This window comes from Mobula birostris, chromosome X, assembly GCF_030028105.1.
Source record: "Mobula birostris isolate sMobBir1 chromosome X, sMobBir1.hap1, whole genome shotgun sequence".
NCBI lineage: Eukaryota > Metazoa > Chordata > Chondrichthyes > Myliobatiformes > Myliobatidae > Mobula > Mobula birostris.
The window spans coordinates 55,001,735-55,290,092 of NC_092402.1; the positions used below are offsets into that span (position 1 = coordinate 55,001,735).

Consider the following 288,358-nt stretch of genomic DNA (forward strand, 5'->3'; position numbering starts at 1 on the left):
TAACATTGACCATGTGTATTACCCATATTTGATCTTCCAAAATGCATTCCTTCATACTTGTTAGGATTAAATTCCACCTGTCACACACCTCACCCAATTTTCTAGCTGGTATCATGCTGTAGCCTAAGACAAAACCGCTCACCATCTACAACATCATCTATTTTAATGTTATCTGCAAATTTACTGATTATACTTCCTAGATTCACATTCAAATCATTAATATACATAACAAACATTAAAGGTCCCAGCACTGATCCCGCTGGCTTCCAGTCACAAAATAGCCTTCGACTGTAACCCTGTCTCCTTTTACCAAGCCAGTTTGGATTTAGTTCACCAACTTGCTTTGGATATCATAGGCTCTAACCTTTTGGGTCAGTCTACAATGGGACTTTGTCACAGACCTTACTGAAGTCCAAGGAGACAACATCTACTACACAGCCCTCTAATATATTGTGTTGCCTATTCAAAAAAAATCAATCAAATTATTGAGACAGGATTTCCCCACAAATAAAGCCATACTATCCCTAGTCAATCCTCTTCCTCAATTTTTCCAATAATTTCTCCACTACTGATATTACTCAGTGGCCTGTAATGACCTGGCTTATCCCTGCTGCCCCCTTTCAATAAAGGTACCACATTTACTGTCCTTCAGTTATCTGATACCTCACTTGTGGTCAGTGAAGATCTAGACATCTCCATCAGGGTCCAAGCAATCTCCTCCCTGTCTCCCATCACTGTCTGGGAGGAGTCAGGCCCCGGGGATTTATCCACCTTTATATCTTCCCAAGATAGCTAACACTTCTTCCTTGATGCTAACATGCTCCAGTGTATCCCCATTCCTCTCCCTAAACTCAATCTACCATGTCTTTTGCAGTGAATACAGATGAGAAGTATTCCTTCAGGATCTGAGGTACATTCCCTGGCTTCATGCCCAGTTTGCTCCTTGGGTCCCTAATGGAACCTGCTCTTCCTCAAATTACCCACTTGCTCCTTTAGATACTTATACAATGCCTTGGGACTCTCTTTAATCTTGTCAGCCAGTGATACTTCATGGCTCCTCTTACATTTAAAAGGGAAGATTAGCTCTATTTGACACACATACATCGAAACATACAGTGAATTGCTTTGTTTGTGTAAGCAGCCAACACAGTCTGACGAGGTGCTGAGGGCAGCTTGCCAACCGAGCATGCCCACAACTTACTCACCCATATGTTTTTGAAATATGGGAGGAAACCAGAGCACCCAGAGGAAACTTACGTAGTCATGGGGAGGACTTACAAATTCTTTATACACCGTGACAGAATTGAAATAGGATTGCTGGTGTTGTGAAGTGTTATGCTAACTGCAACACTACAATGCTGCCAGTTTTTAAAGTATTTACCTACACTTTTGATCCTCAAGGGTCTCCCCATTTTCAAGACTCAAAATCTGCCACTTGCACTTTTTCTTTATCAAATCCTCAATATCCTTTGTCATCCAAGGTTCCCTAATCTTTCCATCCTCACTTTTCCACCTTACAGGAACATGCTGGCTGTGAGCTCTCACTATCTCTCCATCTTAAAGTATGGAGGTCAGGCCAAGTCTAACAAATACTAAATGATATTCAGTGCTATGGTACAGCAAAATTTAGCCCAATGTGTCTCATTTCCCGGATAAAAGGAGCCCCCGTACTATTATACTCATGATGTTTCCCATGTGAAACTTTGGGAGTTTTGTCCTGTGGCTTCATCTATGTTCCAAGTGACTTCAAAAAGCCCCAGGCTTGTTTTACAACCTCAGAGCAGGCTATTCCTTTGTTCCGGGTTGAATGCAGAGCCTCAGATCTGCACTCTCAGTTTTCTGATGTAGAATAAAAGAATCAGGACAGCTTTTCAAGTTCAAGTTTATTGTCATTCAACCGTATACATGTATACTGCCAAACAAAACGACGTTCCTCCAGGCCAAGGTGTAGAACACAGTACATATAACACACACACACACACAACACATAAAGAATATTACCATAAGTAAATTAACAAATAATAATGTATTCCAGATGCTTGGCACTTAACATAAAATGCAGTTATGACACAAGTTTAAAAAAAGTACTTAGCATTTACCTGCATGGTTAAATTCCTTGTGGTTCATTAAATGTAATGATGTTGACTAAAAGAGTTTCGACTGGCACATAAATTACATTGATGAGGCTTGAACTTTCAGTAGCCAGTAGCCCTGAAGAAGCACAGTGTTTTATGGGACAAAGCATCTCACTTGAAGGCCTCCACCCACCACCCTGTGTATCATTTAGAAAATGTGTTGCAGTTAATCACCCAGGCTACTCTAGCAGCATCTCCCAAGCCCATCACCTCTGCCACCCAGGTGCAGGGGAACTCTACCACCTGCAGGATCCCATTCGAGTTGCACACCAGCCTGACCTCGAAATATATCATCGTTCTTTCGTTGTTACTGGGTCAGAACCCTGGAACTCCCTCCCCAAAAGCACTGTGGGAGCACCTTCACCAGAAGGAGGATAGCAGTTCAAGAAGGCAGCTCACCACCACCCTGTGAATGACAGTGAGGGATGGTCAACAAATGCTGTTTGCCAGTGTTACCATATTCCAAAAAAAAGAATTAATTAAAAAATTCCTCTCCTGCTGCTGTCTTCCTTTTGGAAAAGGAATTCTCTGGGGTAGTCAATGAGTTCATTCAAAGCAGAGATTGATAGGATATGAAAGGAATCAAGGGATGTGGGGATACTGCTGCAAAACGGTAAAATGGTGCTGAGGTGGATCATGCTCAAAGGACCAGAGGACTGCATCCTGCACCTCTTTCTCATGTTTTCCTAATATCATCCTTTCTACCATAAGCCAGCAGCCGCTGAAACCCATTTGGCCTTTCCCTGGTCAACTGTGTGTTTTTTTGCTTTACTCAGACTGTGACCAGAGGGCACAGCTTCTGAATAAACGGATGTCCCTTTAGAACAGGAGGAATTTCTTTAGCCAGGTGGTGCTGAATATATGGAATTAATTGCTACAGAAGGCTGTGGAGACCAAGTCATTGGGTATATTTAAACTGGAGGTTGATAGGTTCTTGATTAGTAAGAGTGTAAGTAGTAAGGGGGAAAAATGAGCTGAGATTGAATGGCCTAATTCTGCTCCTGTGTCTTATGGTCTTAAATCCCCAGACTGCATTACTTTCATCTATTGTATCAGTCTCTTCCAGGGTCACTATCCCAGCCCTTGAATTTCCTTCATCACTCGGGGTTTAATTCCTCAACCCACCCTATTCGCTTCCCTCACCAGGAGATGTCAGAGGCTAGTAGAACTTCAATGTTTGAGAGACTTTTGGACAGGTATACAGATAGAAAAGGTTTAGAGGGATAGAGGCCTTCTACCTGCACTGTACGTTCACTGTATTCTACGTTCTGGTAATTTCTTTTCCCTTGTACTACTTCAATGTACTTAAGTTTTGAAATTATCCGTAAGAATGGCAATATAATAAACCAATTCCAAATGCAGGCAAATGGGACTACCTGACGAATGCACCTTGGTTGCGTGAATAAGTCAGGCAGGAGGGCCTACTCCCATGCTCTTTAACACTTTGACTCAACTCCTGAACCCTCATTCTCCAGACTTCCTCCAGGGACCCTAAACCTATCATTCCAATACCTCAAGAGGTTGAGTACCTTTTATCCGAAATGCCTGGGGCCGTCACTGTTTTGGAGTTTGGATTTTTTTTGGATTTTGGATGAGATGGATCGCCATCATTTGCAACTGAATTTAGATGCAATCAGTAAGCAGACTTTGTCTTACACTTGTTCATCACATATGTGTAGTTAACGGTAAAAGTTATTACATGCCGTCAATATAATGAAAACGTAATGTGTGCAGTGTGACAAAAGCAGCACAACATTGGGAGAATACCTGAATCAGCTGTTGAACAACAACTAACAACAGTCTCCATCTATGATACCGTGTTTTGATGAAAAGGTTACAGTACACTGTATTTATATCTTACTTTCTTTTAGGTTTTATGTAAGATATAAATATAATTAGCAATTTTGTCTTGTTTTGGTGTCAGATTTTCATCAGCGATGCTTTAAAAATGTAATAGTGTTAAAGTATAAAAACAATCAGCATTGTATACTTGTTCTAGAGGTAGATTTTCGTGATCAGCATACACTTTAAAAAATTAATGCCATGCCTTTTCTTAATTTTCTGCAACCAGCCTGTTGAATATCCACAATTATCTTCAATTTTCAGTTCGCCGTGATAGATCTTTGCTTGTTTCATGATCGGCATGCCATAAAGCAGCATAGCTTCACACTGACGCTGACAATAGACGAATAAGATTTTCATTTTTCACTTTATGCAGTGTTTTTCTATTTTTTCATTACCTTCTGTTCATTACATATGTGAGGTCACTTCTCAGAACTGCCTGTGGCGCGCAAAGACATCTGCATAGCCTGGGAACCTTCCCAACGTCTTGTGGAATTTTCCATCGGTGGCGTCATGTTAGCGTTCAAAAAACATACGGATTTTGGAATTTCGGATAAGGGGTACTCAACTTGTACTTCCAGAATTTCCCTATCTCCCTCTACTCTGATTGGCTCACTGTCATTTTCTTAACCTGCCCCAAACCTCACTCTACTGTGTCCTGCATCTTCACTAGCAAGGTGTGTCTAGTCACTCCCACACAGGGCTCCCTCCAATGCTGGGGGAAGTATCACACATTCAGGGTGTCTTTGTTAGCTGGTGATGTGATGGAATGGAATGAAGGAGGAGATGGTGATAGTGGGAGTGTTGGAAACAGGGAAGGTAATCTGAATTACACAGGTTTCCAAGTTTGACCTATTCTGGGAATCTTAGGCAATCCAGGACGATTAGTAACTCGTTAACTACCTGCATCAACAATAATAATTTTGCATTTATACAGTACCTACGAGGTGAATACCTACAAGCCTATGAGCTCGTATAGTACCTACGAGCCCACGATGTTCAGGGCATTGTACAAAAGTAGAGCCAAAGGAATTAAGAGATCTTCAGCCTGGTCAAAGAAAAGTTTTGAGAAGAGAGGCATTAGTGGGAAATTCCACATCTCTGGTTCTGAAACTGGAAACTTAGCCTGAAAATAGGTTATTGGATTTAAACCAGAGTTAGATTGGAGGTTTGCTAGTATTTTGCGCCTGTTGGAATATTTTAATACAGATTAAGAATTGTCATAACTAGGAAACAATATTTCAACTAACAATCAATAAACAATATACCATGGAATTAAACAACCAAAAATATATTTAAATATGGCAACACTTCTACTCTTAAAATAAAAGACAACTTTTACACTTTCATGTAGACACGTGACTCTGTGGATGCGATAGAGACACTTGGATTGTATGTTGCCACCCAGGATCAGGGATGCCTTGGATCATGTCCATAGCATTCTAATGGAGGAGGGTGGTGAGCATACATTGGTACCAATGACAAAGGTTGGAAAATGGAGGAGGTCCTGAAGGGAGAATTTAGGGAGCTAGGTCGAAAGCTGAGAAGCAGGATCTCCAGGGTAGCAATCTCTGGATTGCTGCCTGTGCCATGCGCCAGTGAAGGTAAGAATAGAATGATTTGGCAGATGAATGTGTGGCTGAGAAACTGGTGTAGGTGGCAGGGTTTCAGATTGCTAGATAATCAGCTTGTGTTTGAGCCCACTAGAGAATTAGCTATACTGGATTGGATGTTGTGTAATGAACTGGATTTAATTAGAGAGTTTATGGTAAAGGACTCTTTAAGATAGAATTCACCCTGCAATTTGAGAGGGAGAAGCTGAAGTCGGATTCATCAGTGGAGTAAAGGGAATTACAGAGGCATGAGAGAGGAGCAGGCCAAAGTTGATTGGAAGAAGACACTAACAGGGATGACAACAGACCAGCAATAGCTGTAGTTTCTGGGAGCAATTGAGATTGGTGGCACAGGGAAATCCGCTGGAATTTAGCTGAATGGGGAGGGGGGGGGGAGGTGAAATCTCATTGAAACCTATTGAATGTTGAAAGGCCTAGATAGAGTGGATGTAGAGAGGACGTTTCCTCTTGTGGTGGAATCTAGGACAAGAGGGCACAGCCTCAGATTAGAGAGACGTCCATTTAGAAGCGATGAGGAGGAATTTCTGTAGCCAGAGGGTGGTGAATCTGTGTAAATCATTGCCACAGGCGTCTGTGGAGACCAGGACATTGGTGTATTTAAGGCAGAGGTTGATTAGTCAGGGCGTGAAAGGTTATGGGAAGAAGGCAAGAGAATGGGGTTGAGAAGGAAATGGATTAGCCATGATGAAATGGTGGAGCAGACTCGATGGAATGAATGACCTAATTCTGCTCCTATGTCTTGTTTTTTCAGACAAAGATCAGTGAGACTAGACAGGTGCCACAAGTGAGTAGCACTCATACTATTGTGTGAGAAGATTGAGAAGATTGAGGGTTTGAGTCTCAGCACAAAGGTTGGACCTTGGTGCAAACTCAAGTTTATTGTTGTCATAGGCATACATACACAGGGTTTCTCTCAATGAACATCGGTGGAACTGTTTGGAATCCTGATGTTCGCGAAACTCTTTACCGTCTTTATTGAATTTTAACGATGACTAAACTCAGACATCTAAAGTATAAGAATTCAAATCCACTGACTAGTTTGGGATGCTGGAGCTCGCCAGTAACAAACATGGTGGTGGCGTGTAGCGCGGGCGGACGGTAACTGCCAGCGAGTGTCATGGCTGCGCAGGCTTCAGCTCTCGCCATGGGAGAGACGCGGCATTTCCCGGCGTGCTCGCTCGCTCCTGTTCTGTTCCGCTGCGGTCACAGTGTGTTTTGTTGTTGTTGTTAATTTTTGTCGCCCAGACTGAGTGAGAGCCGGGCTATCTGATGCTGTGAGGAGCGCCTCTCTCGGTGAGTCACTCGATCCTCACTTCCAGCCGAGGGAGTGGGCGCCCGGAGCCTGGATCCGGGGGAGGGGGCGGGGGCGAGGGGGAGGGGGAAGGTCCGGCCCGCAGGCTCTGCCTGCGCTCCTAGGCCGGGCCCACACAGGGTTCCTCAGGGACTGCGAGGGCAACTCAGGACTCCCATGCAATTTATGGGGGAGGGAATGGGAATCCCACTCCAAAATACACTGCAACAGCGCTAGAGATGATTTATGAACGACAATGGGAAGAATTCGAAAATCAAAGCTGGGTTCCCACACAGTGCCTGCGGCATCTCACTGCTGCCCGGGCCTTGGATTGACGTCTCACAGTCAGGAGAGTTGCCTTTCAGAAAGATCCAGCCCTAAATCTGCACTTTTATTTTTTTTTCACATCTATGTAAACATTACACACAGCTTCCACGCCCTCCTTAAATAACATCAGTTTACAGGCTTGCGATGCACTTAAATCAACATCGCTGTGAGGTGAACTCAGTTGAACACATCTACATTAACGCCTCAGGGTCCGATGATGGTATGTGGCTACTGCGCATTTATTGCTGCTTGGAGTCCGCTAAGTGCCGTTATGTTCGTGTTCCAAAGAGCGTTAAATCTGTCACCAAACATTATTGTGTAGTTTGTAAGATTAATAAAAGCACGATAACTGTGGATGCTAGAAACCAGAAAGAATAGAGGCAATACTGAGGGGTCGAGTACCATATGTGGAGGGGGGAACAGAATTCGCCTTTCAGGTCAATTACCTTTTTCAACATTTTTAAAACTAAGGGTTTTCCAGCTGGCGTGAACCCAAATTCCTCTCGATTTTTGAGTAGGAAATCATAGTGATGAGGGTGAAATTTGGGCAGAAATTGATTTTCTTGTATTTTTACCTTGAAGGGTCTGAAATTCTGGTTTGGGAAGTGGAATTTGTATGACATTCACAATATTTTTCTTCCTCCTGTTACTTTCTCTCCTTTTGCCCAGACAAAATAATGTGATACAAAACTGGAACCTCTAATGTTGGAAAACTAGCCAAGTCATTGCTGGCACCTTTTTTTAGAAACAAAATATGCATGTGCCTTTTCACTACAACCCAGTCCCACATCCAAATTGCCATTTGATGTGAGGCTTATTTATAAAGCACAATCCTGGGGGCTAATCCCTATTTCCAAAATTTGAGATGGGATCAGCACCAGGTCAGAGAAAGTTTCTCCCTGCTGTAGATCGGTGGCAAGAACAGATCACCACAAATTTTTGGATTTGACTTTCTGACAGACACTTTAAAGGGAGTGTTAGAACATCATAATAGTTAGAATGTGAATTTGCATAGCTTAGATTAGTTGTGTTACTGAAGTAGCTCTTTGCAACCGATTTATCCACTGTCCTCTGGATCTGCCATGGTCCTGCTTGGATGCAACAACGTGGATGATAAGGACTGCATACTGCTTGCTCTCTTTTTCTTTCTAGCTAAAAGTAACAGAATGCTATTAGGAGATTGTTTCAAAACAGGGCTTACATTAGAACATTTCTCTCTCCCACTGGCAAATATAAGTCTGATTCTGTTTTTCTTTTACTTCAACTTCTGGATATTGTAAACGAAACATCCCACCCTCACCTCCATAATCTCTCACCATTTTAAAAAGTTATTTTTTAAGAACACATCTTGTTTTATTTCCCCTTTGACGTCGCTGTCCATGGATTAGCAATGTTTTGCCTGCTTTTTAAAAATTATTTTTACCATCCCATGGTGGCATGGGAGGTTTTGGTTTCAAGTCCTACTCCAGAGTTGACCACTGCAAAGCAGTGAGGAAGAGCAGGGAGGGGTTTTCCTTGGTGTCCTGGCCAATATTTATCTTTTAATATAAAGTAATTTATTGACCATTATCACAAACTTTGGGGGATTTGGGGATTTTGTGTAAAATTGTTATATTACTTATATTACAACTGCAGTTCAAAGGTACTAAAGTGACAGTAAAGTACTTGAAATGTTATTTGTGGGAGCTTTCTGTGTGCATGTTGGTGGTTGTGATTAGTGAATAGAGCAGTGATTGCACTTTGGAAGTACAATGGATTTCAGTTAAATGGGACACATTGGGACCAGTACATTTTGGCCCATTTAAGTGATTGCTCCAATGAGCTGAAGTTTCATGGATATAGTTAAAAAGGTATGGAAAAGACAAACTTTTAACCAAATAACAATTTATATATTTAAATGAAATACAGAACAAATTAGAACACTCCCAATGCTACTACAATACTATAAAGCTGTGTATTTGTTCTTAATAGTTATCGACCAAGGAATTCACCTAGTGTACACTGCAGTGTTATTTTGATTGACTGTAAATTAACAAAATCCGCTCAGATACCTGGTGCAGATAATGGATGTCCTTCATACAATGCTTTCAATGATCGCACCCTCCAAATCTTCATTTTCATGCCATCAAATTCTTCATAGTTCCTAACTTGTGAAATCATTTCATTTTTACTCCCAGCTGTTTCTGGCATCTCCAAGCCTGAATGCTTGAAACTGCATTGAGCAAAATGGTTCTGTATTGTTTTACTGCTTATTTCTCACTAACTATTAATGGAAAAAAAATGCTGGTTTTTGAACACAAGCACATGCAGCTGGCACAAATTAACCGTAATCCACTATATTTCATTGGCTGCATATGATAGGATGTCTCAAAGTTTATAATTTTTAATTTTTAAAAATAAGTTCAAGATATAGATTGAAATCAGGAGCTTACAGTTTGGGGCAATTGCAGTTGGAGACCTGTATCATATCATTGCACAACATAATACTTAACTGCATTCTTGTGAGTGGCTCATAAGCAAGTCATTTGTCAAAATATCAGCATTGTTTCAGGTACAAATGGCTGTCCTTGTATCAGAGGTGGAAGCAATTTGTTCTAAGTATGGCAAACATGGGTAGCAAGATCTTGAAAGGAAAGGGAAGTTGGAAATTGGCGATTGTCTGCAAGACAAAAAAATCTGCAGATGCTGGAAATCCAAAGCAACACACACAAAATGCTGGAGGAACTCAGCAGGCCAGGCAGCATCTATGGAAAAGAGTACAGTCGACGCCTTGGGCCGAGACCCCTCATCAGGAGTCCTGATGAAGGGCCTCGGCCCAAAATGTCAACTGTTTACTCTTTTCTATTGATGCTGCCTGGCCTGCTGAGTTCCTCCAGCATTTTGGTGGGCTAGAGTTGTTAATGGTGGTACTGGTATCCAAGGAGAAGGTTGTTATTTGCAGTGTCCACTGAGCATGGTGGTTGAGGCAGGAAGTTGTGGCTAGTAAGTTAGTGACAGAGTGGTCCAAAGAGCAGTGAGTGCCATTGGTGTGCATATTTTTTATTTAGGGTTAACGTTGTTTTGTTACTAACCAGGGGAGTTTGTAAGACTTCATGTATGCAAAAATAATTATCTGTGTTGAGTGATTAGAATATGGTGGAGATGCAATGGTTAATCTTAGTGCCCCAACCTTTGGTGCGCAGTGGGGTTAGAGTGTGAGAAGGGAAGGAAAAGTACCATTGATAAGGATGCTGTTCCCAACCACTCTGTTGTGAGCTTTACTGGAAAATTCACATTGTGTGCCCTTCAGTCTCTTCAGTCGTGCTCCCTTACCTTCAGTCAAATGGTCTGTTTACATCCACTTGAATGGCTATTTCTGGTTGACAACTTGGGCCATATTAGAATGGGTTGTAACTGCTGCCTTTCTGGAGTTGCTTATGATCAAAGACAGTTTCTTTGAGGATATGGCTATCATTTGTGGAGCAGTATCTAAACAAGTGTGGGTGCTTTTGGGGCGAGAACGTTGAGGGTTAAATAGTAAATGGAGGACAGTAGGTACTTCATTGGGTATTTTTGTATATCAGTCTTCCTTTGTAATCACTTTATTGTAGATTGGACTGACCTTTGTCTTGAATATTGACATACTTTTCTTATAAGTGACTCCCAATGATTATATCTGTTCACAGTATTCCAGCCAGATGAGCAGGGTGGATGGAATTTCAGATCATCCCAGTGTCCCAACAGGTGGACAGCAGCCCCTCCTCGAGTACAGCAGAACTCCCCAGCAGACACCTCTAGTCGACAATGTCATGTTACAAGATAACTCCAGAGAAGTTGGAATCTTGCAGGACAGCTCTGTCAGTCATGCGGTTGTGGGGTCGCACAGTCTCCTGCAGAGTAGCACAATCAATCATCAGCAAATAACTGACAGCAACCCAGTAACTCAAAACACTTTGGGAAGTGCAGGTGAAACAGACAATCACGTTGCTGTTACTGTAACACGGGGTCTACCCTGTGCACCTGAGGTAAGTACTTTGATTTTTTTTTTAAATAAAAACATTTTCACCAACAAATCTTGGAGCTCCAGGTATACAAATCATATTTAAAGGCAGGAGATGTTTAAAATGTCTTATGGAATGCTGGCTTTTATTCCAAGAAAGCTGGATTCCAGAAGAGAAGTAGTATGTTTCAGTTGCACAGAACCTTGGTTAGATTACAATTAGAATATTGCATTCAGTTTTTACGGCACTGCATTTCGGGAAAGATACGGAAGGGATACAGCACAGATTTGTTAGCATGATAGCAGGATTTAGAGAGTTAATTTGTTCCCTTGAGCATAGAAGGATGAGGAATGATCTAATGCTAAAGGATTTCTGTGCAGATCAGGGTGAGTCAAGAATAAAACATGTAATTCTAAGATGAGAGCCAGGTTAAAGATTAAAGATTAGCTTTATTTGCTGCATGTACATCAAAATGTACAGTGAAATGCGCCGTTTGCGTCAAAGTGAATGGACTACATCAGCAGAAGACAACACCGAGTTCCACTGCTGTATCTAAGAAAGTGGCCATTGAGTGTCTGGTTTACCTCCCAATGCCTGCATCTGTTATGAGCACTGACCACATGCATTGTAAACTGTTCCAACAGCCTAAAACTGTATACCTGTTGTAAATGAGATTTGATTGCAGTAGCAAAGAACACTTATGTTTCAGCCTGTTAATGCTTGATAACAGGTCAATGAACTGATTAAATCTGTGACGCAGCTGAATGCTTATTTTGACACCACGGATGCCAGAGGATTAATTGCATTTATTCTTTGTTTTTTTTTTGTAATTTTGGATACTTATTCTTGCTGGTCATGTTACACAAGAAGTGAAGGCCACAAACAGTCTTTGGGTGAAGTGGATTTGAAGGTGGACCATGGTGTGCACATTTATTCTGGATTCATTGAAAAGTCTAAAATCTTGTCCTTGTTTTGTATTCCCACTTTGCCTTGCTTTGTTCACACTTATTAAAGAAGTTGCATATGCAGTTCCCCTACCAAGCTCTAGATGATGGAATTACAATTCCTGACCAAGGGTCTCCAAGCTGAAACATTAACTCTGTTTCTTGTCCCACAGATGCGGTTTGATCAGCTGACTTGCTTTAGCAATTTCTGTTTTTGTTTTAGATTTTTGGCATTGGCACTTTGTTTGATTTTTCACTTGAACTGCAACCTATTTGTGTAGGCAGTTTCTTAATAAATATTGATGTAGGAATTTATAGTCAAGGTTGACAGTTTTTTTATATTGTGAATTTTCATTCAACTTGTGGAGTATGTGTAGTAAGAATGTGATATCTTTTTGTTTCAAACTTTGGACATTTCAGTTGCTGAGAAGGCTGGGACTAACAGGTACAGAATAGTTCATATGTTTTGTTTTGGAAATATGGTTGAGTTGAATGGTCACCTTGCTTTTTTTTTGGCAGGTTCTGCTCATTGGATTATTGCAAGATTTAGTCATATCTCATCTGGCAGTTCCAGCTGGTTTCTTTGCCTTTAATTCAAATTCTTTTCAGTTACACCTGAAGCACAAAGGGTAAAGTAATAATTACATGGTGTACCCATAATGTTGCAAGATTTTCCAAATGTTACAAATGTGCTGTATATATCATGGTATTGCATAGGGACAATCTTTGTCTTGCTTGCGTGTGGCAGGGACAATCTTTGTCTTGCTTGTGTGTGGCTAATTGTCTCCCTCCTCCTGTACCTCTATTTCTCCATCGTTTTCTTTCAGTGGTGTCCTGTTATGCTTTTTCTTGGTGGTTCTCAATGTGGAATAGAGCTGGTAAGTTCAAATGTCCTGATCTTCTAGTAGTGCAGAGGGAAATGTAGCATGCTGTTCTTAGTAATGTGCTTCCTCTGGCATCCCTCTATTCCTTTTTGTTTTTCCATAGCTGCCAATTGTCTCTATGTTCACCTTCCAACCGCACTTTCCTACCAACCCATCACAGGTATAGGGAGAAGCTGATTGATGTGGAGACAGCTGCAGGTAAGTACTGGACAAATAGAGCAAAGTAGCAGCACCAACCATAATTGCAATGGTTGTAAGGTAAATGCAATGGTGAGTTTCCAATCTAAACAACACAAGATTGCTCACAGGAAGGAAGCGTGACAAATCTAAGACTTATGCATATAAATTAGGAGCAGGAATGAGCCACTCTTTGAACCTGTTCCTCTCTTGATTAAGATCATGCCTGATCTGCCTATAACCTCAACTTTCCTGCCTACCCCGTTATTGAGAATCTGTTTATCTCTACTTTAAAAATATTCAACAACTCTGCTTCCACCCTTCTTTTGGGTAGAGAATTCCAAAGACTCAGGACACTTTAAGACAGTGGTTCCCAACCTTAATGGTATTGGGTCATGGCTTAAAAAAGGCTGGGAACTCCTGCTCTAAGAGGAAAAAAATATCATCTGCCTTGATTGGGTGACCCTTTGTTTCCTAGTTCCAGAAAGACATAACATCCTTTCTACGTGCATCCCATTAAAACATATTAGAACCTGAGGGTTCCCAATCAGGTACCCCTTCACTCTTCTAAATTCCAACAGACATACGCTAAGGCTATCCAACCTTTTCCTCTGAGGCAGCCTATCCATTCCAGGTTTCAATATGAACTGCTTCCAGTGTATTAACCCAATGCATCTCAGTGCTATGTCATTATTTATATAAAACATATGATAATTTTTACTATAGAAATAAACACATTTTACAATTTCCCACCCACATAACCTATCTGTATCCCATTGTAGCCTCCTTGTACCCTCAGAATTTATTTTCCACATATCTTCTATTTCTCACACCTCTGTTGTCACCTCTTCTCCTGCTTGCTTCAAGAACACAGTTTTCTGGCTCTAATCTTCACCTCACTGACCTCCGAATACAGTATATCATCTTGCACTATTTTTGCCAGTTCCTTCAAGTTTTCAGCGCCAGACACATAGCTCCTTCCCCTTTCAGTATTGTTACTGATTACTCCATTCACAACTAGTCCACTCTTCTGTCTCTGCTGGCTTCTCCCCGTTGTGTGGCACTTTTCCATGCAACCATAGGAGATGAACCACCTGTTCTTTCATCTCTTTCCTTCCCATTATCCAGATGCTAAAAATAGTCTTTCTAGATAAGGCAGCAATTCATTTGTACTGCATTTGGTGTTCATAGCGTGATCTCCTCTGCACTGTAGAAACCAAATGCAGATTGGGTGATCTGTTTGTGGAACACATCATTCAGTTTGTAAGAGTGACCCTGAGTTTCCAGTTACCTGCTACTTTAATCCTTCATCCCACTCCCACACCGACCTCTCTGAATGTGGCCTCCTGCAATGTTACAACAAGGCTCAGCATAAACACGCGGAACAACATGTCATATTTTGTGTAAGTATATTGCAGTCTGCAGGATTCTAAATTGAATTCTCCAGCTTTAGGTAACTTGCTCTCTCTGTTTGTATCAGAATTGGCCATCTTTGCCTGCCGTTCCTCTTTCTTTCATCTATATGTTCTAGTCTGCTGGGCATGTCCTCTTGCACTTTCTCTGCTACGTAGACTGAGAAGTTTTCTCTCTTTCTCAATTTCGAACTGAAATGTTAACTCTGTTTCTCTCTCCACAGACACTGCTGAGATTTTTCAGTTTTTATTTCAGGGTCCCAACTTCTGCACTTTACTTGATTATCATTTTTTTCTTATTTAACTTTTAGATTCATCGAGATTTTCAGTCTGGAAACAGCCCGTTCAGCCTTACTCATCCATGCTGACCAAGATGCTGATTTAAGCCAATTCCATTTCACTGTGTTTGGTTCATGTCCCTCTGAATCTTTCATATCCATGTACTTGGCCAAATATTTTTTAAATAATGTAATTGCTCCTGCTTCTGCCACTTACTCTGTCAATTCATTTCATATACGTACCATCCTCGATATGGAAAAGCTTTCCATTCAAGATCTCCCTTAAATCCTAACCCCTCTCACTTTAAACCTATACTCTCTGGTTTTAGACTCCCCTACCCTGGGGAAAAGCCTTGTACCATATCTGTATCTTTAGTACTTCTCTAAAACTCTATAACGTCTCCACTCAGCATCTTTTGCTCCAAGGAAACATACCCAGCCTTTCTGATCTCTCTTTATAATTCAAGTCCTCCAGTCCCAGCATCACCCTTGTGAGTCTTTTTCAGCGCCCTTTTTAGCTGAATCACATCCACAATTAACTTTAGCAAATTTAATGACCATAACCATACCTTTGTTGTCTTCACCCACGTCATCTGTATAAATTGTAAAAGGTTGAGGCCCCAAGAACTGATCCATGTAACACACCTCTTAATTGCCAACCAGATAATGGCCCGTTTATGTCTAATTTGTTTCATGTTTTAGTCTTCTGTTCTTGCTAATATATTACCTCATTCACCATGAACATTAATGAGCTTTTATTAATGATCTTTTGGTGTGGCACCTTATTATATGCTTTCTGGAAAACTTATTCTTATCACCAGCAAATACTACTTATTCCAATATATTGATGAAACATGATTTTGCTTGATTTCTTTAATTTTTTCTGTAAACTCATTAAAATAGCTTTTAGCATTTTCCTGATGACAAATGTGAAGTGAATTATTTGTTCTTGTTTTTTGTTTTCTGTTTTCTTGTTTTCTGCCTTTTTTTGAATAAAGGAGTTATTTTATTTAATCTATTTATGCTATTTTCCAATCTAATGCAACTTCCCCAGATCTAGTGAGGTTTGGAAAATTGAAACCAATGGATCAACTGTCTCACTAGCCACTTCTTTTAAGGTCCTACGATGAAGTCTAGGTTGAAGTCTATCAGGGCCTGGTGTCTGGTCATCTCAGCTGTGCCTACAATTTGCTCAGTGTGACTCTAATTTTCAGTGGTAATGTTCCTGAGCTCCTCCCTCCCTTCCAGTTCTTAGTTCACACCTATTACTGAGATGTTGCTTGCATATATTGTGAAGACTTGTGCAAAATACCTGTTTATTTCATCTAGCACCTCTCTGTTTTCCAATATTGATTACCCAAACTAACTAACTTTAAGGCCATCACTCAATGTAACTTTTAAAAATATCTATGGAATATTATCTGTTCTTACAATTCTTGTTAGGGTTTCTTGCCTTTTATCAGCTCTTTGCGGTTTTTCATCTTCTGTCCAGTCTCTTGACTAGCCATCCATCTCGGCCCAATGATGTGCTTGTTCATTAAGTCTGTTACTACTTTTAGCTTATTTAGTGAACCACCGGAATTTTCTTTCTCACTGGAATGTATCTGTTCTGTGTATTCTGAACAATTCCCATCAACATCTGCCACTGTGTCTCCACTGACTGACCCCAGCTCACTTTAGCCAGCTCTGCTTGTGTCCCCTCTTTATCATTCATATTTAAGTTTAAAATATTTTTCTCGGACCCACTCCTCTCTCTCCCCGACTGAATGTAAGATTCAATCACATTCTGATTGCTGCTACTGAGAGTTGCCTTCATTGTGAGGGCATTGATACTGTCTCATTGTACAATACCTGGTCTAGTGTAGACTGCTCTCTGCTTGGTTCTAGAGTGTGCTGTTCTACAGAATCACCCTGAAAACATTGTGATCTGCCCATCCACACAACATGTGTACATCTGAGTTTCTAGTCTACTGCATGTATAGACAAACTTCCCCACTCACTTCACTGTGCCTTTCTGACAAGCTCCCGTTACCTTTGTTCACTCTTCAAGGGCCTGTACAACATTCTCACAAGCAACTTTAAGCCCTTAATTGTTTCTTATCTCTACACAATCAACTCCTACATCCTCAGCTTCTGAATGAGTGTCATTGCTCTCGATCACACTCAGACCAATGTTAGTTAACAGAACCACTCTACCACCTTCCCCAGCTTCCTGTTCTTCCAAAATAGAATATCCAGGTCCCAACCTTCGTTGTCCTGTCGACAGTTCTGTGTGATGGTCATCAGATCAGTACTATTTGTCCTCTCAGGTCATTTGTTTGTTTCAAATGCCATAGGCACCCAAGTACAGAACCTTTAGTTTTGTCTTGTCATGATTTTTTTTTAACATTTGGACTTAAATGATTTATTCTTAGATTTCTTCACTTCATCCCTTCCTGCCACACTCTATTAATTCCTATGCTGTTATCTTACTTCCTCACCTTGTCTACAACTCTACTCTTTGACTTACTGCATCTTCCTAACTTTTATTGCTTGCCCCTACTACTTACTTTAAATCCTCTCTAGTTTGGCAGCTTGGTAAGGCACTTGTCTTGGCATGATTCAGGTGTGTGTTGTCCCACTGGGATAGTGCTAATGAATGGCCTGCAGTGCTGACAGGAAGTTAATGGATATGACTTTTCCATAATGAAATGGAGGTGATGGGGAGTTGGTTATGTGCAATCTGATGTGAAGGTAGGTGGGTGGCAGTACCCAGTAATGAATAGGGAGGGGTGTATGAGGGTTGCTTTTATAAATATTTGAACATAGGGCAGCAGCCTAGGATGGTTATTGAGAATGGTGAGGTAGCAGGGTTGAAAGGGCAAGGAGGAGCTGAAGTGAGTGGGTGGGTCTGAGCATGGCGTTTGGTTTGTAGTGGGTAGGGTGCATGGCTATAGTTAGAAATGGTAAATTCTGGGTGAAAGAGGAAACACATAGCAGGCAGTAGTCCTGGAAGCTGGAGACAGTCAATTGGACAAAGAGCATAGAGACCAGAGCTAAAGCTCACAGGGTTGGAAGGGATGTGCTGGAGTTTGGGAGCAGAGTTGAAGGGCCAACTTGGTGATTGAAATAGGACTCCAGGAACCTTAAAGTGGGAGAATATCAATGCAATGATCAGTCGCAAGCTGGAAATGCAGCACAGCACTAGACAAAGGCCAGTTATAGGCTTGGCTGTGTTACCAAGTGTCTTGTGAGATTGTGGAGAAATCTGATAATTAGCAGATTGAATTTTGGGGCGTAAGAGTGAATGAGCTAATGCTCATTTCAGGGTGGCATTATGGGACTTGAACTGTCTTTCACACTAGTGATGCCATCCTTTTATTTGTCAGTCATTTTCCAGTGCCCCGTTATGCCCTCTATTGTGCCATTAATGCAAGCTTATCGTACAGACTTCGCTACTAGCTTAAAGCACGTGACCTGTTATTTGTGGTTTTCCTCATTTGGAATGCCTTTTATATTTTTGCTTTGAATAAAAGCACTGCTGTGACACTGCTGAACCTCTCATCACAGTGCTAAGCAGTATTGCATCCATATTGTACAGTCTCAGTACTTTTATATTTGTGTGCTGTAGCACTTTTTTATTCGCAGTTACTTTGTAAATAACCCTATTCTTTGCATTTCTGGTCAGTTGCTAAATGCATTTCATTGGCTTTGTATCTGTACTCGGTACAATGACAATAAAGTTGAATCTAATCTAATCTAAAATACTCAATACCAAATAGTTACTTAAAATTTATCATTATAATAAATATAACTTAAGCTCCCAAAATGATTTGAAAGCAGAAGTTTTCAACTGACTTTTTTCTTTAATCAAAGAGGGATGACTCTCTCCCAAATCACAACGACATGCTATTAGGTTAACAGTTAACCTAATTCCTCATGTCATTGGGTGGCAAGAACACCAGGAGTTGATGGGTATTTAGGGATGAGCAAATTGCCACGAAATGAACAGTGGGAATGAAACTGATGGGAATACTATGAAAGCCAGCATAGACTTGAATGTGCTAGCAGCTCATTGCACACACTCACAACCCTCTGAGTGAAGAAGTTTTCTCTCATGTTCCCCTTAAATTTTCACCTTTCACCCTTAACCCATGACCTCCAGTTGTAGTTCCACCCAACCTCAGTGCAAAAAACCTCCTTGCATTTACCTTGCATCTATACCTGTCATCATTTTGTTTACCCCTATCAAATCACTATTAAAGCTCAACAAACTCTATGATAAATTTCACACCAGTTGGAAAAGCACCCTTTCCCTGTGACATAGCCAATTTTGTTTCTGTGCTGTTGTAGCCCCTTTTTGTTTCATAGACTTCAATATGGATGTGGCACTTTACCTTTTTTACCCAATGCATTTTTTGTAAGTGGATACAGTATTATTTGTAGTATGTTTATCAGCCTTCTCTTATTTCCAAAAGCAGCTCTATCAAGTTGGTCAGACAACATTTCCCATAAACAAGCACAGTTGTCCAAGTTGATTATGGTTCCCACAACTTGTGCATTTCCAAGGTTAAACTGCTTGGTATGTAGTTCCTGGGCTTATCCTAAACTGACTGTGATAGAGCTTGATTAACAGTTAACAGAGATATTGAGAGTACAGCTATTGATTCCTGGGTTTGAGTTACAGGTTAGAACTTAACTGAAGTGTTCAGATTGTTTATGTATAGTCTGGAGTGGATTATGTTTACCACTTTGGATACTGTCGGGGGGAACAACTTACCAAGGGGGGAAGCCACAGTGATCGGATGTCTGCCACGACTCAGAAAGGAAGGGGGGAAGAAGAGGATTTCAGTAGTGATAGGGAATTCCATAGATAGAAGAGCAGACAGGAGATTCTGTGGATGCGACAAAGACACCCAGATGATATGTTGCCTCCCAGTGCTAGGGTCAGGGATGTCTTGGAGCAGGTCCACAGCATTCTAAAGGAGAAGAGCGAGCAGCCAGAAGTCATGGTACATATTGGTACCAATGACATCGGTAGGAAAATGGAGGCAGTCCTGTAGACCGAATTTAAGGAGCTAGGTAAAAACTGAAAAGCAGGACCTCCAGCAAAGTGATCTCTAGATTGCTGCCTGTCCCACACACCAGTGAGCGTAAGAATAGGATGATTTGGCAGATGAATGTGTGGCTGAGGAACTGGTGCAGGGGACAAGATTTCAGATTTCTGGATCACTGGGATCTCTTTTGGGGAAGGTATGACCTGTACAGAAGGGACTAGCTACACCTAAACCCCAGGGGGACCAATATCCTTGCTGGCAGGTTTACTAGAGGCGTTGGGGTTGGTTTAAACCAATTTGGCAGGGGGATGGCAACCAGAGTGATAGGGCTGAGGATGGGGCAGTGGATATACAAGCAGAGGCAGTGTGTAGTGAGACTGTCAGGAAGGACAAGCAGATGATATGGCAAAATTGTGGTCAGTGGGATAAGTTGCAGAGTAATAGGTTGACAATATTGAAAAGGGTGATGAATACAGGACTGAAGATGTTATATTTCAATGCACATACTATACGAAATAAGGGAGATGAACTTGTAGTGCATTTAGAGATTGGCAGGTATGACATTGTGGGCATCAGTGAGTCGTGACTGAAAGTTGAGAGCTTAATGTCCAAGGATGTATATTGTATCAAAAGCACAGGAAGGTAGACAGGGATGGTGTGGCTCTTGGTAAAAAAGCGAAATCAAATCCTTAGAAAGAGGTGACGTAAGATTGGAAGATGTTGACATAAGGTAGAGTTAAGGAACTGCAAGGGTAAAAAGAACTTGAAGGGCCTTTGAACAGCAGCCAGGATAAGGGCTACAAATTACAATGGGAGACAGAAAATGCATTTCAAAAGGGCGATGTTATGATAATCATGGGGGATTTCAATATGTAGGTAGATTGGGAAAATCAGTTTGATACTGATTTTGAATCCCAAGAGAGAAAATTTGTAGAATGCCTCGAAGATGGCTTTTTAGAGCAGCTTGTAGTTAAGTCCATTAGGGGATCAGCTATTCTGGATTGGATGTTGTGTAATTAATCAGATTTGATAAGGGAGGTTAAGGTAAAGGAACCATAGGATGTGGTGATCGTAATAAGATAGAATTCACCCTGCATTTTGAGAGAGAGAAGCTGAAGACAGCTGAATCAGTATTACAGTGTAGTAAAGGAAATTACAGAGGCATGAGAGAGGAGCTGGCCAAAGTTAATTGGAAGGGGGACATTAGCAGGGATGACAGCAGAGCAGCAATGGCTGGAGTTTCTGGGAGCAATTCGGAAGGTGCAGGATAAATACATCTCGAGATTGGGAAGATTTAAAAACAACCAGAAGGCAAATAAGAAAGTGATAAGGAGTGAAAAGATGAAATATGAAGGTGAGCTAGCCAATAAAATCAAAGAGGATACCAGAAGTTTTTTTAGATATATAAGGAGTAAAAGTTGGGGGATATCAGACGGCTAGAAAACGACATTCAGTTAAAAATGGAGGACAAGGAAATGGCGGATGAACTGAATAAGTATGTTGCATCAATTTTCACTGTGGAAGACACTAGCCGTATGCCAGATGTTCGAGAGTGTCAGGGCAGAAGTGAGCACAGTTGCTATTACAAGGGAGAAGGTGCTTGGGAAGCTGAAAGGTCTGAAGGTAGGTAAGTCACCTGGGCCAGATGGATTCCATCCCAAGGTTCTGAAAGAGGTAGCTGAAGAGACTGTGGAGACATTAGTAAAGATCTTTCAAGATTCATTAGATTCTGGAATGGTTCTGGAAGACTAGAAAATTGCAAATGCAACTCCACTCTTCAAGAACGGAGGGGGTCAGAAGGAAGGAAATTATAGGCCAGTTAGCCTGACCTCACTGGTTGAGAAGATGTTGGAGTCCAGGCAGTTGTGGAGCCCAGGTCATTGAGTGTATTTAAAGTGGAGGGTGATAGATTCTTGCTAAGTCAGGGCAAGAAGGGGAAATGGATCAGCTATGATCAAATGGTGGAACAGACTTGACGGGCCGAATGGGATAATTCTTCAATGTCTTATGGTCTAATGGTCAAACTGCAGTCAGGAGGTTGAAAGTAGATTCAGTATGTAGCAAAGCCTTATCAGTTTATTTCTTTTCCAGTGACTTCCATGCTGGTGAGAAAGTTACGAAAATGACAATTAGGTTAAAAGAAGTGAACGCTAAATCTCTTCATGTACTCAGTTGAATTGGACGTCTGACTGAATTGGATGGAAGTGAAATTATAGGCAGTGGGGGTAAGAGGTAGCAGGGCATGGTTGGAACACTTTCAGGATGAAGGGTGTGATGATGTGATGAAATCTGTGATGATTTGGGAGATGGGAGCTTGGTGTTCATAGCATCAGTGGGGGGGAGGTTGTGAGGGGGACTGCAGTTGGTGAAAACCCAGCGGGGTATGGAGCTGGCTCAGGCGTAGAGTCAAAAGAGGGTGATAGGAGGGAGGTGTGAACTCAGCAGGTTTATACCTTCACCACAAACTTCAACCCCACCCTCATTTCTGACACCTCTGTCCCTTTTCTGCATCTTCATTTCAGCACGTAAACTATCCACTGACATCCATGTCTACCTAGACTACACCTCTTCCAGTCCTTACGAATCATCCTTTTGGTGAGTCAACCATCCTTGCCATCCTTTTTACTCAGTTTCTTCATTCTCCTGCGTCTACTCTCATGGTGCAACTCTCTGCTCCATGACATCTGAAATATTCTTCTATTTAAGGAAATCCAGCTTCCCTGCTGCTGTGGTTGATAGAGCTTCACTTGCATTTCATGCATTTCTGCTCTCACTACCCCCATCCAGACAGCACAGAAATAGAGTTCACTTGGTTCTCTACTCTTCACCCTACCAGCCTTCACATTATCCTTTGCCATTTTTGCCAGATGCACAGTGATTTCACCACCAGTCACATATTCTCATCCCTATCCACCCATGTGTTCTCATCTCCAGGCAGGATATAGGAGGTATAACACCTGTCCCTACACCTTCTCCATCATCCAGAGATTTAAACAGCCTTTCTGGGTTAAGCAAAGATTCCTTTGCACCTCCTCCAACCTGATCTACTGCATTCATTGCTGTAAATGTGGTCTTCTCTACATTGGTGAGGCCAGATGTGAACTTGGCAACTGTTTTGGGGAATATATCTGCACTCTGTCCATAATGAGCATCCTGACCTCCTGGTTGCATGCCATTGTTTTATTCCCCTCCACACCTGGTTCCATCTGCATGTTACTAACTACTGGGTCTCCTGTTCTCTTCCCCCACTGGTTCCAGCTGTTCCTCACCCCTCTCTTATCTGGTCCTACTCATCACCCTCTTTACTTATCCGATTCCAGCATCAGCAGCCTCTTGTTTCTACTTATAACCTTCTAGCCTTTGTCACTACCTTCACCTCCACCTCCCCTTCCCCTCCTTTCTCCCCCCCAGCTGGCTTTATCTGCCTCCTTTTTTCTTTCTTCTTATCTGTATGTACCAGCTACAAGTTATACTGCAGTAGCTTGTCACAATTTTTTCAACAGCACCTCCCAAAACCACTGATAAGGGAACAAGCGTATTGGAAACAACATGACTTGTATGCAGACTGTTGTGCAATAAATGTCTCATCCTTTATCAGTAGGTCAAAATTCTGGAGCTTCTAACTTAACAGCATTGCTGACATTGTTATTACAATTATGAATTGGCATTATGGGCTGGTCTTAGTAACAATAATCACTGCCTGGAAATATTTTGGGATGAATTATGGCTGGCAGTGGCCTGTATTTCTAAAGGCAACTGTTAGCCTTCAGTTGCTTCCACTTGAGTTAACTAAACATACTGAGCAAAAACTGCTGACTTATCTGTAGTTTCATTCTGTTATTGGACTCCCATGTGGAGGCCCATCTTGCAAATATTTGGAAACAGAGGTCCCTTTCATTTGTATGTGGATTTCTGGCCTGGAGATCAGGATTATGGTAAGTTATTTATTTGTACATATAATTATATTAGACATAATGACCAGAGCAGGCTATTTGGCTCACCCGGTCATTGCCGGTGGTTAAACTCCATTCAAGTCTCTTCCTGTCAAAATCTGGCAGCGTAACTCTTGTTCCCTTATCCTCATACTCTTGTCCAGTCTCCCCTTATACTCGTTGTTCTACTACCCCTATAGGAATCACGTTCTCATTGCCTTTTGTGTAAGGAAGCTTCTTCTGAATTCCCTTTTCGATTTCTTAGTGACCACCTTAGTTATGCTCTTCACTACTAGTAGGAATATCTGCTCCATCAAAACCTTTCAACATCTTAAAGATCTCTATACGTCACTCTCTCATCTTCCTCCATATGTAGAGTGAATCAGCCTGACAGTCTGATCATTGTTTTCTGACAGGGTAAGAATGGGGGCACCACAGTACCATAGTGGTTGGTGCGACACTATTACAACTCGGGCATCGGAGTTCAGAGTTCAATTCTGGCGCCATCTGTAAGAAGTTTGTATGTTCTCCCTGTGACCGCATAGGTTTTCTCTGGGTTCTCCAGTTTCCTCCCATTGTCCAAAAGATGGACTGTTTAGTAGGTTAATTGGTCATTATAAATTGTCCTGTGATTAGTCTAGTGTTAAACAGGTGTGTTGCTGGGGATGCATGGCCCGTTGGACCGGAAGAACTTGTTCCATGCTGTATCTCCAAATTTAAAAAAAAAATACCCTTGCATTGCTGGTGTTGTCTTTGTAAGTCTAATCCATACCTCTATATTGAGTGGCAGTATTTCAGGTCTTCATTTTATACATATTTTTCAGGTCACCCCTCAGCCTCCTGTGCTCCTATCCAATCACTCCTTATAACTGAAATCCTTCAATATGGGCAGCATCCTGGTGAATCTCATCTGCATGCTGTCCACTGCAATTCCATCCTACTCTCCATGGCACCTCTGATCTTTATGTTGTCTGTAAATTTTAACCTTTTGGATCAACAGGTCTTCCATATAAGGTGAGATTAAGTAGATTTAGCCACCTTAAGTGGAGTTGTGAAGAATGAGATGACTTCATTGAAGCTTAGAGTGGATAGGGTAAATACAGTGAGGATGTTTCCCATGATGATGTAGTTTCAAATTAGGGGCCCAAGTCTCAAAATAAAGGGCAAGCCATTTAGGACATCGGCAAGAAATTTCTTGACTCAGAAGGTGGTGGATGTTTCCACAGAATGTAGAACAGTATAGCACAGTTTTAATTTTAAATTAAACAATTTAAAACAGGCCCTTTGGCTACGATGTTGTGCTGACCTTTAACTTACTCTAACATCAACCTAACTCTTCCCTCCCACATAACTCTCTTTTTATCATCCATGTACCTATCTATAGAACATAGAACACTATAGCACAATACAACTTTCTATTCAGGAGGGCTGTGGAGGCTGTCATTTAGTTCATTTATGCTCTCTTTTTGCACAGTTTATTTATTTTTTTATATATAATTGTACGTTAGAGTGATTTTTATGTATTGCGATGTACTGCTGCTGCAAAACAACAAATTTTACAACATATGTCAGTGATAACAAAACTGATTCTGATTTTAGCAACACACATCAAAGTTGCTGGTGAACGCAGCAGGTCAGACAGCATCTCTAGGAAGAGGTACAGTCGACATTTCAGGCCGAGACCCTTCGTCAGGACGAACTGAAGAAAGAGCTAGTAAGAGATTTGAAAGGGGGAGGGGGAGATCCGAAATGATAGGAGAAGACAGGAGGGGGAGGGATGGAGCCAAGAGCTGGACAGGTGATTGGCAAAGGGGATATGAGAGGATCATGGGACAGGAGGCCCAGGGAGAAAGAAAAGGGGGAGGGGGAATCCCAGGGGATGGGCAAGAAGTATAGTCCGAGGGACAGAGGGAGAAAAAGGAGAGTGAAAGAAAGAATGTGTGTATGTAAATAATGGATGGGGTACAAGGGCGAAGTGGGGCATTAGCAGAAGTTAGAGAAGTCAATGTTCATGCCATCAGGTTGGAGGCTACCCAGACGGAATATAAGGTACTGTTCCTCCAACCTGAGTGTGGCTTCATCTGTACAGTAGAGGAGGCCATGGATAGACATGTCAGAATGGGAATGGGATGTAGAATTAAAATGTGTGGCCACTGGGAGATCCTGCTTTCTCTGGCGGACAGAGCGTAGGTGTTCAGCAAAACGATCTCCCAGTCTGCGTCAGGTCTCGCCAATATATAGAAGGCTACATCGGGAGCACCGGACGCAGTATATCACCCCAGCCGACTCACAGGTGAAGTGTTGCCTCACCTGGAAGGACTGTCTGGGGCCCTGAATGGTGGTAAGGGAGGAAGTGTAAGGGCATGTGTAGCACTTGTTCCGCTTACACGGATAAGTGCCAGGAGGGAGATCAGTGGGGAGGGATGGGGGGGACGAATGGACAAGGGAGTTGTGTAGGGAGCAATCCCTGCGGAAAGCAGAGTGGTGGGGGGAGGGAAAGATGTGCTTAGTGGTGGGATCAGTGCTACACATGCCCTTACACTTCCTCCCTTACCACCATTCAGGGCCCAAACAGTCCTTCCAGGTGAGGCAACACTTCACTTGTGAGTCGGCTGGGGTGATATACTGCGTCCGGTGCTCCCGATGTGGCCTTCTATATATTGGCGAGACCCGACGCAGACTGGGAGACCGTTTTGCTGAACACCTACGCTCTGTCCGCCAGAGAAAGCAGGATCTCCCAGTGGCCACACATGTTAATTCCACATCCCATTCCCATTCTGATATGTCTATCCATGGCCTCCTCTACTGTAAAGATGAAGCCACACTCAGGTTGGAGGAACAACGCCTTATATTCCGTCTGGGTAGCCTCCAACCTGATGGCATGAACATCGACTTCTCTAACTTCTGCTAATGCCCCACCTCCCCCTTGTACCCCATCCGTTATTTATTTATATGCACACATTCTTTTTCTCTCTCTCCTTTTTCTCCCTCAGTCCCTCTGACTATACCCCTTGCCCATCCTCTGGGCTTCCCCCCTCCCCCTTTTCCTTCTCCCTGGGCCTCCTGTCCCATGATTCTCATATCCCTTTTGCCAATCACCTGTCCAGCTCTTGGCTCCATCCCTCCCCCTCCTGTCTTCTCCTATCATTTCAGATCTCCCCCTACTCCTCCCACTTTCAAATCTCTTACTAACTCTTCCTTCAGTTAGTCCTGACGAAGGGTCTCGGCCGAAACGTCGACTGTACCTCTTCCTAGAGATACTGCCTGGCCTGCTGCGTTCACCAGCAACTTTGATGTGTGTTGCTTGAATTTCCAGCATCTGCAGAATTCCTCGTGTTTGCGTGATTCTGATTTTAATTCTGTCTATGAAGTTTGCATGTTTTCCCTGTGCCTGCATGGATTTCACCTAGGTGTTCTGATTTCCTCTTAAATCCCAAAGATGTGCAGTTTGGTAGGTTAATTGGCTGTTGTATGAGAATGTGGGGGATAAAAAATAGGTTAAAATAGAATTGGTGTCGAATTGGGAAGAACACTGGGCCAAATGGCTGGTTTCCCTGCTGACCCTTTCACCTATCACCTTCCAGCTAGCCTCTTTCCCCTCCCTCCCCCCCCACCTTTTAATTCAGACATCTTCCGCTTCTCTCTGTCCTGAAGAAGGGTCTAAGCCCAAAATGTTGACTGTTTACTTTTTTTTCCCACGGATGCTACTTGACCGGCTGGGTTCCTCCAGCATTTTGTGTGTCCCCCTTTCTATGTTTCTATGGCTAGAATGAATGAAATGCGTTACATGTGATTTGACACTCAAAAGTAATTTAGATTACCAGTCTGTTCCTCCTTACCAAGAAAAAGGTTGTGCATTATTGAGGTAGATGGAGGGAAACTGTTTCACTTGCTGGAAGACTCCATATTAAGGGTGCCTAACTAGATGTTCAAGGGTAATGTGTTGGCCAACACTTCTTGTTTAAATATAAACAGTAAGGAACTCCCTCAAAATTCTGTTGAGGTTGAGGATTAACTGTCAGAACCAAGGCTACTTACTACTTTTATTTGTTGAGTAAGAGGTATAGTACCAAAGCAGACATTTGGAGTGAGGTTACAGATGAGCAACAATCAAAATAAGCTTTGGAACAAACTGGAGGATCTGAATGTCTCACTCGTCTTGCGTACTTAAAATACTTGGCTCTGTGTTTTCAGTAGTTCAGCAGTTCTTCACGATTTCATGGGGACTGGAATGTGTTATGGTTCGTGAGAAGCTGATTCCAATATGCTGCTTTTCCACCTTACACTCAATCAAAAAAGTGTTTTTGGGGAGTGAGTTACTAGGAGAACTGCATGCACGGGTTTAATTTTGTCCCTTATTATGACCTTCAAAATGTCTGCAGTCTGCAGTTCTCTGAACTTGAGACTTCTGTTTCTTAAGCATTGGAAAATTTTGTTAAGAACAACAAAATTGCTAGGTGAGTAAAGGTTTAGTTCCATCAGGCCAGGTTGATCAACGATCCTGGTTGACTCAGGAATCAAAGTACTTAATTTCCATTCTCTTCAGCAGACCCAGGAAACACCCAATGTTGGAGAGGTTTGTGACCCACACATATAAGGTCTCAAGATGAAAAGGTTAGCTTTTAAAAATTATTGTACCTGACTGTCTTAGTATTCTTTGTGTTTAGACTTCTAGATCTTTTTTGACTTCTACTGTTCCAAGTCTGTCACCATTCAAAATTCTTATTCCTATCCTTTTGTCCAAAATGGACCATATTAATGTAGCTGTGTTGAAATCCGTTATCTACAGTTCTTATTCACTTAATCACTTAATGCATCAAAGTTCTTTCTAATTCTGTGCACCTTTCTACAATAGTCATTGCGTCAACAACACTTACCTTATTATAGGTCACTATTGTGGCATTTAAGTTATTGTTATAGGTTGAGGTACTGCACAGACCCATATGGGATTTGAATTCAAGAAAGTATCCATTATCTCTCTTTTGTTTTCTGTTGCCTAACTGAGCCTTGATTAAACTGGAGGAGAGACTTTGAATATTTTTAAAGCAGAGTTAGATCAATTTTTGATGAGCAAAGGGTAAAAGGCTATCGCAGAAGTTAATGTTACACTTAGATCAATCATGATCTTAAGCTGAACAGGCTTCATGTGCTGAGTGCCTACTCTTGCTCATAATATGTATGGTCATATGTTAACTGCATCTGTAGATATCTTGCTGGTCAGCTTATTGCTTTACCACTTCAAAATAATTAGATGAGTACATTATATATTGTTACTTTTCACTATGTCTTTCTTAGTAAAAACATATAACTTATGTAAATCACCCCACATACACCAAGTCTCTTCAATCTCTGTCAACCTGGTTGATCTTGTTAATAGTTATATTATCAAAGTCTCGTATTGTGATGACCAAAACAGTTCACATTATCCTAAGTATGCTCACACCAATGATTTAAGAAATTACAGATTTATTTTTATTTTTTTGGATCCTTACTGGCCTCTTACTGGCCATACTTCATTAGGAGTTTGAAGAGATTTGGTATGTCAACAAATACACCCAAAAACTTCTATAGTTGTACCGTGGAGAGCATTCTGACAGGCTGAATCACTGTCTGGTATGGAGGGGCTACTGTGCAGGACCGAAAGAAGCTGCAGAAGGTTGTAAATCTAGTCAGCTCCGTCTTGGGTACTAGCCTACAAAGTACCCAGGACATCTTTAGGGAGTGGTGTCTCAGAAAGGCAGCGTCAGCGTCCATTATTAAGGACCTCCAACACCCAGGGCATGCCCTTTTCTCACTGTTACCATCAGGTAGGAGGTACAGAAGCCTGAAGGCACACACTCAGCGATTCAGGAACAGCTTCTTCCTCTCTGCCATCTGATTCCTAAATGGACATTGAATCTTTGGACACTACTTCACCTTTTTTTTAATATACAATATTTTTGCTTTTGCATGTTTTTTTTAATCTATTCAATATATGTAATTGATTTACTTGTTTATTGATTATTATTATTTTTATTTTACTTATTGTTATCTTTTCTTTGCTAGATTATGTATTGCATTGAACTGCTGCTACTAAGTTAACAAATTTCACGTCACATACCGGTGATAATAAGCCTGATTCTGATTCTTGATTCATCACAGGATATGAATGACTTTATTCCTTGCCATTGAGTAATGTTACAGTAGCTTCATGTTTTTTCAAATCAGAATCCCCAGCTCTCTGCCTTTAGCCAATAGGGGAGTCGGGGGTTAAGAGGACAGACTGGAAAGTGGAGTTGAGGCCAAAGTCAGATCAGTCCTGACCTGAATGCATGGTAGAGCAGGTAAGCGAGGTTGTTTGGCCAACTCCTGCCCGTGAATTTAATTTTCTTAAATGATTAGTGATAGAGAATTTGGGAAAAAAAATGAATAGAAGAATCAAGATGAGAGCAAGATGGAAATTTACAATTTGATGAGTTGTTCAAAGTGAAAGAGCAAGTGATGCTAAAATAGTCAACAGCACAGCACAAAAAGTAGTGAGGGAGGGGACTCAAGTAGGACTGAAACAAGAATATTACAAAATTCACAAAGGGGTATGTTCATTGTGTATTCTGATGTCCTTGGCTTGAAGCACTGGCAGAGACACCTGGTATGAGTTTTTTCTACAATTTAAATTCTGCACTTGAATAATGGTTGACTCACCCGCCAATATATGCAGTAAAGTCTGTTTACAGCTGGTGAGAATGGAATATGACAGATCAGCATGACAGTATGATTTGGGCAATTCCTCCATTGGCTATAGAATAGTGAAAGCAAGACCTCAGTTTCACCCTTGAAAAAGATCTCTGCATTAAATAGGCAAATAGTTCAAGTGCAATTAATTCATAAAATTATTAAAAAGTCTGATTGATTAGCAGCTCCTGTTCTCATGAGGGAGGATTTCTAACCATTCCCAGAGGAATCATTCACGATCATTGAAGCTCTTCAAATGGAAGCATTATGATTAATGTTTCTACATTGGCACATGAGCTACTTGGAGCATAGCAGGAAGACTTAGTCACTGACTTTTTTCAACATCACAGCAGGTGTAGCAGCTGTCATAGCTTGATATCCACCATATTATAGGGGTAGAACATTGAGTACTGAGGGATCTCTTTGTGCCAATCCTGATCGTAGCAGTTCAGTGTGGTTGCATTGCCCCCTCTGATGTTTCAGCAGTCCTGAACAAACCAGGTGGCCAAAAATACAAAAAATGCACTGAATTTCTTCAGATCTGTGGTGCCTAATATCCTTTTATAGAGCAGTCTCAAGAACATGGCAGTAGCTGTGTTGTTTGACATATTTGCACTGACAAGTGTGACAGCCAAGAAGGCTGTCCATTTGATTTAAACATTGCATTTTCCTGTTGTCATGCTACTTGACAGTAGTTTCACGGCATTCATGGATATAGAGTGTCAGAGAGGTTACTGTGAAAACAGTGTAATGTGAGTATCTTCACATAGCCATCACAAATGAATGACAATCTGTGCTACTGGCTATAGTTAGAGTTTGTGCAAAAATTGATAGTATCAATAGGCTGCAGTCTCCAGGCAATAACCCCACCGTTATACAACCCAGATTACTGTGAGTGACAATCATGGGAGAGCACTGCCCACAGAGTAATCTTGCAATGCGCAGGGTTGGCAGCTTCATTGGAATTACGTTTTGTGTTACCCTTAAGATTAATAGAGGAGGTCAGTTGTCACCAAATTCATAATTGAGCCTGTAATCATTCAAACAGTTCTGTGCACTTGAGCATGGCAGACTCCAAAGTTCCCACAAGACTCCTATGGGAAGCTTTTTTGCCTTTGATCTGATTTGCCTCCTTGTAACTTTACTCATGCTGGAAAGTGCAAATGGGTCTTCTTCAAGGCCTGGTCATTGCTGGTGGCATCACTGCCAAGATGTCTTAATCTCTGGTCCTCTGTGGTGTTGATGTCCACATGTGACTCTCCATTGAATTCTCACTGCTGGTGCAAATCCTAGGGAAGGACATGCAGTTTGATCTCCTCCAGAGGACAACTAAACTGTCCTCTTCACAAGGATGACACAACAGGAAGCATTAAAAAGTCATAAAAAAAAACTGGAAAAGATGCAGAAAATATTATCTAACATGCATGTGTTCAGTTCTGGTCACCTCAATATAGGAAGGATTGGAAGCTTTAGAGAAGGGTACAGAGAAAATTTCCCAGGATGCTGCCTGGATTAGAGAGCATGTCTTATGCTGAGCAAGCACATGGGAAGGTGGATAGGACAAAAGAGATATCTCTGACAGGATGAGACCAGAGTTGCATGAGGATAAACTGGTAAAGTAATTTGATTTTATTGAATAGTGAAGATGGAGAGAGAGAGAGAGAGAGAAACAGAGAATAAACAAAAGGGATGGTAGTTTGCCTCCCAGGTGTCAGGATCCGGGATGCTTCTGATCATGTCCACGACATCCTGGAGTGGGAAGGTGAACAGCCAGAGGTTGTGGTACATATTGGTACCAACAACATAGGTAGGAAAAGGGAGGAGGTCCTGAAAACAGACTACAGGGAGTTAGGAAGGAAGTTGAGAAGCAGGACATCAAAGTTAGTAATCTCAAGATTACTGCCTGTGCCACACGACAGTGAGTATAGGAATAGAGTGAGGTGGAGGATAAATGCGTGGCTGAGGGATTAGAGCAGGGGGCAGGGATTCAGCTTTCTGGATCATTGGGACCACTTTTGGAGCAGGTGTGACCTGTACAAAAAGGATGGGTTACACTTGAATCTGAGGGGGACCAATACCCTGGCAGGGAGGTTTGCTAAGGCTATTGGGGACAGTTTAAACTAGAATTGCTGGGGGGTGGGAACTGAATTGAAAGGACGGAGGACGGGGCAGTTGGCTCACAAATAGAGAAAGCTTGTAGGCAGTGTAAGAGGGAGGATAGGCAGGTGATAGAGAAGGGATGCGCTCAGACTGATGGTTTGAGATGTGTCTATTTTAATGCAAGAAGCATCATGAGTAAAGCGGGTGAGCTGAGAGCGTGGATCAGTACTTGGAGCTATGATGTTGTGGCTGTTATAAAGACTTGGATGGCTCAGGGGCAGGAATGGCGACTTAGCGTGCCATGCTTTAGATGTTTCAGAAAGGACAGGGAGGGAGGCAAAAGAGGTGGTACTGGTGATCAGAGATAGTGTTACGGCTGCAGAAAGGGAGGAAGTCATGGAGGGATTGTCAATGGAGTCTCTGTGGGTGGAAGTTAGAAACAGGAAGGGGTCAATAACTGTACTGGGTGTTTTTTATAGACCACCCAATAGTAACAGGGACAGCAAGGAGCGGATAGGGAGACAGATTCTGGAAAGGTGTAATAATAACAGGGTTGTTGTGGTGGGAGATTTTAATTCCCTAAATATTGATTGGCATCTCTCTAGAGCAAGGGGTTTAGATAGGGTGGAGTTCGTTAAGTGTGCTCAGGAAGGTTTCCTGACACAATATGTAGATAAGCCTACAAGAGGAGAGGTTGTGCTTGATCTGGTATTGGGAAATGAACTTGGTCAGGTGTCAGGTCTCTCAGTGGGAGAGCATTTTGGAGATAGTGATCATAATTCTATCTCCTTTACCATAGCATTGGAGAGGGATAGGAACAGACAAGTTAGGAAAGTGTTTAATTGGAGTAAGGGGAAATATGAAGCTATCAGGCAGGAACTTGGAAGCATAAATTGGGAACAGATGTTCTCAGGGAAATGTACGGCAGAAATGTGGCAAATGTTCAGGGGGTATTTGTGTGGAGTTCTGCATAGGTACGTTCCAATGAGACGGAAAGGATGGTAGGGTACAGGAACCATGGTGTACAAAGGCTGTTGAAAATCTAGTCAAGAAGAAAAGAAAAGCTTATGAAAGGTTCAAAAAACTAGGTAATAATAGAGATCTAGAAAATTATAAGGCTAGCAGGAAGGAGCTTAAGAATGAAATTAGGAGAGCCAGAAGGGGCCATGAGAAGGCCTTGGCGAGCAGGATTAAGGAAAACCCCAAGGCATTTTACAAGTATGTGAAGAGCAAGAGGATAAGACGCGAGAGAACAGGACCAATCAAGTGTGACAGTGGAAAATGTGTTTGGAACCGGAGGATATAGCAAAGGTATGTAATGAATACTTTGTTTCAGTATTCACTATGGAAAGGGACCTTGGCAATTGTAGGGATGATTTACAGTGGACTGAAAAGCTTGAGCATATAGACATAAAAAAGAAGATGTACTGGAGCTTTTGGAAAGCATCAAGTTGGATAAGTCACTAGGACCAGACGAGATATACCCTAGGCTACCGTGGGAGGTGAGGGAGGAGATTGTTCAGCCTCTGGCGATGATCGTTGCATCATCAATGGGGACGGGAGAGGTTCTGGAGGATTGGAGGGTTGCAGATGTTGTTCCCTTATTCAAGAAAGGGAGTAGAGACAGCCCAGGAAATTATAGACCAGTGAGTCTTACTTCAGTGGTTGGTAAGTTGATGGAGAAGATCCTGAGAAGCAGGATTTATGAACATTTGGAGAGGCATAATACGATTAGGAATAGTCAGCATGGATTTGTCAAAGGTAGGTCATACCTTACAAACCTGATTGGATTTTTTGAGGATGTGACTAAACACATTGATGATGGTAGAGCAGTAGATGTACTGTATATGGATTTTAGCAAGGCATTTGATAAGGTGTCCCATGCAAGGCTTATTGAGAAAGTAAGGAGGCATGGAATCCAATGGGACATTGCTTTGTGGATCCAGAACTGGCTTGCCCACAGAAGGCAAAGAGTGGTTGTAGACGGGTCATATTCTGCATGGAGGTCGGTGACCAGTGGTGTGCCTCAGGGATCTGTTCTGGGACCCCTTCTCTTCATGAATTTTATAAATGATCTGGATGACGAAGTGAAGGGATGGGTTAGTAAATTTGCTGATGACACAAAGGTTGAGAGTGTTGTGGATAGTGTGGTCGGCTGTCAGAGATTACAGCGGGACATTGATAGGATGCAAAACTGGGCTGAGAAGTGGCAGATGGAGTTCAACCAGATAAGAGTGAGGTGGTTCATTTTGGTTGGTCAAATATAGCAGAATGTAGTATTAATGGTAAGACTTTTGGCAATGTGGAGGATCAGAGGGATCTTGGGGTCAGTGTCCATAGGACACTCAAAGCTGCTATGCAGGTTGACTGTGTGGTTAAGAAGGCATATGGTGCATTGGCCTTTATCAATCGTGGGATTGAGTTTAAGAGCGGAGAGGTAATGTTACAGCTATTTTGGACCCTGGTCAGACTCCACTTGGAGTACTGTGCTCAATTCTGGTCACCTTACTATAGGAAGGGTGCAGAGGAGATTTACAAGGATGTTGCCTGGATTGGGGAGCATGCCCTATGAGAATATGTTGAGTGAACTTGGCCTTTTCTCCTTGGAGCAGCGGAGGATGAGAGGTGACCTGATAGAGGTGTAAAAGATGATGAGAGGCATTGATCATGTGGATAGTCAGAGGCATTTTCCCAGGGCTGAAATGGCTTGCACGAGAGGGCACAGTTTTAAGGTGCTTGGAAGTAGCTACAGAGGAGATGTCAGGGGTAAGTTTTTTACGCAGAGAGTGATGAGTGTGTGGAATGGGCTGCCGGCAGCGGTGGTGGAGGCAGATACAATAGAGTCTTTTAAGAGACTTTTGGATAGGTACATCGAGCTCAGAAAAATAGAGGGCTGTGGGTAAGCCTAGGTAATGTCTAAAGTAAGTACGTGTTTGGCACAGCATCGTGGACCGAAGGGCTTGTATTGTGCTGTAGGTTTTCTATGTTCTATGTTCTAAATAATGTAAAAGCTGCAAAGTGAGAGCAGTTAGAGAGAGAAAGAATGAACAAGGAATACTTAAAAGCTGTGAAACACAGAGCTGTAGGAAGTGCCCAGTAGGCCAGCCCATGCTGGTGAAGAGTGCCAGTATTATAAATGTATGACTTCCAGCCGAATGGGCCAATTCTGATATAAATAGAAAAAGCAGTTTACTGATATTATTGAATTCAGGATTAAGTCCACAAGGCTGCAATGTACCTGGAAGATGAGGTGTTGTTCCTTAAGCTTGTGTAACAGTACAGGAGGCCGCAGACTGACTGGTGAGAGTCCTTCAATTCCCTTGATACCTAAGATTCTATCAATCATCGATTTGTTCTGGATTACATGGGTAAGATTTCAACGGGGGTAGGCTGAATTAGGGACAAAAGTAGTGGTGAATATTGCTGAGGGGTACGTAAGTAAACCTATCGAATGAATATAGAACCTCTTTTTGAGTTTAATAGGATACTAAGATTGCCAACAGCCTGTTTCCCCTGAGAGTCGACAGTGGGAGGTGAAATTGATGGAAAGTGTAAAGTAAATTGTATTAAGCCCAAAAGAAATGGTTTGGGTATTCTCAGTGCTTGGCTGGGAAAAAAATGTGACTCTTTCAGTTGGATGAAGTATGGCTAACCTGATACCTCAGAGGTTAACAGAGGGATTCTGAAAAGTGAGAGAAATTCAGAACTGGTTGCTGCTGGCATGCATTTGAGAGCTGACTCTATCTGTGTAAATTATGCTACCAAGAAATAACGTGGAGGTGTAAAAGAGGAATGGACTAGGGATAGATCCGTGGGTGACAGAAAATACTGGTGCAAAGTGCGAAGAGAAATTAGAAGTGCACTAGTTGGACAGGTAAGAGTGGAATGAAACGAGTGCAATTTTGTTGAGATGGAACATGGGGGGAAGGGGAGGTTTTGTGGGGCAGTTTGTATGAACTACATCAAAGGCATCAGGCAGGTCAAGGAGGGAGAACAGATAATGGTCACTGTCACAGAGGTTGCTGTTTGTGCAATAAATGCAGTGGTCGGGGCAGAAACCTGATTGCTTCCAGTACTTCAGAGGTCTAGAGCAAGGGATTATGTTTAGCATTGTGTAATCTTTAATGAATATATGGAAGAAATTTATTACTGAGAATGACAAAGGCTGCTTTATACTGAATTCTTGAGGCTGTGGAATTTGCTTTTAGGATTTAAGCATTAAATAGATGAAGGGTTGTGGGAACAGGTTGACTAAATGTCATTAAGATCATTTGCTTCAATGGTAAGTGAAAATGTGGACTGATTGAACTTAAACACTTTGCCTCTCAGTGAAATAGCTGTGCTTGGTTCGGAAGATCAATAGACAACAGACTTTCAAAGAAAGTTGAGGAGTGAGCTCCTCTGAGAAGGAGGAGGAACGTCAGGAGATTCTGTGCCACCGATGCTAACAAAAAAAAAACAAAGCTGACTTGATTAGACAGCCAGATACTCAAGGTTGCATTTAGTTGGTTTAAGTGTGTCTGGGGAGAGTGGTGGCCAGAAAGAGGATTGTATGGCCGAGCAAGTTGAAAGGGTAATTGGGGTTGTTGTTGCATTTAGTAGGTTTAAATGTGTACACATCAAAAATAGGATGGAAGTACAAGATTAGCTCTCTAAGTGTATGATCAAAATGAAGAAGTGACTGATGAAAGGAAAAGAAAGCATGCTTCATAACGATAAAGGCTATTGGGTAACTGTTGGCTGTGAAACCAGATTCACAAATGCTGATTCCAGTTCATTTGGCTATGGTTCATCATTGGTTTATGGTTTCAAAACCCCACAATTTAGAAGTATTCATCTTTGTTTTGAACTCTCTCATTGTCCTTCCCTTTCTTATTTCTATATCCTACTGTAACAACTCCCTGAGACCTCTACCCTCTTTTATTTCTGGTCTCTTGTGCATCTTGTCTTTAATCACTGACTACACCACTGGTGACCGCACTTTGAGCTTCATGTTGCCCAGGTTCTGGGATATGCACCCTAAACCTCTGTACCTCATTTGTTTTCTCCATTAATTTGATCCTTAAAAATCTAATTCTTTGAGTAAGCTTGTTGAAATATCTACGTATCTGGCTCATTGTTCAATATTGCTTCGTAATGCTCCAGTGAAGTGGCTTGGGGTGTCTTACCAAATTAAAGTTGTGGTTGAGATGGTAGCAGAAACAAAAATGATCTGATAAAATGCCCAAAGCTAGTCATTTGCACTTAACAAGTTTTTAATCTGAGAAAAAGAAAGTTCTTAAGTCACAAAAGTAGCTCAGGAGAGCAAGATTAAATTAACCAAGAGTATGACTAGAATGCAGAAGTTATTGACAAAAGTTAAAAAAAAACATATTTTCAACAAAGCTCCTTGAATAACTAGAAAACAAGGAAGCTGGAATTGCAAGTGGTGCAGATTACAGTTATTTGAGTAATCCGTTAAAGAACACAACACGCCTTAGTGATACAAGCTTTGTGAATTCATTTTGTGGTTTCATTTATCATCTTTTGGAAGCAGTGAAGGAGTTTGGATCTTCACAAGATAAGGGAATGGAACCTATTTTTCAGGTCCTGTAATGCACGAAAAACATTCGTGTAAACTATACAAATTGCATCTGTTTCAAATGGACAGATTATGTTTTGGAGAAAGGCCTGCAGAATGCACATATTCAGAACGCACAGCTGGGGTAGAAGTTCTATCTGACTGGAGAGGGAGAAACAGTTGATGGCTTGATTTCTGAGACAGGCTGAGGTCTTTAAATATGTTTTCAGATGAAATTTTAGAAAAGAGAGGATATTTTTAGTGGGTTAATTTCATTGTTATTTTGAAATACACTTTTTAAAATGTTATTTAAAATATTATTTTCTATGTTATACATGTCATTTATATAGCAAAATAGCTTTTTTTGAGTGCTTTTATTATTTTTTCCCAGATGGTTTGTAAAATTTCTCACATTTCTCTTTCTCTCACGATATAGAAGGAGGTCATTCAGCCTGTTGAGTTTATGTTGGCTCTCAGAGCAATTGCATCAATCCAATACCCTTACTTATATACTTACAACCTATTTTCTCCCGTATACAGTTGTAAGAAAAAGTGTGTGAACTCTTTGCAATTACCTGGTTTTCTGCATTAGTTACTCATAAAATGTGGTCTGATCTTCATCTAAGTCAAATAATAGACAAACACAATCTGCCTCAACTAATAACACACAAACAATTGTACTTCTTGTCAATACTGAGTATAGCATTTAAACAATCACAATCTAGGTTCAAAAAAGTATGTGAACCTCTAGGGTAATGCCTTCTACAAAAGCTATTTGGAGTCAGATGTTCCAATCAATGAGATAAGATTGCAAGAATGGGTTGTAGAGGTACCCTGCCCTATAAAAAAAGACACACAGTCAGGTTACTGACAGCCTGCTCTTCTGAAGAAAGATCTGTTTATGTGCACCATGCCTCAATCAAAGTAACTTTCAGAGAACGTTTGAAGAATTGTATATATGCCTGAAGCTGGAAAAGGCTCAGGCATATATACAATTCTTCAAACGTTCTCTGAAAGTTACTTTGATTGAGGCATGGTGCATTTCTAAAGACCAGAGTGTGCATCAGTCCACAGTAAGAGAAATTGTCTACAAATGGAGGAAACTCAGTTCTGTTGCTACTCCTCCTAAGAGTGGGCTTCCTGCACAAATCACATCAAGAGCATAACATGCAATGTAGAAGGAGGTGAAAAACAACCCAAGGGTAACAGCAAAAAATCTGCAGAAATCTCTAGACCTTGATAAAGTCTCTGTTCATGTGTCCACTGTAAGAAACACACTGAACAAGAATGTTGTTCAAGGAAGGACACCATGGAGGAAACCACTGCTCTCCAAAAAAAACAACAATGCTGCACGTCTCAAGTTTGCAAAAAACCATCAGGATGTTTTACAACACTTCTGGGACGATGTTCTGTGGACAGATGAGACAAAAGTTGAACTTTTTGACAGAAATGCACACTGCTATGTTTGGAAGAAAAAAAGGCACTGCAAACCAACACCAAAATTTCATAATGTAAACAATAGGAATTCTGCAAATGCTGGAAATTCAAGCAATACACATCAAAGTTGCTGGTGAACGCAGCAGACCAGGCAGCATCTCTAGGAAGAGGTACAGTCGACGTTTCAGGCCGAGACCCTTCGTCAGGACTAACTGAAGGAAGAGCTAGTAAGAGATTTGAAAGTGCGAGGGAGAGGGGGAGATCCAAAATGATAGGAGAAGACAGGAGCGGGAGGGATGGAGCCAAGAGCTGGACAGGTGATTGGCAAAAGGGATATGAGAGGATCATGGGACAGGAGGTCCGGGAGAAAGACAAGGGGGAGGGGAACCCAGAGGATGGGCAAGGGGTATACTCAGAGGGACAGAGGGAGAAAAAGGAGAGAGAGAGAGAAAGAATGTGTGCATAAAAATAAGTAACAGATGGGTTACGAGGGGGAGGTGGGGCATTAGCAGAAGTTAGAGAAGTCAATGTTCATGCCATCAGGTTGGAGGCTACCCAGACGGAATATAAGGTGTTGTTCCTCCAACCTGAGTGTGGCTTCATCTTTACAGTAGAGGAGGCCGTGGATAGACATGTCAGAATGGGAATGGGATGTGGAATTAAAATGTGTGGCCACTGGGAGATCCTGCTTTCCCTGGCGGACAGAGCGTAGGTGTTCAACAAAACGATCTCCCAGTCTGCGTCGGGTCTCGCCAATATATAAAAGGCCACATCGGGAGCACCGGACGCAGTATATCACCCCAGCCGACTCACAGGTGAAGTGTCGCCTCACCTGGAAGGACTGTTTGGGGCCCTGAATGGTGGTAAGGGAGGAAGTGTAAGGGCATGTGCAGCACTTGTTCCACTTACAAGGATAAGTGCCAGGAGGGAGATCAGTGGGGAGGGATGGGGGGGACGAATGGACAAGGGAGTTGTGTAGGGAGCGATCCCTGCTGAAAGCAGAGAGCGGGGGGAGGGAAAGATGTGCTTAGTGGTTGGATCCCGTTGGAGGTGGCGGAAGTTACGGAGAATAATATGTTGGACCCGGAGGCTGGTGGGGTGGTAGGTGAGGACCAGGGGAACCCTATTCCTAGTGGGGTGGCGGGAGGAAGGAGTGAGAGCAGACGTGCCTGAAATGGGAGAGATGCATTTGAGAGCAGAGTTGATGGTGGAGGAAGGGAAGCCCCTTTCTTTAAAAAAGGAGGACATCTCCCTCGTCCTGGAATGAAAAGCCTCATCCTGAGAGCAGATGCGGCGGAGACGGAGGCATTGCGAGGAGGAGATGGCATTTTTGTAAGAGACAGGGTGAGAAGAGGAATAGTCCAGATAGCTGTGAGAGTCAGTAGGTTTATAGTAGACATCAGTGGATAAGCTGTCTCCAGAGATAGAGACAGAAAGATCTAGAAAGGGGAGGGAGGTGTCGGAAATGGACCAGGTAAACTTGAGGGCAGGGTGTAAATTGGAGGCAAAGTTAATAAAGTCAACGAGCTCAGCATGCGTGCAGGAAGCAGCCCCACAGATGACTCCTTCTCCCGTCTTCAACCCTCCTCTTCTTCATGGACACCCCGCTCTGGTCTTCTGCCTGCTGTGGATCTCTTTATTGCTAACTGCCGACGGGACATCAACCGTCTCGACTTCACCGCACCTTGTTCCCATTCCAACCTCACTCCTTCAAAACGCTGTGCTCTCCACTCCCTCCGCACTAATCCTAACCTTACTATTAAACCCGCTGATAAGGGGGGTGCTGTTGTAGTCTGGCGTACTGACCTCTACCTTGCCGAGGCACAGCGACAACTCGCGGGTACCTCCTCTTATTTACCCCTCGATCGTGACCCCACCAAGGAGCACCAGGCATTGTCTCCCACACCATCACCGACTTTATCCGCTCAGGGGATCTCCCATCCACTGCTACCAACGTTATAGTTCCCACACCTCGCACTTCCCGTTTCTACCTCCTACCCAAGATCCACAAACCTGCCTGTCCCGGCAGACCTATTGTCTCAGCTTGCTCCTGCCCCACCGAACTTGTTTCTGCATACCTTGACACGGTTTTATCCCCCCTTGTTCAATCCCTTCCTACCTATGTTTGTGACACTTCTCACGCTCTTAAACTTTTCGATGATTTTAAGTTCCCTGGCCCCCACTGCTTTATTTTCATCATGGATGTCCAGTCCCTGTATACTTCCATCCCCCATCAGGAAGGTCTCAAAGCTCTCCGCTTCTTTTTGGATTCCAGACCTAATCAGTTCCCCTCTACCACCACTCCGCTCCGTCTAGCGGAATTAGTCCTTACTCTCAATAATTTCTCCTTTGGCTCCTCCCACTTCCTCCAAACTAAAGGTGTAGCTATGGGCACCCGTATGGGTCCTAGCTATGCCCGCCTTTTTGTTGGCTTTGTGGAACAATCTATGTTCCGTACCTATTCTGGTATCTGTCCCCCACTTTTCCTTCGCTACATCGATGACTGCATTGGCGCTGCTTCCTGCACGCATGCTGAGCTCGTTGACTTTATTAACTTTGCCTCCAACTTTCACCCTGCGCTCAAGTTTACCTGGTCCATTTCCGACACCGCCCTCCCCTTTCTAGATCTTTCTGTCTCTATCTCTGGAGACAGCTTATGCACTGATGTCTACTATAAACCTACTGACTCTCACAGCTATCTGGACTATTCCTCTTCTCACCCTGTCTCTTGCAAAAATGCTATCCCCTTCTCGCAATTCCTCCATCTCCGCCGCATCTGCTCTCAGGATGAGGCTTTTCATTCCAGGACGAAGGAGATGTCCTCCTTTTTTAAAGAAAGGGGCTCCCCTTCCTCCACCATCAACTCTGCTCTCAAACGCATCTCCCCCATTTCACGCACATCTGCTCTCACTCCATCCTCCTGCCACCCCACTAGGAATAGGGTTCCCCTGGTCCTCACCTACCACCCCACCAGCCTCCAGGTCCAACATATTATTTTCTGTAACTTCCGCCACCTCCAACGGGATCCAACCACTCAGCACATCTTTCCCTCCCCCCCCTCTCTGCTTTCCGCAGGGAACACTCCCTACGCGACTCCCTTGTCCATTCGTCCCCCCCATCCCTTCCCACCGATCTCCCTCCCGGCACTTATCCTTGTAAGCAGAACAAGTGCTACACATGCCCTTACACTTCCTCCCTTACCACCATTCAGGGCCCCAGATAGTCCTTCCAGGTGAGGCGACACTGCACCTGTGAGTCGGCTGGGGTGATATACTGCGTCCGGTGCTCCCGATGTGGCCTTCTATATATTGGCGAGACCCGACGCAGACTGGGAGACTGCTTTGCTGAACACCTACGCTCTGTCCGCCAGAGAAAGCAGGATCTCCCAGTGGCCACACATTTTAATTCTACATCCCATTCCCATTCTGACATGTCTATCCATGGCCTCCTCTACTGTAAAGATGAAGCCACACTCAGGTTGGAGGAACAACACCTTATATTCCGTCTGGGTAGCCTCCAACCTGATGGCATGAACATCGACTTCTCTAACTTCCGCTAATGCCCCACCTCCCCCTTGTACCCCATCCGTTATTTACTTTTATATACACACATTCTTTCTCTCTCTCTCCTTTTTCTCCCTTTGTCCCTCTGAATATACCCCTTGCCCATCCTCTGGGTCCCCCCCCTTTTGTCTTTCTCCCCGGACCTCCTGTCCCATGATCCTCTCATATCCCCTTAGCCAATCACCTGTCCAGCTCTTGGCTCCATCCCTCCCCTTCCTGTCTTCTCCCATCATTTTGGATCTTCCCCTCCTCCTCCCACTTTCAAATCTCTTACTCACACTTCCTTCTGTTAGTCCTGACGAAGGGTCTCGGCCTGAAATGTTGACTGTACCTCTTCCTAGAGATGCTGCCTGGCCTGCTGCGTTCACCAGCAACTTTGATGTGTGTTACCAAAATTTAATCCCAACTGTGAAGCATGGTGGAAGGAGCATCATGGCTTGGGGGTGCTTTGCTGTCTTAGGGCTTGGACAGCTTGTAACTGCTGAGGGAACAATGAATTCAAAATTTTATCAAGGCATTTTGCAGGAGAATGTCAGGGTAGCGATCTGTCACCTGAAGCATAATAGAAGTTGGATGATGCAGCAAGACGATGATCCAAAAGATAAATCAACAACAGAATGGTTTAAAAAGAAGAAAATTTATGCTTTGGAATAGCCAAATGAGAGTCCAGACCATAAGCCAATTGAGATACTGTGGCATGACCTGAAGAGTGCTGTTCATGGAAGGTATTCCAGAAATATTGATGAACTGAAACAGCTTTGTATGAAGGAATGATCTAAAATTCCGCCTTGCTGTTGTGCAAGACTGATCAGCAGCTGCAGGAAAGGTTTGGTGGAGGTTATTGCTGCTAAAGGAGGATCTACCAGTTATTAAATAGAAGGGTTCACATACTTTTTCCAGTTTGGACTGCGATTAAACATGTGTTCAAAAAAGACATGAAAAGTACAATTGTTTGTGTGTTATTAGTTTAGGCAGATTGAGAGAGTACCACCACTATACTGCTTAATAAAAACTGAACCAATCAATACTGAATGTTTGCTAGGTTTTTTTAATGATTTCAATAACTATTTACACAGGTAAATATGTACATTGGAATTGGGGAATGCAAGATTGTTTACATAGTTCTGCCAAGTCAGAAATATGTATGATATCTTCTGATTTATTACAATTTTAAAACCGCAGCCTTGGAAGTATATGATTTTTTTTTGTTAATTTTGAAGAATGGCATTTACTATTTAGGGAAAAGTAGGTTCTGCTCTTTTATGCTCCTTTGTGGTCTACTTGGCTGACATAGGAGGAAACCAAAGACTGACACAGTCATGGAGAGTGCATATAAATTCCACATGGACAGCACCGGAGGTCAGAATTGAATCTTAAGTTGTTGGAGCTGTAGCAGCACCATGCTGAACAATTAAAAAACTGGCTCGATCAATACTAAGTGTTCATTAGGATATTAGGAAATGCTGAAAACATTCAGCAGGTTAGACAGCATATGTGGAGAGAGAAAGAGTCAACACTTCAGATTGAAGCCCTTTCATCAGAGATCAAGATTGAGCAGTGTCCACATGGTCTGAATCGACAGGAACCTGGACGTTACATCAAAATGTGCACCTAACCTGTTCCTAACACGCAGAAGAGGTGGTTAATCAGTATCATGTTTTGAGTTTCAAAAATCTGTACATTTTATTAGTAAAGAAAGGATGTGGGAGGGGAGAAGTTCCAGATGATATGCTTAACGTTACCAACAAATGGTTAGTATGTTTAAAATGATTATGCTTATGGCAAGGGTCAGTTCAGGTCTTCAAGTCTGGAAACAGTTACGCACTCAACTTGTGTCTGGATTTAGTTTCATACCTGAGCAGACCTCTTTACAAATTGGCCAGTGGATATTTTGCAACTATTTTCAAAAGCAGGTTAGCATCTTGTCTCAAGTCCGTATTTTTGAGAGTGCAGCACACAGATTACAGGCTGAGGTTGATGGAACCCACAACTTTCTCACTTCGAGGCTGGAGTTACTGAGTCATAGGTACCAAGGCCATAATAATTTTAATAAAATGGAGAGAAATGAGAGGGCTACGGAAGCAGAAATTATTGTTTCATTCTACTTTGTATCCATTTTCAACAAAACTTGTCTTACACAATGTTTCTCTTCATTAAAGGAACTGGGGAAAACCACAGTTCTGGATGGAGTTGAACAGCTTGATGAAAAGCAGAGAGAGCAGGAAGATCTAGAAAAGCTGCAGGTAAATGAGAACCTACTGAAGCTCAGAGAGAACGAAGACATGTTGAAGCTCAGACAGCACGAAGAACTGATGAGGCTTAGGGAGCATGAAGATTTGCTGAAGAAACAGAAGAGTAAAAAAGTCGGTACTACCTCTAAAGTAAGTTTGCCACGATTTTCCTAAAAGATCATGATTTGCAGTTTCCACAAGGAATACCGTTGGAAAATGCACTGAAAACTATGCTGATGTTGTTTGGTAATGTTATATCCAAATCTCTCCTCAAATCATTTGCATGTTGCCAAGCATAAAACCTTCCTTGAATAAATGCAACAAAGCTGCATTATTGAGCATAATGGGAAATTTGTACCAGTATTTGGTGTTTTTGAAGAACCAGATCTGGGGTTTCAGTTTGCTCTTTTTTTTTAAAACAGTTGCATTACCAGGGAAGATCAGTTGACTGAGTTTGAACTTAAGAAAGCTGAAATTAATATTATTTATGTGCTTCCCAACTTCCATATACTTGACATGTCTCTGGCCAGTACATGTGAATGACATTTTAGGAGACTAGTGGGATGGATTTGCTAACTGCTGCGGGGCTGCAGAATCTTCTGCCATATGGGAACACAGTTTGTGGATGCACTTCCATCTTGCAAAATGTTTGGGTTGTGAGCAGTTCACAGGGGCAAGACCCTGTTGTAATCCGTGGAGAACCTGAGAAGCTATAGCATCAGGATGAGAAATAGATCTGAGTGAAGACTTCACTTTATTGCTGGCCATGGCCAGTCAGGTTGTTAATACGAATTTGTGTAACTGCACGCACTTGTCGACTTAGGATTCTGGTGTAATATTTGAATGCCTGTCTGTAACAAATGTTTCAGTTGGCAAAAACTTGCTGTGCGTGTGGATGATTCTGGTAAAGCGAAATTTGAAATAAAGGTTTGCAGAACCTTTGCTCCATTGTAAAGTGGTGGTTTGTGTTAATAATGTGTTAAAATTTTGGAGATCTATGATCTATTACATTTCTACTATGTAGGTTTAGTTATTACCTGGACAGAAATTATGTTGGACACACCCAGTCCAATCTTGATCAAATGTAGTCCACTTTCAGAAGTGTATGAGACAAATATGTATTGAGGTCACCAGGTTTTCACAGTGATAGCAGAATTTTTTTTCACATTCAACTCTAGTTGCATTAAAGTTGTTCTTAACTGGAGAGTTGAGACCTGCTCTGGGAGCATTTCAAGGGGTCAATCTTGCCCATTCTGTTGCCAGGGAGCCTGATGCATTTGACTCAATATCTTCCCTGTTGTTCATACAAGCCGGCCTTTAACAACTGACCCCTTTACAATCCCTATTTGCATGGATACCAGCCTGATTATCAGTTCTGATTAAAGATCTTTGGCTGGAAATGTTAACTCTTTTTCTCTCTTGACAGATGCTGCCTGACTTGCCAATATTTTGTTTGCGATATTTTTTATTTTTATTTTATTTCAGATTTCCAGCCATCTGCAGTTTTTATTTGGCTTTCAGTTAACTGACATCCTTGAATTCCACTGCATCTTTGATGATGCTCAGTTCCTCAGTAGCCTTTGATCCCCTGGCAGCCCACACTCAAGGAAGGCTTGATCCTTATTATGTGCAGTCTCTCTTCAATCCCTGAAATCTGTGGCATGCCCTACTTTCTCATCTGGGAGAATTCCTAGGGTTTTTGATCATGTCATGAGGTTTTCAGTGATTTATTAAAGAGGAAAAAATCTGATGGGAAAATTGTGTGTGTGCCTGTGCAAATATAAGCAAAGTTTTACATAGTTACATTTCCTGTTCTATATGGAGCAATCTGAGTTTTAATGAACTACCAGTATATGGCATTCTCTCCTTTATCAGTGCACATTCAATTCGTATATTTTTCAGTTTTTTAATGTTTATCACATATATTCTATTTTCCAGCAGATTTTTCACCTCTGAACCTTCAGAGTTCCTTTCAATGATATTTGAAGAAGGGTGATATTCGTTAGTTATTTCTCCAATTCCTTGTCATAACTTTGGCAGGGGATTGATGAGCACTGAATAAAGTAGCCTTAAGGCAAGATTCATCAACCATATGGCAGTACACTGAGAGAACCTTCCCAGAGCTTTTCAATTCCCATCTTGTATTTTAGTTTGTTAAGATGAAGGTGATGGGTAGTGAGCCACATCCTCAGCTTTGGTGAGACCCCTTGTTGAAGAGTATGGCCAGCGCCTCCAATTTTTAAATAACAGACCCTGGAATTTCCGTTAGGAATGCTGAGGGAAAATTAAACCATGTTTGTGCTTTATCTCATTATCCTGAACTTCATTGTAAAACTTCACATCCGTCTTATTTTGTGGTTGGGAGCTAATTGAATTTTTCCACAATTGATTTTTAAACCAGTGTTGAGATTGAGTGTGAAAACTTGACTGTTGTTAGCAATGGGTGTACCTTTGCAATGGGTGCTTTAAATGTTTGGCTCTTCCTAGATGGTACTGATATCTAGGTGAAGATCAAGTGGAAACTCAGAGCTCTGGATGTGTGTGGTATTTCGTACAAAACTGAAGTTGATATTGTGGAAGATGTTGAATAATGTAATTTTCATCACTTTAATGTATCCTGATGGATTGGGATGGAGTAAATGCGACAGCGAGTTTGAAATGTTGTCTTAGCAGCAGGAGGTTTGGTCTGTTTCACTCGCCAAGCATGGTCCACCATTCAAAAATGATTACGTTTTTTTAAAGCATCATCTTGATTCTTCTGTATCGCCACATTTAGGGAAGTACATGGTGTACCCTCAGGTCTCTATGTTCTACAACACTCTCCAATGCCCTGTTATTTACTGCATATGTCCTGCCCAACTGGTCCATGCTAACTAAGATGTCTTATCCAAGCCTTACCTATCTGCCAGCATTTGGCCCAAAAAGTTCTAAACCTTTCTAATCCATGTACTTGTTCAGCTGTCAAGTTATTGTAAAGTTGTTAATTTTCATGCCTCAACCACTTCTTCTGGCCGCTAATCCCACTTACGCACTGCCCTTTGTGTAAGCAAAAGGCTTGCCTCTTAGGTCCTTGTTAAATCCATCCCTCTCACCTTAATGGGGACCTGAGAGGCAAGCTTTTTGCTTACACAAAGGGTGGTGCATAACTGGAATGAGCTGCCAGAGGAAGTCTTATTTCGGAGGTCCAGTCCTGGGCCTAGCACGTAAGTGCGATTTTGAAGAAAGCTCAACAGTGCCTCTGCTTCCTTAGGAGTTTGTGAAAATACAGCATGTGCTCTAAAACTTTGACAAACTTCTATAGATGTGTAGTGGAGAGGATATTGACTGGTTGCATCACAGCCTGGTATGGAAACACCAATGCCCTTGAATGGAAAAGCTTACAAAAAGTAGTGAATACGGCCCAGTCCCTCATGGGTAAAGCCCTCCCCACCATTAAGTGCATCTACATGAAACACTGTCGCAGGAAAGCAGCATCCATCATCAGGGATTCCCACCACCCAGGTCATGCTCTTTTCTTGCTGCTGCCATCAGGAAGAAGGTACAAGAGCCTCAGGATTCACACCACCAGGTTCAGGAACAGTTACTACCCCTCAAACATCAGGCTCCTGAACCAGAGGGGATAACTTCACTCCACTTCACTTGCCCCATCAAAGAAATGTTCCCACAATCAATAGACTCACTTTCAAGGACTCTTCATTTCATTTCTCAACATTTATTGCTTACTTATTTATTATTATTATTATTTCTTTCTTTTGTACTTGCAGTTTGTTGTCTTTTGCACATTGGCCGAACTCTCTATTTGATGTGGTCTTACATTGATTCTGCAATGATTATTATTCTATACTTTTATTGAGTATGCCCACAAGAAAATGAATCTCAGGGTTATATATGGTGACATGTATGTACTTTGATAATAAACTTACTTTGAACTTTGGCAATGATCTGAGCATCCTCACTGGCCACAGTACCAGAAGATTGGACGGTGGCAAATGTTAATCCTTTATTCAGGGACAAGCCTGCAAATTTTAGACCAATGCATCTTACATTAGTGGTGGGCAAACTATTGGAGAGGATTTTTAGAGACAGGATTTATGAGCATTTGGGGAAGCATAGACTGATTAGGGATAGTTAGCATGGCTTTGTGAGGGACAAGTCATGCCTCATTAGCCTGATTGAATTATTTGAGAAAGTAACAAAACATTATCGATGAAGGCAGAGCAGTGGATGTGGACTTTAGTAAGGTGTTTGATGAGGTTCCCCCATAGTATACTCATTCAGGAAGTCAGGAGGCATTGGATCCAGGGAAACTTGACTGTATGGATTCAGAATTAGTTTCTCCATACTGTTAAGAATCCTGCCATTAACCCGGTATTCTGTCTTCAAATTGAACCTACACCCTGAAAATGTCCTGTTGTAGCCTATGATAACTTTCTATACTATCCACAGCACCACCCAACCTTCGTGACATCTGCACACTTATAAGCCCACCATATTCCACTTCCTCACCTAAGTCACTTATAAAAGTCACAAAGAGCAGGGGGCCAGAGTGGATCCCTGAGGAAAACCACTGGTCACCGAACTCCAGGCAGAACACACCCCATCTGTAATCACTCTCTGCCTTCTGAGGCAAGCCAGTTCTAAGTCCATACATCATGGATTGAAGGACTTGTACTGTTCTATATTCTATGTTCACTACCATCCCCTGCTTCCCAATTTTGTATCAAATTGGCAAGCTCACCGTGGATCCCATTGATCTATCCTTCCAGACTAGCCTACCATTTAGTACATTGTCAAAAGCCTTGCTAAAGTCCATGTAGACAACATTTATCACCCTGCCTTTGTCCATATCCTTGGTCACCTCTTCAAAAAACAAACCCAGTCAAATTTGTGAGACCCAATTTCCCCACCCACAGAGCCATGCTGACTATCCTTACTCCATCCTTGGCTTTCCAAACACAGGTAGGCCCTGTCTCGTAGGCCCTCTCCACTAACTTCCCTACCATTGATGTCAGATTCACCAGCCTGTAGTTGCCTGGCTTGTCCTTACAGTCCTTCTTAAATAAAGATACAGCATTAGCCATCCTTCAGTTTCCAGTACCTCACTTTGGCTAACAGTGATACAAATCTCTCTGCCAGGGTCCCAACAATTTCTTCCTAGCTTACCACAGTGTCCTAGGATATACTTGGTCATGGCCCAAGGATTTATCTGCCTTTATGAACCTGAAGACTGTAATCACCTTCTCTTTCATCATGTTGATATGCAAGACATCACTATTTTCTTTCCTGACTTTCTTCACAATAAATACAGAAGAGAAATATTCATTTAAGCCTTCACACATCTCCTGTCGCGCCACATGTAGATAACCATATTTATCCTTAAGGGAGAGGCTGTTTGGAGATAAGGGGACATTTGACAAGCGAGAGGCTTTTGAAAGTGAGATAGGATCAGTTCAGGGTTAAAACTCCTGTTAGAGTGAGGGTCAAGGCTGGCAGGAGTAGGGAACTCTGTGATCCTTTTGCTCTTGATATTCTTACAGGATCTCTGGGGATTCCCCTTTATTTTATCTGCCAAAGCTATCCAATGTCTTCACTTGCTCTCCTTATTTCCCTCATGTGTACCTGTAACATCCCTCATACTCCAGGGATTTGCTTGATCCCAGCTGCCTCTACCTGACATCCACCTTTTCCCTGACCAGAGCCTTAATGGCCCTTGTCATCCAGGGTTCCCTACTCACACTAGCTTTGACTTTCACTCTAACAAAAATCTTAACCCTGAACTTGCCCTATCTACTTTTAAAAGCCTCCCATTTGTCAAATGTTCCTTTATTTGCAAACAGCCTTTCCTATTCAACCTTTGCAAATTCATGTCTTGTATAATCAAAATTAGCCTTGCTCCAATTTAGGACTTTAACTGGAAGACCAGTGATATCTTCCTCTATATCTACTTTAAACCTAAGATAATAATGATCACTGGTCTCAAAGTGCTCCCCCACTAACACATAAATCATTTGTCCTGCCCTATTTCCCAAGAGTAGGTCAAGTATAGTCCTTTGTCTAACTGGACCATATACATAATACTTGAGAAAACGTTCTACACTTAACGAAAACCAACCTATCCATGCCTTTTGGACTAGGTAGTACAAGATAATAAGAAGGAAGTTAAAATCACCTACTATTACAGTCCTATTGTTTTTACAGCTATCTATGATCTCCTTACGTATTTGTTCCTGTAATTCCCATTGACTATGGGGGGGGGGGGTGGTCTGTAGAATAATCCCATCAAAGTGATCACCCCCTTCTTATTTCTAAGTTTTCCCCATACAGTATCACTGGGCAATTTCCCAGGAATATCTTAATTCGTATTTTCCTTTACTACCTTTTGTAATAGGATACATTTCATGGGTGAAATTCATCCAAGGTACTTCAAAATTTGACAATTAACCATAGAAAGATAGAGGTAACTGAAACTTTAGTTATAGAGCTCTTTTTTTCCACGTTGCCACCTAAAAGGAAAGGAGGAGTGGCAGAGGAGTTTAGAGAGAGAAAACCAAAGCTTTGAGACCTATCAGTTGAAGACATGGGAACCAATGATGGAGCAATTAGAAGTAAAACTGCACAAGAAGCCACAGATGGAAGAATGTAGAGAGGCCAGAAGTTTATTGCCTGCAGGCCGTTGCCTGGTCTGCTTTGCTCTTGGAGTTCAATGTGTGCTTTCAGCTTCTTGGCCTCAGGATCTCACTTCTGGCTGTGTCTGCTGATCTCCATTGCGTCTCAAAGTTTGGAAGTCACTGAAACTCTATGCTCAAAGAGAGACTTATTTTCTCTCTGCCCACTGGCGCAGGCAGACTGGGCATGGGCATTTTCCTGCATTGCAGGCTTCCCCAAAGTACAGATATTCCCAGACTGCATCCTTGTTCTTACAGAGATTTCCCTTGCACCACTCTTCACCAGCATGCTCTGATCCCTCTGATCCCTGCATGCCTGTACCACCATTGTCATTGCAAACTCTGATACCGATATTTAGGAGGCATTTAGACAGGCCTGTGAACATGCAAGGAATGGAAAGTCACAGACTATTTGCAGGCAGATGGGATTTAGTTAAATTATCATTTTATTTGGTGCCGACATGGAGGGGTAAAAGGCCGGTTTCTGTGCTGTACTATTTTATTTATCTAGTCATTCAGTAAGACCGTAAAGCATAGGAGCAGAATTAAGTCTGCTCCGCTATTCCATCATGGCTGGTTTATTATCCCACTCAAACTCCTTTCTCCTGTCTTCTCCCCATAACTTTTCACGCCTAATCAAAAACCTGTTAACCTCCATTTTAAATATACCCAATGTCTTGGCCTCCACACTGTCTGTGGCAATGAATTCTACAGATTCACCCCCCCCCCCCCCCCCCACCACCCCTGGCTAAAGAAATTCCTCCTCATCTCTGTTCTAAGTGGACGTTTCTCTATTCAGAGAATATGCCCTCTTATCCTAGACACCCCCACTACAGGAAACATCCTCTCCATTTCCACTCTATTTAGGCCTTTCAATATTTGATGGGTTTCAATGAGTTCCCACTCATTCTTCTAAACTCCAGTGAGTACCAGCCCAGAGCCATCAAACACTTCTCGTACATTAACCCTCTCATTCCTAGGATCATTCTTGTGAAGAGAGAATGTAACAGAATGTCACAGAGAGTAGCGGCACTCTCTGTGGAGCCAAGCTGTGAGGCTTTTATTGTGGCATGTCCTTTTAATCAGCTGGTTGCAGGTGTGCCAGTGAGGCTAAATGCTACCACCTTCAAGAGCTTGAAATAGGGAACATTGCTCTGCCACTGACTGCCAGAATCTGTGTAGTCCAGAGAAACGGGACAGCACCTTTCTTTGAACCTTGAAACCCAAGATTTTGATCTTTGGAGAACTATTGCAAACAGATTTAAGCCCATAAGACATAGGAGCAGAATTAGGCCATTTGGCCCATTGAGTGTGCTCTGCCATTCAATTATGGCTAATTCGTTTTTTTTTTGCCCTCCTCAACCCCATTTCCCAGCCTTCTCCCCGTAACCTTTGATGCCGTGTCCAATCAAGAACCTATCAATCTCTGCCTTAAATACACCCAATGACCTGGCCTTCACAGCTGCCTCTGGTAACAAATTCCACAAATTCACCACCCTCTGGCTAAAGAAATTTCTCCACATCTCTGTTTTAAATGGACTCCATTCTGTCCTGAGGCTGTGCCCTCTTGTTCTAGACTCCCCTGCCATGGGAACCAGCCTTTTCACATCTACTCTGTCTAGGTCTTTCAACATTTGAAAGATTTCATTGAGATCCCCTCTCATCCTTCTGAATTCCAGCGAATACAGACCCAGAGCTATCAAATGTTCCTCATATGATAACCCTTCCTTTCCTAGAATCATCCCTGTGAACCTCCTCTGAACCCTCTCCAATACCAGCACATCTTTTCTTAGATGAGGAGCCCAAAACTGTTCACAATACTCAAGGTGAGGCCTCACCAGCGCCTTATAAATCCTCAGCATCACATCCCTGCTCTTGTATTCTAGATCTCTTGAAATGAATGCTAACATTACATTTGCCTTCCTCATCACAGACTCAACTTGAAACTTAACCTTTAGGGTGTTCTGCACAAGGACTCCCAAGTCCCTTTGCATGTCAGATTTTTGGATTTTCTCCCCATTTAGAAAATAGTCTGCACATTTATTTCTACTACCAAAGTGCATGACCATGCACTTTCCAACATTGTATTTCATTTGCCACTTTCTTGCCCATTCTCCAAATCTGCCGAAGTCCTTCTGTATCCTACCTGTTTCCTCAACACTACCTGCCCCTCCAGCAATCTTTGTATCATCTGTGAACTTGGCAAGAAAGCCATCCATTCCATCATCTAAATCATTGATATACGGCATAAAAAAGCAGTCTCAACACTGACCCCTGTGGAACACCACTAGTCACTGGCAGCCAACCAGAAAAGGATCCTTTTATTCCCACTCGCTGCCTCCTACCGATCAGCCAATGCTCCAACCATGTTAGTAACTTTCCTGTAATACCATGGGCTCTTAACTTGATAAGCAGCCTCATGTGTTGCACCTTGTCAAAGGCCTTCTGAAAGTCCACTGCATCCCCTTTATTTATCCTACTTGTAATCTCCTCATAGAATTCCAACAGGTTTGTCAGGCAAGATTTTCCCTTCAGGAAACCATGTTGACTTTATCCTACCTTATTCTGTGTCACCAAATACTCCATAACCTCGTCCTTAACAATTGGCTCTAACATTTTCCCAACCACTGAGGTCAGGCTAACTGGTCTATAATTTCCTTTCTGCTGCATTTCTCCTTTCTTAAAGAGTGGAGTGACATTTACAATTTTCCAGTTCTCTGGCACCATGCCAGAGTCCAATGATTTTTGAAAGATCATTACTAGTGCCTTCATAATCCCTACCACTACCTCTTTCAGAACCCTAGGGTGCAGTTCATTTGGTCTGGGTGACTTATGTACCATTAGGCCTTTCAGCTTTTTGAGCACCTTCTCCCTTGTAGTAGTAACTGCACTCACTTCTCTTCCTTCACACCCTTCAACATCTGGCACACTGCTAGTGTCTTCCACAGTGAAGACTGATGCAAAATATTCATTTAATTCATCTGCCATCTCCTTGTCCCCTGTTATTAGTTCTCAGGCCTCAGTTTCTCATGGTCCTATATCCACACTCATCTCTCTTTTAGTTTTTACATACTTGAAAAAGCTTTTACTATTCACTTCATATTGTTTGCTAGCTTGCTTTTATATTTCATCTTTTCCTTCCTAATGATTCTTCTACAAACTGTAGTTGCTCTCTGTAGGTTTTTAAAAGCTTCCCAATCCTCTGTCTTCCTGCTAATTTTTGCTTTGTTGTAAGCCGGGCGGCAGTGTTAACTGTGAGGAGGATGCTAAGAGGATGCAGGGTGACTTGGATAGGTTGGGTGAGTGGGCAAGTTCATGGCAGATGCAATTTAATGTGGATGAATGTGAAGTTATCCACTTTGGTGGCAAAAATAGGAAAACAGATTATTATCTGAATGGTGGCCGATTAGGAAAAGGGGAGGTGCAACGAGACCTGGGTGTCATTATACACCAGTCTTTGAAAGTGGGCATGCAGGTACAGCAGGCGGTGAAAAGGCGAATGGTTATGCTGGCATTCACAGCAAGAGGATTCGAGTACAGGAGCAGGGAGGTACTACTGCAGTTGTAAAAGGCCCTGGTGAGACCACACCTGGAGTATTGTGTGCAGTTTTGGTTCCCTAATCTGCGGAAAGACATTCTTGCCGTAGAGGGAGTACAAAGAAGGTTCACCAGATTGATTCCTGGGATGGCAGGACTTTCATATGATGAAAGACTGAATCGGCTAGGCTTATACTCGTTGGAATTTAGAAGATTGAGGGGGGATCTTATTGAAACATATAAAATCCTAAAGGGATTGGACAGGCTAGATGCAGGAAGATTGTTCCCGATGTTGGGGAAGTCCAGAACGAGGGGTCACAGTTTGAGGATAAAGGGGAAGCCTTTTAGGACCGAGATTAGGAAAAACTTCTTCACACAGAGAGTGGTGAATCTGTGGAGTTCTCTGCCACAGGAAACAGTTGATGCCAGTTCATTGGCTATATTTAAGACGGAGTTAGATATGGCCCTTGTGGCTAAAGGGATCAGGGGGTATGGAGGGAAGGCTGGTACAGGGTTCACTGAATGGCGGTGCAGGCTCAAAGGGCTGAATGGCCTACTCCTGCACCTATTTTCTATGTTTCTATGCTTCTAAGCCCTCTCTTTTGCTTTTAAGTTAGCTTTGACTTACTTCCCTGGTCATTCACGGTTGTACTAATTTGCTATTTTGAATATTTCTTCGTTTTTGGAATACATCTATCCTGCACCTTCCTCATTTTTCCCAGAAACTCAAGCCATTGCTGCTCTGCTGTCATCCCTGCCAGCATCTCCTTCCAATTTACTTTGGCTAACTCCTGTCTCATACCACTGTAATCTCTTTTACTCCACTGAAATACTGTTACGTCAGACTTTCCTTTCCCCCTATCAAATTTCAAGAGCTTAATCATCTTGTGATCACTGCCTCTTAAAGGTTATTTTACCTTAAGCTCCCTAATCGCCTTTGGTTCATTACTTAACTCCCAGTCCAGTATAGCTGATCCCTAGTAGGCTCAACGACAAACTGCTCTAAAAAGCCATCTCTTAGGCTTTCAACAAACTCACTCTCTTGAGATCCATTACCAACCTGATTTTCCCAATGGACGAGCATGTTGAAATCTCCCATGACTATCCTGTTGTAATCTCTGGTCCACATTCCAGCTACTGTTGGGAAACCTGTATATAACTGCCATCAGGGTCCTTTTACCCTCGCAGGTTCTTAACTCAACCCACAAGGATTCAACATCTTCTGATCCTATGTCACATCCTTTTACTGATTTGATGCCATTCGTTAACAGCAGAGACATGCCATCCCCTCTGCCTACCTTCCTATTCCACCGATATAACATGTAACCTTGGACATTCAGCTCCCAACCACAACCATCCTTCAACCACGATTCAGTGATGGCCACAACATCAGACCTGACAATCTGTAATAGTGCAACAGGATCATCCACCTTATTTCTTGTACTCCGTGCATTGAGATATAACACTTTGAGTACCATATTTACTACCCTTTTTGATTCTGCATCCCTAATACACTGATTCACCATGCTGGCTGCAATTTAGTCCTATCATCTGCCTGCCCTTTCTGACAGTCTGACTGCATGCTATTTTTGCTTTTTTTTCCAAAACCATCCTTCCTATCCTGAGTCCCTTCACTCCGGTTCCCATTCCCCTGCCAAATTAGTTTAAACCCTCCCCAACAGCTCAAACAAACCTGCCCACGAGAATTTTGGTCCCCATTTGGTTCAGGTGCAACCCGTCACTTTTGTACTGGTCATCCCTCCCCTAGAAGAGATCCCAATGATCCAAGAACCTGAAGCCTGCCCTCTTCACCAGCTTCTCAGCCACACATTTATCTGCCAAATCATCCTCTTTCTACCCTCACTGGCGCATAGTACAGGTAGCAATCCGGAATACTACACTGGACGTCCTGCTTCTCAGCTTTCTGTCTAGCTCTCTGAATTTTCTCTTCAGGACCTCTTTGCTTTTCCTTCCTGTACCATTGGCACCAATATGTACCAAGACATCTGGCTGCTCTCCCTCCCCCGCCAGGATTTAGGATGATCCACAATGCTGTTTTAGCCCCATTCAAAGGTAATAAAGCGATTTCTCAGCTTCTATTTTTGAATTTCAAACCCAAAACTACTTCACTGAGCATGACATTTATGCCATAATACACTTGTGGACATTTTATTGATTGTATGTGCTGCGTTTGAATAGGACAAAATGCACTTAATGTAGGACTGGGAACTTTCTATTTCTCCCTCTAAGGTTTCCTGTGCTTCTCTCCTCAGGATCAGTGCTGGTGCCAGTCATTGCTGTGGTGTCATCTGTTTCTTTGGAGTAGTGCAGTGGCATAGTTCTGCTGGGCCTTTATGTCAGACTGCCACATGTAACTATGATGCATTCCGATTGCCATTATCCTTAATTGTGATGTATTTATTCTGGAGTCACTGTGTCATAGTTAAACTGGCAGCAGCTGTTGCTATCCTACAGCTGTAGCCATGGCCCCTGCCGTGGAGCAGTACGGGCAGCTGCATCTATTATTGTGCAGTTCTCCTGGCATCACCTCCTTCTGTGGCATGATCTGCTAAATGCCCATGCCATTGTGGTGCAGTTCTGCTGGAACCATTCAAAATTGTTGTGTACTTGTGCTGGTAAATTCTGTTGCTGTTTGCATGGTTCTGTTTCAACATCTGTAACTGTAAAGCAAAACCAAAAGGCACTTAGCAGATCTGGTGAAGTCTTTAGAAAGAGAGAGAAACAGTCAATGTTTCAGGTAACTGACCCTTAATCAGTACTAGAAAAGTGGAATATGTTTTAAGGTATAATAGAAGGGAGGTTTGGAGAGAGAATGTTTGCGGCGGGCTGGAGATCAATTTTCTCCAGGTAGAAATGAAACAAATGTCATAAAGTTTTGTTTATGTATGTGTGCACTGATGCAATGAAAAACTTCACAGCATCACAGACACACAACATCAGATCACGAGAGTTCACAAGATGAACGCCAAATAAGCTTGGAAGAACACAAGTAGAACTGCAGGGTCCTTTTTAGTGCAAAGTTGTCCCTACTGAGGTCGGGTTAGGTATAAAATTCAATACTGAGGTAGGGTTAGGGTTGTGCTGGTTGGTTCAAGAACCAAATGGTTGAAGGGAAGTAGCTGTTCTTGAATCTATTGGTGTGGGACTTCAGGCTTCTGTACTTCCTCCCTGTTGGGAGCTGCAAGCAGATGTCATGGCCTGGATGGTGGTGATCTGAGATGACAGATGTTGCCTTCTTGAGGTAGCACTTCGTGTAGAAAGTACATGTAGTAGCTGGGATTGTGAGAAGCTGAATATAATGTTTGCTGGGAATTTGAGACAAAAGGGAATTCCAGAAATAATGAGAAAATCAAACAACATCTGTGAAGAGAGGAAAAACTGAGTTAAAGATGACCCTGCATCAAATCTTGCCAGGTCTGACACAAACAGCTGGTTCTCTGAAGTTGTTGAATTCAGTAGTGAATCCTTAGTGCTGCAATGTGCCTAGAAAGGAGATGTGATGCTTTTCCTGTGCTTGTATGTGGTTTCATTGGAGCAGTATGAGAAGCTAAAGGTTGGGAGATCCGAGTGGAAGTAGGACAGAAAATTAAAGTAACATGCAACTTGGAAGCTGAGGCTGCAGCCAACCTATATTTCATTTCTCCAATGTAGAGGTGACCACATTTTGAACACTAATGCTGTAGACTAGATTGGAAGAAGTATAAGTGAATTGTTGCTTTGTTTGGAAGGACGGTTGGGTTCCTGGTTAGTAGGAAGGGAGGAGGTACAAGGGCGGGTTTGCAACTCCTGCAGTTGCAGAAAAAAAGAGCAGATCAGGGAATTATGAAGAGAAGGGTTCCTTCAGGATTCTAAAAGGTGGTGGGGGGGGACAGAGAGAAGACATGTCTGATGGTGGAATTACGTTGGAGAAATTTGAGGATGGTCCATTCCATGTGGAGGCTGGTGGGGTGGAAGGTGAGGACAAGAGGCCTCGATCCTTGCTCTGTCTGGGGGCAAAGGTGTAGAAACTTGTCAGAAAACCAAATTGGACTAGAGATGGAGAAACTGGAAGAATGGAATGGAGTCCCTGCACAAAACAGGGTGGGAGGAAGAGCAGTTGGTCTAGTCATGGGAGGCTCTGGGTATATAATGGAGATTGGCTGCTAAGCTAGAACCTGAGGTAAAGAGAGGTCAGATATGGGCCACATGAAAGTGGGAAGAGGGAGGAAATTTGCATCCACTCAAATTCCTAAGTTCTGTTTGAGTGCAGAAAACAGTACCGATATGTCATCTATGTGACAGAAGAAAGATTTGAGGGGAAGAGTCCTGAATAAGGCTGAGATAAAGGCTGCTCCATGTACCAATGGAAGAGATGGGCTTAGCTGGGTGCCATGCAATTTCCCGAATCTGTACCTTGCAGAAAGGCAGTGGAGTTGAAGAAGTTTTCAACATGAGAGTGTTCAGGCAGCGAATGAGTGTGTGTTGCAAGACAAATGATTGGGCTTCTGTTCAAGGAGGAGTCAAAAGCGTGTGGGATGGAGGTGTAGAGGAGTTAGACTTTGGTGATTTAAATAAGCTGATTGGAGCCAGAAAACTGGAAACAGTGGGCAACATAAATGTCACAGATGGAAGTGGGAAGGTGGAGACAAATTCCCAGGAAGGATACATAACTGAAGTGGGAAGGGACTGGTTCAGGATAGAAAGCAGAGTCAAGGTAGAAAGTTCTCTGGGGCAGCAGCAAGCTGAAACAGCGAATCCATTTTTCAGTCCTGCTTATGGATCTTGAAAAGGAGCTGGCAGCAGGCTGTGTGGGGATGGGGGGACTGTGAGGCTAGAGGGAGGGTCTCGAAGAGATGAGGTTGATGACTCTGTGGAAGATGATGACCTGGTGTTCAATGGTAAAGTCATAGTCCAATAGGGAGGTATGAAGAGCTGTCAGAGAGATGGCATTTAGCCTCTGCAAGGGAGAGATCATTGTGCATATTCGCAATATTGCAGTTGTCTGCAGGCTTGAAGATAATTTTGGGGTTGGCCCTTGGTGAGTGGAGTGCTGCTAAGTTAGAAAGAGCAAGGAAAGATCAGGTGGTCAGTGTCTGATCAACATTTTCATTGTAATTACAAGTTCAACAGGCAGTTGAAAACGGTGGTAATGGGGACTAGTTGGGCTTCAGGGTCAAGGAGAAAGAGCCTGCGGATCATCCTGGTTTGGATGGATGTGGAGAAGAAATGTGAATTCGTTTCCACGGGCACCAACAGAATCAACAAACTCATTCGTCAGGCCAGTGATGTTGTGGGGATGGAACTGGACTCTCTGACGGCGGTGTCTGAAAAGAGGATGCTGTCCAAGTTGCATGCCATCTTGGACAATGTCTCCCATCCACTACATAATGTACTGGGTGGGCACAGGAGTACGTTCAGCCAGAGACTCATTCCTCCGAGATGCAACACAGAGCGTCATAGGAAGTCATTCCTGCCTGTGGCCATCAAACTTTACAACTCCTCCCTTGGAGGGTCAGACACCCTGAGCCAATAGGCTGGTCCTGGACTTATTTCATAATTTACTGGCATAATCTACATATTACTATTTAACTATTTATGGTTTTATTACTATTTAATTATTTATGGTGCAAATTTCTCCCCGGATCAATAAAGTATGACTATGACTATGTTCAGCTGAAGTGTGGTTCCCTTGGCATCAATAGCTGGAGGATGCAGTGTTTCTCACACCAACTCTGGATTAAATGTTGTTTATCATTAATTTTTTTTTATTGTGGTGTAGTTCCCTTGGCATCAGCTCCTTTTGGGATACAATTGTATATGGTTGTTTCTGTCAGGGAGGTCCATTTCCACTGAAACCACCCTTTGCTAAGGTGCAGTTCCACTGACAAAATCTCTTCATTTGGTGCACTTTGCATGGCATCTACTGATGCTGCAGTACACTTACACTGGTACCACTGGAAGGGTCTGTTCCCAAGGCACAGTTCCAGCAGAACCACCTCCATCCAATCGACACCATTTCTTCCTATTGTACTTTCCCATTGGTATTGGTAGGTGCTGTCTGTGTGGAGTTTATACATTCTCCCTGTGACTGGTTTCCTCCCCCATCCTAAAGATGTTGTGGGTTGGTAGGTTAATTGGCTGCTGTAAATCACTCTTGGTGTGCAGGTGAGTTGGAGAACTGGGGATGTTTAATGGATACATGCGAGAGAAAATAGCCTATTGAAAAATAAGTTAGGGTATGGGATTGGTTAGGTTGTTCTGAGAGTTAGTGTAGGCTTGATGGGCTGAATGCTTCCAGTGTTGTAAGGAATGCAATATCATATGGGTTCAACTAGCACTACCTGTTACTGTGGCCCCGTTTCACAACGTGTCACTGTGGCCTCGTTCCTCCGGCATTATCCATTGTTGTAGCATGTTTCAGTAGCGGCGGCACCATCTGTTGCTGTGGTGCAGTTCACTGGCAGCAACCATTCCCCTAGGGCATTTTCACTGAGAATGATATGTTGTTGCACTGCACCATCTATTGCTGTGGTGCAGCTCTATTGGCACCATCTTTTTTGTGGCTTAATTGCACTTGGTACAGACTGTTATTGTAGTACAGCTCAATTGGTTCTGTTCACTGGCACAATCTATAGTGGCACATTTGCACTGGCATCATCTATCACAGTGCTGTGCTGCAGCTGTCTTCACTCTACCTGTTAACTGGGTGCATTTTACAATTTTCCATGGCACCGCCAGATCCTGGACCTGCATAATTCTGGCATAAGCCCCTAATGTAATGCAGATTCCATGGGACACAGTTCTGCTGGCGCTGTGTATTGCTGAGATACTGGTGAATGTTGCCATGATTTGGTAGCAACCTGAGACCTTGTGTTTGCCTAATATTTGAGCAGAAAAATCATTCGGTCATTGATTGGTAGCAGAACGAATGATGTAAAGTAGAAAAAGGAGAGGCAGGAACAAAAGTAATTGGAGTATTGCTATTAAATGTCATTTACACTGAAATATGTATTTGGTAAAAATCACCTTTTGGTCCATTCTAAACCTTTTCTGCAATGGTTGTAATGAGAGTGCTAGTTGATGTGACGTGTGTAGCAGAATATGTATACTGTAGTAGTTGTATGTTCATATTGTGATTTGCCTAGCAAGGATTTCTGAAGACATGTTGTGTCTTATCAGTAAACATACAGAGCATTGTATATGAATATTCTGCCTTTCAGATTCTGGTAGTCGGTGAAGATGGAACCTTCATGGTTAAATCTCCAAAGACTCACATCTGCGAGCAATGCAGTGCAGCCTTCCGGACCAACTACCACCTGCAGAGACACATCCTCATCCATACAGGTAGAACACAGGACCGTGGCATGAACGGAGCTCACAGTAAGATAAAGAATATGTCTATTTGCAGAAGAAAATACCACTGCAGCCAAACTCTTGTTACACATATGAGAAGGCATTAAGTTCTAATTCCATTTGTTAAGAATTCTTTTATTTATGGTTTGAATATTGTCTTTTATTGAGTTTCTATAAAATCTTCTTTTTATCATAAAATTACCATATGCTCAAAATTTTTCCCCGTTCAATTTTCTAATCTCCTTCTCTTAATGAAATCATTGAGATGATTGCTGTACAAGCACCTCATCCTGTGTGAGCCTCTATGCTAATTGTTGTGGGTTATTTTGGCACAGCAGAGCTCAATCTTGTCCTTTCTTGACATCAAGGAATGCATACTTTCCAGCAGAGGTCTGTGCTTAGAATCAGGAAACTTGGTGCCTCTACAATCAATGGGCCTTTCTAATTGGATCCTCTTTTTAAAAAAAAAGTTCCATTAAATATTTAATGCTGTTGTAAATTTTATGATGTTTTTCAAAATGAGGTGTGTTCCTTCACATGGGTTTCTGTAATCTGGAAACATGGATTCTGGTGTGCTCATGAATGGTGACTATAAATGTGACCATTTGATTAGAGTACTGCTGTACAAATGCAGTGACTTTTATTCTGATAAAACTGATTTTATTCAGTTTTGATAGGTGATAGTGTTATATATGGAAATAAGAATAGAACTTTCAAGCTTTAATAAGTAAACAGATAACCAAGCCTTTCTTTCTTCCCTTTTCTGATCATGTGGCTTCTTGGTGGGAGTATAGTTCCACAGATGTCGAGTACCCTTCAATATCTCGATCAACTGGTCAGTCCTCTAGTCCACGTCAATGGACTGCTTAACTGAGGGCAGGTGGATAGAAATCACAGCTGAACCTGCTCAACATCCTGGAACTGTTTCCTGGCCTGTGATGAGAAAAGGGAACCCTAGTCATTCAGCTTTTGCTTTCCCCATCCCTTTCTCTGTGACAATTCCATTTGGGGTCAACTAACACAGCAAAAAATGAAAAGAACCGGGGTCTTTTCCCATCTGTTTGGCTTAGTGATATTTTGAACAATTTGCCAACTAATCATGCTTAAGGGGTTCAATGCACTCTTGTTTTTTGCATTTCTGTGATCTGTGGGCAATTTGATTGTATCTTTCCAACAAAAATCTAAACCATGAATGTTTTTCATGTTTAGTTACAAAAGGCAAACTGCTGAACACAGTAGTGCATTGTGTAATCTGCTGCTTGTGTCAAACTTGGAATGTAAGGTTTTCAAAGTACTGAACAATAACTTTTACCATCGCAACATTCTGTACTTTAAACTGCTGGCATCAGTTTCATTCTTTATTATATTTATAACACATTGGCTCTAAACATTTTTCTAACCCTGCAACCCGCCAATGACAAATCTGAAACTGACTGATGCAGCTGTGAATGGGAAAAGTTAAATGTGCCAAGTGTAACAAGGGTTCTGTTGTAACAAGGTTTGACTGTTGTTTGAGGGCCTTTGTTTCTTTCAATAACTTGGCATCAAACTGACTACTTTACAGAAGCAGTCTGCAGTTAATTCCTTGTACTGATGTGTATTCTGCTTGCATTATAAGTAGGTACAGATTAATTTGTTAAACGTGCATAATTATAAGAGATTATGAGGTATGTAAATTAGCTTGAGTACGCTGGTAAAATTTGTGTAATCTTGCAGTAACGTTGACTTTTTAAATCAAGAAAAGTCAATTACCCCAAAATACAATCAAAAACATAAATAACTTGTGCAGAAAGGGAATAATAGGTGGAAATTATATGGAAACATACTTATATAAAGTGAGATGGTGTGAGACAATATATGTACTTAACAGAAAAGGTGGCTGTCATGAGGTGCCAGAAACTTTCTACCATCTTAGTCTTGTAAAATCTATCGATTTATCTGTTCCTCTGACATATTGAACATGACTCACCATTTCAACAAACCTCAGTTGTAACACCAGTTTAAATACCAATCACTTTCTTATGATTTGTTCTGAGAATCTGGGCAACATTCACTGCCCATCCTTAGTAATCAGCCATTCGATACAAGGCCAGATTTGGTAAGGAAGGTGAGTACTCCTCCCTGAAGGACGTTAGTGATCTGCAGGGTTTTCAACAACTGTCTGGCAGCTTTTCCTGGTCAGAGGTTTAATGCATTCATTTTTATGACTGGTAGTAGTGTCTTTGATCTTATGACCTCTGGCTTGTTGATCCTCTTTTTAAATAAAGTCTATCTCACTGCAGTGCCTTTTGGTAAGTATTAAACTGGTTTGCCTTTGAAATTCAGGATAAAGTGAAGCCTGCTAGGTGAAATAAATCAGTTAGATTCAGCAATGCATTGTGCAGCTGCACTGGCATGTTACCTCGGGTCTACAAAGCAGTTCCCTGCCACATTACTCAAATTCTGCAGTCATCTGGGCAAGACTCCACCGCAGAGGCCTTACAGATCTGCCCCTTTTCACCCCTCCTTTTGCTCCCCCAGCTTTTAAAGTGGACAGTGGCTGAATCTTCAGAGCCCAGACTAAAGTAAGATAATCAGTTGAAGTGCTAATGTGTAGTTGATTTTTAAATGCTGTAAACACTCAACAGATCAGGAATCTGTGGAAAGAAAAACGGTTTGATATTTTCAGCTGAAGACCCTTTGTCAGAATTGAGAAGGAGAGAAAATGAGTCAGTATCAAGCTGCAGGTAGGGTGGGGAAGGAGTTGCCCTGGGAATCAACCATAAATGAGGTAATTTGGTTATTGGTTAAAATGGGGCAGTCACGAGGATAGAGTGGAAGAGGTAGAGGGGGCATGGTGTTTATTCATAGAAGCTATGTAATGAGAACAGGAATGCAAGAATTGTAAAATGCATAGCTGCAGGATATGCTCAGCATGCAAGTCTGACCTAATGGAGAGAGAAATACTGAGTCAATAGCACATGATTAATGACCAGGCCAATTCTGATAGAGACAAAGAAAACTTACCTGAAGTTGTGAGATTGAGTATGAGTCTGGCAAGCTACAATGTGCCCATACAGAGATGAGGTGTTGCTATGTTGGACTTTATTTTAATGATGCAAGAGACTACAGAGAGACAGATCAGAGTGGAGTGGGACAGAGAATTAAAGAGACAGATAACATGAGTTCAGGGTTGCCCCGTGGACTGAACACAAATGATCTGCGAAGTGATCGCCCAAACTGTGTTTGGTTTCTTTAGTGCAGAGGAGACCATGTTGTGAATATTGAATGCACTACATTCGATGAGAAGTACAAATGAATTGCTGATTCACCTGGAAAGACTATTTGTGTCCCTGGATGGTGTGAAGAGACAAGAGTTACATTCTTGCAGTTGCATGGGGAAGTGCCATGAGAAGCAAAGTGGAAACAGAAGAGAGGACAAGTTATAATTTATAAAGGCAAGGTTTAACAAATTTGTATTGTTTTCCATAGAGTGTCAGAGGCTGAAGGGTGACCTGGTAGAAGTTTATAAATTTATGAGAGGCATAGACAGGATAGACAGTCAAGGTATTTTTCTCAGATTGAAAATGTCAAATAGTAAAGGGCATAGGTCGAATGTGAGAGGGGGAAAGTTTAAAGGAGATTTACATTTTATTTTCCCACAGAGTGTAGGTGCCTGGAATGAACTGTCAGGGATGCTATTGGAGGCAGATACGATTGGGGCATTTAAGAAATATTTAGATATATGCATAAGCAGGCTGTGAATGGAGAGATATAGAGATAAAGAGTTTAAGCTGACATCACAGCCTGTTCCTGTGCTGTACTATTCTGTATTCCAGGACTGGGGAGTTGCAAAGGGAATGGTCCTTTTGAAATGTTGAAAGGGAAAGAATAGTGAGGTGTATTGATGGAATCCTATTGAAATTTAAACTATGTTTCCATTTCCACAGATACAGTTTTGAGTTGCTGAGTGTTCCCAGTATTTTTTGTTTTCATTTCCAATTTCCAGCATTTGCAATTTTTTTGCATTCAAGTTTGTGAACTTGAATTTTTTGCCTAGAAGCTGAGTAAATTTAGGCTTTGGAGCATGGATGAGTTGCTGATTCCTCCATAAAGATTGAAATGTGATGGGTTTGATTCAGGGAGTTAGTCACTGGTTTGACAAAGTTGTTAATTATGGGACACGAGGGACTAATGATAAACCCTTCACACTTACATAATATTTTAAATGTACTGGGATTTGAAAGTAGTGTGCTCTACTAACAGCACATAATATTTTGACACTCTTGTATGACTTGTGCTTTCATTCCTTGGAGCCAAAACATTGATTGTTTCTCTTTCCACAGATGCTGCCTGACATGATGAGTATTTCTGGCATTATCTTTTTTTTCGTTTAGGTCCCCTAAAGCCTCTTTACCTCCTCCTCCTTACTCACAATCCCAACTGCTTTTGTATCATCAATAAACTTAGAAATAAGACATTTGGTTGCCAACAGACAAATGGTCTGTTAACCATTTCTTAGTTCGTGCCAATATATTACTCCATTTTCATGTGCTTGACCCTTGTTGATCAATCTCTGATGTGGACTTTATTGAAATACTTTTGAAAATAAAGACACCAAATTATTTAATTCTCTCTTATCTATTATACCAGTTGCATCCTCAAAGCACTCTAATTGATTAGTAAAGCACAATTCCTTTTCATAAATCCAAGAATTTTGAGTGATGATTACCAATGTACTCACTATCATAGGTACTTCGGATATTTTGACTTTCAAGCTCACCAAATTCTCTAGTACTACATCCTTACTAATACTGATTTCCTTCAGTTCTTCATTCTTGCTAGACCATTGGTTCACTAGTATACCTGGCAGTTTTTTTTTTGTGTCACCTTCTGTGAAGATGGACACAAAGGAGTTGTTAAATTTCTCTGACATTTTCTTATTCCCCAGTATAAATTCTCTCATCTCTGGCTGTATCTGCTTCTGCTGATTTTTTTTTTCCCTCCTTGCATACCTATAGAAGCCCACCCAATTGATTTTGATTTTTTTTTGCCAGTTTACATAAGAAAATAGGAGGTGGAGTAAGCCACCCTGCCCCACCATTCAACATGATCATGGCTAAGCTGCCCCAGGCCTCAACTCAACTTCTCTGCTAATTCCACATCCCTGAATTCCCTGACCTTTATCACCCTCCAGTGATCTAGCCTGCACGGCCTTCTTCTTACAAAGACCAGAGAATGTCCCCTTGTTTGAGACTCTGCCACTGGTGAAAACATGCCAAAGTTTACCCTGTCAAGCTCCTTTACAATCTTGTAAATGTCAATAAGCTTTTTCTTGTCAATATTCTTTTAAACCCTAAAGAATATAGATCTAATTTCTTCAGTCATCTTTTCCTGGGAATTAAATTGGTGAATCTCTTTTGGATAGCCTCCAATGTCAGTATATCCTTTCTTAAAAGGGGGGACCAGAAATGTGCACAGTGCTGCAGGTGTGGTCTCAGCAACTGTAACAATACTTCCGAATTGAAAACTCCAACCGTCTTGCAATCAAGGCCAAGATGCCACTTACCTTCCGAACTACCCACTGCACCTGCCTACTAACCATTTGCAACTCATGCACAAGAATACCTAGGTCCCACTGTACTTTATCTTAAATTTCTCTCCATTTAGATAACAGTCTAACCTTTGATTTCTCTTACTGAAGTGCATAGCCTCACAATTTCTGCATTAAACTCCATTTGCTGACTTTTGCCCAACCTGTCTCTATCCTGTTGTGGAGTCCAAATATCCTCTCTGCAGTATGCCTTTGCACCTATTTTAGTTATCAGCGATTCTGGATACCCTACACTCAGCTTCATCCTACAGATTATTAATATAAATTGTCAATAATTAAGGGAAAATAACTGAAGCCCTCCACCAATTTTCTCCCACTTTAAAATTTTCAGTTCTAAAAATGCTGAAAATCATCAGGCTGACTGCCATTTCTGGCAACTTTATAAGCCTCTTCTTCCTTTGATTTAATTTTATCTTTAGTTTTTCCTTGTCAGCCCAAAAAGGATGTCCCAAAGGTGTCCACTATTGAGTCTGTACAAGGCAACCTCTGGTTATTAACTTTTGGCTTTTGGAATACTTAGTCCACTCAATTCTGAACAGTTTTTTTCCTTGTTTTACAATGGTGTCAAATGGAAACATTTATTCTCAAGTTGCCTATCAACTTCAATAGATGATTATTATTGCACCCCAGGTTTGCTTCCTACATTGACTGGAATGCCTTCGAGTTTTAAGCAACAGTTTGGCTTTTGTTAGAATGAGAAATTGCAAAGTATTTGGAGGCTGTTGGATATGGATGATTAATGTGTGGCCTTGTTGCTTTGCATTGCTAGCATTTGAAAAAGTCTAGAATGATTTTGACAATATTTGCTCTCAGAATCCCTCATTGTTTTGGAGGAGGCCTTTGTAAATGCTGTCAATATTCTTGGTGATAATTGAGGATGAGTTTCACTACAGCTAGAGCAACAAAATGGGATAGTGTCTCACTACTTAAATTCCTTCTCTTAGGAGCTATGTTCAACTGAGGAGCTTCAGAGCATGAATGTATCTCGGGTCGCTTGCAGCCTGCCTTTAAAACAAATCCAATATTGATAGCTTAGATTGCTCGACTGAGAAGGAATAATTATAGGATATATATCCTGAGTGAGCTGAGGAGAAATTTGGATTTTGTTTTGCTTTTAGGTGAAAAGCCATATCAGTGCACCCAATGTAGCATGCGATTTATCCAGAAGTACCTACTGCAGAGACATGAGAAGATACACACTGGTAAGTGAAATGCTAGGGGCATGTGCCAGTGACACGAGATAAACCATCTATGAAACTCCTGAAAGAGGCATTATCCCTTTTGTTGACCGAAATAAGTTAAATAAGCACTACTGTTAAAGCATACAAGAAAAAAAACTAACAGTATTTCTGTTGTTTGCTCCTTCTTTGCAAATTACAAGGTGCTTGCAGAAGCAGTAGTTTGCCAGTGTACAGTTAAGTGAGATTATAAATAGCATTCCAGTTACTCTCTCTTCAGATCTCAGTTGTTTCAAAATATCAAGTTACTTCAAAACCTTTGAGTAATGAAGGCATCTTTATGTTTTAAAGATGCATCTTTTCTCTACCATGGAGAGTCTGCAAAGCACGTTTTCTGCAAGTGTATTATAGCATGGATTCGGAGAAGAAACCAAAATTCCTAGCATTATTATTCACTGAACGTAGCTAAAATATTTTCTTAAAACATTTCACATTTTGATCGGTGCAGAAATGAGCTTGCAAGCTTTGAAGGAATTGATAAATTCATGCTATCAAGTCATAAGTAGACACCTAAAATAGATAACAGATACTAGCAATATTTCTTTAAACCATCGGTAGCTCTGAGGTTACCAAGTGGGATCAGTGAAGGGAAACTATGCTAGAGATTTGTCATGTAAGCTAGGTAAACAAAGAAAGAGGGATACTGTCTCTTTAGTTTCTTACCTAACCACAGTAATTCCTGTTGCTCATTTACCATGATGACTTGTCATTCACTTGCATTGTAATATGAGTCTCTATTACCCATTTATATGCATTGGAAATGTAACGTCCTGGGGTTACTCACTTTGCCACTGTTATATCTCAAAACATTCAATACTTGCAGAACATGTACATCAAAACATCAAACATAATGAAATGCATCGTTTGAGTCAAGTTAAATCAAATTAGCAAAGATTGTGCTGGGGGCAGGCCACAAGTGTTGCCACACTTCCAGTGCCCACATAGCATGCCCACAACTTACCCTAACCATGCATCTTTGGAATGTGGGAGGAAACCCATGCAGTCACGGGGAGAATATACAAACTCCTTACAGACACCTCCTGGCACTGTAAATCAGTTGCGCTAACTGATACTCTTCTGTGCTGCCCAGGTAGAGGTATAATAATTGCCTTGTTGTTCATAATGACTGAAGTAGATTATTGGCCTCTGATTTTACAATCTGGTCTTTACTGTCAGCAGTAGTTGATGCTTTTCATCTTGAGTTGATCAGCACAAGTTTAATGTCCAAATGTACACTCCCTTTACATCCTCTGTTTCTCCTCTCTTCCCTTATGGTCTGATTCTTTCTTGGTATCTTTGTCTTTATACATCCTCTTTTGCTGACTGGCAGGCTGCTTGCATGAATCTTAGCTTAATTACACCCCAACATGCTGGGGGAGCTCAGCAGGTCAGGCTGCATCCATGGAGGGGAATAAACAGTCATCAACATTTCGGGCTGAGATCCTTTACCCTTCAAAAGGTGGGGGAATCCTTCCCTTCCCGCTTTCATCTTATTCTGGCTTCTTCCCCTTTCCTTTCCAGTCCTGATGAAGGGTCTCAGCCCGAAATGTAGATGACTGTTTATTCCCCTCCATAGATGCTGCTCGACTTGCTGAGTTCCTTCAGCATTTTGGGTGATGCTTTGGATTACCAACATCTGCAGATTCTCTTGTGGTTACTAATTGCACCCCATTTTAATACTAAGTCAAAGAAGGCAGGTTCACAAAATGGATTGTTTCTTTTTTCCACCTCATTCAGGTGGCCCCCATTACACTATACCTTCATATCTTTTGTGTGGACAGCATGTACCTTCCCTTAGGCAGCTTCCCCAATAGATCTACAAAGAGGCACTTTCCCATGTTCTTTATTCTTGAACAATGGCTCTTTCTGAAGTGTGCCCTTGGGCAGGTCATGACTCTTATAAATAACTTATCTTGTGCAGTTCAGGACTAAGCTAATAAAACTAACATTGTCTATTATTATGTATTGACAAACTGTGGGAGTTAACAGCCAAAGTTTTATTATTTCAATTAACATAAGCAATCCACACAAAGAATCAAACACGTGAAGGTGGATGCCCGGATTCAATAAAGACATTTCCTACTACACTCAATCTTTCACTAACTGGATTTGCTATAGTAATAAAATAATAAATAATACAGTAATAAAATGTCATACTGAAATTTTAACTTTTGTAATATTGACTGGAACTGCCATCAGCTTGGATGGGGCAGAATTTGTTCAGTCTGCCCAGGAAAGTTTTCTCAAGCAATATATAGCCAGTCCTACTAGAGAGGGGGTAACATTGAGCTCTTATTTGGAAATGAGGCTGGACAGGTGGCTGAAGACTGGTGAGTGGGCCCCAGTCTTAAAAGGGTGGAAAAATCCCCGGGACCTGACCATGGGTATCTTTGGACATTGTGGGAAGGTAGGGAAGAAGTTGCTGGAGAAGCAAGAGACTGCAGATGCTGGATTCCTAAGCAACACTCAAAACACTGGAAGAACTCAGCAAGTCAGGCAGCATCTATGAAAATACATGGATAGTCGACATGTCGTGTTGGAACCCTTCATTTGGATGGGAAAATCTCAGGGGCTCTGGCAAGAGATTTGTATCACTGTTAAATATGTGTGAAGAACTGGAAGACTGGAGGGTGACCTTTGATTAAGAGGGGCTGAAAGGTCAAGCCAGGAAACTACAGGCTGGTGAGCCTAACATCAGGATTTACCGGCATTTGGAAAAACAAGAATTGATCAGGGATAGTCTGCATGGTTTTGAGTGTGGGTAGTTAAATATCATGAATTTGATTGAATTTTTTGAAGAACTGACTGAGAGGATTGTCAAGAGCAGGGCGGTAGATGTCTGCAGCAACTTTCGCAAGGCCTTTGACAAGGTCCTGCATGGTAGACTGGTCCAGAAGGTTAGATCACATGGGATTCAGGTGAACTAGCCAGTTGGTTACAAAATTGGTTTGGTGGTAGGAGTCAGAAGGTGGTAGTGGAGGGTTTTTCCAAATTGGAGGCCTGTGAGCGGTGGTGTGCTGCAGGGATCAGTACTGGGTGCACTGTTGTTTTCCATCAACATGAATGATTTGGATAAGAGTGTAGGTGACATTGTTGGTAAGTTTGTGGACTAAAATTGGTGGTGTGGTGGACAGCGAAGAAGATTGTCTAAGGTCACAAAGAATCTTGATCAACTGGGGAAGTGAGCCTGGGAATGGCAGATGGAATTTAACTTGGACAAGTGTGAACTGATGCATTTTGGTAAGTTAAACCAGGGCAGGACTTGCATAGTGAATGACACTGGGGAGAGTTATAGAACAGAGTCCTCACAGAACAGATACTGTACACATTTCCCTGAAAATTGTGACACAGGTAGACTGAGTGGTGAAGAAGGCATTTGATGTCAGTCAGGGCAGTGAGTACAGGAATTGGGACATCATGCTACTGCTGTATAAGTCATTGGTAAGATCACATGTGGAATAATGTGTGCATTTCTGGTTACTGAGCTATAGAAAGAATGTGATTAAGCTGGAAAGGGTCCAGGAAAGATTTAGAAGGATGTTGCTGGGACTGGAAGCCTTCAGTTACATGGAGAGACTGGATAGCATGGGACTTTTTTCCCTGGAATGTAAGAGGCTGAGGGGTGGCACGGTAGTGTTGTTAGTGCAACACTTTATGGCGCCATTGCAAGGTCAGGGTACAATTCCCGCTGCTACCTGCAAGAAGTTGGTATGTTCTCCCTGTGACCATGTGGGTTTCTTTTCAGTGCTCCAGTTTCCTCTCACATTCCAGAGGCATATGAGTTGGTCTTAGTGAGTTGTGAGCATGTTATGTTGGTGTCGGAAGCGTGGTAACACTTGCAGGCTGCCCAGCACAATCCTCGCTGATTTGATTTGACACAAAGGATGCATTTCACTATAAAGATAATCCTTCTCTTTCTTTCATTGGGGCATAAACTATCAGAAACTAGAGGGTATAGGTTTAAGGAGAGAAGAAAAAGATGTAAAATGAATCTGAGGGGCAAGCTTTTCATATGGTGGGTGGTGGGGTATATGCAATGAGCTGCTAGAGGAAGTGGTAGAGGTGGGTACAATAACAGCATTTAAAGGATACTTGGACAGGTACGTGGGTAGGAAAGGTTCAGAGGGATATGGACCAAACATGGGCAAATGATAGGCAACTTTGTCAGCATGGATGAGTTGAGTTAAAAAGCCTGTGTCTATGCAGTATAACTATTAAGACCCTCTGAAGTACCCCATTATGTTCATTGTTACTCTGTTATACTTGATAGCACTCAGCAGGGTGTGGAATTTCCCACTTCACTCATTGTTACCTGTAATCCCCAGAACTGTAACTGGAATATCCCACAACGCTGTTATATTATAACAGTCCATGGCAGGTGTTGCACGCAATGGAGCATTGTTGCGCTGAATAATTGTACAGTCCTCATTGTTACATTGTGAATTGCCACAACACTCGAGGGAGCACAATGTTCTATAGCGCATTACTGCACTGCAATACCTCATGACAGTTACTGGGAGATTGAAATACCCTCGAATACACATTGTACTGTAATACCCCCCTGATGCTGCCAGTGATGTTGAGATGTCCCATAACACTCATTGTCACACTATAATCATCCACGACTCTCACTAGCAGAAAGAATACTAGTGAATTTTCACACTAGTGAAATTTAAGAGACTACTAGACAGGTATATGGGGGAATTTAAGTTGGGGGGTTATATGGGAGGCAGGGTTTGAGGGTCGGCACAACATTGTGGGCCGAAGGGCCTGTACTGTGCTGTACTATTCTATGTTCTTAATACCACATTGTCACACTGTAGTACTACACAATATAGACTGGGACACTGGGACATCACCATAATGCACATTAGCACACTGTAATATCCCACAGCACTCATTGGGACATAGTTTTATCACCTGTGTGTACTTTCTCATGGCATTCAGTCTGACTTTGGAATCTCCCACAGCACTAACTGTGACAATGAAACTCCAAATGATAGACATTTTTACACTGTTATACCTCACATGACTTGCTGAAAAATTGTTGTTTCCACAGCACAAATGGTTAAAGTGGAATACCCACGCCACTCACTATGACACTGATATAACCCTAAACACTCAGTGTAACTCGAATACCTCATGGTATTCACTGTGGTACTACTAAGCCCAATTGCACTTGAGGTGCTGTCCTTTCCAATAACTCCCACAGTGGCAGTGGAATACTCTAGGACAGTCATTTTGCCCCCTTCATTTGAAGTGTCAATGATATACACTTCAGTATTTATTATGTTGTCTTAAACTACGTAGCTGTATCTTCATCTGTTGCACAATCACATGTCTTCTTGCCAATTTTTTTCTATCTCCAAATTATTTATTTTGACCCCTGTTTTGGATTTGTTCAAAATTTCAACACTAATTTCTGTCTAATTAATGAATGAACAGCTGTTTTTCCTTAACTGAGTCTGTGTTATACTGTTATCCATTCCATTGTCTGTATGAAGCTGCCTTTGATCCTTGCTCTCAATTTTCTCCCTTCTATCCGGTTCGAAACCTTCTGTAACTACTTATTGACCCCAGAAGTCGCTGACATTTGATCTTGCCAAAGATTTCTGAATGCCCACACAGTTAATGTTGACTGTCTTTCCACATTGGCTGTCTCATCAAACTGCTCTTGTAACTTCATCCAGCAAAATCTTTTTGTTCAAGCCTGTGTTGACTTTTAATTACTTAGGAACAGCAGTGGTCTTTGGAAATTCTCAACAAGATTCCAAACCTTACAGCATCAGGTCAACATGGGCAAGGTAACCTACTCCTGATTAACACAACTACCTCCACCTCATCTGGTGAAATGGTATTTCTCCATATTGAATAGGACTTGGAAGAAACATTGCAAATGGTAAGGGCAGAGGACAAGGGTTTAGTTCAGTAGGGTAGGCCATTTTAATTCCTCACCAAAAGTACCTGTGTAGCACTGCCACTGAGTAGGCTGGTCAAATTCTTAAACTCATAGCTGCCAAACTGGACAAAAAAATGAGGTTGAGGGGTAAACGTACTTAACCTCATACTTGCTGATCTCTATTTTGCAGATGAATCTGCTTATTACTATATTTAATGTGTGACTGCTGCCAATGCTTGTGGAGGCAAAGTCCCATTTCACAACAAGGGCTTCCTCCATTACAACAGACTCAATGCGATAGGGTCGTAATAGATCTAGTGGCTCAAAAATCATCTGCAAAGTGTAATAGAGGTGCAATCAACTATGCCAAAAGCAGGATTTTACTCTACTACAATTCATAATTTTGTTGGCTAGCACATCTCTCACTACCGTTGTCATCAAGCCAGGGGATGAACCCTGATTCAGTACGAAGGCATGATGAGAACAGTACTGGGCATGTCTAACCATGATGAGGTGATGGCGTGGTGAAGCTGCAACACAAGACTCCATGTGTAACATCAGCAATATGTGTGTACTTTAAAAATAAGGCTACAAGTACTGACAGCGGGAGAAAGACAGGGTTATTATTTCAGGTGAGGAACCCTCCAACAGAGATTCCCTTTCCCAGTTCTAGTAAATGGTCCTGAATCTAAAATGCTAAGTTTTGTTTCTCTTTCCACAAATGCTCCCTGATGCTGAAGGTTTCCAGCATTTTTCTGTTTTTGTTATCACAGTGGGAGTTCACTCCATGTGATATCAAAAATAGCTGAGAGCACTGGATACAGCAAACACAATGGGAACGGACAACATCCCAGCTGTATAATTGAAACATTTCTGCCTCTAGCTAACAATGTGGAAAATTATCCAGGTATATTCTAATCCAAGTAGAAGGAGTTGTCAAGCCTCATCAACAACCCCCTCACTGAAGCCCAGTCTATTTTTTTTTGTTAAGTGAATGAAAAGAGCTGAATTTTACTAGAAAGGTGAAAATGACTGGATTTGATATCAGTACTGCCTATTTATAAAGCACAAGACTAGTGTGTGATGTTGCCACTTGCCTGGTTCATCACAGCTCCAACAACATTTGAGAAACACTTACACTATCTGAATATTCACACCACCCCTTCCACCACCACTGCAGATGGCTGAAATGTTTACCACCTGCAAGACACATTACATTTATTCACAATGGCTTCTTTGACAGCACCCCACCCCTGCTAAAACCTGTGTGACACCTCCCACTAAGGACAAGGGCAGCAGGGCCATGGGAACACCACCTGCATGTTTCCATTCAAGTACATACCTGAAGCAACCCAAAACCTTGACCATCCCTTTGTCTCCATAGAGTCTGCTTGGCCCACTGAGTTCTTCCAGCAGTTTGCTTTTTGATCCCGATTCCAGCATCTTGTGACTATGTGGAAATATAGAACCATTCCTTAATCATTGATAGATCTAAACAAAAATATGGAAAATTGGAGCAGAAGTAAGCTATTCAACTCTACAAACCAGCTGTACCATTGACTGATCATCAACATTCTTGTCTACCTTGTTCCACCTTTCTTTCTACGGCCCCAAGAACAACATCCAACTCCTGAATATATTTAGTGGTTTGTCTTCAATTGCTTTCTGTGGTGGAGAATTCCACGGGTTCACCACACTCCAAGAGAAGGAATTTCTCCTCACATCAGTGGTAACTGACATCCCTTACCCTTACCTCGTGACTAACCCTGCTCTCTGCCCACCATCAGGAACATCCTTCCTGCATTTAATCTGTCCAATCCCATTGAAATTGTGTTGGTTTCTGAGGTTAACTCTCACTCTAATAAACCCCAGTGACTATGTGTCTAATTGATCCAATCTTTCTTCATATGTCACTCCTGTCATCTCAGGGTAGGTCTAGTGAACCTTCACTCAACTCTCTCCAGATATGGAAACTAAAACTGCACATGGTATTCAAGGTTTGGTCTCACCATGGCCCTGTACAATTACGGCAAGATATCCCTGTTTCTATGCACAGATCCTCTCACTATGAAGACCACCGTTTTCTTTCCTAACTGCCTGTTATATCTGCATGTTACCCTACTGGTGCACAAGGATACCCATCTCTTGTTGTATCTCCCCCTTTTCCAATCTATTACCATTCAGATAATCTGCCTCCCTGTTATTGCCATGAAAGTGGATCCCCTCACACTGATCCACATTACACTGTGTCTGCCACAAATCTGCCCACTCCCTCAACCAATCCAATCAACTTGGAGCTTCTCAAAATCCTTCTCAAGGCTCCCCTTCCACCAACTTAGTGTCCCAGACATGGAGATATTACATTGAATTCCCTCATCAATTTCATTATTTTAGTCTCATACTCTATAACCTCCTCCCTAATCAATCTCCTTGTCCTCCTTTGCTGAATTCACAACTACTAATTCAGGGTTTGCTACTTTCCTGGCCTTTTTATTTTACCTCTACTCCTTGGATCTAATACTGTTGCAAATTTCCTTTGAAATCCTGGTTTATTTTTGTGCTGCACAGGAATGAATAATTATTTTAATTTACTTATGCTTTCTTTAATTGCTTGCCATTGCCTATCCACTGTCATCCCTTTAAGTAACATTCCTCAATCTACCACTCAAGTCTTGTATCTGCATAGTTTCTTTAGGTACAGAATTCTTGATTACAGCTCAGTGTTCACTACCGTCATCCCCTCAGTGTTAATTACCAAGCTTCTAACCCTGGATCTTTCTACCTCCATCTGCAACTGGATCCTCAGCTTCCTCATTGGGTGACCACAGTCAATATGGATCAATAGTAATACAGGTCAACACAGGTACACCTCAGGGATGTGTGCTTAGCCCACCGCTCTACTCTCCCCACACTCATGACTACGTGATTAGGCACACCATCTATAAATTTGTAGATGACACCAATGTTGTCAAGGGTGAGAAGCTTCAAGTCCCTGGGCATCAACATCTCAGAAGACCTGTCTAGGTTCCAACACATTGATGCAATCATGAAGGCGGCATGCCAGTGGCTCTACTTCATTAAGAGTTTGAGCAAATTTGGCGTGTCACCAAAGACTTCTAAATTTCTACAGAAGTACAGTGGAGAGCATTCGGACTGGTTGCATCATAGTCTGGTGTACAGCCTCCAATGCATAGGATCACAAGAGGCTGCAGAGGGTGAAATACCCAGCCAGCTCCATCACAAGCACAACCCTCCCCATCATTGAGGTGGTGTCTCAGGAAGGTGTATCCATCACTATGGACCTCATCATCTGGGACCTGCCCTTTACGTGTTATTGCCATCTGAAAAGAGGTATAGGAGCCTGAAGACTCACACTCAGTGATTCCAAAACAGCTTCTTCCCCTCTGCCACCAGATTTCTGAACAGTCTGTGAATGCTGCCTCCTTATTCCTTTTTTCTGCATTATTTGTAATTTACTGTGATTTCATGTATTTGCAAACAGCAAATTTCATGTCTTTCAAGACAGTGATAATAAACTCTGATTCTAGTTCCGCTTCTCGTCTCAGGGACAACTCTCTCACTCTCTATCTTAATGAAGAATTCTGTCAGATTATGGTTGCTTTATCCTAAGGGAGTCCGTACAACGAGTTTGTTCAGTAATCATTTCTCCTTACACAATATCCATTCTAGAACAGCTTGTTGATTGCTTTTGCCAATTCCCTACATTGATTGAGGTCACCCATAATGGTTGTAATCCTGGAAATTCTTCCTCAAAAGCATAGAATCATAGAAAAGTACAGCACACAAACAGGCCCTTTGGCCCATTTCATCTGTGCTGAACTATTTAAACTGCCTACTCCCATCGACTTGCACTGGGACCATCGCCCTCCATCTCCTTACCATCCATGTACCTATCGAAACTGATCTTAAATGTTGAAATCAAGCTCACACAAACCATTTACACTGGCAGCTCTTTCCTCACTCTTACGACTCTGAGTGAAGAAGTTTTCCCTCATGTTCCCCTTAAACTTTACCTTTCACCCTTAACCCATGACCTCTAGTTTTCCCACCCAACCTCAGTGGAAAAAGCCTGCTTGCATTTACCCTATCTACACCCCTCATAATTTTGTATATCTCTATTAAATCTCCTCTCAATCTTCCAGGTTCCAAGGAATGAAGTCCTAACCTATTCAGTCTTTCCTTATAACTCAGGTTCTCCAGACCTGGCAACATCCTTGTAAATTTTCTCTGTGCTCTTTCAACCTTGTTTACATCTTTCCTGTAGGTAGGTGACCAAAACTGCACACAATACTCCAAATTAGGCCTCACCAATATCTGAGACAACTTGAACACAACATCCCAACTTCAACATTACATTCCATCTCCCATACTTAATACTTTGATTTATGAAGGCCAATGTGCCAAAAGTTTTCTTTATGGCCCTATCAACCTGTGACACCACTTTCAATGAATTATGGACCTGTATCTCGTATCCCTTTGTACTGCTGCACTCCTCAGTGCCCTACTAATCACTATTCAAGACCTACCCTGCTTGGTCCTGCTAACGTGCAACAGCTGGCACTTGTCTGCATTAAATTCAATCTGCCATTTTTCAGTTCATTTTTCCAGCTGGTCCAGGTAGACATGATAGTCTTCCTCATTGTCCACTACACCTCCAAACTTGGTGTTATCTGGGAAATTTGCAGATCCAGTTAACCACATTATCATCCTGATAGTTCATGTAGATGACAAACAACAACAGACCCAGCACCGATTCCTGTGGCACTCCACTAGTCACAGGCTTCCAGTCAGAAAGAGAACCGTTTACTGCCACTCTCTCTGGCTTTTCTCACAAAGACATTGTCAAATTCAATTTACTACCTCATCTTGAATGCCAAGTGACTGAACCTTCCTGACCAACCTCCCATACAGGACCTTGTCAAAGGCCTTGCTAAAGTACACTTAGACTACATCCACTGCATTGCCTTCATCAACTTTCCTGGTAACTTCTTTGAAAAACTATGAAATTGGTTAGAAATGACTTACCATGCACAATGTCACTTTGACCATCCTTATCAGACTATGCCTATCCAGATACTTGTACAGTATATCTGGTCCCTTAGAATACCTTCTAATAACTTTCCCACTACTGATGTCAGGCTCACTGGTCTATAATTCCTGGTTTATTTTTAGAGCCTATCTTAAACAATGGAACAACATTGACTATCCTCTCATCCTTTGGTACCTCACCTGCTGCTAAGGATGATTTAAATATCCCTGGCAATTTATGCACTTCGCTCTCACAACATCCGAAGGAACATCTTGTCAGGCCCTGGGGATTTATCCACCCTGAAGGGGGGAAATTTTACTGGAAGGTAGTCATTCAAGGTGGCAGCTCACCCCTACCTTTTCAGGGAATTAAGGGTGGGTAATAAATGTTGGCCTTGAGCAACACACACAAAATGCTGGAAGAATTCAGCAAGACGGGCATCATCTATGGAAAGAAATAAATAGTCAATGTTTTGGTCTGAGATCCTTTATCAGGACTGGAAAGTAAGGAGGAAGAAGTCAGAATAAGTCCAATTAAAATGGGGTGCCATGAGGAAAATAACTTTTTGTGGCTGACAGAGTGATGGTGCTTGTTGAAGCCATCCCCCAATCTACCTCACTTGGAAGGACTTTTAAGACCCTGTGTGGTGGTGAGGGAGGATGCGTAGGGACAGGTGTATCACTTGCCCCACTTGCAGGGATAAGTGTCAGGAGGGAGATCAGTGGGGAGGGATGAGTGGACAAGGGAGTTGCGTAGAGAGTGATCCCTGCGGAAAGCTGAAAGTGGGGGTGGGGGGCTGAGGAGAGGAAAGATGTGTTCAGTGGTAGGATCCTGTTGAAGATGGTAAAAGTTGCAGAGAATTATGTGCTGGATATAGAAGTCATGGGGTGATAAGTAAGGACAAGGGAAATCCTATGCCAGTTATGGCAGCAGGAGGATGGGGTAAGGGCTGATGTGCGGGAAATGGAGGAGATGCAGATAAGTGCAGCAGTGATGGCGGTGGAGGACATTTTCGATGTTCTAGAATGAAAAATCTCATCCTGAGAACAGATGCAGCAAAGTCATGGGTACTGAGAAAGGGAAAAAAGCATTTTTACAAGTGATAGGGTGGGAAGACGTATCGTTAAGATAGCTGTGAGAGTCAGCAGACAGTCTGTGAAAGATAGCAGTAGACAGTCTGTCTCCAGAGATTGGAATAGCACATTAAGAAAGGGGAGAGAGGTGTCAGAGGTAGACCAAGTAAATTTAAGGGCAGGGTGGAAGTTGGAGACAAAGTTGATGATACATTAGCCTTACCAGTAATGTTCATACCTTATAAGAATCAAGTTCTCCCTTGCAGATGCCTTGAATGTCTGACATCTAGCCTGGGATAAGTATTCTCAAAGCAGTAGTGAGAAGGCTGAAAGTTCATTTGCTGGTCACGAATTCCATTCCTCTTCCTGCATAGAAACTACAAATAAATACAACTGATAAAAATCTACATGATTATGGTTATTTGTCTCTTTTCTTTGCTAGAAGTTAATGCTTTGTAGTGGTCCTGCTGGACCTCCAGCACCACCGGGAGCAGGAGGGGAGAGCCAGAAAGCAAAGTGAATGTCAGGGGAGGCCAAATGAGTACGAGGTGTGGCTAGGAGAGTCTGTCCTCCACACAGTCTTTTGGGAACCATATTCTTAGTTCCAGCAGTCTGAGGAGAATTGCATTGTGAAATAAGCCATTGAAATCTCCCATCTTCAGCAGAGAGAGCTCCAGTTACACATCCATATCTGGTCTCTTCTTTTTGAAATGATGAGCATCATTGCACCCTGCACTATTTCACCAAGGCAGTGCATCAGCTGCCCTGGCAATCTGATGAAGGACATTTGGCCAATGTCCCATCATAATACAAACCCATGATGGCAGTGTCCTGAGCTTTTCCAGGAGTAAGGCACTGGTGACCTACTCTACTGCGATTGAAGCAGAGATGCTGCACTTAACTTACGGACATTGACGTGAATTTAGCCACCACTCTAAAGCAACATACAGTGAGCTCCAAAGGCCTGTGCAAGGTTCTGTCTGTCTGTATCTTGTTTTACGGCGGTTGGCATCCAGCTTAATGGTGCATTACCGCCACCCTCTGCTCCAGAATGTGCACTAGACATACATTCTAAATCCCTTCACCCAATCACACACACACACACACACTTCACCCTCCCATCTTTGACCATCCTAGTATCCTATTCCTGTTTATTCGTCATATTCTATAAAAAACCCCTGTACCCCTTAAAAACGCTAAAAATACCCGGACTTGTGCTCTCTCACCCATGCCCAGCAACCCTTTTAATGTGAATTCCTGCATCCCCAACTCCCTTAATTTATTTCTCATCATCTCTCTCCGTATCCCATACTTCCTGCAACACAAAACTACATGTTCTACTGACTCCTCTTCCTGACATTCCTTGCACAATCCTGTCTGGTGTTTCCCTATCATTTTCAATGTTTTGTTTAATGCACAATGCCCTAGCCTTAACCTAGTCCACACAATTTCCTCTCTTCTGTTTCCATTACCTACCCTAGTAACTGCAACACTCTTTTGTATTTGATATAAATGCCTCCCTTTCCCCTCCCTGTCCCATCTTTCTTGCCACATTCGGTTGACTTTTTCCCAGATTACACACTTAACCTCTGCTTTACTGATACTAATGTGCATTTCCACATTTTCTTTCTTTAACGCCCTCTTTGCCAACTCATCCACCCTCTCATTCCCCTTCACCCCTACATGTGCTGGAACCCATAGAAATTTTACCTGACCTCCCTGATTTGCAATTCTTGTAACTAACTGAAGGACTTCATAAAGTACATCTTGCCGACTGTTTGTGTGAAAAGACCTTAAACTTGCTAGAACTGAGGATGAATCTGAACATATCAATGCTTTGGCTTGTCTGGCTTTCTGCACCCATTGCAACGCAAGCCTGTGCAAGGTTGGAGCTGAGCTCCTATTTCATCCTTGATATCTCTCAAGCTTTCTGGCATACTCATCCACCTGCACTCAGTGACCACTTCATTAGGTACACCTGTAAACCTTATTACTGCAAATATGTGATCAGCCAATCACGTGGCAGCAATTCAATGCATAAAAGAGCCTTATTAATGAGAGAGGTCAGAGGAGAATAGCCAGGACTCAGTGATTATGTTAGAGACTGAAATAAGGAAGGCCCAGGCAAATAGAGAGTCAGTAGTGGCAGTGTTCTTTGACATTGAAAAAGCCTATGATATGATGTGGAAGGAAGGATTATTAATTAAACTGCACAAGATGAGGGTTGGTGGGAGAGTTTTTAATTGGATTAAAGATTTTTTGTTTGGTAGAAAAATTCAAGTTTGGATTGGATCAGAATTATCAAAACAGTACATAGTGGAAAATGGCACACCTCAAGGTAGTGTGATTAGCCTGTTACTTTTCATCATTATGATCAATGATGTCTTCAAAAAGGTACCAGTGGATATAGGTAGGTCACTGTTTGTGGATGATGGGGCCTTGTGGAAAAGAGGCAGGAACATGGACCATATAATCAGGAAACTACAAGAAGCAATTGATGATGTGGTGGAGTGGGGTTATGATTGAGGATGTAGATTTTCAGTAGATAAAACTCAAACTGTATTTTTTACCAGGAAAAGGGTTGAGGTAGGGAAGAAGTTAAGGATGTATGGGGTTGAATTAGAAAGGGTTGCATCATTTAAATTTCTGGGAGTTATATTTGATTCACGATTAGCATAGGCAGACCATATCAGGAAACTTGAGGAGAAATGTAAAAAAGTAATAAATGTGATGAGATGTTTGACTGGTAGGGAATGAGGAGCAAGTTGTTCAGCTTTGAAGAGAATGTATGTGGTTTTAGTGAGATCTGTGTTGGACTATGGAAATATAGCATATGGATCAGCAGCTAGGTCTCTTGTAAGGAAACTGGATGTGATTCAGGCTCAGGCCTTGAGAGTGTGCAGTGGGGCTTTTAAAATGTCACCAGTGTCAGCCCTACAGGTAGAAATGGGAATAATGCCTTTGGAACTAAGAAGGATGCAACTGATGGCAAACTACTGGGCTAACTTGCAGGGGCACAATGATTCTCACCCTACTAAAGGAGTGTTGCAGGAGTGCTGGGAAAATGGGAGGTTTCAGAGGGATACCTTTAGTCGGGTAGGGAATGATACCGTGAAAGAATGTGGAGTATTTGATCTGAGGATAAGTCCTTCAGTAGTTTATCCGGTTGTAGCTCCATGGAAGCTTGTATGGCCTGACATAGACTGGCATTTGTTAGAGGTAAAAAGGAAAGAAAAATATAAAACAGATTTGGTAAATGCATTTTACTGTCATGTGATGGAAAAGTATAGTGATTATACTCACATTTATACGGATGGTGCAAAGGAACCTGAAACAGGAGTGACAGGGTTTGGGGTGGTAATACTAGCAAAAGAAATTGGAATCAGCAGAAGAACATCTAATAAGTTAGGGGTGTTTACAGTGGAGATGCTAGCAGTGTTGGTTGCGTTGCAATGGGTGCAGTAAGCCAGACAAGCCAAAGCATTGATATGTTCAGATTCATCCTCAGTTCCAGCAAGTTTAAGGTCTTTTCACACAAACAGTCGGCAAGATGTACTTTATGAAGTCCTTCAGTTAGTTACAAGAATTGCAAATCAGGGAGGTCAGGTAAAATTTCTATGGGTTCCAGCACATGTAGGGGTGAAGGGGAATGAGAGGGTGGATGAGTTGGCAAAGAGGTGTTAAAGAAAGAAAATGTGGAAATGCACATTAGTATCAGTAAAGCAGAGGTTAAGTGTGTAATCTGGGAAAAAGTCAACCGAATGTGGCAAGAAAGATGGGACAGGGAGGCATTTATATCAAATACAAAAGAGCGTTGCAGTTACTAGGGTAGGTAATGGAAACAGAAGAGAGGAAATTGTGTGGACTAGGTTAAGGCTGGGGCATTGTGCATTAAACAAAACATTGAAAATGATAGGGAAACACCAGACAGGATTGTGCGAGGAATGTCAGGAAGAGGAGTCAGTAGAACATGTAGTTTTGTGTTGCAGGAAGTATGGGATACAGAGAGAGATGATGAGAAATAAATTAAGGGAGTTGGGGATGCAGGAATTCACATTAAAAGGGTTGCTGGGCAGGGGTGAGAGAGCACAAGTCTGGGTATTTTTAGCGTTTTTAAGGGGTACAGGGGTTTTTTATAGAATATGACGAATAAACAGGAATAGGATACTAGGATGGTCAAAGATGGGAGGGTGAAGTGTGTGTGTGTGTGTGTGATTGGGTGAAGGGATTTAGAATGTATGTCTAGTGCACATTCTGGAGCAGAGGGTGGCGGTACTGCGCCATTAAGCTGGATGCCAACTGCCGTAAAACAAGATACAGACAGACAGAGAATAGCCAGACTGGTTTAAGCTGGCAGGAAGGTGGTAGTAACTCAAATAACCACATGTTTCAACAGTGGTGTGCAGAAGGGCATCTTTGAATGCACAATATGTTGAACCTCAAAATGGATGGGCTGCAGTAGCAGAAGACCATGAATGTATCCTCATTACGTGCCTTCTGTATCTAATAAAATGGTCACTGAGTTTATTTCTAAAGGCAAGTCTTGAGATTTTCAAGTCTGCCCTTTGGAGATTAGATATACAAGTTAATCTTTCAATGTAACCTGCTTGCACTACAATGACCTAATGATCCCAGTTAACTTATTTTCTCCACAAAGTTCTGGGATTTGTGTTGTGCTTGTGCATGGCAGATATAGTGTTTTTTCTTATCAAATTCCTTGCATTCCCTTGCCTTACCAAGCAGGGCCGGGCTAAGTGGGATGGCTTGTGTTTATGAGATGAGAAAAATAGTGGGGATTGTTTGGGGGAAGATGCTGATTAAGCAGCCAACTTTTGAACCATGTGGATACTGTCAGGCAGGAAATCTTGCAAAATGAGAAGAGATGTAAGAAAGTTCTGAGCATTGCTTCAGCCTCAGAAGCCACTAAGTCATCAATTATCAGTGGCTTTATTAACAGGCAGTGGTGCTTCCTCTAACAAATATGCACTGGGCACTGGAGAGACCCCTCTGGATTGCTCTTGCAGCAGGCACAATAAAATAGGAGCAGGAGCAGGGCCAGTCAGTACATCAGACCTGACCCACCATTCAATATGCTTTGGACTTATGTCAGACATAGATTTCCCTCTATCTACTCTACTTGTTACATCCTCACAAATCTTAAGCAAATTTGTCAAACATGATTTGCCTTCAATGTTAACTAAATTTTATTAGTTTAAGTTTTCCTAAATACCTGGCTGCAGAAAAAAATCTATTTGTTCAAGAGAATGGGAAAAATATTAGTCACAATAAGTGTGTCATCAATGTTAGCACTAGCTTTATCTTATCCTATTTTCAAACCACATTCCCATTTTGTTCCCCACAGATTCTACCACTTTTCACACTCAGATGGCACATGGAGCAGCTTGTAGAGCTACTGCCTCACAGCACCAGCGACCTGGGTTCAATCCTGACCTCGGGTGCTGTCTGTGTGGAGTTTGCGTGTTCTCCGTGTGACCGTGTGGGTTTCTCCTGGGTGCTCTGGTTTCTACCCATATCCCAATGATGTGCGGGTTGGTAGGTTATAAATGACCCCTAGTGAGTGAGTGAGTATTAGAATCTGATGGGGAGTTGATGGGAATGTGAGCAGAATAAAATGGCTTTAATATAGGATTAGTGTAAAATGAATGGTAATGGTTGGTATAGACTCAGTGGGCTGAAGGGCCTGTTTGCATGCTGAATCTCTCTCCAGCTCTGATCTTGTCTACATATTGAGGTGATTTGCAGTATCCAATTAGCCTATCAACCAGCTTAATTTTTTGATGTGGGAGGAAACAGGGAGAATGTGTAAACTCCACACACACATCATTGGAGCTCAGGATTGAACACAAGTTGCTAGATCTCCATATGATTCAGTTTTTGTGCATGAAATGGCTGCTGTGCTTGAATATGTGCAAGGTGAGCATGAGTATTAAAAGTAGCAGTACATTTTAGTCATGCTTGATGCCAGATTTGTGTCTGCTTTCCTAATATTCAGACCACGTGAGTGATGTCATTAATCCTATTATGCCAATGGATCTGCTTATCAAACAGAACTCTTTTGGCTACTTCATATCTTTGGTCCTTCATTGCAGCCTGGTGGGGGGTATCCTAGAACCTCTGATGTACAGGATCTCTCTGTGGCTGTCCTCTTCTACCAAGATTTCAAGGTCAGCATCTGTGAATTGGGTTGTCTGTTCCCATTTCGGCTGCTAAGCCTGTGTCATTAATTCTCTGCTCAGGGTTCCATGGTGGTTGCATTTGGTGGTTACCTCATCTCTAAGAGGAGGAGGCATGTTTTCAGTGAGTTCTGCATTACCTGCTTGTAACTTGCGCTAACAAGGAAATGAATGCAATTGGCCTTTTAGAGTGTATGCATTTTTGGATGAGCCGCACATGTGAGGACCATATTGCAACAGCTGAACCTAGCAATTGTAGCACAACAAAGATTTTTTTTATGTTCCTTTAAGACACAGAAGGAAACCATTTGGCCCATTGAGTCTACGCCAGCTTTCAGAGCAATCCTTTAATCCTGTTCCCTCACATATTCCCTGGAATTTATTCTCCTCACATTCCTATCAATTTGCCCCAGATTTCACCGACATCCTGGAGACAACTTACAGTGGAAAAGTGATCTACTAACCACTTTGGGATGTGCAAGGAAAGGGCATATAAGGTAGCAAAAGTGACTGGGAAATTGAATGATTGGGAAGCTTTTAAAATCCAACAAAAGGCAGCTTAAAAAAAGCTATAAGAAATAAGAGGGGAAACTAGCCAATAATATAAAACAGGATACTAAAGCTTTTTCAGTTATATAAAGAGTAAAAGGGAGGTGAGTGTTGATATTGAATCACTGGAAAATGATGCTGGTGAGGTAGTAATAGGGGACAAAGAAATGGCAGATAAACTTACTGGGTACTTTGCATTAGTCTTCACTGTGGAAGACACTAGCAGTGTGCCAGAGGTCCGTGAGTGTCATGCTATTATGAAGGAAAAAGTGCTAGGCAAACCGAAGGTCTTAAGGTGGATAAGTCACCTGGACCAGATGGACTGACCTTTAGAGTCCTGAGAGAGATTGCTGAAGAGGTAACAGATGCATTGGTCATGATCTTTTAAGAATCACTTGATTCTGTCATGGTCCCGGAGGATTGGAAGATTGCAAATGTCACTCCACTTTAAGAAGGTAGGAAATTATAGGCAGTTAGCTTAACCTCAGTGGTTGGGAAAGTGTTGGACTTCATTATTAAGGATGAGGTTTCGGGGTACTTGAAGACTAATGATAAAATATGTCAAAGTCAGTATGGTTTCTGTAAAGCGAAAAATTGCCTAACAAATCTGTTAGAGTTCTTTGAGGAAAGTATCAAGTAGGGTGGACAAAGGAGAGACAGTGGATGTCATTTACTTGGATTGTCAGAAGGCATTTGATAAGGTGTCACACATGAGGCTGCTTAACAAGATAAAATCCTCTGGAGTTACAGGAAAGATACTGGCATGGATAGAGGAATGGCTGACAGGCAGGAGGCAGTGAGTGGGAATAAAGGGGGCCTTTTCTGGTTGGCTGCCAGTGACTAGTGGTGTTCCTCAGGTCAGTATTGGACCGCTACTTTTCACATTGTTTGTCAGTGATTTGGATAATGAAATTGATGGCTTTGTGGCAAAGTTCGCAGATGATACGAAGGTAGGTGGGAGGGTAGGTAGTGCTGAGGAAGCAATGCGATTGCAGCAGGACTTAGACAAATTGGAAGAATGGGCCAAAAAGCAGCAGATGGAATACAGTGTTAGGAAATGTATGATAATGCTCCCAGGAGGTTAATTTCGAGGTTGAGTCTGTGGCAAATGCAATATTTGCATTTATTTTAAGGGGAATAGAATATAAAAGCAAGAAAATATTGCCGAGGCTTTATGAGACACTAGTCAGGCTGCACTTGGAGTATCGTCAACAGTTTTGAGCCTCATATCTCAGAAAGGATGTATTGTCATTGGAGAGAGTCCAGAGCAGGTTCACAAGGATGATTCTGGGAATGAAGGGATTAACATATGAGGAGCATTTGGCAGCCTTGGGCCTGAACTCACTGGAATTTAGAAGAATGCGGGGCGGGATCTCATTGAAATCTATCGAATGTTGAAAGGACTAGATAGGGTGGATGTGGAGATGATGTTTCTTATGATGGGGGTATCCAGAACTAGGGGGCACAGCCTCACAATTGAGGGGCAACCTTTTAGAACAGAAGTAAGGAGGAATTTTTTTTTGCCAGAGAGTAGTGAATCTGTGGAATGCTCTGTCACAGACTGCAGTGGGGGCCAAGTCTGTGGGTATATTTAAGGCGGAAGTTGATAGTTTCCTGATCAGTCAGGGCATCAAAGGATATGGCAAGAAGGCAGGTGTGTGGGGCTGAGTGGGATCCGGGATCAGCCACGTTGGAATGGTGGAGCAGACTCCATGGGCTGAATGGACTAATTCTGCTCCTATGTCTTATGGTCTTATGGAAACCTGCAAGGTCACAGGGAGAATGTGCAAATCCCACACAGTTACACCAGAGGTCAGGATTGTGAGACAGAGACTCTACCTGCTGCATCACTGTGTTGCCTATTTGTGTTTTCTCTGATTGCTTCATGTGCCAGTTAATCAGTATCCATTGGTTACTCTACTCTCGGTCACGAGAAGCAGTTACTCCATTTTTACATTCACGATTTGAACACTTGCATCAAATTAATTCTTAACCATTTCTATTTCAAAAAGAACACCCCACACTTTTCCAGTCTTCCCACCTAACCCTAGTATTATACTCTCTGCTTTCACTTCTCCGGGTCCTGGCATCCTTCCTAAAGTGTAATATGCAGAATTGCCCCAACAATGTCAGAGTCTTCATTCTCAGAATGTAATATAGCAACCCTTTTAAAGTGTCACTCTTAATATGTTAGTCTCTCAGTGGGCCACTGAAATTTCTCTAAATATGGTACTGATAGGTTGGTCTTACTTCATTATCAATATTGTGCATTAATTCTCTGTGACAATGTGCCATTATGGATTCATCACTCTGATGGTGTAAATCAGAGGAACAAATAATGCACTTTACAAAGAATCTCAATCTCATTATGCTAATGTACGAGACACAGTATTTACATAATTGGTTTGGAAACTCGCTATGCTATTGTCATATACTGAGCTCTCAGAGCAGCAGTGTTATGCCGCATGGACCTTCATTGTTTTGGCAATATAACGGTCTCCTCAGTGTTTAACATAAGAGGCCACTGAGTTTAATTTTCTAGCTTCTCACTTTCACGGTACCAGAACAAACTGATCACTGATACAGTAATATATTTCAGTTAGAATCTAAGCAGCTTGCTGCAACACCCAAATTTCACATCTTTAGTGTCATGCTTTTAGCATTATAATCTTAACAGTGGCCCTTGTTGGTGGAACTATGGCACCATAGTTTACTGACTTCTCAGTATGACACAGTAATATGCTAGGGCAAGTGTTTCTTTCCAGTCTTCATATATGAACTCCTAATGGCATAATCTGTAAAATCAGTGTATAATTGACCGAGAAAACTCAGGTTTTCCATTAACTGATACCAGCCATTACAACATTTAAGATCAACAGTTGGCTTTAATGTCGCTGGAAAAATTAGCCAAGATTACAGGCTATGATTTGCTGTAAAGTATGTACCTACCATGTTCAGGTCAGGACTGACTTGGGTCCTGTATCATGGACCCATACAGCTGAATAGTTTGTCACAGTCCAGGCTCATTCAAGAAGAATTGCTGCTTCAGAAATGTACAGAAAGAGGCATACTGCATCAAGGAGTGGACCCGATCAAGAGAGCGTAAGTCCATTAAGAGGTAGAGAAACTTGGAAGGGGGTGAGTTATAGTTTATCTTCCTTGGAGTTTAGATTCTGTTCCCAGTCAACTGTACAGATTAAAACACTTCAATTCAAGAGTTAAGCTAGGAGCAGGAATCTGCAGCTCAAGTTAAAAGTTATTTTAGGTCACGAAATTTTGTACATTGCAAAAAGATATGTATTAGATGATTCTTAATTTAATTTCACAGGTGAGAAGCCATTCCACTGTGATGAATGTGACATGCGGTTTATTCAGAAATACCACATGGAACGACACAAACGGACTCACAGTGGAGAGAAACCATACCAGTGTGAATACTGCCTTCAGGTACTGTATTACAAGAGCCATGTGAATACTACCTACAAGATCTGTATTATAGGAACCATGTGAATAGTGCATTTAGAAGCTGTTGCAAGAGCACTGTCAATAATGCTAACCAAAACTGTATCACAAGAGTAATTCTGCCTACAGGAATATTATGTCAATGCTGCCAGCAGAACATGTAGTGTAGCAGCATTGTGAATATCGTATAAAGAAACTGCCCACCAGACCAGTTTGAATGCTGCCTACAGATAGGATCTTGCAGGAGCATTGTGAAATCTGCTGCCAAGGATGGTATTAACAGGAGCAGTGTTAAAACTGCCTACAGGAATTGTATTACAGGAGTGGGGTAATTCCTGTTTAGAAGAACTATTATTGAAGCAGCTTCAAACAAAAGAGATTCTGCAGATGCTGGAAATCCAAGCAATACACACAAAATGCCGGAGGAACTCAGCAGGTCAGGCAGCATCTATGAAAAAGCGTACAGTTGATGTTTCGGGCCAAGAACCTTCAGCAGGACTGGAGAAAAAAATGCTGAGTTCCTCCAGCATTTTGTGATTGAAGCAGCTTGATTGATTTCTACTGGAATTTGTATTACAGAAGCAGCCTGCCTCCAGAAACAATGTAAATACCACCAACAGAAGGTTTTATGCAAGAGCAAGACGAATGCAGGAGCCTTGTCAGTGTAGTATTGTGAATACTACTTACAGAAACCGCATTACATGAGCATTATCAGTACTGCTTGCATGAACTGTATCACCATAATGTGTAATGCTGGAAGGAGCTATTTTATAAGAGCTGTGTCAATACTACCTATGAAAATGGTATTATAGGAGCAGTGGCAATACTGTCCAGAGGATTCCTGAATATATTGACTCAGGGAATTGTAATAGCAAATCTGTGTGCATGTTTACTACAGTTCCTCTAGTGCAGTTGTCATGTCCGCTCTTTTTATGAGAACTGTGCTTCAGTAGCAGTGTCAGTGCTGCTTGCAGGAACTGTCATTGAATCACTGTCAACGTTACCTGTTGCTGAAGGCAGTGCACAAAATGCACCCATCGTGTAGACCCAGTAGTCAATACAGTAGTTCTAATACAGCTGCTGTTAGCAGTATTCATACTGCTTATTTATAGCACTTCCTGTATGCTATGTTTACACTGCTTCTGTAAGACAGGTAAATCTTTATGGAGCACCATCAAACTGCTTCCCGGGACTGTATTGCCGGGGTAGTTTAAGTAATGTCTTATGTGAGCTACGACACTGGAGCAATGTGAATACTGCTCAAAGAGAAGGTGTAATAGGATAAGCGTGAATGTTGTTAAGAAGAATTACATTATAGCAGTAGTTTAAGTGCTACCAAAGGTACTGTTTTACACAAGGTGTTTGAATGTTGTGTACATGAACTATATGTGCAGTCCTAAAAGAGCAGTGCCAATCTTGCCTGCAGGAATCATAGAGGTTGTCAATACTTATTGCAGGAACTATCACTGCCTTCTGGAATTGCATGATAGGTGCACTTCGTGGAGTGTCTCTGGTGTTGTATGGTAAGATCAGTGTGAGTGCTTCCTTTAGCATGTGTGAAATACATGTATGTATAATTTTTATAAGAACTGTATTCCACAAATAGTTGGTATGTTGCCAACAGAAACTACTGTACAGAACCATAGATTTGTCACAATCTCATCCATCCCATTCTCTCTGCTCTTTTCCTGCAGCTTGAGAAATTATTATGTTATCAAGTATTTAATCACGTGAAATTTCTGATTCTTGCCATTTCCACACATGGTGAACTCCAGATCATCTCTAATGTTTAAAAAGATATGTATCTTTTAAATCACTATTTTAAGTCCGTTTCCCCCAGTTCTTGAATCATCTACTAATGGAAGCAGCTTCCCTCTATTAATGTCTCTAAGCCCACCATAATCATATCCATCTCTATAAAATCTCCCCTCAAGCTTCTTTGCTCTGGGAGGAATAATGCAAGCTTTTCTGGTCTAAACCTACAGCTGAAATCCCTCAGCTCAGAATATACTCTCATCATTTTCTTCTGCACCTTTTCAAAGATTTTCACATCTTTTTCAAAGTTAGGTGAGCAGAATTGGATGTGATGATCTAACCAGCTTTTTACACATATTCAACATTTTCCTGCTTTTGTACTCAAAATCACTGCAGTATTTATTACCAAAGACTATCACTGTTTCTTGCCAGAACTATAAATTACAAGAATTCTTTAATGCTGCATCTAACTGTGGCTAAAGAAACTTTTTGAGATCTGTGCTGTGACTTTCCCCAAAAGCTCGATTATAGGTGTCATGATTATACTTCCAGCAGAATATACTTTGTACATTTGAGAGCAACATCAGCTTTGGCCTAGAATCTATTACAGGAGCATTGTGAATATTGCTACAGGAGCTGTTACTGTGTCGTCACTCCTGCTTAGAGTAACTTTTAATGGATTGTGCAAGGTTGCCTGTATTTCTTGGCCTTGCATCATGCCCCTGGATCCATTACACAAAGTTCATTGTTGTGCTAAATGCTGCCATATGGATGAAGACGGGCCTAGTCCAACCCACATTGCCCCAACATCCTCTCTCAAGATTGGAAAAAATTACAAGCATCTTCAATCTCACAGTCTACAAAGACTTGGTGAAAACTACACGAAAGATTATAAAATCACCCTTGCTATTCTGGGGAAACAGACCTATTTTCTAGATGGAAGGAGCTAGAGCGTACATGCTGGGCAGAAAACCAGGACCTCAACACTGACCCCACACCAGATGTCCCACTCTCTGAACTTTCCCGAGAGACAGTGGGTAGCCTTCAACAAAATCCACGCATGCCATGGACAATGTGGTCACCAACTCCACAATTGGAAGATACTATATGTGTCAAGGAGCCCTTGTGGTCCAGAGTCCCAAACCATGAAACACATCACATCATCCTACTTACCAGCCAAGAGTGAAGTTTTTTGTTTCATTTCATACAAGAGAAGATGACAGCTCAGGAGAACTGTACTGCATAAGCAAAATTGAAACAGGAATACAGGAATAGTGTCAATACTAACTTCAGCAAGAGTCTCACTTGCAACACGGCGAATGCTACCAACAGGAGAGCAATAAACAGTTAACATTTCAGGCTGAGACCTTTCATCAGGACTAGAAAGGAAGGTGGTAGAAGCCAGAATAAGAAGGTGGGGGGAGGGGAAGAAGTACAAACTGGAAGGTGATAGGTGAAGCCAGGTGAGGAGAAAGGTGGGTGGGGGAGGAGGGATGTGGAATTGTGCTACCAAGCGAGGGTGAATACTGCCTACAAGAACTGACTTACTACAGCACTGTCAATACTGCATAAAAAAAAACTGTATTCTACAACACATACAGCTTACAAGAACTGTATCACAGGAACAGTCTCAGTTCTGACAGGAATTGCATTACTGAAGCAGTGCTAACATTCCTTGAAAAATCCATTGTAGCCACCATCTTTATTTTGCTAATTTTAGCTGTTTTACAGGAGCACTCTTAGTGTTATTTATAGGATTTACACAGTAAGACTAACTGATACTGCCAATCAGAACTGTATTAGAGGAGTGGTGTCAATGCCTGCAAGAACCTTATTTCAAAAGCAGTGTGAATATTACCTGCAGGTATATACTGCACGAGCAGATATAATGCTGCTGTGCCAGATTCTGTTACAAGAGGTTGCTTTAAACTGGCAAGTAAGCAGTAGTGTGAAAACTGCCTGCAGACACTTGTCAAAAGTGTCAAAAGGAACACTCTTACAGGAGCTAAATGAACTATATGCAGGAATGGATGTCAATAGTCTGGACAGTGTCTGTGTTACAGGATGTTTGTGTATACTGTTCATTCAACCTGAAAACTAGAGTAGTGTGAACACAAACTTGGGAATTTTATTAAAGGAACTTCGTCAATTCTGCCTCACTACAGGACTTGTTCTACAGGAACAGCATTAGTATTGACTGCAGGAAATATTATACAACGTACTGTTTCATTGAGTGCTTTCCATATTTCCCAGGTGACATGTAGTCCAGACACAATCAGAATATTAACTGCATGTTACTGTTCTGCAAGAGCAGTGCTTAAACTACTTCACCCTGTGTGTCATGTTTGTTCATTTTGTGATGTTTTCACCTCTTGGAGATTGAATTCAAGCTTGTGGTAACTATGGAAAGAATGCAGATGAGATTCACCTGGATGTTGCCTGGAAAGGAGGGCTTTAGTTGCAAGGAGAGATTAGATAGGTCAGACTTGTTCTCACTGGAGCTTTGGAGGCTAAAGAGTGACCTTTCAGAGTTTTATAAGATTATGAGGGGCATAGATAGAATAGATAGTCGGAATCTTTTTTTCCCTGTGTAGCAGAGCCTAGAACTAGAAGGCACAGGTTTAAGGTGCGAGGGGAGGTTTGAGGGTACACTTTTCATGTGAAGGCTGGTAAATATCTGGAATGATTTGCTCGAGGAAGTGGCAGATATAGTTACAATATTTTAAAGGCATTTGGGCAGATACTTGGATAGAAAAAGCATAGAAGGCTGTGGGTTTAATCTGACTGATTACCACTGTCTTGGTCTTTGTTTATTAGCGAAGTGGTAGAAGTTATCATAAGAACAAATAAGCGATATTTTCTTGCCAGTAACTTTCTCTGATGTCCAATTTGAATTCTAGCAGTGCCATTCATCACCCATCCTTGGCTCCAGGATGGACTAAAGAGCAAAGTTTGGCATGAATGAGCCCTGCTAAAACAGAAGCCAGTAGGCATCAAGGGAAAGGCATTTCAGCGGTTAGAGTCATAACCTCATACGAAAGGAGATGCTTGTTGGGTCAATCATTCTAACCCCAGGATATCATTTCAGGAGATCCTCAGGGTTGTGTCCAAGATCCAACTATTTTCACATTATGTCAGTTCCCCTCCAAGTACAAGCCATCCTAACTTGGAAGCATACTTATTGCTGGTCCTTCACCATCATTGGGAGTAAACCCTGAAATACCCATCCCCAACAACACTAGGAGCACCTTCACCACAGAAGGACTGCAGTGGTTCTAGAGTGCAACTCATTATGGGAAGTTAGGGGTTGGTAATAAATGGCTACGTAATAAAAATAAATAAATTAATTTAAAAAAATCTGTTGTCACCTGAACAATATGAGTTGATCAAATCATGCCTGTAGATTCTATGTTAAAGGAACAATTTGAATACCGTCACCAGTTATGGCTTTTGAGAGAACTGCAAACACTGCCAATGTATAAAATTATTACAACAAAATTGGACATTCTGACTAGAGGCATTATTTTCAAGGGGCAATGTATAACTTTTAGATTATGAATACTTCCTGTCTAATTAGTGCATTATAGGAGAATTGTGGTCACAATCTGAAGTAGTATACCACAGGAGCTCTGTTGCCTTGGTTACTTTATAAGAAACACCATGATAAAACCTGCTTAGCTGGTACCGGAATAACATGAATATTTTGGAAAATTACCATATAGCACTTGCAGTCCAAATCCCTTATCCCAGGAACAATAAAAATGCTTTCCACCATGTTATCTCCATAAGTCTATCAGCACATGGGCAGACACAGAAATGCTGCTTCAAAGAGGTCAATGATGAAGATCTCAAACACCCCGTCAAAAGAGCTCTCCTCTGACCACCAATTGATAGAAACCACGGAGTATCCATGTCAAATGGGCAACCGAAACGACCACCACAATGAGCACCTGTAAAGAGACCTGACTTTTCTGCCAGGAGACTGCTTTTTACGCTGTGTCTCAATGATTTGGACTATGGGATTAATGGATTTGTGGCTAAATTTGCAGATGATACAAAGATAGGTGGAGGAGCAGGTAGTGTTGAGGAAACAGAGAGCCTGCAGAGAGACTTAGATAGTTTAGGGGAGTGGGCAAAGAAGTGGCAAATGAAATACAATTTTGGAAAGTGTATGGTCATGCACTTTGGTGGAAGAAATAAACAGGCAGACTATTATTTAGATGGGGAGAGAATTCAAAATGCAGAGATGCAAAGGGACTTGCGAGTCCTTGTGCAGGGTACCCTAAAGGTTAACCTCCAGGTTGAATCAGTGGTGAAGAAGGCAAATGCAATGTTGCCATTCATTTCTAGAGGTATAGAATATAAGAGCAGGGATGTGATGTTGAGGCTCTATAAGGCACTCATGAGACCACACTTGGAGTATTGTGTGCAGTTTTGGGCTCCTTATTTTAGAAAGGATATACTGACATTGGACAGGGTTCAGAGAAGATTCACGAGAATGATTCCAGGAATGAAAGGGTTACTGTATGAGCAACGTCTGGCAGCTCTTGGGCTGTATTCCCTGGAGTTCAGGAGAATGAGGGGGGAATCTCATAGAAACATTCTGAATGTTAAAAGGCCTGAACAGATTAGATATAGCAAAGTTATTTCCCATGTAGGCAAGTCTCGGACAAGAGGGCACGACTTCAGGATTGAAGGATGTCCATTTAGAACAGAGATGCGGAGAAATTACTTTAGTCAGAAGGTGGTAAATCTGTGGAATTTGTTGCCATGAGCGGCTGTGGAGGCCAAGTCATTGGGTGCATTTAAGGCAGAGATAGATAGGATCTTGATTAGCCAGGGCATCAAAGGGTATGGGGTGAAGGCAGGGGAGTGGGGATGACTGGAAGAATTGGATCAGCCCATGATTGAATGGCGGAACAGACTTGATGGACCGAATGGCCTGCTTCTGCTCCTATATCTGATGGTCTTAAAACACCAGGACTAGTTTGATTCGTGTGACTAGGAGATTCAAGAGCTAAATAGCCAGAAGTACAAGGTTTTCCTGAAATGGAACTCCACCACATCAAACAAAAGGAGCAGTTTAAATGTCAGCTGAAGGTTGAGGCCCAATAGAAAACTTGTGTCCAAAAGAACAGGTGGAGAGAGAGGCAGATGAAGGGTGCACAGGAGGCCCAGCAACTCACTGATAATCATGACACACATAGATTCTACAAGATCTATGGTGCAAATACTAAAGACTTCACACCAGTGAGAGCCAAGAATGGATAGACCTTATCTTGAACAGAGAGGCAGGCAGCACCCACTGAAACAAGCACCCTGAAAGGTCAATTAGACTGTAGCGTCAGTATCTCCATCCCTCAACAAGTTATCTGGTCCAGTCTCACCACCAGCCCAGAATAGTAGGAGGTTAATGTTGTTTCTCTGTTCACCTATGGGCAAAACCTCTGAGACAGTGTTCCTGCTGAAGTTCTAAACATTAGCATGTGTTTGCAATCTCATGACCATCTTTAAGTAAGGAGACAAATCTGATTGTGGTAGCTACTTCTACCTACAACAGGAAAAGTTATGACCAGGCCTTCCTCAGCCACCTCCTCACAGTGGCCTGGGAACTGCTGCCTGGATTCTGTTGTGGATATCATCCATCAGGAGGCACAGTGGAACACAGAACATAGAGCAATTCAGCACAGGATCAGGCCCTTCAGCCCACAATGTTATACTGAGCTAACTAAATTAGTAATAAAATGCCCAATTAAACTAATCCCTTCTGCCTGCGCAATGTCCATACTCTGCACGTTCATGTTCCTGTACATTAAGAGCCTCTTGAACACCTCAATCATATGTGCCTCTGGCAGTGTATTCAAGAGACACACCATTCTCTATGTAAAAGCTTGCATCTTTGAACTCCTTTGAATTTACCCCATTGTGTTAAATGTATGTACTCTAGTATTAGACATTTCTGCACTGGGAGAGTATAACTGGCTGTCAATCTATGCCTCTCATATTTTATAAACCTCTATCAGATTTCTCCTCTCTACCACTCTAGAAGAAACAACTCAAGTTTGTCCAACCTCTCGTTATAGCACATGTCCTTTAATCCAGGCAGCGTCCTGGTAAACCTCTTCAAAGCCTCCAAATCCTTCATACAATGTTCAACCATTGTAATACTCCAGGTGCAGTCTAACCAGATTTTTGTAAAGCTGCAACATAACTTCATGACTTTTGAACTCAATGCCTCAACTAATAAAAGCAGGCATGCCATGTGCCTTCTTTATCACCCAATCAACCTGTATAGTTACTTTCAGGGAACTATAAACTTAGACCCCAAGATCCCTCTGCTCACCAACACTGTTAAGGGCCCTGCCATCAAAAGTATCCTGTTACTTTACATTCAGTCTCCCAAAGTGCAACAGTTGGCTGAGTTAAACACTATTTGTCATTTCTCTGCCCATATCTGCAACTGATCTACATCCTGCTGAATTCTTTGATAGTCTTATACACTATCCACAATACTGCAAATATTCATATAATCTACAAGCTTACTAACCCACCCATCAGGTCAGTAATATACAGCATATCATGAACAGCAGAGGTTCCAGTACAAATCCTTATGGATCTGCACCAGTCACAGACTTCAAGCCAGATTAAGTCACATCAACTACTACTTTCTGTCTTCTATGGACAAGCCAATTCTGAATCCAAATAGTTAAGTCACCATGGATGTCCAGCATCTCAATCTTCTGGATGAATCATCCATGATGTTCTTTGTCAAATGCCTCACTAAAATCCATGTTGACAACATTATCAATTCTACCTTCATCAATAACCTTGGTCACCTCCTTGATAAACTCAATCAAGTTAGTAAAGTAGAACTTGCCCCACACAAAGCCATGTTGACCATCCCTAATTAGGCCATGATTTTCCAATTCCTATTCCTAAGAATCTTCTCCAGAAACTTCCTTACCGCTGAGGTGAGGCTCACCAGTCTATAGTTTCCAGGATTGTCTCTATTTCTCTTCTTAAACAATTATATAGGCATCCATTAGTCTCATGAGACCATGGATTTGCACCTTGGAAGGTTTCCAGGGCGCAGGCCTGGGCAAGGTTGTATGGAAGACCAGCAGTTGCCCATACTGCAAGTCTCCACTCTCCACGCCACCGATGTTGTCTAAGGGAAGGGCAGTAGGACCCATACAACTTGGCACCAGTGTCATTGCAGAGCAATGTGTGGTTAAGTGCCTCGCTCAAGGACACAACACGCTGCCTCAGCCAAGGCTCGAACTAGTGACCTTCAGATCACTAAACGAACGCCTTAACCACTTGGCCACACGCCAACACAATAGAACAATAGAACAGCATGAAATACTTGCCAGTGCTTTGGGACCTCACCTGTGGTTAGAGAAGACAGGAAGATATTGGTCAAGGCCTCTGCAATCTCATCTCTTGCCTCTCTCAATAACTTGTGCACCACTATGCCTTTGACTCTGTCAGCTAAGATGGACTGTATGGAAGTTTTCTCAAACGTTGTCTTCCTCAGAAATTTGTCCCCATTTTATTGCTGCTATATGATGGCATGCTAGCCATTGTTTTACTTAACAGGTCCAGTTAATTTATCAAAGGCTGTGCCAGTTCTCCGCTCACTTTACCTTTACCTGTAACATTGCAGTTCACCTGTAACTTGTTTCTTGCAGGAGTGGTACTAATCAATAGAACAAGTTGTAACATGTTCGAATTATATCCCTTGCACTTCAGAACCAAGATAATTCCAACTTTAGTCATTGGTCTGCAGTGCAGAGATTCTGCTTGTGCTTATGTGCACTTGGAAGATAAAGTTTCAACTCATAGTTGGTCTGATTACTAAAGTTTACCAGAGAAGGGGCCTTGCACTAAGCACCCACAAAATGAGGTGTTTTACTGACCTGCGCTCAGTGTACAACATGGACAATGCTGAATCCCTGGAAGATATGGACCACTTCCAAATCTCAGGAGTAACTCTTGACAAAGGCAGCTTTGATGATTAAGCCAGTCACCATCTCTAGGTATGCAGAATAGACTTTAGTCATCTGAAGAAAAGACTTTTTGAAGATTAAGATCTTAAATCTGTTACAAAGCTCATGGGTGATTGGATGATGGTGATGCCTGTCATCCTGTTTCAGAGACACCAACAACTCAAAGCACTGTATAGATGCTGTTGATGCTAACTGTACAAAATAATTCAGAGCAAAGGCAGGATAGTGGAACGAATATCAACATACCCAGCATTGAGGACTTAATTATGGTCATTTGATTCCAACAGGTAGTTCATGTCATTCATGTGTCTGGTTCAGCCTGATGTTGGCTGAAGTAATGTGAAAACAGATCAGAATCCTGTATTTTCAAAGTAACTCGTGTAATTGTTAAAAGTTGTTTAATGCAGTTCAATACTTAAGGGCACCATGGTAGTGCAGAGGTTAGTGTGACACTATCCCAGCTTGGGGCCCTCTGGAGTTTGGAGTTCAATTCCAGCGCCATCTGTAAGGAGTTTGTACGTTTTTCCTGGGTGCTCCAGTTTCCTCCCACAGTCCAGTGACATACTGGTTAGTCAGTTAATTGGTCATTATGAATTGTCCTGTGATTAGGCTACTGTTAAATAGGTGAGGTTGCTGGGTGGTGCAGTGTGTTGGGCTGGAAGGGCCTGTTTCACGCTGTATCTAAGTAAGTAAGATAAATAATATTGATTGCACCACTGGATTCGTGCAACAATGCAAAAAGTAACTTACAGCTCTTGTATTGCAAAGCAGTATATAGTCTTCAGGTAGTATATTAAAACAGCAGTGCCAAGCAACTGCATCCTCCATTGCAGGTGGCGTGTAGTTATGTTGCATTTTACCAGAAGCCGTGCTTCCTTCAACATGAATATTAAGAGGAGCCCTGTGCACATATATATATATAAATTGTTCCAGAGAATAAATTCGCATGCTGCTTAATAGTGTAGTATTATAGCAGTGTAAATACTGCTTGAGTGTGCACATGGCTTAAAGTATTTTTTACATTATAAAGGAAATGCAAGCATTAAATACAGCCAAATAAAAACAATAAAGATGTGATGCCACTGCAGCAATGTTAATACAGACCTAATCAACTTAAGCATGTATTGCAAATAGTTCCCATATTACAGCAGCATGCATTATTACCAAAGGCATCTATAATGTAGTAACAATGCACAAAATGCCTATAGGGGCTGTGTTGCGCCAGCAATGCAAATATTCTATTTTGTAGCAGCATTGGAATATGCCCAACTACTGTATTACAGCATCAGTGCAAATATTTTGGAAAGAAGCCATGTTAAAGCAGCAGTAGAAAGAATTAAAATGTGCTGTATTGAAGCACGACTGTCAATATTGGCAAAAGGTGTTTTATGGAATCAGTGCAGCTGTTACCAGAAGTTTATATACTAGTGCCTGTTATTGCTGAAAAGTTTTGTATATTATAGCAACAGTACAATTGTTGCTGATATATGTTGCATTACAGCAGGAATAAAGATACTTTTTACAAAATAATCAATTGTCAGAGCAATTGATTATTTATGGCTAATTACATTGTATGAAAGCAGCGGTGCAACAAGGCCAATATTGGCAAAAGATGCAGTATTATAGCTGCACTTTAAATGTTTCTGGAAGGTAATGTATTCTAGCAGCAATGCAATATTGATGGGCGATGCTGTGTTCTAGGAGCAACAAGGATATATGGGATCAATGAGTATATGCCCAAAAGGCATAGTACTGCAGCATCAGTGCAAAGATTGCCAAATGTTTTTGTAGTAATTATGCAAGTAATGCCAAAAGTACTTTAATATAATTATAATGCAGAAGTACTTTATGACGCAGCAGTGCAAATACAGCACAATGTGCACTTGTGGCAGCAATAAGGTTGCTGCTGGAAAGTACTGCATTATAGAAGCAATGCACTACATTGCCAGGTGTACTGGTTAAGGAGCCATGCAGACATTCTGAAAGATATCTATAGCAACGGCAAGTTGACGGCCATATTTTAAATGAGCAGTACAATCTAGTACTGAATAGCAGCAACAATATGAAAATTGCCAGAAATTTGCCAATATGTCAGCATTAGAGCAAATATTGCTGAAATATTCTGTAATACAAAAGCAAAAGCACTATGGATATCACTATTAGGTGCTCCATTACACCAACAATGCCCATATTGCCAAGAAGTACTTACTGCAACATTGCAAACAATACTGAGGTAGTCAGCTGTACCAATATTTTTCAAAGGCACTTCATTGCAGTAGGAATGCAGGTGTATGCTAAAAGTTTGCCAAACAGCACTGTATTACAAGAGCACTTCAGTTATTGAAGAATGGTGCTATATATAAACAATGATGCAAATATAAATAAAGAGGAAGCAATGCAAATAGTGCGAAAATTACTGTATTGCTACAGCATTGCATACAATAATGACAAGATTCTATCACTGCAGGAATGCCAATATTGTTAAAGTTGCAGCAGCAATGCAGTTACTGACTTGTGGTAGTGTATTACAGCAGCCGTGCAATTATTTCAGAATATTGTAGTATAAAGTAGTCAATCAAATATAAATAATGACAGAAGGTTCTTTATTACAGCAAATATTGCCAAAAGATACTGTAATAGTGTAACAATGCAAACATTGCCAACATGTATTACTTCATAGCTGCAAGTGAAACATTGCCAACTGGTACCCCATTTTATGGTGCATCACTCCTACCATACAAATATTGCTGAAAGGTTCAGCATTACAGTGACGATACAAATATTGGCAAATAGCACTGTATAACAGCAGCAATGCAATTATTGCACAATGTTACTGCATAAAGACAGTAATGCAAATATGAACAACAGCAGCAATGCAAATATTGCCCAAAAATTCTTTATAACATCCACAAAGTAAACATTGGCTAATGACATTGCATAACAGCAACAATGCAAATTTGCCAAATAGCTTTATATTATAGTAGCATTGCAGGATGCTATTGTATAAACTGGTAAAGCAAATATAAGTAGTGATCTGACTTGCTTTATTACAGCAGCAATCGAAATGTACTGATTTACAGCTGCAATGCAACTATTGCTGAAAGATGCCGCCTTACAGCATCAATGCAATTATAGCTGTGAGGTACTGTATTAATACAGCATTGAAAACGAATGCTGAAAGGTCCTCTGTTACCGTAGAAATACTAATATTGTTCAAAGGCATTGTGTTAAATAATGGCAGTTACAGCAGCAATGTGAGTTTGCTAAGAAGGGCAGCATTACAGCAACTGTGCAATTATTGCAGAATGTTACTGTGTAAGAAGAGTAGTGCAAATATAAATAATGGCAAAAACGTTCTTAATTATAGCAACAATATAGATATTGACAGGCACTGTTTTAGTTGCAATATAAGTATTTATAAACATTTATAGCAGCAATGCAAATATTGGTTAATGACGGTATATCGCTGCAACAATGCAAATTTGTCAAGCTGTTGTAATTATGCAATTATTGTAATAGCAGTAATGCATATATAAGTAGACACCAGCAATGTGGATATTGCCAAAAGGTATTGTATCACAGCAAAAGTTGAATATTACCAAGTGTTACCCTATTGCTACAGCATTGCAAATAATTCTGAGGTGCTCTATTGCTGCAACAATGTCAATACCATTCAGCTGTATTGTTTTACAGCACAAGGTGAATTTGTCCTGTATTACAGCAGCGATGTAATTCATGCTACACATTATTGCATAAAAACTAATGCAAATATTGCTGGAAGTTGCTGTATTAATGTTGCAATCTGAAAGCTGCTTAAATGTACTGTACTTTGGGAGCAATCTAGCAGCTAAGGTCATGTTATCAAAAAAATGAAGGGTCTCAACCAGAAACATTGGCTCTTTACTCCCCTCCATCGATGCTGCCTGACCTGATGAGTTCCTCCAACATTTTGTATGTTTTACTCTGCATCTGCAAAATCTCTTGTGCTTGAAAATAACTTTAAAGTGGATGTAAGATAGATGGATGAAGCAAATGACACTCCCTGTTTTGTCACCATCCTTTCCTTTGAGAGTTTTATCTCTAGGTGACAGTAGGAAGAGCACCAGACCTCCATTCCTGATGTGAATCTAATGGCCAGAACACTAGTCTTGCTCTGGGAGGGAGACTGACAATGAGCTGGGTCTCTGCCCCGGGAATATTCATGACAGTGAGAAAGGAATGGGCCACTGGACCTGAGAATTAGAAATAATGGCTTGGAATGAGCAGGGCCCAATACCTGTGGCACCTGGGATTGAGCTAATAATGAGCTGGGTACAAACTTCTCAATGCCTCTTGTGGGGGAGAATATAATGGCTCTGTTTTCTCATTTACAGTAAAAACAGAATATGCTGCAAACATTCAGCAGGCCATGTAGCACCTGTGGAAAGACAAACCTTTAATGTTTCCAGTCAGAGACCCTTCATCAAGACCGAGAAAGAGAGAAAGCATGTTAACTTTAATTTACAGAGAAGATGGGAGTGGGGGATGGGGGGTGAGATGTAGGATAGACGAATAACACTGATAGCGTGAGGTAAGACCAGGGTTATTGTAAATGTTATCCAGTTAATCGGTTAATAAAGCCAGTTAGAGAGAAAAAAAAATGAAGAAAAGCTATGCAATGAGGGCATTTAGAGAGTGAAAATGCAGACACAGGAAGGTATCTAGGTGCCAGTTGCAAGGTTATAGGACATGGTGGGCAGTGCATGCTACACTAATGGAGAGACGGTGAAACTGAGTCAGCACCAAGATGGATAACTTGGCCATTCAGCTATAGACAGAGAATGCAGTTACCTTCAGTTGTTGAATTAGGTACAAGTTTGGAAGGCTGCATCATTCTTGGAGTTGATATAAAATTTTACAACTTCAGGGTGACTTGCTCTGCCCTTCTGTATCTGAACTGGCCATTTTAGCTACAAGTCATCCAGCTCAGTTGTACAAATATTACCAAAAGGTACAGTATTATAGCATGCCAGACCCTCTAGGCATGGCAGTATAGTGCTAAAGAGTCGGGAGGCCCTCGGAGTCTTTAAATTTGACTGCGGACCCCATGAAATCACGTAGCATCAGGTCAGACATGGGCAAGGATACTCCTCCTGACTGTACCCGACCATCCTTGTGGCAGCTAGTAAGCAAACCAAGATGCAAATGAACCTACTCAGTCTGGTCCTCACCAGTCTACCTGTTGCAGATTCATTCCCCCCTCCAAAAAAGTAGGATTTATTGGAATGTCCACCACACAGTCCTCATGGAGACAAATTGTGTTGTACGGTACTGCAATTGTACTAAATGTGGCAGATTCTGAATGGATCCAGGAGCTCAAAACTGGGTCAACAGCGGCAGCAGAGTTGTACACCAGAATGATATGTAACTTCATAGTCCAGCATACCCCTTACTCTACCATTATCCTCAAGCTATGGGGCCACCCTTAGTTAAATAAGGACTATAAAAAGATGTGCTGAGGCGCACCAGGCATATGTGAAAATAAAGTATAAACTGCAACATATGACAACAGGCATGCTCAAGAACATAGAGAAAGGTAAGTGTTCCTAATGAATGAATCAGATCAAAGCTCAGAATCAGGTTTTATTATCACTAATATATAATGTGAAATTTGTTGTTTTGCAGCAGCAGTACAGTGCAATACATATACTATAAATTACAGTAAGAAATATATATATATAAAAATTAAATAAGTAGTGCAGAAAGAGAGCAAAAATAGTGAGGTATTGTTGATGGGTTCATTGTCTATTAGAAATCTGATGGCGGAGGGAATGTTGAAAGTGTGTCTTCAAGCTCTGCAGTGCTGCCACATTTTGCTATGGACAGTGGTGGACAATTAAAAAGCTAATGGGAAGTTGAGCTTCCAAGAACATCTCCCTTCTCAATGATGGCAGTGTGCAGCATGCACATGAAAAAAGACAGGGTGTAAATTTTGCCAGAGTTGCCAAACAGATGATCTATGTGATAACTGATAACTGCATAACATTCAGTTTCTTTATCACTTCTCATAAAATCCGAATATTGTATTGCAGCGCCAGTGCAAATCTTCTTGAAAGAGCAGTGCAAATTGCTAGTGTGCTGTGTACAGCAGCAATGCAAATATTGCCTCTTGTTACTTTGTCAAGCCAGCATTGCAGATTTTGCAGGAATATTGCAGCAACAATACCATTATCAGCAAAATTTATTACAGTGCAAAAGGGTACTTTACAATGGCTGTACATATACTATATAGTTATTGTGTTATAGTAGCTATGCAAATATTATCAAAAGATATCATCACAGGAATGCACATACTGCTAAACGTAGCTACTAAACAGCAACATCAGTGCAAATGGTGCTGCAAGGTACAGTATATAACAGCAGCAATGCATATATTGCAGAAAGATTCTGTGTTACAGTGGCAATGTAGTATTGCTTAAGAATACAGTATTGTTAACAGCAGTGCATATATTGTGGAAAGCTACTGTAATGTAACATTGCTGAATGATGCTATATTACAGCAGAATACAAACATTTCTTAAAAATGCAGTCTAAAAATGAATTAAACTATTACATAGAATGTATTTATATTGCTGAAATATATTATGATAGCAATGCAAAATGGTTAAAAGAGGCTATATTACAACAGCAATACAGATGCTACCAAAAGCTTAGAGTGTAACAACAAGGCAAAAATTGTGGAAAGACTCTGTATTACAACAGCAGTGTAAGTATTGCTAAACTGCATTGTCTAATAGCAGCAATGCAAATATCACCAGTAGGTGTTGTGTTATGCTAAAATGGAAATATTGCTGGAAGGTACCACATTAAGTGCTTTCAAGGTTTACTGTGTTATAGTACCAATAGACATATTGTCTGAAGCAAAGTGATATTCATGGTTTTCTATGACTGTTTAACTCTCTCTCCTATATGTCATACTTTAAAAGAGACAAGAACCCAGTGCAACTTTGCTTAATTAAATTTTAATTCAGCTAATATCATAGTGTTCCTTTAAGACAAGGAAATAATTTCTCAATGAAGAACTCTGCGAATATTTCCAGATATCGCATTGGACTTTGTGGTTCCATAGCAGGCTTGAGGGTTAAACAATGCCTCTGATTCTGTCAAACTGCTTTCCGGTCTCGAAGAAGGGACTCAGCCTGAAATGTCAACTGTTTGTTCATTTTGATAGGTGCTGCCTGACCTGCTGAGTTCCCCCAGCATTTTGTGTGTGATGCCTTGCCAGTTGCATGTTATAAATAAGCAAATAGTACCAAGATCCTTGATACGGTCAACTATGTACTTGCATGAGTTAAAGATAATTTTTCCCTGAAAATATGTTAGCCAAACAAAATGAAGGCAATGAATATATCCCAAAAGTATATTTAACTTGTATAAATACCTTGGCTGAGCTACAGTGGGAGAGTAAACATTCCTAGAACTCTACCTCCTCAAGCTTTCACACCATAGGAAGAGAAGAGAAATAAATTGAGGGAAAAAATGTAAATTAATGTACTTACAGTTTTGTATTTATGCAATCTCTGTTAAACATACATAAATTTCTGGGAGATAGCGTTTAGAGTCATAGAATTATAAAGCACAGAAACAGGTCCTTCAGTCCAACTAGCCCCAGCCAACCCAGATGTCCATCCAAGCTAATCCATTTGCTTGCTTTTGTCCCATACCTGCCTCAACTTCCTCTGGCAGTTTATTCCATATACCCACAACCTTCTCTATATATAAAAAAAAACTTGCCTCTGAAGTTCTTAATAAATCTTTGTCAACTCACCTTAAAGCTATGCTCTCCAGTTCTTGATTCCCCAATCCTGGGAAAAAGACTAAGTGCACTCACCATCGCTATACACCTCTATAAGATCACTCCTCTGTCTCCTATGCTTCAAGGAATAAAGTCCTAGCCTGTCCAATTTCTCCCTATAACTCAGTCTGTCAAGTCCTGGCTACATCCTTACAAATCTTTTCTGCACTTTTTCTAGTTCAATAACATCTTTCCTACAACAGGGCAAGCAGAACTAAGCATAATACTGCAGGTGCGATCTTATCAGTGTCTCGTACAACTGCAACATAACCTCTAGAACATAGAACATAGACATAGAATAGTACAGCACAGTACAGGCCCTTCAGCCCACAATGTTGTGCCGACCCTCAAACCCTGCCTCCCATATAACCCTCCACCTTAAATTCCTCCATATACCTGTCTCTTAAACTTCACGAGTGTATCTGCCTGCACCACTGACTCAGGCAGAGCATTCCATGCACCAACCACTCTGAGTAAAAAAACCTTCCTCTAATATCCCCCTTGAACTTCTCACCCCTTACCTTAAAGCTATGTCCTCTTGTATTGAGCAGTGGTGCCCTGGGGAAGAGGCGCTGACTATCCACTCTTATCTATTCCTCTTATTATCTTGTACACCTCTATCATGTCTCCTCTCATCCTCCTTCTCTCCAAAGAGTAAAGCCCTAGCTCCCTTAGTCTCTGATCATAATGCATACTCTCTAAACAAGGCAGCATCCTGATAAATCTCCTCTGTACCCTTTCCAATGCTTCCACATCCTTCCTATAGTGAGGCGACCAGAACTGGATACAGTACTCCAAGTGTGGCCTAACCGGAGTTTTATAGAGCCGCATCATTACATCACTACTCTTAAACTCTACCCCTCGACTTACGAAAGCTAACACCCCATAAGCTTTCTTAATTACCCTATCCACCTGTGAGGCAACTTTCAGGAATCTGTGGACATGTACCCCCAGATTCCCCTACTCCTCCACACTACCAAGTATCCCGCCATTTACTTTGTACTCTGCCTTGGAGTTTGTCCTTCCAAAGTATACCACCTCACACTTCTCCGGGTTGAACTCCATCTGCCACTTCTCAGCCCACTTCTGCATCCTATCACTGTCTCTCTGCAATCTTTGACAATCCTCTACACTATCTACAACACCACCAACCTTTGTGCCGTCTGCAAACTTGCCAACCCACGCTTCTACCCCCACATCCAGGTTATTAATAAAAATCACGAAAAGTAGAGGTCCCAGAACAGATCCTTGTGGGACACCACTAGTCACAATCCTCCAATCTGAATGTACTCCCTCCACCACGACCCTCTGCCTTCTGCAGGCAAGTCAATTCTGAATCCACTTGGCCAAACTTCCCTGGATCCCATGCCTTCTGACTTTCTGAATAAGCCTACCATGTGGAACCTTGTCAAATGCCTTACTAAAATCCATATAGATCACATCCACTGCACTACCCTCATCTATATGCCTGGTCACCACCTCAAAGAATTCTATCAGGCTTGTTAGACACGATCTGCCCTTCACAAAGCTATGCTGACTGTCCCTGATCAGACCATGTTTCTCTAAATGCCCACAGATCCTATCTCTAAGAATCTTTTCCAACAGCTTTCCCACCACAGACGTAAGGCTCACTGGTCTATAATTACCTGGACTATCCCTACTACCTTTTTTTGAACAAGGGGACAACATTCGCCTCCCTCCAATCCTCCGGTACCATTCCCGTGGACAATGAGAACATAAAGATCCTAGCCAGAGGCTCAGCAATCTCTTCCCTCGCCTCATGGAGCAGCCTGGGGAATATTCCGTCAGGCCCCAGGGACTTATCCGTCCTAATGTATTTTAACAACTCCAACACCTCCTCTCCCTTAATATCAACATGCTCCAGAACGTCAACCTCACTCATATTGTCCTCACCTCATTATCAAGTTCCCTCTCATTGGTGAATACCAAAGAGAAGTATTCATTGAGGACCTCGCTCACTTCCACAGCCTCCAGGCACATCATCCCACTTTTATCTCTATTCAGTCCTACCTTCACTCCTGTCATCCTTTTGTTCTTCACATAATTGAAGAATGCCTTGGGGTTTTCCTTTACCCTACTCGCCAAGGCCTTCTCATGCCCCCTTCTTGCTCTCCTCAGCCCCTTCTTAAGCTCCTTTCTTGCTTCTCTATATTCCTCAATAGACCCATCTGATCCTTGTTTCCTAAACCTCATGTATGCTGCCTTCTTCCACCTGACTAGATTTTCCACCTCACTTGTCACCCATGGTTCCTTCACCCTACCATTCTTTATCTTCTTCACCGGGACAAATTTATCCCTAACATCCTGCAAGAGATCTCTAAACATCAACCACATGTCCATAGTATATTTCCCTGCAAAAGCATCATCCCAATTCACACCCACAAGTTCTAGCCTTATAGCCTCATAATTTGCCCTTCCCCAATTAAAAATTTTCCTGTCCTCTCTGATTCTATCCTTTTCCATGATAATGCTAAAGGCCAGGGAGCGGTGGTCACTGTCCCCCAGATACTCACCCACTGAGAGATCTGTGACCTGACCCGGTTCATTACCTAGTACTGGATCTAGTATGGCATTCCCCCTAGTCGGCCTGTCCACATACTGTGACAGGAATCCGTCCTGGACACACTTAACAAACTCTGCCCCATCTAAACCCTTGCAACTAATCAGGTGCCAATCAATATTAGGGAAGTTAAAGTCACCCATGATAACAACCCTGTTATTTTTGCACCTTTCCAAAATCTGCCTCCCAATCTGCTCCTCTATCTCTGCTGCTACCAGGGGGCCTATAGGATACCCCCAATAGAGCAACTGCTCCCTTCCTGTTCCTGACTTCCACCCATACTGACTCAAAAGAGGATCCTGCTACATTACCCACCCTTTCTGTAGCTGTAATAGTATCCCTGACCAGTAATGTCACCCCCTCCCCCCCCTCCCCCCCCTCCCCCCCTCCCCCCCTCCCCCCCTCCCTTTTAAAGCACTGAAATCCAGGAATATTGTGAATGCATTCCTGCCCTGGTGCCAGCCAAGTCTCTGTAATGGTCACTACATCATAATTCCATGTATGTATCCAAGCTCTCAGTTCATCACCTTTGTTCCTGATGCTTTTTGCATTGAGGTACACACACTTCAGCCCTTCTGCCTTACTCCTTTACACCATTTATTCTGCTTCTCTTTCCTCAAAGCCTCTCTATATGTTAGATCTGGCTTTACTCCATGCACTTTTTCCACTGCTCTATCGCTCCGGGTCCCATCCCCCTTGCAAATTAGTTTAAACCCTCCCGAACCATGCTAGCAAACCTACCTGCAAGGATATTGCTCCCCCTCAGGTTCAGGTGCAGCCCATCCAATCTGTACAGGTCCCACCTTCCCCAGAAGAGATCCCAATGATCCAAAAATCTAAAACCCTGCTCCCTGCACCGACTCCTCAGCCATGCATTCAACTGCCATCTCCTCCAATTCTTACCATCACTGTCACATAGCACTGGCAGCAATCCTGAGAACACCACCCTTGAGGTCCTGTTCTTCAGCCTTCTGCCTAGTTCCCAAAACTCACACTTCAGGACCTCATCCCTCTTCCTGCCTATGTCGTTGGTACCAACATTTATCATGACTTCTGGTTGCTTTCCCTCTCGTACCAGGATATCGTGCACCCGGTCAGAGACGTCCCAGACCCTGGCACCCAGGAGGCAACAAACCATGCGGGTGTCCTTCTCACATCCACAAAATCTCCTGTCTGCTCCCCTGACTTATAGAGTCTCCAATGACAACAGCTCTCCTCTTCTCCGTCCCACCCTTCTGCACCACAGGGTCAGACTGAGTGCCGGAGGCCCTGCCACCGTGGCTCACACCTGGTCGGTCGTCCCTGCAACACTATCCAGGACGGTAAACTTATTATTCAGGGGAATGGCTACAGGGGTGCTCTGCACTACCTGTCTGCTCACCTTTGCTTTCCCCCCTCTGACTGTCACCCAACGACCTGCTTCCGACAGCCTAGGTGTGACTACCTCTCAACTTCTACACTCAGTACCCTCACTAATGAAAATCAGTGTGCCAAAAGCCTTCTTCACCACTCTGTCTACCTGCGATTCCATTTTCAGGGAACCAGGCGCCTGAACTCCAATGTTCCTCTGTTCTCTCCAGAGCCCTACCATTCACTGTGAAAATCCTACCTTATATGACATCCCAATATGCAACACATCACACTTATCTGAATTAAACTCCATTTAACATTCCTTGGCCTACTTAACTAGCTAATCAAGATCTCCCTGTTATTTTTGATGAACCTCTTTGCTGTCCATGATGCCCACCTATGTTACCGTCACCTGCAAACTTGCTGGCCATGCCTTGTACATTCTCATCCAAATTATGGTTTGATCCCAAATTTCATCCAAGATACTCATCCAGTTTCCTGGTTAATACATCCTTATAAAAATAGAATAAAGATAATGAGTAAGATCATTTGCATAATTGATTAACCCCATCTTCAAATTTCCCTTCCTCTTCCCCTCTTCTGAAATTGGATTCTTTCATGGAATTCATGTAGTTTTTTGCATGGAATCCAAATGGTAAACAGAGTGCTGCCAGACAGTAAATGACAGAATTCAAGTTCGAGTCAGAAGCTTGGGTGAATATGGTGTATCATTTGGTGATTGTTTCATTTTACAGTACATGTTCCCAAATTTCTCGTGTGTCATGGACAGATGAGGCCTTTGCTGGAAATGCAGTTGGAAAATTATACCCAAGGGTTAATTGTAACTTGTTTCCACCAGGCAAGGCAGGTAGCAAATGGACATGAAGCTGTAGTCTTGGACAATCAATTGGGTTAAAATGGCTACCCTTCCCCCGCCACCTATTTTATACCTGGCAGGAGAAGTTAAAATCTACCTCTAAGCTAATCAAAAATAACTCTATATTTGCTGTAATAAATTGGAATCATAAACAAGCAACAATACATTCAGAAATGTATGTGCTCTTGTCTGTGTTAGTGGTTGAACAGTTTGAATTTATGAAGGTTTTAATCCATCCTGTAAATTTCTAATATTTAGTGTCCAAACTTTTAATGTGCTTAAAACCACAATGAATATACACCTTCATGTCCATTATTGCTTTAATCATAATCTAATAAACAATAATGACATTAATTCTCTCTAATGCATTTCCTTGCAGTATTTTTCTAGAACTGATCGTTTGCTTAAACACAGAAGAATGTGCCGAGAAAATCAAGCGAAAGCTTCTGACAAAAACCCAGCAGTGAAAACTGAGCCAATTATACTTGCCATCAGTACAGAGAACAGGTTGTTGTCATCACAGAAGGATGTCATTAATCCAACAACAAAGAAGCTCAAAACTGAAGGGAAGTTGGAATTAGAAACTTGTAATAAAGTGGAGACTGACAGTCCAACAGATGTTAACTTGAACAAAAGAGAGTGTATGGAGTATTACACCAGCACCTTGAAGATAAAGGATGAGTATAAAGTGGAGCAGTCCTCACTTATAACTGCACATTCTTCACAAGATACTGCTCATCTAGGGGAAACGTATCAGAATCTGAATCCACCAAAGCTTATTCTGAAGAGGATAAGCTCAAACAAAACTCAGAAGACAACAGAACATCTGAATCAGACCTTGCCAGTTTCTACCAACTTTGATGCCACAAAAGTCACTAAGTACACCTACGCAATAGGAAGCAACCCCAACCTCCTGGTCATTGAGGGCCAGAGTACTGATCAAGGGCAAGATGCCTCTCGCAAGCCCGGAGGAAGCCACAGCAACTACGATGATGCAATGCAATTTGTTAAGAAGAAGCGATTCTTGCAAGGGCCTAACAGTACCAGCAGGGAGTTTGCCTTATCTGTAGGCCAGATTGCAGCCCAACCAGCTGTAACACAGGCAGTTAGCATTACCGTAGGTGAAAGCAGTAGTGGCACATCCATGTTGGTGCAGCTTGGCAACACCGAGCTGAAAAGCAGTCAGGACAAAAGTGGAATTCCTGATGAAGTCCTGCAGACTCTCTTAGACCACTACACTAATAAACCAAATGGGCAGGTTTCATTTTCTGTCAGTGACACCCAAGTCGCTCCAAATATAACTGTAAGCTCTACTGATAGTTCAAATGTGCCTCCATTGGAGCAAGTCAATGAAAGTTCACAGCCAGCATCTACCGACAACTGTAACATGCTCCATGAATATTCAAAGTTCCTCCAGCAAGCTTTGGAAAGGACATGCCACAATGATAGCTATTCGAGTGAGCATGGACTTGTATATGAGACTGAAGCTCAAACCCTAACTGGAAGTCTTCAGGTGCCACCTCTGTTTTCTTCTCTAGAGCGACAGGTTTTTGCCACCATGGTTACCCAGCATGGCTTTAGACCAGAAGTGGGTTCTTCTTTACGGTTACCAGCACAAAAGTCCCAGTATGGTTTGTTAGTTGGTGAATCCCAGCATCCCTTTGCTTTCATACCAACTGTAGCAAGCAACAACAGCATCTCTTCGCTGTCAGATTTCACAGAGCAGGTTAGCTCACAAAAAAAGCGACAAGAGCCAGCAGCTCACAACAATCACCATTTGGGTACATTCGGTCAAGACTCTAGGTTCTCAGCTACTGGAGGAGAAATGACCCCATCATTCAGTGACAATGCCAGTGGACAGATGAACTTAAGGGTCCGGCAGGGCAACTCAAACTATTCGGAGTTTCCTTTGGTAAATGTGCCAGATGGAAGGGATCAAATGAGTGCCTCACCAGCTGCGACAGGGGGGTCAGACTTTTAGGTGAACTGATTTCCCCATCGTACTTGGGATCATAATTGCTCCACAAAGAAAACCATTTCAAACTTTTGTTTTAATTTTTAGAGATCTTATTTTGAGATCTTATATTACTTTATTAAATGACAGAGCAGGCACAGGGGTCTGAATGACCTGGTCCTGTAGTTTCCTATGTTCTTGTTAGTGTTCTTGCCAGAGGTTATCTTAGAGTTCAGGATTGAAGCATTCTTCTTCCTCTGATACTGTTTTTGCTGCCTAGCACAGAAAGGGGCTATACATGTTTCTCTCCAAGTTCTTGTGTTCATCAGAAGCATTTGTCCATCCACAAAAAGTGCCATGGGTGGGAGCTGGTTATAAAATAACCATGGAATTTATCAAATCATTTACCAATTCTGATATCTATTCAGTTTAGACATTGTCATTTCAACCCATCAAATAAGTGCATTAATACACATCCAAGAATTTCCTTGATAAGTATGTCATCATTTCAAATAATTGGCCTGGTAATCATCTATAAATTGATCCAGTAATACCACTGTATGGGTATTTGATTGCATGCACTGTTTACCCTGATATCGACATTGTATATTTCCAGTAAATGTCCCAAATAGATCAGTTAATGACACCAGCATAAACACTTAATCCACTGATTATCTTGAATTTTTCATAAATGCAGTGATCAGCTTGATTCTGACATAATGTGGAGAATCAAGAAAAGACTCATAGCATGAAAGGAGCCATTGCTCTATCATGCCTCTGCTAGCCCTTTGAAACTCTCAAGACATTATTTTTGTGGTTATCTTAAAAGTATGCCAACTTTACTAACTTGCTTGCCAGTTGAAATAGTTCCTTGCATTTCATACTTTCCTGTTATACAAGACTCTGAAATGTTTCCTTTAATGAATTGAGCTGTATTAATAACAGAAACCTTTCACAGATTGGTCTTTGTTCCTATGTCCCTATTTATAATATCTAGAATTCTGTTTGTGTACCTGAGCTCTTTTGTTAATCCCAAAATGTCATTAACACTGATACACCTTTAATACATAACCTGATATCGGCATTGATGTAACTCATTCATTAATATTACTCCCATCAATATTGATCCAGCCTCATAATTATGTCACATTGATATTGGTCAATAATAATTTTGAATTTGCAAAAGATAGGCTGTTAATGTAGCTCCAGTTGTTGTCTTGATATTAGCACTGATACAGCCCAAAATTGCCCTGTTTTTGCTATTGGCTCACTAATTATTAATGCTGATACACACAGTAAAACAGTCCAGTAGCTACACTGATTCATTTCCACTATTCATCCTGATATTGATACTCGTGTAGCCTGTAGTAACTCTGGTATTGCTATTGATGCAGTTTTACTAATTTGGTATTTATATAGTTTCAACAATTATCATAATGTACCCAATACTTACTTCCAGTAAGTATCCTGATCTAGGTTTCGATGCAGACTCTGATGTTGGCATTGTGTTTATCCTGATATTGGTATTAAAACAGCTCAACAATTATCCTGGTATTTGCATGTTGTCCTTCCAATATTTAGCTGATATTACCACTGATAACTACTCAATAATTATCCTTATATTGGCATTAATTCATTTCCAGAAAATGCTTCTGTTGACATTGATTAACCTTAGTATTCACAAATCCAAATGACTACTTTGATACTAGTATTAATGTAACTTGTATAACTCCAAGAAATAGCCTGATGCTGGCTTTAACACACCTACTCCTAATATGATTCTCCTAATTTTGGCTGATAACACAGCTCCAACTGTTATAATTTGAGTACTATTGGCACAAGGCAATAATAATTATCCTGTTATTCACTTTGATACAACCCAATGATTGCACTGATGTTTTGATTAATCCGGTTCCAGCGTTTACCTTGGTATTGGTACTGAAGTGGTCCAGCAATAGACTTGGTTTTGCCATTGATATACTTCCAGTAATTGCCATGGTACTGCAATTGATTCACATTTAATAATTTGGCTGATAAAGGCAACAATACACATTTAATAATTACAGTGATACTGTATGTACTGATTAGATGCCAATAATAATTGATCTCACAATTGCATTAGCATATCTCCTGTAATTATCCTTATGTGCTTGAAAACGACACTAACCTGCTATTATTTACCCCAATTGTCCTAATATCAACATTGATTCACTTTCAGAGATTACCTTGACTTTGATGTTAGACCATAAGACCCAGGAGCAGAATTAGGTCACTCAGCCCATTGGGTCTGCTCCGCCATTCCATCATGGCTGTTTTATTATCCCTGTCAACCCCATCCTCCTGCCTTCGCCCTGTAACCTTTGACACCCTGACTGATCAAGAATCTTATCAACCTCCACTTTAAATATACTAGATGATTTGGCCCCCACAGGCGCCTGTAGCAATGAATTCCTATCCTTCTCAACCCCATTCTCTTGCCTTCTCCCTGTAACCTTTGACGCCCTGACTGATCAAGAATCTATCAACCTCCACTTTAAATATACCAGATGACTTGGCCTCCATGGGCACCTGTAGCAATGAATTCCACAGATTCACTGCCTTCTGGCTAAAGAAATTCCTCCTCATCTCTGTTCTAAATGGACATCACTCTATTAGATGTCACTCTAAATGGACATCAGAGGCTGTTCCCTCTGATCCGAAACTCACTCACTATGGGAAAGAAATATCCTCTCTATGTTCGGCCTATATTGGCCTTCCAATATTTAATAGGCTTCAATGAGATCACCCCTCATTCTTCTAGGCTCCAGAGAGTACAGGCCCAGAGCCATTAAACGTTAAGCCTTTCATTCTTGGAATCTGTCTCATGAACATCCTCTGGACCCTCTCCAATGCCAGCACATCTTTTCTTAGTTAGGGGGCCCAAAACTGTTCACAATACTCCAAGTGCGGTCTGTCTAGTGGTTTTATAAAGCAAGGCATCACATCCTTGCTCTTATATTCTAGTCCTCTTAAATTGAATGCTAACATTGTATTTGATTTTCTTACCACTGACTCTGCCTGCACAAGGACTCCCAAGTCCTCTTGCACCTCTCATTTTTGAATTTTCTCCCCATTTAGAAAGTAGTCTATGCCTTTATTCCAAAGTGCATGACCATATACTTCCCTGCACTATATATTCCATCTGCCACTTACTTGCCCATTCTGCCAATCTGTCCAAGTCCTTCTACAGACTCCCTGCTTCCTCAACACGAGCTGCCTCTCCACCTACCTTTGTATCGTCTGCAAACTTGGCCACAGAGTCATCAATTCCCTCATCCAAATCGTTGACATATAATGTGAAAAGAAGCAGTCCCAACACCACTAGTCAGTGGCTACCAGCCAGAATAGGCCCCATTTATTCCCACTCTTTGCCTCCTGCCAGTCAGCCCATCTTCTATATCTTTCCTGTAGTAGCATGGGCTCTTACCTTGTTAAGCAGCTTCATGTGTGGCATCTTGTCGAAGACATTCTGAAAATCAAAGTAAACATTCACTGACTCTCCGTTGTCTATACTGCCTGTTATTTCCTTAAAGAATTCCAACAGATTTGTCAGGCAAGATTGCCTCTTAAGGAAACCATGCTGATTTTGTGGCCTACTTTATCATGTACCTCCAAGTACCTCGAAACATTATCCTTAATAATGGATTCCAACGTCTTCGCAACAGCTGAAGTCAGGCTAACTGGCCTATAATTCCCTTTCTTCTGTCTCCCTCCTTTCTTAAAGAGTGGAGTGGCATTTGCAATGCTTTAGTCCTCCAGAACCATTCCAGAATCTAGTGAGTCTTGAAATATCACTACTAATATCTCCACAATCTCTTCAGCTACCTCTTTCAGAACCGTGGGGTGTAGTCCATCTGTTCAGATCACTTATCTATTTTCAGACCTTTCAACTTCCCAAGCACCTTCTTAAAAAAAGCAACTACATTCACTTCTACCCCTGACACTCTCGAATTTCTGGCTTATTGCTAGTGTTTTCCACAATGAAGACTGACACAAAATACTTATTAAGTTTGTATGCCATTTCTTTGTTCCCCATTACTACATTTTCCAGTGGTCTGATATCCACTCTTGCCTCTTTTTTACTTTTTATATATCTGGAAAAACTTTTGGTATCCTCTTTGATATTATTGGCTAGGTTACCTTCATATTTCATCTTTTGAGTCTCTTTATGGTTGTTTTAGTTGCCTTTTGTTGTTTTTTAAAAGCTTCCCAATCCTCTACCTTCCAGCAACTACTTTAATATCAGCATCAAATCACTTGCAATAGTTGCCTGTTAAGGACACTTATTTTTCCCAATTATCACTCTGATATTGCCATTTGTTCTATTCAATAATTACATTCATGACATTGTTTCTGTTTTAATTATTGTCTTGCTTTTGTGATTGATTGATTTCCAATTATTATTCTGATATCAACATCAAAGTTTAAAGTAAGTTTATTATCAAATTACATACATGTCACCATATGCAACCTTGAGATTAATTTTCTTGTGGGCATTCTCAATAAATCCATATTAGAATAATAACCATAATGGAATCAATGAAAGGCTGCACCGACTTGGGCAAAAGACAAACTGCAAATACAAGAAAAAAAGAAATAATAATAAATAAATAAGCAATCAATATGGAGAACATGAGATGAAGAGTCCCTGAAAGTGAGTCCATCGGTTATGGGAACATTTCAATGATGGGGCAAGTGAAATTGAGTGAACTTATCCCCTTTGGTTCAAGAGCCTGTTGAGGGTAGTAACTGTTCCTGAACTTAGTGGCGTGAGTCCTGAGGCTCCTTCTTCCTGATGGCAGCAGTGAGAAGAGAGCATATAATGGGTGGTGTGGGTCCTTGATGACGGATGCTGCTTTCCTGTGACGATGCTTCGTGTAGATGTAATTAGCCTGGTAATGGCATGAATATAGCACTATAATTATATGGATATTGATTTTGATTGGCTTCCAGTGATTATTATTGTATTGGCTGATTCCCAATCAATAAGTCACTTGATACTGGTACTGGCATTGTGATTATTCAGGTATTATTATCTCTTTCATTATTCACATTAACATTAGTAGTGATCCACTGCAGTAATAACCCTGGTATTGCCATTGATCCTTTTTCAGTAATTACCAAAATATTGCCAATAGATCACTCACAGTAGTAACCCTGATACAGCCATAGGTGCACTTTCTTCCAGTTAATTCACATGATATCGACACTGATGCAGATTGGATTTTGAATACTAACATTCAAAAGAGTCCATGGTATCATTGATATTTACGCATCTTTGTAGGTGCTGATGCAACACAATAATGTCCCTGGTATTGCCATTTATATGCTTTCAGGTTTTGCCTGACAATGATCCACTTGCAAGCATTATCTGTCTTTGGAAATCATGCACTTGATATTGATATCGGGACTGATACATTAGTCTGTCTGATAACAGCATTGATGTACAGTACCTCAATTCATGCCCAGATGATGCTAATGGCACAACTAAAGTACAGAACGTGATAGTGACATTCATTCAGTTCCAATATTCACTCTGAATTTAATTTCAGTGTAGTTCAGTATAGGATCAGGTTTGTAATCACTGACATATTTCATAAAATTTGCTGTTTTATGGCAGCAGTACAGTGCAGTACATAAAATATACTATAAATTACAATATAAAATAAATAAGTAGTGCAAAAAGCAAGAACTGACATTGCCATTCTTCTAATATTTGTCCAGATACCACCACTGATACACTTCCTATAAATACCCAATTGATGGGGATATATTTACAATGTTGTTTGTTGAGTGCCGTCGAGTTGCCAGTAACTCATGGCGACCTTTTGGATAGTATAGTTGTCCAGAGGGTTTTCACGACAAGATGTAGATTGCCAGGCCTTTCTTCCACGTGGATACTGCTGCTGCCCAGGTTGGGACAGGGCTGGATTCGAACTTGGGGGCCATCCACCTCGAAGTCCCGTGCTGATAGCACTACACCGGCTGGTCCAAACTGATAATACAGAAATTAATGCACTGACATAGCTACAGGAAAAGGCCTGATATAATCATTGAAATTATTTTACCATGATATTGTGATTTTATGTATTCATAAATTACCTTGACATTAATTTGTTTACAATAATTTTGCTTGACAGTGGCATTGATACACCCCCAAGACACTCCCAACAATTAAGAAATCTGCTGATGCCACCAGAATTGAAAGTGAGGATGGCAGTTTGAAACTACAGGAAGATATCAATGGTCTGTTTAGGTGGCAAATAGAATTCAGTCTGGAGAAGTTTGGGGTAAATATGTGACAAGGGCAAACCAGGCAAAGTAATTGGTAAAATACTAAGAAGTGTAGAGGGATCTTGCAGTGCACGTCCATAGATTCCTGAAGGCAGCAGGCTGGCCTGGTGAGATAGTTAAGAAGGCACAGATGATTAAAGATGGATATTAAATGCTGCCTTTGTCAGAGATGTCCATGTCCTGTCAATAAGTATTTGTCTTTACCAACTGAACAAGTATAAGTGCAGGGATATTAGAATTGTACAAAATGGTAGTGAGGTCACCACACTATGGGAAAGGTGTGTGAACACTGGAGAGGGTGCAGAGGGGATTCACCAGGATGTTACCAGAGTCAGGGTTTCTAGTTAAGAGGAGAGACTGTTGAAACTGGGGGGGGCGGGGGGACCAGAGTCAGGGTTTCTAGTTAAGAGGAGAGACTGTTGAAACGGGGGGGGGGGGGAGGGAGGGGCTGCGAAGATAGACACGGGAGAGAGGATCAAACTGTTTGAAATTGAGAGGCTTGGACAGAGTAGACAGGAAGGGAGCTTACCATCAGCAGGGAGGCAGGGTGGCGAAATTAATAGAAGATTGCACAAGTGTTGAGGAAATTATCTCAGCTAATGAGTGGTGGTCATCTGGAACTGGCTGCCTGAAAGGATGGTGGTGGCAGAAACCTACCCCCGGAAAAGCCCATGAAGAGGCATAACCTGCAGGACTGCTCTGACTCATATCCTCCTGTGCTGTATGTTCATGTCATTCTCTCCAGTAATACCTCTGATATTGGTATTAACACAGCTGCAGTGTTAACCCTGAAGTTGACATTGATATAGCTCAAACAATTTCCTTGATATATACATCGATACACTTTCAATGATTATCATGTTGTCACTTTCTGAAATGTTGCCTGGGATTCCCAGTGCACTGATATGTTTCCAATAGTTACCTAATAATTTCCATTAAAGCACTCCCAGTAATACCTTTGATGTTATCACTAAAAACACATTCAGTAATTAACCTGATAATCTAATTGAGACATCTTTATTAACTGTACTGATGGTGATGCAGTTCCAATTGTTACACTAATTTTTGCATTGATGCTTTTCTCCTAATAATTACCTGGGTATGGACATTGGGGCACGTTCAATATCTACGCTCATATTAGAATTGATATCCCAATGATTGATATACTGTACTGACCTTGGATACCCCTCCAGTAATTATTCTGATATTATCCACTGGTGCATTTCCAATAATCACCCTGTCATTATCATTGGTACACGGCCAGTAAATAAGATGATACTGACATTGATATGCCCCCAGTAGTTATCCTGATATTGAAATTGATGCAGCTCCAAAAAGTACCCTAAAATTGGGGTTGCCATGCTTCCAATAATTATACTGAAATGTGTATACACTGATTAACCTGTTACACTTCCAATAATTAGCTGTGTACTGGCAACGATTAATGTGGCCATTGATAGACTTCTAATATTTATCCTCATGCTGCCAGTGTTTCTTGTTACAAATTCTGTAATTTATTCCACTGAGATAGGCAGTAATAGACATAATCATAACCATTGTTATTCTATAATCATCCAAATTATCGTTGGTAAATCGTATTGTTGTCGATTGTTAGAGCACTAACATGTCACCCCATGCATTCTCACAGCCCTCCGAAAGAAAGAAATTCATCTCATCCATGCATTAAATATGTGACTACTTATTTTAAACAGTAGATGCTTGTTCTAAATTCTCCTACAAGAGGAAATATCCTCTCCACATCCACCCCCGGGATACTAATACATGTCTAGTAAGTAACGTGATATTGGTATTGATTTCAATAATTTTCTGTTATATTTGGTATTGATACAGCTCCAGTAATAGTCTGGATATATTGCCTTTGATAGACTTCAAATTTCTCTGATGTTACTATATTTACACCTCTTATAATTGCCCTGATATTGGTATTGCTGTACCGATAGTACTGCTAATAGTTACCCTGATGTAGGCTGATGGTTGCCATTGACACATTTCAAATAATTATTGTGATATTGGTATTGATACCACCTGATAATAATCCAGGCACTGGCATTGACAGGTCTCCAGAAATTACCCTGATTCTTACCTCCAGAGAATATCCAGATATTGGAACTGATGCACCTCCTGTAATTATCCTGAAACTCAAAGTGATGTTCCACTAATAATTACTCGGACATTAACATCAATTTAGACCATAAGACAAAGGAGCAGAATTAGGCCATTCAGCCCATTGGGTCTGCTCTGCCTTTCCATCATGCCTGTTTTATTATCCCTCTCAACCTCATCCTCCTGCCTTCTCCCCGTAACCTTTGACACCCTGACTGATCAAGAATCTATCAACTTCCACTTTAAATATACTAGATGATTTGGCCTCCACAGGTGCCTGTAGCAATGAATTCCTATCCTTCTCAACCCCATTCTCCTGCCTTCTCCCTGCAACCTTTGACACCCTGACTGATCAAGAAATATAATATCTAATTTTCCCAACATAGACAATGATAGGGCTTCAATAATTACTTTTTTGTTGTCACTGAGATTTTTCAATTAATACCCTGATGCTGCCTTTAAGTCACTATTAATAATTGTACTCATATTGGCCGTGATGCAGCTTCAATAGATCCCAGTAATTACCCTGATGTGAACATTGTTACACTTCCAGTATCTATCCTTTTGGAATTGCTATCCCCAACAAGTCAACGAGTGTGGCTGCTGGTGCACTCACACACTTGTACTGCAACTGATCAGCTTTCATCCCCCATTCACCCCATTTTCATTACTTTCAGGCTCTGATTCTCCAATGGCCTGCCGTTTTCCATAGGCTATCAGTTATGCCCTACATGGTACCTAGCCATAAAGACCAGAATTATTCAGGTTCTAATTTTGGACTCTGTGAGTTAGTTAATTTCAGCCAGGACAGCAGTAGGAGTGTTATAATTGGACAGTCAACCTGAACTAAGAGGGAAGACAATCACTGGGGGTCTCGACCCTAATTAACATCCCATGAATCAGCTTAGATCTTGTGCATCAGTAGTGAATTCAGTAAGTTTGGCTTCCATGCTCATCCTTGCATCTATGTGATGGTCATTTCAATAAAGTGGCCAGGGTGTAGGGCTAGTAGATTGTGGACTGTCCATAGAATTGGTAATTCAGCATGATTTTAGCAGCCTAAGGCGAGGATGGAAGCATTTTGGAGAGTGCGGTGAAGTAGTCTGTGAAGTTGGCAGAAGTAGGAAATGTTAACCCAGCCACGTTAGCACAGGTTTATATTGTAAGTAATTTAGCAGTGTTAACTGCTTATAAGCAATGTTTTCTGTGTTCACTGTCGCTACCTATCTTAGTTGTTGATTCCAGGATTTTGGAAGTTGGATTCTGGTATCAATTCTGTATATATAACCTTTGACTCAAAGGCTCTGACTCAGGGTCCAGATGAAAACAGCAAGATGTCTATTGGAATTTAGTGAGATTATAAGCATTTTTCATTAACCTAGTGAAGGTATTTATTACAGCATTCTTTAACAAATCCATGTGTGTATTTGACCACAAATATTTTAGTCAAATCCATGAGTAGAATTAAGGGAGAAGCTGCTGGTACCTGACCACAGAACCATACTGATGCGTGCAGAGAAAATCCCTTGTTTCCAAAGATCTCACCTGATTGGAGAGTAGTGTTTAACATTTTTAGAAGGTGGAAGAGTACACTGTGCAAAAGGAGATACTTTACATTTTTCTTTGAATGTTTTAGATTCCCTGGTCACCGCTAGTATGGTTCAATAGCTGCCAAAGAGCAAACTGTTCATCATCAGTGTGTTTATTTTCTCCATCTTTATCTTGTGATTTGCTGATTTGGCAAAGAATTGTAATCCGTGTGAATGTATGCACAGAGCAGGAAATTTACCAGTGCAGAATGGTACATCTTTTATAAAACACTGATTTGACCATAATTGGAGTGTTGTGTCCTGTTCTAAATGCCACACTTCAGAAGTTACAACTTTGGAGGGAGAACAGAGGAGACTTACCCTAATCATTCCAGAAGGTAGTTATGTTGATGAAATCAAGAAACTGGTGTTCTCCTTGAATCAGAGGTTGTTGTGAGAGGATCGAATTGATTGATTTAAACTCATGGAGGGTATGGACAGAGTAAAAAGAGAGAAAGAAATTCTGTTCCTGTTAGTCAGGAATTAGGGGACACAAAATGAAGGCAATTGGAAAAAGAACCAAAATTGACGTAGGGAAAATCTTGTTTGCACAGAAAGTGATTGGACTCTGGAATGTATTACCTGGGGAATTAGTGGAGGCAGTCTTAATTGTAGCATTCAAAAGGAGCTGGATTAGTATATGAAGGGAAAGAATTTGCGGGGGGTGGGGAGGCTATGGGGAGAAGAACTAGCTGTTGCAGATTCAAAGGGCCAAATGACCTGTGTCCGTGCTGCAACCATTCTATAATCCTACATTCAACAGTGCTCAGAGGCTCTCGCACAAGTTGCCTTCTGAAGGTGTCACACATGCCGCACACTCTTCAAACTTTTGGTAATCCATTTTATGTTGATTAATGTATTTTACAGGTGGGATAGTTGGAGAAAAAGAGTGGGGCTACAAAATGAGCCACCCACTAAAGTTTGAAGAAAACAAAAGAGTATCCATTTAAGACCTTGTCAAATTTGAAATATTTTACTATTGTGTGTGTCTCCATAGAGTCAAATCTCAATTTAAGGTCAAACAGATTCTTTACTGAAACAAGTTTAGTACAGAAATACAATTCTTGTCTAAAAGTTGTGTTGAGTTTCACAAGTAACTAACCGAAGTATCGTACTTAAGGAAATAGTTTAATTGTGTTTCCTATTGTTAATTTGAAAAGTGGGCAAATAGTGTGTTGAATCTTTTGTTTTTAGAAGTTGTAAGTAGCTTTTTCCATATATCTAAGAAGATATGTATCATTCAGTTAGCTGCAGCATTTCACATGTATACCCTTCATTAATCACCAGCCTATAGTTTAGCAGCTATAATGTTCAAATATTTCAAAATTCCTGTTCCTTCCCACTCTGTAACAAATTGATACAGTGTATCTGGATTGACTGGTAGCTGTTACCCCTGCAGTATCTGTTGAACCTGTGTATCAGTGGAACAGTTTGCCAACAATATTTAAGGCTTCTGGAATTTCAATTTTGGATTCAACTTTCTTTTTAAGAAACCAATCAGCAGTTAGAAACCATAAATGTATATTGGAGTGGTAATGAATCTGCTCAAATATTAAATGAAGCTGACCTGTGGCTCATTTTCTTTTGTTACATCATGATCACATCTGGCTGAATAAGATCATACTGAAGTATTTCTTAACACCAAAGATCTGTTAGAAAGCTTTATTATGGAAGACAATGGGATTGGTTAGGGGTGGGATAGGGAGCTGCTTTTAGCCTATGAGCATTTGCAAGCTAGGTTGTACTGTGGCAACAAACAGCCCAGTCAGCTTATGTTCTACATTTCGGATGCTTTTAAACATTGAAGTAAAAGATTTTCTATTAGATCCACTGTTGAAATAATCCCATTTATTACCCTAATCTACAATATACTGTATCTTCATTGCATATTTTAGCCTGGTTGTTCCAAAAATGAATGAGCTTTGTCAGTAAAGCATAGAGACCTACTGCTTCCAGGTACTTAATACTTAACAGTTTTCAGACGAAAGTGTCTCTGTTTGTCAGTGTGAACCAGGACTTTTTGTTGGTCAGGTTGGTACAATAATGGACCCCCATGAACTGTAATTCTCTGCTTACAACATAAGCCTTCTATTCCCTGTAAACTCTCCCAGAAATTGGAAAAAAACTATTAAAAATAGACAAATCTATGAATAAAACGTGGTTTTGTTAACAGTTGTATTTATATTTGGCACACTTCATGGGCTAAATTTTAACTTTTGTACCAGAAGTTGAACATAGACACCCTACAAGTCTTAACAGGATTTTTCAGGATACCATCACACCACAGTGGAAACTTGAAGGAAGCCCTGAGGAGTGGGAATTTGGTTGTATCTTGCACACCTATTGGAGAGGGAAGGTAGATGATTTTCATCTGCAACACTTGCGTATCCTCTGTTCTGAAGGCGCAGGCCATGAGTTGAGGCAGATGTTTGTGATGATGTCCTATCCTCTGAGAACTTGAGTAGATATTCACTTTTCATGGATGAGCATAAACGCTGACTGTTGATAGAGGTGAGTTTGCCATGTGGGCAGAGTGATAGCCTGATGCTATTATCACCAAAAGCACACAGAGCCCGACATTCACACCCACACGTGTAGAGGTGTGCAAGTTGTTTACGTACAAGCACACACTTGCCAGCAGGGATGATGGGGTAGTGATCAGGATCAAGAACCCTGGGTACTTTCAGTTTCTCAGCTGTTGAGACTAACTGTAGTTCCCCTAATGCTGCTTTGGTTAGCATAATGATGAATGTAGATTTAATGCACTCCCTCATGAAGTCTCTGGTCCCATCTTTTGTATTCCATTGAGAGTGTTGTAATGGTAAATTAAACCCCATTATCAGAGAGCCATCTTTGAATGCAATGCAGGATGTCTGAGATGGGGCTAACATACTATTGCACAATTTCTCTGATGCTGCTGGAAGCCAAACTCACTGAATTGGACTAACTCTAATGATATACAGAGTCCTGACCAAGTTTAGTCTCTGAGAGACAGGTTGAATAATTGGGCCAGGGGTAACATCACGCATTTGGTTCCAATTTAAAATTTCCATTTTAAATCCTGTGTCACAATTATAAAAGAACCCAGCACACAGTAATTATACCCTTCCACAGCTGATGGTGCTGCTGTATTTTTGTTCGCTGGAAGGTGCAATTACCACTTGACAATTTCATCCTGAAGCATTGATACAGCTCCAGTGCAGTGTGGAGTGAGCTGCTATAGCTGTCAATTATTCACAGTTAATGTGTGATTAATGCCTTGATGACTTTTAATTGCCTTTATGCTTTTTATACTGGCTGAGAGCTTCATTTGAGCCACTCCTGCACTGGAATCAACATGTGTGAGGCACCTGAGCTGTTGTTCGTATGATACACATGCCGTCACTGATTAACTGGACTCTGAAAACTCGCACTCATTTCTTAATCTATTTCCTTGTGCTCAAGGAGAACAGCAGAATCCTTGTCACCAAACTGTTCTGAAGTCTGAACAAAGAAATTCCATTTTTACTGAAATTGACTAGTTAGATACAGATATTGACCAATTGGTAACCTTGTGAATGTTCAAATTCCTTATTTGCATAACCAATCACACTATGTAATACAGGTATTAATAGCCAATAGAATCTATCTGTTAAAGCTAATAATACTTCAGAATTAGTAAAGTAACTGACCAAAGGTAAGTGTCACCCTAGAATCCTTGATCTGCATCCTTATTTTGTCTTGGTATGCCAAATAGCAATGACTTTCTACTCTGCAAAGGGAAGCTATGCTCTTCAAAGAACTCTCTGTGTAGGCCTTCCTTGCTTTGGTTGACTGCACACGATCTGTAAACTATCTTTGCCTGGACATTATCTTAACCTTTGCCTTGCCACAACTTCCACATACACATAACCCAACTTCCAGTGTTACTTTTCTCTCCCATGCTTACAGCTTTACGTTAAAACCCAAACCTCATTTTCTTCCTATTTCCATGAGGCACTTGCTCTAGCCCCACAGCGACCATCTCCACATTGACCTACATGTCCAGCATCAAACCACCACAAAGACAGTTACAGCTTGTTCTTCCTGCTTTAATCAACAAACAACCGCAACCAGATCTCAGCTTTTGGAAACAACTGGGATTTTCCACTTGTTTGCCATTGAAGGTTGGCATAGGTTACAACGGGACATTGATTGAATGCAGAGCTGGGCTGAGAAGCGGCAGATGGAGTTCAACTTGGAGTAGTGTGAAGTGATTAACTTTAAAAGTTGAATTTGAAGGCAAAATACAGGGTTGATGGCAGGATTCCTGGCATTGTGGAGGAACAGTGGGATCTTGGGGTCCACGTCCATAGATCCCTCAAAGTTAGTGTGCAACTTGATAGGGTTGTTAAGGTGTATGGTGCATTGGTCTTCATTAGTCGGGGGTTTAAGTTCAAGATCAGTGAGGTAATGTTGCAGCTCTATAAAATTCTGGTTAGACCACACTTGGAGTATTCAGTTCTGGTCATCTCATTATAGGAAGGATGTGGAAATTTTGGAGAGGGTGCAGAGGAGATTTACCAGGATACTGCCTGGACTAGAGAGCATGTCTTATGGGGATAGACTGAGTGAGCTAGGGCTTTTCTCTCTGGAGTGAAGGAGGATGAGAGATGACTTGATAGAGTTCTGTACAAGATGATAAGAGGCATAGATCGAGTGCGTAGCCAGAGAGCAAGAGACTTTTTCACAGGGTGCAAATGGCTAATTTGTAGGGGAGGAGGGAGGCATAATTTTAAGGTGATTAGTAGAGGGGGAGATGTCAGAGGTAAGTTTTTTTACACAGAGAGTGTGGAATGCTCCGCCAAGGGTGGTAGTAGAAGCAGATACATTAGGGGCATTTTTAAAAGCTCCTACACAGGCACATGGATGATAGAAAAATAGAGGGCTATGTAGGAAGGGAGGGTTAGATTGATCTTGGAAGGTCAAAACTCGGCACAACATTGTAGGCCAAAAGGCGTGTAATGCTCTATGTTCTATGATGTTGGTATATTCAATGCAGTTTAATCGGCCTGAAGCTCTGTTTTGAAGGGGAGCTTCAGAGTTTGTTTGCAGCTCTGCCATTTCCTTCTTTCACCTATACCTGTGAATCACTATATAGTGATAATGGGATTGTCATCAAGGTCACAATGGTGCAGACGTTATTCACAATGTTCGTATGAATAAAGTAGGCAAGAGGAGTCATGATGTGGCAGCAGAAGATGTGAAGGGAAGGAACGCTTGCACACCACATGAGAAAGTTAGGTTATCTACCAGTCCACTCTTGTTCAATGTTCAAGTTCAAGTTTAATTGTCACTCAACCATACCCATGAATACAGCCAAACAAAACAGTGTTCCTCTGGGGCTAAGGTGCAAAATACTGCACCAACAGTCACACAGAGTACACAACACATATAGCACATAGAGTGTATGATAGCAGAAAAACATAGTTTAAAAAAATTAAAAATATAATATAACCCAATTCCCTGTGTGTCATAGCCCTGTGGATTGATGGTGCATGGACGTTGTCCTGGAGCCCCATGTTTCTGCAAGAACGGTCCACAGCAGTTCCTCATATCGCACAGTCCAGCTGCAGATGAACACAATCCAGCTTGTCTGCCACCGAGCAAACCTTGGAGGGCAGCCTCCGACCCAGCATGGAATCCAGCGGCGCACGACCAGATCTAGCATCTGCTTTCTTGGTAACTGCAACAGGCAACTAACTCAGAGGCATGAATGAGGCCTGGCCCACACCACAACCAAGGCCATGCAGCTCCTCCAATAAACCAGTGAACATATGGCAACTTGCACTTATTAAAACAGAAAACAGTGAAAACACTTGACAAGTCAGGCGGTATCTATGAAGAGGTAACAGTTCAATTCCAGCTAGGATATTCATTTAGAAAGTGCAACATCACAGAAATTTAAAAGGTAATTTACTGTAGGTAAAGGAACTTCAAAAAGCATATTCATTTTGTACTTAAAAACCTTTAGAAGCAAAGTACCAGCACAATATGACAAGCCCAATATGACCCATGGACAGAATGTGGTGCAATTTCTTTTTCGAAAGACAATTTGCACAATTAAAATCTTAGGAAGAATACATGCTAACTGATGTTTGTGTCAGTTAATACATTAATGCTGTTTATTAATACCCTTAAAACTATTTTAATTTTCTTACTGTGCAAACTATTATGAACAAAACATTAGAAAGAGAACATTTGTGGTGTTTGGCTCACTGGTCTTCACCAGTCAAGGCATTTGGGGTAGAAGCTGTGATATGTTGCAGTTTTACACTATGTTAGTGAGGCCACACCTGGAGTATTGTGGACAAGTTCTGGATTTCTGTGAAAGAAGAGTATCTTGCTATTCCTAGGAAAGCAATGAAAATTTTGCTGCAGTTTTCGACTTCTGTTATGTGTGAGCAAGCTTTTTTTTTGTTTACAAGCATCAAGAGCAAGGATAGAAATTATCTCATTTCAGTTGAAATTTATTATGTTTGCTTTATGAGTTTTTAAAATTTATTAAAGGGAAAGAAAGATTAATTTCAGGAAATTGAGCTTTTCAAGAAAGGTTGGCTAAAACTTCATTCTCTATTCAAAAGAACATTGACAATTATTTTTGGATTATTATATCTACAGCTTACTGATCACACTAACGTGCCGTGAACTGTAGATATAATAATTATTATGCAGGAGTTCCCTGAGACCTGAAAGTTATTTCAAGGGTTCCTCCGGGGCAAGAAGTTTGAGAAAGGCTGTACAGTTTTGGTTATCCAGTTATATGAAATGTATCATCAAGCTGGAAAGGGTACGGAAAGGATTTATGAGGACGTTGCCAGGATTTGAGGGATTGAGTTATGGATAGAGGTTGGACAGGCTTGGACTTTATTACTTGGAGTGTAGGAGACTGGGGAGTGGGGGCGGGTGACCTTATAGAGGTGTGTAAATCTAATGAGACATAGAATAGATAGGGTGAATGTACACAGTCTTTTCCCTAGGATTAGGGAATCAAAAACTAGAAGGCAAAAAACTTGAGTTGAGGGGGGAGAGATTTAAAAACCACCTGAGGAGCAATGTCTTCATGCTGAGGTTGGGGTGGGGGGGGGGCGGGTATATGGAACAAGCTGCCAGAGGAAGTGGTGAACCAAGTACAATAAGCAACATTTAAAAGACACTTAGACAAGTTCTTCTATAGGAAAGGTTTAGAGGGAAATGGGCCAAAGGCAGGCAAATGGGACAAACTTGGATGGTATCTTGGTCAGCATGGACAAGTTGGGCCGAAAGGCCTGTATCCATGTTGTAATACCCTATGATTCTAAGGACATTTAACCACCCATTTTTATATACACTTCCAAGAAGAATAAAATTGGCTAATATTATCAAAACCCACATCTTAAGACAGGGTTTTGATCTCAGCCCCCTGAGGATTTCGTTATTCAATTGAGCTTTACCTCCACAACGTAAGCCAGCAAAATGTTGCAGTTTAATGTCTTGTATCAGCAGTCGTGGGTAAATTCATTGCATGGTGCATTCAGCCAGAAAAACTGGGAAGTCATATGTGCACTAAATGGCTAATCACATCTGGGCAAATATAATGGCAATTACACCATGTCTGTGTAGTAATGGAAGAAAATTAGATGAGATTCTTCTACCTTGAATGGTAACTGCTGGCATGCACAAAAGAAGTTACCTGAGGATGGCCCCTCTCTATTCTCTCAGTCTGATAGGTCATTGACATTCATTGCATAGTATTCCGCATAAGGACTACCCATTTCAGTGGGCACTGGAGGATGCCAGTCAATGGAATCAGTGCCATTAGAAGTTAGTGTAGGGAGACTCCACCTTCTAATCACTCTCTGGTAGCCATTCCTCCACATAATTTGTGCTGATGTTCAAAAGATGCTTGTAAATATTCAAGCCTTACAATTTGCGTTTATGACATCCTGGATACTTGTTCTCAAATGTACATTTTGGTGCATTATCTTTGCTAATGATTACTGTTGTCATAATAATAGCTCCTTTGCACCCTCAGCACGTTATTCTGCAAAATACTGATGGCAATGAGCATCGGCCGCTGCAAAGCACGCTTGTGTTTTCTTTCCTGTGCAATGCATATTTCAGTTCCTAAGTATAATAAACTAAAGATTAAAACTCTTGTCAGTGTTTTATTGATACATTGTGATGAGTCTTAATCTGACTGACGGTGTTTAAAAGCTGTTATGGATTCTGTTTCCAGCGCACTGTTCCTGGTCAGAGAGTCACGACCTGAGACCACTTTTTAACAAAATACTCTTCTGATGTCTCTTTGTGGTTTTCTGATGCTTATACAATGCATTAACTAGCAAAATTGGCTTCAAGATCGGCACAACATTATGGGCTGAATGGCCTGTCCAGGGCTGTACTGTTTTATATTCTATGTTCAAAGTTCAAGGTCAATTTATTATCTAAGTATGTGTATGACACTACACATATACTATCCTGAGATTAAATTTCTTGCAGGCATTCACAGAAGAACAAAGAAATACAATAGAATCAATAAAAAAAACTACACATAAAGACTGACAATGTGCAAAAGAAGACCAACAGTGCAAATAAAAAAACAAATAATAATATTGATAAATAAGTAAATAAATAATGCTGAGAACATGAGTTGTAGAGTCCTTGAGCGTGAGTCCATAGGTTGTGGAATCAGTTCAGTGTTAAGGTGAGTGAACATTACCACCAGCAATTCTCCCTTACCATTCTCTGCTCAGAGGCCATGTCCTACCCTTTTCCATCACTGACATAGAGCATTTACTGATGAGCACAGCCTCTTGCGGATTTTTTCAGTGGCTCCTGAAATGATCACTGTAATTCTGACGGAAAGCTCAGATACACCGTTGATGGAGCCTTTTCCACTAGGTGTTCCATCCATGTTTTCATTTCTGCTTCTGAATTTGTCATTAACCAAAAAAATGCACTGCATCTGGAATCCTTTCTACAGCTGTACACTTGTAAAAACCAAGGTGAACTCTCCCCTCCATTTATATCGCTGATAATTGTCCCTCATCTTCCTTTAACTTTTCTTTCATATTTGGACTCAAAGTATTATTTACTATTGCTTTTCACATTCTTTGTCAATCTTTCTTGACATTTTCTGTCTTTTTCATCTTCATTATAGTTTTCAAATTAACTTTTTGTTTGTGTTATTACCCTATATTAATCATCTCCCACATTATTCATTAATATTATTAATTCTCACAAAGACTTTTCCAGTTGCATTGTTATACAACACAAGACCATTGTGTCCATCCTGCTCTTTGAAAGAACCATTCAGTTATGTTTTTGATGTTATTATATGACTATCCCATTCTCCAGTTGTAGAATCATAAAAAGGTTACAGTCATTCAATCCACTGTATCAATAAAAACTCACTGCTTTCTTCCCATCCTTCCAGGTCCTCCATAGCCTTGAAATTTTATTCTTCGCTGTGTATTTATCTAATTCCCTCTTGAAGGCTGTAATGGAATAGCTTCCACCACAATACTCCAGTTGGGGGCTAGATCCATGATTTATAAAAGTTCAGCATACTCTACACTGCACTGATAAAGCTCAAAGCTATGTGTGCTTTATTAACCACCTCAGTTTTCTCTGCTACCCTCAATGATTTGAGCACTTATTCCACAAGATCCTTCTGCTCTTGCACCCATTATTCTACATTACCTCTCCTCATCCTTCTGACCAAAGGGTATCACCTCTTATTTTTCCACATTAAACTTCCGGTTCCACATGTCTGCTCATTTCACCAGCTTCTCAGTATCTTGCTGCAATCTGTTCATTACCCACCTCGCAATCCATAGTATTGTCAAGTTTTATGACATCTGAAAATTTACAAATTGTGTCTGGCACCTCAAAGACTTAATATAGGCTAAAACGAGCAATGGACTCAACACTGATCCCCAGGGAACACCACTCCAGACCAGGAAACCACCATGCACCATGACCTCTGTTGTCTGTTGCTTGCCAGCTTTATATTCATGCTATCTGTGACTCTTTTACTCCATACATCAACTTTGTTGAGAAGCACCTTAAGAAAAACCTTCTGGAACTCCCTGTAACCATTGACCTCATTAACTCAACAATTCTACCAAGTTGGTTAAACACAATTGTCAAATCAGTGCTGGCTTGCCTTAATTAATCCATTTTCCTCTAGGTGATGTAATAGGCTCTTCAGGCTTGCGCGGAGCGCCGGTGAGTGTTGGGTTCTGAGGTTTTTAGAGCACCTGAATTGGTTAATTCCTGCGGAGCATGAAGAAAGCTCACCTCTGTCCCAGGATACTGGCGAACTTTACCGCTGTACCACTGAGAGCATACTCAGCAACTGCATCTCAGTGTGGTATGGTAATTGTCCCGTATCGGACCGCAAAGCACTCCAGCGTGTGGTGAAAACTGCCCAGCAGATTATCGTCACCCAATTGCCCACCGTTGAGAACATCTACCATAAACGCTGCCTGGGCAGGTCGAAAAGCATTATCAGGGATGCATCTCACCCTAACCATGGACTTTTTACTCTCCTCCCATCCGTTAGGCACTACAGGAGCCTCTGGTCCCGCACCAGCAGGCACAGGAAGAGCTTCTTCTCTTAGGCTGTGACACTGCTGAACCTCTCATCACAGCGCTAAGCAGTATTGCATCTGTGTTGTACTGTCTCAGTACTTCTATATTTGTGTGCTGTAGCACTTTTTATTTGCAGTTGTTTTGTAAATAACACTATTCTTTGCATTTCTGGTCAGATGCTAAATGCATTTTATTGGCTTTGTATCTGTACTCGGCACAATGACAATAAAGCTGAATCTAATCTAATCTAATGAGAGTTTTTAATCTTTTAGAGTTACTTGTGTTTTCTGCAAGCGACTCGCTCTTTGTAAAGTGGTCTCCTGATACTTTCTGTTTAAGCTTGTTATGTTTATTTTGATAGGCTCAGGGATTCTTGTATTATTTAAGTGGATGCCTGATTAGCGCTAATCAGGGGGTCCTAGTTTTGAGAATGTTATGTCTCACGGTGTCACTCGGCTGAGCCACTGATGTTCTGTTAAAATTCGTATGAATAAACTCTGGTCACTGTCTCTGCATTGGAGTCTGTCTTTCCTCTACACTTGGGTTCTCACATTGCCGATGCACATCGTGACAGGTGATGATCAACTCTGTCCCAGATCAATGGTTCTATAATCTTTCCCACCGTTGAGGATAAACTGCTTAGCCTGTAGTTTCTGGATTTATTCTAACTCCTGTTTTTGAACAAGGGAATAACAATTTACCCCTCTCCAGTCCTCTGGCACCAACCCTGTATCCAAAAGGCATTGGAACATCAATTCAGTACCCTATGTTTTTCTCCCGTACTTCCCTCAACTCCTAGGATACATCCCATCTAATTCTGGTGATTTATCCATCCCAAGTTCAGACAACTTTTCTAATACCTCTGTGGTGTAAAATTTCAACATATTCTGTGTCTCAACTATCCCCTTCTTCACTATTACTTTGGAACCTCACTCTTACTTGGTGAAAATGGATTCAAAGTACTCAGATGATATCTCAACAGTGACTTTAGCATCCATGTGGAAGTTCCCATCTTTTTCCACTTCTCCATCTACTACCCTTCTATTACAGAAACTTTCTGGATTTCCATTTATGTCAGCTGATAATCTTTTCTTTATTCTTCTTAAATTCTTGCTTCCCTTCTGATTCTTTAGTGACCAGCCCAATTCTCGCTGGTGTCTACAACCCTGGCACTAGTCATAAGCAGCCTTTTATTGCATTATCTTCCTCTGTATATCTTTAGTCTTCCAGAAAGCTCTGAATTTGTTCTTCCTGTGCCCTTCGTGGGAGTGTGCCCTGACTGTCCCTGAACAATCTTTCCCTTTATGGCAGTCTATTTGGCTACTGTTTGGTCTCTCAACTTTTGGTTCCAGTTTCCCTGGGCTCGATCCATCCTCATCCCTTAAACTGGCCTTCCTCCAGTTCATTTTTACTAGTTTCATGATATTATTTTAACCAGTTACATATGTACAACTCCAACCTCACACTAATTGACTTGCATCCCCTTGCTTCATATACGTTCTGTTTTATTCTCTCTTTCTGTATGTTGGAATGTAGATAAATAATGAAACAGACAAACTGAAGCAAGAAACTGAAAAGGTATATGGAAATTAAAATGCTGTTTAGCAAATGTGAGAATGTGAAGGACTTGGTCATCAATGGAGGTTTCCACTTGAGGTCACACCTTTTACCGGCAGACTGATCAGATACTAAGATGCATTTAGTCAATAGTTTCACTGTAATTCAGATGAAAATCTGTACCTGTAAAGGTTCCAAGAGGAATAGATTTAGAACAGTGTGCTGCTTGATAGGTCCCTCCTGCACAAGGAGACTGATGAAGTGGAACTGGAGCGGAACAAAGATAGTGGTGGGACATTAGAGGGTCTGGCATTCAAACTGCATTTCTTTTTATTGGAGCCTGGCTTTGATCCATGGGTATGTAATCGAAGCAGGCGTACTGAGTCTGTCTGGACTCAGTAAGCCTGTTCCACAGCACTGGAACACATACGGGAAACGTTATTCGTCATTAGGCACCCTCTCATCAAGATCCTGGGTGAAACTACTGACCAGAAACTCAACCTGACCAGCCCCAGGGATAGCTGTGAGTGGCTCACCTCCTGACACCTCAAGGCCTTTCCACCCATCTACAAGGCACAAGTCAGGAGTGTGGTGGAGCATTCCCCATTTGCCTGGGTGAGTGTGGCTCCAACATCCCTCAAGACGCTTGACACCATCCAGAAAAAGCAGCAACCAGTCATCACCCTAAACACTTCCTCCCTCCACAGTGGCTGCAGTGTTTTCCGTCTACAACACGCACTGCAGTTACTCACCCAGGCTACTCTGACAGCACCTCCCAGAACTGCAACTTCTACCATCATTCTCTTGCAAGTCACATACCATGCTGAGTTGGGAACATATCATCATTTCACTGTCACTGGATCTAAGCCCTGGAGTTCCCTCCTCAGCAGCACCATGGGAGCACCTTCACCAGAAGAACTGCTTCAGCTTGAGAAGGCAGCTAGCTCACCCCACCTTCACAAGGGGCAGTTACAATGAGCAATAAATACTGGCATTGACAATGGCACCCACATCCTGAAAGGTGAGAAACTTGTCACCCACATTGAGATAATGTTCCTTGATATACAAGTAAATAATAGATCTGGACTATTAACTTGCTCTGGTTCCCGAGCCCCACGTATGTTTGATTGTCCTCTATATACTTGATGTTTATTGTGCTCAGCAGCAATATTTGAAGGAATCATAAATTCTTGGTTATGAGTTAAAGATGCTGGCCACAGATGGGAGGTGATTTCTCAGGCAAATTTGAAGGTGTATTGTATTAGAAAATATTATAAATTGTTTAAGAAGCAGGAGAAGGCAGATTTCCCCTTTGTGTTTGCTCCACCATTCAATGTGGTCAGCAACACTTTCCTGCATTAAAACCAGAACCCTTGAGCAAGCTTGGTGACTGAGCCCTCCACAGCCCTCCTTGGGCTGCGAATTGTGCAGATTCAGCATTCTCTAAGTGAAGGCATATCTTCCCCTCTCAGTTCCAAATAGCTGACCCCTTATTATGAGACTGTGACACCCCAGCTAGGAGAGGTAACAAATTTGCAACAATCCTGTCAAGCTCTGTAAGAATCTTCAATGCTTTATCTCCTCTCATTCTACTAAATTCTGCAGCCTGCAGCCTCGCTCTGCTTAATCTCTCCTCGTACGACAAACCCATCATCGCTGGCGAAACTGCGCTGCACTCTCTCTATCACAGGTGTACCTGGACCAGACTTGTAAATATTATTCCAGAGTTCGCTGCCAGTGGAACAAGATACCTGTACTCTTGTACACACAAATCCTCTTGCATGATAGCCAGCATTGCATTTGTATTCCAAATTGCTTTCTGTATCTGTAAATCAACTCTACATAAGGAAACCCTAATCCCTCTGGACACCAATCTGTCACTGTAAAAAAAAGTACTCTGCTTTTCCATTTTTCTGCTAATGCTGAGCACCTCACATTTTTCTGCATTATATTCCCTCTGCTACGTCCTTGTCCATAATTCCATAAACCCCCCTGTACCCTCCTCACAACACACACACTACCTCGCTCTCGCTTCCGTCATCTTCTCATTGACATGGAGTGTGAATTGCAAAGCTACCAGCACTGATCCTTGTGGCATCCATTGTTCACAACCTCCCAGCGCAAAAGCCACTGGTTCATTCCTGGTGTCATTTATCCGTGACTCAATCCATGCCTATGCAGTATCACCTGCTGTAATTTAGTAGAAGTTGGTGTTGGTCATTTCAAATCACTAGGGAATGTTTTATTTATTTATTTTTATTTAGAGATACAACACGGTAACAGGCCCTTCGAGCCCAACGAGCCCATTCAACCCAGTTACACCCACGTGTCCAATTAACCTACTAACCCGTATGTCTTCAGAATGTGGCAGCAAACTAGAGCACCCGGAGGAAACACAGGTGGTCACAGGGAGAACGTACAAACTCCTTGCAGACAGTACCAGGAAATGAACCCGGGTCACTGGCACTGTAATAGTGCTACACTACCTGCTATGGTACTGTTCATTACTCAGACAACACTGATCGCATTAGCTTCACTCTTCTCTGTGGAATATTCAGTGCTTTGCAGTGCGTGGTGACAAATTGATGAGAGGTACAACCTCAGACCACCCTTGGGATGAATTGTGCAGTGATGTTCAGGAAATTTTTGGGAAAAACAAATTTGCTTAAACATGCTGAAGATCCATGACCGTGATGAAGATTTCAAAAGGAAGATCGCAGTCACCATTACATTTAGCATACACAGGAAGGAACCAAACAAAATGCACAAGTAACAGCTGGTGACTAATGGTGTTCTGCATGGGTTGATGTTGGGACCGCTTCTTTTCGCACAATATGTCAATGATTTAGATGAAGGAATTGATGGCTTTGCGGCCAAGTTTGCTGACAATATGAAGATAGTTGGAGAGGCAGGTAGTGTTGAAGAAGCAGGGAGGCTACAGAAGGATTTGGGCAGATTAGGAGAGATGGAATATAGTGTAGGGAGGTGTATGGTCATGCTCTTTGGTAGAAGGAATAAAGGTGTACACTATTTTCTAAGTGGGGAAAAAAATTCAGAAATCAGAGGTGCAAAGGGATTTGGGAGTCCTTGTGCAGGATTCCCCAAAGGTTAACTTGCAGCTTGAGTGAGCGTAAGGAAGGTAAATGCAGTGTTAGTGTTCATTTCAAAAGGACTAGAATATAAAAGCAACAATGCAATGCCGAGGCTTTGTAAGGCACTGGTTAGGCTATATTTGGAGTATTGTGAGCAATTTTTGGCCTCTTATGTAAGAAAAGATGTTCTGGCATTGGAGAGGGGCCGGGAGAGGTTCAAGAAAATGATCCCAGGAATGAAAGGGTTAACATATGTGGAGCATTTGATGGCTCTGGGCATGTACTCAGTGGAGTTTAGAAGAATGAAGGGGAATATTGAAAGGCCTATATAGAATGGACATGGAGAGGATGTTTTATAGTCATAGTCATAGTTATAGTCATAGTCATAGTCATACTTTATTGATCCGGGGGGAAATTGGTTTTTGTTACAGTTGCACCATAAATAATAAATAGTAATGAAACCATAAATAGTTAAATAGTAATATGTAAATTATGCCAGGAGATAAGTCCAGGACCAGCCTATTGGCTCAGGGTGTCTGACCCTCCAAGGGAGGAGTTGTAAAGTTTGATGACCACAGGCAGGAATGACTTCCTATGACGCTCTGTGTTGTATCTCGGTGGAATGAGTCTCTGGCTGAATGTACTCCTGTGCCCACCCAGTACATTATGTAGTGGATGGGAGACATTGTCCAAGATGGCATGCAACTTAGACAGCATCCTCTTTTCAGACACCACTGTGAGAGAGTCCAGTTCCATCCCCACAACATCACTGGCCTTACGAATGAGTTTGTTGATTCTGTTGGTGTCTGCTACCCTCAGCCTGCTGCCCCAGCACACAACAGCAAACATGATAGCACTGGCCACCACAGACTCGTAGAACATCCTCAGCATTGTCCGGCAGATGTTAAAGGACCTCAGTCTCCTCAGGAAATAGAGACGGCTCTGACCCTTCTTGTAGACAGCCTCAGTGTTCTTTGACCAGTCCAGTTTATTGTCAATTCGTATTCCCAGGTATTTGTAATCCTCCACCATGTCCACACTGACCCCCTGGATGGAAACAGGGGTCACCGGTACCTTAGCTCTCCTCAGGTCTACCACCAGCTCCTTAGTCTTTTTCACATTAAGCTGCAGATAATTCAATACTGGAAGAGTCTCAGAACAGAGGGCACAGCCTTAAAACAGAAGGATGTCCCTTTAGAACAGTGAGGAGGAAGAACAGAGGGTGGTGAATCTGTGGAATTCATTGCCACAAACACCTGTGGCAGCCAAGTCTTTGGGTATATTTAGAGCGGAGGTTGATAGGTTCTTGATTAGTAAGATGGCAAAGATTATGGGGAGAAGATAGGAGATTTGGGGTGAAAGGGATAATAAATCAACCATAATGAAATAGTGGAGCTGATTCAAGGGGCTAAATGGCCTAATTCTGCTCTTATGTCTTTTGGTCTTAACAGCCTCATTCAGAGAATGCCTTTATACAAAGGAACCAGAAAATTGTTGGAAGACTACATTCTACTTGGTATGACTAGATGCAAACTTGACTTGACCCATCATCAAGGGAGATTAATTGGGGAGAATAAAAATAGAATTTGCATCATAGCGAGATACAGCACAGAAACTGGTCTTTCGGCCCACTGAGTCCATGCCAACTGCTGAACGCCCTTTAATCTAATCCTACCCTAATCCATTTTATTCTCCCCTCATTCTCATCAAGTCCTCCCATTTTCTACCACTCTCCTACTCACTGGAGGGGAGGGCTTTATTTGTGATGGACTGGCCGTATCCACTACTTTTTACAGGATTTTCTGTTCAAGGGCATTGGTGTTTCCAGGCTGTGATGCAGCCAGTCAATATACTCTCCACCACTCCTCTATAGGAGTCTGTTAAAGTTATAGATGTCATGCCGAATCTTCATAAACTCCTAAGGAAGAAGCAGTGCTGCCGTGCTTTCTTCATAGTTGCACTTATGTGCTGTGCCCAGGATAGGTCCACTGAAGTGATTCTCTGAGGAATTTAAATTTTCTGACTCTTTCCACCTGTGATTCCCTGATGAGAACTGGCTCATGGATCTTCAGTTACCTCCTCCTGAAACCAATAATCAACTCCTTGGTCTTGTTGACATTTTCGATCTCCTTCCTATATGCTGATTTGTCATGAACCTTGATTCGGCCAATGACTGTGGTGTCATCAGCAAACTTGAATACGGCATTGGAGCTGTGCTTAGCCTCACACAGTCATAAGTATAAAGTGAGTAGAGCAGAGGGCTAAACACACAGCCTTTGTATCTGTACTGATGGAGATCGTGGAGAAGACGTTGCTAATCTGAACTGACTGGGGTCTGCAAGGGAGGAAATCGAGGATCCAATTGCACAAGGAGGTATTGAGGCCAAGGTCTTGAAGCTTACTGATCAAATTTGAGGAGATGATAGTATTGAATGCTGAGCTGTAGTCAATGAAGAGTATCCTGATGTATGTATCTTCACTGTCCAGATGTTCCAGGGTTGAGTAAGGTGCCAATGAAATAGCATCTGTTGTTGACCTGTTGTGCTCCAAATCAGAGCAGATCCAAGTTGCTTCTCAGGCAGGAGTTGATATGTTTCATCACCAACCTCTCAAAGCACTTCATCACTGTGGATGTAAGTGCTACTGGGCAATAGTCATTGAAGCTGGTTACCTCATTCTTCCTAGGCACTGGTATAATTGAAGCCTGCTTGAAGCAGGTGGGTACCTCAGACTGCAGAAGTGAGAGGTTAAAGATCTCAGTGAGCACTTTTTCAGCACAGATCTTTGGTACTTGGCCAGGTATCCCATCTGAGGGCTTTCTTTGCTTCACCCTCCTGAAGGATGCTCTCACGTTGGCCTCAGAGTCTGAAATCACTAGATTGTTGGGGGATATGGGAACTCATGATGGTTCCTCCAAGTTTTGATGGTCAAAGCGAGCATAGAAGGCATTGAGCTCATATATCTAAATTAAGACCACTAGTGTACACAGTGGACAATACAGGATTCAACAATGTAATGAGCAGGACCATAACCAACCTCAGGGGTTACGGGCGGTGCTGAGGACAGAACCTCACCTTTCTGTGCGCTTTGCAGCCTGCAGGACTCAGTATTAAATTCTTCGACTTCAGCTAGCTCACTTTCTCAGTGTGAGAATTGGTCAGTTCTGCTGTCAGCTCTCCAACTGGAACATTAACTCAGTGTTTCTGGTCTGCCGAATATTTACCACAGCTTTGACCAGCATTTCACTGCTCTCACATTTTCCCTTTATTTGCATTTTCTCTCTCTCTCTCTAACTTCCCTCATTAATCTATCATCCATCTATCCATAGTCTATCACCATGGCAAACCTGACCTCACCCTATCAGAGACATTCCCTGTGCCCTACCAATCCCTCCTCGTCATCTCTGCAACACAAAACTCACTTGTTTTTCTGTCCTCCTCAGTTCCAGAAGATTCATCAATCTCAAACATTCACTCTGCTTCTTTCTCCACAGGTGCTGCCTGACCTGCTGAGAGTTTCCAGCATTTTCTGTTTTTATTCCAGGCATCTATGCATTGAACAGATACAGCGTAAGGAAAGGTGTTGTTCATGTCCTCACACAGAACTCTGCATGGATGGAGATGGAGAAGACCATAGTGGGTGTGGATCAAGCAGCCAATTCCCTCTGTCAGGTTGTGCCAAAGATCAACCCAGAGGGTGCTAATCAACAGAACACATCATTGGCACTGGTCGAACTGATTGGTGCCTCTCATAGAGTCTCAGAGTCATACAGCATGGAAGCAGGCTCCTTGGCCCAACTTGTCCGTTCTGACCAAGTTTTCCATCTAAGCTAGTGCCTTCTACCTATGCTTGGCCCATATCCATCAGCACCTTTCCTATCCACGTACATATTGAAATGTCATAAAGTCACAGAGCCATACAACATGGAAACAGACCCTTTGGCCCAAGAGGTCCATGCTGACCTGCTAGTCCCAGTTGTCCGTGTTCAGCCCATAGTTGTCCAAGTCCCTCCCCTCCATGTACCTAGCCAAATGCCTTTTAAATGTTGCCGTTGTACCTCACTCAACCACTTCCCCTGGCAGCTCATTCCAGGTACTCACTACCCTCTGTGTAAAGGAGTTACCTCTCAGGTCTCTTTTAAATCTTTTCCCTCTCATCTTGTATCTGTGCCCTCAACCTTATGACCAACCATCTTATCCATACCCCTCATGATTTTACAAATTTTCATAAGGTCACCCTTCATTCTCCTATGCTCCAAAGAATAAAGATCCAGTGTGAGCAACCTCAGAATCTCTGCTCCAGGTAGCTCCTTGTAGATCTCTCCTGTGTACTCTCCAGACTGACAGTGTTTTCCCTCTGAAACACTGTCCCATATTTTGGCTGCAAAGATGTACACAATGCTTCAGGTGTGGCCTCACAAACACTTTATATAAATGTGACATTTTATATGTTGTTATTTGAAAGATTCTGGGACTGGGCAAGTTGATTGTGGATTTCCTTGCTTTTTGGGACATCCCAAGTGATGAAGAGGTGTACAGTAGGGATGTCTGACTACACACAGATCCTGGGGGTAAGTTTGGTGACTGGGAGATATCCATCCCATGACACAGGGCACTCATTGTCCTGCTGCCTAGGAGCAGGGATCTCGAATTCTTGTCCAACTGGAGTCTGGACTCTCTCCTCAGCACAGTTTACAAGATCTTTGGCCTGGGCCATGGTCACCGGTCTTCTTACTGGCCCACGTGATCCACACCGACCAGTCCCACATGGTCCCAGTCCAGTCCATTCAGGACAGCTCCACCTACTCCGGAACCTAGTTCACTTTGAATAGAAGGAAACCAATGAGTTTTAAGTAGGGAAGAGGCAACCATTTCCTGTAATAAGTAGGCCACAGGCTCAGAATGGTTGGCTCTGTTACCAGACAGAGTATCAGGAGGCACATTCAAACCCACTGGAAGTGCAGTCGTCAGCCAGCAGCTCCACACATAGAAGGGGGAGGCACAGAACACAAAGACCTCACAAGCAGTGCCAGCTACGACCAAAACTCAACAGCTATCTCACCTCATTTTTCATTTCTATGCTGGCAGGAGGGCTGATGACTGTAAATCACCATTCATCTTCACACTGGCCTTAATCAACAACATACGGGAATTGGGGTGAGGGTGGAGAGATGGAGATGGGGTAGAAATGGGGATAGGTGTGTGGATGAATTTCAGGGTGGAGACAGCATTGGGGATAGTGATAGGAATGGGAATGGGGATGGACATGGGATATAGATAGAGAAGAATATGGGGTAGAGATAGGGATGGAATGTAGATGAGTTAGGAATAGTGTGGATGGGGATGGGGATGGTGTGTAGTTGGGGTTGGGAAGAGTGTGGATGATGTGTAGATGGGGATGAGGATGGTGTGTCGATGGGGTTGGGAATAGTGTGGATGAGGATGGTGTGTAGATGGGATTGGGAATAGTGTGGAAGTGGATGGTATGTAGATGGGGTTGGGAATAGTGTGGATGGGGATGAGGATGGTGTGTCAATGGGGTTGGGAATAGTGTGGATGGGGATGAGGATGGTGTGTAGATGGGGTTGGGAAGTGTGGATGGTGTGTAGATGGGGTTGGGAATAGTGTGGATGGGGATGAGGATGGTGTGTCAATGGGGTTGGGAATAGTGTGGATGGGGATGAGGATGGTGTGTAGATGGGGTTGGGAATAGTGTGGATGGGGATGAGGATGGTGTGTCGATGGGGTTGGGAATAGTGTGGATGGGGATGAGGATGGTGTGTCAATGGGGTTGGGAATAGTGTGGATGGGGATGAGGATGGTGTGTAGATGGGGTTGGGAAGTGTGGATGGTGTGTAGATGGGGTTGGGAATAGTGTGGATGGGGATGAGGATGGTGTGTAGATGGGGTTGGGAATAGTGTGGATGGGGATGAGGATGGTGTGTCGATGGGGTTGGGAATAGTGTGGATGGGGATGAGGATGGTGTGTCAATGGGGTTGGGAATAGTGTGGATGGGGATGAGGATGGTGTGTAGATGGGGTTGGGAAGTGTGGATGGTGTGTAGATGGGGTTGGGAATAGTGTGGATGGGGATGAGGATGGTGTGTCAATGGGGTTGGGAATAGTGTGGATGGGGATGAGGATGGTGTGTAGATGGGGTTAGGAAGTGTGGATGGTGTGTAGATGGGGTTGGGAATAGTGTGGATGGGGATGAGGATGGTGTGTAGATGGGGTTGGGAAGTGTGGATGGTGTGTAGATGGGGTTGGAAATAGTGTGGATGAGGATGAGGATGGTGTGTAGATGGGGTTGGGAATAGTGTGGATGAGGATGGTGTGTCAATGGGGTTGGGAATAGTGTGGATGAGGATGGTGTGTAGATGGGGTTGGGAATAGTGTGGATGAGGATGAGGATGGTGTGTAGATGGGGTTGGGAATAGTGTGGATGAGGATGGTGTGTCAATGGGGTTGGGAATAGTGTGGATGAGGATGGTGTGTAGATGGGGTTGGGAATAGTGTAGATGGGGATGAGGATGGTGTGTCAATGGGGTTGGGAAGAGTGTGGATGGGGATGAGGATGTTGTGTCGATGGTGTTGGGAATAGTGTAGATGGGGATGAGGATGGTGCTGCTGAGCCCATACTTCAATGTGATGACTTGAAAAGGTGATGGGCCACAGGAGTGGCTGCAATTGCCCCCCTCGGTACCTGCCTGTGGAGAGTGCCAGCCCAGTGGTGGTTAGAGAACACAGGCTCCAGCACTGTAGTTAACATTTCCAGTCAGCCTCCTTTCCTCACAGGGAAGGTGAGCCAATGGTTCAAAGAATGAACGTTCTACCAGAGCGGTAAGTGTTGAGCAAAAGGTGGCAAATCTGGCATTGCAAGTGGCGGTTAACATACCATAGCTCAGCATGTTCACAGAGAGATACAGAACAGAAACAGGCCCTTCAGCCCACCGAGTCTGTGCTAACCATCACTGCCCATTCATACTAATCCCATTTTATTCTTCCCACATTCCCAACAAGGAGGTATTGAGGCCTGGGTCTTGAAGCTTATTGATCAGTTTTGAGGGGATGATAGTGTTGAAGGGGAGCTGTATGTCGTCAATGAAGGTCAGGTGACTCATTGACCTGCTGTTCAAGAGAAGCAAAAGGATTGTTGTTCCTACAGTGCTTTCTGTGACCTTATAATGAGGAACAGTTATTACACTTCAACCACCAGCCTCCTGAACCAGCGTGGACATCTTCACTCACCTCAACTCTGAGTGGATTCTATGACCAACAGATTCACTTTCAAGGATTCTACAACTCATGTTCTCAGTACTATTTGTTTATTTATTTATTTGTGTAAGGGGTTTCTTCTCTTATGTTACTGCTAAGGCTAATAAAATGGCTTCTTTGTTATGTTAGAATAAAATAGCTTCTCTGCGTTGTTAACTGCTGAGACAGTGGTTCTGTCTCTAGCAGCTTGTTTGGGTTATAATTACTGATAACAAGAATTGTATTCATTTGCTAACCAATTGGGATAGATGTTATTCTTTCTTGTGTGTCTGTAAGCTATTGTTTTCGCGGGCTTTGGGCAGAAAGGCGGATGGGGACAGAGAGAGGAGACGCGATGCTGTAAGCTGGGCGATGGAACAGACTCCGAGCGGGAGTCCAAGGCCCAGGGTTTTTGGCGAGGAGAGCGTTTGGTTGATCACCGAGGGTGGTCCCATTCGAGGGTCAGCAGCGTTCGGAGGACATCGACTGGAGGAAGGGGGATCCAGTTCCATAAGAGCTCCAACGATGTGTGCATAAACTGGTTAATAATAATGGCGCCTTTTTCTTTTTTTTAAAACTGTTAAACAGTTCTTATTTTGTTCCTTTGCTATCTACATAGTCAAAGTAAGAGTTATAAAGTGTAATCATTTAATCGCATATGGTGTATTGTCTGTTTTCTGGCGTAGTGGGGTACATCACACAGCATCTACATAAACTTGATTACCCAGTTTGGCGGGGCTGAAGGCTGCTCCCCCTAGACGAAAGCGAGCTGAGTGAGCCTGAGGCTTACCAGGGGGCTACATTTGTTTGTTAGTTTATTATACAGTGTGTTCTTTTTCACATTGGTTGTTTGTCAGTGTTTATATGTCATTTTTTATTGATTCTGTTGTATTTCTTTAGTTTCCTGTAAATGCCAGCAAGAAAGTGAACCTCAGGGTAGTGTTTGTTGACATATACGTACTTTGCTAATAAATTTACTTTGAACTTTGAACTTTGAGGTGTAGTTCTTGTGGTTATGCATGACAAACAGCAGTCAATTTCTACTCAACACTTTCTCCGAAACAGGACTGTAATGATGGTGTTTCAAGACACGAATCTCGCCAATGACATTACCATGACATTGGTGAACATATTTAGTAGATTGAGACTCCTGTCCTTTGCCTTGAGGTTAAGAAAACTCAAGTAAGAAGGCCAGAATCTGTTGCGGTGGTATTGGGAACTGACTGGCAATGTCAGCTGAAGGTTAAGGTAATCTGAAATTAAACTTGAAATCAGCAAGATCTCACCTTAAACTTGTCTATGGTGCACAATGATACAAGAGATTGACATCGTGACACGCACGCAATGCAGGTCAGTAGGTCGGGCAGCATCTATGGAACGAAATGTATGGTTGATGTTTCAGGCCAATATTCGTCATCAGGACTCAACCCATGGACTGTTTATTGCTCTCTGTGGATGCTACCTGACCTTCTGAGTTTCACCAATGTGCTGCTCTGGATTTCCACTATCTGCAGAATTTCTTGTGTTTAGAAACTGACGTTGCTTTTGTGTCACTGTTTCTCAGTGTTACTAAGGAGCAGTTGATGGATACATGCACTTGGGTTTCAATATTCAATCCTGTATTTAACAAGGTGACCTCAAGGTGGTCCTGGAATTGACAGAGATCCCAGACGAAGTTCTTTGACCAGCAAGCAGTGCACAGGGAGAAGAGTGATCAGATCTTTAATAGGCAAGTGAAGCAGCCTCCTTAATTACCACACCACTGAGAAAGTTAATAGGGCTCTCAGTGTGAGGAGTGGGGAATGAAAGCAAAAACTCCAGAGTGACCAAACCAGCAACTGAGTTAGGAGTATGAACAAGGTGTTCAAGCACTCTGAGAAAGTAAGGAAATTACAACTGCAAGTGAAAGGAACACATACTAAAAATGATAACACTCCTCATTCGCTGGGTGAGTAACAACCTCATGCCAAGTGGAGAGAAAGCTGTGCTGTCCCTTACCTGTAATATTTAACATGAAGCAGCTACACAATTAAAAAAATTATATTTATTTATTGATTTTGCAGTATGCACGGTAACAGGGCCTTCTGGCCCAACGTGTCCAATTAGACCCATGTGACCAATTAACCTACCAACCCAAACGTCTTTGGAGTGTGGGAGGAGACCGGAGCACCTGGAGGAAGCCCACACAGTCACGGGGAGAGCGTACAAACTCTTTACAGACAGCAGCAGGAACTGAACCTGGATCGGACGCACTGCAAAGCATTATGCTAAACCGCTGGAGCTACCGTTCTTTAAGCGGCTCAGCAACATGACCACGCTGATCACATTAGCTTCGCTCGCCTCTGCGGAATATTATTGCTTCAGTGCTTTTCAATGCATTCTGGCAAGTTAATTGGAGGCACAACCCTGGCCCACCTTTGGGATGAATTTTGTTATTGAGATGCAGTGTAGAATAGGCCGTTCCACCCTTCAAGCTGCACCACCCAGCAATCCCCTGACTTAGTCCTAGCCTAATCATGGGACAATTTACAATGGCTAATTAACCTACCAACCAGTGTGTCCTTGGAGTGTGGGAGGAAAGCGGGGCACCCAGAGGAAACCCACGCGGTCACGGGGAGAACATCCTTACCGGCAGAGGCGGGATATTCAGTGCAGTGATGTTCGGGAAATTATTTGGAAAACCAGACTTCTGGGTCACCGGCACTGTAATAGCATGACACTAACTGCTACGCTTCCATGCCACATTGGTTGGGAGACTTTAAGTAATGATGGATGTTGTGGGAATTAGACGACTTGAGCAGCAGAGACTAGGTGGGCTGGGACTGTGTTCCTTGGAGCGTAGGAAGCTGAGGGTTGACCTGAAAGAGGTTTACAAAACCACAAAGGACATGGCTGGGGTAGGGAATCACAGTCTTTTTATCGGGTTGGGAGAGTCTAAAACTATGAAGATAAACAGGAAGGGCTTAGAAGGATATGGGTCAAACACAAGCAAAAGGCACTCACTTAGATGGCATCTTGGTCAGCATGAGTGAGTTGGGCCGAAGGGCCTGTTTCCCTGCTGTATTGCCTTGTGGCTCTAGAGGACATAGGTTTAAGGTGAGGGGCAAAGGCTTAAAGAGGACCTGAGGGGCAACATTTTCACACGGAGGAGGTAGGTATATGGAACGAGCTCCCAGAGGAAGTGGCAGAGGTGGGTACAGTTGTAATAATAGACAGGTGCAATGGAGAGGAAAGGTTTAGAGGAATATGGGTCAAACATGGGCAAATGGGACAGGCTCAGTTTGGTACCTTGGTTGAAATGGACCATTTAGGCCAAAGGACCTGTATGACTCTATTTACCTCTTTCCTTTTTGAAGATTAAGTAAATGGGAGGGGGGCAGCCCTGGATTGTTAATCGTTGACCTGGTGCTTTCTGAACACCATGAGTCCTGATCCAATAAGAATTTAAATTTTAATATTTACATCTTTATTTTGCAATTTCTCAGTTGTCTTGCCTTTCTTTGTTTGTGGAATTTCCTAAAGCCCAACAACCCTCAGAAATTTCACCACCTTCTCCAATTTGGGATACTCCCTCGACATTTTTGCCTTTCCCCTCTAAGATGCTCCTTCAAACTTCCTTCTTTCATCAGTTCTTGGTTGCCTGCCCCAATTTTGCCTTCTTTGGGTCAACATTAAATGTGATTGAGAACATTGTCAGGTACCTTGGCACCTCTTAATCAATGAAAGGAGGTATATAATTGCAAGTTACTGTGGTCTACTAGAAGGGATAGAATGATTGCCTTCTGAAAAAGGGTTTGCCCTAATCAGTTGCCCTTGGTCTATACAAGTGAGCATCTGCATGATTCCATTGGATGATCATTACCTGTTGTACACTTCCTAAGGATCAATCCTTCCACACAATAATTTTTAGGTCATTTTGTTTCATATGGAGACTGAATGAAATTTGGAACTCCCACCCTAAGCTTGAGCTTTTACGTCCAAGGCTATTAGAGTCATAGAGACCTAGAACACTACAGCACAGAAACAGGCTCTTCAACCCATCTAGTCAGTGCCGAGCCATTAACCTGCCTAGCCCCATCGGCCTGCCCTCCATACCCCTCCCATCCAAGTTTCTCTTAAATGTTGAAATTGACCCCGCATCCACCATTTGCGCTGACAGTTCATTCCACACACTAACCACACTCTGAGTGAAAAAGTTCCCCCTCATATTCCTCTTAAACATTTCACTTTTCACCCTTAACCCATGACCGCTAGTTGTAGTGTCATCCAACCTCAGTAGAAAAAGTCTGCTTGCATTTACCCTATCTATGCCCCTCATAGTTTTGTATCAAATTTCCTCTTGTTCTACGTTCTCGGGAATAAAGTTCTAACCAATGCAACCTTTCCCTATAACTCAGGTCCTCTGGTCCCAGCAACATCCTTGTAAATTTTCTCTGTACTCTTTCAATCTTATTGACATCTTTCCTGTAGATAGGTGACCAGAGCTGGACACAATACTCCTAATTAGGCCTCACCAATGTTTTATACAACAAAAGACATTAATCCCCTCTCCTTTACTCAGTGTATTGATTTCTGAAGGCCAATATGCCAAAAGCTTTCTTTACGGCCCTATCTACCTATCACACCACTTTCAAGAAATTATGGATCTGTATTCCCAGATCCCTCTGCTCTACCTCACTCTTCAGTGCCTTACTGCTCACCACATAAGACCTACGGGAGTGAGGTAGAGCAGCTAGTTGAGTGGTGCACAGCAACAACCTCTCACTCAATGTCATTCAGATCAAGGAATTGATCGTGGACTTCAAGAAGGGCAAGTCGAGGGAACACACACCAGTCCTCATTGAGGGATCAGAAGTGGATAGGGTGAGCAGTTTCAGCTTCCTGGGTGTCAATATCCTGGGCCCAACGTATTGATGCAATTACCAAGAAGACATGACAGCGGCTATATTTCATTAGGAGATCATTCTAACTGGTTGCATCACCACCTGGTATGGAGAGGCCACTGCACAGGATCGGAAAAAGCTGCAGAAGGTTGTAAACTCAGCCAGCTCCTTTATGGGTCCTAGCCTTCCCAGCATATGGGACACCTTCAAAAGGCGATGCCTCAAAAAGGCAGCATACATCTTTAACGGCCCCAATCACCCAGGGCGTGTCCTCTTCTCATTGCTGCCATTAAGGAGGAGGTACAGGAGCCTGAAGACACTCAACATTTTAGGAATAGCTTCTTCCCGTCCGCCATCAGATTTCAGAATGGACAGTGAACCCATCAACACTACCTCACTATTTTCCCCTCTCTTTTTGCACTACAGAAAGAGACTACTGTTGAGTGCACGGTTGTTGTTTCTACAGTAATCTATCACACTCCTGTACTTCTCCTTGTTGCCTCATCACAGGGTCATGTGGAGAGAGAGCAGGGAGCAGGGAGTAGCAGATATCACAGAGAAGGAGCAGTGATAAAGGTTCTCACTGAACTTCACTCCCAGAGAGGACGAAAGCCCCTTTAAAGTGGGCATTGCTTGATGAGACTGCAGTGACCTGTGAAATGGAGATGCAAGATACAGATTCTGGAATCTGGAGAAACGCAGCAAACTGCTGGAGGAACTCAGCAGGCCAGGCAGCACCTGTGAAGGGACGTGGACAGTTAATGTTTTGAATGGAGATCCTTCATCTGGACTAAAGAAGAGAGAATACGGGGAACCCTAGATCAATTAGCCTAACATCAGTGGTGGGGAAAGTGTTTAATTCTAGTATTGAATGATGGAGCAGGCTTTAGATGCCAAATAACTTGCTCTCGCTTCTGTTTTGCAGGTTCAGGCAAGTGTAGCAAAACTGGAATCAAGTGATTCATGTTTCAGGATCTGAGTGGCACAAAGCAAGTACTTTATCCATTGTTAATTGCCCTTGAGGAGCCTAAGGGGGTTAGGATAAGCAGCTACTTGAGGATGTTGTAGACCTGGCTCCTGGTTAAAGTGACATGGGCCAGTGTCCTTATGTATGTAGACTTTCCCTGATCTCAAACTCACTAGTAATCCACACAAAATACTGGAGGAACTCAGCAGGTCAGGCAGCATCTATAGAGGGAAATAAACAATCGATGTTTCGGGCCGAGACCCTTCACCAGGACTGGAAAGGAAGGGGGCAGCAGCCACAATAAGGAAATGGAGTAAGAAGGAGGAGTATAACCTGGCAGGTGATAAGTGACACCAGGTCAGGGGGAAGTGGGTTGATGAGGCTCTATGTGTGTTGCTAACATCAATCTTAATTTGTATTAAATACACAGCCAAGAACTGCAGGTAGCATACAAGTTTAATCCCATGTTCACTAAAAACTGTTTAAATTTCCACAGCTGTACATTTCCAATGTAACAGCTGTCCTCTGAAGGCTCAGAACTGAATTATGAGTTCTTCCAGCTGCCAATTTCTTAATTGCTTCAGAAGTACCCTTGCCCTGGCTGTATAAAGCAGAGCTAGGAACCACCTTCTGCTGCCACTCTACTCCCTCGAGTGAAGCTCACTCCCCGAGGGTCAATCCTCGGCTCCTCTTGGTTCCCATCTGCATGCTGTCTCCATGATTGGCTTCAGCTCTTGTGTGTACGGTTCTGAAGCATGCTTTTACATTGTCCCTCAATTGTCCAACATCTATCACTGGACTAGCAGAGATTTCTCTCAACTAAATATGGGGGCAAGGTTTTGGTTCTCGGCCATGACTCCTTCCCACAGCCTCTGGCTCCACCCTGCTCCCTCACACACTCCGCAAGCTTGGGATGCTGTCTGAATGCCTGACCCTGAGCCAAGATGCCAGTGCTCTATCTACATGCACAAAATGCTGGTGAACGCAGCAGGCCAGGCAGCATCTGTAGGAAGAGGTACAGTCGACATTTCGGGTCGAGACCCTTTGTCAGGACTAACGAAAAAAAGAGATAGTAAGAGATTTGAAAGTAGGAGGGGGAGGGGGAGACCAGAAATGATAGGAGAAGCCTGGAGGGGGAGGCAAGAGCTGGAAAGTTGATTGGCAAAAGGGATACAAGGCTGGAGAAAGAAGAGGATCATGGGATGGGAGGCCTAGGGAGAAAGAAGGGGGGAGGGGAGCACCAGAGGAAGATGGAGAACAGGCAAGGAGTTATTGTGAGAGGGAAAGAGAGAGAGAAAAAATATAAATAATAAATTAGGGATGGGGTAAGAAGGAGAGGTGGGGCATTAACGGGAGTTAGAGAAGTCAATGTTCATGCCATCAGGTTGGAGGCTACCCAGACGGAATATAAGGTGTTGTTCCTCCATCCTGAGTGTGGCTTCATCTTTACAGTAGAGGAGGCCATGTGTATGTTGCTTGAATTTCCAGCATTTGCAGATTTTCTCGCGTTAGTGTTCTATCCATTCCTTTCCTTCTTCCCATGCACTTGGCTCCACTGCTGACTGTTTCATCCACCGTGCAGCCCTCTGTCTTTGTGACCTTTGCCCTTTGTTCTTCCGGCTCTCCTTGCCACACTCATTCCATACACTCCAGCTCTGCTGCTCATACCCAGGATTTACTGACCACTTTCTGTCCCTGCTCTGCTACCATCTTACCACATCATCCCAACCCTGGGGGCTGTGCCTTCACCTGCGGGTACCTGCCATTCCCTCTCTCCACTCCTACCCCTCCAAATCTCGCAACCTCCCTCTCCTCTCTAAGATGCTCCTTTAGAGAGAGTGCAGAGGAAATGTACCAGGATGCTGCCTGGATTAGGGAGCATGCCTTATGAGGATAGATTGATTGAGCTTGGGCTTTTCACTTTGGAGCAAAGGATAATGAGAGGTGATTTGATAGAGGTGTACAAGATAAGAGGCATAGATTGAGAGGATAGCCAGAGACATTTTTCCAGGGTGGAAATGGTTAATATGAGGAGGCATAATTTTAAGCGAGAAGCTTGGTGGGAAGTATAGCGGGGTGTTAGAGGTAAGTTATTTACACAGAGAATGGGGTGGAATGGGGAGATTTAAGAAACTCTTAAATGATAGAAAACTGGAGGGCTATGTGGGAAGGAAGGGTTAGATTGATCTTAGAGCAGGTTATAAGATCAGCAATCCTTAACATGGCTGTTGCCCTGATCCTCCTATGAAGATTGGTGTTACATTTTGCTTGAAAATTGATCCCGGGACAGATGGCAATATTCAAGACGTTGCATAAATGCAAGTTGTTGTTGTTGTCAACAATTACAGCTCAGTCGTTCCAGAGTTCGGAGTTCAATTCCTGCACCGTCTATAAGGAGTCTCTGTACGTTGTCCCCATGGAATGCGTGGGTTTTTCCCTGGGTGCTCTTGTTTTCTCCCACAGTCCGAAGACATACTGGGTAGGTTAATTGGTCATTGTAAATTGTCCTGTGGTTAGGTTAGAGTTAAATCGGAGTTATTGGGGGTTGCTGGGACGGCGTAGCCCAAAGGGCCGGAAGGGCCTTCTCTGTGCTGTATCGCCAAATAAGCAAATGTCTGGACCTCGCAAGAGTAATGAAGCCTAGCTGCTATTGTAATGTAGGAACCTCAGCAGTCACTTCCCACCACCCCACTCTGTATTTTGGGAGCAGAGAGTATCGACTCTTGTTTCCTGCTGGAGGAGTCTGGCATCAGCTCTCGTTGGCAATGCCTGATGGAAAAGTACAGCTGCTGCATTGTTGTAAATTTAGTTATTGCCATTAAGGATACAGTTACCATCTAAACTTTGATCATCATGTGACTCGTATCAAGTGTGGTGTCAAAACATCTGAAGATCTTGTAGTGTGTCTCTTATGTAATAGCACATAATGTCACGAGTCTCTTAATGTAAGTTTAGCAGTGTGGCCAAGAGTGGTAAAGTTAGGGGCTGTGAAAGAAAAGGAAGAATTGCATTTTCACACTGGTCTCCCAACCACGGGATCTGCCACAGTGCTTTGTAGCCAACAGGTCCTACCTGAAGTGTTGTTGGTATTGAAATGTAGGAATATGGCAGCCAATTTTGTATACTGCAAGATTCACCTAACAGCAATGTCCAGAATCTGTATCTTCTTGAGAGAACAAACAGGGCCTCGGTTCAAACTGTCACCCAAAAATCAACATGAGAAACAGGACAACACTCCCACTGTACAGCATTCATAATTTAAATTATCGTGTTCCCGTCTCTGGTGTGGGACTTGAACCCACATCTCTCTGACTCAGAGACAAATGTGTATCTTTCTGTGCTACATTGCAAGTTCCAGTCAGGATATTTTTCTGGATGCCTTTGATCGTCATGCCCTAAGCTAACATCTCCCCTTTCTCGTTTCTCCTTCTCAATTTTATTTCCTTTTCTTACCAATTCTCTCTCCCTTGGTAGTATCTACAGGAGGCGCTGCCTTAAAAAGGCAGCAGCAATTGGGCTTGAAGTACAGGAGCCTGAGACCTCACACCACCAGGTTCAGGAACAGCCATTTTCCTTCAACCAGTCAGTCCTTCAACCAGCCTGTGCAACCCTAATCACAGTCTCAGTCTAGCAACATTAAGAATACTTTGATCACTTGGCACTACAATAGACTTTGCTCTTTATTGTCCTAATTATGTTCTTTCTTGTAAAGATGGTATATAGTTTAGATTTTTATTGTGAATGCTGTGTGCCTGAGATGCTGCTGCAAGTAAGACTTTCACGGTACTCAGGCATGCATGTACTGTACTTGTGCAAATGACAATCAAGTCAACTTTATGACTTTGGATTTTGGACGCCGATGACTCAGGTGGAGATGCAAAGCTACATGCATCATTATGTCTCGCACTGCTTGTTGCAGACACTTGGTTTTTAGGTGGGCCTGAGCAGTCTGAGCATGGACAAATTTTCCTTCACTGGCCGGAGATGGGTGGTTATAAGGATCGCAGAGGGCAGACTGATTTTTTTTAAAATTTAAGCTAGTTGGAGCATCTCCTGCTGTTTTGGCCTGAGGAGTAAGACTTTTGATTTACAGCTGACCTTCTCATGGCTCTGTCTCCATGTGCAGCAGGCAAATTCCATTCCAGTTAGGCCATGTCTGTAAAACCAATCCCGAATCCTGGCTTATATCCAGCAGGATATTTCTATCTGGTGGTTGGTAGGTGCCCAAACTGTTTACTCCTTTCTGTAGCTGTTGCCTGGCCTGCTGAGTTCCCCCAGCAGTATGTGTGTGTTGTTTTGGAGAGGTGCTGGCTTCTCTGTGCCTGATAACTTTGTCATTCTCGGCGACAGAGATGGTGGGGTTGGGAGGTACTGTCGGAGTAATTGCGGTGAGTAACTGCAATGCGTTTCGTAGACAGTGCACACTGCAGCCACTGTGCACAAGTGGTGGGGGGAGGGGCTGTGTAGGGTGGTGTTTGGAGCACTGATTGCACGGGCTTCATCTCCTGGGTGGTGTCGAACTTCTTCAGAGTAGGAGCTGCACTCACCCAGAGTTCCACCACACTCCTGACTTGTACCTTGCAGATGGTGGAAAGGCCTTGAGATGTCAGGAGGTGGAGTCGCTCACTACAGTATCCCCGGCGTCTCCACTCATAGTCACTATGTTATGTGACTGCTCCAGCTGAGTTTCTGGTCAATGACAGCTCTAGAATATTAATGGTGATTGCAGTGCTATTGAATATCAAAGGGAGGTGGTTTGATTCTCTCTTGTTGCAGCTGATCATTGCCAGGCTCTTTTGTAGCTAGATTGGTTTTTGTCACTTACCAGCCAGTGCCTGAATGCTCTCCAGGGGCTGCTCCAGTTCCTGCAGGGTTGTGACCAGAATTGAACTGTGACCTCTTTAGCATCTCTGGCTTCCTTCATTTCAGCTGTAGTGCCTCTGCCAAAGTCTTGGACTTGCCTTCCATATCTTCCCCGTTTCTTTGCCTCTTTCACCTCCTTAAGCACAACCCTTTCAGTTAGCTTCCTGAAATATGTGGCAACACTTGTGGGCTGATCTCAGCACACCCTCGGGTGTGCTAGTTGTTTACACAAATGATGCGTTTAACTGTATGTTTCGATGTACCATAAGAGTTGGGAGCAGAATTAGGCCATTCGGCCCATCACGTCTGCTCCAGTATTTCATCATGGCAGATCCATTTCCCTCTCAACTCCATTTTTCTGTCTTCTTCATGCCCTGACTAATCAAGAACCTATCAATCTCTGCCTTAAATACACCCAATGACCTGGCCTCCACAGCCGCCTGAGGCAACACATGCCACAGATTCACCGTCTTCTGGCATAAGAGGTTCCACATTATCCCCATTCTAAAAGGATACCCCTTTATTCTGAGACTGTGTCCTCTGGTCCTAGACTCTCTCACCATAGAAAACAACCTCTCCACATCCACTCTATCAAGGCCTTTAAACATCCGATAGGTTTCAATGAAATCCCCCCTCATTCTTCTAAATTCCAGTGAGTACAAACCCATCAATCACTCTTCATACACCCTTTCATTCCTGGAATTCTTCTCGTGAACCTCCTCTGAACCTTCTCCAATGTCAGTACATCCTTTCTTACCAGCATACTGCTAGTGTCTTCCACAGTGAGGATTGATGCAAAATACTTATTCAGTTGTCTGCCACTTCCTTGTCCCTATTACTACTTCTCCAGCATCACTTTCCAGTGGTCCAATATCAACTCTCGCCTCTTTTTATATATCTGAAAAAAATTTGGTATCCTCTTTGGTATTGGCTAGCTTATCTGCATATTTAATCGTTTCCCACCTTATGGCTTCTTTAGTTGCCTTCCGTTGACTTTTAAAAGCTTCCCAATCCTCTAAATTCCCACTAATCTTTGCTCTATTATATGCCCTCTCTTTTGTTTTTATGTTGGCTTTGACTTTCCTTGTTAGCCATGGTTATGTCATCCTGCCTTTAGAATACCTCTTCTTTGAGATGTATCTATTTGGCACCTTCCATTGCTGTTCTGCCGTCATCCCTGCTAGTGTCCTCTTCCAATCAACTATGGCTAGCTTCTCTCTCATGCCTCTGTTATTCCCTTTACTCCACTGCAATACTGATACATCTGACTTTATCTTCTCCAACTCAAACTGCATGGTGAATTCTAACATTTTATGATCACTGTCTCCTCAGGATTTCTTAAACTCCCTAATCAAATCTGGTTCATTGCACAACACCCAGTCCAGAATAGCTGATCCCCTAGCGGGCTCAATGACAAGCTGCTCTAAAACGAAATCTCATAGGCATTCTACGATTTTTCTCTCTTGGGATCTAGCACCAACATGATTTTTCCAATCTTCTTGCATATTGCAATCTCCCATCGCTATTGTAACATTGCCCTTTGCACATTGTACATGTGATAAATAATCTTGAAACTTGAATCTTGGATATTTATAACTCTGAATCAACCTTTGAAAATGATTCCATGAAGGAATGTTTTAACAAAACTGTGTAAATGCAAGCTGCTGTTGTTGTGAGCTGAGTAGAAATCTGCTTTAATTTAGAGTAACAGAAGTCAAACATTTGAAGCAGCTGGAGCTGGGTCTGGGGATAATGTTCCTTGTGATACTCAGCTATGCCATCAGGGGACGACAGACTCTTGCATTTGATTCTCTTCATCAAACATACCAAGGCAGCCCACCTGATCCTTAAACTTTATCGGAGAAAGGGGACTGCAATAGTGTTCATAGTTATAAAGGGTTGAATGGATAAAGAAAAATTATTTCCATCGGCAGGAGGTTCAATTGCAAAAGGAACACATGAGGGGTATTGCAAAATTTGAATCAGAATTGGTTCATTATTGTCACATGCCCCGAGGCACAGTGAAAAGTTTGTCTTGTATTCTGTTCATACAGATCAGAGCATTACAAGGTCCATTGAGGTAGAACAAAGTAAAACAATAAAAGAATGCAGGATAAAGCGTAATAGTTTCAGAGAAAGGCAGTGCAGGTAAACTGTAGGATATAAGGTCATAACGACGTAGATTGTGAGGTCAAGAGTCCATCTTACCGTACCAGAGAGCTATTTAATAATCTTATAACAGCAGAATAGAAGTTGTCCTTGAGCATACTTTCAGGCTTTTGTATCTTCTGTCTGATGGGAGAGGGGAGAAGAGGAAATGTCTGGGGTGGGTGGGGTTTTTGATTCTGCTGGCTGCTTTACTGAGGCAGTGAGAAGTGTAGACAGAGTCCATGGAGGGGAGCAACACACATCAAAGTTGCTGGTGAACGCAGCAGGCCAGGCGGCATCTCTAGGAAGAGGTACAGTCGACGTTTCGGGCCAAGACCCTTCGTCAGGACTAACTGAAGGAAGAGTGAGTAAGAGATGGAGGGGAGGCTGGTTTCTGTGATGTGCTGAGTTGTGTCCACAACTCTCTACAGTTTCTACGGGTCACAGGCAGAGCAGTTACCATACCAAGCAGGCTGTGATGCATTCTATGGAGCATTGATAAAAAGAACCAGAGGCAAAAGGTTGTTTTAAGCTGAGGGATGTGATCCGGAATCCTTAAGTGGAATGAGATTCAATAAGCATTTCTGAAAGAGAATTGATCAAGTACCTAAAAGCAACAAAAACATTGGGTTAAGGGGAAGAAGTGAGGGTTCGGACAGATCGCATCGCTCCCTCGTAGCACTGGCCAACCGAGCTCATTCAGCTGCCTTAAAAAGTCCATCCCATTTCCACACTGCAGGAAGTGTTAAAGCTTTCATTGGAAGTTTCAAAGAGAGTTTGCTATCTCTTTCACCAGCCTCAGAAGTGTGCTTCACAGTGCATTGCACAAATAACTAACTAGAAGGATGTTATTGCTATGAAGAGAGTTGAGTGAAGGTTCACTAGACCTACCCTGAGATGAGAGGAGTGACATATGAAGAGAGGTTGGATCAATTAGACACATAGTCACTGGGGTTTATTAGAGTGAGAGTTAACCTCAGAAACCAACACAATTTCAATGGGATTGGACAGATTAAATGCAGGAAGGATGTTCCTGATGGTGGGCAGAGAGCAGGGTTAGTCACGAGGAAAGGATAAGCAATGAGTTGAAGAGAAATTTCTTCTCCTGGAGAATAGTGAGCCAGTGGAATTTTCCACCACAGAAAGCAATTGGAGACAAACCATATTCAGGAGTTAGATGTTGTTCTTGGGGCTGGAGGGATCGAGGGCTACAGGGAGAAAGGTGGAACAGGGAGTGAGTGTTGATGATCAGCCAGGATCATACTGAATGGTACAGGAGTTTCAAGGGGCCAAATGACCTACTGCTGCTCCTAATTTCGGAGCCTGCTTAAAGTAGGAAGAAGTGATGCAGAGTGAATTAAAAAAGTTAGGTTGAAGATTAAAAAGAAGGCCCTCTTGGGTTGTAATTGCAGGAATGCTCTGTTGTGCCATGTGTTCGTAAGGATAGGGCAGATGAATGTGTGACTAAGGAGCTGGGGCAGGAGGGAGGGTTTTAGGTACTTGGATCATCAATATTTCTTTTGGGGCAAGAAGGACAGCTTGGGTCTAAACTGGAAGGTGACTGATATCTCTGCAGGTAGGTTGACTTGATCAACCCAGGTGGGTTTAAACTTGTTTATCAGGGAATGAGATACTCAGTCACAGTGTGGAAGGTGAGGGGAGGATAGAGAGTGGATCAAACCAATCCAGTGGGCAGAGCAGGCAGGGGTAGTTAGAGAGTATGGGTGAACTGGTGGGTTCAACTCCATTTATTTTTATGCAAGTCTGATGTGTTTAGAGTATGGATCAGCACATGGAATTATGATGTTATTGCAAACATGGATATATGGTTGTAGGAAGGGCAGGGCCAGCAGCTCAGTGTTCCAGGGTAGAGAAGATCCAGGTGTACAGAAGGGACACAGAAGAGGGGAAAGAGTTGCATTACTGATTACATTCTGGAGGGATCATCCAACAAGGCCATATGGGTCAAGCTTAGGAAAAAGAGTGGAGTGACCACTTTGCTGGGGTTACGCTCTAGACTTTTCAAAAGTCAGTGGAACACGTCACAGAAGGGTTATAGAAGCAAATGTGGTACTTGATAGCGTAAGTATTCACCCCTTTAATATGACACACCAAATCATCACTGGTGCAGCCAATTGGTTTTAGAAGTCGTATAACTATGACTTCTAAAATCATTTATTTTGGTTTTATATTTGTAATTAATTTAGATCACTTCATAGAGATCTGTTTTCACTTTGACATGGAAGAGTCTTTATCAGATAATCAACATCAAAAAAAGGCAAATTAAATCCACTGTGATTCGATGTTGTAAAACAATAAAACATGAAAACTTTCGGGGGGGTGTGAATACTTTTTATAGGCACTGTATTATCCCTCTCAGCCCCATTCTCTTGCCTTCTCCCCATAACCTTTGACACAATTACTAATCAAGATCCTATTAACCTCTGCTTTAAATATAGCCAATGACCTGGCCTCCGCAGTCGTCTGTGGCAATGAACTCCACAGATTCACCACCTTCTGGCTAAAGAAATTCTTCCTCATCTCTTTTCTAAAGGGAAGTCCAATTGACTTGGATAACAGTGCAAGAATCTTAAGTGGAGTGGAATATACCAAGTACATCCAGGAGAGCTTTTGAAGATAATATGTAAAAAGTGCTATGAGGGAAGATGCTGTTCTCGATCTTCTTAGGGCAGCTGGTGGAAGTGTGAGTGGGGGTGCACCTTACAAACAGGAGCTTCAATTCTGTAAGTTTCAAGGTAGTTATGGGAAGGGTTAAAGTTTGTCTTCAAGTTAAGGTCCCCTAAAATGGGGGAAGGCTGATTTCAACAGTGCAAGAGAGGACTTTGTGAAAGTAGATTGGAAGCAGATTCTTGTGGGTAAAACAGCGTCTGATAAGTGGAATCTTTTAAAGAGATAGCACGAGTTCTGAGTCAGCATGTTCCAGTAAGAGTAAATGGCACAGATGGTAAGATTAGGGAATGTTGGATGGTGAAGGTTATTGAAGATTTGATCTGGAAATGAAAAGGAAACACATGAAAGATGTCAGGAAATGGAACCCAATGAGTAACTTGAGGACCATAGGGGGTATAGGAGACTAATTAACAAATAACTTTGGAGGTAAAAAGAGTCTTGAAGTATCCTTAACACTGGAGATTCTGCAGATGCCAGAAATCCAGAGTAACACACAAAATGCTGGAAAAACTCAGCAGGCCAGATATCATTTACGGAGCGAGATAAACAGTAGATGTTTCGGGCCCAGATCCTTCATAAGGTCTGGAAAGGAAGGGGGAAGAAGCCAGAATAAGAAGGCAGGGGAGGGAAAGGAGTACAAGCTGGCAAGTGATCACCTAAATACCTCTAACATTTTGTGTGTGTTACTCTGTATTTCCAGCAACTCTTGTGCTTATGATTTGTTGCTTCACTGTGAAGTCTCTTTGAGGTATGTCTACCCTGAAGAAGTTCAAACCTTTTCTTTGACGGGTGTTCAGTGAGACCCCTCTTCTGCTCCCCCTCTGTGATCTCTGCTACTCTCTGACTCTTTGACCAGTGTCACCCCCCTCCCCCAACTTGTACTCCTATCCCTCTGCCCACCTTATTCTGGATTCTAGCCACTTCTTTCCCAAACCTGATGAAGGGTCTCGGCCTGAAACATTGACTGTTTATTCCCTCAGTGGATGCTGTCTGACCTGCTGAGTTCCTCCAGCATTTTGTGTGGTACACTTGAAATATCCTTGAGAGGTAAGATTAAGGAGAATCCTAAACTTGGACAGGTACATGGATGGGAGGTGTATGGAAGGATATGGTCCGTGTGCAGGTCAGTAGGACTAGGCAGAAAAATGGTTCGGCACAGCCAAGAAGGGCCAAAAGGCCTGTTTCTGTGCTGTAATGTTCTATGGTTCTATGGTTCTATGGTAGTGGTGGAAGGATATTTCTCTGATTGGAAATCTGTACCACAGGAATCAGTGATGGGAACTTTGCTGTTTGTGATATGTTTTAATGATTTGGATATGAAGGTAGGAGGTATAATTAGTAAGTTTGCAGATGAAATGAAATCTGGTGGTGGTATGGATAGTGAGGAAGGTTGTCCAATGTCACAGCAAGCTAGAGATCAGATGTAAAGTTGGATGAAATTTAATCCTGACAATTCTGAAATGATGCATTTTGGCAAGACAAATAAGGTTAAGGCATAAACAGCTAATGATCAGGCATGAAGGACGATTAATTAACAGAGGGATCTTGGGGTCCAAGTCATAGTTGCCTGAAATTAGCAACACAGGTTGATAGGGGGGTAAGAAAGGTCTTGTCTTCATAGGTTGGGGCACAGAATATAAAAGATAGTAAGCAAACTTACAAAAATCTGTTAAGGCTGTTTAAACTGGTTAGGCCAGCAAAAGCAAAGAGCTGATTATTGTTCTCAGGAGGAGGAAACCGGAGGTCCACGAGCCAGTCCTCATCAGGGGATCAGAGGAGGAGAGGGTCAGTAGCTTTAAATTCCTTGGGGTTATCATATCAGAGGATCTGTTCGGGGACCCGCATCACAAAGAAGGCATAACAGTGCGTCTACTTTTTTAGAAATTTGCATAGATTTGGCATGTCACAAAACACTGAAAAATTTCTGTAGATGCGCAGCGGAGTGTACCCTAAATGGTTGCATCATGGCCTGGTACGGAAACACCAATTGCTAGGAACAGAAAAGTCTATAGAAAGTGGCGGACACAGCCAAGAAAGCAGTATACATCACCAAAAAATGTTTTCCCTCCCATTTCCCACTCTGGCCCCTTACCTCTTCTCACCTGCATATCACCTCCCCCTGGGTCCCCTCCCGCTTCCTTTTCTCCTAGGTTCACTCTCCTCTCCCATGAGATTCCTTCTTGTCCATCCCTTTATCGTTCCAACCCACCTGAACTCACCTATCACTTTCCAGCTATCCTCTCTCCCCTCTCTCCCCTCTCACCACCTTTTTATTCTGGCACCCTCTCCCTTCATTTCCAGTCCCGATGAAGGGTCTCGGCCCAAAACATTGACTGTTTATTCATTTCCACAGATGCTGCCTAACCAGCTCAGTTCCTCCAGCATCTTGTGTGTGTTGCTTGGGTTTCCTTCACCAATGACCCCCACCACCCAGGCCATGCTCCCGGTACTACCATTGGATAGAAGGCACACCACCAGCTTCGGGAACATTTATTAGCCTTCAACCATCAGGCTCCTGAATCGGCGAGGCTAACTTCATGCACCTCAACTCTGAACTGATTCCACAATCTACAAACCCATTTTCAAGGACTTGACGGCTCATGTTCTCCGTCTTATTTATTTATTTTTTATTTGCACAGTCTGTCTTCTTTTGCACATTGGTTGTTTATCAGTCTTTGTCTATGCATAAATTCTGTTGTATTTCTTTATTTTCCTGTAAACGTCCGCAAGAAACTGAATTGCAGGGTTGTATATGGTGACACTTCGATAATGGATTGCCTTTCACTTTGACTTGGAGTATTATATCCGTCAGCTCACTATTGGAAGGATATCGATGCGTTGGAGAGACTGCGGAAGATGTGAACCCACCCGGATTGAGGAACTTTAGCTATGGGGAGAGATTGGATAGACTGGGCTTGTTTTTCCTGGAGCAAGAGAGGTAGAGTGGGACCTGATAGATGTTTATAAGATTATGAGAGACATATTCAAAATCTTGTTCCCATGGTAGCGGTATTGAAAACAAGAGGATGCAAGTTTAAGATGAGAGGAAGAATATTTCAAGGGGATTTGAGGGTTAGGGTTTTTCACAGAGAGTGAGTGATATTTAGAAAACGCATCAGAGGAGGTGGTGGTATCAGATACAGTCACTATGTATAAGAAACATTTATAGGACACTTGAATGGACAAGGTATAGAAAGAAATATGTGGGCGAATGGAATTAGTGTAGGTGGGCAAAAGGTTTAACATGGACGTGATGGGCTGAAGGGGTTGTTTCTGTGCTGTACCACTCTGGGACATAATGACTCTATCTCAATTATGATCATGAACTTGGTCACCTCACTGAGCTTGTACTTGCTGCTCAGAACCCACTGATGTCATTCTGTAAAGTACCTTTCGCGATTTTGTTATATTATGAGAAATGCGGCAAATTAAAGTGAATTTAAGCTCAATGTTCAAAATAAATTTATTATCAAAGTACATATATGTCACCACATACAACCTTGAGATTCATTTTCTTGCGGACATCCACAGTAAATACAAGAAACACAATAGGATCAATGAAAGGATGTCCCCAACAGAACGGACAAACAACCAGTGTGCAAAAAACAACAAACTGTGAAACTACTAAACAAGGAAAAAACCCAAAATAATAATAATAAATAAATAAGCAATAAATATTGAGAACATGAGATGAAGGGTCCTTGAAAGTGAGTCCATAGGTTGTGGGAACAGTTCAGTGATGGGGTGAGGAAAGTTATCCCCTTTGGTTCAAGAGCTTAATAGTTGAGGGATAATAACTGTTCCTTCACCTGGTAGTGTGGGGCCTGAGGCTCCTCTACTTTTTTCCTGATGGCAGCAGTGAGAAGAGAGCATGATCTGGGCGGTGGGGGTCCTTGCTGATGGATGCTGCTTTCCTGTGACAGAATTCCGTATTGATGTGCTCACTGGCGGGGAGGGCTTTACCCGTGATGGGCTAGGCTGTATCCACTACTTTTTGTAGGATTTTCTGTTCAAGGGCATTGGTGTTTCCATATCAGGCCTTGATGCAACCAGTCAATATACTCTTTACTGCATATCTACAGAAGTTTGTCAAAGTTTTAGATGACATGTTGAAGCTTCACAAACTTCTAAGAAAGTAGAGGCACTACTGTGCTTTCTTCATAATGGCACTTACAGTACGTACTGGACCCAGGACAGAACTCTGAAATAATAACACCTAGGAATTTAAAGTAGCTGACCCTCTCCACCTCTGATCCTCTGATGAGGATTGGCTCATAGATCTCCGGTTTCCTCCTCCTGAAGTCAATAATCAGCTCTGTGGACTTTCTGACATTGAGTGAGAGGTTGTTATGGCACCACTCTGCCAGAGTTTCAGTCTCCTTCCTTTATGCTGATTCATCACCATCTTTGATTTGGTCAACAACAGTGGTGTTGTCAGCAAACTTAGATATAACATTGGAGCTCAACTTAGCCTCACAGTCATAAGCGCAAGGTGGATAGAGCAGGACGCTAAACAGACAGCCTTGTGGTACACCTGTGCAGGTGGTGATATTGGAGGTGTTGTTGCCAATCCAACCTGACTGGGAGGAAATCGAGGATCCAGTTGCACAAAGGGGTATTGAGGCCTACATCTTGAGGCTTATTGATTAACTTTGAGGATATGATATTATTGAATGCAGAGCTGTAGCCAATGAAGAGGATACTAATGAATGCACCTTCACTGTCTGGATGTTGCAGGGTTGAATGAAGAGCCAATGAAATGGCTCTTCACCTGCTGTGGACCTGTTGCTCCGGTAGGCAAAGTGGAGCGGATCCAAGTCGCTTCTCTGGCAGGAGTTGCTATGTTTCATCGCCAACCTCTCAAAACACTTCATCACTGTGAATGTAAGTTCTTCTGGATGATAGTCATTAAGGCAGGTTACCACATCCTTCTTAAACATCGGTGTAATTGAGGCCTGCTTGAAGCAGGTAGATACCTCAGACTGCTGAAGTAAGAGGTTAAAGATATCGGTGCATACTCCCGTCAGTTGATCAGCACAGGTCTTTAGTACTTAACCAGGTACCTCATCTGGGCCAGATGCTTATCGTGGGTTCACCCTCCTGAAGGATACTCTCATGTTGGCTTCAGAGACTGAAATCCCAGAGTTATCGGGGGCTGTGGGCATTCGTGAAGGTTCCCCCATGTTTTGACAGTCAAAGCGAGCATAGGAGGCATTGAGCTCATCTGGAAGCTTGGTGATAGCGTTCAAGCCCTGACACAGCAGTCGAGCATCCTTCTCCGATTCAAGTTTGGTCTGAATTTACAACATCAGACGTGAGCTGGCTTTCTGGAGATTGTACCTGAACCTCTTGTAATTTGCTTGGTTGCCAGACCTGAATGCCACTGATCTGGCCCTCAGCAGATTGCAGATTGCCTGGTTCATCTGGAGTTTCTGGTTGTGGAAGACTCTGAATGATTTTGTGTAGACATGCTTGTCTATGACTGTTTTTATAAACTCCGTGACAACCATGTTGTATTTGTTCAGACCCTTTGAAGAGTCCTTAAACACGGTCCAGGCCACCGAAGGAAGCAATCCTGTAGCTACTCCTCTTACTCCTGGATCTTTGCTCTTTAGCCTCTGCCTGTATGTAGGTAGGAGGAAGACAGCCAAATGATCAGATTTCCCAAAATATGGTCTGGGCATGGAACGGTAGGCATTCCTTATCATAGTATAGCAGTGGTCGTGTGTGTTGGGACCATTGGTGCTACAGGTCATAGAGTCATAGAAAAGTACAGCATAGAAACAGGCACTTTGGCCCATCTAGTCAGTGTTGAACTATTTTAACTACCTACTCCCATTGACCCGCCCCGGGACCATAGCCCTCCATATCCCTTCCATCTATGTACCTGTCGAAACTTCCCTTAAACGTTGAAATCAAGCTCGCATGCACCATCTGTGCCGACCTCTCGTTCCACATTCTCACCACCCTCTGAGTGAAAGTTTCCCCTAATGTTCCCCCTAAACTTTTCACCATTCACCCTTAACCCATGATCTTTAGTTGTAGTCCCACCCTACCTCAGTGGAAAAAGCCTGCTTGCAGTTACCCTATCTACCCTCCTCATAATTTTATATACATCAATCAAATCTCCTCTTAGTCTTCTACATTCTAAAGAATACAGTCCTTAACTAATTCAATCTTTCCTTATAATTCAGGTCCTCCATACCCAGCAACATCCTTGTAAATTTTCTCTGTACTCTTTCAACCTTATTTACATCTTTCCTGTAGGTAGGTGGCCAAAACTGCACACAATACTCCAAATTAGGCTTCATCAATGTCTTATACAACTTCAACGTAACATCCCATCTTCTGTACTCAATACTTTGATTTCTGAAGGCCAATGTGCCAAAAGCTTTCTTTATGACCATATCTACCTGTGACACCACTTTCAATGAATTATGGACCTGTATTCCCAGGTCCCGTTGTTCTACCACACTCCTCAGTGCCCTACTGTTCACTGTGTAAGACCTACTCTGATTGGTCCTCCCAAAGTGCAAAACCTTAAATTCCATCTGCCATTTCTCAACCCTTTTCCCCAGCTGGTCCAAATCCTGCTACAGGCTCTGCTAGTCTTCCTCATTGTCCACTACATGCTCAGTCTTGGTGTGATCTGCAAATTTGCTGATCTGATCCAGTTTACCACATTATCATCCAGATCGTTGATATAAATGACAAACAACAATGGACCCAGCACTGATCCCTGTAGCACTCCATGAGTCACAGGCCTCCAGTCAGAGAGGCAACCCTCTACTACCACTCTCTGGCTTCACCCACAAAGCCAATGTCTACTTCATCTTGATTGCCAAGTGATTGAACTTTCTAGATCAACTTCCCATGAGGGACCTGACAAATGCCTTGCTAGAGTCCATGTAGACAACATCCACTGCCTAGCCTTCATCCACTTTCCTGGTAAATTCCTCAAAAAACTTTATAAGATTGGTTAGACATGACCTACCATGCACAAAGCCATGCTGACTATCCTTAACCAGCCCATATCTATCCAAATACTTGTATATTCAATCCCTTAGAATACATTTCAATATCTTGCTCACTGACCTATAATTTCATGGTTTATCTTTAGAGGCTTTAGCTATCCTCCAATCCTCTGGTACCTCACCCATTGCTAAGGATGATTTAAATTTCTCTGCTAGGTCTGTAGCCTCCCACAGGATCCAAGGGAACATCTTGTCAGGCCCTGGGGATTTATCCACCAAATTTGCCTCAAGACAGCAAACACCTCCTCCTGTGTAATCTGTACAGGGTCCATGACCGTGCTGCTGCTTTGCTTCACTTCTATAGACTCCGTGTCCATCTCCTGAGTAAATACAGATGTAAAAATCCTTTTATGATCTCTCCCATCTCTTTTGACTCCAAACTTGGATTATCATTTTGATCTTCCAGAGGACCAATTTTGTCCCTTACAATTCTTTTGTTTTTAACATATCTGTAGAATCCCTGAGGATTCCCCATCACCTTGTCTGCTAGAGCAACTTCATGCCTTCTTTTAGCCCTCCTGATTTCTTTCTAAGTGTTGTATTGCATTTCTTATACTGCATAAATACCTCATTTGTTCCTAAGCCTGTAGCTGCAATGTACCTCCTTTTTTTTGCTTAACCAGGGCCTCAACGTCTTTTGAAATCCAAGATTCCCTACACCTGTTATCTTCACCTTTTATTCTGACAGGCACATACAAACTTTGTACTCTCAAATTTTCACTTTTGAAGGCTTCCCACTTACCAAGTACAGCTTTGCCAGAAAACAGCCTGCCCAACCCACACTTGCCAGATCCTTTCAGATACCATCAAAATTGGCCTTCCTCCAATTTAGAACCTCAACCCGCAGACCAGACTTACCTATTTGCATATTTACTTTGAAACAAATGGCATTATGATCACTACTTGCAAAGTGCTCCCCTACACAAACTTCTGTCACCTGCCCTAGCTCATTCCCTAATAGCTGATCAAATATCGCACACTCTCTCGTTGGGATTTCTACGTACTGAATAAAGAAACTTTCCTGAGCACATTTGACAAACTCTATCCCATCTAGTCCTTTTACAGTGTGGGAGTCCTAGTCAATATGTGGAAAGTTAAAATCACCTACTATAACAACTTTGTGTTTCTTGCAACAGTCTGTGACCTCTCTACAAATTTGTTCCTCTGAATCTCGTGGTCTATTGGGTGGTTTGTAATATAGGCCCATTAACGTGGTCATACCTTTCTTATTCCTCAGTTCCATTCAAAACACCTCACTAGATGAGCTCTCCAGTCTGTCCTGACTGAGCACTGCAATGACATTTTCCATAACTGGTATCGCTGCCCTTCCCACTTTAATCTCTCCTTTCATCACACCTGAAATATTAACTGTTATATTCTCTATTAATGATGGTTCATGGCTTTCTACTTTTTTCTTGTTTTGGAGGAATTTGGCTGCAACATGCTAATAATTTGGCAACTTCTCATTTAGCATCTTACAATTCACGCTGAACAAACAGAATGGCCCCGTGCTAATGTTAAAGTGACGGATAGCACCTCTGACAATGCAAGGCTCCTTCCGAAAGGTACCCAAGCCCCAGAATGATCCCTGAATCTCTGACCTCAGAGTTGACCATGCTGCTAATTAAACAAAATTAACTTATCTGCCTTTGAAAGTTAATCTCACCTCACCATAAGATTATGCATGACTTCTCAAAAGGACATAACAACGACACACAACGTTTGGCTATGTAACACTTTTGAACTTTACACCTTAGACTGTAGGGTTTGAACTATATACGCAGGAGTCCAGCTTAATATGGAAACACATTTTTTTAAATTTAATATATTAAAAGAGCTGACTGCCTCAGCTGTGCAATTTCATCAGATGGAACCCAAGATAGGCCAGAACATTGAACTAGGTGCCAAGAAATTTGAGTCGAAGTTAATATTTCTCTCTGCTTGCCTGCTAGGGTAAAGATGGCAGCTGTCCTGTCCTTTAATGGAATGTGCTGAAAGCAAGACTGCTGATTAGATGGAAAATGGTTGACCTGCAGAATGTTAGTTTGGATTTTCAGATCACTTCCTTCCATTTTGACTGCACCTGACAACTTGAAACTGTCTGAACTGTCCGGTTTCCCATTGGTGTTATCTCTTTTACAGAACAGCTCGGCTTGCCACTTGTCCAGTGTGAGGTCAGGCCATGTAGAAGTTTCTGGAGTATAGATAGGACATTGAAGGGTGTGCTAAGGTCAAGATCGTTTTGGTGTTTGCTGGCTCAATAGTCACTTAGCTCATGGACACAAGCACTTGGGAATGTCAGTCTGCCGAGGAGCTGTGGCTTCAACCACAAACCTCCAGCACAAGGGCTTAGAACCTTCTTCTTTATGGGTGGAGGCATAGGGGCAGGGGTAAGCCGGCTGATGGTGTAATGGTATCAGCACAGAACTTCAAGGTGAGTGGTCCTGGGTTCAAATCTGGCTGGTTCCTTGCATGGATTGTATCCGCGCTGGGTTGGGCATTAAGCTAGCAACTCGGCCTCATAAAAAGAAAACAGACAAATGCTAAAGAAATGGCAAGGTGCGACACAAGGCACGTAAAGGAACAACAGTAAGGTCATGATGCTTGATGGCTCCAGGTGGTTTTTTGGAATGAATTAGGAACATCTGAGGCTCCAGCCTATTATGCCAAGATGGCGTCCCTTGGCTTCATATTTATTTTTATTTACTTATTTAGAGACACAATTGGTAACAGGGCCCCTCCGGCCTAGCAAGCCCACGCAGCCCAGTTACACCCACGTGGCCAATGAACCAACTAACCTGTACATCTTTGGAATGTGGGAGGAAACCAGAGCACCCAGAGGAAACTCACATGGTCATGGAGAGAACATACAAACTCCTTACGGACAGCGATGGAATTTGAACCCGGGTTGCTGGCGCTGTAATGGTGTTACGCTAACCGCTACACTACTGTGCCGCCTATTATAATTAGGTCATTATATTGGTCAATAAAAGCATTTGAACAAAATCATTGAATTGTGAATATTACTTCGGCAGTTGTGTTGCCTTGTAGATAAATGCAGCAGTTATTTTGTGCGAAGGCCAAACAGCAGTGAGATGAAAGACAAAACTTTAGTTTCGGTGGTAAAGGGAAAATAATGAAAAGGATACTTGGAGTGGTATGGTTAGCGTGCACAGGCGGGACCTTTAATCATAACTCTGTCTCAGAATGGAGCGCTTCCTCAGCCCTGAACTGAAACCTGCACCCAAATTGTGTTCTAAATTGAGGCCATTCAGCCCCTTGAGTCTGCACTACCATTCAAGCTCTTGGGTATTCGACCCCCTAAACTCCACAGATGCACCGTAACTCCTTCGTACTCTTGTGTTTTCACATGATCGAGGTAGAACATGATTGAAGATTTCACAGAAGAACAAAGAAATACAATAGAATCAATGAAAATCTACACACAAAAGCTAACAAACAACCAATGTGCAAAAAAAGGCAGATTGCAAATACAATAAGTAAATAAATAAACAAACAAACAAATTAAAAATATGCTGAGGACATGAGTTGTATAGTCCTTGAAAGTGAGCCAGTCTCAGTTTCTAAACCATTGTCCTCCAGCACTCACAGCCATTTTAGGAGAAGAACCCAAAACTTTAGAGTGAAACAGTGCTTAATCATTTCATTCTGCAATGGCCATGCTCGATTTTCAAATTACGTCCTATTCTTCTTCACATGCCCAACCACGGGAGATAATTTCTGCGATTCATCTATCCATTGAGATCCAACTGGTTCACGAGATCATGTCAACCTTGTGCAGGTTCAGATACAGATAAGGATGAGCTCTTGATGTCTGCTTAACCTACAGCATGTCTTTTGATAGTTGTTCACTTAATATACATTGTTAAATAAGCACTCTTGGTGGAAGAGCAGGTTTGACTGTCCTTTCTTTCTGTGGGCAAACCTGTTACACTTAGGAGTTATCTGCTGAGGATCATGGGGGCTGCCTGCCAATTAGGTCAAAGAAACCCCTTGAAATCCTTGAGCCACATTGCTTGTCTTCTCTCTGCAGCTGTTACAATGTGAATGATGTCAGTGAGAATACAGCCTGACAGCGCTTTGATCATGGCCATCTGGTAGTGCGAACACATCTGAACACTATTGGTATTTAGTGCTTGAAATTATCATTGGTAATTATAATTGGCACCATCCCCACTCCCATTATAATTCTGACAGACACATGCTCAAGAAGACAGTGGCACTAAATGCTTTGTAGATTGAGTCGGCTGGGTTGGAATAACCCACAGTTTCCATTTAATTCAGAATATTGCTGAATCTTTGCTGATTTAATCAAAGAGCTCAGACTAATGGTGAGAACAAACAAATGCTGAAGGCCACACTAGAATCAGGCCTCCTCATTTCACCTTGAACATTTAGAGAGATTGCACTCTGTTGGAGCAAAGATGATATTGCACGTTACTTGAATGTGCTTTGTGAAGAAAAAATACTTCAATGTCCAGCTTCACAAACCTTTGTGGTCACATCTCCTTGTTTAACAATATTTTTTGGGGAAGAAAAGAATTTTTTTTCAAATGAAACATTTCTTCATTATAATAATGACGTAAGTTAACATGCATTTTAATGTCGCTGCTATTTGCCAATGAAGTTGTTTCCGAGAGGCATGTTGGCCATTTTGAATTGAATGATCGATTGGAAAGCAGTAAAGAGAAGCGCTACTGAAGTAATCACTTCATTCAGTTGGATGTTAAAAATGTCAAATCTTAAATCACCTCTGTGCAAATGTAAATGAAAGTTGTACCTGAACAACCTACAATTCTTTTCTTCAATAGTAAGAATAAAATTGATGATTAGTAGAATTTCTTTTTTTTTGTAATTTATTTTTTATTGAATTTCATCATCAAACAAATATTTCCGTAAGCTGTATTTCAGATACTGTACAAATATAATCATATTTGTCACAAATCTCCACTAATAATTTTTCTTTCTTACTCTTCATTATTACCTTGCGCACAGATGACGTTGAAGAAAATGTTAAGTGCCATCAGAGATAGTCACATCACCAATTACTAATCTGGTTTGGTGAAGCATCGTCTCACAATATACAAAAACTGCAGTGAACTGTCGTCAGCAGAAAAGGTCACTGCAGACAGTCTACCATCACTGCAGGACTTGTATGTGTTCAGGACAAAGAATCAGGTGATAAGAATCATTGCGGACAGCACCCACACTGACAGCTGCCTTTTCCAAAGGCTCTTTTTTCTGAAAAGTGCTAACGGGCAACTCCTGATTCGTTGGGGCATCAAGCGATATGTTGAGAGGGCAGGTGTATGGGGTTGAATGGGATCTGGGATCAGCCACAATAAAATGGCGGAAGAGACTTGATGGGCCGAATGGCCTAATTCTGCTCCTATGTCTACAACAAAAACTTCACGCCATCTTAAAAGTTTCTTCCCCCAGGTAGTTAATCTGATCAACTATTCTAGGTTAGCTCCCTCTACGTATTACCTCAGTCACTGCACTGCACTGGAAACACTTGAAGCCACTTTTTATCATGTTGTTTACACTATAATAGACAGCTTTGGTCCCTCAATGTACTGAATTCTGTTTTCACCCTCCTTCACTCTCATTTCACCTGTCAACACTGATCTGGATGCTAAATGTGCTCCTTCTACTGGAGCAAGTGGCTTTTGCTCTATTTATGCCCAAAGTCTCAAACAGTTCTTTGTTCTATGTGAGGTTGGCTCATCAGTCCTGTTGTGCTGCTTTAGTTTCATTTTGATGAATATAATGAAAGCACGTGGAATATTCTTTGGGTCATCTTCAAATATTTCTGAAGGCGGTGTTTTGCACAAGTTACCTCTTCTACTTAGACTTCCCTGGTTGTGAAATCCTTTGCACAATCCATAAAACAATGCTCAGCAGTTTGTTGCATGTGCCCAGGAATTCTTTAAACTGTTTTATCTGGTCAGTTTCTGATATTGGTGCTGCCATTGCAACTATGTAGTGGGCACATGGCCAAGTGGTTAAGGCGTTTGTCTAGTTACCTCAAGGTTGCTAGTTTGAGCCTCAGCTGTGGCAGTGTGTTTGTGCCCTTGAGCAAGGCACTTAATCACACATTGCTCTAGTGTCTGTGCGAGGAGTGGCGCCCCACACAAACTTCCAATCTGTGCCTTGTAAGGCATGAAAATGCCCAACGCAGGCCTGTCATGGTCTGAGTCGATGTTCCCTCCCTCCCCCTGTGCTGCCATTGCAACTATGTTTTTAAAGTTCAAAGTTGAAAGGAAATTTATCATCATACTATATATGTCACCATATACTACTCATTTTCTTGCAGGCATTCACAGTAGAACAAAGAAATACAATAGGATCAATGGAAAACTACACACAAAGACTGACAAACAACCAATGTGCAAAAGAAGAGAATTATTGCAAATACAAAACACATTAAAAAAACAACAAATAAATAAATAATACCAAGAACATGAGATGTAGAGTCCTTGAAAGTGAATCTGTGGGCTGTGTTCAGTGTTGAGATTATTTCCACTGGTTCAGGAGCCTGATGGTTGAGAGGTAATAACTGTTCCTGAACTTGCTGGTGTGGGACCTAAGGCTCCTCTACTTCCTGCTCAATGGTAGTAGCGAGAAGAGAGCGTGGCCTGAATGATGGGGGTCCTTCATTATGGATGCTGCTTTCTGGTGGCAGTGCTCCTTGTAGGTGTGCTCAATGGTGAGGGTGGGGGGGGGGCTCTTTTCCTATGATGGTCTAGACTGTAATCACCACTTTTTGCAGGCTTTTCCATTCTTGGCCGTTAGTGTTTCCATACCAGACCATGATGCAACCAGTCAGGATACTCTCCACTGTGCATCAAGTTTTAGATGACATGCTGAATTTCCTCCAAGGCTCTGATTCTGATGTTTAACCTCTAGTTTCGTCTCTTTCTGGTGATCCTGCCATTCCTCCACACCTAGGTCCAGTCCTTTGTGAGTGCACCATGACACCTCCTGCCTGATGTAGGGGGCGTCAAAGAGATTGTAGGATGGATGGGTGGGAATCCTTGACAACGCTAAGGGTTCTGCATATGCAGCACTCCTGATAAATACCTTGGATGAGTGGAAGAGAGACCCCGATGATCCTCTCAGCAGTCCTCGCGATCCTTTGTAGGGTCTTACAGTCAGATAACTTGCATTTCCTGTACCAGATGGTGATGCAGCTGGTCAGGACAGTCTCAATGGTGCTCCTGTAAAAAATGGTTAGAATGGAGGGGTGGCAACTTGCTCATCTCAATATCCTCTGGAATTGAAAATGCTTCTATGCTTTCTTGACTAGAAAGGAAGTGCTGAACGACCAAGTGAGATTGTCTGTTATGTGCACTCCCAGATATTTGGTGCTCCTAATTCTCTCCACGGAGGAGCCGTGTATGTGCAGTAAGGAGAGGTCAGCCTGAACCTTCCTAAAGTCCACCATCATCTCTTTGGTCTTGTCCACGTTGAGACTCAAGTTGTTGTGATCGCATCATTCTACAAGATTTTCTAACTCCTCTATGTATGCTGTCTCATCGTCGTTGTTGATGAGGCCAATCACTGTTGAACTTGATGATTCAGTTTGAGCTGGTTTCAGCATGTGTCAACAGTGGGCTGAGCATGAGCCCTGGTCAGTAGGACGGGGAGGTGGTGGGAGCTGGAGGGAACACTGGTGCTCAGCGTGATGGAGCTGGAGATGTTGCTGCCAACACAGATTGACTGTGTACTTTCTGTCAAAAACTCCAACATCCAGTTACAGGGAGAGTTGTTGAGACCCAATAAAGACAGTTTATCCACCAGCCTCCGATGGATGATCATATTAAATGCTGAGCTGAAGTTGATAAACAGCATCCTGGTGTATGAGGTACCATTTTGCAGGTGGGGCAGGAAGGAGTGGAGGGCAGACGCTATGGCATCCTCAGAGGACTTATTTGAGCGATAAGCGAACTGGAGAAGGTCCAAAGTAGCAGGAAAATGGGATTTAATGCAATCCATAACCAGCCACTCAAAGCACTTCATTATGGTTGAGGTCAGTGCTCTGGATGGTAGTCATTGAGGCAGGTTACTGTCATCTACTTGGGCTCTGGGATGATAGTGGTTACCTTGAAGCCTATGGGGAAAGTGGATTGTTCCAGAGGGATGTTGAAGATGTCTGTTAGAACCTCTGCATCTGACCAGGTGCGTATCAGGCCCGAAAACTTTACTTGAATTTACCCTGGTCTTTCTCACCTCAGCTGTGGACAGACAGTGTGTCCGCTCCTTGGAGGAATGGGGCATTCCTTGCCAGCATGTTGTTCTGTGCACCAAACCGTGCGTGAAACTTTTTGATCTGCCTTCACAGAGATGCATTTAATAATGGTGACATCCTCAGTGCACTTCTGTTGATAACCAGTCACAGACCTCGCATATTCATTAATGTCAATGCGATGGTCGTAGGTAGCTGCCTCCCTGAACATGGTCCAGTCTGCTATTTCAAAATATTCCTGCAAATGCTGAGGTCGCTCCTTCTGGCCAGCTCTTTATCTCCCTTTGAACTGGATTGATTCAGTTAATTAATGTCTTGCATGCAGAAGTTAGCATAACAGATAAGTGGTCAGAGAAACCAGGCAAGGGCAGGGAACAGCCTTGTATGCACCAGGGATATTGGTATAAACCAGGTCTAATGCGTGCTCACCTCTGGTAGCAAAGCCAACATGCTGAAGGAATTAGGCAGGAGTGTTTTTAAGTTAGCATGGTTATAGTCAGCTTTTCCTCGCAAGGGGTTGCCAAGGGGTGGGGTGGGGAAAATTATATATAAGGCTGTAGAATTTCAGACAGGACAAGGAGTTATTCTTTACAAGGCACGGCTTCAGAGGAACCAGTGCTGTAAAACCTGTTGCTCTGGAGTAAATAAGGACGCTTGTTTTCCAGACCTGCAAGGTTAGGGGTCTCTTAATAAGTGAAGTTTGCATGTTACATTGCTATTGGCATAACTTGGGGAGTTTAACATTGGAAAAATGAAAATCCCACCAAGTAATGAGGAGATAAATGTCTGACCAGTGCAAAGACACCCAGAAATGGGCTGAAATTTTGTCAACTTCAGCTTAACCCATTAATCAGCAGCACAGTCACATGTGTTTTTGGAGTTGAAAGAGTGAATTTCTAACATAATGTTCAACCTTAACATCAACCAGGTGATTGTTTGTTTTGTGAATTGCTTAAGTGCTTTATTCCGCTGGTCCACCGCTCTCATTATGAAGTGCATTTAGCTTAAAGTGTTCCAAACAAATACTGAGGAGCACGTCTTTGAGTAAATTGAGGAAAATTCACCTTAAAATAACCCCTGAAACCTGCTAGCTCCATCAGAAATTTTTGGAGTTCTGCTCAAAATTGATGAAGAATTCGGCACTGTGTTTCTTGTAAGCCAAACATGCCAGGGTGTCTTTTTTGCCCACTTCTTTCCCTTGGAGGATAATGGTTGGATTCTCTGAAAAACTGGACCAATAACTTTCCTTTGAGTTATAGAGTCGCAGATTCAAACAGCACAGAAAGGCCCTTCAGACCATTGTGTCCATGCTGACCACCACATGCCATCTACAGTACATTAATCCCATTTAGAAGCAGCTTGCCTTGGTGATCCAAATACTTCTCTAGATACCTCTTAAATGTTGTGAGAGTCTCTGTTTCCACCACCCCCTTAGCCAGTACTTTCCAGATTCCTGCCACACTTTGGGTGAAAAAAAAACCCCTTCATACCCTCACTAAATCTATTAACCCTTGCCCGAAACCTAAACCCTTTATTTTTAGCTACCTCTGCTGTGGGGAAAAGTTTCCTTTTGTCTACACCTCTTTCAGACCCCCCTCAGCCTCCTCTACTGCATGCAATTTAAACCCAGCTTCTCCAGTCTCGCCCCATAACTGAAACACTCCATCCCAGGCAACATCCTGTGCACCCTCTCCAGTGCAGTCACACCCTTCCTACAGAGTGGTGACCAGATCTGTGCACATTATTCTATCATGCTCAGATGACTCTGCCCACCGTCACTAGTACCTACAAGAGCTGCCACCTCAAAAAGGGAACATACATCACCAACGGTCCCCATCATCCGAGCCGAGCTATCTTCTTGCAGCTACCATTGGGTACAAAAACCTGAAGTTTCACAACACCAGGTAGAAGAACAGCTGTTTTCCTTCAACCATTTGGTTTCTGGGCTGATCACTCACCATCTCAGTGCAGCATCACCATGGCCACTTTGATCGCTTTGCAACAAAGTAGACTTTATTTTTCTTTGTTCTAATTGTGTTCTTTATTGTAAAAGCTGTGAATAATTTACATTGCGCATCACACACAAAATGCTGGAGGAACTCAGCAGGTCAGACAGCGTCTTCAGAAATGAATCAGCAGCCAACGTTTCAGGTCGAGACCTGCTGAGTTCCTCCAGTGTGTTGCTCTGGATCTCCAGCATCTGCAGAATCTCTTTTGTGTATGATATATGTTTAATTTATGTTTTTCCAGTGAATGTTGCTTATCTGATGCACTGTGCCTGTGATACTGCTGCATGTAAGCTTGTCATTGCACCTGTGCATACATGAACTCGTGCAGATGACAATAAACTCTACTTTGACTTTTCTGCAGCTATGGCATAACCAATGTTTTGTAAAGTGATATTGTAACCTCCCTGCTCTTACACTCAGTGGCTACTTTATTAGATACACCTGTACACCTGCTCGTTAATGCAAATATCTAATCAGCCAATCATGTGGCAGCAACTCAGTGCATAAAAGCATGCAGACACGGTCAAGAGGTTCAATTGTTGTTCAGATCAAACATCAGAATGGGGAAGAAATGTAATCTAGGTAACTTTGACTGTGGAATGATTGTTGGTGCCAGACGGGGTGGTTTGAGTATCTCAGAGACTGCTGATTTTCATGCACACCAGTCTCTAGAGTTTACAGAGAGTGGTGCAAAAAACAAACAAAAATCCAGTGAATGCCAGTTCTGTGGGGGAAAACACCTTGTTGAGAGAGGTCGGAGGAGAGCGGCCAGACTGGCTCAAGCTGACAGGAAGGTGACAGTGACTCAAACAATCTCGCATTACAACAGTGGTGTGCAGAAGAGCATCTCTGAATGCACAACATGTTGAGTTTTCAAGTGATGGGCTCCAGCAGCAGAAGGCCTCGAACATACACCCGGTGTCCACTTTCTCAGGTACAGGAGGTCCCTAATAAAGTGTCCACTGAGTGTATATTGTTGAAGACATGAATCATGTCCACCTTTTCAACATATCAATCTGCAGCCACCTTCACAGATCATTGAACTTTAAATCCCAACTGGAGGGAATGTGTGACTGGATCTCCTGTTCGGGAATGAGACAGGGCAGGTGACAGAAGTTTGTGTAGGGGAACACTTTGCAGAGATTATTTAGCAGTGAGCGATAACTTTAATAGTAACAGCAAAATAAAAAGCCACTAGGGGCCACAAAACAAGAGAGAACAGGTACTAATCATCACAGGTAACAAGGTAATTGAAGGGTCAGAGCAACTGGCTGAGGCTAGCTGGTTTGAAGGGTGAACACGGGCTGTGGATGAGAGCTGGGTTTAAATAGGCTGCAGGTGATGAGTTGGAAATGAGTAGCAGCTGACTTCTGTTTGCTTGGTGGAGACCTGGAGGTGCCTGCCTTTGCTGGCCTAACAGGACCCTCCCTCCTATGGCCGGCACTCGACGATCTGGATAGGTCCGGTGGAACTCCTCGATGACCGATGGATCCATGATGAAACTGGACAGCACCCAAAACCTCACCTCCAGGCTGTACCCTTCCCAGTTGGCCAGGTACTGCACACCCCATCCATAACGCCGTGAATCCGTCAATGGGTGAACCCTGTATACTGGAGCACCTTCCACCACCGTTGGTTCCAGAGGTTCAGGCTCAGGTGGGTCGAGTGGTCCATGGACAATGGTCTTGAGGCAGGGCACATGGAAGGCAGGGAATGATCCTGAGGGACAGGGGCAGCCGGAGATGGTAAATGACTATATTGATGTGATGGGTAATCTTGAAGGGACCAATGAATTGGGGCGAGAGCTTGCAGGAGGAAGTGTGCAGGGACAGATCTCAGGTGTACAGCCAGATATGGTCCCCAGGCTGGAGTTGACTCGCTGGGTACTGACAGTGGGTGCAGTTAGCAGCTAGGATGTCCCTCTGTGTCCTCTTCTAAGCATTCTGGTATTGGTGAACCAGGGCCCTGGTGGACAGGACCTCCACCATTGGGAACAACAGAGGTTGGTAGCCATGAACACTTCAAAGGGTGATACACCCATGGCAGAGGAGGTGTTGTGTGTAGATTGTGGGAACAGTCTCGCCCAGGGCAGATACTTCTTCTGCATGGAAGAGTTAGAGGCAGTGAAGCATCACAGAAACTTCTCCACTTGATGAGTTTTTTTCTGAGTGTACATTGGTCTCTGGATGATAACCAGAGGACAAACTCAGTGAGGTGCAGAGGAGGGAGTAGAAGGCTTGCCAGAAACGGGAGACGAATTGTAGGACCCAGTCCGACACAATGTCCTGAGGGAAGCCATAGAGGTGAACTACATGCCGGAAACCAAGTCCACCGTCTCAGTAGCTGACGGAAGTTTGGGGAGGCCAATGAAGTGAGCCGCCTTGGAGAGCTGGTCCACCATTGTCATGATTACCATGGCCCAATCAGAAGGTGGAAAACCATGGTGACGTGGGTTCATGTGCGTTGAGGGACCAGTAGGGGCTGCGGGCTCAAGTGCCGCTGGTTGGTGGAATTGGACTGGGCATATTGAGGGAGACGGTGCTGGACAGAATATCCAGACTGCATTGTGTGACTGGATGGTCAGAGAGGGGCGAGGAGTGTCCCCACTGGATGGTCAGAGAGGGGCGAGGAGTGTCCCCACTGGATGGTCAAAGAGAGGTGAGGAGTGTCCCCACTGGATGCCTCAGAGTGCATGGCCGCCGGCACGTACATACAGTTGTCAGGTGTGTTGGCAGAGCAGGTCCATGGTGCAGGCCAGCTGGATCTGGTCCACAACATCCCAGACAATCCGGGCGAGGATCTGTGAGGATGGATTGATGAACTGAGGGTCAATCGCCGTTTCAGCTGTCGTGACAGGGCGTCAGCCTTAGTGTTCTTGGAGCCGGGTCGGTAGGAGGTGGTGAAGTTGTACTGCTCAAAGAAAAGGGCCCAGCAAGCCCGACATGGGTTGAGTTGGTGGGTCTGTTGTCTGGATATGAGGTTCTGGTGGTCAGTCCAGATCAGGAAGGGCTCGGTGTTTCCCATCAGCCAATGTCTCCATTCCTCCAAGGCCCATTTAATAGTGAATAGCTCCCTGTCTGCTACTCCATAACAGCACTGTGTAGAGTTGAGCTTGTACAAGAAGAAGGCACAAGGTTATGTCTTCTTGTCCAGTCCTCATTGGGAGTTGACAGCCCCGCCACCCACATCAGTTGTGTTCACCCCTACTATAAAAGGTCTGGAGGGTTTTGGATGGCGCAGAGTGGGAAGAGTGGTGAAGTAGCTCTTGAGCTCCTTGAAATAATGGTCCATGGCAGCAGAGCAGGTTACCTGTGATGTAGGCGACTTGGTGAGGGAGGTGAGAGGAGCAGAGACTTAGCTGTAGTTCCTGATGGACCAGCGGTAGAAGTTTGAGAAGCTCAAAAAACGCTGTACCTGTTTGAGGGAACGTAGTTGGCCCAGTCAACATTGGCAAGCACTTTTTTTGGGTCCATGGTTATGCCTTGGGGTGAAGGGATGTAACCCAAGAAGGAAATGACTGGCAGAAGAAAATCTTCAGGTGCTGGAGAAACTCAGCAGGCCGTGCAGATTCTATGGAAAAGCATAAACAGTTGACACTTCAGGTTGAGACCCTTCATCAGGACTGGAAAGGAAAGGATAAGGAGTCAGACGAAGAAGGTGGGGGGGGGAGGGGAGGAAGTAATACAAGGAGGCAGGGGACAAGTGAAACCGGGAGAAGAGGAGGGATGAAGTAAAGAGCTGGGAAGTTGATTGGTGAAAGTGATACAGGGCTGGAGAAGGGGGAATCTGATAGGAGAGGACAGAAGACCACGGAAGAAAGGGAAGGGGGAGGAGCACCAGAGGGAAGTGATGGGCAGGTAAGAAGGTGAGAAAGGGAAATGAGAATGGGGAATGATGAAGGGGGCAGCAATTACTGGAAGTTCAAGAAATCGATGTTCATGCCATCAGGTTGGAGGCAACCCAGACAGAATATAGGGTGTTGCTCCTCCAACCTCAGTGTGGCCTCATCACGACAGTAGAGGAGGCCATGGACTAACATGTCAGAATGGGGATTTTCTCTTGTTTTTCAAGAAACAGAGCAGGTGAGTATAATCTTGGTCAAAGGAATGGTTTGCTGAATATTGTACTGCACAAAAATTGAACAATCTTCAACATGGTAGTACAGAGATTAAAAAAAAATAAATGTCCAGTGAGAAATACTTAAGAAATGGGGGACATACCTTAGTCAGAACAGCACCATTTGCCAGCTGTCCCTGATGGTTTGCCCAACACATTTTCAGGAAGGCAGAAACCAAGGCCAAAGCAATGAAACCTTTCATGGTGCTGGCTCTTGCCGTGATTTGAAAGCAAGCTTAATAAGAAAAGCAAAGAAGAAAGATCACAGGAAATGATTGCATGAACATTCAACAAACAGGGAGGAGCTGATCTGTAGGAAACAAGTTGAGAGAAAAAAATCTCCAGCTTAATGTTCCAAAGGACAATTCATAACATTTAAATTAATTGGATAAAAACAAATTGCAAGGCATATGATCAACCACTAGAGACAGAAAAAGATGGCTGCTTTGACATACCTTCTCACCTATTGGAGTGATAGTCAATAATTGATTCACATCTATCCAAGCTGATTTAAAACATTCTAGTAGTAGGGGTTTCATCATTTAAAATAGTTGGTCTGTTGATGCTAGTGCATTTGGAGTCAAACTGAGCATTGCCCAATAAAATACACTGCTCTTTGTGATTTTTATAAATGACTTGGATGAGGAAGTAAAAGGATGGGTTAGTAAGCTGGCAGATGACACGAAGGCTGATGGTGTTGTGGATAGTGGAGAAGGTTGTTGTAGGTTACAATGAGACATTGACAGGATGTACAGCTGGGCTGGGAAGTAGCAGATGAAATTCAATCCGGGCGTGTGAAATGATTCTCTTTGGAAAGTCCAACTTGAAGGCAAAGTATAGGGTTAATATCAGGATTCTTAACAGTGTGGAGGAACAGAGGGATGTTAGGGTCTATGTCCACAGATCCTTCAAAGTTGCAGTGCAGGTTGATGGGGTGGTTAAGGCAGCATACGATGTGTTGGCCTTCATTAGTCAGGGATTGAGTTCAAGAGCCGCAAGGTAATGTTGTAGCTCTATAATACTCTGGTTGGACCACACTTAGAGTGTTGTGTTCAGTTCTGGTTACCACATTAGAGGAAGACTGATAAGGTGAGTGGGGTGTAGGAGAGGTGGAGGGCAATTACCGGAAGTTTGAAAAATCAGTGTTCATGTCATTAGGCTGGAGGCTATCTAGACAGAATATGAGATGTTGCTCCTCGAACCTGAATGTGGCCTCATTGTGGCAGTAGAGGAGGCCATGGATTGACATGTCGGAATGGGAAGCAGAATTGAAATGGGAGGCTACTGGGAAATTCCGCCTTTTGTGGTGAACGGAGCGAAGGTGCTTGACAAAGTGGTGTCCCAATCTACTTCAGGTCTCGCTGATATACAGGAGGCCACACTGGGAGCACTGGATAATAAGCCACAAGGGAGAACAGGTACTGAATACTTCAGGCAACAAGGTAACTGAAGGTTGGGAGCAACTGGCTGAGGCTAGCTGGTTTGATGGGTGAACAGGGACTGTGAATGAGAGCTGGGTTTAAATAGGCTGCAGGCGATGAGTGAGAAACGATTAGCAGGTGACTCCTGTTAGCTGGGTGGAGACTGGCAGTTGGTGTCCTGTGCGGGCCTGATAGGAACAGACCTTGGATGAGTTCAACCTGACACCAGATTACACTACAGTCCTGCAACATGGAAATGATCTGTTAATAGTTTTGGAGGAAAGAGTAGGTCCATGGTATTACAGGAAAGATATTAACCTGGATAGAAGATTAACTGATTGGTAGGAGGCAAAAAATGGGAATAAAGGGAGCCTTTCCTGGTTGGCTGCCTGTGACTAGTGATGTTCTGCATGGGTTGGTATTGCGACTGCTGCTTTTCACGTTATGCGTCAATGTTTTGGATGACAGAATTGATGGCTTTGTGGCCAAATTTGTGGATGATAAAAAGATAGATGGAGGGCAGGCAGTGCTGAGGAAGCTGTAGAAGGGCTTGGACAGATTAGGAGAATGGGCAAAGAAATGGCAAATGGAATACAGTGTCGGGAAATGTATGGTCATGCAGCTGTTAAAAGGAATGAGTACGTAGGCTATTTTCTAAATGGGGAGAAAATTCAAAAATCTGAGTTGCAAAGGGACTTGCAAGTCCACATGCAGGATTCCATAAAGGTTAACTTGCAAGTTGGATCGATATTAAGGAAGGCAAATGCAATGTTAGCATTCATTTCGGGAAGACTAGAATAGAGAGGGAAAGGTATAATTCTAGGTCTTTATAAGGCATTGGTCAGACTGCATTTGAAGTATTGTGAGCAGGTTTGGGCTCCTTATCTAAGAAAGAATATGCCGTCATTGGAGAGGGTTCAGAGGAGGTTCACAAGAATGATCCTGGGAATTAAAGGGTTAATGTATGAGGAGTGTTCGATGGCTCTGGGCCTGTATTTGCTGGAGTTTAGAAGAATGTGGGGGATCTCACTGAAACCCATCAAATTTGGAAAGGCCCAAATGAAGTGGATGTGGAGGAGATGTATCCTATAGTGGGTGAGTCTCAGCCTCGGAATAGCGGGATGTCCATTTAGAACAGAGATGAGAAGCTATTTCTTTAGCCAGAGAGTGGTGGTTGAAAGGTTCTTGATTAATAAGGGTGTCAACGTTTAAGGGGAGAAGGTAGTTGAATGGGGTTGAGAGGGAAAATAAATCAGCCATGATGGAATGGCAGAGCAGATTCAATGGGCCAAATGGCCTAATTCTGCTCGTATGTCATATACTCTTTTGGTTTAGCCGCGTGCAGTCACATCCAGTGAAAGCGAGCAGCCACAGGTGTGGGGAGGGCTCGGCAGAGCACTAGATAGGTGTCAAGTGAGAAAGCTGTTACAAAGGGGAATCACATGGGCTAACAGTTCACATCATTGTGTAGTTTGGGTCAGAATCAGGTTTATTTTAGTTGACCTAGGTTGTGAAATTGGTTGTTTTGTGGAAGGCATAAAATGTTACGATAAGAAATGTACATAAAGATGAATAAGTAGTGCAAAAAGTGAGGCAGTGTTCATGGACTGTTCAAAAACCTGATGGCAGTGAGAAAGTAGCCGTTCCTAAAAACTGTGTGTCATCAAGTTCCTGTACCTTCTCATTGATTGTGGTAATGAGAAGAGGGCACGTCCTGGATAGTGAAGGGCCTTCGTGATGGATTTCCTGAGGCAGTGCCTTTTGAAGGTGTCATCAACGGTGGGGAGACTAGTGCCCATGATGGAGCTGGCTGAGTTTACAACCAGCTTTTTCTGATCTTGTGCAGTGGCTCCCCCATACCAGACAGTGATGCAGGCGGTCAAAATGCCCTCCACAGTGCATCTCTAAAAATTTGCTAGAGCCTTTGGTGATGTACTAATTCTCCTCAGACTCCTAATGAAATGTAGCTGCTGTTATACCTTCTTCAAAGTTGCATAGTTGTTAGGAATAGAATAGATCTTCTGAGATGCTGACACCCAGGAACTTGAAACTGCTCACCCTTTCCACTGCTGACCACTCGATGAGGACTGGTGAGTGTTCCCTCGATTTCCCCTTCCTGAAGTCCACAATCAATTCCTTGGTCTTACTGACATCAAGTTCAAGGTTGTTGCTGCGACACCATTCAAGCGGCCAATCGATCTCACTCCTGTACGCCACCTCTTCACCATCTGAGGTTCTGCCCGCAGCGGTTGTGTCATCGGCAGATTTATAGATAGTGCTTGAGCTGCGGCTAGCTACACAGTCGTGGGTGTAGAGAGAGTAGAACAGGAGGAGATGACATTTCTGACCTGCATTGATTGGTCTCCTGATAAGGAAGTCAAGGATCCAGTTGCAAAGGGAGGTACGGAGGCCCAAGTTTTTGAAGCTTGTTGATTAGTACTGGGCGTATGACGGCGTTGAACTCCGAGCAATAACCAGTAAACAGAAGCCTGATGTAGGTGTTGCTTTTGTCCAGGTGATCCAACTCCAAGTGGAGAGCCAATGAGATTACATCCGCTGTAGACCTATTGTGGTGATCGACAAATTCCAGCAGGTCCAAGTCCTTGCTTAGGCAGGAGTTGATTCTAGCCTGACCAACCTCTCAAAGCACTTCATCACAGTCGATGTGAGTGCTACTGGGTCACCAGAGTTGTATTCTCCCTTTTAAAGTATGTATAAAAGGTGTTCAGCTCATCAGGGAACAAGGTATAATAGCCATTTATGATATTGGGTTTCGCCTTGTGGGAAATAATGGCTTTCAAACCCTGCCATTGTTGATGTGCATCTGATGTTGTCTCTGACCACATGAAATCACTTTTTTGCTCTTTAAGTAACCTCCTGCAGGTCTGGATCAGCGGTCCTAAACGGCATAGATCTAACTTTCAGCTGACTCTGAATCTCCTGGTTTATCTATGGCTTCTGGTTTGGGTGTACTTGGCCTGCTGAGTTCCTCCATCATTTTGTGTGTGTTGCGTGAGAGGTTGTGTGAACTGCACTCACAGGAGTTTGAAACTGTTTGAAGTTTCCACTGCTGTGCCACCGATGTAAACTGGAGTGTGGGTGGTGTGAGTTCTCTTGAAGTTGATAACCATCTCTTTTGTCTTGTTGACATTGAGGAAGAGGTTATTTGCCTGGCACCAGGCCTTGAGCTCTTTCACCTCCTCTCTGCAGGCTGTCTCATCATTGTTGGTGATGAGCCCCACCACCGTCACGTCAGCGGCGAACTTGACGATGTGATTACTCGGGTGTTTGGCCGTGCAGACATGTGTGAGCAGGGTTTACAGCAATGGACTCAGCACACAGCCCCGGGGAGCACATGTTGAGGATGATGGGGAGGGAGGAGCGGTTGTCCATCCTGACTATCTGAGGTCAGTTGGTTAGGAAGTCTGACACCCAGTTGCACAGTGGTGTACTTAGACTGAGGAGTAGGAGTTTGTTCACCAAGGTCTGTGGGACAAGAGTGTTGAATGCCGAACAAAATCCAGAAGCAGCATTCTGACGTAAGTGTCCTTGTTATCTAGGTGTGTCAGGGTCAAATGCATGATAGCTGCTATGGCACCTGTCATAGAGTGGTTCTGTCGGTTCTATCAGTAAGCATGAATGGAGTTCTTGATATACGTCATTATCAGCTGTTCAAAACTCTTCCTGATGATTGGTGTCAGTGCCACTGGGTGGTAGTTGTTTAGCTCTGAAGGTGTAGAGTTCTTTGGCACAGGGATGATGGTGGCTGATTTGAAGCATGAGAGGACAGCAATCTGGATGAATGAAGTGTTGAAGATGTCTATGAAGATGTCAGTGAGCTGGAGTTAGCCATGACACAAAGTTGCCACTTCTGCCTTTACCTGATGCTACTGTCTAGACCATGCAGTGGAAGATGAAGCATTCAGGCTGAAGTGTTGTGTCCAGAGTGCTGGGTATGAGCCATGTCTCTGGGAAGCAAAGTACGCAGTACTCCCTGATGTCCCTGGTACTGCCCTGAGATCTTCAATTTTATTTTCCAGAGACAGTGCATTAACCAGGAGGACAGTGGGGAGTGTGGGCCTCAGGGCCTTGTGTTTCAGTTTTACCTGCAGCCCAGACTGGCAGCCTCGCTTTCTTGAAGGGAAACTGTACTCACTGCCTCGATGGTCTGCAGTCCAGAGTTTGCTGCTTTTGAAGATTGATAGATCTTTTAAAACGGCTTGAAACACTGTCACTTACTGAGGCATCTGTGGCCGTGGCTGTAGATTTTAGCTGTTGTAGTCCTAAACAGAAATATTTGATAATTCCCTTCAGAGCTGCACACAAAGAGTTGCCGTCTTGTTCAATAAGTTAATAAGTTTCCCTTGACTTTAATGATCAGAGATGCATGTTAATTAACATTTTTCATATTCACTAATTACTTTAATGAAATGTTCAGATGGGATAGTGAGGATAGATGGAATATTGTACATTCTGTGTGTTTAATTTTCATTCACTGTGAGGCCAGGCATGTCAGGGAGATGGCAAATTAATGACAGAAGTTTTAGGTCTTCCGCACACTCCCGCCAGAATGGGTACAAAGTGAAGGGAGCTGCACAGTGCTCGGGGCAGATACTTCACTAGAGCTAGTTGCTCAGATTGTTCCCTGGTCACCCTCAGTCTCCTACACTCCAGCGAAAACAAGCCCTACCTATCTGATCCCTCCATGTAAATTCAGCTCTCCATTCGAGGCAACATCCTGGTGAATCTTCTCTGCACTCTCTCTATTGCCATTCTCTGTAGGTCATTCGAGGTCATAGTTCATCTACCTTTGACTTCCCTACACTATGATCACATTGAGTGCATCAGCAGCCCAAGGCAACAATTTCCTTTTGTTTTCTTTGGGTACTGTCTCATCACATGCCACATGTGTTATGGGTTGTTATGCCCAGAACATCCTTCAGAGGTTATGGGACAGGACAGCAGCCAGCTAATACAAACAAGAACCAGTCTTCATTCTAAGTCAAGGATAGCTGCTTGAATCCACTTGATTGTTTGCAGAGAGCTGTCCCTCAATGCAATGATAAAGGGAGTCTGCTTTTAGGTGTCTGGATGCTCAACACAAGGGATTCTGCAGATATTGGAAATTCAGAGCAACATGACTCCCAACAAATGCGTTTGAGTATTTAGATGTGATTTGGTCGGGTGAGATGTGCTCCCATTGCAAATATGTAATTCTACAGAGCCATATGTCTTTGCCCTGACTTTTGGAAATAAACTATGATTGTGTCAATTTAAACCGTACATATTCACTTGCTGTTATCTCTGTGCTTAAAGAGCATAGAACATTGCAGCACAGTACAGGCTCTGCAGCCCATGATGTTGTGCTGACCTCTTGACAGATTCTAAAATCAATCTAACCCTTCTCTCTTATATAGCACTCAACTCTTCTATCGTCCATGTGTCTATCAAAGAGATTCTTAAGTACTCACCATGTTTCTGCCTCTACCACCATCTCTGGCATTGTGCTCCATGCACTTACCCTCTCTGTGTAAAGAATTTATCTCTGACATAGTCCTATATATTCCTCCAGTCACCTTAAAATTATGCCACCTTATATTTGCCGTTTCTTTCTTTTTCAATATTTCTCATTAATTTCTTACATAAAAGAATACAGAGTACAGTAGGATATATAATATATAACAATTACAATATACTGAATCACAGATGAAGTGTAATTACACCATATCCATATAAAATTAAATTTAAATGTAATATTGAAAAAAGATAACGCCGTTTCTGTCCTGGGAAAAAGTCTCTGGCTGTCAACTATGTCTATGCCTCCTATCACCTTATCATGCCTCTATCAAGTCATCTCTCATCCTCCTTCTTTCCAAAGAGAAAAGCCCTAGCTCACATACAAGACAGCAAGGCAATTCAGATGAGTGCAATGTACAACCTGTGCCAAGTGAGAAGTGATGGACAATCGTTATAACCGAGTTAGGTTGCCTGTGCTTAATATCATCAGCATGCGCATTTCACCGAGGTGACTAAGTTTTGCAAGTATCTTTTGGATCAACCTTGTCTCAGCCAATCAGTTGAAGTGGAGTTTAGACTCACTGAGGAGCATACAGGAGGCAGACAGGCAGGAGTTTTAGGCAGGTCCATTCAGAGTGACTGCCAGGAGGGGCAGGTGGATAGTGCAGGAACCCTCTGTTCCTCTCATAAACAAATATACCACTGTTGGGAGGTGGTGGGGGGAGGGTGGCCTCTCAGGAGAAAATAACAGCAGTAGTCAGATCTTTGGCACTATGACTGACTCTCTTGTACAACAGGGTAGGTCAAGGACAGGGCAAGCAATAGTGATAGGGGACCCTATTGCCAGGAGCACAGAAAAAGCTTTTCTAATGTAGATCAATTAATTTAGATCACTTTGTAGAGATGTATTTTCACTTTGACATGAAAGGGTCCTTTTCTGTTGTTCAGTGTAAATAAAGAACCTAAATTAAATCCACTGTGATTCAATGTTGTGAAACAATAAAACATGAAAACTTTCGGGGGAGGGGGAATACTTCTGATAGGCACTGTATAGAATCGTCAGAGGTATATAGAGAGAGTGGAGAGACAGTGGCTTTTCTCCAGGGTGGAATTAGCTACTATAATATCTAATTTTAAGGTGATCGAAGGAAACTATAGGGTGATGTCAGAGGTAGGTTTTTTTCACAAAGTGGTAAGTACATGGGACGTCCTGCCAGGGTTGGTGGCACAGGCAGGTACATTTGAGGCATTTAAGAGACTCTTAGATAGGCACATGGATGATAGAAAATTGGAGGGCTATGTGGAAGGGAAGGGTTAGATTGATCTTAGAGTAGGTTAACAAATTGGCACAACTGTCGTTCTTTGTTCTGTTCTCTATTTTAGGTCAAATAAGGCTGAAAGGAAAGAAAGGTAGAAATAGGTTAATGAATGCAGTGGGACTGATAGGCTGAAGAGTGTTTATTTCAATGCAAGGAGTGTTGTGGGTCAGGTAGATGAACTGGATCAGTGCATGGAACTACAATATTGTAGGCCATTATACTGACCTGTTGAGAGAAGGGCAGGACTGGCAGCTCAACGCTCCGTAAGTTAGATGTTTCAGACGTGATAGAGAGGGATGTAAAAGAGATGGGAAGTTGCTGACAATGTCACAGCAGCACTTAGCAAGGACATCCTCAGTAGGACAACATGAGTAGAGCTCAGGAATAGGAAAGGTGCAATCTATCTGATGGGGTTATGCTACAGGGCTTCCCACTAGTCAGTGAAAGATACTTAGGCAGATTATGGAAAGATATAAAAGCAACAGAGTAGTTATAGTGAGAGACTAATTTCTCCAATATGCACTGGGGCTCCCTTAGTACCATAGGCTTAGATGGGGCAGAATTTGTTAAGTGCATCCAGGAAGGTTTCTTGACACAGTATGTAGATAATCCAACCACAGAAGGGGCCATATAAGACTTTTGGGGAATAAGCCTAGACTTGCATCAAGGAAACCAACTCTTTCTTGATATCAACATGCCATAAAAGATCCATATACCCTTTCCTGATCTTACTGGCCTCCATGTCCTTCTCCTTGATGAACGTCGATGTAAAGTACTCATCTCGCACCTTGCCCATTTCCCCGGGCTCTCTCCTTTGTCCCTGAGAATATGATTGAATGTTACATTGAGTTTGAAAGTTGATCTGCAAACTTTCCAAAGTAGCTTCGTAATCAACTCTACTCAAGGGTCAAAGATCAACTTCATGCGCCATATACTGTATATTGACATATATCAGTAATTTGCTGTGGTGTGTTGGCCAGGGCGTAACGTGCAGCATTCAACAATTATAAAGAACAAAAAATTATACAGAAAATAAAGTTCAAGGTTAAAGTACAGAAATGGAATAAAATGCGCATAAATACAATAGATTCTGGTTAATTGGTCCATCGGTTAATTGGGACAGCTGCTTGCTTGGGTCAAAATAAAACAAATCAAGAAAACAGCTGGGATTCCTTTTGTTTATTTGGGACACTATGCTGCCTAATTGGGACAGGAGACTGTGGACAAACAGCTTCTAACCAGCATCAGACGCGTGCACTTGTGTGTCTGTTAGACACAACACTGTGCTTAGAGCAAAGTTTTTAAATAGCGTCAGCTGTGTGTGTTTGTGTTCAAAAAACAGTGGTTTTTGTCACTGATAGTTGGCAAGAAATAAGCAGTAAGACAATTTAGAACTATTTTTCTCACTTGAGAGGTTTCAAGTATACAGGCTTGGAGATGCCAGAAATGGCCAGGAGTGAAAATGAAATGATTTTACCACTTCAACAAGTTACGAACTATGAAGAATTTGAAGGTATTGACAATCATCTTAAATGTCACAAGGAAAAGGAAGATTTGGAGAATGCAATTGTTGATAGTAGTGTATGAAGCCATTATCTGCACTAGGTGTCTGTGCTGATTTTGTTCATCAAAAGAACGAACCAATATACACTGGATGAATTCCTCCATCGATAACTATTAGGAACTAATACACAGTTTTATAGTACTGTAGTGGTATTGATTGTGTTCTAATTTGTTCTGTATTTAATTTAAATAGACAATTTGTTACTCAGGTAAATGGTATTTTGTCTTTTTAATAATAATAATAATAAGTACTTTATAGATCCCGAGTGGGAAATTATTTCTTTCCAGCAGCAACAATTAAAAACACACTTAGCATTGTGCATACTTAACTAAAATAAAGTAGATAATAACATTATACACAGTAATAATGTACCAATGTGCAATAATATGCAATAATGTATGAAATAATAATGCAGAGGCTATTGTACTATGATGTATGTTCTCCTGTCACACAGAGATGAACTGTTGTACATGCTTATTGCATTTGGTAGGAAAGATTTTCTGTAACGATCCTTGTGACAGCGAAGCTGAATGAGTTTGTTTGAAAAGGTGTTTCACTGCTTATTCAGTAGGTCATAGAGAGGATGTGCCAGATTGGCCATAATGAATAACAGTTTGTTTAGTGACCTCCTCTCCAACACTAACTAAAAAGAGTCCGTATTGTAGCCAAGGACGGAACCAGCCTTTTTGATGAGTTTATTTCGTCTTTTTGCGTCACCAGCACCGATGCTGCTCCCTCAACGTAAAGCCGCAAAGAAGACTGCACTCTACAACAGAATGGTAAAAGATCTCCAACATCCTGCCGCAGACATTGAAGGATCTCAGCTTCCTTAGAAAATACAGTCAACTCATCCCCTTCTTGTAAGCAGTCTTGCTGTTGGTTTTCCAATCAAGTCTGTTGCCGAGGTGAACCCCCAAGTATTTGTACTCCTCCACCACCGCAACTTCTTCTCCCAGAATGTATATAGGACTCGTCACAGTCCTCTTCCTCCTAAAATCAATCAACATCACCCTGGTTTTGGAGGAATCACCTGCCCCACATTCAGGAGCAGGTGATTCCTCCCACAACACTCCACAAACTTGTCCACCAGTCCTCAGTACTCCCGCCCATCTCTGATACACCCAACCACAGCGGAGTCATCAGGGAACTTCTGCAAGTGGCAAGTCTCAGATTTGTACTGAAAGTCTGAGGTGTTCAGTGTGAACAGAAACGGAGACAGGACAGTCCCTTGTGGCACTTCAGAGCCACTCACCACCATCTCAGAGTAATACCCAGCCGTACAAACTGGGGTCTATCTGTCAGGTAGTCAGTAATCCATGAGACAGTGGACTTATCTACGACTGTCCTTTGTAGCTTCTCACTCAGAAGAAGTGTCTGGATTGTGTTGAAGGCACTAGAGAAATCAAAAAATGTGATTCTCACAATGCTACCAGCATCATCCCAGTGGGAGTGAGCTCTCTGCCACAGGTAGATGATGGCATCATTCACTCCCACATAAGGTTGGTAGGCAAACTGTAGAGACTCCAGTGAAAATCTCACCTGTGGTACAAGGTAAGTCAGGACCAGCCTCTCCAGCACCCTCATCATATGAGATGTGAGGGCAATTGGTCTGTAGTCATTAAGTTCAGATGGAGTTGCCTCCTTGGGTACAGAAACCAAGCAGGAAGTCTTCCATAGCACCAGTATCTTTTATACTCAGATTTTATATAGCTTTTTAAACTATTTCCATGAAACTTCGATGTAAATGGGACAGCCACTTAACTGGGCCAAAATGTACAAGTCCCAATGTGTCCCAATTAACCGGAATCCACTGTATATAAATGCCAGCATGTAGTTACAATGTAAACATAATTGTAAAAAGTGGTGAAAGTGTTTACAGTGTGGTGCAGTGATAGGGGTAATAAGTAGGGGGGTGGGGGTAAACTAGGATGGTTGATCAGTTAACTACCTGGGGAAGAAACTTGTAAGATGGTGTGAAGTTTGTGTTTTAATAGCCTTATAGCACTTTCCAGAGAGGCATTTTTGGAAAAGGCAGTTTATTGGGTGGGTAGTGTCCACAATGATTTATCCTGCCGGCTTCTTTGTCCTGGACACAAACAGGTTCTGCAGCGATGGTAGACTGCAGCCTATGACCTTTCCTGCTGACCTGACAGTTCACTGTGGTTTTGTCTATTGTGAGAGGATGACAGTGTGTTCTGAGGAAGATGGAATTTTACCAAATGCCTTCATAGCATCATTGTTCCCTTTGTTTCCATTGAAGACTCAAGTTTCAGATTGAAAGCAAAAAGGGAGGAAGCACACTCTGTCACCAGCCAGGATGACCTCACCAGGTTGAAACCAAGCTGTGTGGTCACCTGCTTTGTAGGTAAGTGGTTCAGTGTCATGTCTACATGAAGGGCAGGAAGTGAAATTAGTTTTTTATGGCTTGTTCAATTTACCTCAGCTCTCACAATGTTAACATTAATTAGAGCAATAATTAAATTACTGAAACACACATCTTTGCTGCTCAGTGAATGTGCAGGGAACATCAAGGCCCTTGAAATGGATCCAAACAGCCACTTTAAGTATATGGCTGGAGAGCCAGTAATTTCATCCCACTTTTGTGGCAGTGTTCCAGTAATCCAATGGCCCCAGAGAGACAGCAAAAGAAATCTTTAACGTATTGCAGCTCTGAGTGTCACATAATTCCACCGTACAGCCTTGCATGAGAAATTATGGGACCCCTGGCCTCTTAACTGTCATGAATTTTACAAACATCACATGTGGGATCTCATAACGTGGGTGGTGTTCAGAGCCAACGAGGCCATTGTCTGATCTCATGGGGAGGAGGTCTGGCTGTCTTGTGTTGCCCGTGTATGAAGTGGGAGCTACTAGGCTGCTTAACCTCGTGGAAAGGAAACTAGTTGCAAAGGGGAAGCATGCATATCAAAGGATGGGCTGAGGAGCAGAGAAGTGGGGAGGCAGAGGGAAAGGAATAAGGAGGGGAGGAGATCATGGAAGATGGGCATGGAGTAAGGAATTGCGGGGGGGGGTGCGTAAAGTAACCAGGAAGGTTGAGGAAGGGTGGGGAGAATAAAGGGAAAGGAGGATATGGAAGGGAGGAAGAAGGGAAGGAGAGAAGAGGGAGTAGGAAGGTGAGGAGGGATGGGAGTGGACAGAGAAGTTAGGGAAGTATAGGACACTACAACTCAATACAGGCCCTCCACCCTATGATGTTGTTCTGACCTTGTAACCTACTCTAAGATCAATCTAACCCTTCCCTCCTACATAGCCCTTCATTTTCCTATCATCCGTGAGTCTACCTAAGAGTCTCTTAAACATCCCTAAGGTATCTGCCTCTGCCACTACCCCGGCAGCGATTCCACACACCACCACTCTCTGTGGAAAAAACTCATTACCTGGTAGATCCCCCCTATACTTTCCTTCAATCTCCTCAAAATGATGCCCCCTCATATCAGCCATTTCCACCCTTGTGAAAGGTCTCTGGCTGTCCATTCAATCTATGCCTCTTATCATCTTTGCACCTCTATCAAGTCATGTCCCATCCTCCTTCGCCCTAAAGAAATGTCCCAGCTCGTTCAAGCTATCCTCATAAGACTCTCCAAGCCAGGCATCGTCCTGGCAAATCTCCTCTGTGCCTTCTTTAAAGCTTTCACATCCTTCCCATAATGAGATGACATAGAGCAAAAGGTAGGAGAAAGGAATGGGGCAAGAGAGCAAGCGGGCAGGAATCACAAAGAGCGCTCTCTGTCAGGTGTGTGTGTGGAGCTGTGAAATCAGGAGCTTGTGCTGACTGGAATTCTGTTTGGATGGCAGCACACTGAGATATTTCTCAAGTCTTCTTAAGAGACTACTGGATAGGTACATGGAGCTTAAAAAAATAGAGGGCTATGGGTAACCTGAGGTAATTTCTCAGGTAAAGACATGTTCGGACCAGCTTTGTGGGCTGAAGGGCCTGTATTGTGCTGTAGGTTTTCTATGTTTTCTGTGTTTTCCTCTGGGAAAACTAGGTGGGGAGGACAGAGGAAGAACATTTTTGATCAAAGATTCAAGATTCATGATTGTTTAATGTCATTTCCAGTGCACAAGTATAAAGGAGAATGGAGTAATTGTTACTCCGGATCTGATACAGCACAAAATAAAAACACACACACACAATAAAATAAATAACATGATAATAAAAAAATACACAATAAATATAAATACATAAGATAGCTTATATACGCAACACACACAAATGCTGGAGGAACTCAGCAGACCAGGCAGCATCTACTGAAAAAAGTTTCAGGCCGAAATGTCAACTATACTTTTTTTTTGCATAGATGCTGCCTGGCCTGCTGAGTTCCTCCAGCATTTTGTGTGTGTTGCTCGTATTTCCAGCATCCGCAGATTTTCTCTTGTTTGTAGCTTATATACACAGATTGATTGTATGTCCACAAAGTGATACTAGGCTGTACATAAGGTGACTGAGAGGAAATAGTAAAGTAGCAGTAGGGTCAGTAGGTGGAATTGTTGATCAACCTTATTGCTTGTGGAAAGTAACTGCTTTTGAGACTAGTTGTCCTGGTGTGGATGCTACACAGCCTCCTCCCTGATGGGAGTGGGACAAACAGTCCGTGAGCAGGGTGGGTGGGATCCTTCATGATGTTACTGGCCCTTTCCCGGCCCCTTTCTGTATATACATTCTTGATGGCGGGCAGTTTTAACTACCTGGTGCAGAGCCTTCCTGCTTCCATACCAAGCTGTGATGCTTACTTGACAGGATGCTTTCCGCTGTGCATCTGTAGAATGATGTGAGTTTGGATGTGAAAAATCCAGCTCCCTTCAGCCTTCTCAGAAAGTAGAGGTGTTGGTGAGGTTTCTTGACCTTGAAGGGTTAGAGCTTCATCAGTGGGGCAAAGAGGCCTGTAGTTCAGTAGTGATTCAGAACTACATACAGTACATTCACCAAACTAGCTTCAGTTTTATTCACATTGTCCTCTACAGGGATCTAGCCTTAGAGTTTTCACAGATTCTGATATGTTTGATAATGTGTCTTATGGCCTTATGGCCTTCGGGTCATTTTGATGCCTTCCTGAGTCGCAAAGGTGCCCAGATTTTAGAATTTAAACCCAATTGATTTGCTGGTGACTGGAAAGCTGCAGCCATGAATCTGTGTGAAGGGACCATCCAATGGAAACCCAGTGGATTTTGGTCCTGTACCATAGACAAGTTTGCTGATGACAATGCTGTTGTGGGCTGTATCAAAGGTGGTGATGAATTAGCATACAAGAGGGAGAATGAAAATTTGGCTGAGTGGTGTAATAACAACAACCTCTTCCTCACTGTCAGCAAGACCAAGGAACTGACTGTAGACTTCAGGAGAGGGAAACCAGAGGTCCACGAGCCAATCTTCATCGGAGGATCAGAGGTGGAGAGGGTCAGTAACTTTAAATTCCTGGGTGTCACAATCTCAGAGGACCTGTCCTGGACCCATCATAGATATATAATTATGAAGAAAGCACAACAGCACCTCTACTTCCTCAGGAGTCTGCGAAGATTCGGCATGTCATCGAAAACCTTGGCAAATGTCTATAGATGTGCAGTGGAAAGTGTGCTGACTGGCAGCATTACGGCCTGGTATGGGAACACCAATACCTTTGAGCGGAAAATCCTACAAAAGGTAGTGGATTGGGCCCGGTACATCACGGGTAAAACCTTCCCAGCCATTGAGCACATCTACATGAAATGTTGCTGTAGAAAAGCAGCATCCGTGATCAGAGACCCCGATCACCCAGGCCAGGCTCTTTTCTTGCTGTTGCCAGCAGGTAGAAGGTACAAGAGCCTCAGGACTCACACCACTAGGTTGAAGAACAGTTACTACCCCTCAATCGTCAGGTTCAGAGCAAAAGGGGATAGCTACACTCATCTGTTTCTTGTGTCCCACAACCGACGGTCTCAATTAAAGGACTCTTTATCTTGTTATTTCATGCTCGTTATTTATTGCTATTTATTTATATTTGCATTTGGACAGTTTGTTGTTCATTGATCCTCTTTACTGTTTCTGTTTTATAGGTTTGCCCATAGGAAAAGAATCTCAGGGTTTTATGTGGGGCATGTATGTACTCTGATAATAAATTTTACTTTGAACTTTGAACTTTGGAGGAGGAGGCTTCCTCTTAACATTAGGCCTGCTCTATTGTTTGTAATAAGTCACGTAACAGTGATATTTTCAGAGGGAGTAACAGCTGAATATCAGTGTGTAATAGCACACACTAGGCTAACAGACTAAATCTACCAACAACATGCTCCGCAAAGTTGTTTGACCAGTTCTCTATAAGGCTATAAGACCATAAGACATAGGAGCAGAGTTTAGGCCATTCAGCCCATTCAGCCCATCGGGTCTGCCCCACCATTTCATCATGGTTGATCCCGGATCCCACTCAACCCCATACACCTGCCTTCTTCCCATATCCTTTGATGCCCTGACTGATCAGGAAGTGATCAACTTCCGCCTTAAATATACGCATGGATTTGGCCTCCCCTGCAGTCTGTGGCAGAGCATTCCACAGATTCAGTGAAGGCATCCGTTAGTCTTGCGAGACCATGGATCTGCGCCTGGAAAGTCTTCACTCTCCAGGGCGCAGGCCTGGGCAAGGTTGTATGGAAGACGGGTAGTTGCCCATGCTGCAAGTCTCCACTCTCCATGACACCAATGTTGTCCAAGGGAAGGGCATTAGGACCCATACAGCTTGGCACCAGTGTCGTCGCAGAGCAATGTGTGATTAAGTGTCTTGCTCAAGGACACAACACGTTCCCTCGGCTGGGGCTCGAACTCACGACCTTCAGGTAACTAGTCCAATGCCTTAACCACTTGGCCACGTGCCCTCACTGATTCACTACTTTCTGGCTAAAAAAATTTCCTCCTTACCTCTGTTCTAAAGGGTCTCCTCTCATTTTTGAGGCTGTGCCCTCTAGTTCTGAATACTCCACCATAGGAAACATCCTCTCCACACACTCCCTATCTAGTCCTTTCAACATTTGGTAGGTTTCTGCTCACCTACCTACAGGAAAGATATCAATAAGATTGAAATGTAACAGAGACAATTTACAAGGATGTTGGCGGGACTTGAGGACCTGAGTGAAAGGGAAAGATTGAATCAGTTAGGACTTCATTCCCTGGAGTGTATGGGGAATGAGGGAGATTTGATAGAGGTATACAAAATTATGAGGGGTATAGATAGGGTAAATGCTTGCAGGCTTTTTCCCCTCAGGTTGGGTGAGACTAGAACTAGAGGTCATGGGTTAAGGGTAAAAGGTGAATACTTAAAGGGAACATGAGGGGAAACCTCTCCTCTCAGAGGGTGGTGAAAATGTGGAACGAGTAGAAGTGGTGGATGCGGGTTCAAATTCAACATTTAAGAGAAATTTGGATAAGCACATGGATGGGAGGGGTATGGAGGGCTATGATCCAGGTGCGGTTCAATGGGACTAGGCAGAATAACACTTTAGCATGGACAGGATGGACCAAAGGGCCCTTTTCTGTCCTGTAGTGCTCTAAATGTAAGCATCCCAAGAAAACCACAACCTTTGTCAAAGGATACAACAGCATATAGACTAGATGTAAATGAGGGCAGTGAAATAGCAGATGGAGTTTAATCTGGGCAAGTGTGAGGTGTTGCACTTTGGGAGGTGAAATGTAAGAAAAAAAGATGCAGTGAAAAGGATACAGTAAATAGCAGCACTCTAAAGAGCATTGACGTGCAGAAGGATCTTGCGGTGCAAGTCCATAGCTCCTTGAAAGTGGCAACAGATGTAGATGGGATTATAAAGAAATTGTATGGCATACTTGTCTTCATCAGTCAGGATGTTGAGTATAAAAGTCAGGAGGTCATGTTGCAGCTGTATAAAAATTTAGTTAGGCCACATTCAGAGAACTGTGTGCAGTTCTGGCCACTGTGTTACAGGAAGGATATAGAGGCTTTGAAGGGGTTCATCAGGATGTTGCCTGAACCTGAGAGTATTAGCTATGAGTGTCTGTTCCACAGAGTAGAAGTGTCAAGCACTAGAGGGGGGAGGTCTAAAGGAGATATGCGAGGCAGGTGCATTATACAGGCAGTGGTGGGTGCTTGGAACGGGCTACCAGAGGAATTGCTGGAATTAGATACAGTAGCAATGTTTAAGAGGTATTTAACAGACACCTGAACAGGGAAATTTCTCCATAAATAGGGAAGACAAAACCAAGAATACAAGTTAAGGTGCTTCTTCATTATTAAGTAGCTCTGTTGATGATAGAACATGCTTTTAACTTAAGAGAAGTAAGTGCTACTGATTTCCATACGCTTCACAAATTTACTGTGAGGGGAAAAGATGGCTTTTATTGAAGAACATAGTTGGCAGTCTCCATGGCAACTCATCCGCCTCTCCATCTGGCTTCTGAAATATAGTGAACAAAAGCAATATTCACTGTGTAGGCCTGTAGCAGATAAAATCATTTTCTCTGTAAACTCTTGGCAAAATATTGAAGAGTTCTTCAATTTTTCCAGGGCGGTGCTGTATTATTTCAAATATGTGCATTGTCTGCAGGCTTCGAAATGACTTGACTCTATGGTGTGCATGCGTTATTAAAGCAGAGGACCAATGGAAAGTTCATCTCATACCAGTTCACACTAGTTCCAACACTCAGACAGCTTGAGCTCTCCTTCATAGTAATGAAATTTCTGTCACCTTTCGAAGCTAATGTTCCTTTATCTTGACCTCTCAGATGACACTATTCTCCCCAGAATTGTTCGTAAATCACGGGTTATTCTGTGCCGGCAGAGTTTCAGAGTGTGAAAGGTATTAACAGCAGAATTCATCTTCAAGCCCAAAGATAGATTCATGAAAGTAAATGAAAACTGATTAAAAATATATAGAAACATAGAAAAACATAGAAAATAGGTGCAGGAGTAGGCCATTCGGCCCTTCGAGCCTGCACCGCCATTTATTATGATCATGGCTGATCATCCAACTCAGAACCCCGCCCCAGCCTTCCCTCCATACCCCCTGACCCCCGTAGCCACAAGGGCCATATCTAACTCCCTCTTAGATATAGCCAATGAACTGGCCTCAACTGTTTCCTGTGGCAGAGAATTCCACAGATTCACCACTCCCTGTGTGAAGAAGTTTTTCCTAATCTCAGTCCTAAAAGACTTCCCCTCTATCCTCAAACTGTGGCCCCTCGTTCTGGACTTCCCCAACATCGGGAACAATCTTCCTGCATCTAGCCTGTCCAATTCCTTTAGGATCTTATATGTTTCAATCAGATCCCCCTCAATCTTCTAAATTCCAATGAGTACAAGCCCAGTTCATCCAGTCTTTCTTCATATGAAAGTCCTGCCATCCCAGGAATCAATCTGGTGAACCTTCTTTGTACTCCCTCTATGGCAAGGATGACTTTCCTCAGATTAGGGGACCAAAACTACACTATAATGTAACTTCTTTTATATGTTCTTGTAAAGTCGGTAATGCTAGTAAAGTTACATTTGTTGAAGTTGAGTCTGTGAATGTCTGCAAGTCCACTGGGTAAGTCAAAGCCCAGTGCCTTCAGGCCCGAATCTGAGGCTGCTGGAGGCTGGGTTAAAGAAATGTGAGTGTGTGCGGGTGGGAGGGAGGGAGGAATGGGGCTTGCTTTTGCAATTGTGGGCATGCTCTGTTGTTTGGTGACACTTGCGGGCTGCCCCCAGTACACCCTCGGGTGTGTTGGTTGTTAGTGCAAGTGACACGTTTCACTGAATGTTTCAATGTGCACATGATAAATAAACTTGAACCTTGAATCTTGAATTTGTCACCCACGCTTGGTCATCCTGAGATAGCGAAGAAGCACCTGATATTAATTGTTTCAAGTCCTAAGTAAGATTTTATTCCAATAGAGGATATTACAATTACTGTGGAGAATAAGTCATTGGGTATATTTAAAGTGGAAGTTAATAGATTTTTGATTAGTAAGGATGTCAAAGGTTACAGGGAGAAGGTAGGATAGTGGGGTTGAGAGCGATAATAAATCAACCAAAACAAATAGTGGAGCAGACTCGATGGGCCAAATGGTATAATTCTGCTCCTATATCTTATAGTCTTAAACCTGAGTGACATCATAGCACACCAACAGTTTATTCTTCTGCTGCAGATTCCATCATCTGCTGTTTCTTATGTCTTCACAACATGCCCAGTGTCGTATAGTCCAAGCAAGTAGTAGGGGCAGAATCCTCCTTTACAGAGCAACACATCAGTTTAACAATTAACGGAGATACCAACTTCCGTTTCATAATATGCTGTGGTGGGATTTGAACACTTGATCTCTGCATTGCTAATGCTGTGCCACAGTGGTCACAAAGGGTGGTTATTGAGTGGAGCATTTCTTAAACAGAGACATTGGGGTTTTTGCCAAAGTGAGAATTCTGTGCAGAGGTAGAAGCAAGAGCTGCCACTTGCCTTCAATTCCTGTCATTGTTTGTGTGAACCTGAGGAGGTTAAGTCTTGCAAATACCGTCTAACCCTTTATTCCTTAGAGCAGATTTGTATTCAAATATTTATATCACAAACTCAAACGGAATTATATATACATAGAATCATAGAGTCATAGAGCACTACAGTTCAGAAACAAGCCCTTCAGACTATCTAGTCTGTGCCAAACTATTATTCTGCCTATTTCCATCAGCCTGCACCTGGACCATAGCCCTCCATACCCTTCCCATCCACATACTCATCCAATGTATGGAATGAGGTCATTATGTGAGAGTTCATCACACAAACCAACTGTCCCTTCATGGAATCTGTCTATATTTCTCATTGCCTCAGGAAAGCAGCCAGCATAATTAAACACCCTTCCCATCTCGGAGATTCTCTCTTCTTTGCTCATCCATTGGGCAGAAGACCCAAAAGCTTGAAAACACGTGCCTCCAGGCTCAAGGACAGCTTGTATCACACTGTTACGAGGCCCCAATCTCCTCAGAAGCTCTAGATGCTACTGTGCCTTCTTGACTAGGTAGGAGGTGTTGTGGGTCCAGGTTAGATCATCCGTTATGTGCACACCAAGGGACTCTGTGCTCTTTACTCTCTCCACAGCAGAGCAATTGATGTGCAATGGAGGGCGGTCGACCTGCACCTTATTGAAGTCCACAACTATCTCTTTTGTCTTGTCCACGTTGTTCTCACACCATTTGACAAGCCTCTCTGTATGCCGACTCATCATTGTCGCGGATGAGACCAACTCCTGTCGTATCATCAGTGAACAATGCGGTGTGAGCTGGACCTGGCAGTGCCGTTGTGAGCCAGCAACAGGAACAGCAGCAGATTGAGCACGCAGCCAATGCTCAGCCTGCTCCTAAACCCTAATTTTTCCCCTCACTCTCCTCTTTGTCCCCATAACCATCCTTGTGAATGTAAAAGCAAAGAAAAATTAAACAATTAAATAATTAATACATGACTAAGTCTGAGATAATAGCTGTCTGAGTGCTTGGAAATAGGTACTGAGAGGGTGTCAGAGGTAAGTTTTTCATACAAAGTGGTGGGTGCACGAAATGCACTGCCAGTGGTGGTGGTGGAAGCGGATACAATAGGGTCTTTCAAGAGCCTCTTAGATAGGTACATGGAGCTTAGAAAATTAGAGGGCAATGCGGTAGGGAAATTCTAGGCAGTCCTTAGAGTAGGTCACATGGTCGGCACAACATTGTGGGCAGGAGGGCCTGTAATGTGCTGTAGATTTCTATTTTCTATGTTCTATAAGACTCAAAGGAGGTTACAGCTTGACTCCACCTTGAGAGACAAAAGCAGAAAATGCTAGAAACACTCAGCGTGGCCGGCAGTGTAAGTAGATGGAGGTGAAGGGAACAGAGGAGAGAAAAACAAACATGGATGGTACTGTAGAATACACAGCCTTGCAGTTTCTGCAGATCTGAGATAAAAGAGAACGCTGGAAATACTCGAAAAGGCAGAGACGTGAACTGACAATGTTTCGTACAGATGACCTGGATCAGTTACGGCACAAGCAAGGCAGGTTGCTTCTCTGAAGTTGCTGAGTTTGGTACTGAGTTCTGAAGGATGCTCGTGCCCAGAGGGATGAGGTAATGCTGTTTGAGCGTACAATGGGGTTTATTGGAGGCTGAGGACAAAAGGCTTTGAATGGCAGTGGGATAAAAAATTAAAGTGACAGCTCACGGTCACTATAATGGGTTAAATGGAGGTGTTCTTTAAATCAGTCAGCCAGTCTGAGTGTGGTGTTTCCAATGTAGAACATTGAACGCAGTACACTGTACCCAGGCCATGCCCTTTTCTTGCTGCTGCCATCAGGAAGAAGGTACAGGAGCCTCAGGTCTCACACCACCAGGTTCAGGAACAGTTACTACCTCACAACCATCAGAGCAGAGGGGGATAATTTAATTCAACTTCACTTGCCCATCACTGAACTGTTCCCACAACTTATGGACTCACTTTCAAGGACTCTTCATCTTACGTTCTTGATATTTATTGTGTATTTATTATTTCTCTTTTGTATTTGCACAGCTGTTATCTTTTGCACACTGGTTGTTTGTCCATCCCGTTGGGTGTAATCTTTCATTGATCCTATTATGGCCCTTGGATTTACTGAGTATGCCCGCAAGAAAACGAATCTCAGGGTTATATATGGTGACTTGTACTGTATGTACTTTGATAATAAATTTACTTTGAACTTTGGAATTTGGAGGAAGGATAAGTGAATTGCTGCATCACCTGGAGGTTCTGTTTGGATCCTGGAATCGAGGCATGGGAAATGGCATGACATTGCCAGGAGAGAGTGCTCTGAGAAGGAGTGTGCGTGTTAGCAAGGAGGAAACAGACCCTTTGAAATTCTGAGAGGGAAGGGAGGGCAGGATGCGTCTGATGGTGGAAGTTGAAGGGGGAGATAACAGGAGTGGGAGGTGGGGGGCAAGGAGAACACTATCCTGGCTGTGATTGGGAGGAGGGCAGAAGGCTGGGAAGTGTGACAGAAAGGAAGCCCTCTCTGAAGCTCTGAGAGAAATGATCTTCAAAACCTGGGCCACGGTCCCTGCCTCTGCAAATGCATCCTTGACTTTCTCATCAGGAGACAACAATCAGTGCAGATTGGAAGTAATATCTCCTCGCTGACAATCAATACCAGTGCACCTCGATGATGCATGCTAAGCCCACTGCTCTACTCTCTCCACACCCATGAGTGTGTGGCTAGGCACTGCTCAAACACCATATAACTGTATAAATTTGCTGATGACACAGCTGTTGTTATTACCATCTCAGATGGTGGGGAGAGAGTCTACAGGAGTGAGATAGATCAGCTGGCTGAGTGGTGTCACAACATCAACCCTGCACTCAATGTCAGCAAGATTTTTTTTTGATTGTGGACTTCAAGGAAAGGAAGTCAGGAGAACACACATCAGTCCTCATTGAGGGATCAGCAGTAGAAAGTGTTTTGTATTTAATAGTTCTGTAATATTTGAGTGATATTGTAAATATATTGTTTGATTAAGCATTCCTTGTTTGCTCACATAATGCATTATGGGTTATATGTGAGGAGTACATGAATGGCAAATGCCATTACACTCCATGTCATAAATGTGCACCTCTCTGTTCTATGTTCTAAAAACTAAGCACCCACGTCCTGGCTAATTTTTTCAATTAGTTTCTGGAGTTACAAAATATTACAGTGGTGATGAGTTAGTTTTAAAATGAACCCAAGATGACTACTTACCTGTTGAAGTCAGCATGTTTTTCCTTGTATTACCATTGTGGCAGAGGCTCACATACACCACACCAATGCATGTTTAAAGGCAAAAACTTGTAAACCATGCAACAAAGTAGGACATATACAAACAGCATGTCAGGCAGACAAAACTAAATGGACTGCACAGAGAAGAGAAAAAGATAAAAAGTCAAGGTGAAGTTTCAACAAGAGCATTAGTCTGCATGCTGTTGATGAAAAATCTGATAATGATGAGAGTGTCACAGGACTGAGTAGCCTTGAGATTTACAATGTGAAAACTAACAAGAGGCAAGCAATATAGTGTATGTCAGAAATGGATGGCAAATGAGTTAAAATGGAATTGGACACTGGCTTGGCTGTTCTCAGCCATTCCAAAAATGAGTTTGAATGGCATTTCATAGATACTGAACTGAAACCTGTGAATATCCAACAAAGAACTTATAATGGAGAAAAGATAACTTCTGTGGGAATGACAACTGTAACAGTGAAACACAACAACCAACAAGCCTCATTGTGCTTGTATGTGGTAAGGCAGGAGGAGCAGAATTGTGGGGCCATAATTGGCTATGACAACGGCAACTTGATTGGATATCCATCCACTATTTGCGTGTCATATCCCCTGTAATAGAGTCAGCTGAAAATGACTTAAGAAAGGTACTGTATGAGGCCACAGCAGTATCCAAGGAAGGCATTGGAAAACACAGACATATCAAGGGTAAAATTGTGTTAAATGAAAATACCACACCCAAGTTTTACAAAGCCTGTCTGGTTCCTTAGACCATCTGTGATAAAGTAGCCAATGAACTAGATCACATGGAGGCTGAAGGAATTCTTTACAAGGTTAAGTGGAGCCCGTGGGCAATGTCAGTGGTCCCAGCAGTCAAGAAGAATGGGTCTTTCAGGATCTGCGGTGATTTTAAGGTCACCATCAACCCTGTACTGAAAGCAGATCAATACCCTCTGTCCAGAATAAAGGATATAATTGCAAACCTTTCTGGAGGGAAACACTTTAGCAAAGTGTACTTAGCTGAGGCCTACCTACAGATGAAGATGGAAGAAGAGTCCAAAGTTTTCCTCAGTATAAACATTCACAAAGGGCTTTATTGCTATAATAGGCTCATTTTTGGAGTAGCATCTGCCTCTGCACTCTGACAGAAAACTCTGGAGCAGGTGCGCAAGGCCGCCCAGGCACTCAGTGTTAACTGGATGACATCATTGTTACCGGTGAGGATGACAAGGAATATCTACAAATTCTCAAAACACTGTTTAAAAGATTAGAAGATTATCAGCTCAGGACATGACACAAGAAGTGTGAACTCGTTAAACCAAACATCACTTAATGTGATCACACCATTGACGCACAAGATTTACACACGAATGACATCACGGAGATTGTGTTTGATGTCAGCTGGAGATGACACATCAATCAGTTGAGGAGAGCAGAGTCAATCATTAGAGAAGAAAGGTGTCCAGAGCTGTCAGAACCACTTCCTGCAGTCCCAGAGTCAACTCCTACAACCACCACGGAATCTGAAATTATTTCACAGTCAGAATTCTCAACTGCCGAGCAGAGTGACCCTCCTTGTCAGGAAAGACATTATCCAACAAGAATAACAAATTATATTGACATCCTTAACATAGTAAATTTATAATGTCCCTGTCACTCCTGATGAGTGACACCTCACTTGAGAACTGGGGCCCCCACAGGCAATACATTCCCTGTGGGTCCCCACTCTACAGGGGTAGACAGGACACCTTGGACATTTACTTCAGTGTAAGCCCAGTGCGTCAAGACTCTCACTCCTAGAGGAGATCACTGCAGACATCTCCTGCCAGGACCTTCTGGTGTTGGGCCTGTTGAATCTCACAGCCCCATCCCTCTGTGCCCAGACCATGCTCTCTTCTCACTGCTGCCATCAGGAAGGAGATACAGGAGCCTCAGGACTCACATCACCATGTTTAGGAACCGTTATGACCCTCAACCATCAGGCTCTGGAGCTAGAGTAGATAACTTCACTCAGCTTCATTTGCCCCATCACTGAAATGTTCCCACAACTTATGGGCTTCCTTTCAAGCACCCTTCATCTCGTGTTCTCAATATATAGTGTTTATTTTTTTTTTCTTTTGTCTTTTGCACATTGGTTGTTTGTCCATCCTGTTCAGAGCAGGAAAATGAATGTCAGGGTCGTATATGGTGACACATATGTACTTTGACAATAAATTTACTTTGATCTTTGAACTTGATAGGATTGTTTGGAGAATAGGTTGCAGGGGATTAAGCGGGGGGAAAAGGATTGATGAGATTGCTCTGAGAGCTGGCATGGAATTGATGGATTGAATGGGCTTCTTCTGTGTCATGGTGAGATATCAGAGAATAAACTCCATTTGGCAAAAAATGGTGCACAGGTACTGGCAGGAAAATTATAAAGAGAGTTTCCTGGAAGATATGAAGGATGAGAGTGGGTAAGGGTGAATCTAACTTTCCAGCATGTTTTGGCTGAAGTGGAAGTTGGTGCCTGGTCTAGGAGAAAGGAGATGTCATGAAAGACAGGGAAAATAACAGAAGGGGTTTGCATCAACAATAACATGTGCATTCCTTATTACTATTTCATGAAATATTTATGTACATCCTGACACCCCAATTTCACTGAAAATGAGCCGATACACTGCTTTCGGACTGATTCAAATATAAATATCACCCAGAACAACAGGGAGAACTTGCTTGCTTTTCAGACTGGGGCCTCAGTTTATTGTAATTACAGTCCTCCCTCAGTACTGCAGCAAATTTTCAGATTGGATAATGAACTCAGGATCTGGCTGTGGGAGGTGAAACTGTGACCTCCTGGCTCAGATACAAGTGTCACCCGCTGAGGGGAGAAAGTGAGGTGGCCCTGCAAAGCAGCGTCCACATTTACTGTAGCTGTTGTCCATGTTGTATCTACACCCCATTCACCAGGTTCTTCTGTTCCAACTACATCGGGACTATTGCCAATCACTTACCGTGGTAGTTACTGAGGAAAACAATTACCAATGTGATGTTTATTGCAATCACATTTAAACTGAGCCTGTGTGCTTGGCATCATAGAAAAGTTGAAAGTTTGAAAGGGTTAATTTGGATAGAAAGAATGGTGAGTCCTGCAGTGAGCAAAAAGAAAGCTGAATTGCTGGAGACTGATGAACGTGGTGAATGAAGAGGCAATGGTGAAAGTTTGTAGGAAGGGATCCCAACTGTGGGGAGTCAGGCTTGGTGACCATTTGTCACCAAGTCTTGCGATTGATTTCTGAGGATCAGCTTTGAACTGTTCCCACTCTAGGCAGCAAAAGAGCCACTTTGCATCCTGCTGAATAATCCATTCCAAAAACAGCAATGTAATGGGTAATGATGCTGATACAGGGACTTGACCCAGATGTCAACACTTCCACAATGGATCAGGAGAGAGCCTAGAGGTCCAAAGGACTCTTGGTGTCAAAGGCCTTCTGATTCCATGGAGTGTAGGTTGGGAAATGGATCCTACTGGTCTGTCACATCCATCAGTCACAGCCTTGTGGTTTCCTAGGTGGGTACGGGAACCCTTTGGTCCCCTATACCCTCAGGACAGAAGGGAGAGAGAAAAATCGTCTCCCAGTAGTGGTGTGAGGGGGCTGTTAAGGGATCACTACCAGCTACCAGAAAACAAAAGTTTTATGGAAAATACACCACAAAAGGAAGATAATCACAGTGCAATCTGACTGTGATCATTTGTAATTACGTACAGGAGCTTTTGTACCCGTCCCACTTTAGCCCACACAATGGAGACAATCTGATTAAACTGTGGAAACTGTAAGGGGTTTCCTTTGGAGTGCGCCAGACACATTTCTTCCCATTATCCTATTGTACATTGTAACGCGATGGAAATAAATTATACAGTTCCATACAGAACCTCCTTTCTTCTCATTGCTTTCAAAACCTTGCATGGCTGTTCCCTTTTCCTCAATGGCCCTATTGTCCAGCACATATAGTCCTCAGCAAGTTCATTTCAATTTATGCTATGGGCCAGATTCTGTTACTTGCAAAATGGCAACAAAAAAGATCATGTAATGGAGGACCTTTATCAGCGATAATGGTCAAATGTTCATGCTTGGCTTCCACGTAGTATCCCAAGATCCTAATCGGGAATGAAATAGGCTGAGTTCTGAGTGTTTCTGATGAATGCACTCTTTATTGAATTTAATCACAGTGGTGTAATTATCAGTGATTGATGAGGAATGTGATGCTGTTTTTCCGTGAGCTTTCCTCACACTCTGTTTGTCCCTCCCCCATCTACACTCTCCTTTTGACCCAGCCAGGATGAACTGCAGCCTTCGTTGATGCCAATGCTTGATCGGATGCTGGGAGGCTTTCCGAGCTGCCTTCGTTTCACATCCCCCACCCCCACCCCCATCAGTGACCAACAAAAGCAACTCACTCAGCTAGTTCCACATTAGGCTTTGGAACTCTTTCCTCGGCTCAGGAGCCCAATGAATAAATTTCCGGTGGCTTCTTTGTCACCTGCAGAGGGTTCAGAGTGTGATACCGTGGGCTTTGAGTCTGAAGGGTACGGGCCATAGTCGTAGAGTCATTGAAGACTACAGCACAGAAACAGGTCTTTTGACCCATGTAGTCCGTGCTGAACTAATATTCTGCTGAGTCCCATCAATCTGCACCTGAACCATTGCCCTCCATATCCCTCCCATCCATGTACTTATCAACACTTCTCTGAAGTGTTGAAATCAAACCTGCATCCACCGCTTCCGCTGGCAGCTCGTTCCACACTATCATCACCCTGTGAGTGAAGAAATTCCCACTCATGTTTCCAGAAAGCACTTCACCTTTCACCCTTAACCCATGACCTCTAGTTCTAGTCTCCCAACCTCAGTGGAAAAAGCCTGCTTGCATTTACCCTATCTATACCCCTCATAATTTTATATACCTCTATCAAATCTCCTCTTAGTCTTTTGCATTCTAGGGAGTAAGGTCCGAACCTACTCAACCTTTCTCTGTAACTCAGGTCCTCAAGTCCTGGCAGCATCCTTGTAAATTTTCTCTGCACTCTTTCAATCTTTTCGATATTTTTCCTGGGAAGGTGACCAAAAACTGTACAGAATTCTCTAAATTAGCCCTCACCAATGTCCTATACAACTTCAGCGTAACATCACAACTCCTGTACTCAGTACATGGATTTATGAAGGACAACGTGCCGTAAGCAATCTTCCCGCCTACAGTCATGCAAATGTTATTTATAAGCTCCCAGACTGATATTCTGGTGCCGCGTTGCTGCAGTTGCATGAGGTATTGAAGCCGAAGTCAGAGAATCATGGAGTCCCACAGCACAGAAACAGGCGCTTTGACTGGCCGTGAACTTGCCAACAATCCGCCACAATCCCATTTACTGGCACTTGGTCTGTTCTCTTCACCACCCTGGTAATTCAGGTGCTCATCCAGATGAACATTGTGAGTCTTTGCCTCCACCACCCCCTCAGACCTCAACGTTTTTTCAGGATTCCTACATTAGAGCAGAACATGCTGTTGGATGCTGTTCAACATCCTGACGGTAGGAATTATTGAGTACTCAGTACCTGATAATGTTGTTCCATTGTTTAAGAAAGGCCAGGAAATAATAGGCCAGCGAGCCTACTATAAATTGTGGGTAAATTACTGGAAGACATTCTAAAGGCCAGGATATATTAGATTAGATTATTAGATTATGAGGACACGCAGTCCTCTTTTATTGTCATTTAGTAATGCATGCATTAAGAAATGATACAATATTCCTCCGATGTGATATCACAGAAACACAGGACAGACCATAGAACCATAGAACCATAGAAACTACAGCACAGAAACAGGCCTTTTGGCCCTTCTTGGCTGTGCCGAACCATTTTCTGCCTAGTCCCACTGACCTGCACACGGACCATATCCCTCCATACACCTCCCATCCATGTATCTGTCCCATTTATTCTTAAATGTTAAAAAAGAACCCGCATTTACCACCTCATCTGGCAGCTCATTCCATACTCCCACCACTCTCTGTGTGAAGAAGCCCCCCCTAATGTTCCCTTTAAACTTTCCCCCTTCACCCTTAACCCATGTCCTCTGGTTTTTTTCTCCCCTTGCCTCAGTGGAAAAAGACTGCTTGCATTCACTCTATCAATACCCATCATAATTTTATATACCTCTATCAAATCTCCCCTCATTCTTCTACGCTCCAGGGAATAAAGTCCTAACTTATTCAACCTTTCTCTGTAACTGAGTTTCTCAAGTCCCGGCAACATTCTTGTAAACCTTCTCTGCACTCTTTCAACCTTATCTATATCCTTCCTGTAATTTGGTGACCAAAACTGAACACAATACTCCAGATTCGGCCTCACCAATGCCTTCTACAACCTCATCATAACATTCCAGCTCTTATACTCAATACTTTGATTAATAAAGGCCAATGTACCAAAAGCTCTCTTTACGACCCTATCTACCTGTGACGCCACTTTTAGGGAATTTTATATCTGTATTCCCAGATCCCTCTGTTCCACTGCACTCCTCAGTGCCTTACCATTAACCCTGTATGTTCTACCTTGGTTTGTCCTTCCAACATGCAATACCTCACACTTGTCTGTATTAAACTCCACCTGCCATTTTTCAGCCCATTTTTCCAGCTGGTCCAAGTCCCTCTGAAAACCTTCCTCACTGTCTACTACACCTCCAATCTTTGTATCATCAGCAAATTTGCTGATCCAATTTACCATATTATCATCCAGATCATTGATATAGATGACAAATAACAATGGACCCAGCACTGATCCCTGTGGCACACCACTAGTCACAGGCCTCCACTCGGAGAAGCAATTCTCTACTACCACTCTTTGGCTTCTTCCATTGAGCCAACGTCCAATCCAATTTACCACCTCTCCATGTATACCTAGCGACTGAATTTTCCTAACTAACCTCCCATGCAGGACCTTGTCAAAGGCCTTACTGAAGTCCATGTAGACAATATCCACTGCCTTCCCTTCATCCACTTTCCTGGTAACCTCCAATAGATTGGTCAAATATGACCTACCACACACAAAGCCATGTTGACTCTCCCTAATAAGTCCCTGTCTATCCAAATGCTTGTAGATTCTGTCTCTTAGTACTCCCTCCAATAACTTACCTACTACCGACATTAAACTTACTGGCCTATAATTTCCTGGATTGCTTTTCGATCCTTTTTTAAACAACGGAACAACATGAGCCACTCTCCAATCCTCCGGCACCTCACCTGTAGACAGCGACATTTTAAATATTTCTGCCAGGGCCCCTGCAATTTCAACACTAGTCTCCTTCAAGATCCGAGGATTTATCCACTTTAATTTTCCTTAAGACAGCAAGCACCTCCTCCTTTTCAATCTGTACAGTTTCCATGATCTCACTACTTGTTTCCCTTAATTCCATAGACTTCATGGCAGTTTCCTTAGTAAATATAGATGCAAAAAACCTATTTAAGATCTCCCCCATTTCCTTTTGTTCCGCACATAGCTGACCACTCTGATCTTCAAGAGGACCAATTTTATCCCTTACAATCCTTTTGCTCTTAATATCCTGTAAAAGCTCTTTGGATTATCCTTCACTTTGACTGCCAAGGCAACCTCATGTCTTCTTTTAGCCCTCCTGATTTCTTTCTTAAGTATTTTCTTGCACTTCTTATACTCCTCAAGCACTTTATTTACTCCCTGCTTCCTATACATGTCATACAACTCCCTCTTCTTCTTTATCAGAGTTGCAATATCCCTTGAGAACCAAGGTTCCTTATTCCTATTCACTTTGCCTTTAATCCTGACAGGAACATACAAATTCTGCACTCTCAAAATTTCTCCTTTGAAGGCTTTCAAGACTGAAAAACTAACAAAAACCACATAATTATAACATATAGTTAAAACAGTGCAACAATACCATAACTTGATGAAGAACAGGCCATGGCACAGTAAAAAAGTTCAAAATCTCTCAAATGTCCCACATCTCACGCAAATGGGAGAAGGAAGAAAACTCTCCCTGCCATGCCTGACCACAGTCCGACTTTGAGTCGTCTGAAAACTCCGAGCCTCCGATCAGCCCTCCGACATTGAGCACCGAGCACCATCTCTATCCGAGCGCTTCAACCTCAGCCTCGGTCGCCAGCAGCAGGCAAAGCCGGGGATTTTGGTGCCTTCCCTCTGGAAGATTCTCGATCGCACAGTAACAATGGCAGCGAACTAGGCATTTCAGAAATTTCTCCAGATGTTCCTCTGTGCTTTCACGTCTGTCTCCATCAAATCAGAATTGTCCACGGCCCCTATTTAACAGATACGATATCATTTCACTGGAGAGCTGTGCGCGCTGCCATCTTCTCCTCCCGCCGAATACTTGGATAGACAAGACCTAATTAGGGATAGTCAACATAGCCTTGTGCATGACAGGTCATGCCCAGCCAATCTTACAGAGCTTGTTGAGGAGGTTACTGAGAACGCTGATGAAGGAAAATTGGTGGACACAGTCAAGGCCTTTGACAACGTCCCACATGGGAGGTTAGTCCAGAAGATTCAGTCACTTGACATTCAAGATGTGCTAGTAAATTGAATTCGACGTTGGCTTATCGGGAGAAGCCAGAGAGTGGTAGCAGATGGTTGTCTCTCTGACTGGAGGCCTGTGACTAGTGGTGTGCTGCAGGGATCGGTGCTGGGTCTGTTGTTGTTTGCCATCTATATCAATGATTTAGATGATAATGTGGTTAATTGGATCAGCAAATTTGCAGATGTTGCTGAGATTGGTGGAGTAATGGAGAGTGAGGAAGGCTATCAAAGCTTGTTGGAGTTGTGATGTTATGCTGAAGTTGTATAAGACGACGATGAGGCCTGATTTGGAGTATTGTGTGTAGATCGGGTCACCCACCTACAAGAAGGATATCAATAAGATTGAAAGAGTGCAGAGAAAATTTATAGGGATGTTGCCGGGACTTGAGGGCCTGAGTTATTGGGAGAGTTTGAATAGGCTAGGACTTTATTCCCCGAACTGCAGGAGAATGAGGGGGGATTTTAGCAGAAGACAAAATAATGAGGGGTATAGATAGGGTGAATACGTGCAGGCTTTTCCCCTCAGGTTAGGTGAGACTAGAAATAGAGGTCATAGGTTAAGGGTGAAAGGTGAAATACCTAAGGTAAGCCTGCAGGAGAACTACTTCCCTCAGAGGGTGGTACGAGTGTGCAACGAGCTGCCAGGGGAAGTGGTAGATGTGGGTTCAGTATTAACATTTTGAAAAGGGTTGGATAAGTAGTGGGTGAGAGAAGTGTGGAGGGGTATGGTTTGGGTGCAGCGAGATGGGACAAGACAGAAAAACAGGCTGGCACTGATTAGATTTGCCAAGGGGCCTGTTATTGTGCTGTACGACTCTATGACTCTACTGATCATCTCACTGGTCAGTGATAAGTCAATGACTCCCTTGCTCTAGGCAATGAGCCTGTGGCCAAACTCCCTAAATTCAGCAGATTGTGTTGTTTACTGACAAAGTTTGTTTTTCCTCAGACCAAGTTCTGCTACATGTGTTCCTAAAGAAGAATTTCAGAGTGAAAAGCAGCCTTTTTGTTCCATTATGAATTGCTTGATGTAAAAAATGTATTAAGACAGGAAAAGCAGAAGGAATTCGAATGAGTTTCAGTGGCAAATGAGTGAAAGGTATACAGTGAAGGTAGGGGTGAGGATAGAAATAAGCACTCATTGGTTAAATTCTCATGTAATGAAACACCACTTGGATGAGGCAAGAAACCCCCAAGGAGGCAGTGATCATACGATCACAAAATGCTGGAGGAATTCAGCAGGCCAGGCAGCTTCTATGGAAAAGAGTACAGTCGACGTTTAGGGCCAAGACCCTTCATCAGGCCTGGAGATAAAAAGACGAGGAGTCAGAGTAAGAAGGCGATGGAGAAGGTGGTAGGTAAAACCGGGGGGGGGGGGGGGGGAGGTGGAGGGTAAAGTAAAGAATTGGGAAGTTGATTGGTGAAAGAGATACAGAGCTGGAGAACGGGGAATCTCATAGGATAGGGCAGTGGGAGAAAGGGAAGGAGGAGAGGTGATGGGCAGGTAAGGAGATAAGGTGAGAGAGGGAAATAGGAATGGGGAATGGTGAAGAGGGCATTACTGGAAGTTCGAGAAGTCAATGTTCATGCCATCAGGTTGGAGGCTACCCAGACGGAATATAAGGTGTTGCTCCTCCAACTTGAGTGTGGCCTCATCTTTGACAGTGGAGGAGGTCATGGACTGACATGTTGGAATGGGAATGTAAAGTGGAATTAAGATGGGTGGCCACTGAGAGATCCGGCTTTTTCTGGTGGTCGGAGTGTAGGTGCTCGGTGAAGTGATCTCCCAATCTCTGTTGGGTCTCAGGACGCCACACCATGAGCACCGGACACAGTAGATGACCCCAAAAGGCTCACAACTGAAGTGTTGCCTCACCTGGAAGGACTGAATGGTAGTGAGGGGAGGAGGTGTAGGGGCAGGTGTAGCACTTGTTCTGTTTGCAAGGATAAGTGCCAGGAGGGAGATCAGTGGGGAGGGATGAATGGACAAGGGAGTCAGGTAGGGAACGACTCCTGAAAGTGGATGGGAGGAAAAGATGTGCCTGGTGGTGGGATCCCATTGGAGATAACGGAAGTTACGGAGAACTATGTGCTGGATGTGGAGGCTGGTGGGGTGGTAGGTGAGGACAAGAGGAATCCTATCCCTGGTGGGCCGGCAGGAGGATGGGGTGAGGGCAGACTTATTCCTCTGTCTCCGCCACATCTGCTCTCAGGATGAGGCTTTTCATTCCAGAATTCCTCCAACCTGATGGCATGAACATCGATTTCTTGAACTTCTGGTAATCCCCCCCTTCCCATTCCCATTTCCATCTCTCACCTTATCTCTTTACCTGCCCATCACCTCCCTCTGATGCTTTTCTCCCTTTTTTCTTTCTTCCATGGCCTTCTGTCTTCTCCTGTCAGATTCCCCCTTCTCCAGCCCTGTATCTCTTTCACCAATCAACCTCCCAACTCTTTACCTCACCCCTCACCCCCCCATTCCTGGTTTCACCTATCACCTTGTGTTTCTTCCTCTCCTCCCTCCACCCTCTTACTCTGACTCCTCATCTTTTATTCTCCAGTCCGAATGAAGGGTCTCAGCCCGAAACGTCGACTGTACTCTTTTCCATAGATGCTGCCTGGCCTGCTGAGTTCCTTCAGCATTTTGTGTGTGTTGCTTGGATTTCCAGCATCGGCAGATTTTCTCTTGTTTGTGGTCAGACTGTGATAGAATTCATCCTGTACTTTGAGAGGGAGATGATAAAATCAGATGTATCGGTATTACAGCTGAGTAAAAGTAACTACAGAGGCAATTGGAAAGGAGCTGGCCGAAATTGATTGGAAGGGGACACTAGTGGGGATGATGGCAGAGCAGCAATGGCTGGAGTTTCTGGGAGTAATCAGTTCATCCCAAAGAAGAAGCATTATTCTAAAGGGAGGAGGAGGCAATCATGGCTGGGAAGGGAAATCAAAGACAACATAAAAATTGAAGAGAAGGCATATAATATTTCAAAAATTAATGGGAAGCTTGAGGATTTGGGACTTGAGGGCACAATTTCAGAATTCAAGGACGTCCCTTTAGTACAGAGATGAGGAGGAATTCCTTTAGCCAGAGGGTGGAATTCATTGCCACAGATGGCTGTTGAGCCCAAGTCATTAGGTATATTTAAAGTGGAGATTGATAGGTTCTTGATTAGTAAGGATGTCAAAGTTTATGGGGAAAAGGCAGGAGAATGGGGTTAATTAGTCAGCCATAATGGAATGGTGAAGCAGATTTGATGGGCCAAATGGTGTAATTCTGCTGCCATGTCTTACGGCCTTATAAGTTACAATAAAATATAAATAAGTAAATCGTACAATAGAGGAATAGTGAGGTAGTGTTCATGGGTTCATGGGTTGTTCAGAAGTCTGATAACAGAGGGGGAGAAGCTGTTCCTAAAACATTGTGTGTGGATCTTCATGTTCATATATGTCCTCCCTTTAAGACCCACACTGATGTCAGTAACGAAAAGAGGGAATGTTCCGGATTGTGAGGGTCCTTCATTGTGGATGCCACCTTCATAAAGTACTGCTTTTGAAGATGTTCTCAATGGTGGGAAGACTTGTACCTGCAATTAAGCTGGCTGAGTCTACAACCTTTGTGGCCTCTGCCAATCCTGTGTATTGATGCTTCCACACCAGACGGTGATGCAGCCAGTTAGAATGCTCTCCACAGTGCATCTGTAGAAATTTGCTAAAGTCTTTGGTGAGATACCGAATCTCCTCAAACTCCTAATAAAGTATCTGGACCAGTACTCACTGGAATTTAGGATGAGGGAAGATCCCATTGAAACGTACTGAATATTGAAAACCTGTATAGAGTGGATGTGAAGAGGACATTTGCTGTAGTTCGGGAGTCTAGAACCAGAGGGCACAGACTCAGAATAAAAGGATATCCTTTTAGACCGTACGACCATCAGACATAGGAGCAGAATTAGGCCATTTGGCCCATTGAGTCTGCTCCATTTCATCACGGCTGATCCATTTTCCTTCTCAGCCCCAGTCTCCTGCCTTCTCCCCGTATCCCTTCATGCCCTGACCAATCAAGAATCTATCAACCTCTTCTTAAATATACATAAAGACTTGGCCTCCACAGCTGCCTGGAACAGAGATGAGGAGGAATTTCTTTCGCCAGAGCGTGGTGAATCTGTGGAATTCATTGCTGCAGATGGCTGTGGAGGCCAAGTCATTGGATGTATTTAAAGTAGACGTTGATAGACTTTTGATTCGTGAGGGTGTCAAAGGTGACGAGTTGAAGGCAGGAGAATGGGGTTGAAAGGGAAAATAAATCAGCCATGATAGGATGGTGAGGCAGACTCAATAAGTCAAATGGCATAATTCTGCTCATGTTTTATGTTCTTACGGTCTTATAACACCATAAATCTATGAATTTATTTTCATGCTCATAGCGCTGAATAAACGGTGCTAAGCCTCTGAATACCTTGGATATGGTTTTGCACTCCCTGTGACTTTTCTCCATGACGCCTCTTCCTGGTTCCTCCTCAAACCCTGGAGGTTTCACAACAACCCCCGAGGCCTGTCCACTCCAGGCCTGTGTCAGTCACAGGCCAGCTCCGCAATGGAATTCTCGCAAAACTGCGGAAAAGGAAATCAAAGCGAGCAACTTAACTACTGAGCATGTGGATGGGCTTGCAATAAATTTCTCAACATCTTAGTGACAGGCAGTTTATTTTAGCTGGCTTAATGCCTTTGCTAAAATAGTAGGTGGTAGGGTGTCACAGGAACTCAGATGGGAGGCTCATATTATTTCCCTGCTGCAGACCTGAGCCATGCAATCCTAGTTACCACAGCCATTGACAGCAAGCCCAATCTCAGCAAAATATTACTTAGTCCTATTGGTACAAACCCACTGGTGGCAAGGCCACTCCATCGCTCGTCATTTGCCGGCACTTTGTGTCTTTCGCAGCTTTTTGAGAAGACATGACATCCCATTAGATTAACGCTGCTGAGCACTTCTGTCCAACTGATTTACAACACAAATCATTCAGGAAAAATGTATTATACTGTCATCATCTCTATTACTGTAACATTATCAGATTCCAGACTAGCATCCTTGTAACTAGAACATAGAGTCCTTGCTTAAGACACATGCTGAGAGAGCAACTTTTAATGAAATATAGACCAGCATGAAGGAATGATCTTACAGCTATGATTCTCTGTTGCTAAGGGTAATCGCCAGTGCTACTGGGCATTTTTAAGGATTAATAAAGTTGTTAAGGAACTTGCAAAGCAGCTTTAAGGAATCAATGCTTTACTTCATTAGGTGCAAAATGAGTAACATTTCCATAAGTGGAATTTAATTCATTGGTATAGATCTTTAAAGTCTTAATGCAAATGCATAACATGTAACATCCCCATCTACCCTGTATTCTGTTTGAAATAAACCATGGCACTTCAAACTGGTTACCATTTAAAAATGGCCCTTTGTTTTATTTTTAGTTACATTGACTGAGTTGAATGCAACTTAACTACTACTCTGTTTGTTGGTGACTGCCAAATAAAGTAGCTCACTAAGTTGGTGCCATCTTACCAAGTGCTTTTTTGGTCTGAGTTTGATTAGGTTGCAGGCATGCAAGTGGTAAAGAAGCAGTCACATACTATACAGGTCATCGTTGGGTCCTGCTGTCACTGCCTCGGGTTATATGATTGTACAGTTTTATGCCACTCAAAATACCGGGCTGGATCAAGCAGACTGACAACTGATGGTTCTGAAGGGAGCCACGAGCGTCAGTCCCTTTCCTCCCACCCCCCCAGAACATTTGTGTGAGTTTCACCGAAAGTGGAGTTCTAGATGAGCTGGAGCTAAGGTGCCGAGGCCTACTCGCAGCTGAGGGCATACTCTGCCTCACAGGGTCCCGTTTGGGCTTGGAGGCTCTCCGAGTCCAGATACATAAATGCCACGTTCAAGATTCAAGTTTATTTATCACATGTACATCGAAACAGAAAGAAATGCATCATTTGTGTTAACAACCAACACACCCGAGGCTGTGCTGGAGGCAGCCTGCACATTCTGGCACCACCATAGCATGCTCAAAGTGCTCAGCAAAACAACATAGAACACAACAAACAACAACACAAGCCCTGTTCCTCCCTCCCACACACATACACAGTGCTCTCTAACCCCAGGACAGGCTGTCTTTTTTGACCTTGAACCTCCAGAGGACTCGGATTTGGGCTTGGACACACAGACATTGGGCTTGCAGATAGCGGACTTGTAGAGAACAGACATCCTGAAGAGAAGATCCTCATTCACTTTACATCTGGCCATCAGCTTTTCAACAAGGTTAATAGGGGTCATGGACCCTGTAGAGAAAAGGTAAATGTATTGTAAGTCTTTGAGTTACCTTACTTTATAGAAACATAGAAAACCTACAGCACAATACAGGCCCTTTGGCCCACAATGCTGTGCCGAACATGTCCTTACTTTAGAAATTACCTAGGGTTACCCATAGCCCTCTATTTTTCTAAGCTCCATGTACCTATCCAGGAGTCTCTCAAAAGACCCTATCATATCCACCTCCACCACCATCGCCAGCAGCCCATTCCATGCACTCACCACTCTCTGCGTAAAAAAACTTACCCCTGACATCCCCTCTGTACCTACTTCCGAGCACCCTAAAACTGTGCCCTCTCATGTGTTAGCCATTTCAGCCCTGGGAAAGAGCCTCTGACTATCCACACGATCAATGCCTCTCATCATCTTATGCACCTCTATCAGGTCACCTCTCATCCTCCATCGCTCCAAGGAGAAAAGGCCAAGTTCACTCAACCTATTCTCATACGGCATACCCTCCAATCCAAGCAACATCTTTATAAATCCCCTTTGCACCCTTTCTATGGTTTCCACATCCTTCCTGTAGTGAGGTGACCAGAACTGAACACAGTCCTCCACATGGGGTCTGACCAGGGTCCTATATAGCTGCAACATTACCTCTCGGCTCTTAAACTCAATCCCATGGTCAGATATCAATGTTTTAAAGATTTATTAGCAGCTCTGATATTTTTATCTACTTATTTTTACTTTATTTAAGTTATAAAACAATTTTTGTATTGATTTGAATAACTTAAATGTCTCTGGCTGTGGTTTACAGCCAGGGCATTCTGGAGCAAGGCCTCGGGGTATGACACCCGAGGCATAACTTTGAGCTCACTCCATCCCACGGGTCCCTCTCGCGTGCAAGGGTTCAGCGATTCTAACCCTATGCATCCAGTTCTGCAATCAATTCCAGGTGAATGGACAGTAGGTGAACACAAAGTGTAATGAGACTGGACAGTCTGGTCAGAATGATTGAGCCTAATTGTCTTAGAATGTTTTTGGACTAGGTGTGATCACTGTAGAGACCAGCAACTTATGACAGAATTGCAATGTCAAAGATGTCACACCATGGGCTGCCACATATCTATAGGACTAACACTCGAGATTACCTACAAAGTTCAAAGTAAATTTATTATCAAAGTACATATATGTCACCATTCATTTTCTTGTGGGCATTCACACTAAAATACAAGAAACACAATAAAATCGGAGAAAGACCACAACTAACAGGACAAACAACCAATGTGCAAAAGACAACACACTTTGAAAATACGAAACAAAAGGAAAAAAATAAACAATAACAATATTAAATAAATAAGCAATAAATATTGAGAACATGAGATGAAGAATCCTTGAAAGTGAGTCCATAGGTTGTGGGAACAGTTCAGTGATGGGGCAAGTGAAGTTGAGTATATTTATACCCTCTGATTCAAGGGCCTAATGGGTGAGGTGTAGTAACTATCCCTGAACCTGGTGGTGTGAGTCCTGAGGCTCTTGTACCTCCTTCTTGATGGCAGAGGCGAGAAGAGGGCATGGCCTGGGTAGTGGGGTTCTTTGATGATAGATGCAACTTTCCTGTGAGAACGCTCCTTGTAGATGTGCTCAATGGTGGGATGGGCTTTACCCGTGATGGATTAACCCATATCCACTACCTTTTGCAGGACTTTCTGTTCTTGGGCATTGGTATTTCCATACCAGATCATGATGCAACCAGTCAATATCCTCTCCATCATACATCCATGGAAACTTGTCAAAGTTTTAGGTGACATGCCCAATCTTCACAAATTTCTAAGAAAGTAGAGGTGCTGCTGTGCTTTACATGCTGGATCCAAGACAGATCCTCTGAAATGACAACATTGAGGAAGTTAAAGTAGCCGACCCTCCAGTTCCTCCTCCTGAAGTCAATATTGATGTGCTGCACGATCATCTGATTTCTGAACTGACAATGAATCAGCCCATAAACATTACCTCAAACAACAGGAATTCTGCAGATGCTGGAAATTCAAGCAACACACATCAAAGTTGCTGGTGAACGCAGCAGGCCAGGCAGCATCTGTAGGAAGAGGTGCAGTCGACATTTCAGGACGAGACCCTTCGTCAGGACTAACTGAAGGAAGAGTGAGTAAGGGATTTGAAAGTAGTCCTGACGAAGGGTCTCGGCCTGAAACGTCGACTGCACCTCTTCCTACAGATGCTGCTTGGCCTGCTGCGTTCACCAGCAACTTTGATGTGTGTTGCATAAACATTACCTCGCTATTTTTGTTCTCTTTTAGAACTACTTATTTAATTTATTTTTGTTTAAATATACATTTCTTATTGTAATATGTCATATTTTTATGTCTTGCTGTGCTGCTGACACAAAACGATAAATTTCATGACATGTGTTAATTATATTACCTTATTCTGATCCTGTTTCTGATTTTGGTATTCTTGCATCTTTTAGCATAAGGATAGTGGGTGCAATCTCTGCAGACAACTCTTTAAGGGATGTACACTCTTCCAGTAACAGGGGAGAATTGCTAGAGAAAGTTGGAATGGTGGGAATTGGTGATTACAAGAGTACTCCTCATGGTTGAAACTTCCAAGGTACACGTAAGGTCGTAACCAAAGTAACGGGAGATCACAGACGTCAGTGTACGTTCTGAGCGCTGCCCCTTAAAAAAGCACAGACTCATGGGAAACAGGGTTAGTGACGCCCAGCTATTCTGGAGGGAAATCTGATTTGTCCTTGTCCAGTGAAGGACGGACAGTATACTTCCAGGTCAGGATGGTGTGTGACTCGGCAGGGATCCAGCTTTAAGGTACCTGCAGCCCTTCTACCTCTTGTTGGTAGAGTTCAGGGGTTTGGGAGGTGCTATCAGAGTAGTCTGAGCAAGTAAATACACTTTGATTTGTAGACGGTATACACTGAGGTATGGTTGATGGGGTGCTGAGCTAGTGGGTGCTTTGTCCTGGATGTTTTCGAGCTTATAGAGTCATAGAGCACTGTGGCACAGCAACAGGCTCTTTACTCCATCTAGTCCATGCTGAATTATATTCTGCCTGGTCCCATGGACCTGCACCAGGACCACAGCCGTCAATACCCCTCCCATCCATGTACCTATTCAAACTTTTCTTAAATATTGAAATTGAGCTAGCATCTACCACTTCCAAAGGCTGCACCCTCAACACACTGAGTGAAGAAGTTCCCCCTCAGGTTCCCCTTAAATAATTCACCTTTCCCCCTTAACCTATGACCTCTAGTTCTAGTTTTACCCAATCTTAACGAAAAAGCCTGCCTGCATTTACCCCATCTATGCCCCTCATCATTTTATATATCTCTATCAAATCTTTCTTCATTCTCCTGTGTTTCTTGAGAGTGGTTGGACCTGCACTCACCCAGGTAAGTTCCATCACACTCCTGGTTTGTACCTTGTAGATGGTGGAAAGACCTTGGAGAGTCAGGAAGGGAGTCAGTCACCAGAGGATCTCCAGGCTCTGACCTGCTCTAGTAGACACACTATCCTTGCGGCTGGTTTGATTAAGTCTCTGTGCACCAGTGACCCCCTAGGATGTTGATGGTGGGAACTTAGTGATGGTAATGCCATTAAATGTCCAGGACATTTTTAGACTCTCACTTGTTGCAGGTGGGCATTGCCCGGCACGTTTTACGGCACAAATAATAGTGGTCATTTATCATCCTGTGCCTGAGTGTTGTCCACTACTTGCTGTGGGCAGATAGGTGCTTCATTTACTGAGGAGCTGTGAATGGAACTGAGCGCTGCCTAACCATCAGTGACCATCCCCACTTCTGAGCGTAGGATGGAAGGAAGGTCCCTGATGGAGCAGCTGAAGATGGCTGGATCCAGGACACTGTCCTGAGGAGCCACCGCAGTGATGTCCTGGGGCTGACCTCCAACAACCAGTACGGTCTTTGCTCAAGGCAGTGACTCCACCCACTGATTACCTTTTCAATACCTTTTGGCTTTGGGACCGGATTTAAAATAGTTATGAAAAGAGATAGAACTGGTCCACAAGCTAAAGTTCTAAACTGGTGTAAGGCTAAATTTGATGTCATTTGACAGGACCATGCAAAGGTTGATTGGGAGGGATGATATCAAGGATCAAGGATCAACTTTATTTGTATGCATTGGAATTTGCTGTGGGGTGTTGGTCAGGACACAATATACAACAAAACCAACAACATTCAACAAATATAAAGAATAAAACATTATATAAAAATAGTTTGAGGTTAAAGTATAGATATGGAATAAAAAGTGCATAAATACCAGCATATATTTACAATGTAAACAGCATTATAAAAAGTGGTTTAAAGTGCTTACATTTCAGTGCAATGACAGGGGTAATAGATAGAGGGGAGCGGTGGACTAACTGTTATGGTTAATCAGATTAACTGCCTGGGGGACAAGAACTTTTAAGGTGGCATGAAGTTTCTGTTTTAATAGTCCAATATCGCTTTCCAGAAGAGAGCATTTAGAAAAGGGAGATCGCAGGGTGTAATGTCCACAATAACTTTCCCTGCCCACTTCTTTGTCTTGGACACATACAAGTCCTGCAGTGATGGGAGATATTATGTTTTGTAACCCAGAATTTGACTGAAGGAAAACACAGGAACCTGGGGTAACTCGTGTATGCTTAGTTTCTCTTTGGTGAGTTGTGCACATATGACATGGTGATGTACGCCATTCACATACTTTTATATATAACCTGTAATGAATGAGTTAAACAAAGAATGCTTAATCAAACAATATACTTACAATATTACTCAAATATTACTGAAATATTAAATACACTACACACCTCCCTACTTAGCAATAAATTCCAACCCAATACAGAACGCAAATCAACTCAAATATGTAATGTGCTCTCTAGTCATCTATCTATCTATCGCAATATACTATATAATACAACTTCATCCACAACAAAGTAAATTTTAAATTGTTCCATTCAAGCCCAAGGATTTAATTGCTGTGGAAGATTTCTTACTCTTGTGTGATAATATCTTTCCTGACAAGAAGAGTCACTCTGCTGGGCAGGAGATACTTGTGGCTGTGAAACATTCTCAGGTTCTGGGACCTCATCCCTGATGGTTGTAGGAGTTGACTCTGGCACTGCAGGAAGTGGTTCTGACAGCTCTGGATACCTTTCTTCTCTAACAATTGACTTTGCTCTCCACAACTGATCGATGTGTCGTCTCCAGATGACATCAGACGCAATCTCTACTGTGTAGAAGAGTGGTCCAGTTCTGTCCTTAATCTTTCCAAGTACCCAGTTTTGATCATCTCTGTAGTCCCTCACCAGGACTGCTTGTCCAGGAGTGAAACATCGAACCTCATTGTTTGAGGAACCCTCAATTTGTCTCAACTGTTTGTCCTGCATACTCCTTCTGAGATTGGGTTTGAGGAGATCCAAGCGTGAGCACTAGAGTCGAACAAAGTGATAGTATAGCAGGTAAGTTGTTGGTTGTGGAGTGTACTGTACTGCAATATGCAAGGAGGAAATTGGAGGGCTTCTGATTCATCATCAATATAGTGTGTTCTATTAACATTGCTCACAGTGCATTCTTTAGATGCATCTTTCCGTCAAGCCATTTGTAGCTGGGTGGTATGGTGCAGGTGTAATATGTCTTATTCCATTCATTTTAGGAATAACTGAAACTGTTCCGCAACAAACTGTGGTCCATTCTCACTGACTAAGTGTTCTGGAATACCAGTCCTTGACAAGAGGTTTCTCAACACATCAGTGGTATGCGAGGCTGTTTGCTGAAGGCTATTAGGAACACTGCTGGTCATTTTGTAGCTGCATCCACTATTAGCAAGAAATTTGCATCCATGAATGGTCTGGCAAAATCCACATCAATCCTCTGCCAGGGATGGAGAGGTGCTGCTCTTGCATCTTCTGGAGATGTTGGCAACTCAAACAGTGCATGGGGCAAGCTGCTTGATCTGCCGATCTATCCCAGGCCACCAGACAAATTTTTGAGCCAATGCTTTCATTTTAACCACACCTAAATGACTGTCGTGTAGCTCCTCCAACAACTTAGTTTTCAGCTTGGATGGTACAACTCTCAATCCCCACATAAGGCAACTCGCTGTCAAGGGCAAGTTCAACCCAGCGCTGGTAACAATGGGGGGAACTGGAGTTTCTGCTGCACATTCCAGCCATTTTAGGTGGCCACGTAGACCTGAGGCATCGTGGGATCTTTTCTGACTTCCCTCTGGATCATCTCTAGGGAGACTATCAATTTGCAATAGGGAGAATATGCCAAGTGGAAAGTCCTCTTCTGTAAATTTTTCAGGTATTTCCTTTTCCAAGGGTAAACTGGACAATCCATCAGCATTTCCATGATTAGTTGTCCTCTTGAATTCGATCTTGTAATTGTGTCCTCCGAGAAACAGAGCCCATCTCTGCATTCGTGCTGCCGGTGTTAGTGGAACACACTTCTGTGGATTTAAAGTGGACACCAGTGGTTGATGATTAGTAATGAGGGTAAAAACTCTCTCCCATACAGGTACTGGCTGCAACATTTTACACCGCAAACCGAGTTCAAGGCTTCTCTGTCAATTTGTGCATAATTTCTCTCTGCAGCGGTGAAGGAACGTGATGCAAAGACTATGGGGAGTTCACTTCCATCATTCATAACATGGACATAACTGCACCTGTATCATAAGGCGAGGCATCACAGGCAAGCTTCACTGGATGATGTGGATCATAATGTGTGAGTACAGTGTCTGATGTCACCATTTCCTTTAACCTTAGGAAAACCACCTCACAGTACTATGTCCATTGGCATTTCTTCCTGATCTGCAGTAATGAGTTCAAGGGGTGGAGCACAGTAGCCAGGTTTGGCAGGAACCTGTTATAGTAATTGACAAATCCTAAAAAGGGCCACAATTGCGACACGCCCTTTGACCTTGGGGCATCCACCACAGCTTGAATTTTCTCAGCAAATGTGTAAACCCTTGTGTGTCAATTGTGTGACCATAGTAAGTGATGCTTGGTTTAAAGAATTCATAATAATTGCATTGTGCTCTGAGCCCATTATCTTCTGGTCTTTTTAATACTGTCTTGATATTTTGGAGATGTTCCTTGTCATCTTCACTGGTAACAATGATGTCATCCAGGAAACACTGAGTGCCTGGGCAGCCTTGCATCACCTGGTCCACAGATTTCTGCGTGATTGCTTTCAGTATCAGGTTGATGGTGTCCTTAAGATCACTACAGATCCTAACAGACCAATCCTTCTCAGCTACTGGGACCATGGGTTTCATTCTTTCAGCCTCCATGCAATCTAGTTCACTGGCTGCTTTATCGCGGATGGTATAAGGAACCAGACGGGCTTTGTAAAACTTGGGTGTGGTATTTTCATTTAACACTGCTTTACCCTTGATACGTTTGAGTTTTCCAATCCCATGATTGTTGCCACTTTTATGTTTTGTAACTCCGGAAATTGATTGAAAGAAAAACACAGGAGCCAGAATAACTATGTATGTGTAAGCTGCATAATATGATGTGGTGATATAATGACGTACGCCATTCACCTACTTTTACATATAACCCATAATGAATTATGTAAAAAACAAAGAATGCTTAATCAAACAATATATTTACAATATCACTCAAATATTGCTGAAATATTAAATACCATACACACCCCCTGCTTAGCTATAAGCTCCAACTCAATATATAATGTATTGTTCTCTCTATATAGGTATGTTAGCTCTTAGGGGTGTCTGGCAAATTGGAAGCTTTTAAACATGAAATAGGGAGAGTTCAGAGTCAGTAGGTTTCAGTTCGTGTGAAGGCAACACTGGGGAATCCTGTTTTGCAAGGGATATTGAGGCTATGATCAGAAAAAAAATGGGGAAGTGTATGTCAGATCAGACAGCTAGGGTCAAGTGAAACCTTTGAGAAGGTTGAGGGATGTAAGGAATTTCGAAGGGCAGAAAGGTGATATATGGTAGTTTTGGAAGATAAGGTAAAGGAGAATCCTAAGGGATTCTATAAAAGAGCAAAAGGATAACTGGGGAGAGAAAAGGGTAACAGGGAAGAAATTTCTGGGAGCCTGGCAGATATTTTGTGCCTTTATTAGCCACAGGTGAGGTACCAGAAGACTTGAGGGTAGTATGAGACAGTTCCCGAGGAGACATTGGATTGCATAGAGGGAGAGAGAGTTAAAAGAAGGGAGCGAGAGAAGACGGCAAATTCTGAGTGCCACGTTTCCCAAGGAGACATTCGATTTTGCATAATTAGGCACTTGGCAAGGGCCAATAATAAAAAGTTAGATTTAAGCAGAGTGAGCCAGTGTTAGAGTAGGCATTTGAGGCTTTGGCTCCTTGAGGAGAGGCATATGCCATAGGTAGGGTTATGTGTTGTAACTTCAAAACATTAAACTAGCTCAAAGGAAGACACAGGAGTCTGAAATGTGAGCCTACCTTCGAATTTACTTTAAAGAAGGCACGCACGTATCACATGGTAGTGTGATAACATATGCAATTCATGTATTTTTACATTGAACCCATAATGAATTACTTAAATGAACAGGAATGCTTAATCAACCAATATATACACAAGATTACTCAAATATTACGAAAATATTAAATACACAACACTCCCCCCGCTTAGCTATAAACTCCAACTCTAGAGAATGCATCTCAACTATGTACACAATATACAGTACAATATAATACAACTGCTGTATACAGGCATACACAGCATAGTAAGTTTTAAATTGTCACATTCAGGCCTAAAGATTTCGTCGCTGTGGAGGGTTTCTTACTCTTGTGGGATAATGTCTTTCCTGATGGTGGGGGTCGGGGGTCACTCTGCTCGGCAGGAGAGACTTGTGGCTGGGAAAACCATCTCGGGTTCTGGGGCCGCCTCCGTGGTGGTTACGGGAGTTGACTCTGAGACTGCAGGAAGTGGTTCTGACAGCTATGGACACCTTTCTTCTCCTTCCTTTTTCTTCTTGGGAAGGTGCATTTAGTTCACTGGAGTATTCTGTTATTGATCCTTCTATCGCTCCCTTTACGATCTGCTCTCTCCTCTTGGTTTCCTCATCCACAACATCATCCGTTTTCATAGCTCCATTGACTATTTTCTTTTTGGCCTGCAAGGTGAGTTCAGGGAGTTAAATGCTAAGTTAAAGGACAGGAGCTCCAGGGTGAGGTCAGGATTGCTCCCCATGCCACTTGCTAGCGAGGCTAGAAATAGGAAGATCACACAGTTTAACATGTGGCTAAGGGGGTGGTGCAGGAGGGAGGGCTTCAGATATTTGGTTCCAGAGAAGGTGGAACCTGTTCAGAAGGGACAGTTTGCACCTGAACTAGAGAGGAACTAATATCCCACTGCATGTGCTGCATGGGGTGGGGTGGTGGGGTGGTTTAAACCAGAGTTGTAGGGGAATGGGAACCAGAGCAGCAGAACAGATAGTGGAGTGGTTGTGGAGACAGACGTTGTCAAGCCTACATACAAAGTCAGGAATCAAAAGATCGAGCGTGGTGGGACTGAGGTGCTAAAATGCGTCCATGTCAATGCAAGGAATGTTGGAATATTGTAGGAAAGGCAGATGAGCTTAGGGCATGGATCAGCACATGGAATTATGACTGCAGCCATTAGTTAGACTTAATTGCAGGAGGGGCTGGACTGACAGCTCAATGTTCCAGGGTTCTGTTGTTTTAGACGTGATAGAGCGGTTGGGGGGAGGTGGGGCTAAAAGGGGAGGGGTGGCTTTACCAGTCAGGGAAAATGTCACAACTGTGCTCAGTCAGACAAACTAGAGAGCCCATCTAGTGAAGCTTTATGGGGAGAACTGAGGAATAAGGAAGGTATGACCATGTTAATGGGATTATATTATAGACCACCCAACAACCTGGGGGATTTAGAGAAGCAAATTTGTAGAGAGATCACAGACTATTGGAAAAAATATAAGATTATGGTAGTTGGTAAGTTTAACTTTCCATATACTGACTTGGACTCCCATTCCGTAAAAGGGCTGGACGGGAAAGAGTTTGCCAATTGTGTTCAGGAAAGTTTCCTTAATCAGTACAGAGAAGTGTGCAATATTAGATTGCTTATTAAGGAATGAGACAGGGCAGATGACAGAAGTATGTGTAGGGAAACACTTTGCACCTAGTGATCACACTGCCATTAGTTTCAAGGATGAAAATAGATAGGTCTGGTTCTTGGGTTGAGATTCTAAATTGGAGAAAGGCCAATTTTGATGGTGTCAGAAAGGATTTAGCAAGTGTGTCTTCTTATTGCTGTTTAGCAAAGGTGTCCTTGGTAAGTGGAAGGTCTTCAAATGTGAAATTTTGAAAGTACAGTGTTTATATGTTCCTGTCAGAATAAAGGACAAGGATAACAGATTTAGGGAACCTTGCTTTTTGAGAGATATTGAGGCCCTGGTTAGAAGAAGAATGAGGTGCATAGCAGGCATGGTGAGGGAGGAACAAATGAGGTACTTGAGGAGTACAAGAAATGCAAGAGAACACTTAGAGTCATCGAGTCATAGAGAAATACAGCACAGAAATAGGCCCTTCGGCCTATCTAGTCTGTGCTGAACCATTTAAACTGCCTAATCCTATTAACCTACACCAGGACCATAGCCCTCCATACCCCTACCATCTATGTACCTATCCAATCTTCTCTTAAACGTTGAAATCAAGCTCACATGCACCACTTGCTGGCAGCTCGTTCTACACTCTCACAACCCTCTGAGTGAAGAAGTTTCCCCTCATGTTCCCTTTAAGCTTTTCACCTTTAACCCTTAACCCATAACCTCTGGTTGTAGTTCCACCCAACCTCTATGGAAAAAGCCTGTTTGCATTTACCCTTCATAACTTTGTATACCTCTATCAAATCTCTCCTCAATCTTTCATATTCCAAGGAATACAGTTCTAACCTATTCAATCTTTCCTTATAACTCAGGTCCTCCAGTCCCAGCAACAACCTTGTAAATTTTCTCTGTACTCTTTCAACCTTATTGACATCTTTCCTGTAGGTAGGTGACAAAACTGCACACAGTGCTCCAAATTAGGCCTTACCAATGTCTTATACACCTTCGACATAACATCCCAACTTCTGTACTCAATACTTTGATTTCTGAAGGCCAATGTGCCAAAAGCTTTCTTTATGACCCGATTTACCTATGACCCCACTTCTACTGAATTATGGACCTGCATGTTCAGATCCGTTTGTTCTAATGCACTCCTCAGAGCCCTACCGTTCACTGTGTAAGACCTACCTTGGTTGGTCCTACTGAAGTGCAAAACCTCACACTTGCCTGCATTAAATTCCATCAGCCATTTTTCAGCCCATTTTTCCAGCTGCTCCAGATCCTACTGCAAGACATGATAGCCTTCCTTGCTGTCCACTACACCCCCAATCTTGGTGTCATCCACAAATTTGCTGCTCCAGTTAACCACGTTATCATCCAGATCATTGATGTAGATGACAAACATCAACGGACCCAGCACCAAATTCTGCAGCACTCACCTAGTCACAGGTCTTAGTCAGAGAGGCAACCATCTACTACCACTCTCGGGCTTCTCTTGCGAAGCCAATTTTAATTCGAATTTACTACCTCATCCTGAATACCCAGTGACTGAACCTTTCTGGTCAACCTCCCATGTGCGACTTTGTCAAAGGCCTTGCGAAAGTCAATGTGGATGACGGGGGAGCTGCGTGCCCTCGGTCATAGCAAGGACTAGGCCTCAAGCACCATACCGGAGGAGGTGTGTGTGGTGTCCAAGCTGGAGTTGGTGCTGCCCCCCAGTGTTCACTCAGCAGAAAACAAGCTGTATTGTGTTTGATTGCTGACAGCTGCGACATTCATGGACTCAGGGTCTCGGACTATATTTTTTTGTGTGTGACTGTATTTTACTGATATCTTATATGTGTTTTGCACTGTGAGCGACTGTTGGTACTATGTTTTGCACCTTGGCCCCAGAGTGACACTGTCTCATTTGGCTGTATTCATGGGTATTCATTTATGGTTGAATGACAATTAAAGTTACACTTGAATGAGAGAGTGTGGAACAAGCTGAAAGCACAAGTGGTGGATGCAGGGTCAACTTTAACATTAAAGAGAAATTTGAACAGGTACATGGTTGGGTGAGGTATGGTGAGCTGGGGTCTGGGTGCAGATTAATGGTTCGGCCTGGACTAGATGGGCCGAAGGGCCTGTTCCTGTGCTGTAGTTTTCAATGACTATGACTCCAATGTTGTGCTTTTATTTAAGAAGGGCTGTAAAGATAAGCCAGGGGCTACAAACCAGTGAGCCAAACATGACTGGTGGGAAAGTTGCTGAAGGGGTCTCTGAGAGACAGGATCTACCTGCATTTGAAAGGCAATGACTCATTAAGGATATCTTTGTGTATGGGAAATCAGGTTTTATGAATTTGATTTGAGTATTTTGGAGAGGTGATGAGTGCAGGGTGGTAGATTTATCTACATGGACTGCAGCAAAACTTTTGACAAGGTTCCACATGGTAGGCTGGTCTGGAAGGTTAGATCCTGTGGGATACTGGGTCAGGTAGTCAATTCAATATCTGGTTGTAACAGGCGGAGGGTGGTAGTCACAGGATTCTGTTTCTGGGTTGAATGTCATATACCGCATGTGAATGATTTGGATGAGAATGTGGGTGTGACACGATTAACAAGTTTGCTAAAACTAGTGGTGGGCTGGACAGTACAATAGATTGTTTAACATTACAACAGGATCTAGATCAGCTGGGGAAGTGGGCTAAGGAATGGCAGATGGAATTTAACTTGGACAAATGCGCAGTGATACATTTTGGTAAGTCAAACCAGGGCAGTGAATGAAAGGGCCTTGGGGAGTGTGGTAGAACAGTGAGATCTCAGGTTACAAGTGTATAGTTTACTGAAAGTGGTGACACAGATGGACAAGATTGTGAAGAAGTTATATGGTACACTTACATTCATCGGAAGGGGCACTGAGTGCAGGTGCTGGGACATCACGTTGCACCTGTACAAAATCTTGGTGAGACTGAGTGAGTGAAGACTCCATTAGTCAGAGTTGACCATGGATGTTGCGTCCTAGCAAACCTGATACGCAAACCTGGTCAGTATGGTATGGAGAGCAAGTTGTTGCCCATGTAGAAAGCACCCCCTCTCCACGCATCTGAGGAACCCAAAGGAACGGCAGAGACCAGTATAATTTGGTACCAGCAGCATCGCAGGAGTTGCCAGTCAGCATTGAGCTCAATGTAGGACTGCCTTAGAGACTCCAGCTCCAGACTTCCCCCTCAGGGTTTACTCCAGAAGCCTTCCCCACGAGTGGGTATAGCCGCAAGGCAGCTGAGGTTTGAGATCAGAGTTTTCCTTCTCCTAGATGAACTGCCAACCACGGCTAACGAGCCCCATCTGCCCAAAGACACTGGTTTTAAGGTGCCAGTAACCCGCCTTTGCCCCTTCTCCTGTCAGTAGAAATGGTTCCGCTGGGCTCAGTAGTTAAGCCACAGGTGAAGGCCAGGAGCTGGACTTGGCTGTCAGAGGCTATTTGAGGCGCACGCCATTGGGAGTGTTTAGTAGGTAGTGGGAGCTTGTCCCCATTACCACCCCGGCTATAACAACCATAAGGAACCATTGGTGAGACTACACTTGGAGTATTGCATGCTTTTATAGTCACCCAGTCACAAGGAGGATGTCATTAAGATGGAGAGGATGCAAAAAAGATTCATGAGGACGATACTGGGACTGGAGGGTTTGTATTGATACATTTGGACATTGCTCCACAATTAATGACATATGGGGGAATTTTACTCCAGAATAAATGTGTCAAATGATTTGAAAATACTGCTGAAAAGAAAGGAGTTGATTTTGACTTAGACTCAGATTTATTTTTTCACATGTACATTGAAACATACAGTGAAATGCGTCATTTCTGTTAACAACCAAAATAAATGTTGCCACATATTCTGGAGCCAACATTGCATGCTCAGACTGTTCAGCAGGACAACACAAGCATCAACAACAACAGCAAAATAAACCCCATTCCCACCCACACAGACAGGTCCTTGGCCTGGACTTGCAGGCTGACAGACATTGGGCCTCTGGCCTCTGGACAAACCAATCCAGGGGCTTCAGGCCTCTACCTTCGAACTCGACCTTTGGGCTTTCTGCCTCTGGATGTGTCAAGTTCTGGACTTTGACCTTCGGTCTAAATGAGATCACTGGGCGCAAAGAAAAGGCTGGGGATATCAATAACTGTGGCGCTTCTCTTCCTGATGAACTTAATGTATTCTACGCAAGGTTCGAACAGAAGAGGAGCGTCCCGCTCCCCCCGGATGAACCTGACCTGGTGGCATCGAGATTCATCGTCACTGAGGACGTAAGAAGGGCCTTCCTGAAGATAAATCCAAGGAAGGCAATGGGCCCAGATGGCGTCCCAGGACGGGTTCTCCGGGCCTGTGCAAGCGAGTTAGCTGGAGTGTTTGCTGACATCTTCAACTGCTCCTTGCTTCAGTCTAAGATCCCCTCGTGTTTTAAGAAGGCAACGATAATCCCGGTGCCGAAGAAGAGCAAGGTGGCATGCCTGAATGACTATCGACCTGTGGCTCTGACATCAATTGCTATGAAGTGAGTTGAGCGATTGGTTATGACACACATCAACCACAGCCCACCAGTCAACCTCGACGCTTTGCAATTCGCCTACCGGAGCAACAGGTCAACGGCAGATGCCTTCTCTCTGGCCCTACATTCCTCCTTAGAACACCTGGAAAATAAAGACACATACATAAGGCTCCTTTTCATTGACTACAGCTCTGCCTTTAATACCATCATCCCAAATAAACTGATTTCTAAGCTCCAGAACCTGGGCCTTAGCACTCAGATCTGCAGCTGGATCTTCAACTTCCTCACAGACAGGACCCAGGCTGTAAAAATAGGGGACAAGCTCTCCTCTACAATCATCCTGAGCACCAGTGCTCCACAAGGCTGTGTACTCAGCCCCCTGCTGTACTCACTGTACACCCATGATTGTGTAGCCAAGTTTCCATCGAACTCAATATATAAGTTTGCTGATGACACAACAATTGTAGGCCGTATCTCGGGTAATGATGAGTTTGAGTACAGAGAGGAAATTAAGAACCTGGTGGCATGGTGCGAAGACAATAACCTATCCCTCAATGTCAGCAAGACGAAGGAATTGGTTGTTGACTTCAGAAGGAGTAGCAGGCCGCACGACCCAATTTACATCGGTGGTGCGCAAGTGGAACAGGTCAAAAGCTTTAAGTTCCTCGGGGTCAATATCGCAGATGACCTGACTTGGTCCAACCAAGCAGAGTCCACTGCCAAGAAGGCCCACCAGCGCCTTTACTTCCTGAGAAAACTAAAGGAATTTGGCCTGTCCCCTAAAACCCTCACTAATTTTTATAGATGCACCGTAGAAAGCATTCTTCTAGGGTGCATCACAACCTGGTATGGAAGTTGTCCTGTCCAAGACCGGCAGAAGCTGCAGAAGATCGTGAACACGGCGCAGCACATCACACAAACCAATCTTGCGTCCTTGGACTCACTTTACACCACTCGCTGTCGGAGTAGTGCTGCCAGGATAATCAAGGACACGACCCACCCAGCCAACACACTTTTCGTCCCTTTTCCCTCCGGGAGAAGGCTCAGGAGCTTGAAGACTTGTACGGACAGATTTGGGAACAGCTTCTTTCCAACTGTGATAAGACTGCTGAACGGATCCTGACCCGGATCTGGGCCGTACCCTCCAAGTATCCGGACCTGCCTCTCGGTTTTTTTGCACTACCTTACTTTCCATTTTCTATTTATGATTTATAATTTAAATTTTTAATATTTACTATCGATTTTTACTCCAGGGAGTGGGAAGTGCAGAATCAAATATCACTGTGATGATTGTACATTCTAGTACCAATTGTTTGGTGACAATAAAGTATAAAGTATAAAGGTTTTGCCCTCCAGAGTTTACCAGTCTCTGAGTTTTGACCCCAGGACTTGCCGATCACAGGTTGGGCTTCCAGACTCACACAGACTTCCACTGTGGAATGCTCTAAGCTGGACTCCGAACACTGCTGACTCTTCACTTACTGCCGCTGCCTCTAACTTTCTCTCATCCCTGTCCCTAAATAGAAATCTGACCTATCAAACGTTCTTCATATGATAACCTTTTCATTTCCAGAATCATCCTTGTGAACCTCCTCTGGACCCTCTTCAATGCCAGCACATCTTTTTTTAGATGAGGAGCCCAAAACTGTTCATAGTGGTCAAGGTGAGGCCTCACCAGTGCCTTATAAAGCCTCAGCTTCACATCCCTGCTCTTGTATTCTAGACCTCTTGAAATGAATGTTAGCATTTGGATAAGTACATGGACTGGAGGGGTATGGAGGGCTATGGTCCAGGTGAGGGCCTTTGGGACTAGGCAGAATAATAGTTCAGCTTGAACTAGATGGGCCAAAGAGCCTGTTTATGTTCTGTAGTGCTCTGTGACTCTATGACAGTGCTACATAGGCCTGAGGCCTCCATCAGTCAGAGTCAACCATAGATGTTGCGTCTTAGCTATCTAGGTATGCAAGCCAGGGCAGTACAACATGGAGAGCAAACTGAGCAGGCTCCCCCTCTCCACACATCTGATGAACCCAAAGAAACGGCAGAGGCCAATATAGTTCGGACTCAACTTGGGACTGCCTTAGGAACTCCAGTTCTGGATTTTTCCCTCAGGGTTTACTCCCAAAGCCTTCCCCGTGACTGGGTACAGCCGCAAGGCAGTGGAGGTATGAGATCAGAGTTTTCCTTCTCCTAGATGAGCTGACAACCACGGCTGATGAGCCCCCTCTGCTCGAAGCGACTGGTTTTAAAGTGCCAGTAACCTGCCTTTGCCCCTTCTTCTGTCATTAGAAACAGTTCCGCTGGGCTTCGTAGCTAAGCCACACGTGAAGGCCAGGAGCTGGACTTGGTTGTCAGAGGCTATTTGAGATGCTCACCATTGGGAGTGTTTAATAGGTCGTGGGAGATTATCCCCACCACCTCCCTCAGCTAGAACAACCTTAAGGAACTCTTCTAAAGAGCTGACGTGAATACTGACTGACGTGAACATGGGCAACGTACCTGCACTGATCAATCAAATCATGAAAAATTGATCAACAATTTCTGTTCATTGCACATCATGCCTTTTGCATTTAAAGATTGTGAGAAGCAGAAAGTCAGTCTAATGTAAATAATGGAGTGCATTGACATTCTGAAATTAAAGCATGGACCTACCCAACTGGAATAAAATTTAGGCAGAAAAAGCAAAAAATGATGATAATAAGACAGTAAGACATTGGAACAGAATTAGCCATTCAGCCCATTGAGTCTGCTCCACCATTCCATCATGGCTGATTTATTTTCTCTCTCACCCCCATTCTTCTGCCTCCTCCCTATAACCTTTGACACCTTTACTAATCGAGAACCTATCAACCTCCACTTTAAATATACTCAACGACTTGGCCTCCACAGATTCATTACTCTCTACTCAGCAGTTCCCAACCTGGGGCCCATGAACTCCTCGGTTAATGGCAGGGGTCCATGGCATAAAAAAGGTTGGGAACCCCTACTCTAGTTAAATAAATTACCCCTCATCTCTGTTCTAAAGGGATGTCCATCCACTCTGAGTCTGTGTCCCCTGGTCCTAGACTCCCCCAGTATAGGAAACACTGTCTCCTTGTCCACTCTTTCTAGGCCTTCCAAAATTCAATAGGTTTCAGCAATTCAGAAAGTATAGACCCAAAGCCATCAAACACTCCTCATATGTTAACCCTTTCATTCCTGGGATCATTTTCGTGAACCTCCTCTGGACCTTCTTCAATGCCACCACGTCCTTACTTACATAAAGGGCTGAAAACTGTTCACAATACTCCAATTATTTCCAGGCTCTCTCTGGACGTCCAGAGGGGCACGACTGGAGTGCTGACTGTCCTCTGGCGGCTCATCAGTGTACCAGTTCCTCATACGTAAACCGAGACAGTGTAGTTCCAGCCATGGTATGATGCACATCAGATCACAGTATGTAGGGAAGGGAAGAATGCACAGTGGCACAGCCTGTAGTATCGCTGCCTCACGGTGCCAGAGTTCTGGGTTCGATCCTGACCCCGGGTGCTGTCTGTGTGGAGTTTGCACGTTCTCCCTGCGACCGTGTGGATCCCCTCCGGTTTCATCCCACATTCCAAAGGTAGGCTAATTATTAACCCCTAGTGTGTGAGTGAGGAGTAGAATCTGGGGGGAGTTAATGAGAATGGGATTAATGTCACATTTGGATTAATATACTGTAAATGGGTGGTTACTGGTCAGTGTGAACTCGATGGGCTGAAAGGCCCATTTCCATGCCTTGCTTTATCTCTACAACACATCAACGTGTGTGTATGATACATGAGCAACATTTGAATGCTATCTCGATAAGTACATGCTTAGGGCCAAACAGGGGCAGATGGGACCAGCTCACTGGGCAAGTTGAGCTGAAGGGTCTGTTTCCATGCTGTGAGATGCTATGACTCTACGACCTTGTTTTGGTCCTCAGGATAATGGTTCCTATTTTTGTATATCTGTATATATGAACCCTGCTCTCTCTCAGCTCTGCACCCAAATCACTGATGTACACTGTGGAAAAAAAAGGAATGTTCGGGAGCATCCAATTCCTTCACCTGATTTTCCTCCACTCTTTCCCCTGTCCAGGTGATGTCCCATCCAGACCATCTATTGCCAGCACCGAGACTGACACATTCTCTCTGTAACCATGCGGATGGCCCATGGATGCTGCCTGACCTGCTGAGTTTCTCCAGCATCTTGTGTGTGTAGCTCAAGATTTCCAGCATCTGCAGATTCTTTTGTGTCCCTGTCCTTAAGCAGTCCTTGCCTTGTAGACCGGGTGGCTGAACTCCAGGAATCCCAGGACTGACCAGGCTCAGCCACTTACCTCAGAAGAGTGAAAAGAGGGTTGGGATGCAGCTGAGGCTGAGCGGGTGACCATGTCCTCCCTTCCCGGCATGCAACACACTTCCGTCCAATTGATGAACTAAGATCGAGACTGGAGACTGACTTACCGAAGAGAGCTGAGGGACTGCTATGTCCTCTGTCTCATAGAACATAGAACGTTACAGCACAATACAGGCCCTTCAGCCCACAATGTCATGTCGACCTATTAACCTACTCTTAAGATCTTAAGGGTTAACCTACTCTTAGCCCTTCCTTCCCCCGTAGCCTTCCATTTTTCTATCATCCTTGTCCCTATCTAAGAGTTTCTTAAATGCCCCCAATGTATCTGCCTCTACCACCACCCCAGCAGAGCTATCCACACACTTGACACTCTCTGTGGGAAAAAAAGTGACGTCTGACATGCCACTGACTAGCGATTGTGTTGGAACTGCTTCTTTTCATGTTCCATGACAACGATCTGGATGATGGAATTGATAACTGTGTGGCCAAATCTGCAGGTGATATGAAGAGAGATGGAGGGTCAGGTAGTGTTGAGGAGGCAGAGAGTCTGCAGAAGGTCTTGGACACATTGGGAGAATGGATGAAGAAGTGGCAGATGGAACACAGTGTTGGGAAGTGTATGGTCATCCACTTTGATAGAAGGAATAAAGGCATAGACTGTTTTCTAAACAGGGAAAAAAATTCAAAAATCTGAGGTGCAAAGGGACTTGTGAGTCCTTGTGCAGGATTTCCAGAAGGTTAACTTGCAAGTTGAATTGGTGGTGAGGAAGGCAAGAGTGTTGGCATTCATTTCGAGAGGACTAGAATATACAAGGAAGGATGTAATGCTGAGGCTTTATAAGGCAATGGTCAGACCACACTTGGAGTTTATTTCGGCTCTGGGCCTGTACTCACTGGAGTTTAGAAGAATGAGGGGGGATCTCATTGAAACCTATTAAGTATTGAAAGGCTTGGATAGGGTGGACATAGAGAGGATGGGTTTCCTATAGTGAGGGAGTCTATGACAAGAGGGCAGAGCCTCAGAATGGGGGGATGTTCATTTAGAACAGAGATAAGAAGGAATTTCTTTCGGCTTAGGGTGGTGAGTCTGTAGAATTCACTGCAACAGATAGCTGTGGAGCTCAAGTCATTGGGTATACTTAAAGCGGAGTTTGATAGTTTCTTGATTAGTAAGGGTGTCAAAGTTTACTGGAAGAAAGCAGGAGAATGGTGTTGAGAGGGATAATAAATCAGCCATGATGAAATGGCGGAGCAGACTTGATGGGCCAAGTGGCCTAATTCTGCTCCTATATCTTATGGTTTTATCCCCCCAATACATTTCTCCAATCACCTTAAAATTATGTCCCTTCATATTAGCCATTTCCACCCTGGGGAAAAAGTCTCTTGGTTATCCACTCAATCTATATCTCTTTTCATCTTGTACACCTTTATCAAGTCACCTCTCATCCTCCTGCACTCCAGAGAGAAAAGCTCAACCTGTCCTCATAAGACATGCCACTGAAATGTGGCTTACATCGTTTTATACAACCGTGTGATACAATCTGAGGGCTTCTCAATCCACCAGCATCGTGCCTTCAGGCAAAGTTAGAGGTGGAAGGATCTGCTTCCTAATCAACTCCTTGTGGTGCTCGAACTCGATGGTCCTGGTAAATTCCTGCTCACACATCTTGGAATAACTATCGATGAGGCGCCGTGCATTCTACCTGCCACAGGAGTTCACTTCAGTGATCCAGATGGCAGTCTACATTCCAACTCAGACAGATGTGAAGCCTGCACTCAATAAACTATACTCTGTGGTCAACAAAATGGGATACTGAGACCCTCTTCATTACTACTGTTGTCTTCAACCAAGGCAACTTCAAGAGTTTCTTATCAAAATATGACCAGCATCTCTCCTTTCCCACCAGGGGCCCAAACACACTTGACCATTACTATACAACCATCAAAGATATCTACCAAGCCACCTTCCTCCCACCCACCCACATTTTGGTAAGTCAGACCACCAGGCTATGTTCCTTCCCACTGCGTTCAAACTGAAGCTGAAATGTGATGATCCAGCACAGAAAGTCGTTCGGCGCTGTTTTGCAGCAACAGGTTCAGGTTCCACCGCTCTGAGACTGCCTTGTGCTGATAGGCTGGTCCATCAAAGTTTAAAGTGCCGAGTATTTTTATTATCAGAACATGAACAGCATATACAACCTTGAAATTCATCTCCTTGCAGGCAGCCACAAAACAAAGAAACACAATAAAGTCCACGAAAACTCCACACACCAAAGACCAACAAACATCCAATGTGCCTTAAAAGAATAAATGATGTAAACGATAAAAGAGTAAACAAATAATATACAGAACAGGTCTGCAGAGTCAGTTCAGAGACTCATGGCTTTGTGCATGTTCAAAGACTCAGCAGCCAGCTGGGTTTGGAAACTATGGATAAACCGGGAGATCCACTCCCTACTGAGGACTAGGCCTGTGGCACTCAGATTAAGTGACCCTGACCTTCACAAGAAATCAAGATATAACCTCCACTCCATAAAACTTCTTGGGATGGCAGAAGACAATACCAGCCAAAAATCGAGTCCCAGACCAGCCGTCAGTTGTGGCAGAGCTTACATGCTGTAAGAGTCTACAAAACAACATCACCAAGAACAGCACATCCCACTCTATGCATGTTTTTAATTGAAGAAGATTGGAATGTTACCACTCACCATGACAGCCTCTAATGCACCCGGCCCACAGTAACCACTAATGACGTGAGATCAGTCTTCCAGGGAGTGAACCCATGGAAAGCATCTGGCCTGGTTGGTCTTCCTGGCCATGTCCTTAGATCCTGTGCAAGTCAGCTGGCGGGGGTATTTGCAGACGTTTTCAACTTCTCCCAGGTTTCATTCTGGTATCTAAGAAAAACGTAGTAATATGTCTTAACGCCTACCGCCCAGTGGCTCTGACATCCACCGTTATGAAGTGCTTTGGGAGGCTGGTCATGGCACACATTAATTCCAGCCTCCCAGACAACCTCAACCTACTGCCAGATCAGGTCTACAGCTGATGCCATTTTCCAGGCCTTCCAATCATCTCTGGAACATCTAGACCAGCGGTCCCCAACCACTGGGCCGCAGACCGGTACCGGTCCGCAAAGCATGTGCTACCGGGCCGCGAGGAAACGATATGAGTCAGCTGCACCTTTCCTCATTCCCTGTCACTGTTGAACTTGAACATAGGGTTGCCAACTGTCCCATATTTGCCGGGACATCCAGTATATCGGGCTAAATTGGTTTGTCCCATACAGGACCGCCCTTGTTCCTTATTTCCCCCGCATGTAGAGTGTTCCTATGAAACCTTTGTGCTGAAATGGTGTAAAGCACAGAAGCAATTACCATTAATTTATATGGGAAAAATTTTTGAGCATTCCCAGACCAAAAAAAAACCTACCAAATCATACCAAATAACACATAAAACCTAAAATAACACTAACATATAGTAAAAGCAGGAATGATATGATAAATACACAGCCTATATAAAGTAGAAATAATGTACGTACAGTGTAGTCAGGAAGATTAAGCCAAAACCGATGTGTGGAAAAAAAATTGGCACGTATGCACATGCGCACATCACACATGCACAGGTGCACGGAGGTGCCCACGCAAGGCTTCATGGTCATGGTAGTCTTTCTCGGGGTAAACCCAAGTGTCCCGTATTTGACCGCTACTTTTGTCCCTTATTCGGGAGTGAGAAAGTTGGCAACCCTAACTGTAAAAGAAATGCAGAGGTGAGCTTAAACCTACTTGAACACACCACCCCCCAACCCCCAGTCGGCCGGTCCGCAAGAATATTGTCAATATTAAACCGGTCCGCGGTGCAAAAAAGGTTGGGGACCCCTGATCTAGACATTAAAGATACCTAGGTTCAACTATTGACTACAGCTGCTACATAAATACTATAATTCCATGCAAACATCTGCAAATTCCTAAACCTGGGACTCAACACCTCCATTTGCAGCTGGATCCTTGACTTCCTGACCAACAGGCTGAAGTCAGCAAGGATAGGCAGCAACATACCCACTACGCTTATTCTCAACACTGGTGCCCTACAAGGCTGTGTCCCTGTATGCTCACGACTGCTTGCCAGATTTTGGTCTAACTGCATCTGTACATTATCCCGCATTCCGTTATTGTCTTATCTTATAATACCTCAGTGCACTGTTGTAATAAACTGATCTGAATGGACGATATGCAAGATGAGATTTTCACTGTGCCTTCATATATATGACAACAACAAGCCAATATAATTTTCCAAAGTTTTGTCTAAAACTGCTCCCAGGAATTTTTTTTTATATGAAATTAAAGGTGCTGTGTAACTGCAAGTTGAGTTTGCACTGAAGTGGAGGATACATTGCTCAAATGGATTTTTGTCAAATTTGTCAACCCCCTCACTCAACGAATGCTAGCGCTTGCTTGGTTGGCTGTACCTATTTATAGGGAGCAATTGTTTACTCAATGTAGAAAATCTATCTGACCTGCTTAGTCATAAAGCATGAAACTATGTATCTGTGCAGCTGTCTCCCAACCATCAACACAGTGTGCATCTGACAGGCAATGAATGATGGAGAAAAGGTGGTATCTGTATATTCCATCAGGACTTTCATCAATCAAGATATCAGTACCGAGCACTCAATAACCTTTGGCACAAATAGCCAACACCATCGCTAATGGGAAAAGACTGGGGGAGATGAGAAAGTTGCCAGTTCAGAGTGGAGCTTGTACTTACATCCATAAGGGCATCAAAGGTTATGGGAAGAAGACAGGAGAATGAGGTTGAGTGGGAAAGTAAGAATAGTAGAGCAAACTCAATGGGCTGAATGGCCCAATTCTGCTCCCATGTCTTGTAGCCAGTTGGATAAGGCATATCTCAGGTTTACCGGTTGTAAGGATGGTGCATGAAATGAGCCTACAGCAGGAGCCTGGGCCACAATAGAAGTTTGCACATTGTGGACTCAAGGATCCTTTCAACTGGCCTTTATAAATCAGAGCATTGAGTATAGGAGTTGGGATGTAATGTTGAAATTGTATAATGCATTGGTGAGGCCAAATTTGGAGTATTGTGTACAGTTTTGGTCACCGAATTATAGGAAAGATGTCAACAAAATAGAGAGAGTACAGAGAAGATTTACTAGAATGTTACCTGGGTTTCATCACCTAAGTTACAGAGAAAGGTTGAACAAGTTGGGTCTTTATTCTTTGAAGCATAGAAGGTTGAGGGGGGACTTGATAGAGGTAGTTAAAATTATGAGGGGGATAGACAGAGTTGACGTGGATAGGCTTTTTCCATTGAGAGTAGGGGAGATTCAAACAAGAGGACATGAGTTGAGAGTTAAAGGCAAAAGTTTAGGGGTAACATGAGAGGGAACTTCTTTACTCAGAGAGTGGTAGCTGTGTGGAATGAGCTTCCAGCAGAAGTGGTTGAGGCAGGTTCGATGTTGTCGTTTAAAGTTAAATTGGATAGATATATGGACAGGAAAGGAATGGAGGGTTATGGGCTGAGTGCAGGTCGGTGGGACTAGGTGAGAGTAAGGGTTCGGCATGGTCTAGAAGATGACCTGTTTCCGTGCTGTAATTGTTATATGGTTATATGGCTATAACAAACAATCCCACTCTGTCCGGTCACTGGGTAATCTTGTACCATTGTGCTGTCACTGGAACGATCCGTGACTGCGGTCGATCGACATGAGAAGCAGGCAAAGCACTGACCTATCCTTGGTCCGTGCCTATTGCTGACCTCCGTCAGAGCATCAAAGAAGATAATTTGGCAGGCAATGTCCTTTGGAGAGTCATCCCAGCCTGGTTTGGCGTAACTGTGGGCCCAGGGATGTCTGAATTGTTTCCCAAGTAGGGGCCACTCGGTTATAAAGAAACAACATACTTCCATTATTATAGTAACTTTCATTGCCTCAGGAGTCACAGCCTATCATTCCTCACAGCCTCTGGTGTTTTATGGAAATGTAGGAAATAGTTTGGTCATTTTATGGACTGCAATTTCTCGTCTCACTAACAGCAATGATATAAACAGCCAAATAGTTATATTTCTTAAGCCAAATTGGTTCAGCTATCAACATTGACCAGTATAGGGCGGTAACCCCCACCCCTCTATTCTTATTTGGAATAGGGTTATCAGGGCCAAAGTTCAAATTTCAAAGTAAATTTATTATCAAAGTACATATATGTCACCATATACAACCCTGAGATTCATTTTCTTGCGGGCATTCACAGTAAATACAAATAAACAAAGAAAAAAGCAATAAATATCAAGAATGTGAGATGATGTGTTCTTGAAAGTGAGTCCATAAGTTGTGGAAGCAGTTCAGTGTTGGCGTGAGTGAAGTTGAGTGAAGTTATCTGGTCTGTTCAAAAGCCTGATAGCAGAGGGGTAATAGCTATTCCTGAACCTGGTAGTGTGAATCCTGAGGCTCCTGTACCTCCTTCCTGGTGGCAGCAACGAGAAGAGAGCTAGGAGACCTTGATGGTCGACTCTGCTTTCAAGCGATAACGCTCCATGTAGATGTGCTTATTGGTGGGAAGGGTTTTACCTGTGATGGACTGGGCTGTACCCACTACAATTTGTAAGCTTTTCCGTTCAAGGGCATTGGTGTTTCCATACCAGGCTGTGATGCTTCCAGTCAATATCCTCTCCACTACACATCTATAGAGGATTGTCAGAAGTTTTACAGTAGGTAACATACCGAATCTTCGCAAATTTTTAAGAAAGTTAAAGTGCTGCTGTACCTTCTTTGTAATAGCACTATGTGCTGGAACCAGGACATGTTCAAAGTTAAAGTTCAAGTTCAAAGTAAATTTATTATCAAAATAATACATACCACATTGCATAGTCTTATAAATTTGCTTTGAACTTTGAACCTGAGTGAGCAGGCGGGCATTCACAGTAAATACAAATAACAGGTGCCCGGTTTAACACTTCATCCAAAGGACTGTTCCACTTGAAATGCCAACTGTCTGCTTCCCCCACAGATACTGCCTGACCAGCTGCATTTCTTCAGCAGAGTGTGTTAGTTACCTTGCTGTCAGCTAGATTATGTAGCGAAGTCTCTGGGGGGAACTTGAAGCCACACCTTTCGCACCAAGGCAAGAGAACCAGCCACAAGACTGTGACAAACATGTGACTGGACATCAGAGCCGCTAGGGCTGGGCACTGATGGCAGCATCTTGTACACCTGCTAAACGGAGATAAATGGAGACCTTTGTAATAGTAAGTAGTCCTTCTCAGGTGCAGAAATTTCTATTTCTCTTTTGAACACAGTACATAGGCCACGGAGCAGTGCAGAACAGGAACAGACCCTTTGGCCCAATGTCTGTGCCAAGCACGATGACAAATTAAACTAATCTCTTCTGTCTACTCAATGTCCATATCCCACCATTCCCTGCTTATTCACATGCCTATATAAAAGCCTCTTGAACACCTCCGTTGTACCTGCCTCCATCACCACCCTTGGCAGCACATTCCGGGCACCCCCCCCACTCTCTCGTCTTAAAAATATGCCCTCTAGTATTAGACATCTCTACCTTGGGAAATAGATTCTGACTGTCCACTCTATCGACACTCTCACCGTTTTGTAAACCTGTCTCAGGTCTCGCCTCAGTCTCCACCTCTCCAGAGAAAACAACCCAAGTTTGTCCAGCCTCTCATTATAGTTCATGCCCTCTAATCCAGGCAGCATCCTCTCCAGAGCCCCTCCACCCTTCCAGTAATGGGGTGACCAGAATTGCACACAATAGTCCAGATGTGGCCTAATCAAAGTTTTATACAATTGCAACATGACTTTCAAACTCTTATACCCTATGACCCTAACAATGAAGGCAATCATGCCAGGCGTGGCCACTTTCAGGGAGGTACTTGTTGCACAATATCCCTCTGCAACATCAAAAGATCCCGTTGTATATCACTTTCTCCATCTCAGATTCAGATTTATTTATCACATGTACATTGAAGCATAATGTGTCATTTGGGTGAACAACCAACACATCCAAGAGTGAGCTGGGGGCAGCTTGCAAGTGTCGCCACATGTTCTGGTGCCAATGTAGCATGCCCACAATGCTGCTCAAAGCAACACAGAACACAACAAGTAACAAAGCAACAACAGTGAAACAAGCCCCGTTCCTCCCTCCCTCCCACTCACCCATGCACGTACACAGTCCTCTAGCCCCAGGACGGGCTGTCTTCTTCAGCCTCCAGTGCACTCGCGCACTTGAAAACACTGGGCCCCGACTTCCCCAGCGGACCCTCAGACATTTGCAGAATCGGGGGTCCTGTCACTGGGCCTCAACTTCTGGATCTCCATCCGACCTTCAAGCTTTGATCCGGACATCTGGACCTCTGGTCAACCTTTGAGCTTCAATCTGGCTTTGATATGATCCAGGAATTCCTCGCAATGTCCTTCACCTTACAGAGCTCAAGCCCAGCTCTCCCTTCTCCAAAAGAATGTGGCTTCTGCAATCTACCTCGCAGTGTGCTTGCTTCTGCCTTGCAGCCTGTTGTGCATGAGCATTAAAGGTGAAGAGCAGGAAGAATACAAGTCCAGGAATACACCCCACGCTGCACCACATCCCAGACTGTAGTGCACCTGCAGACACAGGCCATTGCACCAATTGCAATGCAAGAGCAAAATACCACAGCTGCGGGAGATATGAAGGGAAAACTGAACCAACTGGAAGCATTCCAGTGATTGGATGGAAGTATAGGGAGAGTGTCAGAGGTAATGTACTCTCATTACTACCATTAGAGAGGAGGTGCAGCTGCCTGAAGGCACACACTGGATGTTTTAGGGACAGCTTTTCCCTCTCTGCCATCAGATTTCTGAATGGACAGTGAACCCATGAACACTACCTCACTATTTTTTCCTCTCTTTTTGCACTTCTCATATTTTATATACAGTATATATTCCTCATAATTTATAGTATTTTTATGCATTGCACTGTACTGCTGCTGCAAAACAACAAATTTCACAATGTATGTCAGTGATAATAAACCTGATTTTGACTCTGTTGGTTTTTAGAGAGTGCTAGGTGCGAGGAGTGGTGATAGAGGCAGATACTTTAGGTTAATTTAAGAAACTGTTAGATAGGCACATGGGTGATAGAAAAATGGAGGGCTATGTAGGAGGGAAGGGTTAGGTTGATCTTAGGGTAGGTTAAGAGCATGGTGGACTGAATAGCCTGTAGTGTTTTATGTTCATTCAGCAGGTCGGCAGCTTTGTGGAAAGAGAAGCAACGTTTATGTTTCAGGTTGATTGGTGGTGCATCTTAGTGCATTGCCTCTCTTCAAATAATGCTCACCATTTATCCAGTCACCCAGTCCCGTTGCCTTGAACCTCGTGTAGGTTTTGGCCTGATTATAAAATCGTCCCCATACTCCAGCAAGGAGAGGGTAAACTGCTGAGAAGCCATTATGGCATCCTCTCATTCTTATGAAACTCTGTGTCCTACAGGGGATAACTCTAATCCCCAGTTTAGCCTCTCTATCAGAACTGCACCTGTTACTGTTGGCTTGTATCTTTAAATAGCACTGACATTGTGACCGGGTTCGATCATGACTAGAATTATTGTGATGCTGGCACACTATCAAATGCTTAAACATAGACTTAAATATAGCTGTCATTTCTGAAGATTGCATTTCATTGGCCCCACTCCACCATAGAACTTTGCTTGATACAGAACTCCAGGCTCCACATGAACTCATATGTGTTCCAGAAACTACAGTCCAATAATTTGCATTCTCTAATCTACAACAATTTTCTCTCTTTTAATGCCACGCTGAGGCCAGCATTGCAATATTCTGAATTTTCCTTTAAAGGCAAGTGGCAACACTGAGTTTCTGGCTCCCTTCTTTATCAGAGCTGAGGTTTGAGGTGACACTGAAACCACACCGCGATGGACAGGAGAGCTCTACAACAGCTACCCAACGCATCACTGGCACCAGCCTACGCACCATCAAGGACCTATATACAGAAGGATATCGGGAAAAGGCCGGCAATACCATGAAGGATCCCAGCCACCCTGCTTATGGAATATTCGTCCCACTCCCATCAGGAAAGAGGCTATGTAGCATCCACACTAGGACCATCAGACTCAAGAACAGTTATTTCCCCCAAGCCGTCAGCCTGATCAACACGTCCACCTGTTAACCCACTCCACCACACCCCACCGCCACTACATCCACATCAGCCACTCCTCTCCGCAGCCCCTCAGCACCATTCATCCCCCCACTTACACTCCATACCTCATACCTACACTGTCACAGTCACTGTTCCACTGTGTTTCCATTTGCCCTGTAAAAGAGTCACTCTGCCACTTTACTCATTTTCTGTCTGAATCACTGAAAACTCTTTATACATTTATTGTGTTTTTATGCTCATTGTGTTTTTTTAAGCGGCATCAGATCCAGAGTAACAACTGTTTCGCCCGAATTTATCCTCATATGCTGAAGAATGACAATAAACAATTTTGAGTCCTAAGTCTTGAATCTTCACTGAAGACAGAATGGGACAACACGTAATCACGCTAAAATACTGAAGACGCTTGGGGCCTAAATAAGCAGATCAGAGGAGTTACCATTCTGTAATTGAAACTTCTGAACTGGCTAAACACTGCGAGAAAGCAAGTTAGTCGTGAAGGCGCTCCCCTCAAGCACGCATTGCATCCAACTTTTTCATGCGTAATGAAAAGGGGGAAAATTTAAAGAAATTGAGCATATATTTCCTCTATGTTTTGTACTTGTATTTTGGCCCCAGTCTCCCGCATTCGTTGACATCGACACTCTTGACCTCGAAGGGTGAATTTTTAAATTTTTTGCCCTGTGACCTTGTGGGTTTCCCGTGGGTGCTCCACTTTCCTCCCACATCCCAAAGATGTGTGGATTAGTGGGTTAATTGTCCCCACTTGGTCGTAGAGTCTAGGGGGAGTTGATGGGAATGTAGGAGAGAGAAAGGTGAGATTGATGGAATCTGAGGGTCGGCATAAACTTGACGGGTTGACTGGCCTCCTTCTGTGTCCTAAGGAAATATGAGAACTAGGTGCTCACTTGTTCTAGCCATATAATCATTTATCTAGATTATTGCAAAACTAATGAAAATTTTAAAAACGCTGCAGATGCTGAAAATCTGAAATAAAAGTAGAAAATGCTGGAATCACTCAGGCAGCATTTGTGGAGAGAGTAACAGAGTTATTGTTTCAGGTTAAGCACCTTTCCTCAGTTCTGAAGAAGGACCACCTCTTTCCATGGATGCTACCTGTCCTGCTAATTTAACATTTGAACCGTGTGTATACAGCCAACAAAACAAAATCTTTTTATTTCTTAATAAGCTGTCTTGCTACCATAAAAATGTTTTGGGGCTTTTACTCGAAGGCTAAGAATAGATTACAGGGAAATATGTGGACGAGGGAGGGAACTACAGGTTGGTGAGTCTAACATCAGGGGTATGAGTTACTGGAAGGGATTCTGAGGGACAGGATCTACCAGCATTTGGAAAGGCAAGGGCTGATTAGAGATAGTTCCATGACTTTGTGTGTGGGAAACTGTCTCAAAAATTTGATCTAGATTTTTGAAGAGGTGACGAAGAAGACTACCAAGGGCAGAGCAGTAGACTTTGTCCACATGGACCATAGTAAAGTCTTTCACAAGGTCCTGCATGGTAGGCTGGTCCAGAAGGTGAGATCATGTGGAAAGCAGGGTGACTGAGCCATCTGATACAAAACTGCCTTGGTGATAGGAGACAAAAGGTGATAGTTATTGTGTCTGTGCACAACTACATATGAATTAAATAAAGGCACGTATGCAGGAGGTGGCTTTGATTGGAGTATTCACATTGCAATGAGAGAGAAAGAGAGCAATGCACATGTGTAGAAAACAGCATATGTGTAGACAACAGATCAATATGTAGCGCGGGGAGGGAGTTCATTGCTCTAAGATAAATAGATCCATACATTACTCTTCCTCCCCCTTTAGATTAATGTAACATAAAACTGTATATGTACAAAACATTCACTTTCCCTTTCATAAACCATATTTCAAATAAACATGTTTTCACAATAATAGTCCATAGAGCAGTGGACATAGTGTATGAGGGGTGATTGATAAGTTCGTGGCCTAAGGTAGAAGGGTATGGGCATGTGGCCAAGTGGTTAAGACATTGGACTAGAGACCTGAAGGTGGCTAGTTTGAGCCCCAGCCGAGGCAGCGTGTTGTGTCCTTGAGCAAGGTACTTAACCACACATTGCTCTGCGACAACACTGGTGCCAAACTGTATGGGTCCTAATGCCCTTCCCTTGGACAACATTGGTGTCGTGGAGAGGGGAGATTCGCAGCATGGGCAACTGCTGGTCTTCCATACAACCTTGCCCAGGCCTGACTTTCCGGGCGCAGATCCATGGTCTCGCAAGACTAATGGATGCCTTTACTTTACTTTAAGGTAGAAGGAGTCAATTTTAAAAAAACCTGGCACATTTATTTTTCCTACATTTACACACTTAGTCCAGTGATCGTGGAGCACACGAATCCCTTCTTTGTAGAAGTCGGTGTCTTGGACGTCCAGAGGTGGTCTACAGCAGGAGTGATTGATAAGTTTGTGGCCTACGGTAGAAGGAGATGAGTTATTAACTTCAAACTTTCTGCATAATCACTCAAAGAGTTAAACTGCACGTGCACGTAACGAGAGCTGTATAACTCATCTCCTTCTACTGTAGGCCACGAACTTATCAATCACTCCTGCTGTGGACCACCTGGAGGTCCAAGACGCTCTCGTTACATGCATGTGCAGTTCAACACTTTGAGTGATAATGCAGACAATTTGAAGTTAATAACTCATCTCCTTCTACCTTAGGCCACGGACTTATCAATCACCCCTAGTATATGGATTTCAGTAAGGCACTTGGTAAGCTTCCCCATGCGAGGCTCATTCAGAAAGTAAGGAGGCATGGGATCCAAGGAGATCTTGCTTTGTGGATCCAGAATTGGCTTGCCCACAGAAGGCAAAGTGTGGTTCACATTCTGCATGGAGGTTGGTGAACAGTGGTATTCCACAGGGATCTGTTCTGGGACCCCTCCTGTTTGTGATTTTTATAAATGACCTGGATGAAGAAGTAGAAGGGTGAGTTAGTAAGTCTGCTGATGATACAAAGGTTGGGGGTGTTGTGGAAGGTTGTCAGAGGTTACAGCGGGACATTGATAGGATGCAGAACTGGGCTGAGAAGTGGGAGATGGAGTTCAACCCAAATGAGTGTGAAGTTGTTCATTTTGGTAGGTCCAATTTGGAGACAGAATACAGTATTAAAGGTAAGACTCCTGGCAGAGTGGAGGATCAGAGAGATTTTGGGGTCGTGTCCATAGGACACTCAAAGCTGCTGCGCAGGTTGACATAGAAGACCTTGGTCAGACCACACTTGGAGTACTGTGCTCAGTTCTGGTCACCTCACTACAGGAAGGATGTGGATGCTATAGAGAGAGTGCAGAGGAGATTTACAAGAATGTTGCCTGGATTGGGGAGCATGCCTTATGAGAATAGGTTGAGTGAATTTGGCCTTTTCTGCTTGGAGCGACGGAGGATGAGAGGTGACCTGATAGAGGTGTACAAGATGATGAGAGGCATTGATCATGTGGATAACCAGAGGCTTTTTCATAGGGCTGAAATGGCTAACACGAGGGGGCATAATTTTAAGGTGCTTGGACGTAGGTACAGACAGGACATCAGAGGTAAGTTTTTCACACAGAGAGTGGTGGGTGCACGAAATGCACTGCTGGCGAAGGTGGTAGAGACGGATACAAAAGGGTCTTTTAAGAGACTCTTAGAATGGTACATGGAGCTTAGGAAAATAGAGGGCTATGCGGTAGGGTAATTCTAGGCAGTCTCTAGAGTAGGTTACATGGTCGGCATAACATTGTGGGCCGAAGGGCCTGTAGTGTGCTGTAGATTTCTATGTTCTATGTTCTATAACTGACTTCACAGTTCTAAAGGTTCAGTCTTTCGGGTGGCACTCTGTTTCTTTCAGGATTGTGCCTCGAGACCTGTGGAGTGGAATCAGGTTTGGCAGGTGTCTTGTCAATGATAACATTCTCATTGTGCCTCTGCTCTGTGGAGTGGCATTAGGTCTGGTAAGTATCATGTCTAAGGCAACGTTCTCGATTTCTGGTGTCACGTTGCTGTTAGTGACGTGATCATCACTGAGAGGTAATTCCGGTGGCTATAATGTGTCCGTCTTGTTGGATGCAATTGATTTAGGTGTGTTCTTCGATTTACCATCCAGTATCTGGTCCACATGATGTCTCCATGTCTGATCTCCAACATCCACTGTGTACATCAGTGTTCCAGTTCTTGTAGCTATCCTACCGGGTGTCCACTTGTCTTCTTGGTAATCAAGTGTTAGGACTTCCTGTCCAATCTCAAAGCTCCTTGCTGCTTCACTTGGCAACTGGCTGAACTGTTTATTCTGCACTTCCCTCTGGAGGTCTGGTTTCAGGAGGTCTACGCAAGATCTCAACTTCCTGGTCATGAACAGCATTGCAGGTGTTTGATTTGTGGTCACATGAACAGAGTTCCAATGCCCAAAAAGGAAGTTGTTCACCTTGTGCTGTAGAGAAATATCCTCCTTGTCCATCACTTTAATGGAATTCTTGAAGTTTGGATAAACCTTTTAGCTAACCCATCCATTGCTGGGTGGTGAGGAACTGACTTGAAATGTCTGATGCCATGACCAGTCGGAATTATTCTGATGTGTATTGTGGTTTGTTGTCACTCACAATTAGTTCTGGTAAGTCATTTCTGGCAAAGATAGTTCTCAGAGCTGAGGTGGTTGACTTCATTGGTATAACATCCGGTCACTTTGAATGAGCATCCACAGCAATCAGAAACATAGCGTCAATGAATGGCCCAGCAAAGTCAATATGTACTCTTTGCCATGGTGACAACGGGTATAACAGTGCCTGTGGGGTGCATTTTGAACTTTTTTGTCATCCCGAACAGCTTTTGGCCAAGTCTTCAACCTGTTTATCTATTCCCAGCCACTGCATGTAGCTCCAGGTGAGACTCTTCATCTTGACTGTACACAGGTGTCCTTCATGCAGATTTTCTAACGCTCTGGTGCGCAGTTTAGAGAGAACCATAACACGATATCCACACATCAGCATTTTTTGCTATACTGATAGTTGGTCACATCTCACTGAGAACCCTGGAAACATAGGATCACCATGAGCTTGCCATCCTTGCATGGTGATTTCATAGTCTTCTGACAATGTCGGGCCATTCCTTGCTTCCCTTTGTATTTCAGAATTTGTTACCAGCAACTGGTGCATCAAAGCAGCATGGAACACTTCTGCTTGGTCACTGTATGAAGACTTTCCTTCTGTAGTTGCCAATGCCATAAGGGGACACCGCACACTAGTCTGATGGGCAGGGATGTGTCATAAAGGGTGAATAGTTTATCTGATGTTATTAGTCTCTTTGTTTCCTTGAATGATCTTTCTGACCATTCCCACTTTGCTCCTGTCTGTAACACTGCGTTCAATGGATGCAGCACTGTAGCAATGCTTGGGAGAAATCGGTGGTAATAATTTCAAGGCCCAAGTCTGACCTGAGTTGTGACACATTTTCCTGTTTGTGTGCCTGTAGCACTGCTTCAGTCTTCTCTTGTGACTGATGTAAGCCATGCTTGTCAATGACGTGTCCACAATATGAGATTTCATTCTTGAAAAACTCACATTTCTCTCTCTTGGCGCACTGACCATACTCACTCAGCATGGTAAGCACTTCACCAAGGTTCTGGAGGCGCTCTTCATTATTGTCATTAAGGTAATGTTGTGTTCCTGGGACATCTTGGAGCACTTGGCCCATTGCTCTTGGCCAAATTGCCGGAGCTGATGTGACGCCAAAGACGAGAAGATTATCTGGAACAGTCCCTCGTGATTGTTGATTGTGAGGAACTTCCTGCTTGACTCCTCAATCACCATTTGCAGATAGGCTTGCGACAAGTCAATCTTTGAAAACCTCTCCCCGCCTGCCAAAGATGCAAAAATGTCTTCTATTCGTGGCAGGGAATACTGCACAGTACGCAGCACTAGATTGATGCTCACCTTGAAATCCCCGCATATGTGAACGGCTCTGGCCTTCCCTGTCTTGATCACCGGGACAACGGGCATGGCCCAGTCACTCCACTCAACCTTGCAGAAAATTCCAGATGCCTCCAAGCTCTGTAGTTCAGGCATCCCCGTAGTGCGTAATGCACCGCACGTGCCTTATGGAATCTTGGTGTTGCTGTTTCATCCAGCTAAATTCTGGCCTTCATGCCTTTGAGTTTACCAGTCCCCTTCTCAAACACCTTCCCGTTAGCATTAAGCAGCTGTGTCAGTCTCTGGTCAGTGCTACCATTTGGGCGGCTGTTGCCTGTTGATATCACACTGAAAACTTTGATTGAGTGCCATTCTAGTTGGATTTTTCTCAACTATTCATGTCTGAAAAGGTGCTGACCCTCCACTTTTCAATACATAAAGCTCTAACTGTTGTGTTTGGCCTCCATACGTCACATTTACCTTCAGTTTACCTTTAGGAGACACGTTTTTCCCCTGTGTAAGTCTTTAGCATCACTGAGGTCTTCTCTAATGGTATCTTAGAAAATATTCTGTTGTAGTCAGCCTCTGGAATTACGGACAAAGCTGACCCCTGTATCTAGCTCCATTTTCAGTTTTACACCAGACACATCTATTGTGATCCAAATGATTTTGTGATCTGCTTCAGTTATACTATGCAGTTCTTGGCATGATAGTTCACCTTTGTCAGACTCTATGTTGTCTGATTCTGTTTTACATTTGGTAACTTTATGCATTTGCTAAGTTTGAGACTTTTCACTCAGTTGTGCTCTTTATCTGCCTTGCACAACCTCTTTATGTGACCTTGTCTGTGACACTTTCTGCAGACTTAGTCTTTGAACCAACAATCATTTGCATAATAGGGAGATTTGCCACATTGATAACATCTTTGGCCTTTTTCACCATTCAGGGACATTTTGTGCATTTCACATTGTAACCTCCTATTCTGTAGTTCTACTGCATCTTTTGCTGGAGTCTCTAATGATATTGCAATGGTCAATGTCTGTTCTAAGGTTTGGTCTCTTTCTGCCAGTAGCCTAGTTTGAGTGCTTTGACTATGCATGTCACAAACAAGCCTGTCCCTTAATGAATCAGAAAGTCCATCTCTAAAGTCACAATACTGGGAAAGGTTGCACAATTCTGTAATGTATTCAGAAAGGCATTCATCTTTTGACTGGTTCCTTTTGTAAAATCTAAATCTCTCAGCTATGAGCAGTGGTTTAGGGTTCAAGTGATTTTACAAGATTGTAACAATTTTGTTGAATGACTTGCTTGCTGGCTTTTCAGGGGTTACTAGGTTGCATAAGAAACTATACGTTCTTGGGCCCATTAAGCTAAGAAGTGCAGGAGCTTTCTTTTGCTCCTCCACGTTGATCATGTTACAGCACAGTTGATCCCGCCCGATATACGACTCCCAGTCTTCATTAGCACTCTCAAATTCGTCAACTTTCCCAACTGAAGCCATCGCCATATTATTTTCACTTTAAATTCAGCACGTCTTTCACTGTGTACAATGCAGGCAGTTACTCACGCGCCCCCTTGTTAGCGTTTGTGACGTCCTTCTCCGTACTGTTTAACTCCCGTTGTTTTGTCCTGTAGTTGTGCCATAACTGTTGGTGAAGCTTGTGATATTTTCTGACATTCAGTTTTGTACTCGTTGCCAATTTGTTGTGTCTGTCTACAACTACATATCAATTAAATAAAGGCATGCACGCAGGAGATGGCTTTGATTGGTGTATTCACATTCCAGCAAGAGAGGGAGAGAGAGAGAGAGAGAGAGAGAGAGAGAGAGAGAGGAAGGACAAGGCACATGCCCAGGAAACAGATCAATACGTAGTGTCAAAGTGGAGGGGTGGGGTCATTACAGTAGTGGAGGGGTGGGGTCATTACAGTAGTGGAGGATTGTTTTTCAGTTGGAGGTCTGTAACCAGTGGTGTACAGAGAATGGAGTTGGCTCTACAGTTGTTTCTCATCTATATTAACAATTTAGATCACAGTGTTATTAACGTGATTGGAAGTTTTGTGGATGACCCCAAAATTGATGGTGTAGCAGATAGTGAAGAAGATTGTCTAAGGTTATAACAGAATCTAGATCAACTGGGGAAGTGGGCCAAAAAATGGCAGATGGAATTTAACTTGGATTGTTTCCACATTTGCAGGAGTCAGGAGCTGTGGGTTAGAGCCTGAACTTTTTAAAAGGCAAATCTTATTACTTTTGTTAGTTTTATTTTTACAGGAGTTGGGAGCTGAGAGTGAGGGTCTCATTGATTGGCTAATTGGAGGGCATTTTAACCAATAAAAAGAAGCAGCCATTAAATGCTCCAATTAAATGGAGCAGCCATTGTTTGAGTGGGCCAGTGTAAGAGTGGAGAGCTGAGGCTTGGGCAGGAGGAGGCTTGGCAGAGGAAGAAAACAGGTAAGGCCTGGTAAGTCCTTTTTAATATTACTATTTAAAGTGAGTGTGGTTGGGATGTCAGATAGGGTAGTGGTAGGCTTCTCTGACAGGATATAGGAGATCAGAGAGAGTTCTGGAACAGACTCAACAGGCCAGATGGCCTATATTTTATAGACTTATGGACTACACCTGTGGGAAGTGCACCCAGATGAACCTCCTGACTGACAACATCAAGGAACTGGAGCTTGAGTTGGACATACTTCTGGTAAGCTGAGAGCATCATAGACATGAGCTTTAGTGAGGTGGTCACAATTAAGGTACAGGTTGCAGATAGTTGGGTGACCACCAGGAGAGGTAAGGGGAAAGACAGACAGTGCAACAAGTCACTCCCCTCAGCAACAAGTATACTGAGTCAGATACTGCTGGGGACTGAAGGCTAATGTGGTACCATTGTCTAAAAAAGGTAACAAAATCAAGCCAGGGCACTACAGGCTGGTGAATCTGACAGGGCCTGGTTTGGGACAGCCAGCATGGCTTTGTGCATGGGAAGTTGTGTCTGATAAATCCCTTGGAGTTTTTTGAGAAAGTGACCAAGAGGGTAGGTGAGGGTAGGTCAGTGGATGTTGTCTATATGGACTTTAGCAAGGCTTTCAACAGCATCCCTCATTGCTAATCTAGAAGCTTAGATTACATGGGATCCAGGGGAAGGTATTGGACTTGATCCCTTATTAGCTTAGTTGCAGGAAACAGAGGATGATGGTCAAGCAACACACACAAAATGCTGGAGGAACCTGCCGAAGGGTCTTGGCCTGAAACGTTGACTGTACTTTTTTCCATAGATGCTGCCTGGCCTGCTGAGCTCCTCCAGCATTTTGTGTGTGATGCTTGGATTTCCAGCGTCTACAGACTTTCTCTAGTTTGTGATGGTCAAGGGTTACTTTTTGTGACTGGAAACCCATATCTAGTAGTGTGCCACCGGGGTTGGTGCTGGGATCTTTGTTATTTGTAATATATATAAATGATTTGGATGTGAATGCACAAGGCATGATTAGTCAGTTTGTAGATGCAACTAAAACAGGTGGTGTTGTAGATAGTGTAGAAGTAAAAGGTTATGAAATATTACAGGGAAATCTTGATCAGCTAGTTATGAGGGCTGAGAAATGGCAAATGCTTTCAATCCAGACCAATGTGGGGTGATGCATTTAGGGAGATCAAACCAGGGTAGGACTTATACAGTAAATGGTAGGGCCATGGGGAGTGTTATGGAATAGAGGGATTTAAGAGTACAGATTCGCTGAATGTGGCATCTCAGGTAGGGAGGATGATGAAGAAGACATTTGGCCCATTGGCCTTTATCAGTCAGAGCATTGAGTATAGGTGTTGGGAAGTTATGTTGTAGTTACAGTATATAAGATGCTGGTGAGTATACCTATAGTTTTGGTCACCTGTTATATGAAAGATTTATCAGGATATTGCCTGAATTTGGGGGCCCATGGCTACCCCTCAGTTTTGGAGGAAGTGGAGGAGGTGAAGGAAAAATTGTTCAGAGTGAGGACCAGTTCTGCCAGATGGAGGAGGGTGGTGGTGGAGGGGGATTGGTTGGTTCTTTTGTCAAGAAGTAACCAGAGAGCTTTGAGGCCTTCTTGATGGGGGATAGAAGTGTAAAGGGATTGGACATCCATCATGAAAATGAGGTGGTCAGGACCAGGTAATTGAAAGTTACTGAAAAAAATCAAGGGTATGAGAAGTGTCGCGGATGTTGGTGGGAAGGGGCTGGACCAAGGGGGATAAAGTGGAATTGAAGTACAAGGACAGAAGTTCAGTGGGGCAGGGGCAGGCAGAGACAATAGGCCCACCCAGACGGTCCGGATTGTGGATCTTGGGTAGGAGATAGAAGTGAGCAGTGTGGGGTAAGGGAACTATGAAATTGGTGGCAGTGGTAGATGAGGTCAGTAATGGTGTCAGAGACAGTTTTTTGATGGTGTGGAGTGCGGTCCTCCTCAAGGGGTAGGTTTGAGGAGGTGTCTAAGCATCGCCACCTGGCCTCTGTAAACACAATCCTTTTTTCCCTAGGGGAAAGGTGCTAAGAACAAGAGGGCATAGCTTAAGATCAGAGGTGAAAGATTTAAAACAGACATCAGGGGCAGCTTCTTCACACAACGGATGGAGCGTATTTGGAATGAGCTGTCAAAAATGGTGGTTGAGACAAGCACGATAGCAACATTAAAAGCCATCTAAATAAGTACGTGGGTAAGCGAGGTTCACAGAGTTATGAGCCAAACATGGGAAGATGGGACTGACTCACTGGGCAACACAGCTGGCATGGCCAAGTTGGGCCAAGGGCCGTTTCTGTGCTGTGTAACTCTGTGACCACTCTATGACTCTAACTGTGAGATGTTGCATTTTGTCAGTTAAAGCAAAGCAGGATTTTACACAGTAAGTTGCAGGGCCCTGGAGAGTGATGTAGAACAGAAAGGTCTAGGTGTACAAGTACTGTACATGATTCCCTGAATATGGTGACACAGGTACACAGGGTGGTGGAAAAAAAATCACTGAAGAGGTAAGAGGAGGTGTCTGAGAGTTGCTGCCTGGCCTCAGCAAGGTAGAGGTCGGCCAGATGGCAATGCTCAAACACCTGCACATACTTACCCTTTCAACAGGACCCCACGAAGGAACATCAGGCCATTGTCTCCGACACCATCACCAACCTCATCAACTCTGGAGAACTGCCACCAACCTCAAATCCCCTTACCCCGCACTACTCACTTCTACCTCCTACCTAGGATTGACAAACCAGACTGTCTGGGTAGACACATTGCTTTTGCCTGGTGTTTCCCCCCCCCCCACCCCCAAACTCATATCTATTTTGACCCTTTGTTTCAGCCCCTTCCCACTTACATCCATGATACTTCACATGCTCGTGATTATTTCAATTACTTTCAGTTCCCTGGCCCTGACAGCCTTATTTTTACCATGGATAGCCAATCACTATACACTTCTAACCCCATCAGGAAGCCCTTAAAGCTTTCCACTTCTCTCCAGACAACACACATAACAAGTTCTCCTACACCACCAACCTCCTCCTTCTGGTGGAACTGGTCCTCACACTCAACAGTTTCTCTTTCAGCTCTTCCACTTTCTACAATCCCAAGATGTAGCCTCGGCCGCCCACATGGACCCCAGCTATGGCTTTTCATTGTCTATGTGGAACAGTCCATGGCCCAAGCCTACACTAGTAACGCTCCCAACTCTTTCTGCGCTAAATTGACGATTGCACTGGTGCTGCTTCATGCACCCATGCTGAGCTTGTCAATTTCATAAACTTTGCCTCCAACTTCCACCCTGTCCTTAAATTCACTTGGTCTATTTCTGACACCTGTCTCCCCTTTCTCTCCATCCCTGGAGACAGAGTATCTTTTATAAACCTTGTGACTCTCATAGCTATCTTGACTACACCTCTTCCCTCCATGTCACTTGTAAAATACTATTCCCTTTTCTTAGTTCCTCTATCTCCACTGCATCTGTTTTCTGGATGAACCTACCCTTTCCGGAACATCTGAGATGTCTTCCTTCTTAAAAAAACAAGGTTACATTTCACCGCCTTCTATGCTGCCCTCACTACGTCTCCTCCATTTTCCAAACATCTGTCCTCACCCCATCTTCCTGCTGCCATAACAGCAGCAGGGTTCCCCTTGTCCTTACCTACCACCCCACAAATCTACGTATCCAGCACATCAGTCTTTGTAACTTCTGCCATCTACAATGGGATCCTACCACAAAGCACATCTTTCCCTCCACCCTACTCTCTGCATTCCATAGAGATTGTTCTCTATGTGACTCCCTTGTCTACATGTCCCTCCCCACTGATCTCCCTTGTGCACGAATTCCTGCAAGTGGGACAAGTGCTTCACCTGCCCCTTCATTTCCTCCCTTACTATCATTCAGGGCCCCGAAACATTTCTAACAGGTGAGGCGATGCTTCACCTGTGAGTCTGTCAGGGTCATCTACACTATCCAGTGCTCCCAGTGCATCCTCCTCTGCATTGGTGAGATCTGATGTACATAGATTGGGGGACTGCTTCATTGAGAACCTTCACTTTGTGCACCACCAAAGGTGGGATTTCAATTTGACTTCCCATTCCCATTGAGATATGTTGGTCCATGGTCTCTTCAGCTACCATGATGAGGACACTCTCAGACTGGAGGAACAACAACTCATATTCCGTCTGGGTAGCCTCCAACCCGGTAACTTCCAGTAATTTCTCCTCCTTCTCTTTTTTTTTCCATTCCCCATTCTGGTTTCCCTCTCATCCCTTCTCTTTTCCTCACTTGCCCATCACTTCCCTCTGGGTCCCCTCCTCCTTCCTTTCTCCCATGGCCCACTCTCTTTTCCTATCAGTTTCCTTCTTCTGCCCTTTACCTCTTCCACCTATCACCACCCAGCTTCTTACTTCATCCCCCCCTCACCCACCCACCCATATTCCCCTTCACCTGGTTTCACCTATCACCTGCCAGCTTGTACTCTTTGTCCTCCCTCCCCCGACTCAACCTTCTTATTCTGGCTTCTGACCCCTTCCTATCCAGTCCCGATGAACGGTTTCAACCTGAAACATCAACTGTTTATTCCCCTCCATAGATGCCGCCTGATCTGCTGAGTTCCTCCAGCATTTTGTGTTGATTGCTCTGGATTTCCAGCATCTGCAGAATCTTTTCTGCTTGTGATTTGGCACACCTGCTTTCATCGATCAGGACGCTGAGTACAGGAGTTAGGATGTCATGTTACAACTGGACAAGATGTTGGTGAGACTGCGCTTGGAGTATTCTGTGCAGTTCTGGCCGCCCAATTGTGGGAAGGATGTGATTAAGAGAGGGACGTAAAAGAGGTGGAGGGGTTGCACTACTGATAAAGGAGAATATCACAGCAGTATTCAGAGGAGACACACTGGAGGGCTCATTCACAGAGGCAATTTGGGTGGACTCCAAAGTAAAAAAGATGCAATTACACTGATGAGATTATACTATAGGCCCCTCAATAGCCACTGAGAGGTGGAGGAACAGATGCGTAGACAGATTATGGCAGGTGCAGGGTTGTCTTAGTGAGAGACTTTAACTTCCCCAGTATTGATTGGAGCTGTCTTAATACAAGAAGCTGAGATAGTGTGGGGTTTCTGCAGTGCATCCAAGAGTTCTTGAAACAGTATGTGGAGTGTCCAACCAGATGAGAGAACGTATTGTTTTTGGGAAATGAGCCAGGCCCCTGACAGACCTGATCGTGGGTACACATTTTGGGAATAGTGGCCACGACTCATTATGTTTTAAGATAATCATGGATAAAGATACAATTGGATCTTGCAAGAATCCAATTTTTAATATAGCTGTTAGGGAGGGTTTAATGCATGCAGCATTAGAAATAAAGTGGATGACCTTGCTGCACAGCTGCAGGTTAAAAGGTATGACATTGTGGCCATCACCGAGTCATGGCTAAATGATGGATGTGATTGGGAGCTGAATATCCAAGGATACACAGTGTACAGGAAGGATAGGAAGGTAGGTAAAGGGGGTGGCGTGGCCCTGATGGTAAGTAACGATATCAAATTAATAGAAAGAAGGGACATAGGATCAGAAGAGGTAGAATCCTTATGGGTAGGATTAAGAAATGGCAAGGGTAAAAAGACACTAATAGCAGTTATATACAGGCCTCCAAACAGCAGCTGGGATGTGGACTACAAGTTGCAGCTGGAAATAGAAAAAGTGTGTCAGATGGAAAATGTCGAGATAATTATGGGGTATTTTAATATGAAAGTGGATTGGGAAAGTCAGGAAGGTAATGGATCTGAGGAGAGGGAGTTTGTAGAATGCCTACAGGATGGCTTTTTGGAGCAACTTGTCCAGAAGCCCACCAGGGGACCGGCTGTTTTGGATTGGGTGCTGTGTAACGAACCTGAGGCAATTAGGGAGCTGGAGGTAAAGGAACCTCTTGGAAGTAGTGATCATAATATGATTGAGTTCAGTTTCAAATTTGAAAAGGAGAAGCTGGTATCAGGTGTATCGATATTTCAGTGGAACAGGGGAAATTACAGTGGTATGAGAGAGGAACTGGCCCAAGTCGATTGGAAAAGTAAGCCAAATGGAGGGACGGCAGAGCAGAATTGGATGAAATTCCTACAAGAAATAAGGAAAATGCAGGAAAAGTATATTCCAAGAAAAAAGAAAGTCATGAATGGAAAAATGGCACAAATGTGGCTAACGAGAGAGGTTAAAGCAAAAATAAAAGCAAAAGAAACAGCGTACAAGGAAGCAAAAATTAGTGGGGAAAATGAGGACTGGAAGACTTTTAAAAACTTACAAAAGGAAACTAAGAAAGTCATTAGGAAAGAAAAGATGAATTATGAAAGGAAGTTGGTGATTAACATAAAAAAGGATACTAAGAGTTTTTTTAAATATATGAAGAGTAAAAGAGTGACAAGGGTAGATACAGGACCAATTGAAAATGATGCTGGAGAAATTATAATGAATAACAAAGAGATGGTGGAGGAACTGAATGAGTATTTTGCATCAGTCTTCACAGTGGAAGACATGAGCAATATACCTGACAGCCAGAGGTATCAGGGAATAGAATTAGGTACAGTCAAGATTACTAGAGAGAAAGTGCTTGGGAAGCTAAGTGGACTAAGAATAGATAAATCTCCCGGTCCGGATGAGGTGCACCCAAGGGTTCTGAAGGAGGTGGCTTTGGAGATTGTGGAAGCATTGGAAATGATCTTCCAGGAATCAATAGAGTCTGGCATGGTTCCGGAGGACTGGAAGGTCACAAATGTAGTTCCGTTATTTAAGAAAGGAAGGAGGCAGCAAAAAGAAAATTACAGACCTATTAGTCTGACTTCGGTAGTTGGAAAGATATTAGAGTCAATCCTCAAGGACGAAGTTATAAAATACCTCGAGGTGCATGACAAGATAGGCCGAAGCCAGCATTGTTTCATGAAGGGAAGATCCTGCCTTACCAACTTATTGGAATTTTTTGAGTAATCTCGAATAAGTTTGACAAGGAAGAGGCTGTAGATGTTGTGTATTTGGATTTTCAAAAGGCCTTTGATAAGACGCCGCATATGAGGCTGCTTAATAAGATGACAGCCCATGGAATTATAGGAAAGATATTGAAATGGGTGGAGCATTGGCTGATAGGCAGAAAGCAAAGGGTGGGAATAAAGGGATCCTAGTCTGATTGGTTACCAGTTACTAGTGGTGTTCCGCAGGGGTTGGTGTTGGGGCCGCTTCTTTTTACGATGTATATCGATGATTTGGATTATGGATTAAATGGTTTTGTGGCTAAGTTTGCGGATGACACCAAGATAGGTGGAGGAGCAGGAAATGTTGAAGAAACGGAAAGATTGCAGAGAGACTTAGTCAGTTTAGGAGAGTGGGCAAAGAAATGGCAGATGAGATACAACGTTGACAAATGTACGGTTGTACATTTCGGAAGAAGAAATAATCGGGCAGATTATTATTTAGATGGGGAGAAAATTCAAAAATCAGAAGTGCAAAGGGACTTGGGGGTCCTCGTGCTGGATACCCTAAAGGTTAACCACCAAGTTGGATTGGCGGTAAGGAAAGCGAATGCTATGTTGGCATTCATTTCAAGAGGAATAGTGTATAAGAGTAAGGAGGTAAGGAGGTGTTGATGAGGCTCTATGGGGCATTAGTGAGACCTCATTTGGAATACTGTGTGCAGTTTTGGGCCCCCTATCTTAGAAAGGATGTACTGATGTTGGAGAGAGTTCAGAGAAGATTTACGAGGATGATTCCTGGAATGCAGGGGCTAACATATGAGGAGCGTTTGTTGGCTCTTGGATTGTATTCACTAGAGTATAGAAGAATGAGAGGGGATCTCATAGAAACATTTCCAATGTTGAAAGGGTTGGACAGAGCAAATGTGGAAAGGTTGTTTCCCTTGGTGGGTGAGTCCAGGACAAGAGGCCATAGTCTTAGAATTAGAGGGTACCCAGTTAAAACAGAGATGAGGAGAAATTTTTTTTGCCAGAGGGTCGTGGATTTGTGGAATTCGTTGCCACATACAGCTGTGGAGGCCCGATCATTGAGGGTGTTTAAGGAGGAGATCGACAGGTATTTAATTAGTCAGGGTATCAAGGGATATGGGGAAAAAGCTGGAAGTTGGAACTAGATGGGTGAATAGTTTAGCTCATGGGGGAGCTGTGGAGCAGACTCGCTGGGCCGAATGGCCTATTTTCTGCTCCTTTGTCTTGTGTGATCTTGTGTGTGAAGAAGGTAATAAACTGGGTGAGGGCAAATTATGCCAGAATAAGACAGGAGCTAAAGGCTGTTGATTGGGCTCAGCTGGTGCCAGACAAGCCCATGTCTGACATGTGGGAGTTGTTTAAAGACCAACTGATCAGAGCTTAGGATCGGCGAGTTCCAGTAAGGAGTAAGGGCAAGGATGGTGAGATAAGAGAACCTTGGATGACCTGAGGGGTCCTAAATTTAGTCAGGAAGGGAAAAGAAGCATATGTAGGGTTGAGGAATATAAATATAGCAGGAAAGTGCCAAGCAGGTGATTAGGAAGGCCAAGTAGGGCCATGTAAATGTCCTTAGTGAGCAGGATCTAGGAGAATCACAAGGTATTTTATACATATTCAGAAAAAGAGGGTAACTGAGGGTGTCACGGTCCTGACCGTTAATTCCCTATTTTCTCCTAATTTCCTTTGATGGCAACACACCTGGTTTTCATCAAGACCTGCAGCATAAGAACCCTGGCTTTGCACCCACTAGTCGCCAGATCGTTGATTTTGCCAGTGTGGTAATTAACATTTCTAAGTTTTGCTTCAGTACCGAGATTTACTTATGAAGCTCAGTCTCTCCGTGTCAAGATAAGTTTTCTAAGTTCTAAAAGTTCCGAGGTTTACCTGTGAAACTCAGTCCCCCCATGTCAAGATAAGTATTCTAAGTTTTACTTCAGCACCGAGGTTTACCTGTGTAACTCCGTCTCTCCGTGCTAAGAAAAGTTTTGTCTGCTGTTTTCCCTTCTATGCTCCATGTCAAGATAAGTTCTGCCTGCCTTCTGCTTTCCTGCACTCCCTCCTGTTTGCCGTTCAACGCTCATGCCTGCGTCTGCATCTGAACTCAATCTCCGTGCCTGTGTCCTGCGCTTGGGTTTGCCTTGTCTGTTGCAACAGAACGATCTGGTCATCATGGACCCAGCGGACACAAACTCCCTTCAACAAGCCCTCACCAGCCAGGGTACTATACTGGGATAGCATGACCAACTCCTCCAGGGGGGACATGGAGAACCTCCATTCCCTGTCTGCTCACGCCGCGCAGATCGGTGACCAGGTGGACCGTGTATCCACTCAGTTCACTCAACCCACTCCTGGAACCCTGTTTAACCAGCCCAGACAGCCTGTAGTGGCAATCCCCTACGTGTCAGCAACACCCCCGCCAAGACAGCCTCACGTACCTGAACCAGAACACTACGCTGGGGATTTGGGGAAGTGCCGGGCTTTCCTCCTTCAGTGTTCCTTGGTGTTCGACCAGCAGTCGTCCACGTACTCCACGGATAAGCCAAAGATAGCTTACATCGTCGGGTTGTTGCGGGGAAGTGCCTTAGCGTGGGCCACAACAGTTTGGGATAATCAACCGGATATCTGCTCCTCCTTCGCCACCTTTATCGCAGAAATGAGAAAGATCTTTGACCACCCCGTCCATGGTAAAGACACTGCCAAGCCTCTACTCACTCTCCATCAGGGCTCACACAGTGTTGCGGAATATTCTGTGGAGCTTTGGACGTTAGCGGCTGACTCGGGGTGGAACGAGGAGGCACTCCAAGGGGTATTTCGGAATGGTCTCAGTAACATGCTGAAAGACGAGTTGGCAGCAAGAAATGACATCGACAGCCTGGATTCCTTGATCTCCCTAGCCACCAGGTTGGACAATCGCCATAGAGAAAGAACTGGTCGTCCACCACCTTTGGCCACTCCACGTCACTCATTACTGTCTCCCACCAGAACAAGCCTCTCCCCTCCTTCTGTATCCTGAGTAGCTCCCAGCCCGGCCGTTTCCACCGCCCCGGAAGAGGAACCCATGCAGCTGGGACAGAACCGCCTCTCTCCCGCTGAATGACTCTGGAGATTGAGAGCGGGTGAGTGTCTATTTTGCAGCCAGTCCAGTCACTTCTTTGCCACCTGCCCCCGTCGGCCAAAAAGGGAAGGCTCACCAGTAGCAGGTGGGACCCTGGAGAGCCAGACAACATTCGCTTCCGTCCCACGACCCCGGAAGCAGCTTCAAGCCACTTTGTGTTACAACCAACAGTCCCTGTCTCTGTTAGCACTGGTGGACTCCGGCACTGAGGAAAACCTTTTGGATGAAAATTTAGCCTTCCAAACCGGAATTCCTCGTGAGCCATTGAGTACACTACTGGAAGCCTGGGCACTGGATGGTAGACTACTGACCCGAGTCACACACTGCACAGAACCCCTGCCTCTCCTTCTCTCCGGAAGCCATCGGGAACAGGTACAATTCAATTTAATTTCCTCTCCTGAAGCCCCTATAGTTCTCGGTTACCCCTGTTTAAGCCGTCATAACCCTCACAGCGACTGGTCCACCGGGAAGATAGTCAGCTGGAGTTCGTTCTGCCATTCCACTTATCCGCAGCCAGCCCTTTCCCCAGTGGAGGTCACTGCGACCTCGTCCACCTCTGAACCCCCAGACTTATCCAAGGTTCCAGCAAAGTATCATGATCTGGGTGAAGTATTTAGCAAGCAACGGGCTCTTTCTCTGCCTCCACACCGACCTTACCATTGTGCAATTGACCTTCTTCCCGGATACTCACTACCCACCAGTCCGCTGTGCAACCTGTCCCGACCAGAAAGGGAAGCAATGGAGGCTTACCTAAGTGACTCTCTCACGGCAGGCACGAACCGACCCTCATCTTCCCCTGCAGGCGCTGGTTTCTTCTTTGTGGGGAAGAGAGACAGCTCACTACGCCCCTGCATTGACTACCGTGGCCTGAATAGCATCACCATAAAGAATAAGTATCCACTGCCCCTTATCAACTCCACTTTCGAGCCCCTTCACGGAGCCACCATTTTCTTTAAGTTGGACCTGCGGAGTGCCTACCATCTGGTCAGGATAAGGGAGGGAGATGACTTCACTTTATACTTTATTGTCGCCAAACAATTGATACTAGAGCATACAATCATCACAGTGATATTTGATTCTGCACTTTGCGCTCCCTGGAGTACAAATCGATAGTAAATATTAAAATTTTAAATTATAAATCATAAATAGAAAATAGAAAGTAAGGTAGTGCAAAAAAAAACCGAGAGGCAGGTTCGGATATTTGGAGGGTACTGCCCAGATCTGGGTCAGGATCCGTTCAGCAGTCTTATCATAGTTAGAAAGAAGCTGTTCTCAAATCTGGATGGAATGAAAAAATGAATGGAAAACAGCTTTTAACACCCCCCTTGGTCATTTCGATTATCTGGTCATGCCATTTGGTCTCACCAATGCCCCCGCCGTCTTCCAAGCCCTGGTAAACGATGTCCTTAGGGACCTTATTAACCATTTCATTTTTGTTTATTTGGACGGTATCCTAATCTTCTCCCGTACTCTTCAGGAACACACCCTCCATGTCTGTCAGGTTCTGCAGAGGCTATTGGAGAACAAGCTATTCGTTAAGGCAGAGAAGTGCGAGTTCCATGCCCGTTCTGTCAGTTTCCCGGGGTACATCATTGAGAGCAGGCAAGTGAGGGTGGATCCCAAGAAGATCCGGGCGGTGAGAGTGGCCAAAGCCCACGATGCTCAAGCAGCTCCAGCGATTTCTGGGGTTTGCAAACTTCTACCGTCGCTTCATCAGGGATTACGGCCGGGTGGCAGCTCCCCTTACTCGACTCACTTCTCCTGCAACCCCTTTTCACTGGACCCCCGAAGCAGACTCAGTTTTCTCGGAGCTGAAGAGGAGTTTCACCCCCGCTCCCATCCTGGTCCAACCAGACCCCTCTCGCCAATTCATTGTGGATGTCAACGCCTGTGACTCTGGGATGGGAGTGGTCCTCTCCCAACGCTCCGGCCCAGACCAAAATCTCCATCCCTGCACCTTCTTCTCTTGCCGTCTATCCCCCGCCGAACGGAACTACGACGTTGGGAACCGGGAGTTGCTGGCTGTCAAACTCGCTTTGGAGGAGTGGAGGCACTGGCTGAAGGGAGCTGAACATGCATTCATCACCTGGAAGGACCATAAGAAACTGGCATACATCCAAACCGCTAAACGCCTTAATTCCCGCCAAGCCCATTGGGCATTATTTTTTGGCCATTTCAAATTCACCCTCACCTATCGTCCTGGTTCCAAGAACAAGAAGCCAGATGCTCTCACTCATCAATGTGTCTCCGAGGAGGGCCTTCCCAACCCCGAGAATATCCTTCCACCATCCTGTGTAGTGGCTGCCCTCAGCCGGGAGATCGAATCCATAGTCAGAGAGGCCCAACGGACTCAACCTTACCTAGGCAATGGACCCCCCAATTGCCTCTTCGTGCCTGACTCTGTTTGGTCTCAGGTTTTCCAGTGGGGACATACTTCTTGTTTCGCCCGCCATCCCGGAATTGATCGAACTCTGTCCCTTCTGTAACGACATTTCCGGTGGCCGTCCATGGATGCTGACACTCGCTCCTTTGTCTCTGCCTGTACTGTGTGTGCCCACGGAAAGGCTTCCCATCGGCCACCTACTGGGTTGCTTCATCCCCTACCTGTCCCTAGCTGCCCCTGGTCCCACATTGCTCTGGATTTTGTTACTGGACTACCCCCTTCACATGGTAACACTGCTGTACTTACCGTGGTGGACTGTTTCTCCAATGCCATGCACTTCATAGCCCTTCCCAAACTCCCTACAGACCGTGAGACAGCCGACCTCCTTGTTCATCATGTCTTCTGCCTTCATGGTATTCCCTCTAACATTGTTGATAAAGATGCATGGTGAATTGTAAGTTTGGATTCAGAACTGGCTTGCTGCTTGCTCATAGAAGACAGCGAGTGGGGTGGAAAGGTTTTATTCTGGCTGGAAGTCCATGACCAGTGGTGTTCCACAAGGATTGGTGCTGGGATTTCTGTCCTTTCTGATATATATCAATGACTTGGATGAAAATTTAGATGGATGGTTTAGCAAATTTGTCGATGAAACCAAGATTGGTGGACTTGTGGACAGTGCAAAGGACTATCAAATAATACAGCAGGACGCGACCCACCCAGCCAACACACTTTTCGTCCCTCTTCCCTCCGGGAGAAGGCTCAGGAGCCTGAAGACTTGTACGGCCAGATTTGGGAACAGCTTCTTTCCAACTGTGATAAGACTGCTGAATGGATCCTGACCCAGATCTGGGCCGTACCCTCCAAATATCTGGACCTGCCTCTCGTTTGTTTTGCACTACCTTACTTTCCATTTTTCTATTTTCTATTTATGATTTATAATTTAAATTTTTAATATGTACTAATTTTTACTATTTTTAATATATAATATTTGTAATCAAGGGAGTGGGAAGTGCAGAATCAAATATCGCTGTGATGATTGTACGTTCTAGTACCAATTGTTTAGCAACAATGAAGTATAAAGTATAAATCAGTTAAAAATATGGGCAGAGAAGTGGCACATAGCATTTAATCTGGGCAAGTTTGAGGTGCTGTACTTTGGGAAGTCAGATGAAAGGAGAAAGTATGCAGTTAATGGTAAACCCCTAACAGCACTGAGGTAGAGTGTGATCTTGGGGCCCAGGTCCATTGTTCACTCAAAGTGGCTACACATATGGGTAAGGTGGTAAAGAAGACATATAGAATGCTTGTCTTCATTGGTGAGGATGCTGAGAATAAGAGTAAGGAAATCATGTGCAGTTGTAAAAAAAACTTCAGTCAGACGGAACTCGGGGTGTGGTGTGCGGTTCTGGTCACTCCATTACAGGAAAGATGTGGCGACTGTAGAGAAGGTGCAGAAGAGACTGAATAAGCTTTACTCCTTGGAGCGTAAAGACTAAAGGCTGACATTATGGAGGTTTATAAAACCATGAGGGGTATAGATGATGTGGATCGTCACAGTGATTTTCCCATGGGTAGGGAAGTCTCAAACTGGAGGGGACAGGTTTAAGGTGAGAAGGGAATGATTTAAAAGGGACTTGAGAGGCAACGTTCTCCACACAGAGGATAGTGTGTATATGGAACAAGCTGCCAGAGGAAGTGATTGAGGGAGAAACAATAACATTTAAAAGACATTTGGACAGATACATGGATAGGGAGGATTTAGAGTGATATGGGGCAAACGCTTATGTAGACCGATTGCTTGGCATAGATGAGATAGGTTGAGGGGCTTGTTTTTATGCTGTATGACTCTGATTGGTTAACACATTTGGGGCAACTTTCAGTTTCCTTCCCGGAGTGTCAGTTTGTAGGATCGCATAATGCCGTGCCTCTGTGTGCTATACAATCTAATTCCTGTGAAAAATAAAAGTCCTGGTGCTAATGACACTGATCAGGGATTGTCCTTGCAGGATTCTCTCCTTCACATGTTCTACCAGTCTGTTGTCGCCAGTACAATCTTCTATGTGGTGGTGTGCTGGGGCAATGGCATCAACATGGGTGATGCCAACAGGCTCAGTAAACTGATTAGAAAGACTGGCTCTGTTATAGGAGTCAAACTGGACACACTGGAAGCTGTGGCAGAACAAAGGACCCTACGGAAAATCCTGGCAATTCTGGGCAATGTTTCTCACTGTTTATGGGCCACCTTGGTTGAACAGAGGAGCACTTTTAGTAACAGGCTAAAACAACTGCACTACTCCAAAGAGTACTATACGAGGTCATTCTTACCCTTGGCCATTAGGCTCTATAATGAGTCAACTTATAGCCAGGGTAGTGATGACCTCCTCCTGTTAGACTGTTTGAGTTAACTTATTTGTTATTCTTTCTTACATCTCTTTAAATATTTGTATAATGTGTTTATCTGTGCACTTGTAACGCTACTGTGACATTGTAAATACCTTTGGGACCAATAAAGTATCTGTCTATCTATCTATTTATCTACATCAGGAACTGAACACACACTATGGCATCTAGTGATGTACAACACATATCCAGACACCATTTCTGGCACATGTTCACGCAAGAGTAGCGTTTCCACTGCCTTGGACTACTCCCACGAAACAGCTTTCAATACCGCTGTGCAGACTGCTCATCTATGTCTTAAAGTGGGCCTTCATGACCTGCCTTGCACTACAATTACTCAAACCAATCAAACAAAACCCTAACACTGACTCCTACACCTTGAATGTAGATTGTAAACCCTGTCGGATTGAGGGTGACTGTAGGTGGAAACTCTGTTTGATTGAGGGTGACTGTAGATTGTAAACTCTGTTGGATTGAAGGTGACTGAAGCATGTAATCCCAGTTGGATTCAAGTGTAGAATTGTTATTTTTATTGTATTTTCTTGTATTTTAACTTTCTTATGTGTGGTATAAACATGTAATTATTCAGTAAATTTTCCAATAGTTGCACTACAGTTGCTTCTGTCTTTTGATTGAGTCATCTTTGAACACAAGTCAAGGGCATCAACAAAAACTGCAGATGCTGGAAATACAAAACAAAAACAGAAAGTTCTGGTAACACTCAACAAGTTGGGCAGCATCTCTAATTCTGACAAAGGCTACCTAACTTGAAATGTTACCTCTGGTTCTCTTTCCACAGATGCTGTGTTTTATATTGATTCATTGTCTGGTGAAATAAACTTCCAGTATTGGTGTCATAGAACAGTACAGCACAGAAACAAGCCCTCTCACCCATCTAGTCCATGCTGAAACTATTTAAACTGCCTGCTCCCATTGACCTGCACCAGGACTGTAGCCCCAACCCCCATACCCCTACCTATCCAAACCTCTCTTAAACATTGAAATTGAGCTCCCAAGCACCACATGCGCTGGCAGCTCATTCCACACTCAGTGAAGAAGCTTCCCCTCATGTTCCCCTTAAACTTTTCACCTTTCACCTTAACCCATGACCCCTGGTTGGAGTCCCACCCAACCTCAGTGGAAAAACCCTGCTTGAATTTACCCTATCTATACCCCTCATAATTTTGTATACCTCTGTCAAATCTCCACTCAGTCTTCTACATTCTAAGGAATAAAGTCCTAACTTATTCTGATTAATAATTTACTATCAAATTGATTAAGTCCATTTTGATGCAATTTATTTCAAGGTTTCCTTTCATTCACGATGCTTTCTATGCTGATTTTAGGAATGTAAAGATAAATTACCATCACTGAGATTAGAGAACCATTTGCTGATTACGCTGTTCTGCCATCAATATAGCTCTTTTGATTAACACACACAAAATGCTGGGGGACCCCAGAAGGTCAGGCCCATCCTGGAAGAAAAATAACTTCCATAGAACGTAAAACATAGAACAATACAGTGCAGTGTAGGCCCTTCGGCCCACAATGTTGTGCCGACCCTTAAACCCTGCCTCCCATATAACCCCCCACCTTAATTTCCTCCATATACCTGTATAGTAGTCTCTTAAATTTCCCTCGTGTATCTGCCTCCACCACTGACTCCTGCCCTCTCTGATTCTATCCTTTTCCATGATAATGCTAAAGGCCAGGGAGCGATGGTCACTGTCCCCCAGATGCTCACCCACTGAGAGATCTGTGACCTGACCCGGTTCATTACCTAGTACTAGATCTAGTATGGCATTCCCCCTAGTCGGCCTGTCCACATACTATGACAGGAATCCGTCCTGGACACACTTAACAAACTCTGCCCCATCTAAACCCTTGCAACTAATCAGGTGCCAATCAATATTAGGGAAGTTAAAGTCACCCATGGTCACAACCCTGTTATTTTTACCCCCACTCCAAAATCTGCCTCCCAATCTGCTCCTCTATCTCTGCTGCTACCAGGGGGCCTATAGGATACTCCCAATAGAGTAACTGCTCCCTTCCTGTTCCTGGCTTCCACCCATACTGACTCAAAAGAGGATCCTGCTTCATTACTCACCCTTTCTGTAGCTGTAATAGTATCCCTGACCAGTAATGCCACCCCTCCTCCCCTTTTTCTGCCCTCTCTATCCCTTTTAAAGCACTGAAATCCAGGAATATTGAGAATGCATTCCTGCCCTGGTGCCAGCCAAGTCTCTGTAATGGCCACTACATCATAATTCCATGTATGTCTCCAAGCTCTCAGTTCATCACCTTTGTTCCTGATGCTTCTTGCATTGAGGTACACACATTTCAGCCCTTCTACCTTACTGTCTTTACACCATTTACTCTGCTTCTCTTTCCTCAAAGCCTCTCTATATGTTAGATCTGGCTTTACTCCATGCACTTCTTTCACTGCTCTATCGCTCCGAGTCCCATCCCCCTTGCAAATTCATTTAAACCCTCCCGAACCATGCTAGCAAACCTACCTGCAAGGACATTGCTCCCCCTTGAGTTCAGGTGAAACCCATCCAATCTATACAGGTCCCACCTTCCCCAGAAGAGATCCCAATGATCCAAAAATCTAAAACCCTGCTCCCTGCACCAACTCCTCAGCCACGCATTCAACTGCCATCTCCTCCAGTTCTTACCGTCACCATCACGTAGCACTGGCAGCAATCCTGAGAACGTCACCCTTGGGGTCCTGTTCTTCAGCCTTCTGCCTAGTTCCCGAAACTCACACTTCAGGACCTCATCCCTCTTCCTGCCTATGTCGTTGGTCCCAACATGTATCACGACTTCTGGTTGCTTTCCCTCTCGTACCAGGATGTCGTGCACCTGGTCAGAGACATCCCAGATCCTGGCACCCAGGAGTCAACAAACCATGCGGGTGTCCTTCTCATGTCCACAAAATCTCCTGTCTGCTCCCCTGACTATAGAGTCCACAGTGACGACAGCTCTCCTCTTCTCCATCCCACTCTTCTGTACCACAGGGTCAGACTGAGTGCCAGAGGCCCTGCCACCGTGGCTCACACCTGGTCAGTCGTCCCCGCCAACAGTATCCAGGATGGTAAACTTATTATTCAGGGGAATGGCTACAGGGGTGCTCTGCACTACCTGTCTGCTCACCTTCGCTTTCCCCCCTCTGACTATCGGCCAACGACCTGCTTCCGACAGCCTAGGTGTGACTACCTCCCTGTAGCTCTCATCTATGACTGCCTCATTCTCCCTTATGAGTCGAAGGTCATCCAGCTGCTGCTCCAGATTCCTTACATGGTCTTCCAGGTCGCCCAGCCACATGCACTTCTGGCAGATGTGACACAGTGGGAGAGGGGCGTTCCCCCAAGACTGCCACACCTCACATGAGAGGCACATCACCGTCTCAGGAGGCATTGTACAGACTAACTGCGAGCAAGCTTGTCCTCTGCCTCTTCTCGTCGAAGCCTCTCGAGAGGACAGGAAGTCAAGGGATGCACACCAGACCTCATCGAGTGGCCAACAGTGGAATGGGAGAGCAGATTTAAGTTCTTGGGTGTCATGATCTCTGAAGATCTATCTTGGACCCAACATATTGATTTGATCATGAAGAAGGGGTGCCAGAGGCTGTATTTCATTAGGAGTGTGAGGAGATTCGGTATGTCACTAAAAGCTCTCGAAAGTTTCTACAGATGTACCATGGAGAGCACTCTTAACTGGCTGCATCACTGTCTGGTATGGAGGGGCCACTGCACAGGATTGGAAAAAGCTGCAGAGGGCTGTAAACTCAGCTCTATCATGGGCACTAGCCTCCCTACCATCGAGGACATCTTCAAAAGGCGATGTCTCAAAAAGGCAGCATCCATCATTAAGGACCTCCACCATCCAGGACATGCCCTCTTCTTATTACTATCATCAGAGAGGAAGACACACGCTCAACATTTCAGGAACATCTTCCCCTCCACCATCAGATTTCTGAGTAGACAGTGAACCCATGAACACTCACTATTTTTGCTCTTTTTGTACTACTTATTTAATTTTTATATATACGTTATTTCTTATTATCATTTATTGTATATTTTATGTTTTGCACTGTACTGTGAGGTAAAGCAGCTAATTTCACGACTTATGTACATGATAAGAAACCTGATTCTGAAGCTGATAAACATTCAATGTTTCAGCTCAAGACATGCTGATGAAGTTTCGTGCTCTTCATTTGCCCATTATCCAAAGATGACAGAAGCGTTGACTGTTTATTCCTTGGTGCTGCATACCGACCTGTTCATCCAGTGTTAAATCAAAGGGAGTTCTGCATTTCCTTGTAGACACACCCATCCATATGGAGGCTCTGGAGAAGGCTTGCAAGTTGCCTTAGCACCTGCCAAAATAAAACAAACAGCCAGAGGAGCTCAGGGGGCATGGTAAAGAGGTTCAGTTCTTGTTCAGGCCAAGCATTAGAATGGGGAAGAAGTATGATCTAAGTAACTTTGACCGTGGACTGATTGTTGTGCCAGAAAGGGTGGTGTGAGTATCTCAGAAACTGCTGATCTCCTGGGATTTTCACACACAACAGTCTCTAGAGTTGACAGAGTATGATGTGAAAAACAAAAAAAAAACATCCAGTTCTGTGGGCAAAAATACCTTGCTTATGAGAGAGGTCAGAGGAGAATGACCAGACTGGTTCAGTTATGTCGCCACTGTTATGTTTTGTAACTCCTAAAACTAATTGAAGAAAGACAGGAGCCAGAGCATGAGACTAGTTGCTTTTCCTTTAATGAGGGTTCACTTATGATGTGGTAACATAATGGCGTATGCCATTTGCATACTTCTTACATATAGCCCATAATGATTTATGTAAACAAAGAATGCTTAATCAAGCGATATATTTACAATATTACTCAAATATTACTGATATATTAAATATACTACACTGTGTTCCATCCATGGGTGACTCTGAACTCCTGTTATCTGCCATTTTAATTCTCCATCCCACTCCCAATCCGACCTGTCTCTCTGTGATCTCCTGCACAGTTACAGTGTTGCCTAGCACAAGCCTGAGGAAGAATACCTCATCTTCCATTTGGGAATGTTACAGCCTTCCAGACTTGATATCAAATTCTTCATCTTCAGGAAACTCACACTTCCTGTCTGGCCAGTTTTGCCGTCAGTCATCCATCTGTGAAATTGGCTCATCTGTGTATAAGTGGCTGTTTTCTCTGCACTAGCACAGACTGAACTCTTGAGCATTTCCTACAGCTCTGCATTTCAGAGCTTTTATGTTGCTTCTCTAAAGATGACATGAAGTTTGGTGGTGCTGTGGATAGTGTAGAAGGTTGTCCTATGGGACATTGATAGGATGCTGAGGTGGGCCGAGAAGTGGCAGATGGAGTTTAATCTGGAAAAAGTGTGAAGTGATTCACTTTGGAACTTGAAGGCAGAGTGCAGGGTTAATGGCAGGATTCATTGTGTAGTGTGGAGGTATGATAGGATCTGTAGATCCCTCAAATATGTCATGCAAGTTGATAGAGTGGTTAAGAAGGCTTATGGTGTCTTAGTCTTCATTAGTTGGGGGATTGTGTTCAAGAGCCATGTGGTAATGAAGCAGCTCTCTAAAATTCTGATTAGACCACACTTGGAGTATTCAGTTCTGGTTGCCTCATTATAGGAAGGATATAGAATATTTAGAGAAAGTGAGATTTACTAGGATGCTGCCTGGATAGGAGAGCATATCTTATGAGGATAGGTTGAGAAGGCTAGGACTTTTCTCTTTGGACTGCAGGAGGATGAAAGGTAATTGATAGACATGTATAAGGTGATAAGGGGAATAGACCAAGTGGACAACCAGAGACTTTTTCCCAGAGTGAAAATGGCTAATACGGTGGGCATAATTTTAAGGTGATTGATGGAAAACATAGGGGTGGGATATCAGAGGTAAGTTTTTTACACAGGCAGTAGTGAGTGTGTGGAACTTTCTGCCAGGGTAGGTGGTAGAGGCAGATACATAAGGGATATTTAAAAGACTCTTAGGTAGGCACATGGATGACAAAAATGGAGAATTATGTGGGAGGGAAGTGAGGATTGATGTCAGTGTAGGTTAAAATGTCGGCACAACATTTATCTAATTGTTCTAATTGTCCTCATTAAACTCTCAACAGCTTATGCCCATGACAACTCTCTTGTATGATATTTCAGCATAAAAATGGCACTAGCAATCTCCTAGACACAGCTTCAAGGAGCCTGATGGAATGATGAAAGCTGTGAGTGTGTGCTTGAAATAGTGCCCACGAGCTCCCTCTTGTAATGCCACTCTGTTTCAGGCAAAGTCCCATGTTTCTAAGATCCCTCCTCTTATCTCTGTCATTGGGAAGCCACCCAGACTACTGACGGCACTCTTCCGGCTAATGGGGTACGTTGCAAGGGGTGAGCGAAAATTGAGTGGAGTGGAGAGGTGGGTGGGTGGGGGTGGTAGAATCCCAGGGGAGGGGCAGACATCCCTACACAAGCAGGAGGCAGCTTGCCTGTGCAATGGGCATTAGCAACTAATTCTTTGAATTAGCAAAGTGAGAGCCAGTTGAAACGAGGAGGTCTTGTCAGGAGTGAGTTTGAGCCAATAAAAAGAAGCAAGGTGTAAGCGGACCTGTCATTGTGGGAGTGGCCATTGTTGGAGTGGGCCAGTGCTGGAGTGGTCAGACTTTGGCTCAACAGGCTTTGGTGAGAACAGGTGGAGCTAAGGGTGTTGAGTCACTTGTTATCATTTGTTTTGATTGTAGAATTTGATTTTGAGAAGTAGGATCTAAAGGTATAACAAGCTCGGCGAGAAGAGGCTGAGTAAGTGACATAGGTGATTGTGAACTGAAATGTTTCAGTGAGGAGGCACAGGTAAGAAGATTTTTTCCTGTAAATAGTTAGGGGACAAACAAGAGATTCTGTGGCCGAGAAAGTGATACCAGAATAATGCATTGCCTCCCAGGGTATTCTCCTGCAGAATATTCTCAAGGAGAAGGCTGAGCAGCCAGGGGTTGTAGTGCACATTGGCACCAATGACATGGGTGGAAAGGGGTAAAAGAGGCTAAGGAGTTAGGGAAAAGGCTCAAGAGCAGGATCTCCAAGGTAGTGATCTCCGGATTATTCCTGGCGCCACATTCTAGTCAGGGCAGGAAAAGGTTGATGATTGGGTGTCTGAGGAAGTGGTGTGGGGAGCAGGGTTTCAGGTTCTTGGATTATTAAAATGTCTTCTCTGGCAGGGGTGACACACTGTACAAGAGGGACAGGTTGCACCTGAACTGGGGGGTGGGTGAGGTTGGACCAAAATCCTGGCTGGGATGTTCACTAGTGCTACTCGGGAGGGTTTAAACTAGTTTGGCAAGGGGGTGGGAATCAGAGCAGCAGGCCAGAATGTGGAGGGATGATGAGGAAGGTAGATGCCAGGGCCAGTGAAAACAGACAGGAGCAAAGTAATAGATATGATACGACAGATAGTTTGAAGTGAGTGTATTTTAAGGTAAGGAATATTATAGGTAAAGGTGATGAACTTAGAGCATGGATCAGTACATGGAACTATGATATTATGGCTATTACAGAGACCAGGTTGACAGAGGGACAGGAATGGTGCTTAATGTCCCAGGATTTCAATGTTTTAGAAAAGGAGGTAAAAGAGGGTGTAGGGTTTGCACTATTAATCAGGGACAATATTACAGCTGCTCTCAGAGGGGACTGAATCTATATGGGTAAAATAGGAAGGATGCAATCACGTTGATGGGATTGTACAACAGGCCTCCAATAGCCACCAGGACATTGAGGAACAGTAGGCAGGCGAATTAAGGAAGGGCGTAAAATCAATAGGGTTGTTCTCATGAGGGACTTCCATAATATAAACTGGGTCCTTCTTGGTGTACTACAGACACGAGAAAATCTGCTGATGCTGGAAATCGAAGCAACACACAAAAGATGCTGGAGGAACTCGGCAGGCCAGGCAGCATCTGTGGAAGAGTAAACAGTTGACGTTTTGGGCTGAGACCCTTCATCAGGAGGGTGAAGGATCCTGATAAAGGGTCTGGCCTGAAATATCGACTGTTTGCTCTTTTCCATGAATGCTGCCTGGCCTGCCGAGTTCCTCCAGCATTGTGTGTGCGTAGCTTCCTTCTTAATGTAAGTGGTTTGGATGGGGCAGGATCTGTTGGGTACATCCGGGAAGCCCTCCGTTTGTCGGGGTTGACCATGGATGTTGCATCCCAGCTGTCTACGTATACGCAAGCCAGTATTCAAGAAGGTAGTATGATATGGAGAGCAAGCTGTTGCCTATGTAGTAGGCTCCCCCTCTCCATGAAGCTGATGAATCCAAAGGAATGACAGAGACCGATGCGGTCTGGTGCCAGTCAGCATTGAACTCAACGTAAGATTGTCTTAAGGAGTCCAGCTCCAGATTTTCCTTGCGGTTTACTCCCAAAACTTTCCCCATGAGTGGGTAAAGCCACAAGGCTGTGGAGGTTTAAGATCAGAGTTTTCCCTCTCCTAGGTGAGCTGCCAACTCCATCTGCCCAAAGCAGCAGGTTTTAAGAAGTCAATAGCCTGACTTTGCCCCTTCTCCTGGCCGTAGAAACAGTCCCGCTGGGCTTAGTAGCTAAGCCACACACGAAGGATGGGAGCTGGACTTGGTTGTCAGAGGCTATTTGAGACGCACACCATCAGGAGCATTTAATAGGTAGTGGGAGCTTATCCCCAATACCACTCCTGACTGTAACAACCTTAAGGAACCAGTGCATCCGGGAGGGCCTCATTAATCAATATATAGATAATCTGACAAGAGGAGGGGCCTAGTGTTGGGTAATGAGCCTGGCCAGTTGACTGACTTTCAGTGGGGGAGAAGTTAGGGAACATTGACCACAACTCCTTAAGTTTTAAGATATCTATAGATAAGGATAAGCATGGGCCTTGTGGGAGGGTGCTAAACTGGAGCAGGGAAAATTACGAGAGCATTAGGCAGGACCTAGGGAGAGTGAATTGGGATCAGCTATTTTTGGGCAAGTCCGCACCTGACATGTGGAGTGTGTTTAAAGACCAACTGCAGAGTACAGGACAGATATGTTCCAATCAGAAGGAAGGAGAAGGGTGGCAAGGTAAGAGAAGGATGTTGAGAGAGATGGTGAATTTAGTCAAGAAAAAGAAAAAGTGTGTAAAATGTAGGAAGTAAAATCAAACAGAGCCATGAGGATTATAAAGAAGCAAATAAGGAACTTAGTAAAGGAATTAGGAAAGCCAGGAAGGGCCATAAAAATTCCTTGGCAAGTAAGAGTAAAGATCTCCCCATAGCCTTTGCCATTCAATTCACACATCAGGAGCAAGAAGATAACGAGGAAGTTGGTAGGACCACTCAGGGATAAAGGGGAGGACATTTGGTTGGATGTGGAAGATGTGGGTGAGGTCCTTGATGAGAACTTCACATCAGTATTTACCAAGGAGAAGGATGTGGAGGATACGGAGATCAGTGCTGAGAGTATTAATATTCTAGGGCATTTTGAAGTAAAGGAGGAGGTAGTGTTGGACTTTTATTTTATTTTTTTTTAAATTTTATTTTTATTTGGATAAGGAATTCGCAAATATCATGTACTTTTTTCACACATAAAACCTTTTCCATTTTTTTATATGTATAAAACTACAATTATTTATACATTCTTAAGTACACATTGAGATGATATAAAAGGAAAATAAACATTTAAATAGATAATTATGTACTGTGGTAAATCTAACCTATTAGGCTAAGTAATGGAATTAGTTGTTAAGAAAAATGGTAATAGTTTCCATATAACCCTTCTGGACCATTTCCATTGGTCCAAAATGTTGTATATAAGCCTATGTACCAACCATTGTAGGTGTTTATATCCTAATTTGTTCATGCTTGCTCCTGCCCGCAGACATAATTATCCAATCCCTATGTACTTATTTACTTAATTTTTTCATTTTTTTATCCCTTTCCCAAATCTTTCCCTTTACTTGTGTTAATTCTCTATTTTCTAAAAGAAAACAAAAAAAAAACAAACATTTAGACTAGGGGTGCTTACGTTAGCAATATTACTGTGTTGATGAGAAGAGCAGAGTGTTGGACTTTTAAAGAGCATTCAGGTGGATAAGCCCCCAGTGCCTGATGGGATATATCCAGGTTATTGAGAGAGGCAAGTGAAGAGATTGCTGGGCCCTTGACCAATATTTTTGTGTCCTCTCTAGCCAGAGGCAAGGTCCTGGAGAACTGGCAAGTAGTTAATGTTGCTCCATTGTTCAAGAAGGAAACAAAGGATAATCCTGGAAACTACAGACTGGTGACTCTTATGTCAGTGGTAGGGAAGCTACTGGAGAGAATTCTTAGGGATAGGATCTATGAAAACTGTGGTCTAATTAGGGAGAGCCAGCATGACTTTGTGCGGGGCATATCGTGTCTTACTAACTTGATTGAGATTTTTGATGAGATGATGCGGGTGATTGATGAAGATAGAGCTGTGGATGTTGTCTACATGGATTTTTTAGTGAGGTGTTTGACACATCCAGAAGATTAAGGTGCATGGGATCCATGGTGAATTGGCTGTTTGGATTTAGAGCTGGCTTGCCCATAGGAGACAGGCGGTGGCAGACAAAAGGACTTATTCTAGCTGGAGATCTGTGATTGGTGGAGTTCACACAGACCTGTACTGAGACCTCTGCTGTTTGTGATGTAAATAGATGACCTGGATGAAAATGTAGATGGGTGGGTTTGTAAGTTTGCAGAAGATACGAAGACTGGTTGTGTTGGGGATAGCATCGAAGACAGGCAAATAATACAACGGGATATAGATCAGTGCAGAAATGGAGTTTAACCCGGTCAAATGTGAAATGTTGCACTTTGTTAGGTCAAATGTGAAGAGGCAGTACACTATTCAGGGCAAGACCCTTAACAGTGCTGAGGAGCAGAAGGATCTTGGGGTCCAAGTTCATGGCTTCCTGAAAGTGGCTACACAGCATGATCGGGTGCTTGAGAAGGCATATGGCATGCTTGCCTTTGTTAGTCAAGACACTGAGTTCAAAAATCAGGAAATTATGGTGCAGCCTTATACAATTCTAGTTAGGCCGCATCTGGAGTTTTGGTCACCCCATTGTTTGAGGCTTTGAAGAGGGTGCAGAAGAGGTTTACCAGGATGCTGCCTGGATTAGAGGGCATGGGCTATAATGAGAGGCTGAACAAACTTGGGTTGTTTTCTCTGTAATGGCAGAGGCTGTGGGGAGATCTGAGAGAGGTTTATAAGATTATGAGAGGCATAGATAGAGTAGACAAACTATCTTTTTCCCAGGGTTGAAATGTCTAATACTAGAGGGCATGCATTTAAGGTGAGAGGGTGTAATCTCAAAGGAGATGTGAGGGGAAAGTTTTTCTACACGGGGAGTGGTGGGTGCCTGAAATGTACTGCTTAGGGTGGTGGTAGAGGC

General features: G+C 43.1%; 1 protein-coding gene and 1 long non-coding RNA gene across 6 annotated transcripts; both read left to right on the top strand.

Annotated features, from left to right (window-relative positions):
• The first annotated feature begins 6,787 nt into the window (after positions 1–6,787).
• Positions 6,788–123,130, top strand: LOC140191954 (zinc finger protein 148-like). Of its 5 annotated transcripts, none has more exons than XM_072249879.1 (7): positions 6,788–6,904; positions 10,895–11,233; positions 45,403–45,624; positions 62,897–63,056; positions 69,741–69,824; positions 91,954–92,072; positions 114,873–123,130. In XM_072249879.1, exons 2-7 carry the CDS (start codon positions 10,907–10,909, stop codon positions 116,472–116,474), a joined length of 2,514 nt encoding a protein of 837 aa, XP_072105980.1. In that variant the 5' UTR covers positions 6,788–6,904; positions 10,895–10,906; the 3' UTR covers positions 116,475–123,130. The 5 variants fall into 5 exon arrangements, with proteins under 5 accessions (XP_072105980.1, XP_072105979.1, XP_072105981.1 ...); XM_072249878.1 differs by lacking the exon at positions 6,788–6,904 and adding an exon at positions 7,244–7,449; XM_072249880.1 differs by lacking the exon at positions 6,788–6,904 and adding an exon at positions 7,245–7,449 and having other exon boundaries at positions 62,897–63,020.
• A 35,981-nt stretch (positions 123,131–159,111) lies between these two features.
• Positions 159,112–174,557, top strand: LOC140191955 (uncharacterized). Its single transcript, XR_011883967.1, has 3 exons — positions 159,112–159,229; positions 169,281–169,427; positions 174,293–174,557. It is a non-coding gene; the product is annotated as an uncharacterized lncRNA (long non-coding RNA).
• Positions 174,558–288,358: the final 113,801 nt, after the last annotated feature.

Bases quoted from the DNA above. Each gene is read 5' to 3' on its own strand.
- LOC140191954 (XM_072249878.1), top strand. The intron at 63,057-69,740 runs GTAAGATAAAGA...TTTTGCTTTTAG, and splicing joins TGGCATGAACGGAGCTCACA to GTGAAAAGCCATATCAGTGC. The intron at 69,825-91,953 runs GTAAGTGAAATG...TTAATTTCACAG, and splicing joins ACATGAGAAGATACACACTG to GTGAGAAGCCATTCCACTGT.